At 40.7% G+C, this 287360-nt stretch overlaps 4 protein-coding genes and 1 long non-coding RNA gene across 12 annotated transcripts; 2 read left to right on the top strand and 3 right to left on the bottom strand.

Annotated features, from left to right (window-relative positions):
• Positions 1-60659: 60659 nt before the first annotated feature.
• On the bottom strand, positions 60660-189272 carry LOC307169706 (extracellular superoxide dismutase [Cu-Zn]-like). Of its 3 annotated transcripts, XR_013823173.1 has the most exons (7): positions 189208-189272; positions 188517-188819; positions 188075-188419; positions 181870-181929; positions 181644-181724; positions 180574-181532; positions 177653-180484 (listed from the first exon to the last, which is right to left on the bottom strand). XR_013823173.1 is itself a non-coding variant. In XM_079890476.1 (2 exons), exons 1-2 carry the CDS (start codon positions 61931-61933, stop codon positions 60761-60763), a joined length of 726 nt encoding a protein of 241 aa, XP_079746602.1. In that variant the 5' UTR covers positions 61934-61948; the 3' UTR covers positions 60660-60760. The 3 variants fall into 3 exon arrangements, 2 of the variants coding, with proteins under 2 accessions (XP_079746602.1, XP_079746603.1); XM_079890476.1 differs by lacking the exons at positions 177653-180484; positions 180574-181532; positions 181644-181724; ... (2 more) ...; positions 188517-188819; positions 189208-189272 and adding exons at positions 60660-61429; positions 61877-61948; XM_079890477.1 differs by lacking the exons at positions 177653-180484; positions 180574-181532; positions 181644-181724; ... (2 more) ...; positions 188517-188819; positions 189208-189272 and adding exons at positions 60662-61429; positions 61762-61780.
• Positions 63701-65069, top strand: LOC307167606 (extracellular superoxide dismutase [Cu-Zn]-like). 2 transcript variants are annotated; one of them, XM_079886845.1, is made up of 2 exons: positions 63701-63828; positions 64328-65069. In XM_079886845.1, the coding sequence occupies exon 2, from the start codon at positions 64343-64345 to the stop codon at positions 64994-64996; it is 654 nt and encodes a 217-aa protein (XP_079742971.1). In that variant the 5' UTR covers positions 63701-63828; positions 64328-64342; the 3' UTR covers positions 64997-65069. The 2 variants fall into 2 exon arrangements, with proteins under 2 accessions (XP_079742971.1, XP_079742970.1); XM_079886844.1 differs by having other exon boundaries at positions 63701-63823; positions 64328-65068.
• LOC307167185 (uncharacterized protein) lies at positions 124802-127710 on the bottom strand. The gene is made up of 5 exons (XM_079886177.1): positions 127616-127710; positions 126912-127226; positions 126458-126814; positions 125846-125905; positions 124802-125700 (listed from the first exon to the last, which is right to left on the bottom strand). Exons 1-5 carry the CDS (start codon positions 127674-127676, stop codon positions 125663-125665), a joined length of 831 nt encoding a protein of 276 aa, XP_079742303.1. The 5' UTR covers positions 127677-127710; the 3' UTR covers positions 124802-125662.
• Positions 131127-134715, top strand: LOC307166572. The gene is made up of 5 exons (XR_013822655.1): positions 131127-131159; positions 131406-131541; positions 131688-131877; positions 133439-133552; positions 134406-134715. It is a non-coding gene; the product is annotated as an uncharacterized lncRNA (long non-coding RNA).
• A 41909-nt stretch (positions 189273-231181) lies between the features above and the next one.
• LOC307169720 (uncharacterized protein) lies at positions 231182-264246 on the bottom strand. Of its 5 annotated transcripts, XM_079890509.1 has the most exons (8): positions 264200-264228; positions 261394-261568; positions 259064-259378; positions 258883-258966; positions 258628-258756; positions 234895-234954; positions 234670-234749; positions 231182-234558 (listed from the first exon to the last, which is right to left on the bottom strand). In XM_079890509.1, the coding sequence occupies exons 2-7, from the start codon at positions 261452-261454 to the stop codon at positions 234703-234705; spliced, it is 696 nt and encodes a 231-aa protein (XP_079746635.1). In that variant the 5' UTR covers positions 261455-261568; positions 264200-264228; the 3' UTR covers positions 231182-234558; positions 234670-234702. The 5 variants fall into 5 exon arrangements, with proteins under 5 accessions (XP_079746635.1, XP_079746631.1, XP_079746633.1 ...); XM_079890505.1 differs by having other exon boundaries at positions 258628-258966; positions 264200-264246; XM_079890507.1 differs by lacking the exon at positions 264200-264228 and adding an exon at positions 261694-261814 and having other exon boundaries at positions 258628-258966.
• Positions 264247-287360: the final 23114 nt, after the last annotated feature.

Here is a 287360-nt window from a genome sequence, read left to right as displayed (position 1 = left end):
GCGCTGTAGTCCACATGTTGTCGCCTATAAAAGGTGTAGAGTAAGAGTTGAAGTGTGTTGTATATGCTGACCATTATGTAACATCTGGCACTGTTGGATTGCTTTAAGATTTTAATAAATCTATAAGAATTGACAATTTTCTTGGCCTCATGCTTACCAGGATTTAAACATTACAACATCAGCAATTGCTGGTATACTGGAAATCTCTGAACACATCTAGTGTGTGTAATCAGAAATGTCCTGTATCTGATCATCTCTGTGCATCTCAAGTGTATGGACGTGTACGGGGTTTATATATATATTTTATATTTTATATATTTTATTATATATTTTATGGTTTTAGATATATTTCTAGTAGCCTATAGCCTACCCTGTGTTTCTGTTTATTTTTGAGACGCGCTCCAGTTCACGGAGACCATGAAAGCGCGCCCTGATTGTTTTATTAGTAGTATTAAGATCCAGCTTGTGTCAAAATGATTGATGGGTTTTTAATTAATTATTAATGATGGGTTTGACCTTTTGACCTTAATAATTTCAACATTATACTTTTGAGTATACATTCATACATTGAGGTAGTGAAGAAAATGATAGACCGGCATTACATACATAAAGTAAAACAATAACGATATTTACAGATGGTCTAACCAGAATAGAAAATCGCGGCAGGCTATCATGTTTTGCTCTAGGGTAAAGCTGACCAGACTTTCAACTATTTCACCAATGTCGGTTTTTGCATTTTTTGACACCTGTGACACACAGAGATCTGTTACAAATGTACACATACAGAGTATTTCGGTGACTCCGAACTCGTCACTACATACACGCAACACATCCAGAACTATTCTGAGGATTACGCCGATCGGCTCTTCGCCGTTAAAAAACATGGAGGTAACTCATCTGTCCATGAATTTGTCAGGCCTCTTACGACATCCATTTCATTTTTGAGATTTGTCACACGTTTGGTATCCCGAGCACAATCGTTTTTCATATCACACACAGCATCGATGATCCTGTGCATCAAGCCAACCATCTGGCCTCTAAAATGATCTTTAAAGTATACACACAGTCTAGCGTAGCTCTTAATCGACACTCTTTGCCCGTGGCGCACTCACACACCTCCGGCTGCATGTGCACAGCATCGCCAGAACTCAGCGGGAGTCGCTCTCCATCAGGTTTTGCGTCGCCATTTCAGAAGTTTTCAGAAGTTTTTAGATTTTCTAATAGTCCCCTATCCGATGATGAAAAATACTGTTAGTTCCTGGAATCTCCTGAGTGAGTCCTTGCAGCACAATCGTCCAGACCTAGTGCGTTAATGCTCGGAAGTTTGGGTTTTTGGGTCAGAAGCATGAGTCGAAGAAGCGTAGTTTGCATCAGGCTCAGACAAACAGGAATGTTGAAGCAGACTTTGACAGTCCATGTAACAACCAGACAATGTTCCTTCAACTTTTGATCAATGAGATGATGCAGTAGCACAGCAGTCCACGGCTAGTAGAGCTAGAGCCCTTCAGTTAGGAAAACCGGGTTGTATAGGGGTGTTGTCATCATGACGTCGTAAACAGCTATATAGGATTAAAGCCACATTGAATCAGAAGTAGCATCATGGAGAAGTTATGCATATGCCACCAGAGAGATTACTAATAATAACATCAAAAGAGTTTTTTATGTGTGAATTGTTCGCAATAAGTTCTGTAACAAACATTACAAACATTAAACAAGTAGCTAGGATGTATTTCAATTTGCGCATGCTTTGAGTTAATTTTACCAAATATTAAGATGTTAAAGTTCATAGCCCTTTAGCGCATTCAAATGTATTGAGTTGAAATTAAAATGTGATATAAATATTGCATAAAACACGTCATTACCGAATTCAGGGGTGTTTAATAGCTTCAATAGTTATTAAGCACCAGCTGATTTAAGTTTTTCTTCAAACAAAGAGACAAAAGTAATTTTCTGATAAATCATTGTACACATACATGCGTTTTGTTGTATGCACAGATTTTGAGGGTCACTTACAGAAAGATGTGTTCTTGTCTTTGTTTCGTGGCATTTTTAATTTAATAACATACATTTCAACATACAAAACGCACATTCGCAACTCTTGTAAATGTTTTCTTTTGCTGTAGATTAGGTGTGACAAAATATGTTGGCGTGTAAAAATACACCCAAAGATTTAAGCACAACTATTTACACACATACTGAGTAGGAGAATATCTAACTGTATATTGTAGATTGTGAACATTCCATTATCTGTTTATTTGGGGTCAGAGAACATCCTTAGCTCACACATCTCTTTCACGAGTTCACACTTACATACAAAATGAGGGGGTAAAGTTTAATGCGTATTTGGCGTGCTGTCCAGAGGAAGGGCTCCGAGCTCGGAGTTCGGCCCGAACCCAGAGTACTCCCCCCGTATGTAAGTGTTTAGGACTAGAAGCGTGAAGAAGGGGTGGTGGGGGGGGTGCTGCAAAACTGTCAATGGACTGAGGTGAGACTCCGAATTGAGAAGCGCTTTGATCTGCGCCGTCGGGCGCGCAGTCAGTATTCTGATAGACTGTCTCCACCCGCTGTTTCTTCTCCGCCTCCTGCGGCACCGGAGCCCAAAGCTATGCAGCTGGGAGGTTTGCGAATCTCCGCCAAGGAACGAGAGCGGCGAGTACTAAACTAGTACATGCCTGTGCATGTACTGTGCCGCATCTACACACTTCGTTTCATCATGCCCAGTAAAAGCCAACACTCGCCAGTAAACGGAGGGCTACTGGCGAGCGCAACATCAAAGGATCCTCCTTCAAAGGCCCGTACTACTGTTCCTGTTTGTCTCCGCTGGTCTGGTTCTTCCATCCCCCGTTCGGCATTGATTGACTCCGGGGCAGAGGAGTGCTTCATTGACGAAGTTTGGGCACAAGAGCAAGGTATTCCTCTTATTGACCTAGCAGACTCTACGCCACTTTATGCCTTAGACGGCAGTTCACTGCCAAAGATTCGTAAGAAGACTGTTCCTATTTCCCTCATAGTTTCTGGGAATCACAAAGAGACAATTTCTTTTCTTGTTTTTTGTTCTCCCTTTTGCTCTGTTGTACTAGGACACCCTTGGCTAGCCCAACACAACCCCCAGATTAATTGGTCTGAGAATTCTATCGTGTCATGGAAATTGTCTTGCCATGTTGATTGTTTAACCTCTGCCATTCCTCCGGTGTCATCTGTCTCTGTTTTTCAGGAAGAGCCAGGTGATATGTCCGGGGTACCGGAGGAGTATCACGATCTGCGTGAGGTGTTCAGCCGGTCCCGGGCGGCATCCCTTCCTCCTCACCGACCATATGATTGTAGTATTGAGCTCCTCCCAGGTTCTACGCCCCCGCGCGGCAGGTTATTTTCATTGTCCGCCCTCGAACGCGAAGCACTCGAAGACTATCTGTCAGCATCCCTTGATGCGGGTACTATTGTTCCTTCGTCCTCACCCGCGGGCGCCGTTTTTTTTTCGTTAAGAAAAAAGACGGCTCTTTGCGTCCCTGCATTGACTATCGTGGGCTGAACGAGATCACGGTCAAGAACCGTTACCGTTGATGTCCTCGGCTTTCGAACTCTTGCAGGGAGCAAAGATTTTCACCAAGCTCGATTTACGAAACGCTTATCACCTCGTTCGCATTAAGAAGGGGGATGAGTGGAAAACCGCGTTTAATACACCCCTGGGGCACTTTGAATATCGGGTTCTTCCGTTCGGCCTCGTCAACGCTCCGGCAGTGTTCCAGGCACTCGTTAATGACGTGCTTCGGGACATGCTGACATGCGGTCACCGAATGGCCTGTTCCTGATTCTCGTGTAGCGCTCCAGCGGTTTCTGGGCTTTGCGAATTTTTATCGTCGTTTTGTCCGTAACTTTAGTCAGGTAGCCGCCCCCCCCACTGCCTTAACGTCGGTGAGAGCCAAATTCGACTGGTCTGCTCCTGCCCAAGGCGCTTTTGATCGTCTGAAGACCCTTTTCACTACCGCGCCTATTTTGCTCTTTCCCGATGTCTCCAGACAGTTCATAGTCGAGGTCCATGCGTCAGAGGTCGGGGTCGGAGCTATCCTTTCCCAGCGCTCCGCCGCTGATGGAAAGGTTCATCTCTGCGCCTTTTACTCTCATCGCCTTTCGCCCGCCGAACGTAACTATGACGTGGGAGACCGTGAGCTACTAGCCATTCGTTTAGCTTTGGGTGAATGGAGACACTGGTTAGAGAATCTTGAATACATTCGAACAGCAAAAAGATTGAATGCTCGCCAAGCACGTTGGGCTTTGTTTTTTACGCGGTTCGATTTCACGATTTCGTATCGTCCGGGCTCTAAGAACGTAAAACCTGACGCTCTCTCTCGCATCTTTGACTCTTCCTCCACTCCTACAACACCTGAAGGGGTTATCCCTCCAGGTAGAGTGGTAGGAGCAGTTTCCTGGGGAATCGAGATGTCAGTTAAGCGCGCTCTCGCCCGCGTTTCCATTCCGCGTAAATGTCCCAGGCACCTTCTGTTTGTTCCGGTTCATCTCCGTCGTTCTGTCCTTCATTGGGGTCATGCTTCTAAATTCACTGCCCATCCCGGCGTACAGGGCACTCTTGCTACCGTTCGTCAACGTTTCTGGTGGCCCACTCTGGATCATGATACACGTCGGTATGTCGCCTCGTGCGTAGATTGCGCCCAAACTAAGTCCAGTAATTCTCCTCCGGCCGGTTTGTTACGTCCGTTACCAGTTCCATCACGCCCATGGTCCCATATCGCTATGGACTTTATTACGGGTCTACCTTCGTCGGCTGGGAACACCGTCATCCTTACTGTCGTTGACCGTTTTTCCAAGTCTGCGCACTTTATTCCTCTCGCAAAACTCCCATCCGCTAAGGAGATGGCTCAAATTTTGATCGACCAAGTGTTTAGACTACACGGGTTACCTACTGACGTTCTCTCCGATCGAGGGGCACAGTTCTCCTCCCAATTTTGGAAGGAGTTCTGTCGTCTCATCGGAGCGTCCGCTAGTCTCTCCTCGGGTTTTCACCCACAAACTAACGGTCAGGCCGAACGAGCCAATCAAATCGTTGTACGTTCTCTTCGTAGTCTAGCGCATCGCAATCCCTCGTCATGGTCAAACCAGCTCGCCTGGGCTGAATACGCGCACAACTCGCTTCCTACGTCTGCCACGGGTCTCTCTCCATTCCAGGGCTGCCTAGGCTAGCAACCACCTTTGTTCCCTTCGCAGAGTGCAGAATCTAATGTTCCGTCCGTCCAGTCATTTGTCGATCGATGCAAACGCACTTGGAGAGGGGTGAAATCTGCCCTTTGTCGTTCTAGGAAACGCATGAGCATCGCTGCAAATAGGCGTCGCATAAAGAGTCCTTGTTACGTCTGTGGTCAAAGAGTGTGGTTATCCACATCCAATTTACCTCTCCATTCTGAGTCTCGCAAGCTTATTCCTCATTTCATCGGACCGTTCCGTATCGTCAAGATCATTAATCCTGTCACAGTTAAACTTTCGCTTTCTCCCAATCTACGTCGCGTCCATCCCGTTTTCCACGTTTCATGCGTAAAACCAGTGTTACGCGCGCCTGTGCGTCCCTCAATTCCTCCGGTCCGTATTGTTGATTCACCCGTCTATAGGGTTCGCAAGCTCCTCGACATGCGTCGCCGAGGTCGTGGGCACCAATATTTAGTGGACTGGGAGGGGTATGGTCCTGAGGAGAGAAGTTGGGTGTCCGCCCGGGACATCCTGGACCCTTCGCTCATTGATGATTTCCTCCGTACCTGTCAGCAGGCTCCCTTAGATGCGCCAGGGGGCGCTCGTTAAAGGAGGGGTACTGTCATGATCCTATCATGATCCTGGCTTTTCCTTTCTTTACTCTGTCTCCCCCTTTTGGACACACACACTCATACACACTCCCACGCTTTACACGCATTCATTCATGCCGCTCCTTTACATTCTGATCATTTCCAGCTGAACCTCATTACTTTCTCATTGTCTTCTCATTACTTTCTCACCTGCTCTCTGTAACGAATACGACTCTGGGTAAATTTGAATTAGCTCAAGAATATAGGGAATTTTGGAAATATTAACAATTATGACTCATGGTCATAATTCATAAGTCGCATGTACATTTATTTTATCAATTATAGAGATTAACTGGTTCTGTAACTGATCTAATCGTTATTCGTCCCGCGAATAAAGGTGAGATTATCACAGTTAAGAAGGGTTATCTCTTTACAAACTCCAAGAAAGTTTGATCTCCTGGCCACGGACATCAAACCTTATGAGTTTATTAATTAAAACTACTGAATGTAGTCTAATATCGAGCTTGTAGCTTAGGATCTTTTGTTTCATTGACTTTAGAATGGTGGATTTTCAAACACGGAGACAGTGAAAAGTATTTATGAATTTTAATAAATGCAAAACGATTATATGAGCTACGAATATAAACGTACGTAAAAATGCAAACAATAAACAAACAACATATAACCAAACAATAACATAAGTGATCAGAATGAAATGAAAGAAAGAAAAAAAAGGAAAAGAGAAGAGGAAGAAGGGTAACTTAATTCACAGACCTAAGAGATAGACACCCGGAAAACAGCTTTTATCAACTCAATGTAGGCCTACTTGCAGAATTCTGTGCTCTGTCTGGTGAGGCTGTAGAAGAGGCGCGCGTGTCCGGCTGGTTTGCGTCTGGCTTCGTCTTCTGGGTCGTTTCGCAAGACGATGTAAAGGCTTACTTGAATTTAAGTTACCGAGAAAGTTCGTCTTCCGTGCGGAAGAGGCCAGAAATCTTGGTTTCTAAGGCAGCAGGCTTTTACATGGCGCGGGGGTTTGTGTCCCAGAGGCCACGGCGAGGCCTGTTCAGCTGGTTGCCATGGAGCTGCGCTACACGTGGATGAGGTCCGGGATGAGAGCGACCGGAGAAGAGAGGAGGGCGGTGAGCGAAGAAGGAAGAGCGAACGAAGAAGGAAGAGAAGAAGAGTGGGGGTCTCTTCCTTTTAACAGACATCTGTTTTACGCCCTGTTTGTGACAACAGCGAATCAAAACTTCTGATCTGCAGCGGGAAGACGTCTTCTTTGTGTGAAGAACAACACGCCCCCTTTTACCATATGTCTTATCATATTTCTAAGTATGAATCCTTTCCCTCATATTTCCTGGAACAAATGCATATTAGTGTACTTTGCAGTCAAGATTCGTCTCCGTGAGATGGAGAGGATTACAGAGACATCAATTATGACAGGTAAAGATTAATGAAACATAACGTTACAGTTATATGCATAATTACACACAAATAAAGTTTGATTAAACACACAATGAAATGGTCAGTATTTCCGTTATGGCATGTGAAGACACTTGAGAAACATAGGAATACATATCAACATTTAGTGGCTTGTTGAGTGGGGGAATATCTGTTTCAAAGTCCAGAGTGTGTGTTCTGGAATGTCTCGCGAACGTAAAGTTTTATGGTCTGAGGTAGGGTTACCACCAGACACTATTGAGGAACTTCTTTCAGTGGGCATTTAGAATTAAAGATTTTACTCTTAGCAACCCACATCTCTATTATAGAGCAAAGCTAATCACACACATACATATCGGAAGGTATACATTCAAGAGCCATATTTTTACATGAAATTGTACTCAAAGGAGGTTTTGTGTGTGGGGGGGTGTGTGTGTGGAATGTCACGAGGCTGTAAAATCACAGGAAGTCCATGCTGAACTAGGGGGTTTTACAAAAGGGGTTCTTAAAAACAGGGTCCTCTTTATGGCTCAAATGTCCCTCTGGGGGAATCATTAACCAGTCAGTACAAAAGATGATGTGTTCGGAGGTCACATGATGCACTTAATTACAAGCAGATGTCGTTGTGGCTACATCTCTCTTTCCCTAATAGGGTTTGCTATTTATTGTTCTGACCTTCCCTTGTCTTGTCGCCAGATTATTTCATGTGTTTGTGCATACGTTACATCTGTGCAAATCCTGTCGTGTCTTGTCTACGGGCATCTTGTGGTGTGATCGTGTCCTGTCTAAGAGGTATCTACTCGTGTGATTGTCATCTCCACTGAGCTATACTGTGTGCAGAGTTTCCGACTGGTGGCCACTCCTTGTAGCTGTTCTATCCTGTTCGCTGGAGCGAATCTGTGGGCTCACGCATCTGGGCGAGTACCTCTTACGCACACTTCGTGCAACGGGACTTTATGTTATCCTTGTGCTTTCAACCCTGAGTCTACGGAAGAAAGTTGTTTCGATTACCCGAAGTCTACGGAAGAACTTGTGTTATCTGATTAAGAAGTGTTTTGTTCTTACCGCTTCATTCTGCCAGCATCTCTAATTAAAGACTGTTGAATGCTTTCTCTGCTTTTGGGTCCTTCTCTACACCTTATCACAGTCGCTTACGTAATAGTGCTTCCTTAATTTAGTGCAGAAATATATACCCTTGAGGGTACAGGCCCAGTGAGTGTAGTATACTGTATCTTACAGACTAGGCATCATTTCTTATGAGGCTCAGTATTTCCTGGAATTTTTCCCAAAATGCATTGTTTTATTGTTTAGTAATCAAAATATCCTGGAATCCATATCGGTTTGATCAAAATGAATAAATTAAGGAATCAAATTATTTTATTTTGAAAGTGTTTGTTTCTACCAGTAATCTCCACTACAGCAAGGCCATTTTTCCATGATTACTCCATTAATATGCTTACACACACATTATCATGCACACACACAGATATACACGCATACTAGGGCTGCACGATTAATAAAAAAATAAATCACGATCTCGATTCAAACATAAATGCGATCTCATTTCTTAATGATGGCGATTCACTTCCGTGTATTTCCCTTCATTCAGATCACGCTGCGTTCACGCGTTATTGGTCACACTCACACAATAACAAAATATTGTGATGGCTGAGGAACATCAACAGAGATCGGCTCTCTGCAGAAAAAGCAGCCAATTACAATTCCCTTGTTGTTCTACCTAAGTTAATGAAAAGTTTATGATATTAATAATAATATTCAAGTTGTACCGGCAAAAGTGCGTGTTCAGTGCTGTTCGCGAGTGTCACGAGTCACCACAGCAATCAACCACTTGCGTTTCTGTGGTAAATTGTAACCTACAGCTCCTGCACTGGGATTCAAGCCAATAGAACAGCAGCGAAAATGTAAAAGTAGGCTATATAAACTTTAATATATCCTTTTATTGAAACGGGTGCTTTGCTGTGCTTTTACTTTCACTTTTGCCGCAGAGACAATTTTCTGTCCCATAAATGTGTCGTATTTTTGATAATCCACGCAGATTTAGTTGATGATTCTGTTTAAAGTTATTAATAACAAATCATGAATGAAAGAGAAAAAAAGAGCAGAATGTGCTGTATATTGAAAAGAAATATTAAAAGCGCGATAAGTCGCGAAAGAGAACTGAATTATACTGACAGGATGCTGTGCGCGCGCTCCGAGTGAAACACGGACAAGCAGTCATTAGCTGTGTCCCAATGTGAAGGCTGCATCCTCCAAAGGCCGTATTAGAAGGCCGATTGCGTCACAGCGGCGTGACGAAGGCTACCCTGATTCAAAAGCGATGCCAAATGTGCCCTTCGTTTCCCCATGAAAGAAAGGATACATAAATGGACACGTAGCGGCCTATCCTACCCTATCCTACCCCATAAGTCAGTGCGCGCCGTTGGCGAAAACATTTATTTATTTATTTATTTTTAAAGGCGGTCGAGACTAGTGATCGGTGGTGGACAGCAAATTCACATTTAAATGTAAGTATTATGTTTTCATTTACTCAAATAGCTAATTTATTATAAACTTCATCTTAACTCCTTCGTCACCATTGCGTGGCTTCATTTGTCAGGTAGTTTTAGGCAAAACTTGTGGTAATAACGTTATTAGTTTAACGACCTATTTGTAATATTTGCTCTAGTCTATCTCACTTGTGTATTATAAGAAATACTGTATCACTCACCCTATAAAGCCTAAAACAATAAGAAAAGCAGTAGATAAGGCAATGGGGTTTCACTTGTATGTGTTTTTGTAGTGCTATCATGCAAGCTATGTGTTTTAAACCAAATTTGAGTATACAGAAATATTAAGTATATTTTGCATGTCTTGATGTGTCATATTTTGCAGTGTTAACAATGCACTTAAGATTGCACCCCTGTGTTAAGTACCCTTTTCTGCTTTTTTAGAGCAATTCAGGAAAAATGGGTCTGGGGAACGTAACTCCCATACAGGCACAAAATAATATACATATTTTAAGAAAATTAATACACACATCTTTGCTGAAATGTATTGTGCTGTTGTTGTTAACAAGCCATGGTTAATTTGCTCTGCCCTAGGATTGCAAGTGTCCTGGGACAGGAGAGGGAGTGAGTGGGAAACCCACTGCTGAACTTGGCCCTGGTTTGTCCTCATGGATGAGATGTTGGGGCAGAGGCATTGCACCACCACCCTGTCCTCATTGCTTCAATCCCTGAGGACAGACCAGGGCCGATTTCAGCAGTGTGTGACCAAGAAGAGGAGGAGCCAGGGGCAGCAGCAGCAGACAGAGAGGATGAGTTTTTGGACTTGATTAGAGAAGACATGGGACTGCAGAGGCGAGGAGAGCACAGGAGAGGATGGACAGGCTGTTTTCTCTTTTTGAAAGAATGATTGAGAAATGATGAATGATTGAGCAGGGAGACCCTGGTGTGCTGCTGGACCGGGATGGGCTCCACAATAGAGACCCTGGTAAGGCCTCCTGCTGGTGGGACATCACTATATTAGATATTTTCACTATCCACTGAGTTGTCTACCAGTAGGTTTGCAGGGCTGACTCATGGAATAAATATTGAGATACTTTATTACACTAAAGTACTTTTAATAACCACAAATACCGCATTGGGGAAAAACTACTAGTCATATTTCAAACCTTAGTTAAGCAAAATTATCTTGCATACTCTAATGTACTTAAGGTATCAAGAGTAAAAGTAAAGGAATTCTGCAGGAAAAAAAAAAACTTGTCAGGGTTTTTATGATGTTTTACATTTATATTACTGCATATGTTGCATTTTACTTTTGAATATTTTCAAGGTTGATAAATTTAAACTATATACTTTTGTGTAGTTTAATGTAAAACAATGCATCATATTGTAAAAGAATAATTTTGTAGTGTTGCTGTCCTGTGTGGGAAAATTACTTCGAGTATTAACGAAGTATGTAGTTCCTTACATACCACCACTGGTTATTTTGAAAATTAAAGTAACAAAATGTAGGCCTATTGTCACAATATTAACAAATTGTTGCTAACTACAGCTCCGTCCCATTTCAAAGGGCGCATCTGAAGCGCTCGGACCGGTCTAGCCTACGGAGGATTGTTCTTGTCGCCTAGCAACAGTGACTGACAGCTGGCGATGACGAGCGGGAGTAACATTCGCACTGGACTTTTTATATTCAACTGGGTTTTATATTCAAATACGGTTGAAAACCTGTGTAAATATATTTACCATGGTCCATTTATGTGCATAATAAAAAGAATACACTAGCCTACAAAATCGCATCAAGGTAAGATATAAATGAACATTTGAATCTTCGGCTAAGCCGAAAGTACATGACCTGAAACATCCTTACCATGTCCTCCAGTAAAATATAAAACATAAAAATGACAATAGCCAATTCTGGCTCCATAGCTGTTTACTCAATTATATCAAATGAATTATCAGGATGGCAGCATACTCTCGCACCGTTGCTTGGCGCCTGGAGCGGTAATCGGGAACACCTGGCTGCACAATTAGGAAATCCTACGGAGGCTACATGGTGCGTCCTTCGGAGGACGCATAGGCTGCATCATTTGAAGTCCGCGGCCTAATGCTGCGTTCACACCAAACGCGAAAATGCGTCTGGCGCGAGTGATTTCAATGTGACGCCGGTTTCACACCGCAAGCGTCAGCGGCGCGTGAGCAGCGCGTATTTTTTTCGGCGTCCATGTTAATCAATGAGTGCATTCACACCGCACGCAGAAGCGGCGCGGCAGCGCGTAGCAGGAGCAGAGCAGGAACAGCAGTGCGGCGATAGTTTCGGCGCCCAGTCTATTTTTAACGCGCCGCTTACGCTGAATTAAAGTGACACGCATTGATCAAGGCCAAAATACACCGCAGTTTTACCCCAAAAGCGCATTGATGATATCTATTGTGTTTTAAACAGTCACTCAAATGACCAACAGCAATTTAAAAAGAAAACAAATGTCCAAAAACAAACTTGTTGCCCGAACAATAAAAACAAAGACGAATCAAAAGTTATATAAATGAAATGATTAATAAAATAAGCTTCTTGACAAGTCTTTTCTCTTAAATGTATTTGAAAACGAAATAAAGCAATGCCAACTTACCCTGATTATAGAGTACTCTGTCTATACACACGCTGCGGTTCAGCCGCGCGTGACAAACGCTGCCAGTGTGAAAGCAAAACGCTCGTGTCCTGCTCCTGCTCACCATATGCACTGCTCCTGCGCTGCTTACGCTCTGCTAATGCATGCAGTGTGAAACCGGCGTTAAGTCAATGGTAAGACGCGTTTACGCGCGTCTGGAGGTCTTGCGGCGCGAATGAGGCGTTTAGCGCGGCGCGGTAGACGCGAATTCGCCTCATTCGCGCGTCTAGTTCGCGCGAATGACGCGAATTGAGCGTCTGGCGCGTTTCGCGCGTCAAGCGCGAATTGTGCTTTTTGTGCATCACGCGTTTGACGCGAATTCGCGTCTGCCGCCCGAGTTGAAAAATCTGAACTTCTGCGTCAATTCGCGCCGCGTTAACCAATCAGGAGCCTGCCTGCTTGCTACTGTCACGTGGTGGTGAACTGACAGTTTAATGTTATTTTATGTTTGGCCTCAATAAATTATTTAGTAATATGACTAAAATGCACAACAAAGCAAATCTTTCACATAAAAACTCGATTTCAATATGAGAGATAGCCTACTCATTTGTATTGAATGCTATTTATTCCATATCTATTCTAGATTAGCCTATATGAAGCTTTATTAATCTAATGTAAAGACACCAAACACAATTAAGTGTATAAAAACTTTTCAAAAAAATCACAGGACAGGTTTCACTTTTGGAGGCTGGCTCCATTTATTATCAAAACAAAAATAAATGACAGATTAGGTGCGGGAGAGGGTGAACCTCGCGCCGGACTGTACAGCGCGGGCTCGTCATGCAGAGACCACTCGAGGCCGAGGCTTTATACGGCCTACGCTGTCCTCGTCAGCGTCGGTCCACCAAACCTACCTCCTGAAGCAAATTGTGAAACTCCTGAAACCCTCCGGAGGTTTTGGTGGACCCGAGTACAGCGACGATGTCCCCTACGCAGCTGTTTCTGCTCTCCAGAGCATATAAGAGCGGTGACTCTCTCGATTAATGCTAATGCTAATGCTCGATAAACATCTAAAAAAGATGGCCGCCAACAGCTTTCGAAACTTTCGCCTTTGACGCGCGTGACGCGCGTAAATTTTTTGATTTTACGCGCGTCAATTTCGCTCTTGACGCGCGAATGCACACAAAGTGGTCACGCGTATAACTAGACGCGGCAGGCGCGAATTTTGACGCATTTTCGCGTTTGGTGTGAACGCAGCATTAGAAGGATGCAGCCTTCACATTGGGACACAGCTGTTGTCTCCAGTTGCACACCTAAACGGCCAAATAAACAGAGATATTTCAAAATGCCAAGTCGAGTATTCCCGTAAACACAGTAGATGTATGTTCAACAACATAAAGCTTTAAAATTATTGACTTTAAGGGGTCTAAAATAAAGAAAAGAGACATTGTTTTGTTACTCCTGCACTTTATTATACTGAATGTCCTTTGTTTTTTTGATGTTGTTTTTTTGTACTTGATTGCAATAAATTTTGGTTGAAAAAATGAGAATCGTGTAAGAGAATCGTGATCTCAATTCCCATGGCGAAAAATCGTAATTCACATTTTAGCAAGAATCGTGCAGCCCTAATGCATACACACTCAAACGTACTCTCTCTCTCTCTCACACACACACACACACACACACACACACACGCACACACACACACACACACACACACACACATACACACACACATACACTAACAAACATACTTTCACACACAATGCTAAAAACAGAGAAAACGATTATACTTTAAAGATTTCTAATCCAACGTTAGTATTATAGCCTTCATCTTTCAGTTGAAATGGCTGATAGTTCAGAATTTACTGTTCAGTTCATTAAAATAATCATATGTCCCTCATTAGCAGTATAACTTTTTTTTTTACATGTACCATGGGAAGTTGCCACCTCTCATTCTGCTCTTGTGTGTACACAGAGTTTACTAAAAAGAAAGGTTTTGAACAACTCACTGTGTTTCCGTCCGCCGGCATTTTGTCAGTCAAAAATAGTCGATCTCCATAACAGGGAGGAGAGTAAAGATGGAAAGCTCCTAAAGCTTAGTTCAAAATAAATTTTTGTTGTTAGTGAAAATCAATATTGACCTTGTATTTGAATAAGGATCCTCATATAAGAAACAATACTAAAATTCAGAGTCAGTTCATTCGCATTCGGAGATCGACTACTGTCCTAATTACGTCTATGGAGAGTCCCTATAGTGATAGGAATACCAGTGTGTGTGCAAAGGGTGGGACTCCATGGGAAGGAATCATGATTAATTTGCTAAATTCTGCAATTTATTGTTTTTAAATGTGTAGCAAAGACAGGGTTTTCCATAGCGATGATGAGATCTCTCAGAGCAATAACAGAAGTTTTGCAGTGAATGAGTGATTTCATAACGGAGGGAAATTCTTGACTACATTTCCCAATTATCAAGTGGCTTCATCTGTATTTCTCAGCAGTAAACATATCATTAAATGCATTTAGTTACAATGCATATATATATATATATATTTTTTTTTTTTTTCATATTTCAAAACATTTTATGAGTCCAGTCATCAAACACAGAAAACAGAAAGACAATGTGCTGTACAAAGCAGTAACAGAAACACAACACAAGAATAAAGCAGAACTGATATATGTCTTAACACTGAAACACAACATTTCAATCAGTCTCTGTAACTGTCATACAAGGCATCAACTTTACACACACACACACACACACACACACACACACACACACACACACACACAGTAAGACAGTCCCACTGTAAGACAGCAAAAAGTGTTAGTCGCATTGTTCATTACTGGAATATAAATACTATCTTGGCACTGTACAATAAGACATGTAGTTTTCAGAAATGAATGCATTATTTTTTTATTATACCATGGAATAATGATGGTATTGGTTTTAAAACATAATCCATATAATGTATTTTGAACATTATATAATGTAATTGTTTGGAAATATGCATTCAGCAGAGGATTTAGTTATTCACACTGCACTCAGAATGTGTCAGACAGTAACACATTTTTCACTCATTTGGTTTTGTATTCACAATCAATTTTAATTGAATCATTGTTCAAGACAAAAATAATAATAATGCAGTTCTCAACAAAGGCTAGATAAAAAAGTAAATACTTGAAACTAAGAGTGGTTGAAAATAAGAATAGATCAAAATAAAAAGCACACCACATTTCAAATGAAATTCCAGATTTTCGTATATAGATAGTTTCCAGATAGATTTCCTGGGTATGATTTTGGACTCTCGAGCTCATCAGAACAGAGTATCCAGTCCATTAACGATACACTGGCCTCTTTTGTGAAGGGCAGAGCGGTCGCCCTGAAAACGCTTCAAAGACTCTTGGGTCTGATGGCCGCTGCCGACTGGGTTTGCTGCATATGAGCTATAATGCATCAAAGCTATAATGCTGACGCCACCATAGAGGTCAAGAGATACATCAATGATACATACCTCCCTCGAAGCAAAGACCCTCTCAAATACTGGCAGGCCCAAAAATTAAGTGAAATGAAAAATCACATAGGCCCAATTTATTGGCGTATTAAACATTGTATTTAGAAGGTGAGTAACAATGATGAACAGAAAGTCTTTATTGTCCTTGTATTGTGCAATAAACTGAAATTTGGCCTGCCTTCTTGCTAATGACAAATATGCTTATTAAATATACAAATAAACCTTACAATGACATCCCATTGAACAAAACATTTGAATGACACAGTTGGTGTAGGAATTATTATTGACCATCAAATGGCGAAGTTAAGCACTGTGTCAAAAGCTTCGAAGCACCAACGCAGTTTGTTTTATCTAGTTAGAGATTTCATCAGCCCCTCCTGTGGTTGTGTAACTTGCTCTCATCTGAACAACTGAGTGTTGAAACCCTGCTAGAGTTACTGTTTAGTTACACAATCCCACAGTGAAGGTTGAGTAACGTGTGTGTGAAACATGTCTGAGAAGACACATCTGCTCTGAACGATGGATATTAGCTCTGAAGGATATATTTTGCACATGACAGTATTTCTGCTGTTAGTCTCCCTTCTTTATTTTAGCAGTTTCCTGGACTATTGTAATGCTCTCAATGACTTGACTACAGAACAACCACTGGCTCTGCTCCTCTACACCTAAACTCACTCCAGACCGATGTGTCTCCAGAAGCTTGTGTTCTGCAAGTGAACGGTGTCTTGTGGTGCATCATCTCAAAGAGACACAGAATCACTTTCCCAGACCTTCACCTGGACTGTTCCTGCTGGAGGAACGGCCTGCCGAACTCAACCTGAGCTGATGAGGCTTTAGCCATCTTCAAGAAACGCATATATTTCATCAACACTCGACCCATTAATACTCACACTTACTATTCTATATTACGATACATTACGAGCTCATGAAGCGGAACAAACATCTCAGGAAAGGAGACTTATTAAACACAACTGCAGAGGTTTTATTAAGAAAATTACAGCAATCATTCAAAATGAAAAAAGATGCTAAAAACAGGAATGAACAGACAAGATTCAAGAATCCTCAAATCAGCTCCATCACACAGAACAGAGAGAGATTATACAGTCTGAGTCTGTCCATTACTGTATTAATATTATATTTAAAGCAGTTTACATATGAAGCGCAAGACAATGACTTTCAACACTGTAGGCAAATATATCCATAAAATCCATATAAATGAAAATAAATCTGGCTTTTTATATGTAAAAAAAACCCATCTTAAAGTCCCTGTAAAGGCAATTCTAAAAAAAAATTCTAAACACATTATAAATGTTAGAAATGTATTGCTAAATTATATTACAAAGACTGTGAACTGTGAAGTACTGAATTGTGGAGTTAGACCGTTAACAGTTTTTCACCGTTGCTGTGTTCCGGATTTTTTGGGCGAGGCTAAAACGTGGGCTCGATGCCGCACTGGAGCCCCTGAGCTCCTGGACACACCCCTACTTGATGACGCACTGGAGCCCCTGAGCTCCTGGACACGCCCCTACTTGATGACGCACTGGAGCCCCTGAGCTCCTGGACACGCCCCTACTTGATGACGCACTGGAGCCGCTGAGCTCCTGGACACACCCCTACTTGATGAAGCACTGGAGCCCCTGAGCTCCTGGACACGCCCCTACTTGATGACGCACTGGAGCCGCTGAGCTCCTGGACACGCCCCTACTTGATGACGCACTGGAGACCCTGAGCTCCTGGACACGCCCCTACTTGATGACGCACTGGAGACCCTGAGCTCCTGGACACGCCCCTACTTGATGATGCACTGGAGACCCTGAGCTCCTGGACACGCCCCTACTTGATGACGCACTGGAGCCCCTGAGCTCCTGGACACGCCCCTACTTGATGACGCACTGGAGCCCATTCGCATCAGTTTGCAACTCAATCGCGAGTTACTACTACATCCTACAGTTTGCTAGCTAGCTATGCCTTCGTCACGGAAATGCGTATTACCTGGATGCGATCACGTACAAAACAGATCTGTGTCCTTATTTAAATTTCTGAAAAACTATCATATCAACAAGAGGTGGATTAATTTTGTGAAGAGCCACCTTGATGGAGAGCTGAGGATCTGTAGTGATCATTTTACACGGGATAGTTTTATAAACTTTCGTCGGAAACAACTGGGATTCATTCACTGATTATCCGCTGTTACTGGTGAATGTGGCCGAACCGACTATCTCCCGCCTCGGCCTTCATCCTCCCGTCGCGCCGACAACTGGTGCCATCATCGGCAGTGCGTGCCCACCAATGAGTGTAAGTTGCCTTGTGTGCTTATGTTATAATTATAGTAGGTAGTCCAGGCTCGAATATGTTTGGCTTTGTAAAACAAATAAGCTGCTAGGAGCATCCTTTCCGGCTGTATCGGTGACAGTTGAGTGTGGCGAGTCGACGCCGGCAGCAAGCGTTCCCGCGAGTGGGCGTGGTTTCAGCGCAGCCAGCGGACACGCCCCCAGCGTTTGAGAGCAGAGACTACTGCTCATTTTTTCAAGATTTTGATCGCTTATTTTATGTACTTGCCGGCTTTTTTATCATTCAAATTTGGCTGGGTGGCTAATAATAAATTTTTCTGTGGTGAGACAAACTCAGAACACATACTAAATTTTGACTTTACAGGGACTTTAATCTAAACATGATTATGTCACTATAAGTGCTCAGAGTTTTTTCTCTGTTTTCTGAGGAGAAAATAAAACAATGAACAATCCTCTGTAAGTTTTGTAAATATTGCTGCAGATTGGCTCTAAACTCATCAGTATTTTATTCTAATATTGTCGGCATCTCTGTTTCCTCTGGGTGCTTCGAGTCCTTCCTCCCTGCAAAATAAAAGCATTGACTGACCTCTCGTATGTGTTTTTATCATGATTGCAGATTGTTCCAGATCAGATGAGTGTGAATCATCAGATTGTGTGCGGCTCAAAACTCACCAGCTCTTCTTGCACAGATGATCTGAAGAAGAATCACAGTAGGAGCAGCAAACACTGCGATCTCAACAATAATCACAATCACTGCAGGAAACATGAGAGGAAGAAGAGAAACTGTACATGACTGAAGTCAAGGGTATTCAACTATCAACAGTTATTGATGAAGCATTTACAGACTGACTGATAGTTTAATGTTATAAAGCTGTCAGTATAAATGAACGTGTCGTACCTCTGTATAATGATAGAGCAGTCACACTGACTTCAGTTTCTGATGCTGTATCAGCTGGATCTGTGGATCACGTCTGTTAGTTCAGTTCAACACATAATGCCACATATACACAACATCATCATCACATAATACTGGAGCTTCACATCACAGAAATGATGAATATGTGCACGAGTCTGTCATCTATTATCTTCTTACTTCACTCTCAAGCTGTCAGGAGGAGAATGACTATCGCCATTGACCAAAAATAAATCTATTTATTATTTATTTAACATCATATGTTCATATCGATCATGACATGCAGTTTGTGTTCCATCATCACAGTTTACAGTGGCAGTAGTTGAGAAGAGACTGTACTGTATTACTGTATTACTGTATTAATGTGTTACTGTATAATTTATTCCTGGTTTATATGAGAGTGAAACACAGTTGAGCTTCTGCAAATAAACCATCAGCTTGAATGAAGGACATAAGCCTTATAATTCCTAAAGCCGACCTCCTACATGGGTCATACTAGGCTTTAATACACTCGTCTGATTTATGCAATATATCATGTATGACCCATGTAGAAGGCCAATATTGGGAATTATAAGGATTGTTATGCAGTTTATGACTTTGACCACTAATATTTTACAACTCCAAAACGTATGAAGCCATCAGAAAGAGTAGAGCCAATCTGTGGAAGTTTTCACAAATCTGTCAGAAAAGAGTGTTCCCTTTCGAAAGGGAACTCTACACTACGTCAGAATGACGCTATGGGGAACGCCTCAGGCGTGACAGGTGTCTGAAATCACTATCAAATCACGGCAATCACATTGACCGGCGACAGCCCGTGAATCATTAACGTGAATGATTAATGTGCGACCTGCAAGTATAAAAGGGCGCCTTGCAATCATGACAAACATCTTTTTCGTCTTCAGGGACTGTCTGTTTGATATCGCTGGAAAAGAAAACGGCAAAGAAAGAGAAAATGAAATGCACGGAGAAGGCTGAAAGCTTCAGGAAGTGTGCGGATCCGTGCCCAAGGTATTTGACGCCGGGTGATTCACACGAACTGTGCGTTCTCTGTCTGGGCAAAGAGCATGCACAGGCGGCTCTTGAGGGAGGCTCCGCCTCTCGTCTAGCCCTCTTCTCGAGTGAGGAGGGCTCACCATCTGTACCTCGTGGCTCAGGTCCCGCTCGCGCTGAGGCAGAGCGGCGACTCGCGTCATGGGGTTCCCAGAGGGATCTCACCGATCGTCTTGAGAGGGGTGTTAACCTCTCAGATGATTCGGCGGATGACGAGGGTGAGTTGCAGGTGGATGACGAAGAGGATTTTTCTCCTACTGTTCCTGCAACAGATGCTCTTCAGGACGGGCAGGTGATGGATGATGAGGAGGTCATTCAGGTGGACCCTGAACCCTCTCAGCCACCCTGCCCCGTGTATGCTGAGCTGCTGGATGTAATGGAATGCGCCACTGACAGGTTGCAACTGCCATGGCGGCGCGTTAGGGGAGTTGTTCGTGGCAGGCTGGACGATCGATTTCTCCCCGGCCATAGACCACCAGCTCAGGCGAGCCTTCCATTTCTTCCTGATCTCCATACTGAGATCGAGAGGGCATGGAAGAACCTCTGCTCGGATCCACCGACATCAGCGGGCTAGTTTCGCTGATGTTGAGGGGATCAGCGAGTATGGGTATGTGTCGATGCCGCCCATTGACGAGACGTTTGCGAACCATCTCGTGTCTGGGCGGGCGTTGGCACTGAGTGCTCCAGCCCTGCCATCCAAACCGCTCAAGACCACAGCGCGTTTGAATGGCAGAGCATACACGGCAGCGGGTCAGGCCGGTGCTGCCCTGTGCACTATGGCGGTGTTGCAGGCGTACCAGGCCGACCTGCTGGGGGATCTCGACCAAGGGGCAGGGCTGTCCCCTGAGGCGGTGGCTGAGCTGCGCCGCACCACAGATCTTTCTCTCTGTGCCACTAAACAAACTGCCGCTGCGGTCGGTCGATCGATGGCGGCAATGGTGGCCACGGAGAGGCATCTGTGGTTGAACCTGGCTGGCATCGGGGAGAAAAAGAAGGCCTTTCTCCTTGATGCACCGGTTTCGCCCTCTGAAATTTGAGGATTCGCCCTCTGGCACCTCCGTGGAGGCGGTGGTTGGAAAGTTCAGGGAGGCGAAGGCGCGCTCAGCGGCATTTAAGACCTGTATACCGCTGAGATCCGGATCCGAGCCCAGACAGGCGGGAGAGCCTGGCCCTTCACGACCCGAGGGCCGTAGACAGGGTCAGAGAGCTAGTGTCGCCTCTCGTGCACCCCCTCCATGTAGGAGCAGGTCACAGAGGAGGCGTGACTCCCGCAGGAAAAAGAAGGATCTGAGGGAGGTGATCCAGTACAAACGATCACAGCGTTAGTGATGGATCATCTCCTGGAGGGCTGTTACTATCCCAGCCCTCTCCTCTTTTTCCCGACTCCCCAGGCGTTTCTTACACCAGGCCTGGGGCTGGGTCTATGATGAGAACAAGGTTCTGATGGCCCGCCTCGGCTTGGTTGGTGAGAGCGCCTCTTTCAGGCATGTAAAGTGATGGACCCCAGGTTCATAAAGAACTCTCTGGCGAGTCTTCACTCCGCACGCCGCAGGTGAACTGGTTGGTTTTTAATATAATTTCTGTGTGTATACTAACACTGATTTGTATTTCTCTACAGACCTTGTTCCCTGTATAGACCTAGGGAGTCATTCTTAGAGGAGCAATGAGAGGTAAGATATTGGAACTTCAGGGCCCTGAAGCCCCCCCCCCCCCAGCTTGTGGCTAGAACGATTTAGGGAGAAGCTCAAAAAAAAAAAGATTTTGCTCCCGTGTGAGTATGAGATGGCCTTCCTGTCATGACATTTTTATGCGTGGTGGGCCACCACTCATTTCTATTTAGCCTCAGGGCTTTTAGCCACCTAGGGATAGAGTAGTTGGTCTTCCTAAAAAAAAAAAAAAAAAAGCTTTTTTGCTTTAGGTTTAGACTGACGCTGGTGCTTCAGATAGATCTTAGGTCTTACCTATTGGTTTGTGACCTTGGTATCCTGAGTACTTCGCTCCCCTGAGCTCTGCAAAAGAGGTGTCAGTAGGTTGAGTGTTTCACAGCCTCTCAATCAAGTAGGCTGTGGCTCCTTCGAGCCCTCAGGTAGATCTATGCTTATAGGTCGGCCCGGGTTAGGGCCGCCTCTGTAGCTGGCCTAGGCTATGTTTGGGATGTTGGAGGCGTTCTGCTAAGTATAGCTGCCGCATTCATTATGTGTTAGGCTTCCTCCCCGAGATTTCAGCCTCCTCCCTTAAATGGGAGTTGTTGGCCAAGGCCCGCCCCTTTCACTGCATTCAGGGGTGATAGAGTAATGCAGGGTGGTAGTTGAGGTATGATCCTTCAGGCGGGTCAGGCTGTCTTTCGCTCTGCGATGTGATAGTTTGCCAGACCCTGCCGAACAGAGCTACTTGTTTTTAGGCCTCTAGAGCTGGCTCCACACAGCCCGTTGAGCTGAACCGCTCGAACGATGGGTGAAAGTTGGTTGGCTTGCAAGCAAGCTCCGCTCCCCCAGGCTGGGCACAGGACAAATCCCTGTCACCCTTTGGAGCCACTTGCAGGCCCGCTCCCTGTCTAACATTTCAGGGGCATATGGTGTTACTCCCCCGCTAACGCAGGGTAGTTTTGAGTAATCCATTCTCAGCTCTGTATTATCTACCTCACACCATGATGGCTCCGGTTGAGCAGGGAGTTCTAACTACATTTCATTCCGGTATTTGAACTCCGCTCCCTTGAAGCCAGAGCATTGCCATGAGCTGATGCCCATGCATTTAGTAGGTAGGCCCTTAAAATGGGGCCTCCACTAGGCAGAGTGGCATATGTTGTACTCCCCTGCTATGAGGGTATTGCTTTTTGCTGAGTACACTGCCTTTGGCAATGTGATTAGGTACCAGGATGCTGTAAGCGCTGTAGTAACAGTTTTTCTGCCTTGAAGGCTGCACAGTTAGGTAGTAGGCCCCAGCAGGCCTCCTTGACCGGGTAGCCCCTAAAATAGGGCTCCTAGGCCAGCTCACCTTCGGTGGTTGGCCCTGGTAGTTCGGGCAGAAGGCTCACTACCGAGTAGTAGGTCTTAACAGGCCTCCTCGGAGGTGGGTCACAACATTGTGAAGCATACACTAGGACAAAACTATAGGTAAAGTTTTTTATAGTATGGTTCCAGCAGTGTTCATTAATGTAGCAGAAAGACTCGCTATCAGTTAGTAGGCTCTACCGGGCCTCCCTGTTAGGCGAGTCCCCAGCAGCAGTTACATCCAGCTGATTAGACTGTTTCAGGAAGTAGGCCTCTTCAGGCCTCCCTGAAGATGGGCTCCCACGTTTTTTGGTGGTGATCAGGTAGTAGGCCTCACTAGGCCTCCCTGAAGTTGAGCCCCCGCATACTGTGGTTGTCATGTAGTAGGCCTCTCCAGGCCTCTCTGTAAGTGAACTCGCATGCGCTGTGGTTATCAGGTAGTAGGCCTCACTAGGCCTCCCTGAAGTTGAGCTCCCACATACTGTGGTTATCATGTAGTAGGCCTCTCCAGGCCTCCTTGGAAGGTTAGCTCCCACTTACTGTGTGTTTCCACTTAGCATGGTGTTTCAGGTGGTAGGCCTCGCTGGGCCTCCCTGAAGTTGAGCCCCCACATACTGTGGTTATCAGGTAGTAGGCCTCTCCAGGCCTCCTTGGAAGGTTAGCTCCCACTTACTGTGTGTTTCCACTTAGCATGGTGTTTCAGGTAGTAGGCCTCGCTAGGCCTCCCTGAAAGTGAGCTCCCACGTTTTGTGGTTATCAGATAGTAGGCTTTACCAGGCCTCTCTGAAGGTGAGCTCCCACATACTGTGGTTGTCAGGTAGTAGGCCTCTCCAGGTCTCCCTGAGTAGTTTTACTGTGGTGCTGGGTTTTGTAAGCTAGTGGCCGCTTACTTTCAGTTTAGCAGACCTTATCAGGCAGCTACCGAAGGTGAGCTTGCGCCCTGGCTCGACTCAAGTTTTATTCTCTGCTACGGGTTCCCTCCTGGAACCTCTTTATCCTGCTACAGCCTGGTTGCCTACCAGGTAGATCTAATGCTCCCCTCACTGAGGGTCAGTATGAGTATGTGGTCTCCTGAGTCTGATCAGTCGGTCGTAGGCCTCTCATGAGGCCTCCCAGTTAGATCAGTCCTTAGGCCCTCACAGGCCTCCTTAGTGTTTTGAAACACAAACACTGGGTTGATCCGTGGATCGAGTAGAGAAACTCCCCTCGCTGGCAAGGGTTGTAAAGCACTATGCTGAGTCATACTCTCCAGGATATCCCGTCTCTGAGATCCGGTCCGAGTGGTTCACTGCCTGCTTCGCAGTCCCTCGGGTTGGATGCCTTCCTGAAGGCAAGTATCCAGAGGCTCTGTCTTCGGACAGACAGGAAGTGGCCAGACTGTAGTGTCTTATATAGTGACACCAGGTCAGGCCTGCCTGGTGGCATTTCAGGTGGCACGTTCCCCTGAATAGAGACTGGCTGGGGTTCCTTCAGGTTCCCTAGCCACATTCCCTAGAAGGGACCCCTTCTAAGAAGTTGAAGTTGTGGTCCTAGGCCCTTGAGCAGGCCCAGGTAGACCTTTCACTAAACTATGTTTATGGAGGTTTTCTGTGGTATCATATAGCTTGGGCTATGACCGTAGGGAGTGCTGTCACTGACAGCCCAGTGTGACCTGGGGGTGAGTGGTTCTAGCGTTCATTTGAATTGCCGGTTCTGACAGTTGTCACTGCCTTTGGCATGCACTCCCCTTAGCATGGTGGCGTTGGTATATCGTTCCCCATAGCGTCATTCTGACGTAGTGTAGAGTTCGTTTTCGAAAGGGAACGTCTCAGGTTACGACTGTAACCTATGTTCCCTGAGAACAGGGAACGAGACACTACGTCTTCCTGCCATGCCTCGGGGCCTGCCTGCAACAGTCCCTTCAGACGATAGGATGTTTGTCAAGTTTGCAAGGCGCCCTTTTATACTTGCAGGTCGCACGTTAATCATTCACGTTAATGATTCATGGGCTGTCGCCGGTCAATGTGATTGCCGTGATTTGATAGTGATTTCAGACACCTGTCACGCCTGAGGCGTTCCCCATAGCGTCATTCTGACGTAGTGTCTCGTTCCCTGTTCTCAGGGAACATAGGTTACAGTCGTAACCTGAGACGTTTTCTCACCTGAATACTTGACAGCGTATCTGACTGAGGTCTCCAGTTGATTTCTGCGAGTAAGCTGACATCTCCACTCTCTGTTGTCATCTTCATTCAGGAGTGTTGTAGTCAGAGTGAGGATACAGAGATCTTTATCTGATGATGATAATAATATCTGATATCTGGAGTCTGTCTTCAGATCAGCACCAGCCTGATTCACCCACAACAGCTCAACTCCCTTATAAATGACCCAATTATCACAGGAGAATACAGCATATGAATACAACTGACAGGAAAGAGTCACAGAGCGGCCTGGACTGATCTCAGTCTGTGAGGATGAAGATGATGATGATGATGATGGAGACACTGAAACTGAACACAAGACACAAATCACAGACTCTTCAATCATCATCTGAGTTTAAAGGGAGAATCTGCCCTTTTCAAATTGACCACATAATCATAAACTTACCATGAAGAACATGCAGAGAAACACGTGCATTAGTTACTTGTTCTCCATTCACATATTGTCTGCATCTGTATATTCCATAATCTTCTACTGTGACGTTCTTGATGTTCAGAGAGCAGTCAGACTCCAGACTCAGTCTCTCATGTCTCTCTGTGTCTTTATTCTTTATCCCTCTAGTAATCAGCTCAATTTCTGCTGAACGTCTGTTATAGTAGATCCATGTAGTTGATTTGCAGTCAGAAAGAGTTGTATTACAGGACAGAGAGACATTTTCACCAGAACTGATGAGCACATCTCCACTGGTTCCTGAAACACAGTATATCTCAGTGATCATTATGATATATATTAATAAATGAAACATAAAACACACCAGCATAAAAGCAGAAGTTTTAAATCATAGTATTTTTCCTGACTTAAAGCAAACAACACACTCTCCAGAATAAACTATTAGTCTTTATCAGAGAGCTGTTCAAATCACTGACACACTCTTAATATGAAGATAATTCTTCATCATCAGATGTTTGAGTGACACTATGTCCAGTATCAGGAATAATACAGTATGATCTGTGTGTATCAATACACAGCTCTGAGGTCACAACGTGAATGTGTGCAAGAATAAACTGAGCATGTTCAAATGAACTCTTTCCAGACTAATTCCACTAAATTTCTTTAGAGAAAATACAGATTTCTTTACCTGTGAGAAGTGAAGAGAGAATGATCAGTCCCAGCAGACACAGATCACACTTATCAGCCATTTTCTGTTTCTGTCAGTCCTCCTCTTCATTATATATAGTTACAGCTCCTCCTTTAAAGGAGGAGCTGATGATGTTTAACCTGTTATGCTGCAACCCCACTTTTGAAAAATCCCCAGAAATGACATACCCAAACTAAAACAGATACAGTTCATGAACCCTTTGTACTAAAAGCACAAGTATGATCTCATTTGAAAGCTGACACCTGTCAGTTTATTGTAAATGTATAATTAATTATTGTCATAATGAAAAAAATTGTTATAAATAGCTTCAAAGTTTTTGTAAAGTTATTAGAAACTTATTTTTATGAAACATTCTTATGAAAATAAAATTGAAGTTGGCACTGTATCAATCTAGAAATGCACTGCAGCTAAATCCACATGTCTAAACATTTTATATTTAAAATCTGAAGATAAGTCTAAAACTCTGTATTTAGTTAAATGTTTTTCAAGATCATATCATATGACTTTATTTTGATTAGACTCTAAAATGCTACTGATGTTTAGTCATCATTTATTCAGTCTTTTGTCTCTATTGTTTTATGGTGCAAACGATCCCCATTCAGTCTCAGTCTCCCCATGCACACATTCACACCTCTCCAGCCTGGTTATGGCTCTAAATATGCATTTCTTTTGTCTGCATTATAGTTACTAACAACTGGCTATTCACAGGCTATTCATAGGGTTTCAATCCTAATTTCTTTTATCAAAGTTCTCACTTAACATTTGAAACTGTATCAAATGTCCTTCTTGAATAAAGAAACATTTCAGTAAGCATTCCTATTTAGAAAAAAATCATAAGAGAGTAACTGCTAGTGGCAGGTGCACCTAGGGCTAGCTAGCATGTTAGCTTAGCACACCATCAACACACGCCAATTTATGAGATTAAAACCCTGTTTGTGCTCCAAACTTACTTTATAACGCAAGTCGAGTGTTTTAAATAATCTTCTATGATCTAATTTGGCTTCAGATAAAAAATCAGACAGAAAATATATTATTTTATAGTTCTGCACGATGATAATGTCTACATCGATTAGCATTACATTATAAATATAATCTATTATTATAAAAAAATACCTGGCATGGCTTGAAGAACACAGGCAAATCAAATATCATTGCAATCATGTTTATAGGCCTATGTCACGAAAAAATTGAAGACCGGAAGTAAGTCTTTTAGTAGGGATACGGCTCTTCCAGTTAGCTTTCTACAATGGCAGAATCCGATAGATACCGCTAGACCAAATCTCTCCGCAACCAGCCTGAAGTCACATATGACGATGTGGTTCGGATGGTAAATGAAAACTGCTGCGTGTGTAGCCTGCCATTGTTGTTATAGCTCTAGCCATTCGCCAGTAAGGTAAACGTTTCTATGGTAACAGCGAGTTGGACCAATCTGCAGACGTTGCTGCTACGCCTAGGATTGTGGGTAGTGTAGTTTTGTTCCATAAGATCGCGGATAAAACATGTTTTTCTTAAAACAAGGTTGATTTCATACGAACTTATAGCTTCTACAGGAGCAAAAACCTTCGTTTCACAACCTCATAGCTCGTGGTCAGTCTACCTCGGATGGTTTAGATATTATGGCTGATAATCTAAATCCTTATCGAGAAATACTGTTGACCGGAAGTTCTGAATTCCTACTCCGCTGTTCCGGAAGCAGGAAGTGTGACATAGGCCTATTGTCTTCAAAACGTCTTTATCTGCATGTTACAATGATCTCTGTTAGCTTTGTGTGTGTTCGAGACTTCCTGGAATGTCACATGATTATGGCTCTTCTTCATGTTCCATATATGGACTAGTATTGTGCATAGAGCGCCCTCAGGCTGCTGGTATGAATTGAAAACACAGTACATCACAGTATCAAACGCTCATAATGATTACATCGATGCATTTGGGTATAAATTCAATAAATATTATTCCTGTCTATAGAAATATGATGTAAACCTATGAGAATATATCAATATTTCTCCAAATCTGCACATTTTTGAGCTAAAGACCTGAGGGACGTTGTTTTGTAAATCGCTGTCATGGCGACAGCACAGGAGTTTTTTTTATGAATGAAAGCGGCTGACGCGCAGGGCCGGCCCTGACCAATTTGCTGCCCTAGGCAAGATTTTACCTGGTGCCCCATGCATCACAGCCCATTTCACCCCGTCATTGTGTTCATGATTATTTAGCATATATATATATATATATATATATATATATATATATATATATATATATATATATATACATATATATATATACATATATATATATATATATATACACATATACATACACACACACACATGGCCAAACACACACATGGTACAGGCCAAAAGTTTGGAAACATTACTATGTTTTTGAAAGAAATTTCTTCTGCTCATCAAGCCTGCATTTATTTGATCAAAAATACAGAAAAAAAAATAATATTGTGATATATTATTACAATTTAAAAAAATTGGTTTTCAATTTATTATACTTTAAATGATCATTTATTTCTGTGATGCAAAGCTGAATTTTCAGGATCATTACTCCAGTCTATCACATGATCCTTCAGATATCATTCTAATATGATGATTCATTATCAAAGTTGGAAACAGTTCTGCTGCTTCATATTTTTTCATAACCTGTGATACTTTTTAGGATACTTTGATGAATAAAAAGTAAAAAAAAGAAAAGAAAAAAAAAAGGAAGAAAATGTTTTAAAAATATAAATCTTTTGTAACAACAATATACTCTTACTGGTCAGTAATTTGGGGTCAGTAATTTTGTTCTTTCTTTTTTTGAAATAAATCAATACTTTTATTCAGCAAGGATGTGTTAAATTGATAAAAAGTGATTGTAAAGATGATTTATATAATTTAAAAATATTTTTTATTTATTTTTAATAAATGCAGTTCTTTTTAACATTTTATTCATCAATTATATTAAGCAGCAGAACTGCTTCCAACGCTCATAATAAATCAGAACATTAGAATGATTTCTAAAGGATCATGTGATTGACTGGATGTCACATGTGACACTGAAGACTGGAGTAATGATCCTGAAAATTCAGCTTTGCATCACAGAAATAAATGATAATTTAAAGTATAATAAATTGAGAACCAATTATTTTAAAGGGGCATTATGCAAGTCTGAGTGTTTTTTCTCTACGAGCTCCCCCTAGTGTCTGGTAGTATAATGCTTTCAAACACTCTGTCGTAAAAACGAACTGTTGTCCCTCCCCCCTCGCCACGAGCAACCCAGCTGATCAGCTGTCAACCTAGCTGAGCAGAGGAACCGGCTATTTTTCAAAACCAGTTATGTCTACCAAGGCAAGTAAAGCAATACTTTCTTTCCAACTGATGGCGATTTTTTTATTTATTGTGTTGTCATGCATACTAGTATTTTTACCGGGAACGAACGATATGAACGAGGCGAACTACTGCTTTCGTGTTTGTTTGTTTGTTTGTTTTTGGGAGAATGGGCATGAGCATAAAAAATATATATATATATATATCGGAGGCTAATATTTGTCTAAAGTTATATTAGCAAGGTCTATAAGTTCATCTGGTAGAATGATGGTTTACCTTTGCTTGTCTAAGAAAACATCAGAACGTTTTTTCTAGCTCGATCATGTTATGTGCAACATTTTGCGTGTCTGATATTGCCTACTATCAGACGCGTTGACTTAGTGACATAAAATAAAAGTGTAAGTTACCAGGGCTCTCAAGTCTCACGCATTGGGAGTGAGACACACGCAATTCAACCAGTTCACACGCTCACACGCCACACCGTGTCTTTCTCACGCTGAAAAGGCTATGCCAACCAAGTTGGCCTGCGAGCTTTATATATAACGTTGTATACGAGGCGCAGGCACACAAAGTGAAGTTTCCTGCCGCCAGCACGTATCTCGGCCAGATTGCGTTCGTTACTAGGCAACATAGATGCGCGAACACACGGAAGTTGACGGAACATTCTCGGCCACCGTACGTTCGTTACTAGGTAACCAACAACATCGCGCGAACACACGTCGTGATGGAGAAGGTAAGTTGGAAGAAAGCTTGTCTAACATTTTTAGGCTAAAACATTTAATATATAGCCCATCGTTTACATTATTATTGATGCAGTCAAAAACTCTACAACTACTCTGCAACCAGGCCAGAAGCTTTGGCTTAGTTTGGCTAGCTTACGTTATCTGAAACTAAGGGAAATGTTAGTGGGTATGGGAAGGAATGAAGATGTATTTCTTCATTTTATTTTAAATACATTTAAATTTGCTTATTTTTTTTTTTTTTAAATGATATATTATACTGTATTAACCCTCTGAGGTCTGAGCTGTTTTCTGGGCCCTGGAGGTGTTCTGACATGCTCTGACATTTGTGGTTATTTCTGTTACTTGTGACATTTTCATGGCTAAAGTCTAATTACACTGTATTCAGCACAAACTCTGCTACAATAATATATCAGCAGCATATATGTAAAAGTTTGTAGTTTTGAGATAATGACATTTATGCGTGGTTTGTGAAAATACAAAAATAAATTCTCACTGAAATAAGGTCATGAAACCCATACTGATTATTTCTTCACAAGACTTTTGAAAATTGTATCACGTAGCCTAGAATATTTGCTCTAAAACTATGTGAGAATCACCCTGACTGCTCATTCAGAGAAGACAATATATTGATTTAAAAATTTTACGACGTGTTTTGTGTTAGAAAGCAATATGCGAAGGGGCGGATCACCTCATTAATATGAAAGCTTTCCACACCTGAGAAAGACAAAGAACCTCCCTAATGGCCCTATTAGGAGCTTATCAGGGCCCATCATTCTGACCAACCTTGCACAAAGAATGAGGAGATTTAAAAAAGAATGGCTTTTAAAATTGTTTGGATTTATTTACAACACAACATAATCCAAAGATACACAACAAAAAAGCACTTATTGAAGAAAGAGACCTTTGTGCCATTCCTAAAAACATTGTACATACCTTTCATTTTCTAAGGGGTTTGATTTTCACTTTACCATGTTCATGTACAGAGACATGTACTGTGAATGTTGAAGTCAGCAGGACTCAGTGGCATCTGGGCCCTGAAAAAAAAAAAAAAAAAAAGTGAACATACTGATATCAAGAGAAAGGCCTGCACGATTTTGGGAATACATTTTAGATTTTTCTTGTTAAAATTGCTTTTTAAAATTCACAGAATACACACACACACTCTCATACAAATGTTTCCAACAATATATAATGAACACCAGGTTTGTTGTGCCTTGTAGGTATAGGCTATGCGCAGTGCTGCATAAAATAATAACAATATAGCAGCCTATATATATTTTCAAAAAGATTTCAGTAACAACTAAGCTAGAGAAAAATATATTGATTATCATGTTACTTCAAATGAGATAATAGTAAAAACATGAAGCCGTTTGGAGCGTTTTGCTTTTCCAAAAGATGATACATTCAAACGCGATCGCGATCAAAAATATGATACATTAAAACGCGATCGCGATCAAATATAAAACATTATGGTTAGGCCTACCATATACATATCTACGTTTGAGCAGATATCCACAAACACAGTAACAGTAAACACGGGTCTAAATATTATAATATTCACCATATATCTAGCAACAGTTCAACTGCAATGTGAAATTTATGCAACAATAGCAAACTAATATGTAAGAATTTCTTACCTTATCTTTCTTGTCTTCAAATATCGTTCTTCTTCTTCTGATGTAAATCCAATGTAAGCTCAGGCACGTCTTTCAAACTCGACGAAAAGTGAAGTGAAGTGTTTTGTTGTTGAGGTAATGAGGGCGATCGCGTTCCATGGGGAGATTTGCATGTGAATATCTTTTGCGCGAGTGGGCGTGGCCGAATTAAAAATAATTAGGAAGCGTTTGAGAAGCTGGAAATCTTGTTGGTTTTATACAAATTACTTAAACAGAGAATATTTGTTTTTGTTTTGAATCCGATCATTTAAAAGTACACACTTAAATGTTTATAAAGGTGTATGGCTCATAAATGTGTGACAAGTATTCGCTGAGTTTTGTTTCAGTTTATAGACGTGCTCAAGAAAAAAAAGTTCACCGCGACGGAGAGGCAGAACGCACACACTGTTTATTTTCTTTATTTTACAAAAGCACAATGTTTTGATTTGATTGGAAGTGGACACATACAAAAGTAGAAATACCACAGATTCTTTTTTTATATTTCTTTTTTCTGTATGACCATAAATGACGGAGAAATTTAAGTTTATAGTGCTACAATGTGGAGAAAATCCAGCAAAACGCGCCGGCGCGTTTGTCGACCTCAGAGGGTTAATAGTCTTTCTAGTTACATTAAGGCTACATGTATTAAAGCAGAGTGCTCTGGGTAATATTTTATATCCTGTCAAAACATACATTAATCATTGCCATTGCATTTGTATTTTTCAAACACAAAACACATTTCATAAGCTGGAGTGTGTACTCTTGTGTACACACACACACACACACACACACACACACACACACAGACACACACCTTAATAATACTCTAATATGTCATTTGTTCACAATCTCCCATGAACCACACAATAAATAATTATACCATTTCGACTAGACACATTCAAAATGCAAAAAGATTTGTTTTTCCAAACTGTTTGGAGCAATTTGTTATATTTTTGTATAACTTATTTGTAATTTTGAAATATAACATTAAAGAGTATATTTGATGTGATGAATTGTTCTGTCATTTATCAGATTTACCAATTGTTATAATTTCAATTTGGGCTGGTTAATTATGAACAATGGGTAAAATTGGGGGGCGGGGACATATGGGGGCGGGGCTCCATTAGGGCTCCTCCCCTAACCGCATGTGATCTCACTCCAAGCTTTTGGTAAAACTTGAGAGCCCTGCAGTTACTAATGGGACGACGGTTGAAATCCAAAGTCCACCTCAGTCACCTTGTTGTCACCCGAGAGCAACATACAGATCCAAGACAGCCTGAAACTAAGACAAGACAAGCAAAAAGCCTACTTTGACAGGCAAACGAGACTGCTTCCAGATGTCCACATAGGAGAAAGAGTGAGAGTGCAACGAGGAGATGTCTGGAAACCTGCAGGAATCATAAAAACACATGATCATACAAACTCCAGATGGGTAAACATACAGGAGAAACAGAAAACATCTTCTAAAGACTGGAGACAAAAGTCTCACAACAACAGCAACAGAGTCAACACAGTCAATAGCCGCGTTTCCATTACTCTTCAAATTGCGCAAATTGAAATTGCGAATTGAAAATACGCCCAATGGAAACACGTAATTTTCGCAAAAACTCGCATTTATCGCAAAAAAGTTTTTACGCTCGCATGAGGGGGTTTTTCAGGCAATTCGAAAAAGAAATATTTCGCAAAACTGCAATGGAAACAGTTTTTGCGCATTTACAGTCACCTGGGGCTCGTTCTTCATACGTTGCTTATTACATCCGAGATCAAATGACACATCCAAGATGATATCATCGTGCTAATCATGATCCGGCTAATTGGGTTCTTCGAACTCACCTGTTGTTTATGATTAGTATAGCTGGATTGAGTTATCTGAGATAATTGCGCGTTCATGCGCTGGTTTAAAAGGGGATATGTATCGATCGTAGAAACATTGATCAGCAACGCTGCTATTGGCTGCTCAGTGTGGCCAAAGAGCGCGCTCAGTTTTTCTCCTCAGCAGAGCAAGAACTAATATAGTCGAAGTTTATTCGGAATTTTAATGTTTAATCAAAACGCCAGGGAACACCTCAAAGTCTGCAAAAGCCAGGAGAGAGGGCTGGCAAAAAGTAGCAGACAATTTAAATCCGTTAGAAGTGGCCATAGATGTTTTTATTACTTAATATCACCTATATTTTTGTATTTTAATAATTGCATAATTACTTTGTTCATTGTAATGTCAGAGCCACCACACTAGAACATGGGAACAAATAAAAGTGAAGTACAAAAATATTCTACATAATGGTAATTTTTAGTTATATTATAGTCTCTTTTATAAAAGGCACTGTTAAATAAATGGTTATTGTCTGTTTATAAAAGCAACCAAGAAAAAGGCTGAGAAAAAAAGAAAAGATCTTAGTCTTACACTGTAAAATAATTTTTGCTGCATTAAATTAAGGCCGTATAGTCATTTCAACTGTTAAATCTTGAGTAATGATGAATTGCTTTGACTTGTGAAAGTGAAAACTGATAAACTTATGTTTATGTTAAAATATTTTGCCATGAGTTATTGATCACATTTTTCCCGAGTGTAGTTCATTGTAATGACATTGTGTTTTCCTCTTTTGTGCACTTTTACATAATACACCAACACTTGTATCTGTTCCCAAGAAAGTATAGTGGCTGAAATATGTGCAGTAAGTGGACATTTTCTAACTTTCCAAAGGAAAGAAAGTATAAGACTTTGTAATGTCCATTTGTTTCCATTGCACTGGACAGTGAATAAACCCTCTCAGATAACTGTCATATGGAGGAACTAGCCTACCTGCAAGTGCATAAATAACTTTTACATAAATTACTTAATTTATACTTGTATGCTTTATGGCTGCAGTATAAGTTGCAGGATTCCTCATCTATAGAAAGGCCTACAGAAGAGTCTGCACAGACAGAGGAGACATAGGCCTACAGATGGGCAGTGGATAGCCAACTTCTCCTTTTTATTTGTTGCTTGAGGCATGTGTCTAATATCTCTTGTTGTAGGCACTTGACCAATGGCTTTTCTTTACAAAGAACAATTGAAATAAAACTCAAGGAACTAAGCATATGTGTCTTTTATTAAACATTTAATGAAAAGTGTTTTTTTAATATGGCACATGCAACAATGTCACAGGCCCTGTCAGGTGTGCAACCCTCAGACTTCTTCAGACACTGACATCCTCCCTTTAGCCAAAGTTCATTTCATTGTGTGCCCTTGTCCTGGCTAGAGCTGCATTGTAACTGGTTTGGGTCAGGGAATGGGGTCATAAAACACCTGTCTGCAGGAACATGTCTTAATCACCTATGAAAAAATGCAGTTCTGTTAGGATCAGCATAAGTGTATGTAATATACGTGAGCTTGATATTTAATTGTGGAACTTTCCTTACCACTTTCAAATAATGTGCATAAAATGTGAATCTCTGAAAATTCTTAAGTCATGCACAGATCCTGGCCATGTTTCTTTCACAATTGTGATATGAAAGATTTTAGTCAAATGCCTTTTTTTATTTGATATAATCTGGAATATTAAGAATCACAATAGTAACTGGGCTGCACATTTACATTGTGAACCCCCTTTCTGTTCACATAATCCCCTTCATTGAGGCCTTGATGGCAGCCTCCACTTTAAAATGAAAATTCTGTCATCATATACCCTCATGTTGTTTCAATCCTTTATGAATTTCTTTCTTCTGCTGAACAAAGGAAGATATTTAGAAGAATATCAGTAACCAGACAGTTTCTGGTCTCATTGACTTCCATAGTATATTTTTTTTCCTACTATGGAAGTCAATGAAACCAGAAACTGTCTGGTTACTGACATTCTTCTAAATATCTTCCTTCCTGTTCAGCAGAAGAAAGAAATTCATAAAGGATTGAAACAACATGAGGGTGAGTAGGCTATATGATGACAGATTTTTAAAGTGGAGTATACCTTTAAGACTGAGTGGCATATAGGCTACTGTAATCAGCATGGTCATGATTGCATGATCCTCATAGAAAAAATTATTATAGCATAAAAAAACTGCTTTAAAAAAAAAACTGCTTTACAACATTGGGTCTTCAGTGGCTTGGAAATGCCACAAAAAAACCTAAAACTGTTTTTTAAACCTAAAAGCGCCAGGTTAACTCTGAATGACATGACAGACAGCACTTTCCATCAAGTTCTCCGCATCTCCAATAGTGTAAAGGAAAGAGCCACTCGCAAATAATCTTAGGGTACAGTTTATGCTGTAGTTAAAGCCCGACTCCGACAAGTCGAAAATAAATGTGCGTTTCCAACAAATTAATAATGTAAACGACAATCTCACGAGTCACGAGAACAAATATAGCAGCTATATCTCAGAAAGTGCACTATCGCGCTGCGCTGGACTTCCCGTATCAGCTCCGCTCATGAAGCCGGGATCTAATCCTGTTTACATGAAATAAGCCTGCTCCCGAGCAGGTTTAAGATTGCGCACCTGTTGCTATGACAGCAAGTCCAGGATGAGCGTCGAAGAACCAAACAATCCAAGATCATGCCAAATCGTCAACAATCAAATCCAGCTAACTGAGTTAGCGACGTACGAAGAACGAGCCCCTGATGTAGACGACGCGTGTGTTTGGACAGAATACGAGACAGAGCTCTTTATTAAACTCATAAAAGACGAAATAATTACAGGAATACTGGATTCTAAACCTCAAATAAATGCCACAATCAAGACCTCACCGTCTTGAGCAGGGGCGGATCTAGAAAAATATTTATGGGGTGGCGAGAGGGGGGCAGGAATTTTTGCGGGGTGGCAACATATGGCAGACGTATATTACTAGACGGTATTACTACTCTTACCAATACTCCTTATCGATCCGATACTTTAACGGTATTATTATCGGTTCTTTTTGTTAAATAAAAAAAAAAGGGGAAAAAATTATTTAGAACACAATTAATATTGCTTTATATTTTGTAAAATGTAAAATAAATATCTATAGCAAAAGAAAAAGCACTTTAACAAAACAAATAGAACATGTATGTTATGCAGAAGGGTGCAGGCTTTTGTGTTTTATATTCAGAAGACATAGGACACCAAAAACAAAGTACAAACACACGGTCAAACAAAAAAATTATACAATTAAACAAATATTCAAATTATATATCCATTGCTTTTATTTATATTTTATATTTTTTATTAAGCTGTTCTTGTCTTCACTAAAATCAAAATTAGGCTAATCAAAGGGAAGAGTGCTCTTACAAATCACGAGGGAGCGATTTGACCGCTGATTTTGGCTAACGTAATAGACTCGCTGTTTTTGCTGATGCTGAATCTCTTTAGCATACAATACATTCATTACAAATGTAACTTTAAGTTAAACGTGTGTTTAAACTACACCTGGGGAAACTCACTTCACCTTCAGAGGCTCTGGGGCAGCTCAGTCTCTCCAGTCGGGTTGCAGGGCCACCGCAACGCAGCAGATTCGCAGTGTGTGAGCCAGACTGAGCGAACGCCGCTCTGCACGCAGGGGGGAGGGGCTAATAATACATTTAAATTTTAAATTAAATTGTTCACTTTTGGTAAATGTATTGTTTAGTTCACTATTTTGAGAAGCTTGTGGACATAGTGGCGGGTTGTTTTTACAAGTACAGTTTTTGGATCATCAAAGTTAGGGGGGCAGCTGGGGGGGGCAAGGCTCTAGAGTGGGGGGGGGGGCACCTGCCCCCCCTTGCCCCCCTGTAGATCCGCCCATGTGAGGGAGAAACACCCAGAAACTCCTCATATGAGCCGCTCAAAAGTATAATAAGAGTCGTTCCTTACCATTAATGCTTGGAAACACACACACCTCCTTCCATTAATAATAATGGCCAGTGCAGTGGCTGGGATATAGTACATAAACCCACCAACGTCCGCTGCCATGGTTTTTGGAATGATTTTACTGATCGCGAAAGGAAAGTTTTTAGTCGCATAACATCGGTTAATGGAAACGGCGTCATTTCACAATAGTTTTTTGTCGACATTTAGAAAAAATCGCAAAAGTTTTGCGCAAATCTGTAATGGAAACGCGCCTATTGACACTGAGATGGACTCAAGGTCACTGACACTCAGTCATCTACAATTGACAAGGACACACAAAACACAGCATTGCCTGAGTCTCAGCCACGTCAATACATCACCAGGTCAGGCAGACAAGTGAAAATACCCTCAAGGTACAAGGACTGAACTGTGGTTTGTACTGTACAAATACGCTGCTGTAGTAACCTGAGTTTTGTTTTTTGAATGAGCTCAATGTTCATAAGATTGCTCATTAATAAATTAATTATATTTTGGTTGTATAACTGTTTAATTCAGATATGTAATAATGGTAATAAAAGCTCAACAGTTCTAAACATAAGAGGGGGGGGGGGGGGTGTCATGGGTTCCCACGGGTCCTTGAAATCTTTGAAAGTTTGTGAATCTGAAAAAAAAGTTTTTGAAAATAAACATAAATAGAGACAAAAAGTGCTTGAATTTGTGCAATAATTTTTCTGGAAAAAATTCCCTATTCACTCCACTCCTCTAATGTGTTATTTCGCCAACACTTCATGGCCTATGCAGACTAGCTTGCTTGATTTACACTAGTTAAGCGCATTTACGCGTTACGTTACCAGGGTTTTTCCTGCATAGAGGATTATGAGGCGGCCGCCTCCGTCAAATTTCGTGCCGCCTCCGGCTCTCGACAAACTAGGGAATCACCGAAAACGTGAGAATTATTCTGTTTTATTTAATTTAATGTAAGTACCAGACAGTTTCTGGTCCCATTGACTTCCATAGTATATTTTTTTCCTACTATGGGACCAGAAACTGTCTGGTTACTGACATTCTTCTAAATATCTTAATTTCTGTTCAGCAGAAGAAAGAAATTCATACAGGTTTGAAACAACATGAGGGTGAGTATATGATGACAGAATTTTCATTTTAAAGTGGAGTATCCCTTTATAATATTATATAATTATAATAAAACCCTATTATATATTTAATTTGAGTAGTTATTTTTAACCTTTAAAAGCTGACGGCATTATATTTACAGCATTAGGTGAGAGATTTTTTTTCTTGAGAAAAATTAACATGTATCTGTGCCTAATATTTATCAAAATTAATCGATATTGAATCAAAATCTGTTTCAAAATCGAATCACAATAAATTTATTGAAAATTTGTCAAGCGATAATAAAAACAGTAACCTACCAGTTATTGTACCATGTAAACATTGTAACGATATATTTCGTACTTTTAGAGCACAACAGAAACTTTCCATATCATATTCTTCTGATGACGACATTTTCACATTCAGCGCAATTCCTCAGTGGAACTACAGTTCCCAGCAGCCATTGCGTCTCTGTTTCCGGTGACTAGTGTAAACGAAGATGGCGCCGTCCGGAGATCAACAAGCGTGGGTCATTCCCGGAGGTTTTACTGGTAACAATTAGTTCATTAACGTTTATAAATGTAATAACATGCGTATATATTCGCTCGTGATGATGATAACAGTCCAGGTTTTGCATGATGAGCTTCGGTTAGGGTTAGGCTTGACTGATTCATTCTTTCGACAGCACAGTCCTGAAGTGTCAACTAGTCTCTCCTCTTCCGCCGGATCCAGGCCGTATCCAGAGCCGATGAAGGACCTGCGCCTGGACGCGACGACAACGCAGTCCTGAAGTGTCAACCAGTCTCTCCGTTTCTGAAGTGAGGTGGACCCCGGCCGTACACAGATCAGATGGTGGATCTGCACCTGGACCCAACCATGACGCATCCCTGAAGTGCCAGCCTCATCAGCCCTGTGAAGACCTCATCAACACGACCAATCTGACCTCTGACCTGTAATGCTGCCTGGATCATAATCATACACTGTTCGCTCGTTGGCCAGAGGAGAACTGAGCGACTGAGTCTGGGTTCTCCCAAGGTTTCTTTCTCCATTCTGTCACTGATGGAGTTTTGGTTCCTTGCCACTGTTGCCTTGGCTTTTGGCTTGCTTAGTTGGGGACATTTAATATTCAACAATATTGTTGATCTGCCTTACTTAAGCTGGACGATGAAGCAATTTTCTTCTACAACACACACAACTCTCTCACACACTCACACTGCAGAACAAGGTGTCCCATGATACTTCAGACCCGCGCGGAGACAGGTCACACACACACACAAACACACACACACACACACACACACACACACACACACACTACAGACTACTGTCACTCACTCAACACACCAAAAAGGGAAGGGAACATGATGATCAAGGACTTAGACAAAAGAGCCTAGGCTCAATTTGTCCTTCCAGATCTGAATCCCTCCCAAAAATACTTTAATCCTACACCTACCCAATAGAAAACCCAGGGATGGCACCCACTCTAGCCCTAAAAAACATACCCTTGAGAATTCCTATGGCTATATCAACTTGTAAGAACTGATTTTCCTGCTAAAACAAAACGCACCCTGCAATAAAGCCATAAAATGCACCCTGGACAGCAGATAGCAAAGACAGAGCACAGAACCTTGTCCTGCCCAAACTTATTTCATTGTCCCCTTGTTTGACTTCAACTCATCCCCCCTCTCCTTCCTCAAGGCACTGAAAGTTCATTAAGAATGTCTATATAACACATATGGTGTATCTTGTGAATAGATTGCTTTTCCTTTTCATGTTTGGTGTCATTTTAAGTGTCTCAGTGCGATTGGTAAAATGGTCTTAATTTCATTGCAGTCATTGGTTTAATGAGAAAGATTGAGAACTTCTGTATAATCCTGTTTCTCCTCTCTGGCTGATATCTGTTTACATCTCAAGTAACCAGGTGCTACCCCCCTGGGGTACATGGATTGGCCCAACCAACTCTAAACAACATTTGTTTAACCCCTTCTGTTCTGATCTGGTATTTAAGGTGAGGGAACAGAGCAACCTTTGGGACTTTTTACCTGCCCCGATAGTAATGTTTCAGTGCTTTCTGGTTGGGAAGCCCTGATGCATTACTGTGTCTTTGTCAGGAAAACATTACTTACTTTTAGAGTCATCTTTGAGTAAATGATGTCATGTATTTTCTGAATTGGCTTTTAATAATTTACTTCTGTAATTGGCACGATACATTTTTACCTGACAAATAAATGTTAACCTTGATTTATTCTGCATTCTTCTGAAATCATTATTTCCAGTAGATTAATGTGTAGTCTGGTGTTTCCGCAAATCTTTGTCCAGAATAGATCAAACTGGAGGCACTTTGAATGGACCATGGGGCACATCTTAGGAAGACCTTCTGATTTCTGACTATTCCCTGACTTAGCATGTTGTATGCTGCAAATATTGTAAAAAATTACACCTATGGGTCTGCAGTGAGCGGCTGCATAGGGTAAAATGCTTGCACTGCACCCTCTGACTATTTCAGGACTGGCTAGTTTGTGATCGTGAGCGCGCAGTCGCGACGTGACGTCTCAAAGCGACACTAGGTCCGTAATGAACGAATAATTGAAAGTATGGGATAATCAGAATAATCAAAGATCTAAATTAATTCATAATCAATATTTATGATTATTTTCTAATCAGAAATACGATCTAAATTTGATTATCATTTGAAATTGGAGTCAGATTAAGCGTAGAGCTAAAGTAATACTAAAACTAAGTTCCAATAAATTAAGTGAACTTCACTGGATCGCTAAAAAGACATACACGCTTTAAACCTTCGCCAGGCCGTTGGATTCCGTCATTGGGCCAATGGGTGGTACAAACTTACAAACTCTAGCTATACCCTAAACCTACCCCACGGTAATCCCTATTAATATACCCACCCTAGCCCTTAAATCTAGCCGTTAGAAAACCCTACGGTCATACCCACCTTGGACCTAAACCTACCTATGGGCAATAGGTATATCCACCCTGACACTAAAACCTACCCACTAATAACCTTAACTGCACCCACTCTAACCCTAAAACAACATTTCTGAAAGCGATTCCAACGATATTGTTCCTCTGTGTCATTATGTGTTAAATAGCTGCAGTGTGGACTCAGCCTTGGTGTGAAGAGGCCTTTAAACTGCTTACAACAACACTGGCAGAATGTAATCATGTTTAAAGGAATTCATATATTAATATAGCTTGCTATTGAAGATAAAGCGTTTTCTAATAACACCTTCCTCTCATTTCGTAAAACTTACACCCAATATTCTGCCTTTCTCTGCATATTTCTCTTCATCTTGCATAAAATGGGGAGGACATTAAAATCAACAAAATTGTATATATATATATATATATATATATATATATATATCACTTTCTGTATCGTCTTAATTTGGTAAACCAGGGTTTGTTAGTCACATGAACGTTTATCAGAGACACGAGGTAAAGCCACGGATATTTTAATTATGAGTAAGAACTTGTACGTGCAACACAGATTAAATCAATATTTATATAATAAATTATTAGATATTTATTTTTGCAGTGTTTTTATTTATTATTTTGCTCAATTTTTTTATTATTGCAATGGTTTCAGCATGTTTTAATTTTATTTCAGTGTTTCAGTTGCAGCAAGTTTATTATTTTGTTATATAATGTTTTGTTTCAGTTTTTATTTTGTACTATTTAAATTGCAGTGTTTTCAGCATGTTTTAATTTTGTAATTTCAGCGTTTCTTTTTTTTTGCACGATTTTTAGTATTTCAGTGTTTATTTTAAACTTTTTTATAATATTCCTGTGTTTGCAGCAGTTTTATTTTTATTTTTGCATTGTTTATTTTGCATACGTTTTTGCAGTTTTATTTTATTTTTCAGTGTTATTTATTATTGCAATGCGTTTGTGATGTTTTCATTGTTTTAATGTCCCAGTGTTTGCAGCAAATGTATTTTATATTGTGCATTATGTTTTGCTATTGCAGTTTTTGTTTTTAATTGCAGCAATTTTATTGTTTATTTTTCATTACTTTTTGTACTCTATTTTTATTTTGCACTATTTTCTATTATTGCAATGTATTCTTGATGTTTTCTTTTTTATGTTTCATTGTTTGCAGCAGGTTTTGCTTTTTTTATTTTCAATTTTTTTTATTATTGTAGAAGGTTTTTTAATTGCAGCCAAACATTTTTTATTTTACATGACTTTTTGTTATTGCATGACTTTTTAAAAAAAAAAAATTTTTTTAATAGAGATGATTTGTTGTGTTAGAACTGTCAGACGCGCACCACGCCTTGCTGGAGACGGGATGCTGAGGGAAAGCTGCTCTGCAACGCCTGCGGACAATACTGGAAACACTGCGGGGTGAGACTCCATTTACTTACATTATTATTATTATTATACTTTATCCTACAGCAGAACAAACACACACCTGAACACACACACAGAGAGGCCGTAGTAACACGTGTAACCAGCAGATGGAGACAGAGAACCACAGTGACCCTCAGTATATATGTTAAAGAACTGTGGGATCAAGTGTTCACACATGTTCTAATTTGTTACACTGTTTATTTCAATTTAAATTGTAATAATTTTCTTGTTCTTCTTCAGCAATATTGTATTTACAGTCATGCCAATAAAGCAAATTGTGTGTGTGTGTGTGTGTGTGTGTGTGTGGGCGGGGGTCTTCATACCTCGTCCTCTCAGTATGAAGAAAAGGGGGATTCAGAAACGCAAAGCTGGTGAGCGCACACTCTCAGATAGAAAACTCATTCAGGATCTTGATGAAGCCTCAGTGATCATGACTGTGACTGACAGGAGCATCTGACGGTCATAGCCTATTCACACACAGCCTATGTGAAACACAAAATGCATGTAAAACCATAGAGTATAGAAGAACAAGAGGCGAAACTGACTACGTCAGACTTCCTACTTCCGCTAATTTCATTTCGCTCCTGTAGTCAGTCTGAGATAGCAGCGTATCTTTCAGTTTTCCACTGGCCTGAAAACAGCCGGGCCAATCAGCGAACAGAGGGCGGGCTGAGAGCCGTGACGTAGACACTGATTGTACCGTGGATGCGTAGATTTACTTCACATAATCTGCAAAAGTCATTCACAGCCATGTTCACTCCGGTATTTCGCTCGATGGTTTTGTTTTCACATCATACATGTGTTTACAGTGGAAGTTAGATGCGGCTGAGCAGGCGCATAACACACGCCATAACCAAACGTTATGTGATTGGCTTACGGGTAACCAATGATTTTAAACTTCAGACAAGCGTTTTTTCTTTTTTGCAGATTAACAGGACTATGATTTTACTGCAAATAAACCGTGGTAAAAATAGAAAAGCCCCGGCTAATTGTGGTTGCTGGTTTTACTAATACAAATAATAAATTGAAACAATGGAAAAAATATTAACTTTCTTAATATTGGATAAGATTACTACTCAATATTCTGTTAAACATGGCCTTTATAATGATTCTTTACTGATTATATTACAAAGAACCAACTAAACCAGTTTATATTTACTATAATGATTGTATTGTTTTTAAAATGAATAAAAATATCAGAAACCATGTAATTGTTTCCATTAAATCATTTCCCCCACCATTACTATGACTAGTTAAATATTCTGCGCTTCACAATGTAAATCACACTGCACATATTCATGCAATAGTGAAAGAATCCACCATTGTGCAGTTATTTTTTAACTGATTAAACATGTGAATGAATGAATCAATGCTTATAAGTGGTTATTTTTCATGCCTCTGCTTGACAATATATATCTTTGCATACTCCAATATATGAAGTGCTGTGAAATAAATAATTGTCGTACAGCAAATCTCCACACAAGCACATTAAATCAAGGAAAAACAATCTTGACTGTACAACTACAGTCCAAATGGAAAACTCTTTTATTATTGCTAAGTGTTCAAAATGTAAGCAGAGTAAAGCAAACAGAAATGCAGATCGACAGTCGCTGAATCAGATGAAAGCAATGACTTCAAGTGCAGAAGAGGCCAGAAAGGATGGAAACGAGTCCAGTTGCTTAAATTACTGGACAATTTAAAACATTATTAAACATTGTATTTAGAAGGTGAGTAAAAATGATGAACAGAAAGTCTTTATTGTCCTCATATTGTGCAATACACTGAAATTTGGCCTGCCTTCTTGCTAATGACAAATATGCTACATTTGAATGACACAGTTGTTGTAGGAATTATTATTGACCACCAAATGGTGAAGTTCAGCACTGTGTCAAAAGCTTCGAAGCACCAACGCAGTTTGTTGTATCTAGTTAGAGATTTCATCAGCCCCTCCTGTGGTTGTGTAACTTGCTCTCATCTGAACATCTGAACCCTGCTAGAGTTACTGTATAGTTACACAATCCCACAGTGAAGGGTTGTGTAACGTGTGTGTGAAACATGTCTGAGAAGACACACCTGCTCTGAACGATGGATATTAGCTCTGAAGGATATATTTTGCACATGAGAGTATTTCTGCTGTTAGTCTCCCTTCTTTATTTTCTGGATGCCATTAAAATCTAGAAATAAAATCATTACATTATTAGTGATACAAATGTATTTGCTACTGAAGTCCCATGACTCCTGAATTATAAAACAGTTTTTAAAGTATTCTAAAGTAATTATTAACATCAGCTCCAGCTTGTTAAATCAAAAAGTATTTGCACACACTACATGAGTGTCTCTAAAGAGGAGATTGAATGGGGTGGATTGGAGTCCACTGCTGCTTCAATGTATATGTAATGAGTGATTATAATCAAGGTATTAATCAATATTTTTACTTCTAAATATCAAATGAGTTGAATGACTTCTCTGGAGATTTTACTTTGTTATAGAAGTTACCAGTGTGATTCCTGAAATGTTCTTTTCATGTATTCTCTAATGTCTGTATTTGATATCTGAATGCAATAACAGTGCTTGCTTATTTAGCCCGGCATCCAGAAATGAAATCGGGACTGGTTTTGTGTTTGAGAAAGGTCTTATAGGGACATATAGGGGTCATTGAAGCCAATAGTTTAAGGGACCATTTCTTTGTTAAAGCCTTACTTTCCAGTTAGACTAAAGTGTAGCTCTCCTTGAGAGAAAAAAAGTTGTTATCTTGATGTTTTGTTTCTCTCTCTCTCTCTACACTCTCTCTCTCTCTCTCTCAAAGTCAATAAAGCATGCAAAGACTTTGGATTTATTCTGGTAAACATGTTTATCGATGATGGTGTGGAGGGTGTAGATGTGGTCAGATGTTCTGTGTTTGGGCAGAAAACCAATCTGACTTTTGTCCAGAATTGTGTGGGCTTTGAGAAAAGTTTTCCAATCTAGAGGGCAGGTGGTAGGATGACTGGAGATTAGGCCCAAACTCGAGGCACGATGCGTCCACTGAAAGAGCAGATCAGACAGATCGCCAACTCTCTGGACCGATGCCAGAACCAGCAGAAGGGCAGTCTTTAAATTCATCAACTGGGTTCAGAGATGATCACGGCTCTATTGTGGTCAAACTGTGAGTTCTCACACAGCAGCATGGCTGGACTGGCCATTGGGCATACCGGGCATTTGCCTGGTGGGCCGACGTGCTTTATGGGCCGATATATCTTATACTCATAATTTTTTTTTTTTTTTTACGGCCCATAAAATTTGTATATCGGCGGCCCATTCGTTTTGTTTTGTTTTGCTTAATTGGCGGCGCTGGGTTTGTGCCGGTGTAATGCATTGGTCAAAGTCAGTGTTAGTTTTTTTTTTTCTGACAGACCAGCCCATGAAACACGTAGATCAGCGGCCCATTGGCTCTTTTCTTGATTGACACTGGGCTGGCCCAATCACAACTTTAAACGAGTGAGCGAGCGTGCAGCAGCGTCAGTGTGTATCTGTCAAAATAGTCAGCGAGATGGAGAAGAAACGCAAGGAATGTGCAGAGAAATAGCGTGAAAAATAGAACCAGGCCCTTAAAGCAGACACTGTAAACTGTGTCAAAATATATGTTTTCTGACCTTCATCAGCTCCAGTGGCAGATGATGATAGAGGAGGACGGAGGATCAGGAGAGAGATGAGAGAGTGTAGAGCCTACGGTAAGCAGAACTACTTTCAAAACACTTAGGCCATGTCATGATGGAGTGTAGGAACCCATAACCCAGTTACAGATTATTTCCACATCTGCAAAGTTGACGATTACCGCAATTCACTAGAAATTTAATAAGAGGCGTTTGTAAACCATGTTTTCCGCCAAAATAAAAGCTTGATGCAGTTTGCGTCAAAATAAAAGATCATGTGCTTATCTCTTTCAAGTATAGAAATTGGTACAACACTAATTATGAAAGTTTCCTTTATTTTTTAGTGCATTTGTTTTACAAAATATGGCTATTACTGTCATTGGATTAATATTATAACTATTATTATGTAGTAGGTGTAATGTAGACACTGTAACTAAAAGAGGTTTGAATTTTTCTTAGTTTAATTTGCACTGAAAATGGGTTGGAGCTTTTAATTTTGAACTCTCAAAGTGCACCAGATTGATGAATTTAACATTAAAATGCACAAAATTTTCTCACGGGGGGGGCATGCCCCCGAACCCCCCTACAAGGACCGAGGTCCCACCACCATAGTTTTAACAAAAATCCTGTAAGAAACACTTGTATTGCTATGCCAATGCAGCTTAAAGCTTGTTTTAGGATTCACCACTGTGGAGTATAGTTCAACTGTATTAATAAATGTCAAATTTTGACTTATTTCATCTGTTAACTCTCACTCGTTCCTATACTCATTACATGGCATTAGTGGTTTTTATGAATAGGAGTTGGTATGCATATAATTAAGGTCGTGCAAAGATGGGTGGTGTTTATGATCATATAGTGGGCCGGTCTGGGCCAAAATGCCCGGGCCGATTTTTTGTCCCAGTCCAGCCCTGCATGTTGGTGCTGTCACACTCCTGACAATCTGAGTGTGTAAATCATGCTAGAGTTGTTATTTATTGACACTATACCACAGTTAAGTGTCTTTACATGTGTGTGAAACATGTCTGAGAAGTGCATATTGTGAACCGCACTGGCTCAACACACATCTACTCTGAACACAAGGATATTCTTTTGCACACGAGAGCATTACTGTTAGTTTCACTTCCTTATTTTAGCAGTTTCCTGCATGCCGTTAAATTCTAGAAATAAAATCATTACATTATTAGTGATAAAATTGTTTTGTTACTTAAAAGTTATCCACTATCCATGACTCCTGAATTATGAAAAAGTAACATGAGCGTCTCTAAAAAAGAGATGAATCTGTCTCAGGGAGTGTTTCTACACATGGATTATAATGTGCTGTTCACTCTGAGGAACAAAGATCAGATCCAGCCTCCTTTATCAACACTACAGATGTTCTGGAAGATAGATCTGGGATGTATTTCTCAAGCACCACTGATTTAACTTCCGCCTCCCTGAACTTCTGGTTTGGGCATGAGGAACTAGCGGCTGAGTTTTGATAAAGGCAGAGATCCGACTCAAACTCCTCCGCCAGCTCCACCTGTGAGCCTCATAAACAAAGCAGTGGGACTGGACCGCTATGTGCAAATGCTTTGCTCCCATCCCTCTTAAAGAGAGCCAGGCGGGAGCGGAGCTTCTTCACTGTGAATCGATCGCATTGAGTACAACCAGACCCTCGAGAGTTAACCCAGCGTGCTTTGCTCCAAAACAGATCACACATCATCAGGTGTAGTGGAGCATTTCCATGACGTGATGCACTTTTTAACCCAACCAGCCATCTGTGTGACACTTTTACAGACAAACAGCTTTCTGAAGACAAAAGAGCTGATGATGTTTTACAGCCTATCAGGGCACCTGTGTTATGAGCCGGAGTTATTTGTCATTTACTCATTGATTCCATTCTGTCCTGTGTAGTGTTTGCGTAGGTGCATGTGCTTGTTTGTGTTGCAGGTGGGCGGTATCTGGTGATAATTAGTTGGACGCTGCGATTGGTTCTCCTCCACACCTGATCCAGATATAAGGACCGCCCCAAACACTCAAGATGGCCGACTATTGTGCCATTGTTGATTGTTACCACTTTGCTATTGTTTGTATCATCGTCTATGCTAGTGTGTCGTATTTGAGAGTTTGTGAGTGTTTATTTGAGATTGTGCTGTGAGTGTTTATTTGGAGATTGTGACTGTGATTTTGAACCTCTGTTTATCCTTGTTAACTGACCCACGCCTGTTTGACTACGATTTTGGATTATGTTTTGCTTTGTTTGCTACGGACTTTACATTAATCTCCTGTAGATATTTGTATATATGTTTTTGCCAAATTAAGGGAGGTAGGGGGTTTGACGCCATTTTGTTTTGTATATCTTTTCACATTGTTTTTGGTTTAGGGAGGTAGGTAAGTTTAAATTGTATTTTGTTTTCTTTTGTTTTAGGAATTGTAGAGGTTACCCAAAAGATTGTTTTTGTTTGTTATTTTGGCCTTGTCTGCCCCTGATGCTTAAACCCTTTTAGAAATAAACACTTGTTATTTTTGATATCTCTCTGGTGGTGAGACTCATTCCTTTTCCTGTTACGGCTGACCCCTAGTGGTCGTAACACCTGTGATGTCATCTGACTGCTGTAGCCAATCAGAAATCGAATTTCTTCTTCCTTTCACTGCTCGCCTAACAGACATTTCTTGCTGGATGAAGGACCTTCAACTAAACCTTGCTGAGACAGAACTGCTCATGGTGTCGGCCAACCCAACACTTCATCACAACTTCTCCACTCAGCTATGGATGATCAGTTGAACTTCACAGACCACAGTGCTAGAACTGCAGATTAGCCTTATACAACATTAGGAGGATCAGGCCCTTCCTATCAGGGCTTCACAACTCCTTGCCCAAGCGCTTGTTCTCTCCAGACTGGACTATTGTAATGCTCTCTCCTTCCAGCATCACTGTCATACCTCTGCAACTGATCCAGATGCTGCAGCAAGAGTGTGTTTATCGAGCCGAAGAGACACACGTCACTCCTCTCCTCATAAACCTGCACTGGTTTCCAACAGCCGCTCACACCAGATTCAAGGCCCTGATGTTTTCCTACAGAACAACCACTGGCTCTGCTCCTCTACACCTAAACTCACTACTCCAGACCGATGTGTCTCCAGAAGCTTGTGTTCTGCAGGTGAACGGTGTCTTGTGGTGCATCATCTCAAAGAGACACAGAATCACTTTCACAGACCTTCACCTGGACTGTTCCTGCTGGAGGAACGACCTGCCGAACTCAACCTGAGCTGATGAGGCTTTAGCCATCTTCAAGAAACGGCTGAAAACACATATTTTCATCAACACTCAACCCATTAATACTCACACTTACTATTCTATATTACGATACATTACGAGCTCATGAAGAGGAACAAACATCTCAGGAAAGGAGACTTATTAAACACAACTGCAGAGGTTTATTAAGAGAATTATAGCAATCATTCAAAATGAAAAAAGATGCTAAAAACAGGAATGAACAGACAAGGTAAAAAACACATTTTAATCTAAACATGATTATGTCACTATAAGTGCTCAGAGTTTTTTCTCTGTTTTCTGAGAAGAAGAAAATAAAACAATGAACAATCCTCTGTAAGTTTCTGCTATTGTAAATATTGCTGCAGATTGGCTCTAAACTCATCAGTATTTTATTCTAATATTGTGGGCATCTCTATTTCCTCTGGGTGCTTCGAGTCCTTCCTCCCTGCAAAATAAAAGCATTGACTGACCTCTCGTATGTGTTTTTATCATGATTGCAGATTGTTCCAGATCAGATGAGTGTGAATCATCAGATTGTGTGCGGCTCAAAACTCACCAGCTCTTCTTGCACAGATGATCTGAAGAAGAATCACAGTAGGAGCAGCAAACACTGCCATCCCAACAATACTCACAATCACTGCAGGAAACATGAGAGGAAGAAGAGAAACTGTACATGACTGAAGTCAAGGGTATTCAACTATCAACAGTTATTGATGAAGCATTTACAGACTGACTGATAGTTTAATGTTATAAAGCTGTCAGTATAAATGAACGTGTCGTACCTCTGTATAATGATCCAGCAGTCACACTGACTCCAGTTTCTGATGCTGGATCAGCTGGATCTGTGGATCACGTCTGTTAGTTCAGTTCAACACATAATGCCACATATACACAACATCATCATCACATAATACTGGAGCTTCACATCACAGAAATGATGAATATGTGCACGAGTCTGTCATCTATTATCTTCTTACTTCACTCTCAAGCTGTCAGGAGGAGAATGGCAGTGGTTGAGAAGAGACTGTACTGTATTACTGTATTACTGTATAGCTGTATTACTGTGTTACTGTATTACTGTATTACTGTGTTACTGTATAACTGTATAATCTATTCCTGGTTTATATGAGAGTGAAACACAGTTGAGCTTCTGCAAATAAACCTTCAGCTTGAATGAAGGACATAAGCCTTATAATTCCTAAAGCCGACCTCCTACATGGGTCATACTAGGCTTTAATACACTCGTCTGATTTATGCAATATATCATGTATGACCCATGTAGGAGGCCAATATTGGGAATTATAAGGATTGTTATGCAGTTTATGACTTTGACCACTAATATTTTACAACTCCAAAACGTATGAAGCCATCAGAAAGAGTAGAGCCAATCTGTGGAAGTTTTCACAAATCTGTCAGAAAAGAGTGTTTTCTCACCTGAATACTTGACAGTGTATCTGACTGAGGTCTCGAGTTGATTTCTGAGAGTAAGCTGACATCTCCACTCTCTGTTGTCATCTTCATTCAGGAGTGTTGTAGTCAGAGAGATAATACAGGGATATTGATCTGATGATGATAATATCTGATATCTGGAGTCTGTCTTCAGATCAACACCAGCCTGATTCACCCACAACAGCTCAAATCCATCGTAACTGACCAAATCATCACAGTAGAATATAGTATATGAATACAACTGACAGGAGAGAGTCACAGAGCGGCCTGGACTGATCGCAGTCTGTGAGGATGAAGATGATGATGAAGAAGATGATGATGAAGATGATGATGATGGAGACACTGAAACTGAACTCAAGACACAAATCATATACTCTTCAATCATCATCTGAGTTTAAAGGGAGAATCTGCCCTTTTTAAATTGACCACATAATCATAAACTTACCATGAAGAACATGCAGAAAAACATCAGCATCGGGTCCTTGTTTTTCTCTATTCACATATTGACTGCATCTGTATAATCCATGATCTTCTACTGTGACGTTCTTGATGTTCAGAGAGCAGTCAGACTCCAGACTCAGTCTCTCATGACTCTCTGTGTCTTTATTCTTTATCCCTCCAGTAATCAGTAGAACATTCCCTGAATGTCTGAATCTGTTCTCGTAGGTCCATGTAGTTGATTTGCAGTCAGAAAGAGTATTATAACAGGACAGACGGACATTTTCACCAGAACTGATGAACACATTAGTCACTCCACTGGTTCCTGAAACACAGTATATCTCAGTGATCATTATGATATATATTCATAAATGAAACATAAAACACACCAGCATAAAAAGCAGAAGTTTTAAATCATATTATTTTTCCTGACTTAAAGCAAACAACACACTCTCCAGAATAAACTATTAGTCTTTATCAGAGAGCTGTTCAAAACACTGACACACTCTTAATATGAAGATAATTCTTCATCATCAGATGTTTGAGTGACACTATGTCCAGTATCAGGAATAATACAGTATGATCTGTGTGTATCAATACACAACTCTGAGATCAACACAACGTGAATGTGTGCAAGAATAAACTGAGCATGTTCAAATGAACTCTTTCCAGACTAATTCCACTAAATGTCTTTAGAGAAAATACAGATTTCTTTACCTGTGAGAAGTGAAGAGAGAATGATCAGTCCCAGCAGACACAGATCACACTTATCAGCCATTTTCTGTTTCTGTCAGTCTTCCTCTTCATGATATATAGTTACAGCTCCTCCTTTAAACATCAGCAGCTCCTCCTGTGGTTATTAACTTCCTCTCATCTGACCAACCGAGTGTTTAAATCCGTTGCTTTATAGTGACATATATAGACTGTGTATTTTAACACTGGGGATTTTGCTCTGTGGTCTTTAATGGTCTTGACTCTGAGTGACACTCAACTTTCCTCTACAAAACCCCCATGTAATGTATTGAGTGAGTGTTGATAGCACCCTCATCAGTCTAAACGCTTCCCTCCTAAGCGTCAGGCACCCTGGGCCTAAGATAATACTGGACCCTGCACCTCAGACGCAATCCTGATCATCCAGGAAGGAAGAGGGGAGGGTTTAAGATTTGGCTTAAAGAAAGGCTGTCGCATTTGACGATGACATCACAGTTTTCTCCAGAGCGGCTATGTATATAAATTAACTAAATTAATAGCTTTTTTAACACAAAAATGAACCATCACTGAACTTACTAAAGATGGGATGTGACGCTGTTTTCTTCTGGAAACAAACTTTGTTGCATTATTTTCCTGTTATCACTGTAAAGCTGCTTTGAAATAATCTCCAAAAAGTCTCAAGTGTTCCTCCAAACTCCCTGTTCAGTTTCGGCTGTTGGAGTAGATGTTGCAGTTGCAAGCTGTGTTCATGTTCATGCACCCATGCAATTGACCGCTGTTAGCACTTTTCCTCTTCCAAAAGCCACGGGCGTCAGCTCCCTGCCCAAATGCAGCGAACTGTCTCCAGAAATAATTCAGCCCCGGGCCGAGGATGGAAAGCCATCCCAGGCGTGTCAGAATGGGTACTGGACACAGTGACACGAGGCTACTCGCTCCAATACGCTCGCAGACCACCCCGATTTCTGGGGCATAGTCAACACTTCGGTAAGAAGCGACATGTATGAATCGCACCCTCATGAGACGGCCGTTCAAGATGATAACTTTGAAACAAATCCTCTCTAAAGTACGTCCAGGGGATACGACTTTCATATGCATACTTTCATTAGCCCCATGGCCAATACCCCTGAGGAAAGACCTTCTTCCCCGAGGAACTGGACAATCTGTCTTCCCCAGCCCGAGCTGTGAGCCCTCCATGTGTGGCCCCCTCAACGGGATCTTACGGACCTCCCAGTGAGAGTCCCAAACACCATCTGTGAGTCTAGAGATGATTTGTAAATGCTCTCCGTCAGCGCTTCCTGCCTTGAGATTGGGCCTAACGACTCCAAAGTTGTCCTCAAGCCCAGGCACGGATATGTGCCCAAAGTGCTCTCTACTCCATTCAGAGCACAAGTTATTTTGCTGTTTGCTTGCGGAAGACGAGCAACAACTACACTTACTCTGCCCTGTACAGTATAGGCAGTCGGAGCAGCTCTTCGTATGCTTCGGTGGCCGCACTAAAGGGTTTCCAGTCACGAAACAGAGATTCTCCTGCTGGATAGTGGACGCTATTGTATTGGCCTACGCTTCAGTGGGCCTTCAATGCCCCATCGGAGGCATGGCCTCTCCCTGGGCGTGGACCAGTGGTGTGTCAATTGGAGACATCTGTGCGGCGGCCGGCTGGGCACCTTCATTCTAATTATTGGACAAAAAACTCCCTCACGTAATAACCTGTTAAGTCTTCGTCGTCGGTTAGGAACCTGGGTGTGCTCTTTGATACCAGTCTTTCATTTGAAAGTCACGTATCTACTATCTGTAAAACCACATTTTTCCATCTTAAAAATATATCTAAATTACGCCATATGCTCTCATTGACAAATGCGGAACAATTAGTTAATGCGTTCATGACCTCAAGGCTAGATTATTGGCCAAAATTCCGGCCAGTTGATAATACCTAGAATATCAAAATCGACTGCTGGCGGGAGATCCTTTTCCTATTTAGCACCAAAACTTTGGAACAGTCTTCCTACCATTGTCCGGGAAGCAGACACACTCTGTCAGTTCAAAGCTAGACTAAAGACACATCTCTTTGACATAGTATTCACGTAATACATTATAGACTTCTATAATTCAATGTTAGGCTGCATAGATTAGGTCAGCTGGAACCGGGAACACTTCCCATAAATCCTGATGTACTCTTTACATCATGAGAAGAATGGCATCTACGCTAATTTTAGTGTTTTTGTTTATCCCAAGGTTTTCCCGCAGCCTGCCGGATCCAGGCCGTATCCAGATCCGATGAAGGACCTTCGCATGGACCCGATGACAACGCAGTGCTGAAGTGCCAACTAGTCTCTCCCTATGGAGGATCCCTTTACCACTCTACAGATAAAGCGTTGTCGTGAAAATTTGTTTCGCGTATCTACCCCGAAGTGAAAAATTTTAATTAAATTCTGTATCAAAATTTATAAGGGACCAGCACGCAGCGGTCTTTCTGCCAGTGTTTGGAGGTGTCTCCTGTCTCACTGCAGGGCCAGCCTCCATCTAAGAGGCACAGCAGTGAATCTGGCTGTTCTGGAGACAGAGCGCTCTATGATAAGTGGAGGCTTTCACAATATGCTCAAAGGAAAGACTATCTTCTCGGTAAGTCTCCAAATCTATTAATACAGCATTGGCACCCATTAATTCAACATTGATTCCCTGTGACAAATGACTTGCATGAGTAAAGTCTTGTCATTCTGTCTCTCAGGTTACTTCAGTCTGTGGAGGCCTTCAGCCGCAAAAGTGGCAAGGCTGATTGGTCAGGAGGGGTGGACGACCAATTGCCCCAAAGCAGAGGAGGTAGTCGAGATGTGGAAGCCGTCCACCAAGCAGAAGGTCGAAACCGACCCTCATGTGCAGCACTGTGTGGCTGAGCAGGCCTGGACAGGTCTTGCTATTACAGATTGTGGTCCTCCCAAAGGTTTCGCTAAGAAAACCTTTCAGTTATTTTCAAGGCAAGAAAATAAAAAAATGTAAATTGTCCCTTTTAACAGCCATTAACTGCACCAAGAACTAGAATTAAATCCTGAAACGTTTGTCTACATGCAAAGTATATTCAGTAACTCGAAATGTAATGTTTTCCTAATTACAGGAGTGGTTGCGACCAGAAACCTTTTTAGTGGTGACATTGTCTGTGATTACCACGGCAAGGTCATCATCACAGCATCTGAGGGGAGAGCTATGATGGAGGATCTGAAGGAAGAGGCCGGGTACCTTTGTAAATCCGGGGAGAAAGGCCTGTGCATTGATGAGCCTGTATGACTTTATTATTTATTTTTGGAGATTGGTTGATAATGTTACATAGGCTAATGTGTTATCAGCATGATAATGCCCATCAGTTGTGCATGTGCTGGAATAGTAAAATATATGATAACTAGATGTACCGCATCGCGGTGCAAAATATGACCGCCGCTCAGGCCTGCACTGGCTTTCCACAAAAATAAATGACGTGGAGTAATTTGGCTGTATTGCGTGTTTATGTATATACCTAAAAAAAGTAATAGTATGTGCATGTCTGTGTGTGTGTGTGTGTGTGTGTGTGTGTGTGTGTTTGTGTATGTGTGTGTCTGTGTGTGTGTGTGTGTGTGTGTGTGTGTGTCTGTGCGTGTATGTATGTGTGCGTACATGTGTGCGCGTGTGTGTTTGTGTGTCTGTGCATGTGGATTTGTATGTGTGTGTATGGGTGTGTGTCTGTGCGTGTGGATGTCAGTGTGTGTGCATGCTTGCGTTTGTTTGTATTCCTGCATGTGTGTGTGTGACAGTATCATCCTAAACCAGCAACCCTTCGCTCAACAGCACCATCTACAGGCCGATGAGTGTACAGTCACTAAATGTGCACATAAATGAATTTATTTTATACCCCCCCCATGGATGAAATTCTACAAAACTTAGCAGAGGATACCCCCAGAGGATGTCAAGGTAATCATACACATGAAATATGGTGCAGTTCTGAACATCTCCACTCAAGATAGGGGCGATTAAAGCAGAATAATATTGCATTTTCATTTTTTATGGGAGGGGCGCAAATCACAAATGAGTGATTATGGGCTAGGTTGATGTGGGCCCTTAAGAGTGGGCCCTACATACCATAAAAATTTCTTTATCCTCGGTGCCACGGTTCAGGTAATTATTTAGGAAAAACTGCATTTTTTTGAGTTTGGGGGGGCCCAGCGCGGGGGGGGAGTGGCCCCCGGGGACCAAACGAAATTTTTCCGTAGAAGTGTATAGTGGGGCTACATGCCCACCAAATTTCATGTTCCCCGGTGCTTCAGTGTCCCTGGTATCGTTGCCGAAAAATTTACGGGGGCCCCAGCGCGCGGGGGGGGGGGGGAGTGGCCCCCGGGGACCAAACGAAATTTTTCCGTAAAAGTCTAGTAGACCAACATACCATAAAAATTTCTTCATCCTCGGTGCCACGGTTCAGGTAGTTATTTAGGAAAAACTGCATTTTTTTGGGTTTGGGGGGGCCCAGCGCAGGGGGGGAGTGGCCCCCGGGGACCAAACGAAATTTTTCCTTAGAAGTCTAGTGGGGCTACATGCTCACCAAATTTCATGTTCCCCGGTGCTTCGGTGTCCCTGGTATCGTTGACGAAAAATTTACGGGGGCCCCAGCGCGGGGGGGGGAAGTGGCCTCCGGGGACCAAACGAAATTTTTCCGTAAAAGTCTAGTAGACCAACATACCATAAAAATTTCTTCATCCTCGGTGCCACGGTTCAGGTAGTTATTTAGGAAAAACTGCATTTTTTTGGGTTTGGGGGGGCCCAGCGCGGGGGGGGAGTGGCCCCCGGGGACCAAACGAAATTTTTCCTTAGAAGTCTAGTGGGGCTACATGCTCACCAAATTTCATGTTCCCCGGTGCTTCGGTGTCCCTGGTATCGTTGACGAAAAATTTACGGGGGCCCCAGCGCGGGGGGGGGAAGTGGCCTCCGGGGACCAAACGAAATTTTTCCGTAAAAGTCTAGTAGACCAACATACCATAAAAATTTCTTCATCCTCGGTGCCACGGTTCAGGTAGTTATTTAGGAAAAACTGCATTTTTTGGGGTTTGGGGGGGCCCAGCGCAGGGGGGGAGTGGCCCCCGGGGACCAAACGAAATTTTTCCTTAGAAGTCTAGTGGGGCTACATGCCCACCAAATTTCATGTTCCCCGGTGCTTCGGTGTCCCTGGTATCGTTGACGGAAAATTTACGGGGGCCCCAGCGCGGGGGGGGGGGGAAGTGGCCCCCGTGGACCAAACGAATTTTTTACGTAAAAGTCTAGTAGACCAACATACCATAAAAATTTCTTCATCCTCGGTGCCACGGTTCAGGTAGTTATTTAGGAAAAACTGCATTTTTCGGGGTTTGGGGGGGCCCAGCGCGGGGGGGGGGGAGTGGCCCCCGGGACCAAACGAAATTTTTCCTTAGAAGTCTAGAGGGGCTACATGCCCACCAAATTTCATGTTCCCCGGTGCTACGGTGTCCCTGGTATCGTTGACGGAAAATTTACGGGGGCCCCAGCGCGGGGGGGGGGGGGCTGGGGAGTGGCCCCCGGGGACCAAACGAAATGTTTCCGTTAAAGTCTAGTAGACCAACATACCATAAAATGTCTTCATCCTCGGTGCCATGGTTCAGGTAGTTATTTAGGAAAAACTGCATTTTTGGGGGTTTGGGGGGGCCCAGCGCGGGGGGGGGGAGTGGCCCCCGGGGACCAAACGAAATTTTTCCGTAGAAGTCTAGTGGGGCTACATGCCCACCAAATTTCATGTTCCCCGGTGCTTCGGTGTCCCTGGTATCGTTGACGAAAAATTCAGTAAGGTGACAAAAAAAAAAAAAAAAAAACTTTGACAATCCCTATATAATAATAGTTTTTTACTTTTTTTTGAAAGGAATGTAGGTTGCTCACTCTCACCTCTCACTGCAACTCGCACTAAGAGGGCACGCAGCAACACAGACAGAAATCAGAAAGAGTAAGTACATATTTACCCGCTATTTTACAGATGTTAGTTTAATTTTGAGTATATACTTCGTGATGATACAAATGTACATGTGCCTGTGTGGCTTTGCAAAAATTGTGGTGTCATGTATGCACAATATTACAATTAGTGATTGGTAATGTTAACATAAAATAGCTTATTTTTGTTGTTTTATCAACATGCTGATTGCCCATCAGTTATGCATGTGATGGCATAGTACTTTGTTAAACCTTTATTAATATTGTAATTTTTATAGGAATGTGGTAGCATCATTCTCACCTTCACCTGCGACTCGCACTGGGAGGGCACACAACAGGTGTCGTTCAGTTTTGAGAACAACTGAAAAGTACACTTATTCCCTTTCTTTCAGATATTAGTATAATTCTGTTTACATATTCCGATTTTACATACTCCAAACATTATGTGTCTGTATGGCTTTGCAAAAAAAAAAAAAAAAAAAAAAAATCCATCCATATCTTTTCAATATCTGGGCACTATTTCTTTTAGTGATTGAAATACAGTTGTTGTATTTTGTGTAATAAACATGCTCACAGTTGTTTGTTTTACAGCTATAAAGATGATGGTGATCATCAGACACCTGTTGCACAGAGGGCCAAGACAAACATTCAGACAAGCAACAAGCAGTCTACTCTATCATGGAAAACAGAGACTGACATTGATATGGTTCCACAAACTCTGAGATTCCTGCCTGCACGGGAACCTGGCCCACAGCTGAGTCCTGCTGACGCACACACTCCTCAGAGTCTCTTCAAAATGTTTTTTTCTGAGAATGCAGTGTCAACTCTGTGCCACTACACCAATGCTCAGGGCATAAACATTTACTGTGAGATACCTGCCTTTACTTTTATTTATCGCTCACAATTGCTTTATTTATAGCTGACTGATTATTTATCTCAAAACTGTGTGCGTTGAACTTTTGCATTTGGATGGCTATAACAAGGTCATTTAGAAAATGAACTCGAAAGCCTTTAAATCCTAAACAAAAACTCAGAACTTCACGAAAATTGGTGAGCATATGTGAAATAACATTGTAAACAAGCATGCACAATTTTATGGAGATCAGACCATAGGTGGCGCTATAACTGTTAAAAAGCTTTGAAAAACATATATTTCCTATGTTAAATTGGCTGGAAATGGTCTTTTCCATGTATGATGTCAGTGGTTAAATGGTTGCCAAATAAAACTTAATGTCTTTTATGCATTTGTGCTTAAAGGCCTTAAATGCTTGAACCCCGATAAATGCTGCTTGAGCTTTAATTTAAAATTGGAATTTCTCTGAAATTAAAAATCTTTGGGAACTTTTGGGATACTGGAAGTACACAACTGCAGGAAATATATCACACTTTGCAAGTGATTTTTGGTCATTTTATTTTAAAAAAAACCTTACATATTGTAGCTTTAAACACCTTACTTTTTGATTCCCTGTTAACTGTAGTAACAAACTGTCAGAATAATATACCCATTTGTTGACATTTAGCGAGAAACCTTAGAATTTAGAAAATAAAATCGTATGTCAGAGGTTATGTCTACCTTCAACAATAAGGGTGTCCTCCCTTGAGATGTAGCCACATCCTCCAGTGTCATATTGCATCAACCAAAACCATTGTATCATTTAAAGAAATAGTGTATCTTTAAAGACCATTGTCATGCTCTTAAAAGTTTTAACCCATTGAGCACAGTAAATCAAACTAAACGGCCCACTTTGCCTGCATTCACCCTACATTTATTTTTAAGAGTGCATTTACTATTGGGAGCTATGGCCAAAAAGCCTCTGAAAAGACCAAGAAAAACAAACATGGGAATGTTCAGGTTATGAAATTTACTTTAATGTAGGACACATACAAAGAATACACAAGGAAAATCATGATTATCCTATTTGAATCTGCCCTTCCACCATATCCGACTCCCTCATCTTTGACTCTCAGTGCCTTCCTCCACATGGTTTCTTGGGGGGCACTTCAGTCTTCTGCCACAGACTTGGAGTAGTAATACCAATCACACCGAGAGCAATTCTCTGTCCAGCATTCCCACTGAGTTTACTCTCCTCATCTGAACCCATTCCCAGATCATCCTCCTTCTCATGAACCGCCACCGCACGTCCCAGAATGGAATAAGGCCCAAAGAGCTTGGCGTCTGGAAGCGTCAGGAACTGCCTTATAACTCCTTTCTCGGAAGCAAAGTTGCCCAGGTCTCCAGGATGATGAGGGTGGTCAATGCCGTTTGGATTATAATGAGGACCAACAGTGATGCTGCCTTGACTGAGGTCTCCATACTGATGGATGTGCATGGCACGCTCTTGACGATCGATGGCAGGCAAACCACGGAGGTTGATTTTCACTTCTAAATCTCCATTGGGGAAGACCTGCTTGAAGAGGATTTGCCCAAAGATCTTTGGCTGGTTACGTGGCAAATTGGGGCTGGGAGTTACTTCACAAGTGGCATAGATGGTGTTGTCGAACTCCACGACTTCCGGCTGTGGAGCTTCGGCAGGCAAACACTCCTCCGTGTGGAACTCTCCTCCTTGTATATGCAGCACCAGCAATATCAGAGGGAATATTAGGATGATTTTCTCCATGTTGATCTTTAAAGCCTACAATGAAGAGTGGATTCAGTGAAATCATGCCATTTGGTTTAAGAATGTAATATTTTTGATAAAAGGTCAAAGCTTTGTTGCAGGGAACTTTGAGAATGGAAGTTGCATTAGGTAAAATGGCACAACCAGATTAGTTTGCAACGGAAAACCATACAAGAACCCAGACAGCAACCAGATCTGGCCCACATCTGGGCCGTGTGTAATCCATGTGTACCAGATGTGGGCCGACACCATGTTGCTGTCTAGAAAACTCTATAATTTTTGAATTGCTATGTACCCTTGTGAAAATAATAAAATAAAAAATGCGCTTATTGGTATTGGATGTGTACCTGTAGTATCTTGAAAGTACAAAAATAATAATAAAATAAAATAAAAACCCGTAGGTCCACTTGCAGATAAGAACACTGATGAATTATAAAAAGCCACTTAAGTGTACACACGTACACTTTCATAAGCGTCACACCTGCCAGACAAAGTGCCTATGATACAAACCAATGACATACAGGTGGATGTAATCACACTAAAATGAGTCCAGGCAAAGGTTTATGGAAATGGAAAAGGTCTAGGGAGAAGTTCCCTCTGGTGGCCATGATAGGGCTTCTGCTGGCAGGAGTGACATTAACCCCTTACCTGACAGGGATCACTGGTGATCCCAGATTATTTTAGTTCAAAATATGTTTGTACATGTACACTTAAAAAAAAAAAAAAAAAAAAAAAAAAAAAAAAAAAATCCCAAACAGTTTTACTTTAAAGTACATTAGGTTTTAAAAAATATTTTTGTTGTGCTTTAAAGTACACTTAATTTGATCTGTTGTAATCTACATGTTATTCAATATTAAATCTAAAGTTAAGATTTTCTGATTCTGATATTTTTCACAAGGACAGGAAAATAAAAGAAAATATCTATACTTTTGCTGAAACTAAACTTTTTTTATTTGTACTAAATCAAGTCAGTTGATGGAGAAAACAAAAACAAAACAAGCCTAAAACAGCAAAGGTGCACTACCGTACAGCTGAAAAGTTGTCCTCAATCCGTGTGGCGTCTGAATATCGCAGTCACAAAAATACTACAACACTTAATCCGTGTGCAGTCCTGACCTGGGGTTGAGAGAATGTTCCTTTTGGCTGCTCTTATAGGAACTCATGTTGAGCTACAAGTTAACCATGATAGTCTGTTAGTCACTAATTAAGTTCACCTGTGTTTCATTTAGCTCCCTTTGTTTGCCTGTTGATATATAGCACTCAGTTTATTCAGTTCTTTGATTCTTAGTGTACAATTCCACTTGACGTTCATGCTTGACTCCACTTCTTATAGCAGATATTCATCAAACATAAGTGAATAGCTGACAGTTCTTCCTTTTTAAGAAACCATTTCTACAGACTCTGATGTACCAAGCCTGACAAGCCTATATTACACATGCAATTGGACTGTTATTTGCAGTTTTTTTACGATTACTATGGCAGATTTTTCAATACTTTTAACAATTTTCCAAAACTCTTAACACGGTTAGTTAGCACTACACCCGTCCATGTAAACTATGCTATTAACACATTTCGTGTTGCTTTAACACAAAATGCATACAATAAACACAAATTTAAAATGCTTAAACTTCTTTTACACACAAGCTCAAACAAGACCAAAACAATGGATTTGTACTGCCAAATTTACCAATGCTTTAACACTGTATGTCAGAACAGATAACACCATGTTCTAAACCTAACCTAACAGGCTAAAGTCAAGGTAAACAGCTGCTTATATTGTGAATTGAAACACAAATATATCCCCTGTATTTTATCCTATTGCTACTGAGAAACAGCTGATTGAGTTATGCAATAATATAAATCACAGCTGATTCCCATCTAGGGATATACATTCTATAAAGCACTCAGAGATGGGGCTTTTTTTATTGAATTTCTACAGCAAAAGACCTACACCTGACCTACACCTCAAATGCAGTTTAGTGTGATAGTATAGACTGCAGAAAATCAATAAAAAAAGACCCATCTCAGAGTGCTTTATAGAATATATATAAGAATGAATGAGTGACAAATGAGTCACCAAATGAAGAGAAGAGGAATCTATAGCAGTACTTCTTTTAATAAACACAAAACACTGGAGAACACATTGTGCAATGCAAGACAAAGAACTGAATAAACTGAGTGCTATATATCAACAGGCAAACAAAGGGAGCTAAATGAAACACAGGTGAACTTAATTAGTGACTAACAGACTACCATGGTTAACTTGTAGCTCAACATGAGTTCCTATAAGAGCAGCCAAAAGGAACATTCTCTCAACCCCAGGTCAGGACTGCACACGGATTAAGTGTTGTAGTATTTTTGTGACTGCAATATTCAGGCTCCACACGGATTGAGGACAACTTTTCAGCTGTACGGTAGTGCACCTTTGCTGTTTTAGGCTTGTTTTGTTTTTGTTTTCTCCATTCCATTTTCTCCATCAACTGACTTGATTTAGTACAAATAAAAAATGTTTAGTTTCAGCAAAAGTATAGATATTTTTTTACCTGTCCTTGTGAAAAATATCAGAATCAGAAAATCTTAACTTTATATTTAATATTGAATAACATGTAGGTTACAACATATCAAATTAAGTGGGGTACATAGCAATTCAAAAATTTGAGTTTTCTAGACAGCAACATGGTGTCGGCCCACATCTGGTACACATGGATTACACATGGCCCAGATGTGGGCCAGATCTGGTTGCTGTCTGGATTCTTTTGTGGTTTTCCGTTGCAAACTAATCTGGTTGTGCTATTTTACCTAATGCAACTTCCATTCTCAAAGTTCCCTGCAACAAAACTTTGACCTTTTATCAAAAATATTACATTCTTAAACCAAATGGCATGATTTCACTGAATCCACTCTTCATTGTAGGCTTTAAAGATCAACATGGAGAAAATCATCCTAATATTCCCTCTGATATTGCTGGTGCTGCATATACAAGGAGGAGAGTTCCACACGGAGGAGTGTTTGCCTGCCGAAGCTCCACAGCCGGAAGTCGTGGAGTTCGACAACACCATCTATGCCACTTGTGAAGTAACTCCCAGCCCCAATTTGCCACGTAACCAGCCAAAGATCTTTGGGCAAATCCTCTTCAAGCAGGTCTTCCCCAATGGAGATTTAGAAGTGAAAATCAACCTCCGTGGTTTGCCTGCCATCGATCGTCAAGAGCGTGCCATGCACATCCATCAGTATGGAGACCTCAGTCAAGGCAGCATCACTGTTGGTCCTCATTATAATCCAAACGGCGTTGACCACCCTCATCATCCTGGAGACCTGGGCAACTTTGCTTCCGAGAAAGGAGTTATAAGGCAGTTCCTGACGCTTCCAGACGCCAAGCTCTTTGGGCCTTATTCCATTCTGGGACGTGCGGTGGTGGTTCATGAGAAGGAGGATGATCTGGGAATGGGTTCAGATGAGGAGAGTAAACTCAGTGGGAATGCTGGACAGAGAATTGCTCTCGGTGTGATTGGTATTACTACTCCAAGTCTGTGGCAGAAGACTGAAGTGCCCCCCAAGAAACCATGTGGAGGAAGGCACTGAGAGTCAAAGATGAGGGAGTCGGATATGGTGGAAGGGCAGATTCAAATAGGATAATCATGATTTTCCTTGTGTATTCTTTGTATGTGTCCTACATTAAAGTAGATTTCATAACCTGAACATTCCCATGTTTGTTTTTCTTGGTCTTTTCAGAGGCTTTTTGACCATAGCTCCCAATAGTAAATGCACTCTTAAAAATAAATGTAGGGTGAATGCAGGCAAAGTGGGCCGTTTAGTTTGATTTACTGTGCTCAATGGGTTAAAACTTTCAGAGCATGACCATGGTCTTTAATTTAAAGATACACCATTTCTTTAAATGATACAATGGTTTTGGTTGATGCAATATGACACTGGAGGATGTGGCTACATCTCAAGGGAGGACACCCTTATTGTTGAAGGTAGACATAACCTCTGACATATGATTTTATTTTCTAAATTATAAGGTTTCTCGCTAAATGTTAACAAATGGGTATATTATTCTGACAGTTTGTTACTACAGTTAACAGGGAATCAAAATGTAAGGTGTTTAAAGCAACAATATGTAAGGTTTTTTTAAATAAAATGACCATAAGTCACTTGCAAAGTGAGATATATTTCCTGCAGTTGTGTACTTCAAGTATCCCAAAAGTTCCCAAAGATTTTTAATTTTAGAGAAATTCCAATTTTAAATTAAAGCTCAAGCAGCATTTATCGGGGTTCAAGCATTTAAAGGAGAAGTTCGCTTTTAAAATGAAAATTCTGTCATCATACAGTATACTCACCCTCATGTTGTTTCAAACCTGTATGAATTTCTTTTTTCTGCTGAACAGAATAGAACATATTTAGAAGATTATCAGTAACCAGACAGTTTTTGGGTCCCAATGACTTCCATAGTATATATTTTTCCTACTATGGAAGTCAATGGGACCCAAAAACTGTCTGGTTACTGATAATCTTCTAAATATCTTCTTTTCTGTTCAGCAGAAGAAAGAAATTCATACAGGTTTGAAACAACATGAGGGTGAGTAAATGATGACAGAATTTTCATTTTAAAAGTGAACTTCTCCTTTAAGACCTTTAAGCACAAATGCATAAAAGACATTAAAGGGGGGGGTACAATGGTGTTTCATGTATTCAGAGTTGTTTACACTGTTAAAGAGATGGATTCTCATGCTAAACATGGGCAAAGTTTAAAAAATATATTTTGGACGAATAACGGAGAATTTCTGTGCCGAAAATCTTACTTCCGGGTTGGTACAAGTTTCGGCTGCTTTTTTTCGATCGTGGATCTAATGACGTAGATCAGAGTGGAACTCCTTATTTGAGCATTTCTCTCGGAAAAGCGCGCCCGCGCACACGTCGACCAGAGGAGAGCGAGACCGCGCACATCAACGCGCTTCAACAGGAAATCATCGCCAGCCAGCGCTGCATAGGATTTGTTCAAGAATGTCTCCAAAAAAGTGTGTATTTGGATGTGAGGGAAAGCTTACCGTGTTCAGCTTTCCAAAGAACCCAGTGTTACAAGAACAGTGGATGCAGTTTGTTTTTCCGGGGCAGCAACGGAATGTAGGAAGTGCGGTTATGTGTTCTGGTCATTTCAGTGATGAAAGTTTTATTAACAAGGCCTCGACGCTGGATTTGCAACTCGTTTGCTATTAAAACGTGGTGCGGTCCCAGTGATAAAAGACCCCATTCATGTAAGTACAACTGGATCGGATTTCTGTCTTTTGCTGGAAAGCTACCGCTTGACTCTAACGTTATAGCTCCGCCTCCAGGAGCTTGGCTTTTTCCGGAGAGAATCGGAAAGCTGTATTTTTCTTTTATAAATATAATAAAACTAAACACTTTTTGGAGATATTAAGGATGCACTACTACTCTATAGGTACTCAAGATTAACATGAGATTAGGTGAAACTGTGCATGTTATGTACCCTTTAAGTTTTATTTGGCAACCATTTAACCACTGACATCATACATGGAAAAGACCATTTCCAGCCAATTTAACAGGAAATATATGGTTTTCAAAGCTTTTTAACAGTTATGGTCTGATCTCCTTAAAATTGTGCATGCTTGTTTACAATGTTATTTCACATATTGCTCACCAATTTTCGTGAAGTTGTGAGTTTTTGTTTAGGATTTAAAGGCTTTCGAGTTCATTTTCTAAATGACCCTGTTATAGCCATCCAAATGCAACGCCCGTAAGGAGATGGAATGTTGTAGGACCCTGAAATTCTAGGTTTGTGTGGTTTTGGAGGGGTCTGGTCCTGGTTTGGGTTAGGTTTTAGTGGTTTTGGAGGGATCTGGTCCTGGTTTTGAGTGTTTTGGGTTAGGTTTGAGTGGTTTTGGAGGGGTCTGGTCCTGGTTTTGAGTGGTTTGGGTTAGGTTTTAGTGGTTTTGGAGGGATCTGGTCCTGGTTTTGGGTGGTTTGGGTTAGGTTTTAGTGGTTTTGGAGGGATCTGGTCCTGGTTTTGGGTGGTTTGGGTTAGGTTTTAGTGCTTTTGGAGGGGTCTGGTCCTGGTTTTGAGTGGTTTGGGTTAGGTTTTAGTGGTTTTGGAGGGGTCTGGTCCTGGTTTTGGGTGGTTTGGGTTAGGTTTTAGTGGTTTTGGAATGGTGTGGTCTTGGTTTTGAGTGGTTTGGTTTGGGTTAGGTTTTAGTGGTTTCGGGGGGGGTCTGGTCCTGGTTTTGAGTGGTTTTGGGTTATGTTTTAGTGGTTTTGGTGGGGTCTGGTCCTGGCTTTGAGTGGTTTGGAGATACTGATATCTGGCTGAATTAGAATTATAGAATATAGAGTTAGTGTCAATATCTCATGACCCACACATAACAGAGACATCAGAGTAGACTCCTTGGAAACCTCCTTGGTTCTCACCTTTCCAAGGAGTCTACTCTGATGTCTCTGTTATGTGTGGGTCATGAGATATTGACACTCTTATTCTTAACCGGAAGTGGCCGTATCTCCTAATTAGAAGTTCTCATTGAATCATGAGAGGTGTTATAAGTTCCGAGAAGCTTTGGCATGGCATGGCACACACCGGCGCCATCTTCAACCTTCATGATTTATATATTTATATAATGATGTTGATGTTCCAAAACAAGTAGCGTAGCAAAATACAGTTTCTGTCGTGTTTTATTTGCCATTTTGTAAAATCCCATTGATTTCTGTTGGAGGACTCTTTGCTCGTTGATATTACTGCGCTACCGGAAACGGAAAAGACGCTTCAGACTCAAATATCGAGTGGAAGTTTATACGCAGTTGTGAGGTATCTGAAAAAATAGTTCCACTATAGCAAATAACACGGATTGAAATCATACATTGCGCCGATATATTTGTTTTTAATCATCAACGAACACCACTAACCACTCGGTGAGTTACACCGATCAGCTTACATACCGGGAAAGGAAAACACAACTGCCTCAAGGATAAGAGAAAATGCCTCTTCTGGAACTACTTGCTGCACTAACTGCCACAGACTTTTACAAAGGATTGCAGTTCTTGAAACAAAGTTACTTACGGGACCACCAAACCAGACGGAGCACACAACAGAGCTTCGTCATGAACACCCTCAGCATATAGCCGGTGAGTCCCATGAAATTAGTGCTCCTCGACAAGTAGAGAAACAAGCCGATCGACTTACTAATCGATGGCACAAACAGGGAGCGAGTTCCAAAGGCACTCGAGACATCAGATTGTCACGAGCATCACATATTGCCGCAGTAGCATCCTCTACCCGGCACACACCGGCGCCATCTTCAACCTTCATGATTTATATATTTATATAATGATGTTGATGTTCCAAAACAAGAAGCGTAGCAAAATACAGTTTCTGTCGTGTTTTATTTGCCATTTTGTAAAATCCCATTGATTTCTGTTGGAGGACTCTTTGCTCGTTGATATTACTGCGCTACCGGAAACGGAAAAGACGCTTCAGACTCAAATATCGAGCGGAAGTTTATACGCAGTTGTGAGGTATCTGAAAAAATAGTTCCACTATAGCAAATAACACGGATTGAAATCATACATTGCGCCGATATATTTGTTTTTAATCATCAACGAACACCACTAACCACTCGGTGAGTTACACAGTTTTAAAAACGAACGTTAAGGGTTGTTTTAAGGACATGTTTGTGCATGCCCGTAGCCAGCCACTCTGAAGCCGTCAAAGGCGATTCTGAACGAGTCAAAGAGTCGAGACAGGACCCATCGTCACACACACACACACACACACACACACACATACACACACACACACACACACACACACACACACACACACACACACACACACACACACACACACTCAATCCACAGTTTTCTCAAGCCCTAACCCGGCCCCATTCCGAGACCAACATCAATATCACTGTAAGCTCTCTCTGCTACACGCGCAAAAACACACACACACATGCACACACACGCTACTAAGAGGTTCAATTTTATTATAGGCCTCAAACATAACTACCACCACCGACAATTATGGCCACAAATATTAATACAGACTGTCCATTACAGAGAGGCATATGGATGCAGTGGAGAATATTATATAGCCAAATGTGATCCAGCAGTAAATAAAGATTTACGGCCAACCTTTTCTTGATGTCAAGTAACTTTACTGAAGAACAACGTTTCAAAGAACTTTTTAAATTAAAAAAAAAAAAAAAAAAATGTTAAATAAAAATAAAACCTAATATATATATTGTTACGTCCAGAGACGAAGTGATTTATTGATTTATATGTACTTCTAATGTGTCTTGTCTTTTTTTCTTTTTTTTTTGCTCCTTCTACTGAATCTGCCTGGCAGGTAGCTGATCGCTCCCAGCTGTAACTGCTTACCAATTAAGAGTGAGCCAGCATAAAAGCAGAGCTCCAGCTATCAGACAGCGAGAAAACGTTCCCCCAAGAGCTTTCTCCAGAGCGTTGTCTTCCTCCTGCCCAGCCTGTTGTTGCAGCTACAATTGGTGGTTATTGGGCTGCTGATTATTCTTTTTTTGGTATTGTAGTTTTTCTTGTTATTGTTTCATTGTGACACTTTTTCAAACACTTACTTTTTGTTATGTTAGTTAAAGAGATATATTCTTTATCTTTTGAGTTTATGTTGCTTGATTAATAGCTGCTATTATTAACATCCTCTTTAGCAGCTATCTTAATGTTTGCTCATTTGTGTTTTGGGTTTATTGGTTTTATTTGGAAGCTGTAGGGAGGTGGATGCCATTTTGTTTTAACCTGTTTTCTCCTGTTTTGGGGCTAGTAAGGGAGTTAGGGTATAACTCTGTTATTTTTCTTTTCTTTTCTTTGTTAGTCTAGTTAGAGGTAAATATTTCAGTTATATTTGTCTTTTGTTTATTATTTTGGCCTTATCCTCTCCTGAAACTATTGCTTCCTTTTGTGCTTTTTTTTCATATTTGTTCCACGAGCTGTGAAATAAAATCCTTTTCTGGATACTTGTGGTTTGTGGTGCTGTGGCAGGACTTAGACTAACGCTCTTTAAAATTTGGTTTTACTTTTGTTGCGTCCCCATTTACCCCTAGATTTATGTGGGACGTAACAATATATATATATATTAATAAAAAAACTCATCACAGCGTGTTGAAATAACAAGGTCACATGAGACACATCCTCTTCTAACCGTACACACACTGGGAACTATATTCTCAGAAGGCGAAGCACTGCTACTTCTGCGGAGGGATTGAATCGGATATTCAGTGCACAGAGGGGCTGATAGTGATCAAGGCCTGTAGGCAGAGATGTGTGTACTTCGGGGTCGATGAACTCTCACACCTTTAGTGCGGTGGGGGGAGATGTAATTATCTGATTGGTCAGCTTGAACGTCTCTCATTTGAGTTAAAGTCACATGGTCAGGACAAAGATATAATAAGATTGCAACTGTTGCTTTGTCTCTCTTCTCTGGGTCCCTTTCTTGGGGCTCTCTCTCTCTCTCTCTCTCTCTCTCTCTCTCTCTCTCTCTATACACACACACTCTCTCTCTCTCAATTCAATTCAATTCAATTCAATTCAATTCAATAAAGCTTTATTGGCATGACAAAAATACATTTGCCAAAGCATGAAAACGACATATAAAATGATTTTGAACATTTAGTACAGAAAATAATAATAATAATTCAATTAAATAAAAATAATAAATAAAAATAGTAAAACAGTTTATGAACATTTAAAAATTCTGTGAACAACTTAGAATTCAGTGTGTAAGTGTTTGTGTGTTTGTTTTGTGTACGAGCATGTGTGTGTGTGAGCGCATCACTGATTGGTCGTCAACTCTCTCTTTTTGTGACAGGCATCGATGTATCTTGCCGCTAGTGTGATACAATCTCTTTTTTCACCTAATAGGTGTTGAAATTGTGTTTTGTTGTTCAATTTTAGGAAGTTAGGGCAAAGTATTTCAAATTGTGTGTAGAAAGTCCCTCTAATGTCCTCATAGTTGGGACAGCTGGTGAGAAAGTGTTGCTCTGTCTCCACCTCTCCCTGGTCACAGTACGGTATCACACACACACACACACACACACACACACACACACACACACACACACACACACACACAAACAGCTTTGTCTGTATCTGCCCGTCTCCACAGTCAGGCTGTGGTTGCTCAGTCTGTACCTCGTCATTCTTCTTCTGAGTGTGCAGTCTTTCACTGCACTCAGGTATTCTGCGGTTGTGTAGTCTCTGTTTAGGGCCAAATAACATTCTAGTTTACTCTGTTTTTCACTCCTGCTTCCTGCTCCGCTACTGTTCGGACGCTCTTGCTTACTGCTCCGCGCTTTGCTCTATCGCTTTTACATTTTATCTCCTATTTTTATTTCCTTTTATCACCTAATTTTAACTTCAGCAAATCAGCACAGTGCTCATAAGACAAAGTTTGGATTACTACAAAAACTGAGAATTCTTTTACCCGATCAGCTTACATACCGGGAAAGGAAAACACAACTGCCTCAAGGATAACTGCCACAGACTTTTACAAAGGATTGCAGTTCTTGAATCAAAGTTACTTACGGGACCACCAAACCAGACGGAGCACACAACAGAGCTTCGTCATGAACACCCTCAGCATATAGCCGTGAGTCCCATGAAACTAGTGCTCCTCGACAGGTAAAGAAACAAGCCGATAGACTTACTGATCGATGGCACAAACAGGGAGCGAGACCCAAAGGCACTCGAGACATCAGATTGTCACGAGCAACACATATTGCCGCAGTAGCATCCTCTACCCCAGATACAGCTCTGACAAGGATTGCAAACACTGGTCTCCTACCACCGCCTATACATCTTGAGAACAGATTTGAAGTGCTAATGAATGTAAATGAGGAATCCCCAAATGTGATGAATGTGATCGAACACAGACTGAATGGGCCAGTACCTTCAATATAAAAGGAGTGAACTTCATTGACAATTTCAATCTTTTCTGGAGTCAGAGACAACTGTTTCATCAGGATGGCCATCACCCAAACAAACTTGGTTCAATAGTGTTAAAGGACAATGTCTACTTCTCCCTCAATCATTTATTTATTTTATTTATTCATTTATTTGACATGGACATTGCAATTAAACATAGTACAAAACAAGTTTGTAACTGATGCTATGCAAAAAGAGTTTATAGCTAATGCTAATTTACAACTCCAGTCCATGGTTGGGCCTTTACACTACAACATTTTCTATTTCATCATAAAAATGTATCTATAGACATACCATACAAATCACTTACATACACAAACTAGCTATTTACAAATGGGTACATTCCTGTTTCGATTTCATCCAAGACTTAACACGAGATGTGAACATTTTAAGCTCAGTCATTGTTTTATATTCAATGGGTAATGAGTTCCACAACTTTGCACTTTTATATGAAAAAGCAGACTGACCAAATGAAGTCTTACGGTATGGAACTATACAGTTGTTATTGATAGAACCTCTGGTGACTCTGTTGATGTTTTGTCTCTGCATAAATGAACTGAGTGGCTCAGGTGCTATATTACTGAGACATTTGAAAGTTAGTTTGAGAAAGCATAAATCACTAAAGCTTTCAAAGCTTAACAATTTATATTTCTGGAGAATATTGCAGTGATGGTAGCGGATTGGCTTCTTGTCCATAATCTTTATAGTTTGATTGTATAATGACCTGATGTGTTTAGTTGCTGAGAGCGTGGCCTGTGCCCATGCTGTCATGCAGTATGATATATGAGAAAATATCATAGCATGCATGTACAGGAGGGCGGCCTGGTTTGGAATGTATTGTCTAATTAATTTGAAACAGTTTAGGTTGCTTTGTATAGTTTTTGAGATTTTCTTAAGATGTTTGTCAAATTTTAATTGGGGGTCAAGGATCAATCCAAGGTATTTAAAATCTGTTACCAATTTTATAGTTGTGTTTTGCAAATTAATCTGAAAATTTTGTTCCACTTTTTGTCTTTTAATTGAAAAACACATTGCTACAGTTTTAGTTGAATTTAGCACCAACTGATTTTGAATGAGCCATTGACTGACCTCAGCCATACAAGTGGTCAAAACCTCCGCTGACTGTTCCGGTGACTTAGCGGGTGCATAAAAAACAGCATCGTCCGCATAAAGTTGGCAATTTACATCTGGACAGATTTGTGGCAAATCATTTATAAAAAGACTAAACATCAAGGGTCCCAGTATAGAGCCCTGTGGTATGCCCCTTTGAGTGCGTAAGAATGATGACTTATCCTGACCAACTTTAACACACTGATGTCGGTCTTGAAGATAAGATGTGAACCAGCTAACTGTCTCAGCAGAAAAGTTAAAGGATGTCATCTTGGATAGTAGTAGGCTATGACTGACCGTTTCGAAGGCCTTTTTTAGATCTAAAAACACCGCTCCTACCACCTGACTCCTGTCCATGGACTGTTTTAGATTTTCAATCAAACAGCAGTTTGCAATTTCGGTTGAATGACCCGGTCTAAAACCAAACTGCTGTGGGTGGAGGAGCTGATTGGTTTCCAAATGGTCAATCAATTGTGTAGCTACTACTTTCTCAAGTACTTTTGATAGGATAGGCAAAATGGATATGGGCCGATAATTACACATACTGTCCAGGCTTCCTGCTTTGAATATTGGTATGATGACTGCCTTTTTCCAATCTGAAGGAAATTTACACGTTCTTATTGACAGATTAACTAGGTGTGTCAGTGGTCTGCTCAGGACACTACTGTATTTTTTAAGAAAGCAACAATCAATATTAAAAATGTCATTTGATTTAGAATTAACTAATTTTGCAATGATTGATGCCACTTTTGTTTCATCAACTGTTTCGATGTAAAAACAATCTGCAGAGGCAGAAGGTGCTGAACAATTTAAGTTTTCAGTTGTCGAAAAATCTTTACACAAATCCTCTACTGATTGTACAAAATATGAGTTAAATTCGTTTGCCATTATGGCAGTGTCATTCATATTTTTGCCATCTATAGTAAGTCCCCGAATTCCTTTGTCTTTAATTGTTTTATTAGTCAAGTTATTTAAGTATTTCCCGAGAGAATTATTATTTCCCTTTGCATTTCCTATAAGTTTAGTATAATAAGATGCTTTCGCTTTTCGTAATTCTTGGACCACTTTATTTCTTAAACTTTTATAAGTTAAGATATCAATATTAAGCTTTGAGCTTAAAGATTTCTTTAGGGCCATATCTCTCATCTTCATTAGCTTTTTCATATCATTATTTAGCCACGGAAGGGTATTATTATTTTGTTTGTATTTCTTTTGCTTTCTAAATTTTTCTATTAACCCCGAGATAACTGCTGTCATAGAATTGCAACATTCATCCACATCCTCCATGGCCATAATTTGTTCCCAATTACAGTTCTTTAGTTCCCTTTCAAACTGCACAGTTTTGGATTTCGGGATAACTAATCTTATATTATTATTATTATTATCAGGTTTACCAAAATATTGCAGTCTCTTTTTAGTGAGTTTTCTAACTGTCAGGGTCATGTTGTGGTCTGAGAGTCCCGTTATCAGATTATATGTCCTAGTAATACGCTCTGGTCTGTTAGTAAAAGCCATGTCAATGAGCGTTTTTGTATGCCGAGTAATCCTCGTAGACCCTTTAATCATTTGTTCATAATCAAATTTAGTCATTATAGTTTTTAATTTTAGTCTACAGACCTTATCAGACCAATTGATATTAAAGTCACCATACCATATTGTCTCTCTATGAACCTCAAGCTGTTTTGCTACCTTACTCAACTCATCATAAAAAGACATATTATGAAAAGGTGGGTTATAGAGGACTACAATATTAAAGCTCATGGATGTTGATAGAGTTACATTAAGAGCAAGGCATTCAAGGGGGGTGTTAAGTTCTACTACGTGACAATTAAATATATCTTTGATGTAGATTAGCACGCCTCCCCCCTTCCCAGAGTTTCTGTCCTTTCTGTAGCATTGATATCCAGAAACGTTGATCATATTTGTTGAAATATTATTGTGCAACCAGCTTTCCGTCAAACAAATATAGTCCAAGTTGGAGTCCAAGAGAAGCGCTGAGATCTGATCCCTTTTGGAGATTAGACTGCGGATGTTTAATTGTCCTCCTAGTATTCCTTTTGGTTTGCTCACAGGTTCCCAGAGCACTCGGGCATGGTTGACCGTTTGAAAGAAAAGATGTTCTTTTTGCTTTTGCGTAGCAAGACTGGCCATATTGTAGCGCATTTGTAGCGTCTTACACGCCCCTCCATTAGCACGCCGCGCTGCCCCACTGTTTACCGATTGCGAGTCATCCCGCGCGGTTTTGCGTAAAACAGTAATCGGCGCGGTCTGCATAATCTCAGCACCCGCGCATGAGTCTATCAAAGAGAATGACTCACCGGTCAGGCTGCGATCCGTTGTGAACAGGCGGCTAAGATCAATAGCGGTGCGCTCCTCGGCTTGACGCTGCTCCTGTAGTTCCTGGCTCAGAGCCAACAGCTGATCGGGCCGGGGCTCTGCTCCGCGGGGCTCCAGTACGTGCAGGGGCGGTGCCTCCACGTATCCACCAGCACCTAGCCCCACCTGCTCCACAGAGCTAGCCTGCTTCTCCAGCGAGCTTGGGCCAGGATTTAGGTGTATATCCCCAGCTAGAAGCATAAGCATCAGTAGTATTTTGGATGATTGTGCTTTGCCCTGCTGAGATGTTGCCTTGTTGCCCTTGTTGCCCTTGCTCCTGTTGCTCTTCCACCAGAATGATGACCAGATGGAATACAAAGTGTTGTGTCCATACCCAAACATATAGAGCTTAGTTTGTTTACCATAGAATAAGCCATCTGAGATACCCTCATAAGATGAAAACTTGGTACTCCAAACACAGAACAACAATAATAAAAGTAATAAAATACAAAAGGCTTGAGTGGAGCCCAACAAACCACCTCTGCCTTCGGCAGCCATCTTGGAATGGAATGGGATTTAAGGGGTGTCTTTTTTTGTAAATCATCCTTCTGCAGTGTGTGCCAATCCACTCAATCTGAACGGCACACACTCACCTGGACACAGTATGAATGACCACGGGACTTCACTTCAGCAGCAAAATGGACATGTTGACATATCACACAAGGACAATGCTAACACCACTCCGCCACAACAACCTCTGCTCACGGACACAATCTCAGCTGAGCCCTGCCCACAGAGCTCACCACAGACAGACATATCAGAACTGCTCCAAGATTCAGCACCCAAGGACGACTTCCTGGAAAACAGCCAGGGAAGCCAGGACAGCATATCACAGCCTCCGATAACACCAGAGCAACAGCCCCTTTCACCAGACACGCTATCCCTCTCTCCAGCATCGCCACTTCTGTGCTTCTCACAGAAAATGGAAGAACTGGTGTATGCTGGAACCAGACTATCCCACTCTTTTGCTGCAAGCCCCCAGATACCAACCAAAAAAAGATAGGCACCATTACCACCAAAGCCTGAGCCAAATAATGAGAAAGAACCAAATCTCTTACCACAGCTATGCAGACGACACACAGCTCTACTTAGCCCTATCGCCTATCGATTACAGCCCCATTGACTCCCTGTGCCAATGCATTGATGAAGTCAACAGTTGGATGTGTCAAAACTTTCTTCAGTTAAACAAAGACAAAACTGAAGTCATTGCGTTTGGAAACAAAGATGAAGTTCTCAAGGTGAACGCATACCTTCACTCTAGGGGTCAAACAACTAAAAATCAAGTCAGGAATCTTGGTGTGACACTAGAGTCAGACCTTAGTTTCAGTAGTCATGTCAAAGCAATAACTAAATCAGCATACTATCATCTGAAAAATAGTGCACGAATTAGATGCTTTGTTTCCAGACAAGACTTAGAGAAACTTGTGCATGCTTTCATCACCAGCAGGGTGGATTATTGTTATGGACTCCTCACTGGCCTTCCCAAAAAGACCATAAGACAGTTGCAGCTCATACAGAACGCTGAGCAGAACCAGAAAATATGAACACATCACACCAGTCCTCAAGTCTTTTCAGCTAGAAATACCAAGGGTTCACTCTAAGCATGGTGAGTCTGCTTTTAGCTATTATGCCAGCCGCAGCTGAAACCAGCTTCCAGAGGAGATCAGATGTGCTCATAAAAGTAGTCACTTTCAAATCCAGACTCAAAACACTTCTGTTTAGCTATGCATTTACTGAATGAGCACTGTGCCAATGTTTGTCCGACTGTTTGTACTGTACTGTATTTTATTTTTCATTTTTCTAAACTGTTTTAATTATTATTATTTATTTTTATTATTTTAAGTTCTTCTATGTAAAGCACTTTGAATTGCCATTGTGTATGAAATGTGCTATATAAATAAACTTGCCTTGCCTAGATAAGACCCTATTCCTCAGCTGGGATCGTGCAGAGCCCTTTGAAGCACTTCAGAGCCCTTTGAAACTGCATTGATTTGGACTTCAACAATTTGGTGACCGCTGAAGTCCATTGTGTGGAGAAAAATCCTGAAATGTTTTCCTCAAAAAACGTAATTTATTTTCCACTGAAGAAAGAAAGACATGAACATCTTGGATGGCATTGGGGTGAGTAAATTATCAGGATATTTTCATTTTGATGTGAACTAATCCTTTAAGTAATGGGGGAATGTAGTGTTTGTGTATTAGTCAGGAGATGGCGCTGTAGTCCACATGTTGTCACCTATAAAAGGTGTAGAGTAAGAGTTGAAGTGTGTTGTACATGCTGACCATTATGTAACATCTGGCACTGTTGGATTGCTTTAAGATTTTAATGAATCTTTAAGAATTGAGAACTTTCTTGGCCTCATGCTTACCAGGATTTAAACATTACAACATCAGCAATTGCTGGTATACTGGAAATCTCTGAACACATATAGTGTGTGTAATCAGAAATGTCCTATAACTGATCATCTCTGTGCATCTCGAGTGTATGGACGTGTACGGGGTTTTCACACACCTTAAGTTTCACTGAGATGTCCAATTAAAACCGTATTGGGGACAAATGTGGGCAAAATAATTTTTATTTATTTAAAAAAAAAGACTTTCCTTAATCTGAGCGGTACAAGACTTGGCTACTTTTACAAAGTTTGCCACCTGAACACACACAAGAAATATTGACTCGATTCTACAATGTTAAGTGGGTGAAAAAACTCCTTAATCTCGCCTCTGTGGACAGAAATGGGCACCCATAGGAATGAATGGGAAAAACTGTAATTCAGAGCATTTTTATTTTTTTGTCAAAAAAATAAAAAAATAAAAATCACTAGGTCCTACACAATGCATATTATACATACACACAAATGAAGGGGTGATTCTGTACAACATTCTCAACACTCACACTCACACAGACAAACTCCATTCAAACTCGCGCAGTTTTCTCAAGCCCTAACCCAGCCCTGGCCCGTGGTGTTCAAGCCCTAACTCGGCCCCAGCCCGACAACGTCTGCAATTTATCAGCCCGAAACCGACCCGACCCGAGACCAACATCAATAAAAATTCTGCTTGGATGTAAATCACCTTTTGTGAAACATCTCATGTCTTTTAGGAGACAGGCGTTTATGATTCTGAAGAATGGCGAGGATGAACCTGGTTTTTAAATTTAAAATAGAAGGCTTTGATTATGCTGTCTTCACATCATCTGATACAACGATGAAATGTTTTGGTTGTTCGTAAATCGTACATCTTAGTCGTAATTGCCCTGATAAAATGAACACGAACACAGAGCAGATTGATGCAGGTAAAGAGGGGGGCGCTGTTGATGAATCTAGCGCGTCCGAAACTAGTGCAGCTGTGGTGAATCCCGCGAATACACCGATCGAGAAGCTCGAGTGAACAGCGCGGAGGCGCGGGCGTCGTGATTTTTAATGACCACAGAGAGTCAGGACCTCGGTTTAACGTCTCATCCGAAGTATGGAGTACATTATCTTCTGTGCTTGTAGAACAAGACAGAGAACTTGTAAAGGAAGATCTGAGATCGAATGACTGTGGATTGGACATGTAAGTTGAACCTTCAAAACACCAATTAAAAGAAGAAAGAGTCAAAACGATAAAGTCAGTAAACAAATCTAAATAAAAGACGCTGCTGAAGATGAAATCATAGCTTCTGACGATGATGATTCTGACTCTTGCGTTTCTGTGTGTTCAGAGTTTTCTGCTTGTTCTCAAAATGAAGCAGGCCTAAATGTTTTGTACAAAGCTGGAGACATTAGTGTTTTTCTTCAGGAAATGAAAGGGTTAAAAGGCGTGCAAATTGAGGCTTATTTTCCTAATAGTGCACAATTTGTGAAGGACACCAGATATTTGATAAAAGAAGGGGCTTTCGCAGATCTGGAAGTGTACCGTTTATGGAAATTTGTAAACAAGTAAAAAAAAAAAAAAAATCCTAGAGATGATAAGAATGCCATGGTTTAAATCCCTAAGTTTTTTTTTTTTTTTTTTTTTTTTTTTTTTTTACCATATGCATAATCTCTGTCTTTTCCCATCTGAGTTTCTTGTTGAACCTAAATAAAACTATGAGTCAGAACTCTCAATTTAAATGCAGCTAGAGATGTTCGTAAAAGGATGATGTTGTATGAATATATAAATATATAAATCAGAAGTCTGTTGATGTCATGTACTTAGAAGAAACGCATAGTGATCAAAGAAATGAGGTAGACTGGAAAAGAGAGTGGGAAGGTCAACTTTTTCTTAGTTACAAAATCCTCTGTAAGTGGAAGTGTTGCAATTTTATTTTCTAAAAATATGACTCCAGTATCGTATGAATCTGTTGAAATTGTAAAAGGTCGTTTTTTAAAAGTTATTGTTAAATTTGAAAAAAAAAAAAAAAAAAGTTTTTTTTTTAAATATCTATGCTCCTAATAGTGGAGTGGAAAGAGTTTTGTTCTTAAATTTAGTCAACACTACTTTGAAAAGCCTATACAGATGATTTCTTAGTTTTAGGGGCAGATTTTAACTGTACCGAGAATGATAAAGTAGATCAAAATCATTTAATGTTGCATCTCAAAGAGTTATTAAGCAACTCGTTCAAACTTTTGATCTCTGTGATATATGGAGAATAATGCATAAAAAATAAGGCAATACACATGGGTTCATTGTAAAGATAATTCATTGTCTTTGGCACGTCTTGATCGGTCTTACAGCTTTAAGCACCAGTTCAATATTTTTAAATCTTGTCAAATTAATCCTGTAGGATTTTCAGATCACAGTGCGGTTCTTTGTTCTGTATTAGTAAGTTGTGTGAAGTCAAGCAGTGCCTATTGGCATTTTAATACATCTTTGCTTGATGACAAACATTTGAAAGATTCTTTTACTTTTTTTCTAGGAAGTTTTTAAACAACAAAAGTATTTATATACAGTAGCTCTCTACAACAGTGGTGGGATTGTGGGAAAATACAAATCAAAAACTTCTGCCAGCAATACACTCTTAATGTTACAAAAGAAATAACTCGATCATTGAATACGTTAGAGACTGAGATAGTTGATTTGTACAGTTTGTCTGCATCTACAGGCAAAAAAGAACACATTGAAGCTCTGACATCGAAGAAAACTTTATTGGCAAACCTGTTGGACATTAAGGCACAGGGAGCGCTGGTTGCTCACGTTTCCAGAATATCACACAAATGGATGCGCCTTCCACATTTTTCTTCAGTATGGAGAAAAAAAATAGTCAAAGCAGAATAATTCATTCCTTGGTCTCTGATACAGGACAGGAATTAACTAAATCTTCTGAGATAAGAGAAGTTTCTGTACAGTTTTATACAACATTATATACAGCTGATCTGATAAATGAAAAGATGAATATTAGTAGTTTTTTTGAAGGTCTGCCAAAACTCGATGAAGAGAGAAATGAAAGTTTGCAACAACCTCTGAGAGAACAAGAACTTTATACAGCAATGATGGGCATGGAGAATGGGAAATCTCCCAGGATTGATGGGTTACCCATTGAATTCTATAAAACTTTCTGGCCCGTTTTAAGAGAAGATATCTTTGTTTTCTGAAGAGTGAGTGATGAAAGCCTTATTAATGGGTTTCTTCCCCTTAGTTGCAGAAGGACAGTGTGAAGGATTTTAATTAATTAACTAACATTTGTTTGTCTTGCAGGAATGACATTCATATGCTTTTAAATGTGTCCAAAGTATTTGGGGAAAACTTGTGACTTGTGTGTGTGTGTGTGTGTGTGTGTGTGTGTGTGTGTGTGTGTGTGTGTGTGTGTGTGTGTGTGTGTGTGTGTGTGTGTGTGTGTGTGTAAATAATAATTAGGGAAGTGAAACTAGACAGATTACTAGTTCTCAAACCTTGTGATAAGTAGTCAGAGTTTGTAGGTTGGAGGTTGGGGCTTTTGAACCAATCATATTGAAGGTGACATGTTAGTCGATTCTATAAAAACTGTTGTATCCGTGTTTTCTGGTGGGATTCTCAATGGAATTTGTCTGAGATCCTCCGGCCTTTGCTTCTCGGGAGAGATTCCCTGAGAACTGCTCGGGAAGATCTCCTGGCCGTGATTAAAGCATTTAAAGGACATTTGCTTGAGTCTGTTTGTCGATTTATTCCTGCGCAGGAAGCTAGTTTAGGAAGGAAGCTAGTTTAAGGAAGCAAGTTAGTTACAGTAAAACTCGGCCAGTTGTCGACTGAAGACGCAAGAGCTTGAGTATAAAGGTATTGGTGTCGATTTGGAGACGCCTCAGGTAATAAGATCAATTGGGTGTCGATTTGGATACGCCCCAGATAGTTAGGTTTAGGGAAAAATCTACCACAGCAGTTATCACTTTATTGCCCAAAAAACATAAAAAACCTGGAGGCCTGTTTCTCTGCTGTGCTCAGAGTGTAAAATCCTGTCTAAAACATTAGCTACAAGATTGAGTAAAATAATAGGGAAGGTGATACACTACGATCAAACATATTGTGTACCAAATAGATCGAATTTTGATAATATAGCTGTTTGGTATAAATATTGGCCTTATTTCTCTAGACCAAGAGAAGGCATTTGATCGGGTTGAACACCTTTATTTGTGGCATACTTTAGAAGCCTTTGGTTTTAATTCACGTTTTATTGATATGATCAAAACAATGTATTGTGAAATTGAGAGTGTGATTAAAATGAATGGTAGTTTGTGTGCTCCCTTTGGTGAACAGAGAGGGGTTCGACAAGGATGTGCCATGTCTGGGCTATTATATGTGCTGGCTATAGAACCACTGTTGTCCATGTTACGAAACAAGTTAAAGGGTTTAACATTGCCACAGTGTAATAATGCTTTCCATTTATCTGCATATGCTGATGATATTATTGCTTTTATAAATTATAGTGATGATGTTGAAACGTTGCAAATAATTGTTAATGATTTTAAGGATATTTCATCAGCAAATTGGGGAAAAAGTGATGCTTTATTGATTGGAAAATGGGAAGGAGGAAATCCCATTCTACCAGGAGGCTTATTATGGAAAAAAGATGGGTTAAAATATCTTGGTGTTTTCTTAGGCAATGAAGCTTTCATGCAGAAGAACTGGGAAGGAATGGCAGATAAAGTAACTGGACGTTTGAAAAAATGGAAATGGTTGCTTCCTCAGTTGTCTTTTAACCCTCTGGAGTCTGAGGTGTTTTCTGGGCCCTGGAGGTGTTCTGACATGCTCTGACATTTGTGCTTATTTCAGTTATTTATAAACATGTTAATGGCAAATGTGTAAATTCACTCTATATAGCACAAACAGGGCTACCAACATATCTGATCAACATGCATGTATATGTTTGAATTTTTAAGAAAATAATGTTTATGCGTGGTTATTGGAAAAAATTTAAATGAAAGTTGCAGAAATAAGACCACAAAACACATACTAAATATGTGTCAATAAGACTTTTGACTAATGAATTTTGTAGCTTCGAGTTCTGGCTTCAAAATGATGTGAAAATCATCCTGCCTTATCGTTCTCGTAAAACAGTACATTGATTTGAACTTTCTAAAACAGTTTTTTTGTCAGAAGAGGTTTATGCATGGGAGGGGTATAGGCCCATCAATATTAATGAGATTCAGACCAGGGGTGTGACATACACTCTTCCAGTGGCTTATGGGCCATCAAGTGCCTGAACAAAGAAGAGGAGATTCAAAGGTTTTGTTTTTCAATCTGTTTTATTGTAATTCCTCTATGTGGAGGAACTAAATGTTCTAAATTTGCTCTAAGCAAATCAAATGTGAGCAAAATAAATTAATCAGTCTGCTATAAACAAAGCAATTGTGAGCGATAAACAAAAGTAAAGGCAGGTATCTCACAGTAAATTCCTGTGTTGTGGCACAGAGTTGAGACAGCACTTTCTGAAAAAAAAAATTGTTTATATACACTCATGGGCGAATGTGAGTCTACAGGGCTCAGTCGCGGTCCAGTTTCTCGTGCAGGACGGAATCGCACAGTCTGTGGAACCATGTCAACATCAGTCTCTGTTTTCCATGCCAGAGTGGACTGCCTGTTGCTTGCCTGCTGGTTAGCCTTGGCTCTCTTCGGGACAGGTGCTTGGACAAGTTCATTGTCACATCTGTAAAAAACAAAACAAAATATACTGTGAGCATACTGATAACACAATCAAAGACACTGTATTATTATCATTATCGATCACTAATGGCCATGGATAAAAAAAGACAACAGTTTTTGTAATATCACACAAGAATATGTACTTTTATAAGTAGATGTGCTGCTTATCATCTTCAGTTTTTGCAGAAGTTTATTCTAGGATCTGAAAGACTGGTATGGAGACCAGTGGCTCAATGCATTTTATGCAGAATAAGTGGACTTGGCCTGGACAATGTTTTGTTTTTAATGGACTCATGCATATTTTAGAGGAGTTCCTGCTTTCTATCGAAGTCTTTTTAAAATATGGAGTCTGTTTAAGCCTCAATGGATGGAACCATTAATTTCCCTGTACTGGTTACTCGAAGAGCCCATTGTGTGTGGAGCAGGTCTCGATGTATCTGGTAACGAAATACCAGGTCTTAAGGATTTGATGTACAGAAGTGGATCTCTACAGTTGAAACACATTAAAAATAAGGCATGTCCTGATTTTAACGATGTAGGAGCAGTTTCAGCCTTTTTAAAGGCAAAGTCTGCACGATACATTAAACGTTTTTTAGATAAACTGCAGGGGGCTCTGAATGTACAGGAAAGAATTTTACTTGGTGAGTACAATTAGGTCATAAGATAGATGTGTCCATTAATTTGATTTTTAGATTTGATTGTGCATTAGCCTCACATATGACTGACTTTGCTGTATGCAGGCAGCGATGTGATGATGCCTGATATGAACTTGGGTTGCTACATTAACTGAATGAATATATAAACATATATGCCACATTGATAGGTCACAGCCTACCCATGACAAGATTTCACCGCACGTTACTGATGGAGAGACACATTGGAGATCACTGAAAAAACAAGCCCAGTGTGGAGGATCCTGTACAAACCTCCGTTACCTGAAAGAGTTAGTGATCTTCAATGGAGGATACTCCATGGGGCTATAGCAGCTAACTCTTTTGTGGCAATTTTGAACCCAAATGTAAGTGAGAATTGTCCTTTTTGCAATGAAAGGGAGACTGTGTTTCATTGTTTTATGTTTTGTAACAGACTTACGTTTTTGTTTAGTCTTCTAGAGTATTTTTTAAAAATCTTTTGAGGAATGTTTTGCAAAGCAGGATTTTGATCTGCCCAAATACAAACAACTAGTCAGCTGTCCGACTCGTGGAGGAAATATACTGGATCATTTTTATTCTGTCCAACAAGCAGCATATCATTTACTTCCCCATGCCCCCTTCACAAACTCTGATCATTGTTTAATTCAGATAGTCCCAACCTACAAACTAAAACTAAAACTAGCCAAAGCAGTTCAGTATACAGGTGCTGGTCATAAAATTAGAATATCATCAAAAAGTTGATTTATTTCAGTAATTCCATTAAAAAAGTGAAACTTGTATATTATATAGACTCATTACAAGCAAAGTGAGATATCTCAAGCCTTTATTTGTTATAATTTTGATGATTATGGCTTACAGCTTGTGAAAACCACAAAATCAAAATCTCAGAAAATTAGAGTATTACATGAAATCACACAGTAATTACACAGTAATACCATGGTCACTGAACCAGGTTTTGGTAGGTCCATGCGTGCCTCTTGTGACTCATATACAGACACTGTGTGTTCATATATTTCCTTTTGTGAGCATACCTGTATTCCCACCAAAACTGTGGTGAAATATAATAACAACAATTCCTGGTTCACAAAATCCCTCAGGCTGCTCAGGAAGACCAAAGAGCAGGCCTACAGGGAAGGAAATGGAGATGAATACAGGCTTGCCAGACAAAAGTTAAATAAAGCCATTAGGAAAGCAAAAGCTGTCTACAAGGTGAGGATGGAGGAACAATTTGGCACTAATGACTCCTCTTCAGCCTGGAGGTCACTGAAGAACTTAACAGGCTATAAAAATAAAATACAAGTAGTCACTCCATCTGCTAAACTGGCCAATGAGTTCAATGTATTTTATACCAGATTTGAGAGATCTCCCTGCCCTCCCCCTCCCCCTTCCCCTTGCCCTTGCCCTTCCAGATGGAATCTGGCTCATAATCATCAGTCCCACTCAGGGAGGAGGAGAACATTGCCCCTCAAGATCAAGTCCCCTTTAATATTGAGGAGAAGGATGTGTACCGGCTATTTAGCCGGCAGAATGTAAGGAAAGCAGGTGGCCCGATGGAATTTCGCCTGCCACCCTGAAGCACTGCGCTAGTCAGACCGGTGGCCCTTACATCAGTGGTCATGAAATGTCTTGAGCGGTTGGTTCTGTTCCATCTCAAACCCATCACAGCTCCCCATCTTGACCCACTGCAGTGTGCTTACAGGGCAAACCGCTCAGTTGATGATGCAGTCAACTTAGGCCTGCATTATGCTCTGGACCATCTCGACTTTCTTGGCTCCTATGTAAGGATGTTGTTTGTAGATTTCAGTGCTGCCTTTAATACCATTCTACCCGAGCGGCCTCAACATTCCCAACACAACTGATGAGGTAAACAGCAGAAACATTGTGCCATGAATGAAGTTAGAAGACTTTAAATCCCCTAATCACCACCTTTACAAACATTTACCAGGAATGTACTGTAGTAATTTACTATGGTTTGGGTAGCAATGTGGAATATTTAAATTGAATACTATCTTATAGTAATTTATATTGCAGTAGATTAATCAGGTGGGTAGAGGAATATACAATTCATTTTGTGTATAGTTTTTACCTGTGTTTAGGCATTTTGTTATACAGTGGTAGTGAATGAGTAGCCATGCATGGTTTTACCTGTGGTTATCAAGTCTCACTGTCAGAATATTTCATTTAAACCTATAATAATTATAAATAAAATACTTCTTACCAATAGCTATGATCTTGTGTAATTCATATTTTTGTACATAGCTGTAAATAAGTTATTTATTAAAGACTCATAAATCTGCATAATGTTGGGTACCGCATTTCCAAGTATATACAATATTTCTTTAGGTTTACTTTAGCTTATTTATTGATACTGTTATGTTTCAATAAGTAATAAATAATGTTTCAATAAATCAGCAAAACCCACCGGCCCTCCTCAACATTTCGATTTAATAATCCGGCCCTCGAATGAAGCTAAGTGAATAGCCCTGCTTTACAGCAACGCTCTCCCACATATTAAGCTGTTGTAACTGCGCTTATTTCCGTCGCTGGTATCAGTGGCAGTGGGTGGAATAAACAAGAAATGTGCAGTTTCCTACCATCTTGCTGACAACGTTTCTTTAGTCATTCGGCAGTCTTGCAGACTGAACCCCAGCCGGAAATCCACCCTTACAGGCTATTCTTAGCATTACTGCTAGTTTCACTTCTTTATTTTAGCAGTTTCCAGCATGTCATTAAACTCTAGAAGTAAACTCTTGAAATTATTAGTGATAAAATTGGTTCGTTACTGAAAACGTTTCCACTATCCATGACTCCTGAGTTATAAAACAGATTTTAAAAGTATTGTAAAGTAATTATTAGCATCAGTTTGGTAAAATAAGCCTGCATTTGCACATGAGCGTCTGTAAAGCAGATATTAACTGTCTTCAGGGAGTTTCTACACATGGATTATAATGTTCTGCTTTACTCTCTCCAGCCTTGAGAAATATATCAGATCCAGACTCCTTTATCAACAGTAGTATATATGAGGGACATAGTGTCAAAATGATTTACGACTTTGACCTTTGACCTTTTGACAGGTTGAACTTCCGGTGACCCTATGATTGATGGGTTGAACTTCCCGAAAGGGGTTATGGGGTTAACCTATTGACCCTGCTAGTCTATCGATCATGTTTTTTGACAGTTCGTTTTGAACTATGACCTATGTAGGACTAAATCATAATTTTGAAGGATAGTTTTGATTTTAGGATAGTTTTTAAGGGTTGTTTGAACTTTGTCCCAGTTATATGTGTGTGCGTGTGTGGTTATAAGGCTTGTGCCTGCGCCCCCTCCGCAGTGAAAGTGAGAAGCGTATGTCACAGAAAAACTTCACATCCTTTAAAATAAAATATACATTGAAACCAATTATTTTAGTTTTAGATGAATAAAAAATGACTGAGTTAAAATTAACACATCAATGTCCATACCATTGATGTCCACAAAAACAATTAAACTAAAGTTGAAAAACATATACCTTTAAAAGCATTTAAAAAGGCTTACTAAAACCAATTGTTTTAGTTTTAGATAAAAATTACATAAAACATTCTATCCTTAATATCCTTTATATTATATAATTTATATAATAATCATCATGCTAAAGTTGTTTTTTAAAATTGTATAATATAAAATCTAAAACAATTAAACTAAGGTTGAAAAATATTCTGTTCTTTTAAAAGCTTACTAAAACCAATAGTTTTAGCTGAATAAAAGAATATAATATAAAAAGCTTGCTAAAACCAATAGTTTTAGATGAATGAATTCATCTTACCTTTATTTTAGTGAGAACCTACAGCTTGTGAAACGGGCTCGCAGCTCCATCTATTGGACTCTCTCTGAATCGACGATCAGAATGAGACATGGTCAATGTTTTGTTAGGGTTAAAATGATTTTCAAAGTATAATGCAAATTTTTTAAAAGTTGTTAAATTATTAAAAGTGGTGAAAACACTGTTTTCCTGAATGAGCTTACCCTGTCTCAAACATAAGGAGCCGCGCTTGTCTGTCCGTGTGTGTGTGTGTGTGTGTTTGTGTGTCAGCACCGCTGGTTGCGCGGCTCCTTATGTTTGAGACAGGGTAAGCTCATTCAGGAAAACAGTGTTTTCACCACTTTTAATAATTTAACAACTTTTAAAAATTTTGCATTATACTTTGAAAATCATTTTAACCCTAACAAAACATTGACCATTGCTGAGTCCCAATTCGCATACTATCCGTCCTAAATAGTATGCGAAACTAGAATTAGTACGTCCCAAATCATAGCATGTTGAAATAAGTATTCCAAAGATACCCGGATGGTTTACTATCTCCGGTTAGAATTCGAAGTGCAGATCAATGCACACTCTAACGGCTAATATTGCCCACAACCCATTGCGTTCGGGAGGGAGGAGCTTTGCGGTGATGGTGGTGATGTAAACCTGGCAGTCGGATGCAGCAACGGAAATGCGCCCTCAGTTTTTAAGTGTAAGAATTCAAATGTTTAACCCTAATTAAAGTTATATTTTATTGTCTCGTAATATTAATGGGTTTATGTTGTGCCAAAAAAGTACCGTGTTTATCTTGTAGGGTCCGATGAAGATACCGAGCGCCTCATTGCAGTCTACAAAACAATAAATAAAAAGGCTCTAGTACAGTGTCATGCAAGTGTCTTTTTTTATGTATTTCTTTTGATGTTTCTGTCTGACTTATTTGTAGTAATACTGTGGCTGTACATATGTTAACTTTATCAGTCCAACCAAAGAAACGTTACTACACTTTTACTATAGTAAAAGCATGGTTCATTTTCATCGGGGTATTTTTAAGTATTATACATAAGTATAAGATGAAGTATAAAATACGTTAAACAATAGTTACACTATAAACTTTAAATATTTTAACTCAGAAAATAAGTAGCGCTAGGTTTCGTTACACACATTTGCACATGAACGTCAGAGCCGCCTCACAAACGACCTGCGTTTGGTTGATCTACGACGACGCCCTGCTTCACTCCTCAATTTGGTAAACACATTGTAAATGTATTGTGGAAAAAAAGATGGGAATAGCAAATAAAATTATATTGGATATATAAGAATGAATGAAATGTTAAATGTTTTGTTAACAGTCGCGGTGTGCGTAACTAGGCAACCACGTTCAAGTTCACGTTGCATGATGTCATCGAAGTATGTCCCAGAACGTGCATACTTTTTGCTACACACTCAAAAGTATGTACTTTTTCATCACAAAAAAATTACATACTTTTAGGTCGTAGTATAAGTAGGCGAATTGGGACTCAGCCCATGTCTCATTCTGATCGTCGATTCAGAGAGAGTCCAATAGATGGAGCTGCGAGCCCGTTTCACAAGCTGTAGGTTCTCACTAAAATAAAGGTAAGATGAATTCATTCATCTAAAACTATTGGTTTTAGCAAGCTTTTTATATTATATTCTTTTATTCAGCTAAAACTATTGGTTTTAGTAAGCTTTTAAAAGAACAGAATATTTTTCAACCTTAGTTTAATTGTTTTAGATTTTATATTATACAATTTTAAAAAACAACTTTAGCATGATGATTATTATATAAATTATATAATATAAAGGATATTAAGGATAGAATGTTTTATGTAATTTTTATCTAAAACTAAAACAATTGGTTTTAGTAAGCCTTTTTAAATGCTTTTAAAGGTATATGTTTTTCAACTTTAGTTTAATTGTTTTTGTGGACATCAATGGTATGGACATTGATGTGTTAATTTTAACTCAGTCATTTTTTATTCATCTAAAACTAAAATAATTGGTTTCAATGTATATTTTATTTTAAAGGATGTGAAGTTTTTCTGTGACATACGCTTCTCACTTTCACTGCGGAGGGGGCGCAGGCACAAGCCTTATAACCACACACGCACACACATATAACTGGGACAAAGTTCAAACAACCCTTAAAAACTATCCTAAAATCAAAACTATCCTTCAAAATTATGATTTAGTCCTACATAGGTCATAGTTCAAAACGAACTGTCAAAAAACATGATCGATAGACTAGCAGGGTCAATAGGTTAACCCCATAACCCCTTTCGGGAAGTTCAACCCATCAATCATAGGGTCACCGGAAGTTCAACCTGTCAAAAGGTCAAAGGTCAAAGTCGTAAATCATTTTGACACTATGTCCCTCATATATACTACTATCAACACTACAAATGCTCTGGAAGATCTGGGATGTATTTCTCAAGCACCACTGATTTAACTTCCGCCTCCCTGAACTTCTGGACCACTTTGCTAAAACACTTGAACAAGTCGTTTTCCACCAACTATCTCCATTTCTCACACAGAACATCCTCCTGGACAACAACCAGTCTGGCTTCAGAAGCGCCACTAAACTGAGACGGCCCTGCTCTCGGTTATTGAAGCTCTGAGACTGGCAAGAGGAGCCTCCGAATCCTCAGTTCCCTTTCGTAAAGGGAACTCCCGCTGCATCAATACTCGATACTTTGGGGAATGCCTTCGGCATGAAGCGTCTGAAGTCAACTATGGAACTATTCCAATCTTGATTGGTGCTACGTCACCCGTGACGTCGCATGTGACAGTGATCCGGAAGCTACAAAAGGGTCACAGGAACCAGGAAATGTTAGCTTCTGGTCTTCAGCAAGCGCTCTATGTCATCTTGTCTGTTCTATTTGGTGTTGTTTGTCCCGTGAAAAGAGTATTATTTATGGCGAAAAAAGAGAAGCTATTCAGGCAGTGTGCGTCCCCTTGCCCACGTTATTTAAGCGAGGATGACACACAGACGCTTTGTGTAGTTTCTCTGGGAGTGGAGCATGCAGGGGCGGTGCTCGAGGGCGCTGTCTGTGCAAACTGTTTTCAATGAAAAAGCTCCGCTCCCGTTTGAGCCTGTTCGATCAATTAGATCAGGCTCGCGTTTCCAGTGCGTCAGGTCCCGCGTCTGTTGAGGCAGCGCGCCGCTTGTATGCATGTGATTCGCACGTGGGGCTGGCATATAATACTGAGACGGTTGCGACCCTTTCTCAGTGTTTATTAACCAGCTCCACTGGTCTCGCGCACGGTTCGGAAGCCAGCGCTGCGGCTTCTTCCGACCGTGTTAAAGACACAGCGTTTGATTTATCTGGCTCCGAGGAGTTAGATATTATCTATTAACACTGAATCACATGGATATGGGGATTCGCCACCCCATATTCCCGTTAGTGAGGAGTTGCTGGAGGTTGTAATCAGGGCAGTGGTTAAATTAAATGTTAAATGGCCATATAATAAGCAGGAAGCGACTAAGAAAAATAAAATGAATGAGCGCTTCCTGCAGACCCAGTCACAATCTCCGTGTCAGAGCCTTCCCTTTTTCACTGATCTCCATACTGAGGTATCAAGATCATGGAAAAATCCATTTTCATCTCAATTAATTTCCCCCATGTATATATTTACTCATCCATTAGGGAATCTAATGAAAATGGTTATTAGGTGATGGCTCGGGTTGAGGAATATTTTGCGAAATATTTTCTCCCCGACATTGCGTCACCCCTGATAGCTCAGACACTTCCCTCCAAATCTCGTACATCGAATTTGTTAGGGAAAGCATATATGGCGGTGGTCGAGCTGGTGCATGCCCACACACGATGGGGTTATTACAGGCATACCCGGCTGACCTCCTCAAGCAGGTGGACTATAACTGGGAGGTCTCACTCTATATTACTGAATTTCGTAGAGTAGCTGACTTATCTCTCCGTATTATTAAAGAGACGGCCCGTGCTATTGGCCGTTCTATGGCAGCACTAGTCGTCTCAGAGAGACATTAATGGCTTAATCGCTTGTGGATCGGGGAGAAAGACAGGGCTTTCCTTCTCGATGCTCCACTTTCACCTTCTGGCCTCTTTGGTGATGCGGCAAGAACCGTTGTCCAGAGGCTTCAGGAGACAGAGCGACAATCAGCTATCCCCAGTTGTCAGTCCAGGTCTCATGGGGTTGCTGCCAGGGGGTAGCCTCATGGGACAGCCGCCAGCTCCTCATATTTTGAGAGGGTTCCCTCTTGTGCCCCCCCGTATAAGGCTTGGGGCCAGAGGAAACATTCTGGCACGAAGCTCTCCATACCGAAGACAGGTCTGAGGACTGTCTCTCGGGCTAAGACGGCTTCAACTAAGAGGTCTTGTCGTAACACGCAGACCCTTATGGGCGTTCCCCCAGGAGAGCGAGTACAGGAGTCTCGCCCCCTTATGCAGCCCTTAGGAAATCGATGTTCGCTTCCCGCCGCCGATGGCGCTTCGGGACACATCGGCTTCCAGCGAACACAAATCGCAGTATCTGCCCGAAGACGTTGCAGCACTGTCGAGTTCGCCGCCTCTCAGGAGGTCTGTAGAGAGCATATTTCGGTTAGTTCCTGCCAGTTAGCTGCTTCAGGTCACCGAAGCCATTTGGAAATTTATAGCCGAGGCCAGTCTCGAGGGACTGGTCCCCATAATGGCATATTTAGACACCCCGAGGGGTCTTCAAAATATAGCCTAGGGGGTCCTGCTTACAGTGGAGCTAATATACAAATATTATCTACTAAGGGTGGTTCACATGTCGGCCAGCCCCGAGCAGGGTCGGTTTTTGGAACAGGAAGTCTAGTCCCTCTTAACACAGGAAACCTCAAAGTGGGCTCTTCCTTGGTTGACGGGAGACCGGGTTCTACAGCTGGCACTTCATAGTTCCTATAAGGGGGGGAGTTAGGCCTTATTTTGGATCTCAGGGTACTGGATCAACCTCCGAGGGGGTTCAGATTCAAGTTACCGACTGTCAGTCAGACCAGCTCCGAGGACTGGTCTGTCTTGATAGATCCACAAACTCCTTAACTCCTCTTTCCCTTCTAACCCCATCACAGGAAGTTTCCGAGATCCGCTTTTGGGGGGAAAAGCGCATCAGTTCTGGACTCTTCCAGTCGGCCTAGCCTTATCCCCTCGCACCTTCACTAAATGTATGGACACGGCCCTTGCTCCATTGAGACTTCAGGGGGTCCGTATCTTATAGATGACTGGCTCATTTTGGCTCAGTCAAAAAGAACTAGCAATTCAACATCGAGATGTTGTTTTGCGCCATCTGAGGTGCGTGGGGTTGAGACTCAATGTGAAGAAAAGTTCCTTAACTCCTCTTCAGAGGACTACGTCCCTGGGAGTAGAGTGGGACTTAGTCACAATGCGGGCACAATTGTCTCCTGCTTGTATAAATACTATCTTAAACACAATGAAGAGTATTAGGTTAGGCCAGGCTATCACTGTCAAACACTTTCAAAGAGTTTTGGGTCTTATGGCTGCAGCTTCCACGGTAGTACCCTTTGGTCTGCTCCATATGAGGGCCTTGCAGTGGTGGCTCAGGAACAAGGGATTTTCTCCTCTGGGAAACCCTTTTCGTACGATCAGAGTTACGCGCAGATGCCTTCGTTCTCTTGTCATATAGAAGAAGAAACCATGGTTCCTGTCTCAGGGCATGGTTTTGGGAGCACCATGTGAGAGAAAAACTCTGACCACGGATGCGTCCCTCACGGGCTGGGGTGCGGTTATGGAGGGCCGTTACACCCGAGGTACTTGGAAGGACCATCATCTCACATTGTATATTAATCGCTTGGAGATGTTGGCTGTATTTTTTTGCCCTGAGGCACTTCCTTGTAGACCTCAGAGGCCATCATGTTCTTGTTAGGACAGACAATATGTCGGTGGTCTCTTATATCAACCGCCAAGGAGGTTTGAGATCTCGCCCTCTTTGTAGACTGGCGCATCAAATTCTTCTTTGGTCCCAGGACAAATTTCTCTCTGTCAGATCTATTTATATTCCTGGTGTTGAAAATATGGGAGCAGACATCCTGTCGAGGCAGGGGCCGAGGCCCGGGGAATGGCGGCTCCACCCTGAAGTGGTTGAGCTTATATGGAGAGAGTTTGGCCGGGCGGAGGTTGACCTGTTCGCTTCTCATGAGAACTCTCATTGCCCGCTCTGGTACTCTCTCTCACATCCAGCTCCTTTGGGCTTGGATGCCACGGTACAGATGTGGCTGAGGTCACATCTGTACGCTTTTCCCCCGATCGCTCTGCTCCCTGGGGTTCTAGAAAGGGTCAGGAGGTACGGAGTGAGACTACTCCTTGTAGTTCCGTACTGGCCGGCCCGAATTTGGTTTTCGGACCTTATTAGTCTCTCGGAGAGTCCTCCATGGAAAATTCCTATTAGGAGAGATCTTCTGTCTCAGGCTGATGGTATATTATTTCATCCCCGACCAGAGTTATGGAGACTATGGGTCTGGCCCCTGAGGGGGTCCCACCCATAATTAGGTTGCCCTTTCCACCGAGGTGGTCAGGACATCCATACTAGAACCCCACTCTACTAGGAACTAAACAATTAAGTTAGGGAGGGCATTGAACCCAGTTTATTACTGCCCACTGGCTTCAGTACTGGTGTTCCATCCCGCTCTCTAACGGGATCTCCTGTTCATGCTTAGGAGGGCGCTGCACTGTGGCGACCTGTGGAAGCAGTAGCGTCAAAGTAGTAACACGTTTGTTTGTTTGTTTGCTTGTTCGTCCTTTTTGGATTGGATTGTGTATACTGAACTATCATGATGATATATCGCACGTTTGTGAACCTGCTGATTATTTATCTATTCCTCGGCTATTTTGCGAGAGGACAGCGTGGGAACAGAGAGCGGCTTCAATACAGTCATGACTTCCTTGTGCAGTTCCGTGCTTCTGACTACGGCGTGTTGGATCAAATCCTCGACTGGCCTGCAGAAATCTTAAGGAGTGAGTTTCCCAGTGTGCGTACAGAAAAGACTGCTGGCCAGAAGGTGAGGAAACGGGGGAAGAAAGGGGGATTGCGGCAGAGATTACGTAAACAGCGATTGAACCGCATTCCACTCCCTTCAATAATCCTGGCCAACTGCCAGTCTCTCAGGAATAAACTGGACGAATTACAAGCAAATGTCCGGTTTCTTTCTGATTATAGAAATGCATGTGTTATTTCCCTGACTGAGACTTGGCTTAAAGAACATGACTTAGACTCTGATTTGGAAATTGATGGCTTCGGTGTTCCAGTGCGGTTGGATAGGGATGCCGCTGCAACGGGAAAATCCTTGGGTGGAGGGGTATGCATCTACGTTAACCAGCGTTGGTGCAGGTCTGTGATTTTGAGAGAATCTGTGTGTACTCCCGATATTGAACTGTTGTCGATTTCACTCCGCCCCTTCTACTTGCCCCGGGAGTTTCCACAAATATTTATTTCTGTTGTATACATCCACCCAAAGGCTAATGTGGAAAATGCCTCGGACATTTTATGTAAAGTGGTACACCGGCTTCAAAGCATCTCCCCTGATGCACCTAATATTGTGATGGGAGATTTTAATCATTGTAAAATGAAGACATCACTTATACATTTTGAACAATATGTGGACTGTCCTACCAGATATGGAAAATGTTTGGATCTTTGTTATGGGTCTATTAAGGGGGCATATAAGTCGTCATTAAGAGCCCCTTTGGGCAAGTCTGACCATCATGTTGTTTATCTAGCCCCTACTTATAAACCTGTTTTAAAAAGGGAAAAAACAGAGAAGAAATTAGTTCCTATTTGGTCTGAAGACTCAATTCAAGAGTTGATGGGATGCTTTGAATGTACTGATTGGGACTTGTTCAAATCCGAATGTACTGACTTAGACGATCTTACTGAAACTGTGACTAGCTATATTGAATTTTGTGAAGACTTGGTAATTCATAAAAAAGCATGTATAGTTTTTCCAAACAATAAGCCTTGGATTACTAAACAAGTTAAAAATTCTATTAACTTAAGGAATATTTATTTTAAACAAGGCGATAGTATTCGGTACAAAGAGGCCAATAAACAAGTTAGAAATGAGGTGAAATTAGCAAAATTGCGGTACAAGGAAAAGATAGAAACTATGTTTACAAATGGAAAGTCTCATGTAGCTTGGGACGGAGTGAAGTCTATTATCGGAACTAAACAGAAGAGAAAATGTATTAGTTTTGGAGGGAAATCTGATTATGAATTAGCAGATGCTTTTAATTCGTTTTATGTACGTTTTGACAATCATGATTTTTCAAGAGAATTGTCTGAATATAGGGGGAATTCTGTGACTCAGAACACTCCTGTTAAAATTCAAATTAATGAGGCTGATGTACGTAGCTGTTTTAGTCAGGTCAAGGTTAGAAAGAGTCCAGGCCCTGACCACATTGGTGGTAGGTTGTTGAAAAACTGTGCAGAGCAGCTTTCAGGGATTTATTCATTTATTTTTAATGAATCATTAAAATTTTCTAAGGTCCCTCGTTTATGGAAAGATGCCATTGTGGTACCAGTTGCGAAAAAAAGAAATTCTTCTTCTCTTAAAGACTACAGGCCTGTTGCATTAACCTCCTTGATTATGAAATCTTTTGAAAAAATAGTAAGGAAGGAGATTTTAACCCTAACACAGCCAGCACTTGATCCTATGCAGTTTGCATATAGATCTGGTAGAGGAGTTGATGATGCCACTTGTACCTTGTTGAATATGATTTTAGGACATTTAGAAGGCAAGAAAAGTCATGCACGTTTGCTTTTTATAGATTTTTCTTCTGCTTTTAATTGTGTTCAGCCTCACATTTTGGCAAAGAAATTGATTGATACTTTAAAACTAGATCTAAATACTGTGTGCTGGTTGGTGGATTTTTTAACTAATAGATCCCAAAGAGTACGGGTCAACGGAGTGGTGTCGAATATTTTGATGTCCTCCACGGGTACGCCACAAGGTTGCGTTTTGTCTCCTCTTTTGTTTTCTTTATACACCGATGATTGTCGTAGTGTTTTTAATGGGAGACACATTGTTAAATTTGCGGACGACTCTGTGATTGTGTCTCTTCTCACTGAGTCTGAGCCAGATGTTGGGCCAGTGATCGATAAGTTTATTCAATGGTGTGATGATTCATTTTTAAATATTAATGCTTCAAAAACAAAAGAGATGCTTATCGACTTCCGTAAGAAGAGCTCTGCACCTGTGTTGCCTTCTATTATAAAGGGACAGCAGGTAGAAGTAGTCAAACAATATAAATATCTAGGGACTATAATTGACGATAAATTACAATTTGAGGAAAACACCGATATAATTAGAGGAAAAGCTCTTCAGCGTATGCATTTTTTAAGGAAACTTCGACTTTTTAACATGGATGTTTCTTTTATGAAAATGTTTTATTCATGCTTCATTGAAGCCATTTTAAGTTTTTCCATTGTCTGCTGGTATGGTAACCTTAATTTAAAGAACAGGAGGAAGCTGACAAGCATTGTGACAATGTGCAGTAAGATAGTGGGGACCGATTTAAGGACTATCTCACAGATTTATGAGTGCAGGACAATTAGGAAGGGCCAGGTAGTGCTTTCTGATGTTACTCATCCATTGTGTGCTGAATTTCAACTCCTTCCTTCAGGGCGGAGATTTAGACTCCCCTTGTGTAAATCAAATAGATATAGAAATTCTTTCATACCGGCGGCAATTAAGTTTTTAAACGATTTTTTGTAATTCAAGGTAATTGATGTGTTGTGTTGTGTTGTTAATATGTGTATGTGTATACTACTGCTCCTACTGCTGTCTATACAAAGAATTGCCTTTAAGGACAATAAAGTTTAACTTTACTTTACTTTAGGGCCTCTGTGGCGGCCTCAGTGCCCTCTGCAAGTCTCTAAGGGTGTTCTCGAAAGGACGTTCCCACTGAAACTCCATGTTCCTGTAGATTGGAGGATGAATGCTTTTCATCCAGCCTATTGGCTTCAGGCTGATGGGTTATCCCTGGCACCCATCATGTCCTGTGGGTGAGGTATACGAATATATATTTGAGATATATAAGTATATATAGGAGAATATATTGAGTCTGCTTCCTGCTCGTCTTACTCCCTGGAAGAGTGGTGGTGCTGCCCCTTCTTACTTGCTAGCGTGGGAGCCACTCAACGTTATTTTTGCCCTGTACTGAGGTACTTGTAGGCAATGTTAAGATTCTTCAGGTATTCCATCCTCCATCGCATGTGTCGGATGGTCAAGGTCATAGCCTTTCAGGCTGAGAGGAGTCAGTCCATCTAGTTATGCATCAAGGGTTAGGAGCTATTCCCTTTATTAAGAGTACAGTTGGTTATCTAAAACCACTCATATTTGAAGTACAAGGCGCGCTTCTGCCTTCACCTCTCATCTAATATTTTCTACTGTCTGGGGCTCCCAGCCATGAGGTCAGTCGAGCCTCCGGCTCCAGACCTCCCCTTCTTGCACCAAATCTTATGACAAGCTAGTTTGGATCTGCCCTCTACTCATTCTATCGTCCGTGAGTGTACCAGATGCTTTATACCAGTGCGTTTTTACTCTCAGTGTGGCGGCGTGGGTATTCGTTCCCCAAAGTATCGAGTATTGATGCAGCGGGAGTTCTCTTTACGAAAGGGAACGTCTCGGGTTACGTATGTAACCCTCGTTCCCTGAGTAGGGAACGAGACGCTGCATCCCTCGGCCACACTTTTCGCGCCCCTGAGAACGACTTGCTTTGACCAATTAGAAGCTAACATTTCTAACATAGCTTCCGGATCACCGTCACATGCGACGTCACGGGTGACGTTGCACCAATCAAGATTGGAATAGTTCCATAGTTGACTTCAGATGCTTCATGCCGAAGGCATTCCCCAAAGTATCGAGTATTGATGCAGCGTCTCGTTCCCTACTCAGGGAACGAGGGTTACATACGTAACCCGAGACGTTCTCCTCTTGCTGGATCTGTCTGCTGCTTACAGTTAACCACCAAGAAGAGCATCTCAGGAACAGTGCTTCAAGTCTGACCTCTCAGTGGGTCCTTCAGGGTGTCGTGAGGTGTTTAAGACCCAATATCTAGCTCTCGGTTATTGAAGCGGCTTCTCAACTACAACTCGCTTCAGTGGACTTACAGATACATTACCAGCTCATGAAGGGGAATTAACATATTCCTAACAAACATCTCAGGAAAGGAGACTTATTAAACACAACTGCAGAGGTTTATTAAGAAAATTATAGCAATCATTCAAAATGAAAAAAAGATGCTAAAAACAGGAATGAACAGGCAAGATCCAAGAATCCTCAAATCAGCTCCATCACACAGAACAGAGAGAGATTATACAGTCTGAGTCTGTCCATTACTGTATTAATATTATATTTAAAGCAGTTTACATATGAAGCGCAAGAAAAATGACTTTCAACACTGTAGGCAAATATATCCATAAAATCCATATGTGTAAATAAATCTTGGCTGTTATTTTCACACAACTTTATGGTGTCACTATTTAATATCACATAATGCCACATATACACAGCATCATCATCACATAATACTGGAGCTTCACATCACAGAAATGATGAATATGTGCACGAGTCTGTCATCTATTATCTTCTTACTTCACTCTCAAGCTGTCAGGAGGAGAATGACTATCGCCCTTGACCAAAGATAAATGTATTTGATGCTTTATTCATTCATAGATATTCATGTTAAGTGAGGTTCTAGCACACTAGCATTTATACGTTAGCAGAAACATTGACACACGGTTCATGATCACATGATCACTGTCACACATCATCAGTCTCCCGCTTCAGCGGTTTGATCCCGCCACAGTAAAATCAGCCGGATAATTCCATCAATTCAGGATTGAAACCTCAAGGATTCATTCAGTACATTACATTTACATTCATTACAGACGCTTTTATCCAACGCAACTTACAAATGAGAACAACAGAAGCAGTTAAACTAACAATAGGACAACAATATGCAAGTGCTATGACCCTTTTCAGTTTAATCTAACGCAGTAACAGGTTTTTTTTTATATTGATTCATCAATATTTGTGCATTTGAATGTTTTCATACATGAAACGTTGTATGTTTTAGATGCCGTCAATACATAGATATTCCACAGTAGGATCTGCAGGAAACATGAGAGGAAGAAGAGAAACTGTACATGACTGAAGTCAAGGGTATTCAACTATCAACAGTTATTGATAAAGCATTTACAGACTGACTGATAGTTTAATGTTATAAAGCTGTCAGTATAAATGAACGTGTCGTACCTCTGTATAATGATCCAGCAGTCACACTGACTCCAGTTTCTGATGCTGTATCAGCTGGATCTGTGGATCAGTTCAGTTCAACACATAATGCCACATATACACAACATCATCATCACATAATACTGGAGCTTCACATCACAGAAATGATGAATATGTGCACGAGTCTGTCATCTATTATCTTCTTACTTCACTCTCAAGCTGTCAGGAGGAGAATGGCAGTAGTTGAGAAGAGACTGTACTGTATTACTGTATAACTGTATTACTGTGTTACTGTATAATTTATTCCTGGTTTATATGAGAGTGAAACACAGTTGAGCTTCTGCAAATAAACCTTCAGCTTGAATGAAGGACATAAGCCTTATAATTCCTAAAGCCGACCTCCTACATGGGTCATACTAGGCTTTAATACACTCGTCTGATTTATGCAATATATCATGTATGACCCATGTAGGAGGCCAATATTGGGAATTATAAGGATTGTTATGCAGTTTATGACTTTGACCACTAATATTTTACAACTCCAAAACGTATGAAGCCATCAGAAAGAGTAGAGCCAATCTGTGGAAGTTTTCACAAATCTGTCAGAAAAGAGTGTTTTCTCACCTGAATACTTGACAGTGTATCTGACTGAGGTCAAGAGTTGATCTCTGTGAGTAAGCTGACATCTCCACTCTCTGTTGTCATCTTCATTCAGGAGTGTTGTAGTCAGAGTGATGATACAGGGATATCGATCTGGAGCTGATGATGATAATATCTGATATCTGGAGTCTGTCTTCAGATCAACACCAGTCTGATTCACCCACAACAGCTCAACTCCCTCACGACGGACCCAATAATCACAGGAGTATACATTATACAACTGACAGGAGAGAGTCACAGAGCGGCCTGGACTGATCTCAGTCTGTGAGGATGAAGATGAAGATGATGATGATGATGATGAAGATGATGATGATGATGATGAAGATGATGGAGACACTGAAACTGAACACAAGACACAAATCACAGACTCTTCAATCATCATCTGAGTTTAAAGGGAGAATCTGCCCTTTTTAAATTGACCACATAATCATAAACTTACCATGAAGAACATGCAGAAAAACATAAGCAACAGGTCCTTGTAGTTCTCCATTCACATATTGACTGCATCTGTATAATCCATAATCTTCTCCTGTGACGTTCTTGATGTTCAGAGAGCAGTCAGACTCCAGACTCAGTCTCTCATGTCTCTCTGTGTCTTTATTCTTTATCCCTCCAGTAATCAGTTCAACATCTGGATGTCTGTTCTTGTAGGTCCATGTAGTTGATTTGCAGTCAGAAAGAGCTTTATTACAGGACAGACGGACATTTTCACCAGAACTGAGGAACACATCCTCATATCCACTGGTTCCTGAAACACAGTATATCTCAGTGATCATTATGATATATATTAATAAATGAAACATAAAACACACCAGCATAAAAAGCAGAAGTTTTAAATCATAGTATTTTTCCTGACTTAAAGCAAACAACACACTCTCCAGAATAAACTATTAGTCTTTATCAGAGAGCTGTTCAAATCACTGACACACTCTTAATATGAAGATAATTCTTCATCATCAGATGTTTGAGTGACACTATGAACTAAAACCTGTATGATTTCCTTTCTTCTGCTGAACACAAAAGATGATATTTTAAAGAAGGTTGGTATAAACTATGAACTATCCCTTTAAGGGTCATAGGAAGAGAGTGTGTGTGTGTAGCTATACGTACAGGACATGTTTCAGGGTGTTAAAACCACATGTGTTTCTGAAGAGGACTTGGAGCATCTCTAGATTCACAGATAGAAAAGGTGTGAAGCCGAAGAGGGTCAAAGGGAACAGGGGAACTTTCCATATAGAGCTTTTGGTGTGTGTGCTGCGTAAGACAAGGGTGATACAATCTGTAGAAAATCTGAATATGTGCTTTCACAAGCTTATGTTAGTGAATTAAGTGTACTAAGATGACAGCCCATAGATAGAAGGCGGCCCAAAAAAGAGGGTTTTTGTGAGGGTTTTTTCGGGTCCACAACTCGGGTGAAGACTCTCATGTGTTTATTATTCTGAATCTTTTTAATAAAACAAAGTCATGTTGTGGTGATTCGTAAAACTTGTTAAACAAGTCTCAGAGTAATTTTCCCTATTAATATTTCATGAATTTAGTAATGAAATATTAATGCTAGCGAACACCCAGTGCATTCAAACTCCAGATTGATCTGTTTCGAGGCTCCGTCGTGTGTGTGTCTGTGTGCGCGGGTGTGTGTGTCTGTGTGCGCGCGTGTGTGTCTGTGTGCGCGGGTGTGTGTGTCTGTGTGCGCGTGTGTGTGTGTCTGTGTGCGCGCGTGTGTGTCTGTGTGCGCGGGTGTGTGTGTCTGTGTGCGCGTGTGTGTGTGTCTGTGTGCGCGCGTGTGTGTCTGTGTGCGCGGGTGTGTGTGTCTGTGTGCGCGTGTGTGTGTGTCTGTGTGCGCGCGTGTGTGTCTGTGTGCGCGTGTGTGTGTCTGTGTGCGCGTGTGTGTGTGTCTGTGTGCGCGTGTGTGTGTCTGTGTGCGCGGGTGTGTGTCTGTGTGCGCGGGTGTGTGTGTGCTCCGCCGAGAACCCTGAATAGACATCAGACATCCCTAATCTGAAAGGTAAGGGCAATGTTTAATTTAAACAGATTATGATTATGTCTGAGAATGATTTATGTGTTACAGCGGTATAAAAATGCAACAAGCTTCATGTATTGAGTGTTGGATGTAAACCCGGGATCCAGGAACATCCGGATTAAATAATCAGATTCCAAATATAGCACATGTAATTAGATTACATTACATTTGAATATACTTGTAGTCAGACTACAATTACTATACACACACACACACACACACACTCGATGGCCAGGCTGTGCTCGCTGAGTCTGTACATCGTCAGGGTTTTCCTGAGCTTCACATCACTCACTATGTTTAGGTAGTTCGCAACAGTGTACTCTCGATTTAGTGCCGAATAACATTCCAGTTTGTGTTGGTTTTGAATGGTGTCCAATGGGTGATGTACTTGTTTTACTCTCTCTCTCTCTCTCTCTCTCTCTCTCTCTGGAGTTTGGGGTGTGTGAGTGTCTCACGGGTGAGAGGATTGAGCGATTTAAATGGGCCTTTTCTGGTACTTCTTTTCTAGTTTTTCTAGTTTTTTTTTTTTTTCTGTTTTAGGGTTTATTTTTTTGTGTGTGTGCTTTTTCTTTTTTTTCTTCGTACGATAGTTTTAGGTGAGCGTGTTTTCTTTGTTTGATTTTGACTTTTTGGCGGGTGTTTGAGACGGAGGTTCACCCGAGAGGGTGTGACTCCTCTCTCTCACTCCGCCATGGAGTTAGATGTGTACCTGAGGCCGGCGTTTCAGTGGAAGAAGTGCTCGTGGCGATAGGCGAACAGGTGGGATATGATAATGTTGTTTCGGCTTCACGGATGAATAAGGCCGTTGTGGTCTTTCTGAAGGAACGGAACTTAACCAGTCGGTTGGTTGAGAGCGGCATTTGGGTGAGTGGCGTTTATGTTGTCATTTCTCCGCTGGTGTCTCAATCAAGCCGTATAACAATCTCGAATTGTCCCCCTTTTATACCAAATCATGATATTGAAAAGGAACTGTTGAGATTTGGGAAAATAGCTAGTGGAATTAAAACGGTTCCACTAGGATGTAAAAACGAGTCACTGAAACATGTCACGTCTTTTAGACGACAAGTGTTTATGTTTTTAGATTCAACGGCTCTTGACATTTCCTTTCGAGTCATGTATGAAGGCAAGTCCTACATGCTTTATGCAAGTACCGGGAGTTTAAAATGTTTTGAATGTGGTGAAATAGGACACAAAAAAAATGCGTGCCCTCGTAAAACGAACATTGAAAATAATGGAGAAACTGGACCGAGTGGGTCAAATGATAAAGCAGGACCGAGTGGGTCAACTGAGGATGATGGTGAGAGGGATAGTGCAGTTAGGAGTCTAGATGAAACTGAAAAGGGAGATGCATTAGAAAGGAACAAAACACAGAATAATCAGGATGTAAGATGTGAAGAAATAAATAATCTTGGTATTTGTGGTGAGAGAGTGGAGGAAACTGAGGTGAATGTTTCTCAATGTGAAGATGAAACTGGACACAGGAATGATCATACAGGTGCTGGCGAGGTTGATGATAAGGATGATGAAATGGAGGAGATGGGAGATGACGATAGTCTTTCAGAAATGTCTGACATCATTTCTCAGTGTGGTGATGATCAGTTATATACAGTGAAAGAAATTAACGATTTCTTGGATGAAACTTTTGGAAAGACTTTTGATGTCAAGAGTTTTTTTCCTGATGTTGAAAGATTTGTGAGATCGGCAGTTAAAATACAGAAGAGTGTAGGATTCGAAGAATTGAGCCGAAGGAAAAGATTTAGACTGAGAAAAATTGTGACAAAATTACGGAAAAAGTAAAGAATGCAGTAAAAAGAAATGTACGTAATGGTTAGGTCACAAAGGGTGTTTTTTTCTTCTCGTTTCCTTCCGATTGTTTGTCTTTCTTTCTTTTTTTCTCTTTTCATGGAGAGCATAAAAATAGGGACAATTAATATCAATGGAGGAAGGAATAATAGTAAGAGAGCTGCTTTGTATGAATTGATTCAAAACAAACATATGGATATATTTTTTTTGCAAGAAACCCATAGCGATTTAGGTAATGAAGTAGAATGGAAAATGTGGTGGGAGGGTAAGATCTTTCTAAGTCATGGCTCTAATTTAAGTGGTGGTGTTGCAATTTTGTTTTCAAAGAGGCTTTATATGACTAATATTTCTTCCTATGAAATAGATGAGGGCAGAATTTTGATTGTTCAGGTGGAGTTAATGGGTTTTCCTTTTCTTTTCATAAATGTTTACTCCCCAAATAATGGAGCAGAAAGGGTGGAATTTTTTAAAAAACTATCTCGTGAATTAGAAAATTTTGATAATGCATATATAGTTCTTGGGGGGGATTGGAATTGTACCCTAGATTTTACACTAGACCGAAATAGTGAAGAACCGTATCCTCAGTCTGCTGATTCATTAAACAGTATTATAAGGAAATATGAATTATCTGATGTTTGGAGGGAAAAACACCCAACAATAAAACAATACACATGGGTTAAAGCCTCTCATGATTATATTAGTGCTGCGAGGTTGGATAGGTTTTACGTAAGTAAAAATAATTCTAATAGGGTTTTAAAAGCTAATATTTTTCCAAATGGTTTTACTGATCATCATTTGTGCATGGTTGAAATGAGTTTAAAAAAGTCACAGCGTTCTAGTTATTATTGGCATTTTAATTTGAAATTATTACATGACTCTTTATTTTGTGAAAAGTGTGGGTTATTTTGGTCTAAGTGGCAAGAGCAAAAAAGTGACTATGAAGATTTAGTGCAATGGTGGGAGATTGGAAAAGCACAAATAAGAATCTTTTGCCAGAACTATACAGCCCACTCAAACAGACTTGTAAAGGACACTATCAAAATACTTGAGAGAGAGATAACTGAAATCGAAGAAGGAATTATTGAAGAAAATTCAGAAGAAGTGGATTCATTAAGAGAAAAAAAGACTGTTTTGGCATCCCTGTTTAATGAAAGAGCAAAAGGTGCTTTGATAAGAGCCCGTTTTTCCTCAATACGAGAAATAGATGCTCCGAGCTCTTTTTTTTTCAACTTGGAGCGGAAAGAAGGAGAAAGAAAACGTCTCGGGTTACGTATGTAACCCTTGTTCCCTGAGAAAGGGAACGAGACACTGCGTCGGTGACGACACTAGGGGAACGCCCTTCAGCGTAGCGCGTCTGAATTTATGAATGAAAACTAATCCAATCCTATTGGCGTTGCGTGATGACGTAGCGTGTGACGGCATAAGCGGATGTATACAAAAGCACGCCGGCACACAGAAATGTCAGCTTTTGCTATGAAGCAAGTGCTCCAGGCGGGGTGAGGTGTGGCGAACCGACGCAGTGTCTCGTTCCCTTTCTCAGGGAACAAGGGTTACATACGTAACCCGAGACGTTCCCTTTCGAGGGAACTCGAACTGCGTCGGTGACGACACTAGGGGAACGAGATACCCACTATACCACAACGAACCCCGCTCATCCTAGTGTGAAGCTGTCTTCAGGCACAACTTAGGACGAAAGCACTCGTGCACCGGGTGTAGAGGGAAGGTCCAGACTGTAAAACCTCATGAATGTGTGCGGAGTGGCCCAGCCAGCCGCCTCACATATGTCATGGATAGAAACCCCTGAAAGGAGGGCTCTAGAGGACGCCATGCCTCTGGTGGAGTGAGCTCTCACGGCCATAGGTGAAGGCAATTTGCGCACCTGATAGGCCAGGGAAATAGTCTGAACAATCCAGTTGCTGATGGTCTGTTTAGAGGCGGGAAGCCCCTTCTTGGGCGACCCAAAACACACCAGCAACTGGTCTGACTTCCGCCATGAGGAGGACCTCTGAATATAACACTGCAGTGCTCTGACAGGGCAGAGCAGATGAAGTCTCTCCTCATCCGCCGTCACATGAGGTGGAGGATGAAATGCCTGCAGAACCATAGGCCGTGCCATATTAGATGGCACCTTGGGCAAATAGCCGGGCCTGGGATGTAAGATGACCTTAATGTTGCCTGGAGCAAACTCCAAGCACCCATTGGAAATAGAGAGCGCCTGGAGATCTCCTACCCTCCTCAGAGAAGTAATGGCCAACAAAAAGACCACCTTAAACGAAAGGTTCTTGGCCTCAGCCGACTCCAGTGGTTCGAAGGGAGCCTCGGCCAGCCCTTCAAGAACCACAGCCAGGTCCCAAGAGGGAACTCTGGTGCGAGTCGCAGGTCTCATCCTCCAGGCTCCACGTAGGAAGCGTACGACCAAGTGATGCCTCCCCAGCGGGCCATCACTCAGAGGAGCGTGGAAAGCCGCAATGGCAGCCACATAAACCTTGAGTGTGGACGGGGTAAGCCCGGCAGAAAAGCGGTCTTGGAGAAACTCCAGTACTGAAGCCACTGGGCAGTTAACTGGGTCCAAGTCACGCTCTCTGCACCAAACGGAAAATACATTCCACTTAAGGCCGTATAACTTCCTCGTGGAGGGAGCTCTGGAAGTTAATATGGTTTCGACCACTCCAGCTGACAGGCCGGCTTCTAGGTACTGTGCCCCCTCAGGGGCCAGACCCACAGTTTCCACAGCTCGGGTCGAGGGTGGAGAACTGAGCCCTCCGCCTGGGACAGCAAGTCCCTCCTCAGAGGGATCTGCCATGGCGGGCCTGCCAGGAGTGAAATGATGTCCGAAAACCATACTCGGGCCGGCCAAAACGGGGCTACTAAAAGTAGACTGACTCCGTCTCGACGGACCCTTTCCAGAACTGCTGGGAGCAGAGCGATCGGGGGAAATGCGTACAGACGCAGCCTCGGCCACGTCTGCATCATGGCGTCCAGCCCCAGCGGAGCTGGATGCCTGAGAGAGAACCACAGTGGACAGTGGGACGTCTCTTGAGACGCGAAAGATCCACTTCCACTGGGCCAAATCTCACGCACATGGCTTCCACCACCTCTGGGTGGAGTCACCACTCCCCGGGCCTCAGCCCCTGCCTCGACAGGACGTCTGCTCCCTGATTCTGGTCCCCCGGGACATACATCGCCCTGAGAGACGATAGTCTCCGCTGGGACCACAGGAGGATCTGATGCGCCAGTCTGCACAGAGGGCGCGACCTCAGACCCCCCTGGCGGTTCAAATAAGACACCACCGACATGTTGTCGGTTCTCACAAGGACATGGCGACCATGGAGGTCTGGCAGGAAGCTCCTCAGAGCCCGGAACACCGCCAACATTTCTAGGCAATCTATGTGCCAAGAGGAATGATGGTCCTGCCAGAGGCCTCTCGTAAAACGGCCGTCCATGACCGCGCCCCAGCCCGTGAGGGAGGCGTCTGTCGAAATAGATACTCGGCGACATAACGCTCCCAAATTGGGACCCTGGGACAAGAACCAAGGCTTCTTCCAAATTGACAGGGAACGAAGGCATCTGCGCGTAACCCTTATCAAGCGGAATGGGTTTCCCCTCGGGGAAAACCCCTTGGTTCTCAACCACCACTGTAAAGCTCTCATGTGTAGCAGGCCAGAAGGTATCACGCTGGACGCTGCTGCCATGAGACCCAACACTCTCTGAAAGTGTTTGACAGTGACGGCCTGGCCTAGCTTTAACCTGGACACTGTGGTCAGGATAGACTCGATCCGAGCAGGAGACAACTGAGCCCGCATCGTGACCGAGTCCCACACCACTCCCAGGAACGTGGTTCTCTGGGCTGGTGTCAACACGCTCTTCTTCGTGTTGAGTCTTAACCCCAGGCTCTGGATGCGGGCGAGGACGACATCTCGATGCCGAATCGCCAGCTCTCGCGACTGGGCATATATTAACCAGTCGTCGATGTAATAGAGCACCCTGATGCCCTCGAGCCTCAGGGGTGCTAGAGCTGCATCCATACACTTGGTAAATGTGCGAGGGGAAAGTGCTAGGCCGAACGGAAGAACCCGATATTGGTAAGCTTCGCCCCCGAAAGCAAACCTCAAGAACTTCCTGTGAGATGGAAGGATGGAGATGTGGAAGTAGGCATCCTTTAGATCTATCGTGACAAACCAATCCTCGGATTGAATTTGACTCACGATGATGGGAATAGTGAGCATCTTGAACCTGAACCTCCTCAGAGACCGATTCAAGTGCCTCAGATCTAAAAGTGGACGCAACCCTCCATCCTTCTTCGGAACTATGAAGTACCGGCTGTAGAATCCGGACTCCCTGACTGGTGGGGGAACATGCTCTATGGCCCCTTTTGCCAGCAGCGAGTAAACTTCCTGTCCTGACACCAGACCCTGCTCTGGGTCTACTGCAGTCCAAACCACCCCGTTGATACTTACCTCTTTTTTGGTGGGCAGCCTGGAACTGCAGCCTGTACCCTATTTCTACAGTGCGCAGGACCCATGGAGAAATATTGGGGAGACGTTGCCATGCCTCGACAAAATTCAGCAAGGGAACCAGCCCCTAAGGGTTGGTGTCAAGTGTCTTGTGAGAGCCCTTGACGATACCCTGAAGCGGAGGACCGGCAGGGAATAATCGAAAACGACTCTCGGCGTGCGGACGCCAGCGCTGCCTGACCGCAAGCTCTTGGGGCAGAGAGAGCAGCGTGCGTTCGCTGGAAACTAATGTGTCCCGAAGCGCAATTAGCGGCGGGATGCTGACACCAGTTTCCTGAGGGCCCGGTGAGAGGGGGGATCTCGATCGCTCTCTTTTTGGGGGGGCCAGCCCTCCAAGGTCTCACATAAGTTAGGACCTCTCTCCCGACACCTTCCTGGCCTGAAGGACAGTCCTCAGATCCGTCTTCTCAGGAGGCTTGGGCGAGAGCGCCGCCTAGAGTCCCAAGCTCAGCTTTTGCTTTTTTTTTTTTTTTTTGAGGGGGACTTCTAGAAGCGACACTCTCCTTCAGATATTAGGCTGAATTAAAATATCTAACCAAGTTCTAAAGTCAGATAATATTTTAATTATTTTAATTCCTCAGAATTAAATGCAGCCATAAAACACTGGATAGTGCACCACAATACTGTTTACACGATCTACTACACGCTGCCTCGGCAAACGCGAGCCGTTACAAATTTGCTTTCATCCCTCGAGAAGAAAGTCAACAGGCGCGAGGCTGAAACACCCGAAACGCACGACTGTGTGCGGCGAGTTATTTCACAGTGAACAGCCTGCCAGCACCCTCAGGAGCTGACTGTGAATGCCTCGCACCCAAACAGTATTATTTCCCAGATCGCGTGTGTCCCTTTTATTGCAGACCCTAAACGCGCTGTCTCAACAAACGCGAGATACGAGTCGTTCACAATAAGTTTGGCTTTCATCTCTCGAGAAGAAAGTCAACAGGCGCGGCTGAGACACCCGAAACGCACTGTGTGCGGCGAGTTATTTTAATGAACACAGCCAGCACCCTTCAGGGACCCCACACATAATCTTTATTGCAAACTGCAAATAGACTCGTAATCAACGCGCGCCTCGGCAAACGCGAGATGTCAGTCATAGAATCGTATCGCAAACTGCAAAGTAGACTCGTAATCAACGCGCTGCCTCAGCAAACGCGAGATCCGAGCTACTAGATTCTGTATTACAAAGCAAACCTGAAATCTACGCGTTGCCTCGACAAACGCGAGATCCCAGCCACAGAATCTTATTGCAAAGTACACTCGTAATCAACACGCTGCCTCGGCAAACGCGAGATCCGAGTTACTAGATTCTGTATTGAAATGCAGAGTTTAGATCTACGCGCTGCCTCGGCAAACACGAGATCCAAGCCACAGAATCTATTGCAGAGTAGACTCGTAATCTACGCGCTGCCTCAGCAAACGCGAAATCCGAGCCCCTAGATTCTATTTTGCAATGCAGACTTTACAGGACATACAACACCAAATAGGACAGAATTGTTTCACACACACAGAGCGCTTGCTGAATAGCAAAAAGCTGACATTTCTGTGTGCCGGCGTGCTTTTGTATACATCCGCTTATGCCGTCACACGCTACGTCATCACGCAACGCCAATAGGATTAGTTTTCATTCATAAATTCAGACGCGCTACGCTGAAGGGCGTTCCCCTAGTGTCGTCACCGACGCAGTTCGAGTTCCCTCGAAAGGGAACTCATGTTACATTTGAAACTACCAGATGGAACTTTAACAACTAATGCAAAAGAAATGAGAAACCATGCAAGTAACTTTTATACTGATTTATTCAAAGCAAGAGACTGTGACATGAACTGCATGGACGATCTACTAAGGGATTTGCAAAGCTCACCGGTGATCAGAGACAATGGCTTGATGCCGATATCCAATTGGATGAAATATCAGAGGCGGTCAAGAAACTTTCTAATGGCCGGTCCCCTGGCATAGATGGACTACCTTCTGAATTTTACAAACAATTCTGGACTCTTTTAAAAGATGATATGCTTGATGTTTTTAGATTTTCTCACAGGAAAAATGAACTGCCGACTAGTTGTAGAAGAGCGGTTTTATCTTTACTACCAAAAAAAGGTGACCTAGGACTGTTAAAGAATTGGAGACCAGTAGCTCTACTGTGTACTGACTACAAGATTCTAGCTAAGTGTCTTGCAAATAGGTTAAAACATTTTTTAGAGTATGTTCCAAAAAGAACAATAATGGATAATCTGTTTCTTGTGCGTGATATAATGAGCTTGGCAAATGCGGGTAATGAGGATGTGGGTTTTCTGTCAATTGATCAAGAGAAGGCTTTTGATAAGGTGGATCATTTTTATTTATTTGAAACTCTTAAAGCTTTTGGTTTTGGTGAGAATTGTATCTCTTGGATCAAACTGTTACACAGTGGAGCTTCTGCAATGTTAAAGGTTGGAGGTGGGCTAAGTTGTCCAGTCTTGGTTCAGAGAGGTATAAGACAAGGATGTCCTTTGTCAGGACAGCTGTACTCTCTAGCAATTGAACCAATGCTATGTAAACTCAGGGAGAAACTGCAAGGGTTTCTAGTTAAAGGTTGTGAAAACAGGCCAATCACTCTTTCGGCCTATGCTGATGACATCACTGTTTTTATAAGAAGTGAAACGGATGTAGTGAATTTGAAAAATGTTTTAAATGTTTATGAAAAGGCTTCATCAGCTAAAGTAAATTGGGAGAAGAGTGAAGGATATTTGTTAGGAGATTGGCAGGGAAGAGCCTCTCCTAATAATAATAATAATAATAAATTGAATTTTTATAGCGCTTTTCTCTAACTCAAAGTCGCTTTACAGGGCAGAGAGAAAAAAAAAAAAAAAAAAAAAAAAGTGGGGGGGGGGGGGGGGGCTATGGATAGGCAGAGGTGAAGAGATGGGTCTTGAGGCGGGACTGAAAGATGGTAAGGGACTCAGAGGTGCGGATCTCAAGGGGAAGGGAGTTCCAGAGCCTTGGAGCTGCCCTCGAGAAAGCTCTGTCCCCAAAACTGCAGAGTTTTGACTTGGGGATGGATAGGAGACCGGCTGATGTGGATCTGAGGGACCGTGAGGGTTGGTAGGGGGAGAGGAGGTCAGTGAGGTATGGTGGGGCCAGGTGGTGGATGGCTTTGAAGGTAAGAACCAGAATTTTGTATTTGATCCGGTGGGAAATGGGAAGCCAGTGCAGTTGTTTTAAGACTGGCGTGATGTGGTGCCAGGATTTGGAGCATGTGATGAGTCTGGCGGCTGCGTTTTGGACCAGTTGTAGTCTTTTTATGTAAGTTGAGCTTATACCAAGGAGTAGTGAGTTGCAGTAGTCCAGTCGTGAGGAGATGAAGGCGTGAATGAGTCTTTCAGCAGCAGGGGGTGTGAGTGAGGGTCTGATTTTAGCAACATTGCGGAGGTGAAAGAAGGATGTTTTAATTATCTGACGGATGTGGGGCTCAAGGGAGAGGGTTGAGTCAAAAATCACGCCAAGGTTGCGTGCCTGGGGAGATGGGGAGACAATGGTGCCGTCGATGGTGAGAGTGGGGTTATTGGTTTTGCCGAGTGTGGATTTGGAGCCAATGATGAGGAATTCTGTTTTATTGCTGTTGAGTTTGAGGAAGTTCTGTTGCATCCAGATTTTGGTAGCTGACAGACAGGAGTTGATGTGGGAGAGGGGAGGATTGTGGGGGGACTTTGTGCTGAGGTAGATCTGGGTGTCATCGGCATAACAGTGGTAATTCAGGTTGAAATGGCGAAATATCTGACCAAGGGGAAGGATGTAGATGATGAAGAGGAGGGGGCCGAGTACGGAGCCTTGGGGAACGCCTTGGGTGACTGTGGCTGTGGCAGAGGTGTGGTTATGGAGAGAGATGAAGTGGGATCTGGTGCAGAGGTAGGAACGTAGCCAGCTGAGTGCAGTGCCTTCGATACCGAGGTTTTTAAGTCTGGTGAGCAGAGTGTTATGGCACACGGTATCGAAGGCTGCACTCAGGTCGAGAAGGATAAGAATGTTGAGGGAACCAGTGTCAGCAGAGGTGAGGAGGTCATTGAGGACTTTGAGGAGAGCAGTTTCTGTGCTGTGGAGGGGGCGAAAACCAGATTGGAGGGGTTCATATTGATTATTGGCATGAAGATGGGTTTGTAGTTGTGAGGCGACTATGCGTTCCAGGGTTTTTGACAGAAAGGGGAGGTTGGATATTGGGCGGTAGTTGTTGAGTGAAGAGGGATCCAGACCAGGTTTCTTAAGGATTGGGGTGACAGCAGCAGTTTTGAAAGCAGAGGGGACAGATCCGAGGGACAGTGAGGAGTTGAAGAGGTTAGTGAGGTAAGGGCAAAGGACAGGGAGGCAGGACTTAAGGAGTGGAGTAGGGAGGTAGTCAAGTGAGCATGTAGTAGGTTTGGAGGAGCTGATGAGTTTGTAGATTTCAGGAGTGGTGACCAAGTTAAACTGGGAGAGAAGGGAGTGTGGAGGAGGGTGAGTAAAGTCAGGAGTGAGGTGGGGAAAGTCGGCCATGTCCGATGCTGAAGTAGTTACTGGGAGGTCGTTTGCAGAGGATAGAGACTGATAAATTATGTTGATTTTTTTAGCGAAAAAGTGAAGGAATGAGTTGCACAGATCAGGAGTAGAGGTAGGGAGGGTGATGGTCCGAGGCTTGATGAGGTTATTCAAAATGGAGAAGAGGGTTCTAGGGTTTTGACAGGGGTTGGTGAGGATGCTGGAGAGGTAGGCAGTTTTTGCAAGAATGAGGGCGTCTTTGTAGGAAGTGAGGTGGAGTTTATAGGCTTCGTGGTGTACTGTAAGAGCTGATTTTTTTGTCAAACGTTCGAGTTGGCGACCAGTTTGTTTCATTTTTCGGAGTGCAGGTGTGTACCAGGGTGACGAAGTGTTAAAAGTGACAGTTTTTGTTTTAAGGGGGGCCAGAGTGTTAAGGGAGGTACACAAAGCAGAGTTGAGGTTGTTTGTGAGATCATCAGGTGAGGTGAGGGTTGGGTCCAGGTGGAGAGTGGTGGAGATCAAGTCAGAGAGATGATGGGAATCAATAGATTTAAGGTTACGGAAGGTGATTTTTCTGAGGAGGCGGGGGCGTGGAGTTGGAGAAGGAATGGTGAACCGTATCAGTTTATGATCAGAGAGGGGAAAGAGGCAAGGATGGAGGTCAAGGACTGGTTGGTTAGTGGAGCAGACCAGATCGAGGATGTGTCCTTTTTCATGGGTGGGGAATGTGACATGTTGAGTGAGAGTGAAGTTGTCCAGTAAAATGTTGAATTCCGATGACAGCTTGCAGATGGGAAGGTCTATGTGGATGTTTAAGTCACCGAGTAACAGCAGACGTGGAGAGAGAGATGAGGCTAGTGTGAGGAGTTCAGTAAAATCAGAGAGGAAGGAGGGATTTGGTTTCGGTGGCCGGTAAATGAGGATAACTGTCATGGATGAAAGAGCTTTGAAGGCGAGATATTCAAATGATGATACTGAGGGGAGAGTGAGTTCAGTGATCCGGAAGTTCTGATTGAAAATAACAGCAAGACCACCTCCACGGCGAGAGGGGCGGGGTTTGCAGATGTAATTGTAACCAGTGGGGGATGCTTGGTTGAGGGAGAAGTAGTCATTGTGTTGTTGCCAGGTTTCAGTGAGCAGAAGGAAATCCAAAGTGTTTTCAATGATTAATTCATGTAGAGCAGGGGCTTTATTGTTAAGCGATCGGGTGTTGAGTAGGGCAAAGTTGGCATGGTGAGAGGGTGGAGAGATGGGTGCAGGCTGAAAAGATCTGAGGTTGTCCCAGTTAACAGTGCGTGTGTGATGGTAGTGCAGTTGAGGAGGGACAGTGAGTTTATTTGCGTATGATTGGAGAATATCTGTGTGAGAAGCACTGTGGTCCAGTCCGGGTTTTCTGTGCAGCCTGTCGGTGCGCTCAGCACTATGTGATCCAGCAGGGGAAGTGTTCCGATGACGAAGAACTGTGCAAGAAGCACTGTATTCCAGTCCGGGTTTTCTATGCAACCTGTCGGTGCGCTCAGCACTATGTAATCCAGCGGGGGAAGCGTTCCGATGACGTGGGAGAGGTGCGATGGAGCGTGCAGGTGACCAGATGGATGGAATGGATAGTCCGTGGTGGAAGTAAACAAACTTGCGGCGAGAGCTTCTGTGAATATAGCGGGATCGACGTAGAAGTCCGAGCTGTTTTATGACTGTGATGCAGGATGGAATGGAATAGTTGGTTAGTTCGACCAGTTGCAGAGTTGAGTATTTGAACATGATGCCGAGCGGTGGGACTGAGAGCTCCGTGGTTGCAGTTAGGAATGAACTAGGGACACAGAGATGGATGACTGATGTGAGTGCCAAGATGATCCACGGCATGACAGAGAAGATGAAAGTCGCGGTCACAGCTCGCATCTAATGGAGGTTGCAGCAGCAGGAGTCACGGCGAAGCAGACAGAAGTTAGGTGAACCCCGGGGGCAGCCAGCTAGCGGCTAATCGATGAGGATATAGTCCGGAGAAGGTGCCCAAGCGGCTTCAGGAATCAGCTTGAAGGCTGTCCGGAGGGAGAAATGCTGTCCGGAGGTAGGGGTACAGCGAACACAAACAAATAGGAACACAATGAAGAATAGCAGACAGAGAAGCGGCGAATAAACAGCGCCAGCGTCCTCTCACGTCCGCGACATTAGGGGGCTCTCCTGTGCTTCCAGGGGGAGTTAAATGGGGAAGACAGGGTTTGAAAATGTTGGGAGTATTTTTAGGAACAGATCGATATAAGCAGAAAAACTGGGAGGGTATGGTGGGGAAAATGTGTGACCGGTTGTCTCGATGGTCGTGGGTGCTGCCCCAGTTATCGTATAGGGGCAGGGTATTGGTCACGAACAATCTGGCTGCATCTGCTTTATGGCACAAAATGAATGTTCTGGATCCCCCAGAAAGTGTAGTGGAAGAGTTACAAAGAAAGCTAATTGACTTTTTCTGGGATGGACAGCATTGGAAAAAATCTGCTGTACTTTTCCTACCTGTTCATGAGGGAGGACAAGGCCTAATGGACATTAACAGCAGAATAAAGACATTCTGACTTCAAGCAGCACAAAGATTGCTGTATGCGGAGCCGTGCTGGGCTGACACGGCGTGTGCTGTGCTGAGGAAAATGAACATTTTCAAGTATGATGTGCAATTGTTTTTGATCAACTTGGCAAACATGGACTTGAGGAATGTTTCCCCTTTCTACAAGACAGTTTTAAGAGCATGGACCTCAACGTTCATGGTCAAGAGGGTGCTTTCAAATATCGGACACTGGACAGAGAACGAACCTCTTTTTAATAACCCGCTGATACCAGCACCGGCACTGGAGCCCAGAAGCATCCAGAATGTAATGGCAAGAGCGGGGTGTACAAGAATTGCTGACCTAAAGACTGGTGAAAACTGGAAAAGTCCAGAGGAGATGTGCAACAAGACAGGTATCAAGTCCATAAGGGTAATGAAGAGAATAATGGATGGAACTGTCTCTGCATTGCCTTCTGTCTTCAGACAAAACCCAGAGGAAGATGAGGTTCCTGAACAGAATGGAGGGAGTCGTTTTCCCCAAGTGGTAGTCTCAGCAGCGGTGGATGAGGAGCCAGAGGAAGGTTCTCTTCTACATTTCAGGACTCCTGTGCTGGAAGGTTTCGAGACTGTCTCAAAAAAGGCAATGTACAATATTTGTGTGAAAGTGTCCCATTATAACGTGCTCAAGGATTGTAAGGAGACAAAGTGGTCAGATTTGTTCGGGCCAGACTCGTCCCCTAGAGGATGCTGGAGGTCCCTATACAAACTTCCTATAGAGAAACGCACGGCGGATCTCCAATGGAGGGTTGTTCACTGGGCGGTAGCTACAAACAGGCACGTGGCACACATCGACCCCACTATAGGGAAAGAATGTCCTTTTTGTGGCACTGAGGAGTCAGTAGATCATTTGTTTTTAACCCCCTGAGGTCGGCGGTATCGCCGGCGATACCAGCTCGCTTTTTTTCAGTTCAGTTCAAAAGAAATTAATTTTGCTCTGTGGACTTTGATATTACAAGCAAGTTTCATACATCAATCGATTCTGTTAAATGTGTATTATTTTTGTGTATACTCACAATAAAAACAAAGTGTTGTGCTTTTTGCCAAATAAAGAAAAATAAACGTGATGCGAGTTCTGCCTTCTCTGTGTCAGTGAAGACCATTCTGAAACGCGTCCGAAAATGAACAATAACTCAGCGAATACTCAGTCAAACAGGCAAACAGACATACAGGCATGAAGCTTGAATTCTCTTCTCTTAAATGAAGTCATTTATATAAAAAACAAATATTCTCATCTTGTGAAATCTGTATTAAAAGAGAGCGATTCCAGTCGACCTCATTACAAGTAATTCAAATGTAATGTGACTCCGCCTACGGAGAGCGCGCGCTATTCAAACGCAAATGAATGAGGCAATCTGCGCAATCCTGTGAACGCCCCCATATCAGCTCGAGAAACACAAGTTTATTCAGATCATTACTTTAACACCGTCTCGTAGCGCTGTGAGGAATAACAATAATGAAAAAAGTACCTCAGAAGTGCGGGTATATTGAGGAGCGAGCTTAGGGATACTGTAAAATTTTTTTCTTCTCACGTGAATCGGGTTTCTGTTTATGAATGACTGAACGGCAGAGATGCGCGCTGTTTACCACAGCTCGCAAAAAGACAGTTTACATTTAAATTGCGTCTCTGTGTGAATGAATGATGATGTTTTAGCAAACTGTATTGCCGTACTGAGTTGAGTAAAAATCGACAGAAATATGTTGAAATAAAATGTAGGCTATTTGTAAGCAACGCTTTAAACTGAAAATTAACATTTATATGCCCTAATATTTCTTAAAAACAACGGTACAGTCAGGCGTTTCTGTTCTGAATTTTTCGGTTTTAGCAAACTGTATTGCTACACTCAGTAAATATCGACTAAAATATGTTGAAATAAAATGTATTTGTATAAGCAACGTATTAAACTGCAAATTAACATTTATATTTCTTATAATAAAAATGAAAGACCTATGTTACAGACATATGAAAGACAACATTTCGTTGATTAGTTTTGGATAGATTATACATTTTTAATGTAAAATATCTGCCACCTCAAATAAGCTTTCAAATAAGTTTGCCAATATTTGCTTATGTTAAATAATATGTTTTGTCAAAAATAAAGTTATCAAATAATCAATTAAATCCTTAACTTTGAAATATGTATGATAAAATGTATACTTTAGTTTTTACAAAGAAACATTACACTTTCTTTGTAATTGTAACCTTTTTATTAAAAAAAATATATTTACAAGGTAGATGTAAACAAACTATTAAAAGGTAAATATAAGCCTTTTCTTTAAATAACTTTTATTGTGTTTTATTATTGACAAATTTGGGGAGAGGATAAATATTCCAAAACTGAAAAAACAGTATGAGAATTAACTGCACAATTACTAGACATGTTTTCCTTGGATATTATAGGCCAAATTGCAAGCACAATATGTGGAAAAATAAAAAAAGAATTGAGATGCTTCCAACTGTTGCTCTTGCATTCTTGTGGCTCAGTGACTCACCTGAATGAATGGCTAATTAAGTATGCAGGCCCCATTGTCTCCTCAGGTGTGAACCACTATATATGCATGACCGTTGACGCCCACTCCGCATATGGCCTTTCCAAACAGAAAGTGCTTTGCAAAATTCAAATCAATGTATTGTGTTATGTGAATGATAAGGCAGGGTGATTTTCACTTCATTTTGAAGAAAAAACACTAGGTGATGACATCTTTTAGACAAAAGTCTTATTGGTACATATTTAGAAAAAGTCTCTGACAAGTCCGTGACCCCAAGATGGCGCCGTACTATGGCGACTCGGTTTTGCTCTCTGTTTGTTTGGTCTATTTGTTGTTTTGTTTGTTTATGAAATCTTGTGACGGTCTCATTCAATATGACAGAGCCGAACTCATCCACATTCGGGACAACTTGCCGGTTTCACAGTCATTTGTGCCGGATACATTCTCTGGTTTCCCTTGGAAACACCCAAAACACCGGCTGAGGAAGAAGAGAGGTAAGCGTGGAGGAGCATTGGTTCGGCTAAGATACCGGGGGCACAGGCTTGCCCTCCCGAGCCTCACTCTCTCCAACGTTCGCTCGTTATCAAACAAGAAGGACGAACTTACTGCCCTCATTCTTTCCCAACGGGATCTAAGAGACTGCTCTGCCATTTGCCTGACAGAAACTTGGTTGCACGAGTATATCCCTGACTCTGCGTTACAACTGGATGGCTTCACCTTTCATCGGGCAGATCGAACCAGCGAATCCCTTAAGCAGCGTGGCGGCGGTGTTTGTATTTATATTAACCGAAACTGGTGTGTGAATACCAAAACTCTATCACACAACTGTTCGCCGGACTTGGAATATCTCACAGTTAAATGCATCCCCTTTTACTCACCGAGAGAAATCTCCTCCGTCATACTGTGTGTTGTTTACATTCCACCGAGCGCTGCGATGACGTCAGCGACACTGGAACTGGCTGATCACATCTTCGCCATGGAAAACTCCAATCCGGATTCTGTAATCCTGTTGCTGGGTGACTTTAATCATGTATCTATGAAGAAAGCTCTTCCAAGATACAAGCCTCAGATTCATACTTCTACCAGGCTGGATAAAACTTTGGACCAGTGTTACTCTCCCATTCCAGAAGCATATCAAGCTCTAATCAGAGCCCCGATTGGTGAGTCTGATCACAACACTGTATTACTTGTTCCTAAATATCGCCAGAAACTAAAAACAACTAAACCAGTGAAAAAGAGGGTCAGGTGGTACTCTCCTCCGGCCATAGACATGTTACAAGACTGTTTTGATGTCACAGACTGGAGTGTTTTTGTGCATGATGATATTGACACTTTCACTGATACTGTAATGTCTTATATAAACTTTTGTGAGTCTGTGTGTATTCCCACCAAAACTGTCATCAATTACAGTAACAACAAGCCTTGGCTTAACAAGGATGTAAGGCGTTTATGTAGGGAAAAAAACGCTGCATTCAGATGTGATGATAAAGCACTTTACAGACTCCTCAAATACCAACTCAAAAAGGCTATTAAAACAGCTAAAGCCACTTACAGAGTGAAACTTGAAAATAAGCTCCAAGTCCATGACATTAAGGGTGTCTGGCAGGGTCTGCAGACAATTACCAACTATAAGATCAAGCATCACGTCTCAGACTGCGACCCCTCCCTCCCTGAGAAGCTAAATGATTTTTACTGCAGATTTGAGCCCAGAGTAACCCAGATTAATTCTCTGAGCCTTCCTCTAACGGGTATGGTCGATCACCCCTCCCCCCTTTTACAATCTCAGAGCATGATGTTAGGAGGCTGCTGCACCATCAAAATATCAGGAAAGCTGCGGGGCCTGATGGTATAACACCAGCCACGTTAAGGAACTGTGCAGACCAGCTTACTCCAATATTCACTTACATCTTTAACTGGTCTCTTTCCTCCTCAACTGTACCTATCTGTTTTAAATCAGCTATGGTTATTCCAGTGCCTAAGAAGAATAACATCACCTGCCTAAATGACTACAGGCCAATTGCGCTCACATCGACTGTAATGAAGGTATTTGAGCGCTTGGTCTGCAGAAAACTAGCGCATATCACACTGGATTGTCATCAGTTTGCTTATAGGGCAAATAGGGGTGTAGATGACGCAGTGTCATTGTGCGCTCATTTTATTCTCCAACATCTTGAGTCAAAAAATACATATGCTCGCATCCTGTTCCTTGATTTTTGTTCAGCCTTCAACACCATTATCCCTATCAGGCTGTATAACTCTCTTTCAGCGATGGGTGTCGATGTTGTTCTCTGTCAATGGATTTTGAACTTTTTATCCTGTAGGAAACAATTTGTTAAAATTAATAATCATGTGTCATCAACGAGGACTCTTAATACCGGCGCCCCACAAGGGTGTGTCCTGTCCCCGCTCTTATTTTCACTTTACACTAATAATTGCACATCAAATCAAACATCAGTCAAACTGTTAAAATTTGCAGACGATACCACCATATTAGGCCTTATCTCTGATGGTGATGAGACTGACTATCGGGCAGAGGTTGAGCGGCTGGTGAAGTGGTGCGAGGCCAATAACTTAATCCTAAATACAACTAAAACAAAAGAAATGATTGTAGATTTCAGAAGGAAGACTGTTCAACACCTTTCCCTCTCCATCAATGATCAGGTTGTTGAGAGGGTCCCGTCCTTCCGTTTCCTGGGCACCACCATTCACCAGTCGCTCTCATGGGACCTGAACATCAGTCTCATTGTAAACAAAGCCCATCAGAGACTTTATTTCCTCCGTCAATTACGGAAATTCGGGGTCAGCCAGAAATGCATGACTCACTTCTACCGAGCCGCCATAGAAGGCGTGCTAACATTCTCTATTCTGTCCTGGTATGGTAATGCAACCAGTCAAGGCAAGCAACAGCTTGAGAAAGTAGTGAGCAGAGCATCTAAGATCATAGGCTGTAGTATGCCCTCCATAGCTTCACATTTCAACGCTAGAATCATTAAGAAGGCAAGAAACATCACCAGTGACTCCTCCCACCCAGCAAATTACTTATTTAATATTTTGCCATCAGGCAAGAGGTATAGAAGCATTACCAGTAGAACATCACGCTTCAGAGACAGTACCTATCCTCAGGCCATACGTCACCTAAACATGGTCTGAGGCTAGGATACCGAATGCTTTTATATCAGTTTACTCCCAGAATGTTTTATATGAGGTTCTGTTTTCAAGCACCCTTCATCTGGTCATTCTACTAACCAATCTCATGTGCAATATGAGGCTCTTTTGTCCGTGTATTTGTTGTTGTTGTGAAGTATGTGTGGAACATGTTGTAATGTCAGTGTATTATGTCAATTAAGCTGTATGTGAGCATACCAAGACAAATTCCTATCAACTTAGTTGAAATGGCTTAATAAAATTTGAATTGAATTGAATTGAGAATGTGTTTTATGGTCTTATTTCAGAAACTTTAGTTTTTAGTTTTTTCAATAACCATGCATAAACATTATTCTCTCAAAAATGCAGACATGTACATTCTTGTTGCTCACATTTCATGGTAGCCCTGTTTGTGCTAAATAGTGTGTAATTTTTTTTTGCCATTAATATGTTTATAAGCAACTGAAAAAAGCAAAAATGTCAGGGCATGTCAGAACATCTCAAGGACCCCAAAAACACCTTAGACCCCAGAGGGTTAAATTGTTTAAGGTTAAGAGGACTGTTTCAGATTTTAGATGGGTGGGTCAGAGATTTCGGGGTAGGGTTTAATAATGAATTTTTCATTTTTGGACCAAAATATGTTGCATCAGACAGGAAAAGAATCTCGTTAATTAATTTTGTGTTTGGAGGAGCCAAAATGGCAATATGGTTAACAAGAAAAAGGAAACTGAAAGGAGAGGGGGAAGTCGGCCCTGAGGTGGTCTTAAAGGCTCTTATAGCAACTAGAATAAAGGCAGAGTTTGCATATTTTAAACTAATGAATAATATGGACAGATTTGTTGAAATTTGGGCTTTGAATGATGTTTTGTGCTCAGTGATTTTTGAAAATGAGCTGGTGTTAAATTTATGAGGTTTTTTTGGTTAAAAAAAAATGTTTTAAATGAGGATTGTAAAATTTTATCCAATACTTTGCAATGTTTATAAGAATGTTTGAGTTTTGAGTGGGTATATTTGTGTATTTATCAATGTACATCTGTGAAAAATAGATGTTTATGAGGAATATTTTTATAATGTAAGTAGGAATTAAAGTGTGTTAAAGGTCTCTCTCTCTCTCTCTCTCTCTCTCTCTCTCTCTCTCTCTCTCTCTCTCCACTATCTCTCTCTCTCTCTCTCTCTCTCTCTCTCTCTCTCTCTCTCTCTCCACTATCTCTCTCTCTCTCTCTCCACTATCTCTCTCTCTCTCTCTCTGGTAACATATTTCATATATGCTGGGCAAGATTAATGGTATAAGCTATCATCATCTATTTTGTAACTATTTTAAGTGTAACCATAACCATATTTTGTCATTAAACCTGTTCAATTACAAATAATGTGCTAACTAGTTTGATTTGGTGTTGACTTTGAAGTGCTTCATATTGCAATGCAACATCATCACTCTCTTCAGCAACGCTCTCCCACATATTAAGCTCTTGTAACTGCGCTTATTTCCGTCGTTGGTATAAGTGGCAGTGGGTGGAATAGACAAGAAATGTGCAGTTTTCTACCATCTTGCTGACAACGCTTCTTTAGTCATTCGGCAGTCTTGCAGACTGAACCCCAGCAGGAAATCCACCCTTACAGGCTATTCTTAGCATTACTGCTAGTTTCACTTCTTTATTTTAGCAGTTTCCAGCATGTCATTAAACTCTAGAAGTAAACTCTTGAAATTATTACTGATAAAATTGGTTTGTTACTGAAAATGTTTCCACTATCCATGACTCCTGAATTATAAAACAGATTTTAAAAGTATTGTAAAGTAATTATTAGCATCAGCTTGGTAAAATAAGCCTGCATTTGCACATGAGCGTCTGTAAAGCAGATATTAACTGTCTTCAGGGAGTTTCTACACATGGATTATAACGTTCTGCTTTACTCTCTCCAGCCTTGAGAAATATATCAGATCCAGACTCCTTTATCAACACTACAAATGCTCTGGAAGATCTGGGATGTATTTCTCAAGCACCACTGATTTAACTTCCGCCTCCCTGAACTTCTGGACCACTTTGCTAAAACACTTGAACGAGTCGTTTTCCACCAACTATCTCCATTTCTCACACAGAACATCCTCCTGGACAACAACCAGTCTGGCTTCAGAAGCGCCACTAAACTGAGACGGCCCTGCTCTCGGTTATTGAAGCTCTGAGACTGGCAAGAGGAGCCTCCGAATCCTCAGTTCTCCTCTTGCTGGATCTGTCTGCTGCTTACAGTTAACCACCAAGAAGAGCATCTCAGGAACAGTGCTTCAAGTCTGACCTCTCAGTGGGTCCTTCAGGGTGTCGTGAGGTGTTTAAGACCCAATATCTAGCTCTCGGTTATTGAAGCGGCTTCTCAACTACAACTCGCTTCAGTGGACTTACAGAGACATTACCAGCTCATGAAGGGGAATTAACATATTCCTAACAAACATCTCAGGAAAGGAGACTTATTAAACACAACTGCAGAGGTTTATTAAGAAAATTATAGCAATCATTCAAAATGAAAAAAGATGCTAAAAACAAGAATGAACAGACAAGATCCAAGAATCCTCAAATCAGCTCCATCACACAGAACAGAGAGAGATTATACAGTCTGAGTCTGTCCATTACTGTATTAATATTATATTTAAAGCAGTTTACATATGAAGCGCAAGAGAATGACTTTCAACACTGTAGGCAAATATATCCATAAAATCCATATGTGTAAATAAATCTTGGCTGTTATTTTCACACAACTTTATGGTGTCACTATTTAATATCACATAATGCCACATATACACAGCATCATCATCACATAATACTGGAGCTTCACATCACAGAAATGATGAATATGTGCACGAGTCTGTCATCTATTATCTTCTTACTTCACTCTCAAGCTGTCAGGAGGAGAATGACTATCGCCCTTGACCAAAGATAAATGTATTTGATGCTTTATTCATTCATAGATATTCATGTTAAGTGAGGTTCTAGCACACTAGCATTTATACGTTAGCAGAAACATTGACACACGGTTCATGATCACATGATCAGGTTTGATCCCGCCACAATAAAATCAGCCGGATAATTCCATCAATTCAGGATTGAAACCTCAAGGATTCATTTATTACATTACATTTACATTCATTACAGACGCTTTTATCCAACGCAACTTACAAATGAGAACAACAGAAGCAGTTAAACTAACAATAGGACAACAATATGCAAGTGCTATGACCCTTTTCAGTTTAATCTAACGCAGTAACAGGTTTTTTTTTATATTGATTCATCAATATTTGTGCATTTGAATGTTTTCATACATGAAACGTTGAATGTTTTAGATGCCGTCAATACATAGATATTCCACAGTAGGATCTGCAGGAAACATGAGAGGAAGAAGAGAAACTGTACATGACTGAAGTCAAGGGTATTCAACTATCAACAGTTATTGATGAAGCATTTACAGACTGACTGATAGTTTAATGTTATAAAGCTGTCAGTATAAATGAACGTGTCGTACCTCTGTATAATGATCCAGCAGTCACACTGACTTCAGTTTCTGATGCTGTATCAGCTGGATCTGTGGATCACGTCTGTTAGTTCAGTTCAACACATAATGCCACATATACACAACATCATCATCACATAATACTGGAGCTTCACATCACAGAAATGATGAATATGTGCATGAGTCTGTCATCTATTATCTCCTTACTTCACTCTCAAACTGTCAGGAGGAGAATGGCAGTAGTTGAGGAGAGACTGTACTGTATTACTGTATAACTGTATAACTGTGTTACTGTATAATTTATTCCTGGTTTATATGAGAGTGAAACACAGTTGAGCTTCTGCAAATAAACCTTCAGCTTGAATGAAGGACATAAGCCTTATAATTCCTAAACCCGACCTCCTACATGGGTCATACTAGGCTTTAATACACTCGTCTGATTTATGCAATATATCATGTATGACCCATGTAGGAGGCCAATATTGGGGATTATAAGGATTGTTATGCAGTTTATGACTTTGACCACTAATATTTTACAACTCCAAAACGTATGAAGCCATCAGAAAGAGTAGAGCCAATCTGTGGAAGTTTTCACAAATCTGTCAGAAAAGAGTGTTTTCTCACCTGAATACTTGACAGTGTATCTGACTGAGGTCTCGAGTTGATCTCTGCGAGTAAGCTGACATCTCCACTCTCTGTTGTCATCTTCATTCAGGAGTGTTGTAGTCAGAGTGATGATGATACAGCGATCTTGATCTGATGATGATAATATCTGATATCTGGAGTCTGTCTTCAGATCAACACCAGCCTGATTCACCCACAACAGCTTAAGTCTATCAAAACTGACCCAAAAATCACAGGGGTATAGAGTATACAACTGACAGGAGAGAGTCACAGAGCGGCCTGGACTGATCTCAGTCTGTGAGGATGAAGATGAAGATGATGATGATGATGAAGATGATGATGAAGAATACACTAAAACTGAACACAAGACACAAATCACAGACTCTTCAATCATCATCTGAGTGTAAAGGGAGAATCTGCCCTTTTTAAATTGACCACATAATCATAAACTTACCATGAAGAACATTCAGAAAAACATTAGCATCAGGTCCTTGTTTTTCTCTATTCACATATTGACTGCAGATGTATAATCCAGAATCTTCTACTGTGACGTTCTTGATGTTCAGAGAGCAGTCAGACTCCAGACTCAGTCTCTCGTGTCTCTCTGTGTCTTTATTCTTTATCCCTCCAGTAATCAGTTCAACTCTCCCTGAACGTCTGAAGCTGTTAGAGTAGGTCCATGTAGTTGATTTGCAGTCAGAAAGAGCTTCATTACAGGACAGAGAGACATTTTCACCAGAACTGATGAACACATACACTCCACTGGTTCCTGAAACACAGTATATCTCAGTGATCATTATGATATATATTAATAAATGAAACATAAAACATACCAGCATAAAAAGCAGAAGTTTTAAATCATAGTATTTTTCCTGACTTAAAGCAAACAACACACTCTCCAGAATAAACTATTAGTCTTTATCAGAGAGCTGTTCAAATCACTGACACACTCTTAATATGAAGATAATTCTTCATCATCAGATGTCTGAGTGACACTATGTCCAGTATCAGGAATAATACAGTATGATCTGTGTGTATCAATACACAACTCTGAGATCACAACGTGAATGTGTGCAAGAATAAACTGAGCATGTTCAAATGAACTCTTTCCAGACTAATTCCACTAAATGTCTTTAGAGAAAATACAGATTTCTTTACCTGTGAGAAGTGAAGAGAGAATGATCAGTCCCAGCAGACACAGATCACACTTATCAGCCATTTTCTGTTTCTGTCAGTCTTCCTCTTCATTATATATAGTTACAGCTCTTTCTCTTCATTATATATAGTTACAGCTCCTCCTTTAAACATCATCAGCTCCTCCTGTGGTTATTAACTTCCTCTCATCTGACCAACCAACCATCACTGGTGAAATAAACATAAAGCCTAATGTTGCAGTGCATGATGGGAACCACCAATCAAAGCTCATCCATGTCTCCCAAAATAATCATTATTGCTAATATAGCGTATAACTGTTGAGCTGAGTGAACCTGAAGGTAGTGATGGTGAGATAAAGCTTCATGAAGCTTTAAAGTTTTCCAGCCTGATGTGTGTAAAAGTGGTTGATTTCTCCAGGTTTGGAATGCACACAGCGACACCTGCTGGTCAATGCTGATATCATGCAGAACAAATCCTCAGTGGTGTGTTATGGAAATTAATTTGACTTCATGCAGGGCTGCCAATGCTGAGAATCAGGCAATCGACACTTTTCACTCGCTCTCACGACACACATCCAGTTTCTCACGCAGAGGAAAATCATGAAGCAAAGAGGGCTGACACCGACAGACAAGTAAGTAAGTAAGTAAGTAAGTAAGTAAAATTTATTTATATAGCACCTTTCACAGACAAAAAGTCACAAAGTGCTTTACAAACTGTTAATTAAAAGAAAAGATCAGACATGCAAACAATAGATCTAGCAAAACAACACACAAAACACAAGTAACCAATGCTGTCAAATAAAAGCAAGCCCAAAAAGATGCGTCTTCAGATGTTTTTTAAAAGAACTGACAGAATCCATAGTTCTCAGTGCCAATGGAAGTGAGTTCCAAAGCCTCGGTGCCACAGTACAAAAGGCACAGTCCCCTTTAGTCTTTAGACGAGTTCTAGGGACAATTAGAAGGTCCATACCAGAAGACCGTAAGAGCCGACCCGGTGAATGTTTGTGTAAAAGATCTTGAATATAGAGAGGTGCCTGGCCGTGCAGGGCTCTATAAGTGATAACAAAAATTTTAAACTGCACTCTGAATTCAACTGGAAGCCAATGAAGGTCCTTGAGAACTGGTCTTATATGAGACCACTTACTGGTACCAGTCAAAAGCCTTGCTGCAGCATTTTGTACAACTTGTAGTCGCTGCATAGAAGACTTATTCAAACAAGTGTACAGAACATTACAGTAGTCCAATCTTGATGAGATGAAGGCATGAACAAGCATCTCCATCTCTTTTCTTGTGACTACCGATCTAATCTGAGCAATGTTCCTAAGATGGTAAAAACATGAGCGAACTGCAGACTTTATATGACTGTTAAAACATATGGCTCTATCCAGTCAGACACCCAGATTTCTCATTTCACTACAATCTGAGGTGGCTGAAACCCCCAAAACCTGCTTAATCTTAGGTATAATATTGTCAGGAGCAAAGATCATCAATTCAGTTTTATCCTTATTAAGTTGCAAAAAATTGTTTGCCATCCATTTGTTAATGGAGACTAAACAGTCCTGTAGAACTGACAGTTTATCTAGACTATCAGGTTTGAACGAAAAAAAGTAACTGAATGTCATCTGCATATAAATGATAAGATATTGTTTTAAAACTATTAATGATCTGTCCAAGAGGACAAGGCTACTATTGATATGAAACACACTCTCAGCTCTCAGATTCTGTCCATTTTATCACGAAATTCAACAATAAATACGGTTTTGGCGCTTGTAAATGTGACGTGACAGATCGCTGTATCGCCTGAACCGATCATCTCTTACTCTTCACTACTAGTTAATAGCAAATAAACACGAATGAACAATAGGTGTGTTGAAAGATACAGTACAACTTACCGAAATGTATATCCCTCATACATAATATCGATCAGTCAGTGTTTTTCACCCGCGGAAGAGCTCAATAACAGCTGGAGAACACTATAACCTACACGTGACGTTACATTTACCTCAGGAACATTAATGACCATAGCACGCTAGTTGACAAATTAGCTAGAGGAGTATTTTGCTAAATATGTGCACTATATTAAAATATTTTAACATTATAATACAAACCCTATTATATTTCATTTGAGTTGTTATTTTTAACCTTTAATAATAATAAAAGCTGACAGGGCGTTATATTAACAGCATTAGGTGAGATTTTTTTTTTTTTTTTCTTGAGAATAATTAACATGTATCTGTACCTAATATTTATCGAAATTAATCGATATTGAATCAAAATCAGATTCAAATCACAAGAAATTTATTGAAAATTTGTGTCAAGCAATAATAAAAACAGTAACCTACCAGTTATTGTACCATGTAAACATTGTAACGATATTTTTAGTACTTTTAAAGCACAACAGAAACTTTCCATATCATATTCTTCTGATGACGACATTTTCATATTCAGATCATTAATCGACTTTATTACGTGTTAGAAAGCAAAGGATTAACAGCTCGGATCAGTATGGTTTTCGACCAGGTAGATCCACCTTAGACACACTAATAAGATTAGAAACTGATGTAAAAAAGGCTCTAGCAATGAAAGAGGTGTTAGTGGCAGTATACTTTGACATCGAAAAAGCAGACGATATGATGTGGAGAGAAGGATTGCTATTAAAGTTGCAAAGAATTGGAATTGAAGGAAGATTTTATAATTGGGTTTTAAGTTTCTTATTTAAACGATCGATTCAAGTCAAGGTAGATATATTGATATATATATATATATATATGTACACAGTAAAAAACGTTGGGTTATTTGTGTAACCCAACCGTTGGGTTACACATATTGGGTCAATATGTTGGGTTATTTTCCAAAAATATTGGGTCATTTTTAAAATCGTTGGGTAATTTCTAGAAATAACCCGACTGTTGGGTTAAATAGCCTGCGGTTTCTGCAGCGACGGTTCAAATTTTAACGGTCCAGTGACAGACAGTCAACACAGGAGCTGCTGCTGCATCCTGCATGAAAGGTAAGTCATATAGTTTTTATGTATATATAACATTAAGTATTGTGTACTGAGACGTTGAATATAATTATTCTAAATTTGAATTTTATATTTTTTAAAAACGAAGTTCCCTTTAGACCGTTTTAATGATCTCCGGGAAGTGAGATCGATTGGAAATTAATCCTAGCTATCGCCGTTAGGTCGCTAGCAGTAATAAAGTAATTAATTATAACATTATACTAGCGAAACCGTTTACTACCAGTTACCTACTACAATAAACTAAGTAAGCCTTAGTCTGAAATCACTATCTAGCATTAACTTACGCCTGTTTTACGGTATTCGTGATAGCAAATGTCTTAAAGGGACTTTAAGCTGTCACAGCTGAAGCAGTGCTCCAGACTGGTAACGTACTTTTTTTCGTACAGGTGCGACTACAATTGTCACTAAATGCGGAACGAAAGAGCTCTACTCATATGAACCGTAGTGCACGGACCATTTATCAGCTCGGCCCAGCGGCGCGAGCTCAGACATCGGTCACACGACACCACAACAGCGCTGTGAGGTAGTGAGAAGCGTTTGAATTCGCTGAAATCTCCGAGATGAAAGAAAGATGAAAAAGTGCAGATATTCCCAACAACATTGAAATGGGAAACATTGTGCAACAAATAAACGATTAGTTCATGATTAGTTAAAGAAAGTTGATGTTTTCCAATACACAGATTACCTTGATTTACTGTAGTAACAAGTTTTTAAGGACTAGTTTACTTTTCTGAAAATATTTATTTTTTTCTGCTTCATTCTAACACAGAAAGGAGTAAATGAAAGTATTAAGCTGCTGGATGACAATGGTTCTCAACTCTGGTCCTGGACAGTGTACAGTAGTACACATTTTGGATGTCTTCCTTATCTGGCACCGGTCTTGGAGTCCCTCTACTAACAAGTTGGTAAGTTGAATAATGATTAGAGATACCAAATGTGCAGTGCTGGGGCTACTAGAGATCCAGGTACAGATAATTACTTATGTTTTTTTTTTTTTTTTTTCCAGCTGTCTTCCGTAATTTCATTACAGTATTTTTTTATTTCAATATAGTCTGAGCTGTTTGATGACTGACAATGATTGAGTGGCAAAAGAAAGCAAGAAGTCCTCACAGCAAAGTCGAGGAGTTCATGAGACACACACCACCTCAAAAAACTGCAGTGCGTGGAATTGATCCTCTGGAACAAAAACTATCGAAGAAATCATTAGAGAATATCCCAGACTTCACAGTTTTCTTGGAATGGTGAGTTTAATATGTATGCGCGTGACGTAGTAGTGGGAAGTTCGGATCATTTTACTAACTCGGATCTTTGAATCTCGTTCATAAAAATGAATAAATATTTTTTCAAGTCATTTTGTTAATTTCAGCAGAATGTATTTAAATGTTACATGTCAATAGCCAAATTCCCCAAACACATCAAATGTTGATCACATTTAGAATAAGAAAAAAATTGCAATGCAAGGAAGAGGCCAAATTATGAGAAACAGAAACGATTAATTTATTTATCTGGGTCTTCAGGCTATGCAGTCTGTTAGTTTACCCAATCTAAGCCGTTTGTTCATCCCGTGACATCCTCATAAACTGAGCTTTGCAGTCTGTAATACCGGATACAGAATTGATTAGTTCACGTTTCGAGTCTATCGACTTCGGGTTCGAGTCATTTCTTTCAACACGTGACAGCTACATAAGCTGAGCTATGCAATCGGTACCGGATACAGAATTGATTAGTTTATCTCTCGGGTTCGAGTCGTTCAGTTTTATGTCACGGAACTGTTGTTATCAGACTATATATATATATATATATATATATAATATAGATCTTTATCAAAGTGGTTTGCCCCATCATAGATAAAGTTTAAAGCATTACCAACTCTTTAGTACCTCATCCATATGGAAAAGAACCATCATAACAGAAATTCTTAAATTATAAATTGAAAGAAATTAAAAAGCTATAATTTGAGAACAAAAATGTAGCATGTTACTGTTAAAAAATTTGTAACTAATTTATTTGTCCAGTGCTGTCATGTGACAAAAGAATTAAAGACTCAGAAAAATCAGACCCGAAGACTCGAGAGATGAACTAATCATTTCTCTTTCCGGTACTGACAGCATAGCCTCTATGGGACTGACAGGAAGAACAAAAGACTCGGACTCGAACCCGAAGACTCAAGAGATGAACTAATCATTTCTGTTTCCAGTACAGACTCGGTAGTCCCGAGTCATATTAAAGATTCGTTCAAAATAAACGAATCATTCATGACCGACCCATCACTACAGTACAGAGAAGCAAATGGAGTGCATAATTGGATGTTTTTAAATAAACATTGACAAAAAACTATAAAAGTTTTAGGGCTGGACGATATGATATATATAACATTGATAGAAGTGATCACCCGGACTTATATTGTCGTTATATAAAGCGTTCACAGGCAAATTAGTTTATTTTATTTTATTTCCCCGGTGTCTAAATCAGGCTCATATAAATATCAGGAAACAGGATTCCTGGCTGCATGTCAATATCCACAGATCACTGGATCTTTGTTAAGTTGTAAGGAACACTATATCGAGTCCAACCTTTAGTTTAAACTGATAATCGTTTGTTTTACTCACGTTTTCGCAGTTTCCCCTATTAAATCCAGTCACGCAACAGCTCTTCGGCGGGAAAGTGACGTCAGTGCATACCCTCTATATGTAAGGGGTGTCTTATTTTGGAAAATTGTTTTGGCTGTGTCTAAGTGCATATGAAATTAGGTTCACACACGTGTGGTATAGTTGAAAACTGTTTTTTTCTTGTCTTTCAAAGATGATCCCGGAGAAATGGCCTGACATCCTTCCATCATCGCCATACCTCACAAATGGAAAAATGGTGTGTCCAACATATGCTGAAATGAAGCGCAGCTTAAATGACATTTGGCCTGTAAGTAAAAGCAACACTATCAAATCAATTTTGATAAATTACACTGCTCTTCAGCTCATGTTCATCCAAAAAAAGAAAATTCTGTCATGATTACTCACCCTCATGTCGTTCCAAACCTGTAAGACTTTCGCTCATCTTCAGAACACAAAAGAAGATCTTTTAGATGAAATCTGAGAGATTTCTGTCCCTCCATTGACATTCTACACAACTACCACTTTCAAGCCCCAGAAAGGTAGTAAAGACTTCATTAAAGTAATCCATGTGACTCCAGTGGTTTAACCTCAATTTTATGAACCGACTATGTGCTTTGTGCAAAAATACATAATTGTTGCATTCACGCTTTTGTCGTCTGCTCTCGCATTAACACAACACACATGCGTCGAGGTGCTCTCGTGAACATGCGTTTGAGTTTAATATGTTGTAAATAAAGTGATAAATTATGGTTAAGGGATAGAATATACTCGTGTCACTTCATAAAATTGAGGTTGAACCACTGGAGTAACATGTATTACCTTTATTACCTGGTGTTTGCTACCGTTCTGGGGATTAAAAGTGATAGTTGTGTAGCTGTCAATGGAGGGACAGAAATTTGTAAGACTCATCAAAAAGACCTTTATTTGTGTTCCGAAGATGAACGAAAGTCTTACAGGTTTGGAAAGACATGAGGGCGAGTAATTATTGACCGATTTTACATTTTTGGGTGAACTAACCATTTAACAGCAGGTGTAATGACTAATTAGAGTGACCATAATTTAATTCAATACAGCACTGCTTTGATGTAACTTTTTTATAATTTAACACTGTTGATGTTGTTACAGTGCATGCCCAACTGAACATTATTTATTCTTTTAAGGTTGGAGACAAGTGAGAAACAGTGAGACAAGCCCGGATCCACATGACTTGATGTGTTTCAAAAATGTTTTACATCTATGACATAAACTATTTCAAGACCCCTGCACCCATTTTGGGAGTTTTTGTAGCATGCAATATCTGGAGGAGGTCCTGCCTCATTAAGAACTTTGATCATCATCATCATTAGGTCCAGTAGTCAACATATGTATTTGTAGTTTTATTACTCAAGGTATGTTTACACTAACACATCAATGCATTCAGTGTACAGTGAAGACCTTTTAATAAAGTTGTGATTAGGATTTATTGTTATTAATTTGTGTATTCTGTCTATATTTGTATAGGTTATTGAATTAAATGTATAGGTTATTAGTTCTAAATTTAGTGTTCATTTTTAATTTTTGTGTGCTGTATGCTGTACAATTGTATGTAAGCTATGTGCATTTTTGTGTAGGTTTTGAATGTGTACTGTTTGTACATAGGTTTTGAATTTATTATGTGTGTTGTATGTACACTTGTGCATTTTGAATTTGTACACAATTATGTATATTTACATTAAATGCTAGACTCCCCAATACATAGTTTGTAAATGAAAAATATATTTGTTGAAACATATGTATTGTTTATACAAATAAACAATCTGTATTTGAAAACAATGTGTATTTTATTTATTAAAATAAGGTCATAAATAAAAAATAAATATTTAACTCAACTGTTGGGTTACTTTAACCCAACTGGAGTTTAACCCAATGCATTGGGTTAAAATAACCCACAGTTGGGAAGGTGCTATACCAATCCACAGTTGGGTTATTCGTTGGGTTATTTTTAACCCAACATTTTTAAGTGAGTAGGATACATTATCTCAGATGGTGAACACCACAGTCCTGTATTATTTAACATAATGATCAATGATATATATGAAGGAATTCATCCAGGAATTAAAACAGCATTATATGCAGATGATGGAGCATTGTGGAAGAGGGGAAGAAATGTTAAATATATAGTGCAAAAAATTCAAGAAGCGATTGAGATTGTAGAGAAATGGTCAGTGGAATGGGGATTTAGATTCTCTATATCCAAAACGTGTTGTCAGTTTTTTACTAAAAAGAGGATTTCAGAAAATATTAAACTTTATTCATATAAACAGCCACTAGAAAGGGTATCAAATTTGAAATATTTAGGTCCAAATTAACATGTAAAGTTCATGTCAAATATATTGAAGAGAAATGCAGCAAAGTACTAAATCTGATGAGATGTATAGTAGGCCAAGAATGGGGGACTGATAAACAATCTATGATCAACATATACTGTGCTCTCTTACGATCCGTTTTGGGTTATAATTTATACTGCCATCTAGTGGCCCAGTTAGCATGGAACACATATCAATACATCTTCCCTTCTTTTTTTTAAACTTCAAACACAAACAATATTTGATCCTCCTTCAAAATAATACAAATAACTCTTTATATTCCACCATTTACAATTCTTAGTTGTCTCCACTTAAATGTGAAACTTTAACAAAATTCTTCCCTTATAATCTCTGCTTACCCTGGTTTTACAAAAAAAAACCTTTATCTGTTATCTGAACACATCTTCACATTTCTTCAATCAGTCTTTGTGGTCTTTTAATTTGTCTTTTTGGACGTTCTGTCTGAGTCTCAACGTCTTTCTCTTCATCAGTCTCTGATAACTTGCCTTGCACTTTTGATTGTTCACATTGCTTAGAGATTTCCAGGTCATGTGAGACACTTTCCTTGATTCTTGTGTCTCTCTGAGGCACTTTCAGCAGGTGTCTTCTGTTCCGCCTCATTATCTTTCCACTTCATATGACCTGGGTGTAGTCTCTCACTGTCCATCACATCTCACCCGCACTACTTCTTCCTGAGCTAGTGGACTCAGCGGTTTGGCTGTTCTGTTGTAATGCCTCGCCTGCCTCTCATTCGCAGAGTTCAGTGTACTCTGTACCTTGTGATGCTTCGCTGATGGAAGATTTGTCCGCAGTTTCCTATTCATGAGCATTTCCGCCAGTGAAAGGCCATTCTCCAATGCTCTGTAGTTAAGAACAGCCAGGTATGGATCTTCACCTGTCTCAGCGGCTTTTTTAGCAGGCGTTTCATGATCTGCACTCCTTTCTCCACTAAGCCATTGGATTGCGGGTAAAGGGGACTTGATGTTAAATGTTCAAAGCCATCATTTCTTGCAAAGTCCTTAAAGCTCTGACTTTTGAATTGTGGTCCATTGGCGCTTATTACAGTTATTGGAATACCGTGACGTGCAAATATGGCTTTTGTTTGCACAACCACTTGCTCTGCTGTTGTGTTTGACAGCCTCACAAATTCGGGGTAATTGGAATGATAGTCCATGAGCAACAAGTTGTCTTTGTCTTTCAGTTGAAATAAACCAATTGCAACCTTTCTCCATGGTTCCACTGGTTTGTCGTGTGATTTCATGGGCTCTTTTGGTTGCTGATATCTGTGCCGTTGGCATACTTCACATTGCTGCACTAATGTCACTATGTCTCTGTGCATGCCCGGCCAATACAGCACCTCTCTTGCCCACCTCTTACATTTCTCCATTCCCAAGTGTCCCTCATGCACAAGTTTTAACATCTGTTTTCTCATGGACATAGGCACGACAATGTTTGTTCCTTTTAGCAGAACTCCATCTAGCACCGACAGTTCATCTTTAAAGTGTTGGTATGGGTTATCCAACACTCCTTCCCCCGGCATGTGAATTATTTCTATCACTCTTCTCAAATGTTCATCTTTCATTGTTTCATTGGCTATATCAGCCCACTTTGCAGTTGACACTGGCATCTGTGCTTTGATAGAGTCCAGGTGAATCTGCACATCTTCTTCAGTAGTGCTTGTGTTATTACTCAAGCTAGCCCTGCTCAGGGTGTCTGCCACTATTAAGTGCTTGCCTGGTTTAAATTCAAATGCCAGATCATACTTCTGTAGGCGAAGCATTAGTCTTTGTATGCGCGGTGGCACTTCTCCCAGTGGTTTCTTTGATATTGCTATGAGAGGCTTATGATCTGTCTCTAGGATGACTGGTCTTCCGTAAACATACTCATGGAATCTCTCACAGCCATACACTGCACCTAGAGTCTCTTTTTCTATTTGCGCATAGTTTCTTCCCGCAGATGTCATAGTGCGGGATGCATATGCGACTGGATACCACTCGCTGTCATGTTGCTGGAGTAAAACGGCTCCTAAACCCGATTTCGATGCGTCTGTAGAGACTTTTAGTGGCTTATCCTGGTCATCGGCTTTAGTCAAACTGCTCTTCAACCACAACCACTCTTCAACATACTCCCTTTTCCACTGCCACTCAGTGTTTGACTCCAACAGGCTTCTTAATGACCTTGTGTTTGCTGACAGATTTGGAACAAATTTCCCCAGGTAGTTTACTAACCCTAAGGCTCTCTGCAGGTCTTTCTTGTCTCTTGGTTCCGGCATTTCCTCAATTGCCTGGATTTTTTCTCTGTCCGGCTGTACCCCTTCTTCAGACAGTCTCTCTCCCAGGTATGTGATTTCTCTTACACCAAACTGACACTTCTTTTTATTCAGTTTTAACCCTGTTCTTTGTGCTCGAAGTCTTGCATCGTGCTCTTCCTTAGTGCGGCCCCATACTACTACATCATCAACTCCTACTCCTTCGATTCCATCGAAAAGCTGCTGCACGGTTCTGGGGAATACTTCTGGGGCTGAGCTGATGCCAAACGGTAACCTTAGGAAACAATGCCTTCCAAATGGCGTGTTAAAGGTGCATAGCTTTGCGCTTTCCTCGTCTAGCACTATCTGATAAAACCCGGATGAGGATCCGATTTAGAAAAGTAACATGCTCCACTCATTGAACGAGTTATATCTGATTTTGCTGGAAGTCTATAATGCTCTCACTGGATTGCTTTGTTTAAGTCCTTTGGATCTGTACACAATCTTAGATTGTTGATCAGGAGTATTTGACTGTGGGGTGAGTCGTAAATCGTGCCGTGGGGAGGGGTTAGGTCTCGAGTGGCTGGACGAGTACGCCCCAGTCCATTTCTTTTGTTCAAAAGTTCACTTCACTCTTTTAGATGTAAAGTTAGCCCATATTTTGTAGTTTTGTATTTTTTTAAAAATGTTTTTAGTGGTAGTATGTGTATTTATGTTTCATTTTTACAAAAATATTTATTTTTAAAGTTATATTTTTATTTATTTATATTTAATGTCAGTGCCGGTCCCAAGCCCGGATAAATGGTGAGGGTTTTTACTCACTTATGGTGCACTTTGTCACGGTCACCAGCTAGTCACCACCTCCTCACTACATTACCCATCATCCTCTCTGGCCCTCACCTGCATGCACTTACCTGACTCCTTACCTGCACGATACCTACCTGAACAACTTGTCTTCAGTCATCTCTGCTTCCTTCATCCGTCTTCAGTCATTGCCTCGATCTCCATTTCAGAACAGACATCTATCCTGAACACTGTATTCATCAGTTACTCTCCTGCTTCCATCGCTGCGATCACATACTTCTGCAAATAAACCTGTTGATTACTTTACCTGTGTGAATCCTTTACCTGTGTGAAAAAATAAATCAGTGTTTACAACATTTATAATAAGTGCACCATATATGGTATAAATCCTTATATAACATATGTGTATATGTATGTTATAACATTTAATAATCCATAAGCATTTCACAGATTCTATGTACACTAATTGTATAAAACAATTCTGTCAGTACACCATAAGTTATAAAAATGAACTAGATCAATGTGATTAATGCCATTCATAGTTTCCATCCTTATGTTGTGTCTCCCTCTAGTGGGCAAGCAACATTTATTTATTATACATGTTTTAAACACTTATGAAAATTACATATAATTATAAAAAATATATAAATATAACATTCATGCATTTATAACATTTGGAATTTTTTGAAATTTTTACTTTTATTTTATAATATTAAAATTTTTTATTTTCCATTGATTAATGTTACTAAATCATGATAATTAGTTTACTAGATCAATGCGATTATTTCCATTCATAGTTTTCATCCTTATCCTGTGTCTCCCTCTAGTGGGCAAGCAACATTTATTTAGCAAAACTATGGACCAGAAGCAGAAGATTTGGATCGACTCACTGAAGCAAAAAATGAGCAAAGACGATCGTAAGAAAAGAATAAAAACAATTAACCACTCAGACCACTGGAATGCAGCTAATTAATGAAAAGGTAAGTGTGTTTTTCTATTTGTTTGTTCTTTTGCATGAGTTGTATCTTTTAAAATTGAAAGAATGAAAGAAAAACTAAATAAAAACAAAAAGATAACCGTAACACACAGTATTTCGAATAAATGATAAACACAGAAACACAGAGTTAAAATTTTCCAATATCAATTTCAGAAATTCAGCCTCAAGTTTTTCAATTTCAAGTTCAATGTCTTGTTTTCAAATTACAAAAAATTACTGAGTTGGAAAGTTGTTCAAAAATTAACACAGTTCAGTCTATGAAGAGAAAAAGGTCAAATATAATTTTGTCTTCAGGGAAATCCTGGGAAACTTGAAAAACACAATGGCCCTCATTTATCAAAAGTGCGTACACCAAATTTCCAGCGTACACCTGGCGTACACCCAAAACCACGGTGACTTTGAGATTTATCAAAATGGACGTTGGCGTACGGCACGCTCAAATCCTACGCCAGCTCAGGAGGTGGTGTACGCACGTTTTGAGTGCGGGAATGCGCAGAAAAACAATTCCTAACACCACAAAACGCACTGACAAACTAAAAGATATAATATATTATGACCCACTGTAAAAAACAACAACAACATAGTAATTATAAACTTAAGTGTTTATTTTTGTGCAACATGGACTTCAATGTTTAATTTGTGTGAATTTACCAAAGCATTTGATTTGTAGGCATATGTATTCCTTAAGTTGCGAGCCTGTGCGCTTTACCTGAAGTTTCAAGCCTTGTTTATATTTTCGCCTGGCTCCGCAGCGCGAGTCTCCGCAGACTGCGCGCGCACCTCCCCAAACGGACGAGGCGTTTATACTCGACGCGCTCGCCGTTACTATTCTTTGAAACGATGGTTAGGCCAGGGTTAGGCCCGGCAGGTGTGCACGGACTGGGTTTAGTAATGAAAGGCTTTCAATGACCAAAAAAATAATTCAGACTGACAAAATAATAAAAATGTCATTCTTCTTATTTTAAATAATAATAATAATAATAATACAAATAATAATAATAACGACATTCTTCTTCTAAATAACAATAAGCGTCATTAATAATAAAAATCTAGAAATCAATTTTGTTTCTTTCCACTTCCCTGGTTTCGCTTTCTCTTTCTCAAAGAAGTTTCTCTTTAATTTGCCGTCTTCCGTGTGTCCATGGCGTAAAATGAGGGCGTGGGGGGAGCGGAGACTTGAATATATAGGGGCGTGTTATTCTAATGACGATCGATTTCAGCCGCGGCATTTATCAAGGGCAGGTATTGCGTACACCAGAATTTCAAAGGTACGCACAGCTTCATAAATCAGGCGATGAGAAGAGTGTAAGCATAATCTTACGCCAATATACGCCCGTTTCTACGCAAGATTGATAAATGAGGGCCAATGTCTGCAGTTCTGTCCTACCCAATCAGAAAACTCCTTTTCTCACAACTCCTTTTCCTCTGTTTCCAGGTACGAAACGATGGGATGGCTCGCCAGTCCAAACCCGGGATAAGAGTCCACAGCCAGGACAGGATTCAGGATCACAGCAGCAATTTTTCAGACACTCACAAAAGAGAAAAATAAAACACAAGAACAAAACCTGGCCTTGCAAAAACAAAGCCAAAACAATCATCAGTAACTCATTCAAATAAACAGTTTCTAATGACCAAAATGTCTGTTTCAATTATTTGGATATAGGCAGTGGTGTAGTCTAGTTTTTTGTAGTGAGTATACTGTAATATAACAGCACGATCATAATATATACTGTATGAAAACACCACGAGCGTGAGTCACGCGTGCTTCAGTGTGCGTGTGTGTGTGTGCGTAGTGGAGCACACATTGAGCGCTCATTCCCAGAGACGCGTAGAACAACTGCAGTCTCTTTTAGCTTTAATATTCACAGACACTAGTCCATATCGAGATTTGATTCATTGTACAGCCCTACTTTTGATTTATTCATTCAAAAATAGCCAAATTCCGTGACGTTCTGCTTAGCAAGCTCCATTTGTGACTGGATTCCGCGATTCGGTGTCGCTTCGCAAACACTGACGGGGTGAATTTATGAATGAAAGTTAAAGTTCTGACACAAAACGAAGTTGTTACGTATCCTCACGATTTTTTAAGTGGGTATACGGAAATCCTTGGCCTTTTCTAGTGGGTATACGGCGTATACCTGCGTATCGCGTAGACTACACCACTGGATATAGGCAACACATACATGCTAGTCACAGGGATTAAAGTTCTCCGTCGCTACGACGGATTTCCGTCAATTGCAGGGTTCCAGTCTGTCCTTAAATTCTTCAATTTACTTTTCATAATTTTAAGGCCGTAAATAGGCTTTCATTTCTCAAATAGTGTAATAAATATCTTAATTTTAGTTTGAATAGGTCTTAAATTAAGGAAAGATGAGGTGTATTCACCCTGCTGAGGGGGATGTGATCAAAGCCTGGAGTGAAGCAAAAGCACGTTCCTCTCTCCACTCTAAGCACTCTGTAATCACTCCGCTCATGGTCCACTCCGGGTTTTCAATTACCGCTCACGGAAAGTGCATGTCAGGCTACAGCTGAGCGCTGAGGTAGAACTATATTTCAGTGACACACTTATAATGCAGGTAGGGCTGGGCGATATATATCGATATAAAAAATATATCGATATATTTTTTGACATGCGATATGGAATTAGACCATATCGCATCGATATAGTTCAAATTTGCGCTGTGATCCTTGCTCCCCGCGCCGCTCCTCCTCCTCCACTCTGCGTGCGTGTTTAGAGCATGTTATGTTATGAGAGGCGAATCATGACTACTTCAGAAAACCCAGCACAATAGGAACTACCAGGCAGGCAGTGACATAAGTGTACGCTGAAATAAAGTTTTTCACCTCAGAAAAGCGGACTTTCTTGTCCTGTCAGTCGTTATCCTGTTCTCGTAGCGCACACTCAATTGCACGCGCAAATGCGGCGGCGCGCGCTGTATCGCCTCACTGATCAAGTGCAAAATAAACTACGAGCATGCAACGCCGTTACGTTGTAAATTACACGAAATAAAAGTAATGCAGGTATGATTCTCATTCTATTCACCAGGAGCAGTTTCCATGTTTCATTTACAGTTATTGTTAATATTGTGTATTCACCATGGTAACTGTCGTTTCCATATTAACCCCAAAATGCCACTATTTTTCTTTGTGTTATTTTTTATATTTTTAAATGACTGTAGTGGCTCATACCAACATTGTATTAACAAAAACTAGTTTGGGACTGCTAATAATAATATTTTATTCATACGTTATGCTATGTCCTCTGTAGTGGACGCAAGGACTAAGTTGTTTAAAAAATAAAATGACATGAAATTATATGTGCAAAAACAATGGGATTTTTTTTCAATTACCAATAAATTTTGGGGTTTCAGGATTTTTTTTAACCAGAATTTGTATAAAGATGATTCTCAACTATGTTATGAAAGAAATAACGGAATTAATTGATACACCATTTTACTTTATGCAATATGTGGGTAAAATGGCCATAAATTAATATTCCCATTCAATGCAATGTATCTATATACACTATATCTAATTTGCACATTAATGTGTTCTTGGAGCAACATTTAATGAAAAAAGAAGTGTAATAATTGGAGTAATAATTGGCAACATTTTAATAATAATATCTAATATTTCATAGGAATATTGATGTATAATTTATTTCCATATTCACTTGTTGTGTCTCCCAGAATGCCTGATAAACATGATTTAAGTCCTGATGTCCTCTACAGTGGACACGTTTGAAATCAATGCCCTGTTCTGTAACAAAGTATTTTTTTTATTTGAAACCCTTTAACATTTTCCTGAGATGTTGTTTTATGAAATACAATTTGAAAAGTAGTCCAGTTTAAATTATAATTACAATATATTATCATATTTCCATAAGAATGCTACATTTGATCACTAAATTAATGTCAGACATTTTTAAAGACCAAGGCGAAGTTGTTTTCATGGTGAAACCTCCAAACATTTGGTATCTCTGAAAAAAAAAAAAAAGCGGGCGGGTATAGATATATACATAGAGTCACCTTGTCTACGGTTTCGTTCCAATGAACTGCAGTAGCCAAGGCGACATCTATGAATATATCTATACCCGCCCGCGCCGTCAGATCATTTGGACGTGTGCTGTTTTCAAGAGATAACAACGATATAAATACTGTTCGTTTTCTCACACAAACCGCTCGTTTCGTGTCTTAGGCCATCAATGTGTACTTATGATGGGGAATTGTTTCATTTGGACGATGGGGAATTGTTTTAATTTGGACTCTGTTCTTGTGTTTTGAGCCAGTGACCATCGACCTGCATTATATGACTGACAGACAAGAACGGTTTGACCTAAAAATATCAAAATTGAAACTACTGCGGAAACAAAGGCTACGTTCACACTGCAGGGCTTAATGCTCAATTCCGATTTTTTGAAAAAATGCGATTTTTTTGCAAGGCCGTTCACATTTCCAATTAAATGCGACCTTTTGTGATCTCCTGTGTGAACGTGAAATGACCCAGAAGTGACCCGCATGCGCAGAAGAGTACTCAACGGTCAACGACGTCACTTGTTGTTTGCGGAAGTAGCTAAACTTTAACTAACTGTGATTCTCTCTCTCTCTCTCTCACACACACACACACACACACACACACGAGCGCACGCAGCGACCGTTACACAAGAGCCAGACAGCAGCCGCTGACCTATGTAATATCAGATTCAGCACAAATAAGTTAACATAACGTATATATAATGGCCGTGGGATTTATTTTATTTTTTTAATTAACGGGCTCGTCGAGGTCGACCCGTTCGGCAGATTTACCTCAGCTCGACGAATATGCAGTCCGTTTTCAAACCGACGACTACTTCAATGCAGAATTATGACGTTTTTCGCGTATCAATGACGTGTGGGTCGGATACATGCGACCTGGCCGTTCAGACTGAAGTCGCATTTCAAAAGATCGGATATGTATCGGATTTGGGACCACATACCCAAGTGGCCTGGGTCGCATTTGAAAAGATCAGATCTGTGTCGTTCAGACTGTCATGAAAAGATCGGATACAGGTCGCATAGGGGCAAAAAAATCGGAATTGGGTCATTTCAGCCTGCAGTGTGAACGTAGCCAAAGACACCTACATCTTGGATGCCCTTCAGGTAAGCTAAAACATATCAAAAATTAATTTCAAAGTGAACTATCCCTTTAAAATAGCTTTTAAAATACGCCTACTGGCAATATTAAAGCGGTTAAAACGTCTCCCCTTAAAACGCTATTGGTCTCGACTATTTAAAAAGGTAAAAGAATATGACTTGCCCTAAAAAAAAATTTCAGTCAGAAGAATTTTTTTCACTTTAATCCCTGTAGTCACCATGTGCTTGATTAACACACTAGAGTCTGTGTACAGAGAGCAAAGCTAGCAGCGCATGGCACACACTTCACAACAGAAAAAATATAATATTTCAAACATTTAAACATAACTATATACACTCACAGATTATATTAGAAAACACTTAAAGCATTTACAAACATTTTTTGTATCAATCATCACTTTTTCAAATGTATTTTTCACATTAAGTGTCCAAAAACAGTATCCACATTACCTAAATACATTTCTTATGAAGAAATTGGTACTCACCAAGGAGAAATATAAATCAGAGACAAAAAAAAGTATTTTCTCAAAGAAACAGATTTAGTTCAGATCCTATCACGTCAGTGTCTTTTCTCCTCGTCGCGTTCAGATTCACATCGCACTCTTCTCAAAGCGTGAGCTTTTTAAATAATTAATACCTCATAAATCTACTTCTCAACTTGTTAATCTATTGCTGGATTATTAAACAGTTTGTTCTCCCTCAAATCACTCAATCGCATCTGCTCTCACTCTCGTGTCGTTCGCAATCTCTCTACATTTCTGCTTGTGCGCGATCTTCTGGGCGGGGCTAACCTTTCACCTCACCAATCAGGAATCAGCTCAGGAACCTTCTCTTTCTTTTGGGATTATTTATAATAAAATAAATACATTTTACTTCATGTTCTTTTCTTACTGTTAGTTTTATAGTGATATAAATAAAATAATACAAATTATTAATATTAGCGACCTGAGTTAATGATCTGGGTTACATAAATCAACTATTTAAATGTACATTCATACATCTTATTATTCAGACATATAGTAATAGTTACTTAGTGTGTCAATAATTAATGGTTAATTCAGGTAGTTATAAAGCATTTAGTTGTGGTCAGTTCACTTTTTTTGTGAGCTCATCTAAAGTGAGGACTAGTTCTGCCTTGTAAAGCTTTTACAAAGGAGATTTTACTGTTATCTTCTAAACAGAAAAAGGAAACAAACACAACACAGTGATACAGAACATAGAAATATTTAAGATGTATGAATGTACTTTTAAATAGTTTATTAATCGTTTACTTACACTTTCTAAGTGATCTTATGAACCACTGACAACAACGAATGTTTTGTCAAAAGCCCCAAATCTTTTAGGATTTTTAAAATAACAAATTTGTTACATTTCCTCTCAGTCTTTCTGACTGGGGACCAAAACACACAGCTTGTATGAAATGGTACATATTATATTTTACTTTCATTACATAAAAAGTAAAATATTTCAAGCCTTTTATTGTTTTAATCTTAATGATAAGGGCTTACAGCTCATGGAAATCAAAACTCCAGTACGCTTATCTCAAAACGTATTAGAATTTTAGAACAAAGATTTTTTTACACGACCTGACAAGATCTCTAATCAACTAATCAACTCAAAACACCTGCAACGGTTTCCTGAGAACTGAATCTGTCATTCTTGTTCTGGTGGTGCAGCACAATGACCTTTTCCACAATATTCAACATTTTTGAGATGCGCCTGTAATAATGTAATAAACGTATTAGTATTTACATAAAGGAATTGTTATGGTGAACAGTAATAATGAATAAATAGTAGCAGTAGAATATTGCTAATTTAATAATAAGACACAGGTCTTTGGAACTTTTATTGCACACATGAGACTTAAATTATTATCAGCGAGTTATGGTGGCGTTTTGGCCCCAGTCTAAAAGGGGTGTTATAAGTTTTACACGCCACCAGATACCACTGTGTTTATTTTCCAGATAGTGTAGAGTTTTTTAGCATTCTATTGTCTCAAACAGCCTGAAAAATATTGCATTTAGCTGACGTAAATGGGAAAAAAATCTCCCCAGGGGAGTATGCCCCCGGACCGCCCTAGGTTTGGGCTAAGCCCCGAATGTTTACATCGTCTGGCTCCGCCCCTGTTGTAAATAATGCAATACTTCATTTAAAAATGATAAATTGATCATTAAAAAAAAAAAAAATAGAATTATTAAATAAGTCAGTGATTCATGTTTATTTGTTTTATTAAATGAGCGATCGTTCCGCTAGATAAGCCCCTATTCCTCAGCTGGGATCGTGCAGAGCCCTTTGAAACTGCATTGATTTGGACTTCAACAATTTGGTGACCGTTGAAGTCCATTGTGTGGAGAAAAATCCTGAAATGTTTTCCTCAGAAAACTTAATTTCTTTTCCACTGAAGAAAGAAAGACATGAACATCTTGGATGGCATTGGGGTGAGTAACTGATCAGGAAATTTTCATTTTGATGTGAACTAATCCTTTAAGTAATGGGGGAATGTAGTGTTTGTGTATTAGTCAGGAGATGGCGCTGTAGTCCACATGTCACCTATAAAAGGTGTAGAGTAAGAGTTGAAGTGTGATGTACATGCTGATTGGTGCTGCGTTCCAGTCCACTTTTAGACACGCACTTGCGAACTTACCTAAGCACTTCCCCTCGGGGGAATCCCCGCCGCCATTTTGAAGTGCGTTCCACTTCGTGAAGTGGACGAGGGAAGTTTATATGGCCAGACCCTCGTTCCCTCGATTTTGACCGAGGGAGCGAGTCTACTTCATATGTACACTTCAGGCAACTATATGTCCCACAATGCAGTACGATTGTGACGTCGCCACATATCTCGACTAATCACCACCACAACAAACAACTCTATGATATATTAATTCTATTTTTTTTTAATTGAAAACAACCCAAACACCATATATACATTTGGATGATGCATTACATACATTCTTAAAGGGAAAACAAATGTAAATAATAAATCAACTCCAATTCCAAATGATCAAGGGCTTAGGACGTTCCAGGTTAGCCCGCCGCAGTTTCCGCCAGTAGTGGGCACTCGTAATGACGTACATCCGAGTGAACGAGTCGGAGGGAAGTTAGCAAGTGAAGGGCATGACAATTTTGGACTGGAACGCAGCACATTATGTAACATCTGGCACTGTTGGATTGCTTTAGGATTTTAATAAATCTATAAGAACTGAGCTCTTTCTTGGCCTCATGCTTACCAGGATTTAAACATTACAACATCAGCAATTGCTGGTATACTGGAAATCTCTGAACACATCTAGAGTGTGTAATCAGAAATGTCCTGTATCTGATCATCTCTGTGCATCTCGAGTGTATGGACGTGTACAGGGTTTTCACACACCTTAAGTTTCACTGAAATTTCCAATATCCTAAAAGTCCCAAAGCAAAAGAATGGGGTTAGGATTGTTGCATTATTCCAAATAAATGTCGCTATCTGTGCATTTGTAAATCGCTGCACGCATCTGTGGATTGTGAAACACTTCTAGCGTCAACATGCAGAAAAAGCCACAGATAAGTGGACTCCACCCACCGTTTACTCAAGCCAATCAGATAACAGCTGCATTGCTCCAGAATAAGCAGAGAAAACTAAGGGGGAAAATATACTAAACAATAGCAAGGATCCTCTGGAACAGCGGGAAGAACAAAACACCACTAAAATAGACAGATTAGACTGACACGACTGACAGAACGGTCAGAGGAGAACCTTGACAGAGAGAAGTGAAGAGAGAATGATCAGTCCCAGCAGACACAGATCACACTTATCAGACATCTTCTGTTTCTGTCAGTCTTCCTCTTCATTATCTATAGTTACAGCTCCTCCTTTAATCATCATCAGCTCCTCCAGTGGTTATTAACTTCCTCTGTTCTGATCAACTGAGTGATTAAATCCTGCTAGAGTTGCTGTATAGAGACACGATGCCACAGTGAAGTGTTGCTTTACATGCGTATTGTGAACCGCACTATCTCAACACACATCTGCTCTGAACACAGTTTATAAGATATTCTTTTGCACACGAGAGCATTACTGTTAGTCTCCCTTCCTTATTTTAGCAGTTTCCTGAATTATAAAACAGATTTTAAAAGTGTTGTAAAGTAATTATTAGCATCAGCTTGGTAAAATAAACCTGCATTTGCACATGAGCGTCTGTAAAGCAGATATTAACTGTCTTCAGGGAGTTTCTACACATACCATCTTCAATAAACGGCTGAAAACGCATATTTAATCAATAATCGACCCATTAATACTCACACTTACTATTCTATATTACGATACATTACGAGCTCATGAAGGGGAACAAACATCTCAGGAAAGGAGACTTATTAAACACAACTGCAGAGGTTTATTAAGATAATTACAGCAATCATTCAAAATGAAAAAAGATGCTAAAAACAGGAATGAACAGACAAGATCCAAGAATCCTCAAATCAGCTCCATCACACAGAACAGAGAGAGATTATACAGTCTGAGTCTGTCCATTACTGTATTAATATTATATTTAAAGCAGTTTACATATGAAGCGCAAGAAAATGACTTTCAACACTGTATAACAACAAATATATCCATAAAATCCATATGTGTAAATAAATAGTCAAGATAAATCTACTTGATGCTTTATTCATTCATAGATATTCATGTTAAGTGAGGTTCTAGTACACTAGCTTTTTCTACACTTGCAGAAACATTGACACACGGTTCATGATCACATGATCACTGTCACACATCATCAGTCTCTCGCTTCAGTGTTTTTTTTTTTTTTTAATATTGAAATATTGATTCATCAATATTTGTGCATTTGAATGTTTTCATACATGAAACGTTGTATGTTTTAGATGCCGTCAATACATAGATATTCCACAGTAGGATCTGCAGGAAACATGAGAGGAAGAAGAGAAACTGTACATGACTGAAGTCAAGGGTATTCAACTATCAACAGTTATTGATGAAGCATTTACAGACTGACTGATAGTTTAATGTTATAAAGCTGTCAGTATAAATGAACGTGTCGTACCTCTGTATAATGATCCAGCAGTCACACTGACTTCAGTTTCTGATTCTGTATCAGCTGGATCTGTGGATCACGTCTGTTAGTTCAGTTCAACACATAATGCCACATATACACAACATCATCATCACATAATACTGGAGCTTCACATCACAGAAATGATGAATATGTGCACGAGTCTGTCATCTATTATCTTCTTACTTCACTCTCAAGCTGTCAGGAGGAGAATGACTATCACCATTCACCAAAGATAAATCTATTTATACAGTGATCATGTGATCATGAACCTTGTGTAGGAGCTGCTGCTGTAGTTCGGCTTGATGTCTTCTCAGAGTTTGAGCTTCTGACTGGAATCAGTGTTGGTGAAGCGACTGGATCTGCAGAAGATGAATGTTCAGACGCATCACCTGTAGGACATTAACATCATATGTTCATATCGATCATGACATGCAGTTTGTGTTCCATCATCACAGTTTACAGTGGCAGTAGTTGAGAAGAGACTGTACTGTATTACTGTATAACTGTATTATTGTGTTACTGTATAATTTATTCCTGGTTTATATGAGAGTGAAACACAGTTGAGCTTCTGCAAATAAACCTTCAGCTTGAATGAAGGACATAAGCCTTATAATTCCTAAAGCCGACCTCCTACATGGGTCATACTAGGCTTTAATACACTCGTATGATTTATGCAATATATCATGTATGACCCATGTAGGAGGCCAATATTGGGGATTATAAGGATTGTTATGCAGTTTATGACTTTGACCACTAATATTTTACAACTCCAAAACGTATGAAGCCATCAGAAAGAGTCGAGCCAATCTGTGGAAGTTTTCACAAATCTGTCAGAAAAGAGTGTTTTCTCACCTGAATACTTGACAGTGTATCTGACTGAGGTCTCCAGTTGATCTCTTCGAGTAAGCTGACATCTCCACTCTCTGTTGTCATCTTCATTCAGGAGTGTTGTAGTCAGAGTGATGATACAGAGACCTGATGATAATATCTGATATCTGGAGTCTGTCTTCAGATCAACACCAGCCTGATTCACCCACAACAGCTCAACTCCCACAGAACGAACCCAATTATCACAGGAGAATCTATAATATGAGTACAACTGACAGGAGAGAGTCACAGAGCGGCCTGGACTGATCTCAGTCTGTGAGGATGAAGATGATGGAGACACTGAAACTGAACACAAGACAAAAATCACGGACTCTTCAATCATCATCTGAGTTTAAAGGGAGAATCTGCCCTTTTTAAATTGACCACATAATCATAAACTTACCATGAAGAACATGCAGATAAACATCAGCACCAGGTCCTTGTCGTTCTCCATTCACATATTGTCTGCAGCTGTATAATCCATAATCTCCTCCTGTGACGTTCTTGATGTTCAGAGAGCAGTCAGACTCCAGACTCAGTCTCTCATGTCTCTCTGTGTCTTTATTCTTTATCCCTCCAGTAATCAGTTCAACTGCTGAACGTTTGTTAGAGTAGGTCCATGTAGTTGATTTGCAGTCAGAAAGAGCTTCATTACAGGACAGAGAGACATTTTCACCAGAACTGATGAACACATCCACTCCACTGGTTCCTGAAACACAGTATATCTCAGTGATCATTATGATATATATTAATGAAACATAAAACACACCAGCATAAAAAGCAGAAGTTTTAAATCATAGTATTTTTCCTGACTTAAAGCAAACAACACACTCTCCAGAATAAACTATTAGTCTTTATCAGAGAGCTGTTCAAATCACTGACACACTCTTAATATGAAGATAATTCTTCATCATCAGATGTTTGAGTGACACTATGTCCAGTATCAGGTATAATACAGTATGATCTGTGTGTATCAATACACAACTCTGAGATCACAACGTGAATGTGTGCAAGAATAAACTGAGCATGTTCAAATGAACTTTCCAGACTAATTCCACTAAATGTCTTTAGAGAAAATACAGATTTCTTTACCTGTGAGAAGTGAAGAGAGAATGATCAGTCCCAGCAGACACAGATCACACTTATCAGCCATTTTCTGTTTCTGTCAGTCTTTCTCTTCATTATATATAGTTACAGCTCCTCCTTTAAACATCATCAGCTCCTCCTGTGGTTATTAACTTCCTCTGTTCTGATCAACTGAGTGATTAAATCCTGCTAGAGTTGCTGTATATAGACACAATGCCACAGTGAAGTGTCACTTGACGTTGAAGGAGACCACCCCACGGGGGGTCCAGGAGGAGCAGGCTGCACAGGGGACCTTGGCAGTGCTGTCCCAGAAGGCCCCTCCACGGTCCCCCCAGAGGACTTATTGCCCCCCCCCCCCCAAAAAAAAATTTATTGGGGAAGTTCACAGGATTGGAGGCAGTCTGCTTTGAAGACGGTTCGGGACAGAACGAGACCCTCGGCGAAGGCGATTCTGAATTGGACAGGACCAGCGGCAAAGTGCGGCTCTGTGCTGGACAGGACCAGAGATGAAGAGGGCGTTGAGCTGGACAGGACCAGCGGCGAAGAGGGCTCTGAGCTGGACGGGACCAGCGGCGAAGAGGGCTTTGAGCTGGACGGAACCAGTGGCGAAGAGGGCTCTGAGCTGGACGGGACCAGCGATGAAGAGGGCGTTGAGCTGGACGGGACCAGCGATGAAGAGGGCTTTGAACTGGGCGGAACCAGCAGTGAAGAGGGCTCTGAGCTGGACGGGACCAGCGGCGAAGAGGGCTTTGAGCTGGGCGGAACCAGCGGCGAAGAGGGCTCTGAGCTGGGCGGAACCAGTGGCGAAGAGGGCTCTGAGCTGGGCGGAACCAGCGGCGAAGAGGGCTCTGAGCTGGGCGGAACCAGCGGCGAAGAGGGCTCTGAGCTGGGCGGAACCAGCGGTGTAGAGGGCTTTGAGCTGGACGGAACCAGCGGCGAAGAGGGCTCTGAGCTGGGCGGAACCAGCGGCGAAGAGGGCTCTGAGCTGGGCGGAACCAGCGGCGAAGAGGGCTCTGAGCTGGGCGGAACCAGCGGCGAAGAGGGCTCTGAGCTGGGCGGAACCAGCGGCGAAGAGGGCTCTGAGCTGGGCGGAACCAGCGGTGTAGAGGGCTTTGAGCTGGGCGGAACCAGCGGTGAAGAGGGCTCTGAGCTGGACGGGACCAGCGGCAAAGAAGGCTCCGAGCTCGGCAGGATAAAAGAAAACAAAAGCTCGGCGGGCATGACGCTGTCAGTCTCTAGCTCGGCGGGCATGACGCTCACTGTCACAAGGGCGGCGGGCAGGACGCATACTGCCTTGGGCTCGGCAGATCTGGCGTGTAGTGCGGGCTCGGCTGGACTGGCGTGAAGTGCAGGCTCGGCTGGACTGGCGTGATGAGCTGAGTTGTGTGGCGTTCCGGACCCGAACTGGAATGCCGGCTCGGCAGGAACCAACCGGATGATGAACGGGGCTGCATCGAATAGGGACAACAGGTTAGCTCTGGAATCCAAAAGATTCTGCATCTTTGGTCTGGTCTTCTGTCAGGTTTGCACAACCGAAGCAGACAAGATGGTAAGTTTGAAGTTTTAATAGCAGAATGGACCGGACACAGCGTGAAAGGTGAGTAAACAGGAAGTAGATAATCGGATGAAGCTTAACTGAATGATAACCAAGTCTCTCTCTCTCTCTCTCTTGCAGATCAGGCTGATGACAGGCTGATGACAGGCTGATGACAGGCTGATGACAGGCTGATGACAGGCTGATGACAGGCTGATGACGATCGGGATTGACGGTAAGTATGCAGGTAGGTGATGTAGAGAGTCTGTGTGTCATGTATAGACCAGACCAGACACAGAATGCAGGGAGAGTACTGGATATAAAGGGTGAGACTGATGAGGGAGTGCAGGTGATGCTGATGATTATAACAGGAACACAGGTGAAGGAGGTTAAGATAATGATGATGACATACAGCAGGTGCAGGTGATGAAGGAGGATTCTGGGAACTGTAGTGCTGGCCGGTCGAGGAATTTTTTTTTTTTTTCACATTTGTCATGTTAGTTACATTAGGCTACACACGTTACGCATTCTGACACCGCAGCGCGCAGCCTCTGCATGGGTTGTACCATGTGAGGGAATTCTTCCCTCCCCTCCTATAGAGTTGGTTGGGTCCATAGCCCGTCTTTTCCAAAACGTTTTCTCAGGTAGGCTACCGCGGCACCGCCTACCTATAGCTGGGCCCTGTGCGCGCTCCCGCGGACGGCAATCAATTTTCGGCGGATCACTTTTACGGTGCGTGTCCACTACAGCGGCAAAACTCCACTCAGTCCCGCTGGCAACGCTGTAACGTCTCCGGCCCTACCGTAACAGTACGCGTCAGGGAGGATGGATGGGAGGAAGAGGTCAGGAGGTATGGAAGCTTGTTTCCGCCACAGAATAAAACATTTTAAAAGATAATTGCGACTTTTTATCTCACAATTGCGAGTTTACATCTCGCAATTCTGACTTTATTTTTGAATTGCGAGATATATAGTCAGAATTGCGTGAAATAAAGTCGCAATTGCGTGTTATAAAGTCAGAATTGCGTGAAATAAAGTCGCAATTGCTTCTTATAAAGTCTAAGTGAATTATTATTTAACCTTTACATTATTTGTTGAACCATGGTATTAATACAAACTACACAATAGTAAGAGATGAACTGTTGCTTCATTTATCCAATTTGGAAAAGTGCTAATTTGGAATTCCATCATGGAAAAAGTGATTTACATAAGTAAAAGTGAAAAAGTCTTGGGCCTGAAACTCCCGGGCTGAAAAGTGGCCACACTCCGGCCCTGTATAAAAGCATTAATAGAGGGGAGTTGGGAGACAATAAACTACATGGAAAGCAAAGGAATGGGCTACAGGAATGTCGCTAAATAATATATCATTTTCATTAACGGTAACCATTTCCCCAATACCCCCCTGGTTTATTAGCCAACCTGAAGTTGATTTACAAACTCATGAGAGTGTTAAAAAAGGACAAATTGACATCAAGAGCTATATAATTGAATATATCAGAACAGTTTATTATACATTTCTTCCAATATACACAGATGGATCAAAAAAATCCAGAGATAGGTCGTACTGGATCAGCATTTAATGTTCCAGAGTTTAAAATAGGTAATAATAATAATTTACAGATGGGACTTCAGTGTATACCGCAGAATTGGTGGCAATTGAGATGGCACTATAGATTAAGGCAAGTATAGATTAAGGCAAGCTGGAACAATAATTAAATGTGTTTGGGTACCAGCACATTCTGATATACCAGGAAATGAAAGATCTGATAAAATGGCTAAAGAATCACTTAAACTGAGCATCCCTACTATTACAGTTGCATGAAGTAGGATGGAAGTGTAGGGCTGAGCAAATATGGGCAGGACTCTTTACTGCCCTAGTGCTTCAAAAAGCCTTTTAAAGGTATACATGTGAATTAAACATAGCACAATGGCCTTCATCATCACAGTATGCTAATGCCTATCTAGTGCAGGGGTTTCATCACTATGATGATTGAGGACTGTTGGGACACTCCAGGCACAGGATGGTTCTGTCGGGAGAGAGAGAGTCGATTGAGCCTCAATCACACGTCTGTACCATTTGTTTCACAGGACATATGCTTTCAACTACATGCTGTTTATTTACTAGTGTACTCTAATGTGTAACTATGCCATGTTTGGTCTCATCTGACAGCCTATAAACTGAAATGAATGGTGGTGAACTTAATAGAGATATTAAAGTATCCTAATTGTATTGACGAGGCTCACTCACCGAGTACTGTTATCAGAAGGCTTTTATTCTGTTTAATAACACACAGTGTTGAACTTGGCTTACAGTTAGCATGGAACACATATCAATACATCTTCCCTTCTTTTTTTAACTTCATACACAAACAATATTTGATCCTCCTTCAAAATAATACAAATAACTCTTTATATTCCACCATTTACAATTCTTAGTTGTCTCCACTTAAATGTGAAACTTTAACAAAATTCTTCCCTTATAATCTCTGCTTACCCTGGTTTTACCTTTATCTGTTATCTGAACACATCTTCACATTTCTTCTATCAGTCTTTGTGGTCTTTTAATTAGTCTTTTTGGACGTTCTGTCTGAGTCTCAACGTCTTTCTCTTTATCAGTCTCTGATAACTTGCCTTGCACTTTTGATTGTTCACATTGCTTAGAGATTTCCAGGTCATGTGAGTCACTTTCCCTGATTCTTGTGTCTCTCTGAGGCACTTTCAGCAGGAGTCTTCTGTTCCGCCTCATTATCTTCCCATGTTCTGTCAACACTTCGTATGACCTGGGTGTAGTCTCTCACACTGTCCATCACATCTCACCCGCACTACTTCTTCCTGAGCTAGTGGACTCAGCGGCTTGGCTGTTCTGTTGTAATGCCTCGCCTGCCTCTCATTCGCAGAGTTCAGTGTACTCTGTACCTTGTGATGCTTCGCTGATGGAAGCTTTGTCCACAGTTTCCTATTCATGAGCATTTCCGCCGGTGAAAGGCCATTCTCCAATGCTCTGTAGTTAAGAACAGCCAGGTATGGATCTTCCCCTGTCTCAGCGGCTTTTTTTAGCAGGCGTTTCATGATCTGCACTCCTTTCTCCGCTAAGCCATTGGATTGCGGGTAAAGGGGACTTGATGTTAAATTTTCAAAGCCATCATTTCTTGCAAAGTCCTTAAAGTCCTTAAAGGAGTCATAACCTAGTATTACCTTGGATACCCACGCTCTATTATAGTCTTTCAGCCCTTCTAAAAAAGAAAAGTGGAAAAAAAATAAACACAGAACTCCTCAGACCCTTATTTCTGAAGGCATTATTGTCTCGCGCGATCTGATGCGATATTTTGCCTGTCGTGGACGGTCATTGTAATAATGCAAATGAGGGGCGCGTTGATTGGTGGCAGGAAGGAGGGGGGTTGACACCGCAGGTAACTTCAGCATATCATTCCAAAATGACATCATGGCGCAAGTTGTGAATGAACCCGACCTGGCCGCGACCTACGGAAGTCAACAACAAAGCAACTCACGTGTGCACCACGTTTCTGCATCTTTCACGGTCGAGTGCGTACTTCGAATCGGAATTCAGTAATGGCGGCGCTCGACTGAATATGAGGGGGAGAGGGGCAGGGCGGGCTTCCTGCAGCATAGGTCTGCGGTGTCCATATATGGTATATCCTGCGCCGACATGACGTCAAGTTATTAAGAAATTAACATCACGTATTTGAGTGCGCGTGCACGTGGGCTGGTTGACGAACCCAGGGGTAAACAAACGCTTCACTTTTAAATATCGGCTTCCTGGCCAGTGTATAATCGTTAGGCAATCATAACATAAATTTTTTCTCGTGGAAAAGTGAAAATTACAGTTACAATTTTACAATTTTAAACAAAATTACAATTACTTTTGTTCAAAAGTTCACTTCACTCTTTTAGATGTAATGTTAGCCCATATTTCATAGGTTTGTATTTAAAAAAAAATGTTTTTAGTGGTAGTATGTGTATTTATGTTTCATTTTTACAAAATATTTATTTTTAAAGTTGTATTTTTATTTATTTATATTTAATGTCAGTGCCGGTCCCAAGCCCGGATAAATGGTGAGGGTTTTTACTCACTTATGGTGCACTTTGTCACGGTCACCAGCTAGTCACCACCCCCTCACTACATTACCCATCATCCTCTCTGGCCCTCACCTGCATGCACTTACCTGACTCCTTACCTGCACGATACCTACCTGAACAACTTGTCTTCAGTCATCTGCTTCCTTCATCCGTCTTCAGTCATTGCCTCGATCTCCATTTCAGAACAGACATCTATCCTGAACACTGTATTCATCAGTTACTCTCCTGCTTCCATCGCTGCGATCACATACTTCTGCAAATAAACCTGTTGATTACTTTACCTGTGTGAATCCTTTACCTGTGTGAAAAAATACATCAGTGTTTACAACATTTATAATAAGTGCACCATATATAGTATAAATACTTATATAACATATGTGTATATGTTATAACATTTAATAATCCATAAGCATTTCACAGATGCTATGTACACTAATTGTATAAAACAATTCTGTCAGTACACCATAAGTTATAAAAATGAACTAGATCAATGTGATTAATGCCATTCATAGTTTCCATCCTTATGTTGTGTCTCCCTCTAGTGGGCAAGCAACATTTATTTATTATACGTGTTTTAAACACTTATGAAAATAACATAATTATAAAATATATATAAATATAACATTCATGCATTTATAACATTTGGAATTTTTAGAAATGTTTACTTTTATTTTATGATATTATTATTTTTTTATTTTCCATTGGTTAATGTTACTAAATCATGATAATTAGTTTACTGGATCAATGCGATTATTTCCATTCATAGTTTTCATCCTTATCCTATGTCTCTCTCTAGTGGGCAAGCAACATTTATTTAGCAAAACTATGGACCAGAAGCAGAAGATTTGGATCGACTGACTGAAGAAAAAATGAGCAAAGACGATCGTAAGAAAAGAATAAAAACAATTTTTTGTGTTGTGTGTGTTTTTCTATTTGTTTGTTCTTTTGCATGAATTTTATCTTTTAAAATTGAAAGAATGAAAGAAAAAAAAAAGAAAAAAAAAAACAGATAACAGTAACACACAGTATTTCGAATAAATGATAAACACAGAGTAAAGCCCCTTTCATACATACTCTGTTTGCAGTGTGTATGCGGTGGGTATTTTTTCCGTACACATGTTATCAGGTTAGAGCGTTCACACTGCACGCGGATGCGGTCCGGCGATCCGTTCCAGGAGCGGTGCGTATACAGCAGTGCAGAGATCGTTTCCACACCGACTCTATTTCTGCTGTGTGCACACGCTGAATTAAAGTGACAGCGCATGTTTCGTGGTCAAAATGAACACAGATTGACCTGAAAATGCAGTAATTTCACCATAAATGTATTTATTAATGCAAAAGAAAAGGCATGAGAGTCGGCTGTTTCTGTCAATTTTAAGTTTTAATTTAAAATGTTTGCGATTTTATTATAAGTACAGGGTTAAATATTTTACCACTTGCTTGAGCAACTTAATATAAGTAGAAGTAATGCATGGAATAATAGCCCTACGTTGTTTAAATTGTGTTTAAATGTGCATACGTCTATTAAAGAGTGTATGTGTACAAAGAGAATCGCAATGCTGACAAAATTTTTTTATTTAATAAAAGTTGCTGATAACTTCTGGATTTGAAATAAAAATAGTGAGTATGTGTTTGTGGTACAGCCGTGGATCAGTCACTGCAAACGCAGCATATGTGAAAGCACTATAGCGTGCTGCTCCTGCACCGCACACACACTGCACGGAGGATGTGTGAAACGGGCGTTAAAATTTCCAATATCAATTTCTGAAATTCAGCCTCAAGTTTCTCAATTTCAAGTTCAATGTCTTGTTTTCAAATTCCAAAAAATGACTGAATAGGAAAGTTGTTACAAAATTAACAGTTCAGTCCATGAAGAGAATTAATTTTGTCTTCAGGGAAATCCTGGAAAACTTGAAAAACGCAATGTATGCAGTTCTGTCCTACCCAATCAGAAAACTCCTTTTCTCACAACTCCTTTTCCTCTGTTTCCAGGTACGAAACGATGGGATGGCTCACCAGTCCAAACCCGGGATAAGAGTCCACAGCCAGGACAGGATTCAGGATCACAGCAGCAATTTTTCAGACACTCAACAGAGCTAGCAAAGCTAGCAGCGCATGGCACACACTTAACAGAAAAAATATAATCTTTCAAACATTTAAACATAACTATATGCACTCACAGATTGTATTAGAAAACACTTATAGCATTTTCAAACATTTATTATATCACTCATCACTTTTTCAAATGTATTTTTGACATTAAGAGTCCAAAAACAGTATCCACATTACCTAAATACATCTCTTATGAAGAAATTGGTACTCACCGAGGAGAAATATAAATCAGAGACAAAAATTTTTATTTTCTCAAAGAAAAAGATTTAGTTCAGATCCTATCACGGCAGTGTCTTTTCTTCTCGTCGCGTTCAGATTCACATCGCACTCTTCTCAAAGCGTGGGCTTTTTAAAGAATTAATACCTCATAAATCTACTTCTCAGCTTGTTAATGATCTATTGCTGGATTATTAAACAGTTTGTTCTCCCTCAAATCACTCAATCGCATCTGCTCTCACTCTCGTGTCGTTCGCAATCTCTCTACATTTCTGCTTGTGCGCGATCTTCTGGAACTCTCCAACAGGGGGCGGGGCTAACCTTTCACCTCACCAATCAGGAATCAGTTCAGGAACCTTTTCTTTCTTTTCGGATTATTTATAATAAAATAAATAAATTTTACTTCATGTTCTTTTCTTACTGTTAGTTTTATAGCGATTAAAATAAAATAATGCTAAATATTAATATTAGTGACCCAAATTAATGACCTGGGTTACATAAATCAACTATTTAAATGTACATTCATACATCTTATTATTCAGACATATTGTAATAGTTACTTAGTGTGTCAATAATTAATGGTTAATTCAGGTAGTTATAAAGCATTTAGTTGTGGTCAGTTAACTGTTTTTGTGAGCTCATCTAAAGTGAGGACTAGCTATTCCTTGTAAAGCTTTTACAAAGGAGATTTTACAGTTATCTTCTAAACAGAAAAAGGAAACAAACTCAACACAGTGATACAGAACATAGAAATATTTAAGATGTATGAATGTACATTTAAATAGTTTATTGATCGTTTACTTACACTTTCTAAGTGATCTTATGAACCACTGACAACAACAACTCCTAAATAACCGGTTTGTAAATAATGCAATACTTCATTTAGAAATGATAAATTGATCATTAAAAAGTGAGAAAATACAATTATTAAACACATTATAGATATGTTTATAAATAAAAAAAATAAAGCATTTATAGCTGTTTTTATAAACTGATAATTAATGTCGATCCACGCTTTATAAATGATGAATTAACTGTTTACTAATGTTTAACTAATGATTAATAGCGTGCAGTTATTATAAAGTGTTACCGAACCACAATTCAACTTTAAAAGCGTAAGAAAGAAAAAGAAACAAGAAAGAAACAAGAAAGAAATCCGCACTTTTTAAATATGCGGCAATGTGTGCAGTGTGTGTGTGTAAGAGTGGAATGTGCGAATGTTCGCTAGATCAGACCCTATTCCTCAGCTGGGATCGTGCAGAGCCCTTTGAAACTGCATTGATTTGGACTTCAACAATTTGGTGACCGTTGAAGTCCATCGTGTGGAGAAAAATCCTGAAATGTTTTCCTAAAAAAATAAATATTTTCCACTGAAGAAAGAAAGACATGAACATCTTGGATGGCATTGGGGTGAGTGTATGATCAGGACATTTTCATTTTGATGAGAACTAATCCTTTAAGTAATGGAGGAATGTAGTGTTTGTGTATTAGTCAGGAGATGGCGCTGTAGTCCACATGTTGTCACCTATAAAAGGTGTAGAGTAAGGGACCGTTCGGTATTTATGGAAGAGGCCACCGGAGGAAAATAGGGGAGGGTCATGTCTTTTTATTCTTTGTTGAGGGGAGGGTCATCCAACTTTTTTTAGTCTAGGGGGAGGGTCACCCAACTTTTATATTCATTAAAACAGCAACATTTCAAAGTGGCTTGTTTGGTGCTATTTTTTTCCATTTAGCTCCATGTTGATCTCGCGTTATCAGCCCCCCTTCGATATCAGATGGGTCTGACCCAACAAAAATCCAGTTTGGCGCTGTTTGACAGTGTGCGCTTCAGTACGAGCAGAGCGCCATATTAGACATTCTCTGGTACGAGCTTAGAAAAAGTGCATCATGTCAGAACAGAATGCCAAAGAAATGTTTACCCGGCAAAGCTTTAAAGCACGAGCAAATAATGAACTTTTGTTAAGTGCACAGTGTCCTGTGAGTAACTCTACCGCTGCATTAACATGTGATGTGAACGTACGTCGAGTTTAACAGTATTGGGACTGAGGCGCCAGAACTGCTGATAGAATGTGCGCTGTTGGGCGATACTGCATATTTTAGTTTCCATTCTTATTTTGTTTCCACGATGTGTAATATGTAGGGCTACCACCAGCCGCGGCGCTACCATTGGGCCCGGGTGGGCATTCAGGTCCGGGCCCACCCATTTTCTATAGCCTATGGTTTTGTACGTTTCTTCATTCGGATCTATTTGCGATGATCGATCCAAATTCTAAACAAACAGTTTACATTCTTCGTCCTTGTTACATTATTCATTAAGATAATAATTAATAAATGCACGCATAATTATCAGTGAACTTGATCAATGTTGCAGATATGTTTTACATGCATGCACAAACAAATGCCTTTCAACTTGTGTGTGCAAAATTCAGAATAAAATGAATGTGCAGCAATTTGTACAAATACAGAGTTTGTAGGCCTACTGTGTTGTTACCATTAAATAAGCTCATTTAGTTTCATTTTTGTTAAAATATAATAATGTTATTTTTTCATCTATGTTGATTATGAAAAGTGAACCGCACACACGAGTATACGCAATATCGAGAGACATGGAGCGGGTCAGACATGATTTTGACCACTTAATTAAGTTTTGTTTTGCAGAAAACGATTTTTTTTAAGTGAATTTCGTTTTGTATAAATTGTATCTTAATTTTAATATTTTTTTTTTATCAACCAATTGCCAAATACCAAATATAGCAGACAACACAATCATAGAGGCGCCTGCGTGGTCACTTCTCGTAAACAGGAGCGCATCTCATCCTAACTTAACGAAACTCAGCATATGCCTCACATACATGAAATATATCTTAAGAAAGCTTGAAATGTCTTTTTAACAATTTAAAACGAAAAGAAATAGGCTACTCTCTGGTTATGTAATGATGTGCATTTATCTAGGCGTGTTCACTACTACGGAGATGGCGATCGTCAACTTCATCTTTACAGCTGTTGTTGCTGTTAATAAACTAAAAATAATAGGCTTTTAATTTTATTAAACAATAAATTAAATGAAATTTTTATTGTATTAAAAAAGCAACAAAAAATCCTGTTTATCAATATTGTGTGTGTGTGTGTGTGTCGAAATAATTTGTCCGCAGCTGCTAAAAAAAAAAAAAAAAAAAAAAAAAAACAGTCAAAAACCCCACTGTCAGTGTTTTGTAAGGAACAGGCAAATATGTTCAATATAGCAGGAGACATTTTAATTGTTTACTAATAAAACAGTTATTTTTTATGTCAGTGTCGGCTAGACAGAAGAAGTTGACGACTCGCGATCTTCGCAGCGCTACCAACATCTTTAAATCACTATTAGTAGGCTATTATTTAAGTTAACATAAAATACATAGACCTACACCACAAAAACTAGTTGAGGATAAATTCGTTAAAATTGGGCGATTCCAATGAATGGACGTGACATTTGCAGTCAAAACTTAAAATAAAAATTCTCAGAAAATGCATTTATTTGAAACGTCTGAAAATAGTTAAGACATTAGAAGAATATCAGTCTACACATGCGTTTTATATTTAGTATGAGGGAAATACACATGTGACGTGACACAAAAAAATCTTTAACTTTTAGGTGGCAAAATATTTTTTAGTAGGCCTAATTCTATAAATTACACTATGCAAACCAAAATATATATACCCACCGGATGAATAAAGATCGGCCTCCACAGAAAATTAAATTTTATATTATTTTTATTTTATTTTTCGTATTTGCATTTATGTGAAAAAAAAAAAAATGTTATGGACGTGACAGTTCTCCATTACGCACGGACATGACTGCTCTGAAAGTGACTTTAAAAATTGCACAGAGACCTCAAACAGAAAGCACAAAGCCTTTCTTTAAAGTGAATTTAATTTTTTATTATTAATTTTATCTTAATTTTAATCAATGTTTCATCTGGATTTAATAAATAAGAAGTAGTCTAAATATAGTAGAAAATAGATAATCATGTACGGAGGCGCGGGCGAGTGAACTGGACTCTTGTCTCATAAATGAACCGAAACTCAGCGTAAGGTATGCTACTTGCCTCATAGACCTGGGAAATATATAGACAGCTTTAAATGTCTACTTTTAAACATGCAGAACAATTCAAAACGAAGGAAAACAGACTGCTTTCTGCTTATGAAATGTGCATTTCTTTCTGGCGCGTTCTGAGAAGATCGCGACGCATCGTCAACTTCATCTTTGCAGTCGACACAGAAAACACTTGTTTATTAAAAACAATTAAAATGTCTAGCTATATATGACATATTAATAATCATTACTTTTGCCGGTTCTTTGTGACAGCTTTTAGATGCTTTATTCGCAACGCCACCCACATGTTGAACGAGTCACACCGCATCAGCACCGAAAACATGATTTTTTTTCAAATCTAAAATAAAAAATCGTGATACGAACCGAATCGTAGGTTTGGTCTATCGTTACAGCCAGATGAGAAAGCAAGAGTTTATGGTTTAAAAAACAAACAAACAATGGCTATCTGAACATCTTTGCCAAGCGCAAACCAGTACAGAATTAGGCTATAAATTATTGGGGAGGGTCATGCCTTTTTTCACAATCATTTTGGAGGGTCATAGAAAAAATTATTGCTGGCGAAGGGAGGGTCATGTCTTTTTTGACAACAGATCTCAAAACTCCTCCGGTGGCCCCTTAAATAAATAACGAACAGTCCCTAAGAGTTGAAGTGTGTTGTACATGCTGACCATTATGTAACATCTGGCACTGTTGGATTGCTTTAGGATTTTAATAAATCTTTAAGAACTGACAATTTTCTTGGCCTCATGCTTACCAGGATTTAAACATTACAACATCAGCAATTGCTGGTATACTGGAAATCTCTGAACACATCTAGTGTGTGTAATCAGAAATGTCCTGTATCTGATCATCTCTGTGCATCTCAAGTGTATGGACGTGTACGGGGTTTATATATATCAGTGTTTCCCCTACAATGTATTAAGCAGCGGCGCAGCGCCGCCGCTGGATTTTCAGCGCCGCTGCAAAATCTTCACATGATCAATAATATCACGACATTCACTTACACACGTTGCCATAAAATGAACACGTTGTTCACATTCACATTCACATGCAAATATTTCAAATGTGGGCGCGCGGCAAGCTCATAATAGAAGCGACGCGGCGCGCACGTTTTCAGCATAGACAGATCAAAAGGTTTTCAGGCGCGCCTCAGTTCATGGTTGGTATAGCAACGACAGACGCCAAGGGAGAGCGAGCAAGCGCTTGTGCAAAGGAGAAAGCGGTACGAACATTTCTCCGTTGAAGTCTATGGGGTCGCTGTGTCCATTTTTTTACTGTCTATGGAAAATATGCCGTCCCGCCCCTCCGTGTTCGGCGATAAGGTTTCATTCTCTCTCACGTGCGAGTCTTTTCCGCTCCGTGTTTGCGCCGCGCTCTCGGTTCCGTGTGTGTGAGTGTGTGTCGGCGCACTGCGCTCTCTGCTCAATGTTCCACTCCATGTTTGCGATGCGCGTTCTGCTCTGTGGTTAACGGCCCAAACGCTCCAATCATGTACCGATCACGCACTGGAAAAGCAAAGTCCCGCTCAAATAACATGAAATTTCTCAGTAGTAGACTTCTGTTTGCTGAGCTGGCATAGCCATGCATGGTAAAATTACCTGCTCTGATCACATACTCTGGTAATAATAGCTTTGTATGACTACACTTTATTTTGATAATTAGTCAAAAAATAAATCTGTTAAATCTGAGTATGTTGCATAGAACTGAATGAAGAATAATATATTGATGTTTTATATTTTAATATAGGGCTATTTTCTGTCCAATTTGTGTGGACATTTTTCTTTTTTCCCCCTTTTTTGTGTGTTTGATTTAATTAGTGATTCTACATTTAAATATTGATGATTACAAGTTTGGAGGAAATGCAATTAATTGCGATTAATCACAGCAAATTGTGCGATTAATTAGTTATTTTTTTAATCGATTCCCAGCCGTAATATATATATATATATTAAAAAAAAATTTTTTTTTTTTTTTACATAGTGCCCCTTTCTTACATTTGAGCCTCAAAATGTATGTCTCAAAATGTCCATTTCTATCCACAAAACTTGCCAGAAGTCATGGTTTAAGGGGTTATTCAAAAAAAAAAATCTTCCGGGGGGGCATGCCCCCGGACCCCCCGCGAGCGGCTTGGTAACAACCTCCGGCACGTAACAGCACCGCTGCTGGAAAAATTTATAGGGGAAACACTGTATATATTTTATATTTTATATATTTTATTATATATTTTATGGTTTTAGATACATTTCTAGTAGCCTATAGCCTACCCTGTGTTTCTGTTTATTTTTGAGACGCGCTCCAGTTCACGGAGACCATGAAAGCGCACCCTGATTGTTTTATTAGTAGTATTAAGATCCAGCTTGTGTCAAAATGATTGATGGGTTTTTAATTAATTATTAATGATGGGTTTGACCTTTTGACCTTAATAATTTCAACATTATACTTTTGAGTATACATTCATACATTGAGGTAGTGAAGAAAATGATAGACCGGCATTACATACATAAAGTAAAACAATAACGATATTTACAGATGGTCTAACCAGAATAGAAAATCGCGGCAGGCTATCATGTTTTGCTCTAGGGTAAAGCTGACCAGACTTTCAACTATTTCACCAATGTCAGTTTTTGCATTTTTTGACACCTGTGACACACAGAGGTCTGTCACAAATGTACACATACAGAGTATTTCGGTGACTCCGAACTCGTCACTACATACACGCAACACATCCAGAACTATTCTGAGGATTACGCCGATCGGCTCTTTGCCGTTAAAAAACATGGAGGTAACTCATCTGTCCATGAATTTGTCAGGCCTCTTACGACATCCATTTCATTTTTGAGATTTGTCACACGTTTGGTATCCCGAGCACAATCGTTTTTCATATCACACACAGCATCAATGATCCTGTGCATCAAGCCAACCATCTGGCCTCTAAAATGATCTTTAAACATACAGTCTAGCGTAGCTCTTAATCGACACTCTTTGCCCGTGGCGCACTCACACACCTCCAGCTGCATGTGCACAGCATCGCCAGAACTCAGCGGGAGTCGCTCTCCATCAGGTTTTGCGTCGCCATTTCAGAAGTTTTCAGAAGTTTTTAGATTTTCTAATAGTCCCCTATCCGATGATGAAAAATACTGTTAGTTCCTGGAATCTCCTGAGTGAGTCCTTGCAGCACAATCGTCCAGACCTAGTGCGTTAACGCTCGGAAGTTTGGGTTTTTGGGTCAGAAGCATGAGTCGAAGAAGCGTAGTTTGCATCAGGCTCAGACAAACAGGAATGTTGAAGCAGACTTTGACAGTCCATGTAACAACCAGACAATGTTCCTTCAACTTTTGATCAATGAGATGATGCAGTAGCACAGCAGTCCACGGCTAGTAGAGCTAGAGCCCTTCAGTTAGGAAAACCGGGTTGTATAGGGGTGTCGTCATCATGACGTCGTAAACAGCTATATAGGATTAAAGCCACATTGAATCAGAAGTAGCATCATGGAGAAGTTATGCATATGCCACCAGAGAGATTACTAATAATAACATCAAAAGAGTTTTTTTTTTTTATGTGTGAATTGTTCGCAATAAGTTCTGTAACAAACATTACAAACATTAAACAAGTAGCTAGGATGTATTTCAATTTGCGCATGCTTTGAGTTAATTTTACCAAATATTAAGATGTTAAAGTTCATAGCCCTTTAGCGCATTCAAATGTATTGAGTTGAAATTAAAATGTGATATAAATATTGCATAAAACACGTCATTACCGAATTCAGGGGTGTTTAATAGCTTCAATAGTTATTAAGCACCAGCTGATTTAAGTTTTTCTTCAAACAAAGAGACAAAAGTAATTTTCTGATAAATCATTGTACACATACATGCGTTTTGTTGTATGCACAGATTTTGAGGGTCACTTACAGAAAGATGTAGCCTGACTTCGTCATACTCATATTCTAGTCAGAATGTGAGTCTGATACTGCTCCATAGAGATTTGATTATGGGGCGTGTCTCAACCGAACCAGAAAAAAAAATGGCTACCGAGCCCACAGCCCTCTCCTCGGACAGCACGTCATATACGCATTTATTCTATCTGACTTATTTGTGTGAACTCGTGAAATCTCATATACGCATTTATTCTGTCTGACTTATTTGTAAGTGTGAACTCGTGAAATCTCTTATACGCATTTATTCTATCTGACTTATTTGTAAGTGTGAACGCGTGAAATCTCATATACGCATTTATTCTATCTGACTTATTTGTAAGTGTGAACTCGTGAAATCTCATATACGCATTTATTCCATCTGACTTATTTGTAAGTGTGAACTCGTGAAATCTCATATACGCATTTATTCCATCTGACTTATTTGTAAGTGTGAACTCGTGAAATCTCATATACGCATTTATTCCATCTGACTTATTTGTAAGTGTGAACTCGTGAAATCTCATATACGCATTTATTCTATCTGACTTATTTGTAAGTGTGAACTCGTGAAATCTCAATTCTCCAGCTGCAGACATCTTTGTTGTAAACTAATTCAAATCAAGCGCTCTTTGGTGACGTGGGTGATTACGTAACCGCAGATCATCTGTCCATCATCGATTAAAGCCCGCCCTGGCAATTTGATTGGCTCGGCCTTTTGGGAGCCGGGCATAATTACTCCTCAACGGATCGAGTCCAGACCGAACTTCCCGACCAACAAATGTTGTGGGCGGGGTTCGGGCTGGCACCCAGGCTAAGAAAGATGTGTTCTTGTCTTTGTTTCGTGGCATTTTTAATTTAATAACATACATTTCAACATACAAAACGCACATTCGCAACTCTTGTAAATGTTTTCTTTTGCTGTAGATTAGGTGTGACAAAATATGTTGGCGTGTAAAAATACACCCAAAGATTTAAGCACAACTATTTACACACATACTGAGTAGGAGAATATCTAACTGTATATTGTAGATTGTGAACATTCCATTATCTGTTTATTTGGGGTCAGAGAACATCCTTAGCTCACACATCTCTTTCACGAGTTCACACTTACATACAAAATGAGGGGGTAAAGTTTAATGCGTATTTGGCGTGCTGTCCAGAGGAAGGGCTCCGAGCTCGGAGTTCGGCCCGAACCCAGAGTACTCCCCCCGTATGTAAGTGTTTAGGACTAGAAGCGTGAAGAAGGGGTGGTGGGGGGGGTGCTGCAAAACTGTCAATGGACTGAGGTGAGACTCCGAATTGAGAAGCGCTTTGATCTGCGCCGTCGGGCGCGCAGTCAGTATTCTGATAGACTGTCTCCACCCGCTGTTTCTTCTCCGCCTCCTGCGGCACCGGAGCCCGAAGCTATGCAGCTGGGAGGTTTGCGAATCTCCGCCAAGGAACGAGAGCGGCGAGTACTAAACCGCCTGTGCATGTACTGTGCCGCATCTACACACTTCGTTTCGTCATGCCCAGTAAAAGCCAACGCTCGCCAGTAAACGGAGGGCAAGGTATTCCTCTTATTGACCTAGCAGACTCTACGCCACTTTATGCCTTAGACGGCAGTTCACTGCCAAAGATTCGTAAGAAGACCGTTCCTATTTCCCTCATAGTTTCTGGGAATCACAAAGAGACAATTTCTTTTCTTGTTTTTTGTTCTCCCTTTTGCTCTGTTGTACTAGGACACCCTTGGCTAGCCCAACACAACCCCCAGATTAATTGGTCTGAGAATTCTATCGTGTCATGGAAATTGTCTTGCCATGTTGATTGTTTAACCTCTGCCATTCCTCCGGTGTCATCTGTCTCTGTTTTTCAGGAAGAGCCAGGTGATATGTCCGGGGTACCGGAGGAGTATCACGATCTGCGTGAGGTGTTCAGCCGGTCCCGGGCGGCATCCCTTCCTCCTCACCGACCATATGATTGTAGTATTGAGCTCCTCCCAGGTTCTACGCCCCCGCGCGGCAGGTTATTTTCATTGTCCGCCCTCGAACGCGAAGCACTCGAAGACTATCTGTCAGCATCCCTTGATGCGGGTACTATTGTTCCTTCGTCCTCACCCGCGGGCGCCGGTTTTTTTTCGTTAAGAAAAAAGACGGCTCTTTGCGTCCCTGCATTGACTATCGTGGGCTGAACGAGATCACGGTCAAGAACCGTTACCGTTGATGTCCTCGGCTTTCGAACTCTTGCAGGGAGCAAAGATTTTCACCAAGCTCGATTTACGAAACGCTTATCACCTCGTTCGCATTAAGAAGGGGGATGAGTGGAAAACCGCGTTTAATACACCCCTGGGGCACTTTGAATATCGGGTTCTTCCGTTCGGCCTCGTCAACGCTCCGGCAGTGTTCCAGGCACTCGTTAATGACGTGCTTCGGGACATGCTGACATGCGGTCACCGAATGGCCTGTTCCTGATTCTCGTGTAGCGCTCCAGCGGTTTCTGGGCTTTGCGAATTTTTATCGTCGTTTTGTCCGTAACTTTAGTCAGGTAGCCGCCCCCCCCACTGCCTTAGCGTCGGTGAGAGCCAAATTCGACTGGTCTGCTCCTGCCCAAGGCGCTTTTGATCGTCTGAAGACCCTTTTCACTACCGCGCCTATTTTGCTCTTTCCCGATGTCTCCAGACAGTTCATAGTCGAGGTCCATGCGTCAGAGGTCGGGGTCGGAGCTATCCTTTCCCAGCGCTCCGCCGCTGATGGAAAGGTTCATCCCTGCGCCTTTTACTCTCATCGCCTTTCGCCCGCCGAACGTAACTATGACGTGGGAGACCGTGAGCTACTAGCCATTCGTTTAGCTTTGGGTGAATGGAGACACTGGTTAGAGAATCTTGAATACATTCGAACAGCAAAAAGATTGAATGCTCGCCAAGCACGTTGGGCTTTGTTTTTTACGCGGTTCGATTTCACGATTTCGTATCGTCCGGGCTCTAAGAACGTAAAACCTGACGCTCTCTCTCGCATCTTTGACTCTTCCTCCACTCCTACAACACCTGAAGGGGTTATCCCTCCAGGTAGAGTGGTAGGAGCAGTTTCCTGGGGAATCGAGATGTCAGTTAAGCGCGCTCTCGCCCGCGTTTCCATTCCGCGTAAATGTCCCAGGCACCTTCTGTTTGTTCCGGTTCATCTCCGTCGTTCTGTCCTTCATTGGGGTCATGCTTCTAAATTCACTGCCCATCCCGGCGTACAGGGCACTCCTGCTACCGTTCGTCAACGTTTCTGGTGGCCCACTCTGGATCATGATACACGTCGGTATGTCGCCTCGTGCGTAGATTGCGCCCAAACTAAGTCCAGTAATTCTCCTCCGGCCGGTTTGTTACGTCCGTTACCAGTTCCATCACGCCCATGGTCCCATATCGCTATGGACTTTATTACGGGTCTACCTTCATCGGCTGGGAACACCGTCATCCTTACTGTCGTTGACCGTTTTTCCAAGTCTGCGCACTTTATTCCTCTCGCAAAACTCCCATCCGCTAAGGAGATGGCTCAAATTTGGATCGACCAAGTGTTTAGACTACACGGGTTACCTACTGACGTTCTCTCCGATCGAGGGCCACAGTTCTCCTCCCAATTTTGGAAGGAGTTCTGTCGTCTCATCGGAGCGTCCGCTAGTCTCTCCTCGGGTTTTCACCCACAAACTAACGGTCAGGCCGAACGAGCCAATCAAATCGTTGTACGTTCTCTTCATAGTCTAGCGCATCGTAATCCCTCGTCATGGTCAAACCAGCTCGCCTGGGCTGAATACGCGCACAACTCGCTTCCTACGTCTGCTACGGGTCTCTCTCCATTCCAGGGCTGCCTAGGCTACCAACCACCTTTGTTCCCTTCGCAGAGTGCAGAATCTAATGTTCCGTCCGTCCAGTCATTTGTCGATCGATGCAAACGCACTTGGAGAGGGGTGAAATCTGCCCTTTGTCGTTCTAGGAAACGCATGAGCATCGCTGCAAATAGGCGTCGCATAAAGAGTCCTCGTTACGTCTGTGGTCAAAGAGTGTGGTTATCCACATCCAATTTACCTCTCCATTCTGAGTCTCGCAAGCTTATTCCTAATTTCATCGGACCGTTCCGTATCGTCAAGATCATTAATCCTGTCACAGTTAAACTTTCGCTTTCTCCCAATCTACGTCGCGTCCATCCCGTTTTCCACGTTTCATGCGTAAAACCAGTGTTACGCGCGCCTGTGCGTCCCTCAATTCCTCCGGTCCGTATTGTTGATTCACCCGTCTATAGGGTTCGCAAGCTCCTCGACATGCGTCGCCGAGGTCGTGGGCACCAATATTTAGTGGACTGGGAGGGGTATGGTCCTGAGGAGAGAAGTTGGGTGTCCGCCCGGGACATCCTGGACCCTTCGCTCATTGATGATTTCCTCCGTACCTGTCAGCAGGCTCCCTTAGATGCGCCAGGGGGCGCTCGTTAAAGGAGGGGTACTGTCATGATCCTGTCATGATCCTGGCTTTTCCTTTCTTTACTCTGTCTCCCCCTTTTGGACACACACACTCATACACACTCCCACGCTTTACACGCATTCATTCATGCCGCTCCTTTACATTCTGATCATTTCCAGCTGAACCTCATTACTTTCTCATTGTCTTCTCATTACTTTCTCACCTGCTCTCTCTTTCCCTAATAGGGTTTGCTATTTATTGTTCTGACCTTCCCTTGTCTTGTCGCCAGATTATTTCATGTGTTTGTGCATACGTTACATCTGTGCAAATCCTGTCGTGTCTTGTCTACGGGCATCTTGTGGTGTGATCGTGTCCTGTCTAAGAGGTATCTACTCGTGTGATTGTCATCTCCACTGAGCTATACTGTGTGCAGAGTTTCCGACTGGTGGCCACTCCTTGTAGCTGTTCTATCCTGTTCGCTGGAGCGAATCTGTGGGCTCACGCATCTGGGCGAGTACCTCTTACGCACACTTCGTGCAACGGGACTTTATGTTATCCTTGTGCTTTCAACCCTGAGTCTACGGAAGAAAGTTGTTTCGATTACCCGAAGTCTACGGAAGAACTTGTGTTATCTGATTAAGAAGTGTTTTGTTCTTACCGCTTCATTCTGCCAGCATCTCTAATTAAAGACTGTTGAATGCTTTCTCTGCTTTTGGGTCCTTCTCTACACCTTATCACAGTCGCTTACGTAATAGTGCTTCCTTAATTTAGTGCAGAAATATATACCCTTGAGGGTACAGGCCCAGTGAGTGTAGTATACTGTATCTTACAGACTAGGCATCATTTCTTATGAGGCTCAGTATTTCCTGGAATTTTTCCCAAAATGCATTGTTTTATTGTTTAGTAATCAAAATATCCTGGAATCCATATCGGTTTGATCAAAATGAATAAATTAAGGAATCAAATTATTTTATTTTGAAAGTGTTTGTTTCTACCAGTAATCTCCACTACAGCAAGGCCATTTTTCCATGATTACTCCATTAATATGCTTACACACACATTATCATGCACACACACAGATATACACGCATACTAGGGCTGCACGATTAATAAAAAAAAAAATCACGATCTCGATTCAAACATAAATGCGATCTCATTTCTTAATGATGGCGATTCACTTCCGTGTATTTCCCTTCATTCAGATCACGCTGCGTTCACGCGTTATTGGTCACACTCACACAATAACAAAATATTGTTGTGATGGCTGAGGAACATCAACAGAGATCGGCTCTCTGCAGAAAAAGCAGCCAATTACAATTCCCTTGTTGTTCTACCTAAGTTAATGAAAAGTTTATGATATTAATAATAATATTCAAGTTGTACCGGCAAAAGTGCGTGTTCAGTGCTGTTCGCGAGTGTCACGAGTCACCACAGCAATCAACCACTTGCGTTTCTGTGGTAAATTGTAACCTACAGCTCCTGCACTGGGATTCAAGCCAATAGAACAGCAGCGAAAATGTAAAAGTAGGCTATATAAACTTTAATATATCCTTTTATTGAAACGGGTGCTTTGCTGTGCTTTTACTTTCACATTTGCCGCAGAGACAATTTTCTGTCCCATAAATGTGTCGTATTTTTGATAATCCACGCAGATTTAGTTGATGATTCTGTTTAAAGTTATTAATAACAAATCATGAATGAAAGAGAAAAAAAGAGCAGAATGTGCTGTATATTGAAAAGAAATATTAAAAGCGCGATAAGTCGCGAAAGAGAACTGAATTATACTGACAGGATGCTGTGCGCGCGCTCCGAGTGAAACACGGACAAGCAGTCATTAGCTGTGTCCCAATGTGAAGGCTGCATCCTCCAAAGGCCGTATTAGAAGGCCGATTGCGTCACAGCGGCGTGACGAAGGCTACCCTGATTCAAAAGCGATGCCAAATGTGCCCTTCGTTTCCCCATGAAAGAAAGGATACATAAATGGACACGTAGCGGCCTATCCTACCCTATCCTACCCCATAAGTCAGTGCGCGCCGTTGGCGAAAGCATTTATTTATTTATTTATTTTTAAAGGCGGTCGAGACTAGTGATCGGTGGTGGACAGCAAATTCACATTTAAATGTAAGTATTATGTTTTCATTTACTCAAATAGCTAATTTATTATAAACTTCATCTTAACTCCTTCGTCACCATTGCGTGGCTTCATTTGTCAGGTAGTTTTAGGCAAAACTTGTGGTAATAACGTTATTAGTTTAACGACCTATTTGTAATATTTGCTCTAGTCTATCTCACTTGTGTATTATAAGAAATACTGTATCACTCACCCTATAAAGCCTAAAACAATAAGAAAAGCAGTAGATAAGGCAATGGGGTTTCACTTTTATGTGTTTTTGTAGTGCTATCATGCAAGCTATGTGTTTTAAACCAAATTTGAGTATACAGAAATATTAAGTATATTTTGCATGTCTTGATGTGTCATATTTTGCAGTGTTAACAATGCACTTAAGATTGCACCCCTGTGTTAAGTACCCTTTTCTGCTTTTTTAGAGCAATTCAGGAAAAATGGGTCTGGGGAACGTAACTCCCATACAGGCACAAAATAATATACATATTTTAAGAAAATTAATACACACATCTTTGCTGAAATGTATTGTGCTGTTGTTGTTAACAAGCCATGGTTAATTTGCTCTGCCCTAGGATTGCAAGTGTCCTGGGACAGGAGAGGGAGTGAGTGGGAAACCCACTGCTGAACTTGGCCCTGGTTTGTCCTCATGGATGAGATGTTGGGGCAGAGGCATTGCACCACCACCCTGTCCTCATTGCTTCAATCCCTGAGGACAGACCAGGGCCGATTTCAGCAGTGTGTGACCAAGAAGAGGAGGAGCCAGGGGCAGCAGCAGCAGACAGAGAGGATGAGTTTTTGGACTTGATTAGAGAAGACATGGGACTGCAGAGGCGAGGAGAGCACAGGAGAGGATGGACAGGCTGTTTTCTCTTTTTGAAAGAATGATTGAGAAATGATGAATGATTGAGCAGGGAGACCCTGGTGTGCTGCTGGACCGGGATGGGCTCCACAATAGAGACCCTGGTAAGGCCTCTGCTGGTGGGACATCACTATATTAGATATTTTCACTATCCACTGAGTTGTCTACCAGTAGGTTTGCAGGGCTGACTCATGGAATAAATATTGAGATACTTTATTACACTAAAGTACTTTTAATAACCACTAATACCGCATTGGGGAAAAACTACTAGTCATATTTCAAACCTTAGTTAAGCAAAATTATCTTGCATACTCTAATGTACTTAAGGTATCAAGAGTAAAAGTAAAGGAATTCTGCAGGAAAAAAAAAAACTTGTCAGGGTTTTTATGATGTTTTACATTTATATTACTGCATATGTTGCATTTTACTTTTGAATATTTTCAAGGTTGATAAATTTAAACTATATACTTTTGTGTAGTTTAATGTAAAACAATGCATCATATTGTAAAAGAATAATTTTGTAGTGTTGCTGTCCTGTGTGGGAAAATTACTTCGAGTATTAACGAAGTATGTAGTTCCTTACATACCACCACTGGTTATTTTGAAAATTAAAGTAACAAAATGTAGGCCTATTGTCACAATATTAACAAATTGTTGCTAACTACAGCTCCGTCCCATTTCAAAGGGCGCATCTGAAGCGCTCGGACCGGTCTAGCCTACGGAGGATTGTTCTTGTCGCCTAGCAACAGTGACTGACAGCTGGCGATGACGAGCGGGAGTAACATTCGCACTGGACTTTTTATATTCAACTGGGTTTTATATTCAAATACGGTTGAAAACCTGTGTAAATATATTTACCATGGTCCATTTATGTGCATAATAAAAAGAATACACTAGCCTACAAAATCGCATCAAGGTAAGATATAAATGAACATTTGAATCTTCGGCTAAGCCGAAAGTACATGACCTGAAACATCCTTAATACCATGTCCTCCAGTAAAATATAAAACATAAAAATGACAATAGCCAATTCTGGCTCCATAGCTGTTTACTCAATTATATCAAATGAATTATCAGGATGGCAGCATACTCTCGCACCGTTGCTTGGCGCCTGGAGCGGTAATCGGGAACACCTGGCTGCGCAATTAGGAAATCCTACGGAGGCTACATGGTGCGTCCTTCGGAGGACGCATAGGCTGCATCATTTGAAGTCCGCGGCCTTAGAAGGATGCAGCCTTCACATTGGGACACAGCTGTTGTCTCCAGTTGCACACCTAAACGGCCAAATAAACAGAGATATTTCAAAATGCCAAGTCGAGTATTCCCGTAAACACAGTAGATGTATGTTCAACAACATAAAGCTTTAAAATTATTCACTTTAAGGGGTCTAAAATAAAGAAAAGAGACATTTTTTTGTTACTCCTGCACTTTATTATACTGAATGTCCTTTGTTTTTTTGATGTTGTTTTTTTGTACTTGATTGCAATAAATTTTGGTTGAAAAAATGAGAATCGTGTAAGAGAATCGTGATCTCAATTCCCATGGCGAAAAATCGTAATTCACATTTTAGCAAGAATCGTGCAGCCCTAATGCATACACACTCAAACGTACTCTCTCTCTCTCTCACACACACACACACACACACACACACACACACACACACACACATACACACACACATACACTAACAAACATACTTTCACACACAATGCTAAAAACAGAGAAAACGATTATACTTTAAAGATTTCTAATCCAACGTTAGTATTATAGCCTTCATCTTTCAGTTGAAATGGCTGATAGTTCAGAATTTACTGTTCAGTTCATTAAAATAATCATATGTCCCTCATTAGCAGTATAACTTTTTTTTTTACATGTACCATGGGAAGTTGCCACCTCTCATTCTGCTCTTGTGTGTACACAGAGTTTACTAAAAAGAAAGGTTTTGAACAACTCACTGTGTTTCCGTCCGCCGGCATTTTGTCAGTCAAAAATAGTCGATCTCCATAACAGGGAGGAGAGTAAAGATGGAAAGCTCCTAAAGCTTAGTTCAAAATAAATTTTTGTTGTTAGTGAAAATCAATATTGACCTTGTATTTGAATAAGGATCCTCATATAAGAAACAATACTAAAATTCAGAGTCAGTTCATTCGCATTCGGAGATCGACTACTGTCCTAATTACGTCTATGGAGAGTCCCTATAGTGATAGGAATACCAGTGTGTGTGCAAAGGGTGGGACTCCATGGGAAGGAATCATGATTAATTTGCTAAATTCTGCAATTTATTGTTTTTAAATGTGTAGCAAAGACAGGGTTTTCCATAGCGATGATGAGATCTCTCAGAGCAATAACAGAAGTTTTGCAGTGAATGGGTGATTTCATAACGGAGGGAAATTCTTGACTACATTTCCCAATTATCAAGTGGCTTCATCTGTATTTCTCAGCAGTAAACATATCATTAAATGCATTTAGTTACAATGCATATATATATATATATATATTTTTTTTTTTCATATTTCAAAACATTTTATGAGTCCAGTCATCAAACACAGAAAACAGAAAGACAATGTGCTGTACAAAGCAGTAACAGAAACACAACACAAGAATAAAGCAGAACTGATATATGTCTTAACACTGAAACACAACATTTCAATCAGTCTCTGTAACTGTCATACAAGGCATCAACTTTACACACACACACACACACACACACACACACACACACACACACAGTAAGACAGTCCCACTGTAAGACAGCAAAAAGTGTTAGTCGCATTGTTCATTACTGGAATATAAATACTATCTTGGCACTGTACAATAAGACATGTAGTTTTCAGATATGAATGCATTATTTTTTTATTATACCATGGAATAATGATGGTATTGGTTTTAAAACATAATCCATATAATGTATTTTGAACATTATATAATGTAATTGTTTGGAAATATGCATTCAGCAGAGGATTTAGTTATTCACACTGCACTCAGAATGTGTCAGACAGTAACACATTTTTCACTCATTTGGTTTTGTATTCACAATCAATTTTAATTGAATCATTGTTCAAGACAAAAATAATAATAATGCAGTTCTCAACAAAGGCTAGATAAAAAAGTAAATACTTGAAACTAAGAGTGGTTGAAAATAAGAATAGATCAAAATAAAAAGCACACCACATTTCAAATGAAATTCCAGATTTTCGTATATAGATAGTTTCCAGATAGATTTCCTGGGTATGATTTTGGACTCTCGAGCTCATCAGAACAGAGTATCCAGTCCATTAACGATACACTGGCCTCTTTTGTGAAGGGCAGAGCGGTCGCCCTGAAAACGCTTCAAAGACTCTTGGGTCTGATGGCCGCTGCCGACTGGGTTTGCTGCATATGAGCTATAATGCATCAAAGCTATAATGCTGACGCCACCATAGAGGTCAAGAGATACATCAATGATACATACCTCCCTCGAAGCAAAGACCCTCTCAAATACTGGCAGGCCCAAAAATTAAGTGAAATGAAAAATCACATAGGCCCAATTTATTGGCGTATTAAACATTGTATTTAGAAGGTGAGTAACAATGATGAACAGAAAGTCTTTATTGTCCTTGTATTGTGCAATACACTGAAATTTGGCCTGCCTTCTTGCTAATGACAAATATGCTTATTAAATATACAAATAAACCTTACAATGACATCCCATTGAACAAAACATTTGAATGACACAGTTGGTGTAGGAATTATTATTGACCATCAAATGGCGAAGTTAAGCACTGTGTCAAAAGCTTCGAAGCACCAACGCAGTTTGTTGTATCTAGTTAGAGTTTTCATCAGCCCCTCCTGTGGTTGTGTAACTTGCTCTCATCTGAACAACTGAGTGTTGAAACCCTGCTAGAGTTACTGTTTAGTTACACAATCCCACAGTGAAGGTTGAGTAACGTGTGTGTGAAACATGTCTGAGAAGACACATCTGCTCTGAACGATGGATATTAGCTCTGAAGGATATATTTTGCACATGAGAGTATTTCTGCTGTTAGTCTCCCTTCTTTATTTTAGCAGTTTCCTGGACTATTGTAATGCTCTCAATGACTTGACTACAGAACAACCACTGGCTCTGCTCCTCTACACCTAAACTCACTACTCCAGACCGATGTGTCTCCAGAAGCTTGTGTTCTGCAAGTGAACGGTGTCTTGTGGTGCATCATCTCAAAGAGACACAGAATCACTTTCCCAGACCTTCACCTGGACTGTTCCTGCTGGAGGAACGACCTGTCGAACTCAACCTGAGCTGATGAGGCTTTAGCCATCTTCAAGAAACGCATATATTTCATCAACACTCGACCCATTAATACTCACACTTACTATTCTATATTACGATACATTACGAGCTCATGAAGCGGAACAAACATCTCAGGAAAGGAGACTTATTAAACACAACTGCAGAGGTTTTATTAAGAAAATTACAGCAATCATTCAAAATGAAAAAAGATGCTAAAAACAGGAATGAACAGACAAGATCCAAGAATCCTCAAATCAGCTCCATCACACAGAACAGAGAGAGATTATACAGTCTGAGTCTGTCCATTACTGTATTAATATTATATTTAAAGCAGTTTACATATGAAGCGCAAGACAATGACTTTCAACACTGTAGGCAAATATATCCATAAAATCCATATAAATGAAAATAAATCTGGCTTTTTATATGTAAAAAAACCCCATCTTAAAGTCCCTGTAAAGGCAATTCTAAAAAAAAAATCTAAACACATTATAAATGTTAGAAATGTATTGCTAAATTATATTACAAAGACTGTGAACTGTGAAGTACTGAATTGTGGAGTTAGACCGTTAACAGTTTTTCACCGTTGCTGTGTTCCGGATTTTTTGGGCGAGGCTAAAACGTGGGCTCGATGCCGCACTGGAGCCCCTGAGCTCCTGGACACACCCCTACTTGATGACGCACTGGAGCCCCTGAGCTCCTGGACACGCCCCTACTTGATGACGCACTGGAGCCCCTGAGCTCCTGGACACGCCCCTACTTGATGACGCACTGGAGCCGCTGAGCTCCTGGACACGCCCCTACTTGATGAAGCACTGGAGCCCCTGAGCTCCTGGACACGCCCCTACTTGATGACGCACTGGAGCCGCTGAGCTCCTGGACACGCCCCTACTTGATGACGCACTGGAGACCCTGAGCTCCTGGACACGCCCCTACTTGATGACGCACTGGAGACCCTGAGCTCCTGGACACGCCCCTACTTGATGATGCACTGGAGACCCTGAGCTCCTGGACACGCCCCTACTTGATGACGCACTGGAGCCCCTGAGCTCCTGGACACGCCCCTACTTGATGACGCACTGGAGTCCCTGAGCTCCTGGACACGCCCCTACTTGATGATGCACTGGAGCCCCTGAGCTCCTGGACACGCCCCTACTTGATGACGCACTGGAGCCCATTCGCATCAGTTTGCAACTCAATCGCGAGTTACTACTACATCCTACAGTTTGCTAGCTAGCTATGCCTTCGTCACGGAAATGCGTATTACCTGGATGCGATCACGTACAAAACAGATCTGTGTCCTTATTTAAATTTCTGAAAAACTATCATATCAACAAGAGGTGGATTAATTTTGTGAAGAGCCACCTTGATGGAGAGCTGAGGATCTGTAGTGATCATTTTACACGGGATAGTTTTATAAACTTTCGTCGGAAACAACTGGGATTCATTCACTGATAATCCGCTGTTACTGGTGAATGTGGCCGAACCGACTATCTCCCGCCTCGGCCTTCCTCCTCCCGTCACGCCGACAACTGGTGCCATCATCGGCAGTGCGTGCCCACCAATGAGTGTAAGTTGCCTTGTGTGCTTATGTTATAATTATAGTAGGTAGTCCAGGCTCGAATATGTTTGGCTTTGTAAAACAAATAAGCTGCTAGGAGCATCCTTTCCGGCTGTATCGGTGACAGTTGAGTGTGGCGAGTCGACGCCGGCAGCAAGCGTTCCCGCGAGTGGGCGTGGTTTCAGCGCAGCCAGCGGACACGCCCCCAGCGTTTGAGAGCAGAGACTACTGCTCATTTTTTCAAGATTTTGATCGCTTATTTTATGTACTTGCCGGCTTTTTTATCATTCAAATTTGGCTGGGTGGCTAATAATAAATTTTTCTGTGGTGAGACAAACTCAGAACACATACTAAATTTTGACTTTACAGGGACTTTAATCTAAACATGATTATGTCACTATAAGTGCTCAGAGTTTTTTCTCTGTTTTCTGAGGAGAAAATAAAACAATGAACAATCCTCTGTAAGTTTTGTAAATATTGCTGCAGATTGGCTCTAAACTCATCAGTATTTTATTCTAATATTGTCGGCATCTCTGTTTCCTCTGGGTGCTTCGAGTCCTTCCTCCCTGCAAAATAAAAGCATTGACTGACCTCTCGTATGTGTTTTTATCATGATTGCAGATTGTTCCAGATCAGATGAGTGTGAATCATCAGATTGTGTGCGGCTCAAAACTCACCAGCTCTTCTTGCACAGATGATCTGAAGAAGAATCACAGTAGGAGCAGCAAACACTGCGATCTCAACAATAATCACAATCACTGCAGGAAACATGAGAGGAAGAAGAGAAACTGTACATGACTGAAGTCAAGGGTATTCAACTATCAACAGTTATTGATGAAGCATTTACAGACTGACTGATAGTTTAATGTTATAAAGCTGTCAGTATAAATGAACGTGTCGTACCTCTGTATAATGATAGAGCAGTCACACTGACTTCAGTTTCTGATGCTGTATCAGCTGGATCTGTGGATCACGTCTGTTAGTTCAGTTCAACACATAATGCCACATATACACAACATCATCATCACATAATACTGGAGCTTCACATCACAGAAATGATGAATATGTGCACGAGTCTGTCATCTATTATCTTCTTACTTCACTCTCAAGCTGTCAGGAGGAGAATGACTATCGCCATTGACCAAAAATAAATCTATTTATTATTTATTTAACATCATATGTTCATATCGATCATGACATGCAGTTTGTGTTCCATCATCACAGTTTACAGTGGCAGTAGTTGAGAAGAGACTGTACTGTATTACTGTATTACTGTATTAATGTGTTACTGTATAATTTATTCCTGGTTTATATGAGAGTGAAACACAGTTGAGCTTCTGCAAATAAACCATCAGCTTGAATGAAGGACATAAGCCTTATAATTCCTAAAGCCGACCTCCTACATGGGTCATACTAGGCTTTAATACACTCGTCTGATTTATGCAATATATCATGTATGACCCATGTAGAAGGCCAATATTGGGAATTATAAGGATTGTTATGCAGTTTATGACTTTGACCACTAATATTTTACAACTCCAAAACGTATGAAGCCATCAGAAAGAGTAGAGCCAATCTGTGGAAGTTTTCACAAATCTGTCAGAAAAGAGTGTTCCCTTTCGAAAGGGAACTCTACACTACGTCAGAATGACGCTATGGGGAACGCCTCAGGAGTGACAGGTGTCTGAAATCACTATCAAATCACGGCAATCACATTGACCGGCGACAGCCCGTGAATCATTAACGTGAATGATTAATGTGCGACCTGCAAGTATAAAAGGGCGCCTTGCAATCATGACAAACATCTTTTTCGTCTTCAGGGACTGTCTGTTTGATATCGCTGGAAAAGAAAACGGCAAAGAAAGAGAAAATGAAATGCACGGAGAAGGCTGAAAGCTTCAGGAAGTGTGCGGATCCGTGCCCAAGGTATTTGACGCCGGGTGATTCACACGAACTGTGTGTTCTCTGTCTGGGCAAAGAGCATGCACAGGCGGCTCTTGAGGGAGGCTCCGCCTCTCGTCTAGCCCTCTTCTCGAGTGAGGAGGGCTCACCATCTGTACCTCGTGGCTCAGGTCCCGCTCGCGCTGAGGCAGAGCGGCGACTCGCGTCATGGGGTTCCCAGAGGGATCTCACCGATCGTCTTGAGAGGGGTGTTAACCTCTCAGATGATTCGGCGGATGACGAGGGTGAGTTGCAGGTGGATGACGAAGAGGATTTTTCTCCTACTGTTCCTGCAACAGATGCTCTTCAGGACGGGCAGGTGATGGATGATGAGGAGTTCATTCAGGTGGACCCTGAACCCTCTCAGCCACCCTGCCCCGTGTATGCTGAGCTGCTGGATGTAATGGAATGCGCCACTGACAGGTTGCAACTGCCATGGCGGCGCGTTAGGGGAGAAGTTGTTCGTGGCAGGCTGGACGATCGATTTCTCCCCGGCCATAGACCACCAGCTCAGGCGAGCCTTCCATTTCTTCCTGATCTCCATACTGAGATCGAGAGGGCATGGAAGAACCTCTGCTCGGATCCACCGACATCAGCGGGCTAGTTTCGCTGATGTTGAGGGGATCAGCGAGTATGGGTATGTGTCGATGCCGCCCATTGACGAGACGTTTGCGAACCATCTCGTGTCTGGGCGGGCGTTGGCACTGAGTGCTCCAGCCCTGCCATCCAAACCGCTCAAGACCACAGCGCGTTTGAATGGCAGAGCATACACGGCAGCGGGTCAGGCCGGTGCTGCCCTGTGCACTATGGCGGTGTTGCAGGCGTACCAGGCCGACCTACTGGGGGATCTCGACCAGGGGGCAGGGCTGTCCCCTGAGGCGGTGGCTGAGCTGCGCCGCACCACAGATCTTTCTCTCTGTGCCACTAAACAAACTGCCGCTGCGGTCGGTCGATCGATGGCGGCAACTTACACCACGGAGAGGCATCTGTGGTTGAACCTGGCTGGCATCGGGGAGAAAAAGAAGGCCTTTCTCCTTGATGCACCGGTTTCGCCCTCTGAAATTTGAGGATTCGCCCTCTGGCACCTCCGTGGAGGCGGTGGTTGGAAAGTTCAGGGAGGCGAAGGCGCGCTCAGCGGCGTTTAAGACCTGTATACCGCTGAGATCCGGATCCGAGCCCAGACAGGCGGGAGAGCCTGGCTCTTCACGACCCGAGGGCCGTAGACAGGGTCAGAGAGCTAGTGTCGCCTCTCGTGCACCCCCTCCATGTAGGAGCAGGTCACAGAGGAGGCGTGACTCCCGCAGGAAAAAGAAGGATCTGAGGGAGGTGATCCAGTACAAACGATCACAGCGTTAGTGATGGATCATCTCCTGGAGGGCTGTTACTATCCCAGCCCTCTCCTCTTTTTCCCGACTCCCCAGGCGTTTCTTACACCAGGCCTGGGGCTGGGTCTATGATGAGAACAAGGTTCTGATGGCCCGCCTCGGCTTGGTTGGTGAGAGCGCCTCTTTCAGGCATGTAAAGTGATGGACCCCAGGTTCATAAAGAACTCTCTGGCGAGTCTTCACTCCGCACGCCGCAGGTGAACTGGTTGGTTTTTAATATAATTTCTGTGTGTATACTAACACTGATTTGTATTTCTCTACAGACCTTGTTCCCTGTATAGACCTAGGGAGTCATTCTTAGAGGAGCAATGAGAGGTAAGATATTGGAACTTCAGGGCCCTGAAGCCCCCCCCCCCCCCCCCCAGCTTGTGGCTAGAACGATTTAGGGAGAAGCTCAAAAAAAAAAAGATTTTGCTCCCGTGTGAGTATGAGATGGCCTTCCTGTCATGACATTTTTATGCGTGGTGGGCCACCACTCATTTCTATTTAGCCTCAGGGCTTTTAGCCACCTAGGGATAGAGTAGTTGGTCTTCCTAAAAAAAAAAAAAAAAAAAGCTTTTTTGCTTTAGGTTTAGACTGACGCTGGTGCTTCAGATAGATCTTAGGTCTTACCTATTGGTTTGTGACCTTGGTATCCTGAGTACTTCGCTCCCCTGAGCTCTGCAAAAGAGGTGTCAGTAGGTTGAGTGTTTCACAGCCTCTCAATCAAGTAGGCTGTGGCTCCTTCGAGCCCTCAGGTAGATCTATGCTTATAGGTCGGCCCGGGTTAGGGCCGCCTCTGTAGCTGGCCTAGGCTATGTTTGGGATGTTGGAGGCGTTCTGCTAAGTATAGCTGCCGCATTCATTATGTGTTAGGCTTCCTCCCCGAGATTTCAGCCTCCTCCCTTAAATGGGAGTTGTTGGCCAAGGCCCGCCCCTTTCACTGCATTCAGGGGTGATAGAGTAATGCAGGGTGGTAGTTGAGGTATGATCCTTCAGGCGGGTCAGGCTGTCTTTCGCTCTGCGATGTGATAGTTTGCCAGACCCTGCCGAACAGAGCTACTTGTTTTTAGGCCTCTAGAGCTGGCTCCACTCAGCCCGTTGAGCTGAACCGCTCGAACGATGGGTGAAAGTTGGTTGGCTTGCAAGCAAGCTCCGCTCCCCCAGGCTGGGCACAGGACAAATCCCTGTCACCCTTTGGAGCCACTTGCAGGCCCGCTCCCTGTCTAACATTTCAGGGGCATATGGTGTTACTCCCCCGCTAACGCAGGGTAGTTTTGAGTAATCCATTCTCAACTCTGTATTATCTACCTCACACCATGATGGCTCCGGTTGAGCAGGGAGTTCTAACTACATTTCATTCCGGTATTTGAACTCCGCTCCCTTGAAGCCAGAGCATTGCCATGAGCTGATGCCCATGCATTTAGTAGGTAGGCCCTTAAAATGGGGCCTCCACTAGGCAGAGTGGCATATGTTGTACTCCCCTGCTATGAGGGTATTGCTTTTTGCTGAGTACACTGCCTTTGGCAATGTGATTAGGTACCAGGATGCTGTAAGCGCTGTAGTAACAGTTTTTCTGCCTTGAAGGCTGCACAGTTAGGTAGTAGGCCCCAGCAGGCCTCCTTGACCGGGTAGCCCCTAAAATAGGGCTCCTAGGCCAGCTCACCTTCGGTGGTTGGCCCTGGTAGTTCGGGCAGAAGGCTCACTACCGAGTAGTAGGTCTTAACAGGCCTCCTCGGAGGTGGGTCACAACATTGTGAAGCATACACTAGGACAAAACTATAGGTAAAGTTTTTTATAGTATGGTTCCAGCAGTGTTCATTAATGTAGCAGAAAGACTCGCTATCAGTTAGTAGGCTCTACCGGGCCTCCCTGTTAGGCGAGTCCCCAGCAGCAGTTACATCCAGCTGATTAGACTGTTTCAGGAAGTAGGCCTCTTCAGGCCTCCCTGAAGATGGGCTCCCACGTTTTTTGGTGGTGATCAGGTAGTAGGCCTCACTAGGCCTCCCTGAAGTTGAGCCCCCGCATACTGTGGTTGTCATGTAGTAGGCCTCTCCAGGCCTCTCTGTAAGTGAACTCGCATGCGCTGTGGTTATCAGGTAGTAGGCCTCACTAGGCCTCCCTGAAGTTGAGCTCCCACATACTGTGGTTATCATGTAATAGGCCTCTCCAGGCCTCCTTGGAAGGTTAGCTCCCACTTACTGTGTGTTTCCACTTAGCATGGTGTTTCAGGTGGTAGGCCTCGCTGGGCCTCCCTGAAGTTGAGCCCCCACATACTGTGGTTATCAGGTAGTAGGCCTCTCCAGGCCTCCTTGGAAGGTTAGCTCCCACTTACTGTGTGTTTCCACTTAGCATGGTGTTTCAGGTAGTAGGCCTCGCTAGGCCTCCCTGAAAGTGAGCTCCCACGTTTTGTGGTTATCAGATAGTAGGCTTTACCAGGCCTCTCTGAAGGTGAGCTCCCACATACTGTGGTTGTCAGGTAGTAGGCCTCTCCAGGTCTCCCTGAGTAGTTTTACTGTGGTGCTGGGTTTTGTAAGCTAGTGGCCGCTTACTTTCAGTTTAGCAGACCTTATCAGGCAGCTACCGAAGGTGAGCTTGCGCCCTGGCTCGACTCAAGTTTTATTCTCTGCTACGGGTTCCCTCCTGGAACCTCTTTATCCTGCTACAGCCTGGTTGCCTACCAGGTAGATCTAATGCTCCCCTCACTGAGGGTCAGTATGAGTATGTGGTCTCCTGAGTCTGATCAGTCGGTCGTAGGCCTCTCATGAGGCCTCCCAGTTAGATCAGTCCTTAGGCCCTCACAGGCCTCCTTAGTGTTTTGAAACACAAACACTGGGTTGATCCGTGGATCGAGTAGAGAAACTCCCCTCGCTGGCAAGGGTTGTAAAGCACTATGCTGAGTCATACTCTCCAGGATATCCCGTCTCTGAGATCCGGTCCGAGTGGTTCACTGCCTGCTTCGCAGTCCCTCGGGTTGGATGCCTTCCTGAAGGCAAGTATCCAGAGGCTCTGTCTTCGGACAGACAGGAAGTGGCCAGACTGTAGTGTCTTATATAGTGACACCAGGTCAGGCCTGCCTGGTGGCATTTCAGGTGGCACGTTCCCCTGAATAGTGACTGGCTGGGGTTCCTTCAGGTTCCCTAGCCACATTCCCTAGAAGGGACCCCTTCTAAGAAGTTGAAGTTGTGGTCCTAGGCCCTTGAGCAGGCCCAGGTAGACCTTTCACTAAACTATGTTTATGGAGGTTTTCTGTGGTATCATATAGCTTGGGCTATGACCGTAGGGAGTGCTGTCACTGACAGCCCAGTGTGACCTGGGGGTGAGTGGTTCTAGCGTTCATTTGAATTGCCGGTTCTGACAGTTGTCACTGCCTTTGGCATGCACTCCCCTTAGCATGGTGGCGTTGGTATATCGTTCCCCATAGCGTCATTCTGACGTAGTGTAGAGTTCCCTTTCGAAAGGGAACGTCTCAGGTTACGACTGTAACCTATGTTCCCTGAGAACAGGGAACGAGACACTACGTCTTCCTGCCATGCCTCGGGGCCTGCCTGCAACAGTCCCTTCAGACGATAGGATGTTTGTCAAGTTTGCAAGGCGCCCTTTTATACTTGCAGGTCGCACGTTAATCATTCACGTTAATGATTCACGGGCTGTCGCCGGTCAATGTGATTGCCGTGATTTGATAGTGATTTCAGACACCTGTCACGCCTGAGGCGTTCCCCATAGCGTCATTCTGACGTAGTGTCTCGTTCCCTGTTCTCAGGGAACATAGGTTACAGTCGTAACCTGAGACGTTTTCTCACCTGAATACTTGACAGTGTATCTGACTGAGGTCTCCAGTTGATTTCTGCGAGTAAGCTGACATCTCCACTCTCTGTTGTCATCTTCATTCAGGAGTGTTGTAGTCAGAGTGAGGATACAGAGATCTTTATCTGATGATGATAATAATATCTGATATCTGGAGTCTGTCTTCAGATCAACACCAGCCTGATTCACCCACAACAGCTCAACTCCCTTATAAATGACCCAATTATCACAGGAGAATACAGCATATGAATACAACTGACAGGAAAGAGTCACAGAGCGGCCTGGACTGATCTCAGTCTGTGAGGATGAAGATGATGATGATGATGATGGAGACACTGAAACTGAACACAAGACACAAATCACAGACTCTTCAATCATCATCTGAGTTTAAAGGGAGAATCTGCCCTTTTCAAATTGACCACATAATCATAAACTTACCATGAAGAACATGCAGAGAAACACGTGCATTAGTTACTTGTTCTCCATTCACATATTGTCTGCATCTGTATATTCCATAATCTTCTACTGTGACGTTCTTGATGTTCAGAGAGCAGTCAGACTCCAGACTCAGTCTCTCATGTCTCTCTGTGTCTTTATTCTTTATCCCTCTAGTAATCAGCTCAATTTCTGCTGAACGTCTGTTATAGTAGATCCATGTAGTTGATTTGCAGTCAGAAAGAGTTGTATTACAGGACAGAGAGACATTTTCACCAGAACTGATGAGCACATCTCCACTGGTTCCTGAAACACAGTATATCTCAGTGATCATTATGATATATATTAATAAATGAAACATAAAACACACCAGCATAAAAGCAGAAGTTTTAAATCATAGTATTTTTCCTGACTTAAAGCAAACAACACACTCTCCAGAATAAACTATTAGTCTTTATCAGAGAGCTGTTCAAATCACTGACACACTCTTAATATGAAGATAATTCTTCATCATCAGATGTTTGAGTGACACTATGTCCAGTATCAGGAATAATACAGTATGATCTGTGTGTATCAATACACAGCTCTGAGGTCACAACGTGAATGTGTGCAAGAATAAACTGAGCATGTTCAAATGAACTCTTTCCAGACTAATTCCACTAAATTTCTTTAGAGAAAATACAGATTTCTTTACCTGTGAGAAGTGAAGAGAGAATGATCAGTCCCAGCAGACACAGATCACACTTATCAGCCATTTTCTGTTTCTGTCAGTCCTCCTCTTCATTATATATAGTTACAGCTCCTCCTTTAAAGGAGGAGCTGATGATGTTTAACCTGTTATGCTGCAACCCCACTTTTGAAAAATCCCCAGAAATGACATACCCAAACTAAAACAGATACAGTTCATGAACCCTTTGTACTAAAAGCACAAGTATGATCTCATTTGAAAGCTGACACCTGTCAGTTTATTGTAAATGTATAATTAATTATTGTCATAATGAAAAAAATTGTTATAAATAGCTTCAAAGTTTTTGTAAAGTTATTAGAAACTTATTTTTATGAAACATTCTTATGAAAATAAAATTGAAGTTGGCACTGTATCAATCTAGAAATGCACTGCAGCTAAATCCACATGTCTAAACATTTTATATTTAAAATCTGAAGATAAGTCTAAAACTCTGTATTTAGTTAAATGTTTTTCAAGATCATATCATATGACTTTATTTTGATTAGACTCTAAAATGCTACTGATGTTTAGTCATCATTTATTCAGTCTTTTGTCTCTATTGTTTTATGGTGCAAACGATCCCCATTCAGTCTCAGTCTCCCCATGCACACATTCACACCTCTCCAGCCTGGTTATGGCTCTAAATATGCATTTCTTTTGTCTGCATTATAGTTACTAACAACTGGCTATTCACAGGCTATTCATAGGGTTTCAATCCTAATTTCTTTTATCAAAGTTCTCACTTAACATTTGAAACTGTATCAAATGTCCTTCTTGAATAAAGAAACATTTCAGTAAGCATTCCTATTTAGAAAAAAATCATAAGAGAGTAACTGCTAGTGGCAGGTGCACCTAGGGCTAGCTAGCATGTTAGCTTAGCACACCATCAACACACGCCAATTTATGAGATTAAAACCCTGTTTGTGCTCCAAACTTACTTTATAACGCAAGTCGAGTGTTTTAAATAATCTTCTATGATCTAATTTGGCTTCAGATAAAAAATCAGACAGAAAATATATTATTTTATAGTTCTGCACGATGATAATGTCTACATCGATTAGCATTACATTATAAATATAATCTATTATTATAAAAAATACCTGGCATGGCTTGAAGAACACAGGCAAATCAAATATCATTGCAATCATGTTTATAGGCCTATGTCACGAAAAAATTGAAGACCGGAAGTAAGTCTTTTAGTAGGGATACGGCTCTTCCAGTTAGCTTTCTACAATGGCAGAATCCGATAGATACCGCTAGACCAAATCTCTCCGCAACCAGCCTGAAGTCACATATGACGATGTGGTTCGGATGGTAAATGAAAACTGCTGCGTGTGTAGCCTGCCATTGTTGTTATAGCTCTAGCCATTCGCCAGTAAGGTAAACGTTTCTATGGTAACAGCGAGTTGGACCAATCTGCAGACGTTGCTGCTACGCCTAGGATTGTGGGTAGTGTAGTTTTGTTCCATAAGATCGCGGATAAAACATGTTTTTCTTAAAACAAGGTTGATTTCATACGAACTTATAGCTTCTACAGGAGCAAAAACCTTCGTTTCACAACCTCATAGCTCGTGGTCAGTCTACCTCGGATGGTTTAGATATTATGGCTGATAATCTAAATCCTTATCGAGAAATACTGTTGACCGGAAGTTCTGAATTCCTACTCCGCTGTTCCGGAAGCAGGAAGTGTGACATAGGCCTATTGTCTTCAAAACGTCTTTATCTGCATGTTACAATGATCTCTGTTAGCTTTGTGTGTGTTCGAGACTTCCTGGAATGTCACATGATTATGGCTCTTCTTCATGTTCCATATATGGACTAGTATTGTGCATAGAGCGCCCTCAGGCTGCTGGTATGAATTGAAAACACAGTACATCACAGTATCAAACGCTCATAATGATTACATCGATGCATTTGGGTATAAATTCAATAAATATTATTCCTGTCTATAGAAATATGATGTAAACCTATGAGAATATATCAATATTTCTCCAAATCTGCACATTTTTGAGCTAAAGCCCTGAGGGACGTTGTTTTATAAATCGCTGTCATGGCGACAGCACAGGAGTTTTTTTTATGAATGAAAGCGGCTGACGCGCAGGGCCGGCCCTGACCAATTTGCTGCCCTAGGCAAGATTTTACCTGGTGCCCCATGCATCACAGCCCATTTCACCCCGTCATTGTGTTCATGATTATTTAGCATATATATATATATATATATATATATATATATATATATACATATATATATATATATATATATATATATATATATATATACATATATATATATATATATATATACACATATACATACACACACACACATGGCCAAACACACACATGGTACAGGCCAAAAGTTTGGAAACATTACTATTTTTTATGTTTTTGAAAGAAATTTCTTCTGCTCATCAAGCCTGCATTTATTTGATCAAAAATACAGAAAAAAAAATAATATTGTGATATATTATTACAATTTAAAAAAATTGGTTTTCAATTTATTATACTTTAAATGATCATTTATTTCTGTGATGCAAAGCTGAATTTTCAGGATCATTACTCCAGTCTATCACATGATCCTTCAGATATCATTCTAATATGATGATTCATTATCAAAGTTGGAAACAGTTCTGCTGCTTCATATTTTTTCATAACCTGTGATACTTTTTAGGATACTTTGATGAATAAAAAGTAAAAAAAAAAAAAGAAAAAAAAAAAGAAGAAAATGTTTTAAAAATATAAATCTTTTGTAACAACAATATACTCTTACTGGTCAGTAATTTGGGGTCAGTAATTTTGTTCTTTCTTTTTTTGAAATAAATCAATACTTTTATTCAGCAAGGATGTGTTAAATTGATAAAAAGTGATTGTAAAGATGATTTATATAATTTAAAAATATTTTTTTATTTATTTTTAATAAATGCAGTTCTTTTTAACATTTTATTCATCAATTATATTAAGCAGCAGAACTGCTTCCAACGCTCATAATAAATCAGAACATTAGAATGATTTCTAAAGGATCATGTGATTGACTGGATGTCACATGTGACACTGAAGACTGGAGTAATGATCCTGAAAATTCAGCTTTGCATCACAGAAATAAATGATAATTTAAAGTATAATAAATTGAGAACCAATTATTTTAAAGGGGCATTATGCAAGTCTGAGTGTTTTTTCTCTACGAGCTCCCCCTAGTGTCTGGTAGTATAATGCTTTCAAACACTCTGTCGTAAAAACGAACTGTTGTCCCTCCCCCCTCGCCACGAGCAACCCAGCTGATCAGCTGTCAACCTAGCTGAGCAGAGGAACCGGCTATTTTTCAAAACCAGTTATGTCTACCAAGGCAAGTAAAGCAATACTTTCTTTCCAACTGATGGCGATTTTTTTATTTATTGTGTTGTCATGCATACTAGTATTTTTACCGGGAACGAACGATATGAACGAGGCGAACTACTGCTTTCGTGTTTGTTTGTTTGTTTGTTTTTGGGAGAATGGGCATGAGCATAAAAAATATATATATATATATATCGGAGGCTAATATTTGTCTAAAGTTATATTAGCAAGGTCTATAAGTTCATCTGGTAGAATGATGGTTTACCTTTGCTTGTCTAAGAAAACATCAGAACGTTTTTTCTAGCTCGATCATGTTATGTGCAACATTTTGCGTGTCTGATATTGCCTACTATCAGACGCGTTGACTTAGTTACATAAAATAAAAGTGTAAGTTACCAGGGCTCTCAAGTCTCACGCATTGGGAGTGAGACACACGCAATTCAACCAGTTCACACGCTCACACGCCACACCGTGTCTTTCTCACGCTGAAAAGGCTATGCCAACCAAGTTGGCCTGCGAGCTTTATATATAACGTTGTATACGAGGCGCAGGCACACAAAGTGAAGTTTCCTGCCGCCAGCACGTATCTCGGCCAGATTGCGTTCGTTACTAGGCAACATAGATGCGCGAACACACGGAAGTTGACGGAACATTCTCGGCCACCGTACGTTCGTTACTAGGTAACCAACAACATCGCGCGAACACACGTCGTGATGGAGAAGGTAAGTTGGAAGAAAGCTCATCTAACATTTTAAGGCTAGAACATTTAATATATAACCCATCGTATACATTATTATTGATGCAGTCAAAAACTCTACAACTACTCTGCAACCAGGCCAGAAGCTTTGGCTTAGTTTGGCTAGCTTACGTTATCTGAAACTAAGGGAAATGTTAGTGGGTATGGGAAGGAATGAAGATGTATTTCTTCATTTTATTTTAAATACATTTAAATTTGCTTATTTTATTTTATTTTAAATTATATATTATACTGTATTAATAGTCTTTCTAGTTACATTAAGGCTACATGTATTAAAGCAGAGTGCTCTGGGTAATATTTTATATCCTGTCAAAACATACATTAATCATTGCCATTGCATTTGTATTTTTCAAACACAAAACACATTTCATAAGCTGGAGTGTGTACTCTTGTGTACACACACACACACACACACACACACAGACACACACCTTAATAATACTCTAATATGTCATTTGTTCACAATCTCCCATGAACCACACAATAAATAATTATACCATTTCGACTAGACACATTCAAAATGCAAAAAGATTTGTTTTTCCAAACTGTTTGGAGCAATTTGTTATATTTTTGTATAACTTATTTGTAATTTTGAAATATAACATTAAAGAGTATATTTGATGTGATGAATTGTTCTGTCATTTATCAGATTTACCAATTGTTATAATTTCAATTTGGGCTGGTTAATTATGAACAATGGGTAAAATTGGGGGGCGGGGACATATGGGGGCGGGGCTCCATTAGGGCTCCTCCCCTAACCGCATGTGATCTCACTCCAAGCTTTTGGTAAAACTTGAGAGCCCTGCAGTTACTAATGGGACGACGGTTGAAATCCAAAGTCCACCTCAGTCACCTTGTTGTCACCCGAGAGCAACATACAGATCCAAGACAGCCTGAAACTAAGACAAGACAAGCAAAAAGCCTACTTTGACAGGCAAACGAGACTGCTTCCAGATGTCCACATAGGAGAAAGAGTGAGAGTGCAACGAGGAGATGTCTGGAAACCTGCAGGAATCATAAAAACACATGATCATACAAACTCCAGATGGGTAAACATACAGGAGAAACAGAAAACATCTTCTAAAGACTGGAGACAAAAGTCTCACAACAACAGCAACAGAGTCAACACAGTCAATAGCCGCGTTTCCATTACTCTTCAAATTGCGCAAATTGAAATTGCGAATTGAAAATACGCCCAATGGAAACACGTAATTTTCGCAAAAACTCGCATTTATCGCAAAAAAGTTTTTACGCTCACATGAGGGGGTTTTTCAGGCAATTCGAAAAAGAAATATTTCGCAAAACTGCAATGGAAACAGTTTTTGCGCATTTACAGTCACCTGGGGCTCGTTCTTCATACGTTGCTTATTACATCCGAGATCAAATGACACATCCAAGATGATATCATCGTGCTAATCATGATCCGGCTAATTGGGTTCTTCGAACTCACCTGTTGTTTATGATTAGTATAGCTGGATTGAGTTATCTGAGATAATTGCGCGTTCATGCGCTGGTTTAAAAGGGGATATGTATCGATCGTAGAAACATTGATCAGCAACGCTGCTATTGGCTGCTCAGCGTGGCCAAAGAGCGCGCTCAGTTTTTCTCCTCAGCAGAGCAAGAACTAATATAGTCGAAGTTTATTCGGAATTTTAATGTTTAATCAAAACGCCAGGGAACACCTCAAAGTCTGCAAAAGCCAGGAGAGAGGGCTGGCAAAAAGTAGAAGACAATTTAAATCCGTTAGAAGTGGCCATAGATGTTTTTATTACTTAATATCACCTATATTTTTGTATTTTAATAATTGCATAATTACTTTGTTCATTGTAATGTCAGAGCCACCACACTAGAACATGGGAACAAATAAAAGTGAAGTACAAAAATATTCTACATAATGGTAATTTTTAGTTATATTATAGTCTCTTTTATAAAAGGCACTGTTAAATAAATGGTTATTGTCTGTTTATAAAAGCAACCAAGAAAAAGGCTGAGAAAAAAAGAAAAGATCTTAGTCTTACACTGTAAAATAATTTTTGCTGCATTAAATTAAGGCCGTATAGTCATTTCAACTGTTAAATCTTGAGTAATGATGAATTGCTTTGACTTGTGAAAGTGAAAACTGATAAACTTATGTTAATGTAAAAATATTTTGCCATGAGTTATTGATCTAATTTTTCCCGAGTGTAGTTCATTGTAATGACATTGTGTTTTCCTCTTTTGTGCACTTTTACATAATACACCAACACTTGTATCTGTTCCCAAGAAAGTATAGTGGCTGAAATATGTGCAGTAAGTGGACATTTTCTAACTTTCCAAAGGAAAGAAAGTATAAGACTTTGTAATGTCCATTTGTTTCCATTGCACTGGACAGTGAATAAACCCTCTCAGATAACTGTCATATGGAGGAACTAGCCTACCTGCAAGTGCATAAATAACTTTTACATAAATTACTTAATTTATACTTGTATGCTTTATGGCTGCAGTATAAGTTGCAGGATTCCTCATCTATAGAAAGGCCTACAGAAGAGTCTGCACAGACAGAGGAGACATAGGCCTACAGGTGGGCAGTGGATAGCCAACTTCTCCTTTTTATTTGTTGCTTGAGGCATGTGTCTAATATCTCTTGTTGTAGGCACTTGACCAATGGCTTTTCTTTACAAAGAACAATTGAAATAAAACTCAAGGAACTAAGCATATGTGTCTTTTATTAAACATTTAATGAAAAGTGTTTTTTTAATATGGCACATGCAACAATGTCACAGGCCCTGTCAGGTGTGCAACCCTCAGACTTCTTCAGACACTGAAATCCTCCCTTTAGCCAAAGTTCATTTCATTGTGTGCCCTTGTCCTGGCTAGAGCTGCATTGTAACTGGTTTGGGTCAGGGAATGGGGTCATAAAACACCTGTCTGCAGGAACATGTCTTAATCACCTATGAAAAAATGCAGTTCTGTTAGGATCAGCATAAGTGTATGTAATATACGTGAGCTTGATATTTAATTGTGGAACTTTCCTTACCACTTTCAAATAATGTGCATAAAATGTGAATCTCTGAAAATTCTTAAGTCATGCACAGATCCTGGCCATGTTTCTTTCACAATTGTGATATGAAAGATTTTAGTCAAATGCCTTTTTTTATTTGATATAATCTGGAATATTAAGAATCACAATAGTAACTGGGCTGCACATTTACATTGTGAACCCCCTTTCTGTTCACATAATCCCCTTCATTGAGGCCTTGATGGCAGCCTCCACTTTAAAATGAAAATTCTGTCATCATATACCCTCATGTTGTTTCAATCCTTTATGAATTTCTTTCTTCTGCTGAACAAAGGAAGATATTTAGAAGAATATCAGTAACCAGACAGTTTCTGGTCTCATTGACTTCCATAGTATATTTTTTTTCCTACTATGGAAGTCAATGAAACCAGAAACTGTCTGGTTACTGACATTCTTCTAAATATCTTCCTTCCTGTTCAGCAGAAGAAAGAAATTCATAAAGGATTGAAACAACATGAGGGTGAGTAGGCTATATGATGACAGATTTTTAAAGTGGAGTATATCCCTTTAAGACTGAGTGGCATATAGGCTACTGTAATCAGCATGGTCATGATTGCATGATCCTCATAGAAAAAATTATTATAGCATAAAAAAACTGCTTTAAAAAAAAAAACTGCTTTACAGCATTGGGTCTTCAGTGGCTTGGAAATGCCACAAAAAAACCTAAAACTGTTTTTTAAACCTAAAAGCGCCAGGTTAACTCTGAATGACATGACAGACAGCACTTTCCATCAAGTTCTCCGCATCTCCAATAGTGTAAAGGAAAGAGCCACTCGCAAATAATCTTAGGGTACAGTTTATGCTGTAGTTAAAGCCCGACTCCGACAAGTCGAAAATAAATGTGCGTTTCCAACAAATTAATAATGTAAACGACAATCTCACGAGTCACGAGAAAAAATATAGCAGCTATATCTCAGAAAGTGCACTATCGCGCTGCGCTGGACTTCCCGTATCAGCTCCGCTCATGAAGCCGGGATCTAATCCTGTTTACATGAAATAAGCCTGCTCCCGAGCAGGTTTAAGATTGCGCACCTGTTGCTATGACAGCAAGTCCAGGATGAGCGTCGAAGAACCAAACAATCCAAGATCATGCCAAATCGTCAACAATCAAATCCAGCTAACTGAGTTAGCGACGTACGAAGAACGAGCCCCTGATGTAGACGACGCGTGTGTTTGGACAGAATACGAGACAGAGCTCTTTATTAAACTCATAAAAGACGAAATAATTACAGGAATACTGGATTCTAAACCTCAAATAAATGCCACAATCAAGACCTCACCGTCTTGAGCAGGGGCGGATCTAGAAAAATATTTATGGGGTGGCGAGAGGGGGGCAGGAATTTTTGCGGGGTGGCAACATATGGCAGACGTATATTACTAGACGGTATTACTACTCTTACCAATACTCCTTATCGATCCGATACTTTAACGGTATTATTATCGGTTCTTTTTGTTAAATAAAAAAAAAAGGGGAAAAAATTATTTAGAACACAATTAATATTGCTTTATATTTTGTAAAATGTAAAATAAATATCTATAGCAAAAGAAAAAGCACTTTAACAAAACAAATAGAACATGTATGTTATGCAGAAGGGTGCAGGCTTTTGTGTTTTATATTCAGAAGACATAGGACACCAAAAACAAAGTACAAACACACGGTCAAACAAAAAAAGTATACAATTAAACAAATATTCAAATTATATATCCATTGCTTTTATTTATATTTTATATTTTTTATTAAGCTGTTCTTGTCTTCACTAAAATCAAAATTAGGCTAATCAAAGGGAAGAGTGCTCTTACAAATCACGAGGGAGCGATTTGACCGCTGATTTTGGCTAACGTAATAGACTCGCTGTTTTTGCTGATGCTGAATCTCTTTAGCATACAATACATTCATTACAAATGTAACTTTAAGTTAAACGTGTGTTTAAACTACACCTGGGGAAACTCACTTCACCTTCAGAGGCTCTGGGGCAGCTCAGTCTCTCCAGTCGGGTTGCAGGGCCACCGCAACGCAGCAGATTCGCAGTGTGTGAGCCAGACTGAGCGAACGCCGCTCTGCACGCAGGGGGGAGGGGCTAATAATACATTTAAATTTTAAATTAAATTGTTCACTTTTGGTAAATGTATTGTTTAGTTCACTATTTTGAGAAGCTTGTGGACATAGTGGCGGGTTGTTTTTACAAGTACAGTTTTTGGATCATCAAAGTTAGGGGGGCAGCTGGGGGGGGCAAGGCTCTAGAGTGGGGGGGGGGGGGGCACCTGCCCCCCCTTGCCCCCCTGTAGATCCGCCCATGTGAGGGAGAAACACCCAGAAACTCCTCATATGAGCCGCTCAAAAGTATAATAAGAGTCGTTCCTTACCATTAATGCTTGGAAACACACACACCTCCTTCCATTAATAATAATGGCCAGTGCAGTGGCTGGGATATAGTACATAAACCCACCAACGTCCGCTGCCATGGTTTTTGGAATGATTTTACTGATCGCGAAAGGAAAGTTTTTAGTCGCATAACATCGGTTAATGGAAACGGCGTCATTTCACAATAGTTTTTTGTCGACATTTAGAAAAAATCGCAAAAGTTTTGCGCAAATCTGTAATGGAAACGCGCCTATTGACACTGAGATGGACTCAAGGTCACTGACACTCAGTCATCTACAATTGACAAGGACACACAAAACACAGCATTGCCTGAGTCTCAGCCACGTCAATACATCACCAGGTCAGGCAGACAAGTGAAAATACCCTCAAGGTACAAGGACTGAACTGTGGTTTGTACTGTACAAATACGCTGCTGTAGTAACCTGAGTTTTGTTTTTTGAATGAGCTCAATGTTCATAAGATTGCTCATTAATAAATTAATTATATTTTGGTTGTATAACTGTTTAATTCAGATATGTAATAATGGTAATAAAAGCTCAACAGTTCTAAACATAAGAGGGGGGGGGGGGGTGTCATGGGTTCCCACGGGTCCTTGAAATCTTTGAAAGTTTGTGAATCTGAAAAAAAAGTTTTTGAAAATAAACATAAATAGAGACAAAAAGTGCTTGAATTTGTGCAATAATTTTTCTGGAAAAAATTCCCTATTCACTCCACTCCTCTAATGTGTTATTTCGCCAACACTTCTTGGCCTATGCAGACTAGCTTGCTTGATTTACACTAGTTAAGCGCATTTACGCGTTACGTTACCAGGGTTTTTCCTGCATAGAGGATTATGAGGCGGCCGCCTCCGTCAAATTTCGTGCCGCCTCCGGCTCTCGACAAACTAGGGAATCACCGAAAACGTGAGAATTATTCTGTTTTATTTAATTTAATGTAAGTACCAGACAGTTTCTGGTCCCATTGACTTCCATAGTATATTTTTTTCCTACTATGGGACCAGAAACTGTCTGGTTACTGACATTCTTCTAAATATCTTAATTTCTGTTCAGCAGAAGAAAGAAATTCATACAGGTTTTGTTGTATTTCTATACCGCTGTAACATCCAAATCCTTCTATAACATTCCCATAACCTATTACAATCAAAGATTGCCCTTACCTCTTGGTTAAAGTTGCTATAAATGGCTTCAGGGTCCTCGGCGGTGTCCGATCCAGTTCAGTCCGTGGTCCGTTTCACGGGGCTTTTGCTTAGTAATAATATCTTAACTATATCAAAGTAAAGATATTTCCAGGAAAAAATCACTCTGAGACTTGTTTAAAAAGTTTTTCGAATCACCAAAAAATGGTTTCGTTTTACTTAAAAAAGGTTTCAGAATAATACAAAGACAATGAATTCAAAAAGGAAAAAATAACAGAAATGCGTATAGGTCTTCACCTCGAATTGCGGCCCCGAGCAGCTGGAAACAAAACCTTTTATATGGTTTGATGGGGGCCGTCTTAAGCATTTTAGGGCTGTCCCTTACAATGAAATAATTCTTAGAAGAATAAAACAATTGGTCTGGAAATTTCCATGACCCTAAAGCTGTTATGCAATAAGCATGCGTGTATAGGCTATCTCATATGTACCACCTACGCTAAAAAGCTTAATATACATTTTGACCGTTTCTTGGCCTGCAGGTGTTAAAACCACCGCTCGCTTCTCGCCTCGTCTCTAAATGCGAGGAGGCCTCTTTCCATCTTCTTTAACCGTGTTAAAAGGTCAACTAAGCAGGCATAGCCTTAACACCTGTTGTTCCACTGAACTCACTCAGAGAGATCAAAGGAAACCACAAACACTGCGGTTGCAAAGCAAGCTTGCAACATGCATCTAGCGTTGCAAACTTCTTTTGCAAGCAATGACATTTAAACTATAAGACATTATCACAGGGCAAGTTTGCATCAAGTGATTCAAACTTCTCCTGTAAGCATGATATTTCACAATTTGGACATTTAAACTGATTCTCTAACATTACTCCCCTTACAATGCTAAGTAATCTTTTATGCAATTTCTCCATCTGTCTGAGAATCCTCATAATCTGTTGGCTTTGATCTGTCAGCTTGTTCTGTGGTTGTTGGGTCCTTCTTCTTCCTCTTCTCCGTTTTCTTAGCTTTATGAAGTTCTCTGGCGTGGTCTTTCTGGAGTCGTGCAACTAAAAGATCGTCCATAGATATTTCAATTTTGTCAGTTACTTTTGAGATATGTAAATCATTTAGGAGAGGTTCCAAATCAAGGGATTTATCAGAAGATTTCATATTAGAATCTGGCAACACAACACCCTCTCTTGAAATCTTATGGTAAAGACCTCTGGTAAATTGTGCTGTTTTTGGTAGTCTGTCTATAGGACAGTTAAACACCATAACAGTTCCCCTTTTTACACTTTGGTATTCCTGTTCGACATATAAATCAAATAAATTTCTCTTACGTCTAAACAAAGTTACTTCATAAAAACGATTGTTAGACCATTCAAATTTAGGGTCCTGGTATCTAGGAGTCTCATGGATATAGTTATCATTTGTATCGTCGTGATTCACGCATAGCCTCATTACTGCCTTGGAGAACCATACCCTCTCTGCCGTCTCCGGTCGGGATTTCGCCCGGGTTAGAAACTGCTCAAAGGTTTCTCCAGCCAACTGGCCTCCGGTCTCCTGGATCAGCACCTGAGGCATCTGAAGAATACACGCGATTCATCAATGAAAGCCAGTCCAAAAGCTCCTGATCCCACAGACATCTTTGTTTGTCTTAAAGCAATCCCATCCCAAATTGTGAGTTCTTTATCATCCAAAAATTCTACAATTTGGAAACTACATTTAGATCTCCCATCGTTTTCAGAGATCGATACCCACTGTCTTCCAGGAATACATAATTTCAACCATGGTGGAAGCACATAACGTCTAAATCCATCTATTCCCAATATAATTTCCGAGAAGCCATGTAATTTCAACTCATTTCTTAAACAAAGGCCTTCTCGAACACTCATACTCGTTACAAAATCCCAACTCCTGGTTTCACCATGGAACCCATTCTGTACCACTTTGTCTCTGTCATTTATACAAAATCCACACCATCTTTGACCGTTAATTAATTCAAAGTACACTCGTCTTATTGATCTCCCACACTCATCACAATGATTTTCACGGAAATTTCTCTCCGTTGTATTTTGAATACCATGTTCGTTTTCGCTAAGTCGTCTGTTCTCCAAAATTTCAATCTGACGTGTCAGCTCCTGAAATTTGGGTAGACATTTAATTAGGACCTACAGAATTCAGATTATTCCAACAGTCTTTACAATGTTTTATCGTTTTTTTCATCTTATCCCATCTATGGAAAAGGATTATAACTCCTAATAGTAAAATATTTTCGCTGGGAATAAAAATTCCCAAAGTGAAAATACTCATGGTTACTACTCCAATTAAAATCCACAACCTCGATTCTTTTCCATGTCGAAATATCAATAATCCAGTCAAATACATTGTCGTTACTGCGATTATTGCTATCTCGCACCATACGGTAATTTCAGGTTTTTTAATTATCTTCATGGTTATGTCGATTGCCAATTTACCCCCACTCAATAGATAGAGGGCCACAGCTCCTCGCAATTCCAATAATTTAGACCATCCGTCCGAATTAATCAACATATCACAAACTAGTATCAGTTTGCTCAATTTGCCGATCATAAATATTCTCCCAATTTGGAGTGCAGAAATTAACAGGTGCCAACAGAGATTTCGGTTGTAACCATTCAAAAGCATCCATACACAATAAATAGCAAATTCACTGACCTGCGCAAACGAGCTATTAGAGGTTCCTGGGAAACTCTCAGCCTCGTCGGCGATCCCAATTGAAGTCTCGTTCTTTGTCCCGTTGGATGCCATGTTAATGATTTATCAATTTAGATCTCTGTTGGTCTTACTGGAACAAATTTTTTTTTTTTTTTTCAAAATTTTCTTGATGAAATAAGTAATTGGTTCCCCTTCAAATTCTTATCTTCAAGCAGTGCAGAGAGAAGTTCAGTTTTCCTCTATGTCTGACCTACACAGCTATCTAACCTATATACTCCTGTGACTCCGCCTGTCAGTTACAGGTTTCCGGGCCATCCCCCCTGCTTGTTGCTACAGCAACGATTTCTCAGAAAGGGTCCTCTTTTTCTTCAAATTAGAGCCTTGCAAGTCTACCAACTTTTCTAAGACAGCTAACTGATCCATTTTGTCACTTCTCGAACAAATCCGTCTTCCTAAAGCATTACATGAACACTTCACTATAATGATAATTAACATCAGCCCCAAAATCCCCAATGTGCAGTACAAAACATACCATCCCATATCAATTAAGAAGCTGATTGTCCATTCCCATATATCTTTTGTTACGAAATTAACAACGGCTGTCGTTGCGTTAACTATCCCTTGTATTCCTGTTTCAAAGAATACCTTGGGTTCGTCGTACCACCTGGGAAAGCTATCTGCCCCAATAATTTCAACACTACGTTTACAAATAGTTATTTTCATCCAGTCCATGCCTAGATAGTGATTATTGTCTAAACCCTTACACCACAGCTTTTTCCAACTTTTTCTGGAGATTAGTTGATCTAAATCATCCAGAGCAATTGTCTCTAAATTAGCTAACTTTAATGGGCTTTCTCGCTCCAGTTCATATCGAATGAATATATTTTCGTCTATTCTAGCAGGAACATGAAATACTTTCCACTGAGATTTTCTGTCTACGGACCTGATGACTCCGCCTGGCCCATATGACATTTCATATGTATCTGACAAATTACCTCTTACTAAAGTCCACGGTAATGGCACGATTCCGTTAGGCCAGTAACATAATACAGATAACATCTGATTAATAGTTACATAATCATGTCCACCCATACATTGTTTAATTAACTCACCACACTCTTTTCCGATTAAACCCATCATGCCATCATCATGAAAGATTAATTTCATCCTATATTTACCATCCTTTTCTTTCCGTTTGGTCATACCCACTCTTTTCAGTAATAATTTCCTTTTTAAGCTAAGAATATTATCTGTTTGATTTCCTGATATCGGATTGGTACCATTCATGAGGTCGTTACAATCCATAAGTTCCCCTCTTTTATCACAAAAACTAGAGTACGAAAAATCATTATAGCCATTCTTGTTATATCGATACTTATTATGGTGGTCTCTTTTACTAATCGCTAGCCGGATACACTTATCCATCGCCCTCATTTTTCCTTCGTAATGATTCTTTATATCCTCTTCCGTTTCTAAGGACTCATCCATTACCATTTTGATCAAATAAACTTCGGTATCTTTACGTTTGTTATCTACCTCCCAAAGTTCCTTCTTATAATTATATTTAATTCTTGGTAATTTCAGTCTTTTCCGCCATATCCATGGAACGGTCTCATTGAGTTCTAGGTTAATTCTTGTTGCGGAATGTCTCTCAGTTTCTAATAACTCCATCCCGAGTCGATTATCCATACTGGGAGACAACTGGGATGTTAAATAGCGACCATGAGTTGTACTTAGTAAGACAAATTTAAAAGTCTACTATATTTAATCCATTCCATTACATTCTTTTCTACTGCTTTTTCATGTTTCTCCTTATCTAGCACCATACTTCTTTTCTCTCGTCCTATAACAGTCCCTTTATTTTTACATTGACCTATTTTCCACGGATTAAATTTTCTATTCATTCTAAATATCCAACATCCCCCTAGTTCCTCATTAGAACTAGTTCTACTCGTTGAACCAATGAAGTATTTAAACGTCTCATTTCCGTCATGATCTGTAATGTAACTGTTAGTTTCATAGATCTCCACTTCCTTACTGTACCAGCGCTTTATTTTTACTGTGCGCTTAATTTTAACTTTTGGGATTCTAACCAGATAATACAACACCTCATGGTTCTGATCCTTGTCCTTTAGGTTACTGTTTATCCACTTCCAGAAATATTTATCATTTTCTATTTTACTTTTATTCTTCTCCCCTGTAGCGAATACAGTTAAATCATATCCGGAGATATTTTCTCTGTCTACTTGAACTTGCGCTAATAGTACTTGTCCGGTTAATATTTCCCATTGTAATATGTAGCTTACTCGTACTATGGCCAATATAATTATTCCCAAGCCTAATAAAAACCATAAAACTGTACTTATCCATTTCCAGCGATTTCGTTGCCGTTTCAACCTCCTGATATTTTCTCTTGCTCCCTCCAGCTCTTCAGTCAGGACATCCAACGACTTCGCCCTCCTCATTTTTCTGAAATTAGAGGTTAGTTCTTAGGCTCTACGAGCCTTTTGGCCCGTCGAAACAGACCTTTCTTTATCACTTTCACTTCAGGTTGTTTCTCATGCAATTCAGCTTCAATTCCCCCGATCCAGTTAAAGTCGGGGTGTGCACAGGTCAACACATTTATTTTTAAATGCATTACTATTTTGAACTGTTTCTCTGGGACTTCTGTCAATTGGTCGTCCCCATAATAGCTCCCCACACAAAAGTTCTTTTCATCAGCTCGCCAAACTTTGTGCTCTTTCATGTCTTTGACTGGCGCTACCTCAAGCTCCACAAACTTCTCTTTTCTTCTTGATTGTCTTTTTTCTTTCGTCACATTTGACCTAGAAAGGGTTCCCCTATAATCCTTATTATAGGTAGGGCTATCTTCCCATCCACCTTCCTGTGCTAACTCCATAGCTAGGGAACCCCAGGTCCTTACTCGCCACTCCTGGCCTTGTTTGACATAGACCCAGGCTAGTTTCCCTGAAGAGCCTCTTTTCATCTCTACCTCGGGAAAACAGCCTAGAATGGGTACCTGCCACAATGTGAGGCTCCACCTCGTGGATTCCAGATCAGCTAGAGACAAATCGCTCTCACGATCCTTATCCAGTATTTCTCCGACCAACGCCTCCCTCTCTCGCAGCGCTTGGTTTCTAATTTCCCTATCATCACTCGGGAAAATAGGGATTCTGGTTTCCAGAAAAGCTATCCTCTCATGCTTCCTCATCCCTACCCAGGGATGTCTGGAAAACCTGGTGACTATTCCCTCTTGGAATAGTCCTATGGGTTTCATAACTCTTATGGATTCCCATACGGACCTGGACGACATTAGTGTCCTGTCCTTAGTGCCACATACCACACAAGTCCAACTGTTATTACCATCCCAGGTACAGTTACATCTCTCCGCTGTACCCCCGGACACTCTATACGAATCAATCCGGAGTTTTGGATGGCTTGGCCAACAATTCCTGCATATCAGGATGCCTCCTATCTCAATGTGGCTATGCTCATTGACCAGCCACTCCGCACCCATAGATTTCTTTTCATCTGGGGCAAGAGTGGGCATGGCCACCGCCTTATCACAGATCACACACATGTATGGGCGAACTCGGATCTCCACAGGCGTGGCTTCTTTTCCCGTGAAACCCAACACCCGTTGGAGTTCCGGTTCCAACCATAGCATGGCTTTCGAACCATGTTGACTATGCTCCACTCTAATCAGACCCCTCCTACTGGTGACCCTAATTATCTCCTCCATTACTATTTTTTAACTAGATCTTTATTTGATTGGATCCCGTTATTTTCTAACTCTACTGTGTTTGATCCAGTTATGGATTTCACCGTGTCTACCGTTCCTAAACCCTGGTAGAATCTCCCTACCTTTTTCCGTCTAGAGATTATCACACGGTCTCCAGGTTTGAACCTCGGGTTGCTCTTTACCTCCTTTTCTTTTGGTGTCACGTGATCACATCTGTTGAGATGTAGAAGACATTGATCAATTATTGTATCCCATTCCCCGAGTTCCTCATTCTTGCTAAAATACTCTTTCACTTCTCTGATAGCCCTCTCGGCAATCGAATTCGTTTCTGGACGATAAGGGATACTCTTGGTTAGTATTATTTTGTTTTCTTTGCAAAAACCTTCCACGAGCTTCCCACTAATGTTGTGCGCGCCGTCTGCTCTAAGGGATTCCATTTTTCCTTCCCATTTGATCCATTCTTTCAAACATTCGACCACGTTTTTCTCTAGTGCGGAACGCATTGGCCAAATCATCTTTTTCTTAGAGAAATTATCGATTGCTAAGAGGAAATAGCAGTTACCTAACTTCGTTTTTGGTCTGAGGGGACCAGCGAAGTCGACAGAGACCTCTTGACCTCTGTATTCTTTAGGAAGTTCGCTGTCCTTCGCTCCTTTAGCCGTCATAAATTTCCTGCATATTTTGCATTCTTTTTTCACTTCCCTATACCTCATTCTCCAATTTGGAATATTTAGATTTCTTAACCTAAGTTCCATCTGGATCATGTTATAGCTAGGGTGATTTAATTCATTGTGCATCTTTTCAAATAGCTCGGTGACTTCCTGAAGTTTAACCGTTCCTATAAATTTATCGATTTCTCTGTTTCCTTGGGCGGCCTCACTTTCCTGTTTTGTATGGCTGACCTGATGATAGCAGTGTACTGCAACTTTCTGCATAAGCTCATAAATATTTTCCCATTGTTCTTTGTGTGGCATAGGCTTATTACGCGCGTTATGGAAACCATTGGCTTTCTAAATTTCAATCTCTTTGTTTAAACCGTCTGCAACGTATTCTGAGTCACATGTTAGGACAATTTCCTTATGTCCTAATTCTACTGCCTTCTCTAGAGCTTTCTGCACCGCAGTGACCTCAGCCAATTGGGCCGTCCCTTGAATTTCCCTGCTTTGGGAAGTAACCAACTGACCGTCCTTTTTAACCAAATAACCCCATTTTACTCTTCCTGCTTTTTCGCTTCCATCTGTGAAATACTTTGGCAGGTGCTGGTGTGCGTCATGGTATTTGGTCATTTTTTCTTTCCTTTTTAGTTTGATCATTTTCCATTCTAACTGATTGTCACTTAGAATCAAGTTCCATTGATCCCATCTTTGGGAATGAATTCTCGCCTGATTCATCACTAGATTCTTTTTCAGTCTGGTTAATTCTCCTGCTTGTGAATATATCTCAATAGGTTGTTCCTTTGCTACTGCTTTAAGCTGCAATAATCTCTTTGTCACTGCCGCTAGCACTCTCTCTGGCCCATTCTCCTCATACTTCATCATAGCAGGTTCTTGCGTATGAGTTAAGAAGGCTATAGGTGCTTTTCCGTCTCTATTTGATAAGGTGAGTGCTACTTCGTCTTCTGCCTCTCTCACCTCAACGATTAATGGAACAGTTTCATCGCGTCGTTCCAATTCTCCGCTGTCTAACGCCATTCTTATCAGTTTTAATCTGGCTGACTCCATCTCATCAGTCCACTGCCATTTTCCTTCTTTTGTGCCCTGATATAGCACTTTGGCCTCCCTAGAATACTTAGGAATCAATTCTCTGATATAATTCAGCGTCCCTAGCAGTGATTGTAGTTGTTTTTTGGATTTCGGAGGACTGGAACTCAACAACTCCTCTAGCTTACTTCTCGTGCTAGTCGTCAGAGTCTTGGTATCCTTTCCTAATTTGAATCCTAAAAAGTCTACTTCATGTTTTCCAATTTCCATCTTTTTTAGACTACGCTTTAGACCGGCTGCGGTCACCCTGTCTAAAGTTTGCTCTAGCAGTTTCATGTGTTCTGCCTCCGTTTCTGTGGCTACCAGAATGTCATCATCGTAAACTTTGTATAGTCGTTTATCTTTTTCTACTGTTTTTAGTAGGGCCGTCTTTAGGGGGGCCGCTTCTTCCTAGTCTTCAGGATCTACTCTCTTCTTCTTCTTTGGTTTTTGCTTCCTAGACTTTTCATCTCTAATCTCTGTGTTACGGTAGGCTTCGTCAACTTTAACCCTGCCTACCTTAGCAGCTGGTGTGTTCTTTTCTCTGTCTTTTCTAACTCGTGCCCTTTCTTCGTGGCTAAGTTTATCCCACTTTTCGGGACTGATAAATGTCCCCCTCTCTTTGCTGTTTTCTCCCCTATTCAGGTTAGATCTCGATCGATCTCTGTACCTGTCTCCTTCTCGACTCATGCTTCTACGATAATTATTTTCTCCTAGATTCCTTTTCTGATCGAATCTAGGAGTATGGGGTAGTGCGGGCCTTCTCTCTGGCTCATGCCGATTGTATGGTTTTCTTTCACGCTCTGACCTCCGGGTCTGAGTTTTTGATGGATGCTGCTTGTTACTTGGTTTACCTTTTTCTGTCTGAATTAGTTCGGTTTTACGATCATATCTGATCAGGGCTTTCTCTAGCTCCTCTGGTGCTGTCTCAGGGCCATATAAGAGGAATTCTCTGGCTCCAGTAAGAGCATTACTCTTTACTCCCCTAAATATGTGTCGCAATAGCCCCTCGACGCCCTTTTGTGCCATTTCCTGGCATGCGGATAGGGCTCCTACAGCGGCCCACTTCTCCTCGAACTGCTTTTGCTCTAACTCTTCTTTATCTGTCGGAATCAATCCTTCTAATGTTTGAGCTAATTTTCTTCCCCCATGAATTCCAAATTCAGCCAAAATATGCGAATCTATGGATTCACCTGTTATTCCCATCTGTTCTCCATAACGTACTATTTCTCTAACCTTTCCCTTTACAGTGATGTTCTTCAGTTTTGCTTTTTTAAGCATACGCATCTCCTGATCGCGCTTTAAAAGGTCCTCCAAGGTTGCTCTAGCTCTTACTGAACCAACCTCTGGTGACTGTGAGGACCGCCCTAAACCACTGGGAGTTTTGGGCCTCTGTCCTGGCGTTCCCAGATGCAGAGCTTCTAAGTGCTGATTTAACTCATGCACTCCAGCAGGACAATCTCTTTCTATATTATACTGATCGTCTGTGTCAATGGCTTCATCTCTGAACCGCAACTGTCGAGGAACCTGTGGCTTTCGAGCAGGGGTATCCGCCCTCGCACTTTCAACCCTATTTGGTACTTTTGGTTCTTTATCTGTCGGTTCCTCGCTATCTGAGTCACAAGGTGAATCATCATCACTATCATTATCACTCTCTGTACCCACATCAGAGTAATACTGATCATACCATGAATCACCTACACTTCCTTTGATTATTCTCTCTAGGGCTGCCTTGTTTGTTAGATCTTTTTGTGCTAATATAGCCCTTTTAGCCCTTTGAGTTAATCTGGTGTCTGCAAGGATTTCCTCTGCGTCACCGCCATTGAGCAGACACCAAACCTGGCCACAGGTAATGCCTGGTGCATATTCAGTATCCCACATGTCTCTTTTTCCTAAAAGAGTTTCTTTCTTTCTACTTTTTGCATGAGTGGGTCGGTATGATCCCTTACCTATTCTGAAGGTCTCATAACTCTTACCGAGCTTTAATTTGGGGAAGGGATTTTCAACCGGGTCTTTTGCACCTCGGGAGGTGGCTGTTCGCCTTAATACTGGCCATTCCGGGTCCCTTTCGCATTCTGGGGCTTCTGCCCTAAGCTTGTTCGCTATATGACCCTGTCCTGCTCTTTGATCTGATCCCCCTTCGCCCGCTGCTTCATTTTGATTCACCAGTTTTGCTACGTTTTTTAGCACTGCTGAGTCAGGGTGACAGATCATCCATGTTTTAGGCCAGCTAGTCTGGCTTGCCTTTCTTAACAATGCAGTTACAAGGTATGCACCTAACTTAACTCCATTAAATCCGAACTCTTCTCCGGATATTATCGGCATGGCTATTACACGATACTTATTATCTCTAGCACAGGCACAGATTTTGTCTATTAAAATGTCTAGGGCTATTAAGGCTTGTAATTCCTCTTCGAGGTCATGGCCATTACCTCTCTTATACCCTATTGCATGTATTACTGGTTTGCCATTTGGTCCTCCTATTTTTTGTAGGAGGATATCTCCAGTATGGAGAGAGGTTTTTCTACGTTGCATTAACTTGTCTGATTCGTCTTGAAACTTTCGACCTGCCTGTCTTAAAAAGGCTGCGGCAACGCCATCCTCATGGCTGAGATGCTTGTTAGCGGCATTAACCAAAACGTCTGCCTCTTCTTCAAACTGTAAAGATCCTGCTTTTAGGACAACTAAATTAGATCCCTTCGCAAAGTATAATCTGAGGGGTCCTTCGACCTCTGCTATTGCTTCTTCATACGGGCTTTCAGGGTCTTCATAGAGTGGCGCGTCAGGTTCGGTAAAATCTGTACCCATCTCTTCTTGAGAGATGATACTAAAAGCTACCGAGCCTTTGTCTGATTCTTCCTCAGAGCCATCTCCAGCTAGGGTGGGCCAACTTTTCGTTGGTATACCTTTTATCTCTTTCCCTGCTGAATTAAAGACTCGTACTTTAGGGTTTTCATCATTGCCTCCTTTGTTGGAGTAGATGAAGTTTGGAGCCTCCGCTCCTTCCTTTACCCTTAAATTTACCACTGGCGCAGCCTCTCTGACCTCTTGCCAGGGTATATTTCTAAAGCCACATTTACACTTAGTAGAGTCAGACCATTCCAACTTTCCTGCAGTGTCACTAGCAACTAAATCTATAGTCACCATTCGATTCTCCATTTTTTCTAAAGTGTTAGGATTCACTTCCAACCTCCTATTTTTTTCCCAAGTGTTTGGATTCACTGGCTTTGCATTAAAACTTCCCGTTGCTTACACCGAATCTGGTGTTATTATTAGATTTATCAGAAATGCCTGCCCGCACTTCCTTGTGACATGTGCGGCCAAGAAACCAGTGCCCACCAACAACACAACCCGAAGGGAGCAGCGTTCGAGCCGTGTTGAAAGCATGCACTGAAAACTTAGACACCCATGTGTTGCATACAAGTGACGCAACTCTTCACAAATCTATATGTCTCCTTACTCCCTTATTTTCTGCAAGTGTTTGGGTTCACTCAATCCCTTATTTTCTGCAAGTGTTTGGGTTCACTCAATCCCTTATTTTCTGCAAGTGTTTGGGTTCACTCAAAACCGGTTTCTCTCTCTAGACTAACTCACCCTTCTCTCCTGGGCTTCGAGTTTTTGTCTGTCATAACAGGTCTTCATATGAGCCTGCGCGCGCTTATGTTCACTCAGTTCCCTTGAACTCTGCGAGTGAAGTGTGTTCAATATTAGTTTCTCTGAACTATGAACACGGACAGTGGCTGTGGTATGTGGACTTTTCACCTATACGTGTTATTATTCCTGAACAATTGTCTTTTAATTTCCCCTACTAGCAAAATGCCCCACACGTTTGGGCGCCATGTTGTATTTCTATACCGCTGTAACATCCAAATCCTTCTATAACATTCCCATAACCTATTACAATCAAAGATTGCCCTTACCTCTTGGTTAAAGTTGCTATAAATGGCTTCAGGGTCCTCGGCGGTGTCCGATCCAGTTCAGTCCGTGGTCCGTTTCACGGGGCTTTTGCTTAGTAATAATATCTTAACTATATCAAAGTAAAGATATTTCCAGGAAAAAATCACTCTGAGACTTGTTTAAAAAGTTTTTCGAATCACCAAAAAATGGTTTCGTTTTACTTAAAAAAGGTTTCAGAATAATACAAAGACAATGAATTCAAAAAGGAAAAAATAACAGAAATGCGTATAGGTCTTCACCTCGAATTGCGGCCCCGAGCAGCTGGAAACAAAACCTTTTATATGGTTTGATGGGGGCCGTCTTAAGCATTTTAGGGCTGTCCCTTACAATGAAATAATTCTTAGAAGAATAAAACAATTGGTCTGGAAATTTCCATGACCCTAAAGCTGTTATGCAATAAGCATGCGTGTATAGGCTATCTCATATGTACCACCTACGCTAAAAAGCTTAATATACATTTTGACCGTTTCTTGGCCTGCAGGTGTTAAAACCACCGCTCGCTTCTCGCCTCGTCTCTAAATGCGAGGAGGCCTCTTTCCATCTTCTTTAACCGTGTTAAAAGGTCAACTAAGCAGGCATAGCCTTAACACCTGTTGTTCCACTGAACTCACTCAGAGAGATCAAAGGAAACCACAAACACTGCGGTTGCAAAGCAAGCTTGCAACATGCATCTAGCGTTGCAAACTTCTTTTGCAAGCAATGACATTTAAACTATAAGACATTATCACAGGGCAAGTTTGCATCAAGTGATTCAAACTTCTCCTGTAAGCATGATATTTCACAATTTGGACATTTAAACTGATTCTCTAACATTACTCCCCTTACAATGCTAAGTAATCTTTTATGCAATTTCTCCATCTGTCTGAGAATCCTCATAATCTGTTGGCTTTGATCTGTCAGCTTGTTCTGTGGTTGTTGGGTCCTTCTTCTTCCTCTTCTCCGTTTTCTTAGCTTTATGAAGTTCTCTGGCGTGGTCTTTCTGGAGTCGTGCAACTAAAAGATCGTCCATAGATATTTCAATTTTGTCAGTTACTTTTGAGATATGTAAATCATTTAGGAGAGGTTCCAAATCAAGGGATTTATCAGAAGATTTCATATTAGAATCTGGCAACACAACAGTTTGAAACAACATGAGGGTGAGTATATGATGACAGAATTTTCATTTTAAAGTGGAGTATCCCTTTATAATATTATATAATTATAATAAAACCCTATTATATATTTAATTTGAGTAGTTATTTTTAACCTTTAAAAGCTGACGGCATTATATTTACAGCATTAGGTGAGAGATTTTTTTTCTTGAGAAAAATTAACATGTATCTGTGCCTAATATTTATCAAAATTAATCGATATTGAATCAAAATCTGTTTCAAAATCGAATCACAATAAATTTATTGAAAATTTGTCAAGCGATAATAAAAACAGTAACCTACCAGTTATTGTACCATGTAAACATTGTAACGATATTTTTCGTACTTTTAGAGCACAACAGAAACTTTCCATATCATATTCTTCTGATGACGACATTTTCACATTCAGCGCAATTCCTCAGTGGAACTACAGTTCCCAGCAGCCATTGCGTCTCTGTTTCCGGTGACTCGTGTAAACGAAGATGGCGCCGTCCGGAGATCAACAAGCGTGGGTCATTCCCGGAGGTTTTACTGGTAACAATTAGTTCATTAACGTTTATAAATGTAATAACATGCGTATATATTCGCTCGTGATGATGATAACAGTCCAGGTTTTGCATGATGAGCTTTGGTTAGGCTTAGGCTTGACTGATTCATTCTTTCGACAGCACAGTCCTGAAGTGTCAACTAGTCTCTCCTCTTCCGCCGGATCCAGGCCGTATCCAGAGCCGATGAAGGACCTGCGCCTGGACGCGACGACAGCGCAGTCCTGAAGTGTCAACTAGTCTCTCCTCTTCCGCCGGATCCAGGCCGTATCCAGAGCCGATGAAGGACCTGCGCCTGGACGCGACGACAACGCAGTCCTGAAGTGTCAACCAGTCTCTCCTCTTCCGCCGGATCCAGGCCGTATCCAGAGCCGATGAAGGACCTGCGCCTGGACGCGACGACAACGCAGTCCTGAAGTGTCAACTAGTCTCTCCTCTTCCGCCGTATCCAGGCCGTATCCAGAGCCGATGAAGGACCTGCGCCTGGACGCGACGACAACGCAGTCCTGAAGTGTCAACTAGTCTCTCCTCTTCCGCCGGATCCAGGCCGTATCCAGAGCCGATGAAGGACCTGTGCCTGGACGCGACGACAACGCAGTCCTGAAGTGTCAACTAGTCTCTCCTCTTCCGCCGGATCCAGGCCGTATCCAGAGCCGATGAAGGACCTGCGCCTGGACGCGACGACAACGCAGTCCTGAAGTGTCCACCAGTCTCTCCGTTTCTGAAGTGAGGTGGACCCCGGCCGTATCCAGATCAGATGGTGGATCTGCACCTGGACCCAACCATGACGCATCCCTGAAGTGCCAGCCTCATCAGCCCTGTGAAGGCCTCATCGACACGACCAATCTGACCTCTGACCTGTAATGCTGCCTGGATCATAATCATACACTGTCCGCTCGTTGGCCAGAGGAGAACCGACCGACTGAGCCTGGGTTCTCCCAAGGTTTCTTTCTCCATTCTGTCACTGATGGAGTTTTGGTTCCTTGCCACTGTTGTCTTGGCTTTTGGCTTGCTTAGTTGGGTACATTTAATATTCAACAATATTATTGCTCTGCCTATTTAGGGTGGACGATGATGCAATTTTCTTCTACAACACACACAACTCTCTCACACACTCACACTGCAGAACAAGGTGTCCCATGATGCAGTGCGCTGTCCATTCCAGTCAGATCACGTACATTCACACACTTTTACATGATGCATTTGGCCAGTGATTTGTTGTTGTTACACACAGATGTGTGTTTGTGTTGTTGTTACACACAGATGTATGTTGTTGTTGTTGTTACACACAGATGTGTGTTGTTGTTACACACAGATGTGTGTGTTGTGTTTGCAGGATGTTCTCAGACACGTCTCCAGCCGCTTCGGGGCGATCGAGTCGGTGGAACTGTGTGAGAAACCAGGAGCGTCAGAGTCCAGCGACACGAGCGGATACTTCAGACCCGCGCAGAGACAGGTCACACACACACACACACACACACACACACACACACACACACACACACTACAGACTACTGTCACTCACTCAACACACCAAAAAGGGAAGGGAACATGATGATCAAGGACTTAGACAAAAGAGCCTAGGCTCAATTTGTCCTTCCAGATCTGAATCCCTCCCAAAAATACTTTAATCCTAAACCTACCCAATAGAAAACCCAGGGATGGCACCCACTCTAGCCCTAAAAAACATACCCTTGAGAATTCCTATGGCTATATCAACTTGTAAGAACTGATTTTCCTTCTAAAACAAAACGCACCCTGCAATAAAGCCATAAAATGCACCCTGGACAGCAGATAGCAAAGACAGAGCACAGAACCTTGTCCTGCCCAAACTTATCTCCTTGTCCCCTTGTTTGACTTCAACTCATCCCCCCTCTCCTTCCTCAAGGCACTGAAAGTTCATTAAGAATGTCTATATAACACATATGGTGTATCTTGTGAATAGATTGTTTTTCCTTTTCATGTGAGGTATCATTTTAAGTGTCTCAGTGCGATTGGTAAAATGGTCTTAATTTCATTGCAGTCATTGGTTTAATGAGAAAGATTGAGAACTTCTGTATAATCCTGTTTCTCCTCTCTGGCTGATATCTGTTTACATCTCAAGTAACCAGGTGCTACCCCCCTGGGGTACATGGATTGGCCCAACCAACTCTAAACAACATTTGTTTAACCCCTTCTGTTCTGATCTGGTATTTAAGGTGAGGGAACAGAGCAACCTTTGGGACTTTTTACCTGCCCCGATAGTAATGTTTCAGTGCTTTCTGGTTGGGAAGCCCTGATGCATTACTGTGTCTTTGTCAGGGAAACATTACTTACTTTTAGAGTAATCTTTGAGTAAATGATGTCATGTATTTTTTGAATTGGCTTTTAATCATTTACTTCTGTAATTGGCACAATACATTTTTACCTGACAAATTAATGTTAACCTTGATTTATTCTGCATTCTTCTGAAATCATTATTTCCAGTAGATTAATGTGTAGTCTGGTGTTTCCGCAAATCTTTGTCCAGGATAGATCAAACTGAAGGCACTTTGAATGGAGCATGGGGCACATCTTAGGAAGACCTTCTGATTTCTGACTATCTCCTGACTTAGCATGTTGTATGCTGCAAATATTATAAAAATTACACCTATGGGTCTGCAGTGCGCGGCTGCATAGGGTAAAATGCTTGCACTGCACCCTCTGACTATTTCAGGACTGGCTAGTTTGTGATTGTGAGTGCACATTCGCAACATGACGTCTCAAAGCGACACTAGGTCCGTAATGAACGAATAATTGAAAGTATGGGATAATCAGAATAATCAAAGATCTAAATTAATTCATAATCAATATTTATGATTATTTTCTAATAAATAGAAATATGATCTAAATTTGATTATCATTTGAAATTGGAGTCAGATTAAGCGTAGAGCTAAAGTAATACTAAAACTAAGTTCCAATAAATTAAGTGAACTTCACTGGAGCGCTGAAAAGACATACACGCATTAAACCTTCGCCAGGCCGTTGGATTCCGTCATTGGGCCAATGGGTGGTACAAACTTACAAACTCTAGCTATACCCTAAACCTACCCCACGGTAATCCCTATTAATATACCCACCCTAGCCCTTAAATCTAGCCATTAGAAAACCCTACGGTCATACCCACCTTGGACCTAAACCTACCTATGGGCAATAGGTATATCCACCCTGACACTAAAACCTACCCACTAATAACCTTAACTGCACCCACTCTAGCCCTAAAACAACATTTCTGAAAGCGATTACAACGATATTGTTCCTCTGTGTCATTATGTGTTAAATAGCAGCAGTGTGGACTCAGCCTTGGTGTGAAGAGGCCTTTAAACTGCTTACAACAACACTGGCAGAATGTAATCATGTTTAAAGGAATTCATATATTAATATAGCTTGCTATTGAAGATAAAGCGTTTTCTAATAACACCTTCCTCTCATTTCGTAAAACTTACACCCAATATTCTGCCTTTCTCTGCATATTTCTCTTCATCTTGCATAAAATGGGGAGGACACTAAAATCAACAAAATTGTGTATATATATATATATATATATCACTTTCTGTATCGTCTTAATTTGGTAAACCAGGGTTTGTTAGTCACATGAACGTTCATCAGAGACACGAGTTAAAGCCACGGATATTTTAATTATGAGTAAGAACTTGTACGTGCAACACAGATTAAATCAATATTTATATAATAAATTATTAGATATTTATTTTTGCAGTGTTTTTTTTAATTATTTTGCTCAATTTTTTTATTATTGCAATGGTTTCAGCATGTTTTAATTTTATTTCAGTGTTTCAGTTGCAGCAAGTTTATTATTTTGTTATATAATGTTTTGTTTCAGTTTTTATTTTGTACTATTTAAATTGCAGTGTTTTCAGCATGTTTTAATTTTGTAATTTCAGCGTTTCTTTTTTTTTTGCATGATTTTTAGTATTTCAGTGTTTATTTTAAACTTTTTTATAATATTCCTGTGTTTGCAGCAGTTTTATTTTTATTTTTGCATTGTTTATTTTGCATACGTTTTTGCAGTTTTATTTTATTTTTCAGTGTTATTTATTATTGCAATGCGTTTGTGATGTTTTCATTTAATGTCCCAGTGTTTGCAGCAAATATATTTTATATTGTGCATTATGTTTTGCTATTGCAGTTTTTGTTTTTAATTGCAGCAATTTTTATTGTTTATTTTTCATTACTTTTTGTACTCTATTTTTATTTTGCACTATTTTCTATTATTGCAATGTATTCTTGATGTTTTCTTTTTTATGTTTCATTGTTTGCAGCAGGTTTTGCTTTTTTTATTTTCAAATTTTTTTAATATTGTAGAAGATTTTTTAATTGCAGCCAAAATTTTTTTATTTTACATGACTTTTTGTTATTGCATGACTTTTTTTTTATTTTATTTTTTTTAATAGAGATGATTTGTTGTGTTAGAACTGTCAGACGCGCACCACGCCTTGCTTGAGACGGGATGCTGAGGGAAAGCTGCTCTGCAACGCCTGCGGACAATACTGGAAACACTGCGGGGTGAGACTCCATTTACTTACATTATTATTATTATTATACTTTATCCTACAGCAGAACAAACACACACCTGAACACACACACAGAGAGGCCGTAGTAACACGTGTAACCAGCAGATGGAGACAGAGAACCACAGTGACCCTCAGTATATATGTTAAAGCACTGTGGGATCAAGTGTTCACACATGTTCTAATTTGTTACACTGTTTATTTCAATTTAAATTGTAATAATTTTCTTGTGCTCCTTCAGCAATATTGTATTTACAGTCATGCAAATAAAGCAAATTGTGTGTGTGTGTGTGTGTGTGTGTGTGTGTGTGTGGGCGGGGGTCTTCATACCTCGTCCTCTCAGTATGAAGAAAAGGGGGATTCAGAAACGCAAACCTGGTGAGCGCACACTCTCAGATAGAAAACTCATTCAGGATCTTGATGAAGCCTCAGTGATCATGACTGTGACTGACAGGAGCATCTGACGGTCATAGCCTATTCACACACAGCCTATGTGAAACACAAAATGCATGTAAAACCAAAGAGTATAGAAGAACAAGAGGCGAAACTGTGATGCTTTTTTGGAAACAGCCACTAGGTGGTAGCCTGACTACGTCAGACTTCCTACTTCCGCTAATTTCATTTCGCTCCTGTAGTCAGTCTGAGATAGCAGCGTATCTTTCAGTTTTCCACTGGCCTGAAAACAGCCGGGCCAATCAACGAACAGAGGGCGGGCTGAGAGCCGTGACGTAGACACTGATTGTACCGTGGATGCGTAGATTTACTTCACATAATCTGCAAAAGTCATTCACAGCCATGTTCACTCCGGTATTTCGCTCGATGGTTTTGTTTTCACATCATACATGTGTTTACAGTGGAAGTTAGATGCGGCTGAGCAGGCGCATAACACACGCCATAACCAAACGTTATGTGATTGGCTTACGGGTAACCAATGATTTTAAACTTCAGACAAGCGTTTTTTCTTTTTTGCAGATTAACAGGACTATGATTTTACTGCAAATAAACCGTGGTAAAAATAGAAAAGCCCCGGCTAATTGTGGTTGCTGGTTTTACTAATACAAATAATAAATTGAAACAATGGGGAAAAAAAAAACTTTCTTAATATTGGATAAGATTACTACTCAATATTCTGTTAAACATGGCCTTTATAATGATTCTTTACTGATTATATTACAAAGAACCAACTAAACCAGTTTATATTTACTATAATGATTGTATTGTTTTTAAAAATATCAGAAACCATGTCATTGTTTCCATTAAATCATTTCCCCCACCATTACTATGACTAGTTAAATAGTTTGCGCTTCACAATGTAAATCACACTGCACATATTCATGCAATAGTGAAAGAATCCACCATTGTGCAGTTATTTTTTTAACTGATTAAACATGTGAATGAATGAATCAATGCTTATAAGTGGTTATTTTTCATGCCTCTGCTTGACAATATATATCTTTGCATACTCCCATATATGAAGTGCTGTGAAATCAACAATTGTCGTACAGCAAATCTCCACACAAGCACATTAAATCAAGGAAAAACAATCTTGACTGTACAACTACAGCCCAAATGGAAAACTCTTTTATTATTGCTAAGGGTTCAAAATGTAAGCAGAGTAAAGCAAACAGAAATGCAGATCGACAGTCGCTGAATCAGATGAAAGCAATGACTTCAAGTGCAGAAGAGGCCAGAAAGGATGGAAACGAGTCCAGTTGCTTAAATCACTGGACAATTTAAAACATTATTAAACATTGTATTTAGAAGGTGAGTAAAAATGATGAACAGAAAGTCTTTATTGTCCTTGTATTGTGCAATGCACTGAAATTTGGCCTGCCTTCTTGCTAATGACAAATATGCTACATTTGAATGACACAGTTGGTGTAGGACTTATTATTGACCATCAAATGGTGAAGTTCAGCACTGTGTCAAAAGCTTCGAAGCACCAACGCAGTTTGTTGTATCTAGTTAGAGATTTCATCAGCCCCTCCTGTGGTTGTGTAACTTCCTCTCATCTGAACATCTGAACCCTGCTAGAGTTACTGTATAGTTACACAATCCCACAGTGAAGTGGTGTGTAACGTGTGTGTGACACATGTCTGAGAAGTGCATATTGTGAACCGCACTGGCTCAACACACACCTGCTCTGAACGATGGATATTACAGGGTTTATACAGAGATTCTTAAATTGAATTTACTACCTTTTTACCACCTATTTTACTACCATCACAATATTTTTACTACCAACACGGCTTCAAACTTCAACTGTAGCAGTGTTAAGTGTTAAGTAAAGTGACAAGTAAAGACATGAAATATCTTTCCATCCATATTTTTTTCCAAAACGCTATAAATCCATCCATATTTTTTTCCAAAACACTATTAATCCATCCAGATTTTTTTTTCAAAACGCTATAAATCCATCCAGATTTTTTTCCAAAACGCTATTAATCCATCCAGATTTTTTTTCAAAAGCTATAAATCCATATTTTTCCCCCAAAAATTGATGGTTTGTCTTTTTAAAAAGTATTTTGTCTTTTATTTCGTGTTTGCATTTGAGGAAAAAACATGTTATGTAGCCTAACCCACCCAGCACCAGACGTCATTAAGACGTTGTTTTTTGGGCTAAATCAAGTCGGCCCGTCATAGTCTTCATTTAGCCCAAAAATAGACGTTGAAAATTGGGCTTTGTTTAGTCCATCTGATTTGGTCCAAATTTAGCCCAAACATAGACGTTGAAAATTGGGCTTTGTTTAGTCCGTCTGATTTGGTCCAAATTTAGCCCAAACATAGACGTTGAAAATTGGGCTTTGTTTGGTCCGTCTAATTTGGTCCAATTTTAGCCCAAAAAAGACTTGAAAATTTGGCTTTGTTTGGTCCGTCTAATTTGGTCCAAATTTAGCCCAAACATAGACGTTGAAAATTGGGCTTTGTTTAGTCCATCTGATTTGGTCCAAATTTAGCCCAAACATAGACGTTGAAAATTGGGCTTTGTTTAGTCCGTCTGATTTGGTCCAAATTTAGCCCAAACATAGACGTTGAAAATTGGGCTTTGTTTGGTCCGTCTAATTTGGTCCAATTTTAGCCCAAAAAAGACTTGAAAATTTGGCTTTGTTTATTTAACCCAAGACGCTCGTCTGTTTTGGACCACATATAGCCCTAATGTAGCATAAATACAATTAAAGTCTATTGTAGCAAGTGAAGAAATATTGTAGAAATAGTTTCAAAGTTACGTGTCACTGCACATGCCAGAAATACATTATTTGTAAGCACCTATACGTTCGCAAACCATATAAATACCTACATGATTTGGCAATAATCCTGGCCAGTCAGATCCCAAACAAGCAAAAATCGTTTCCGCTGATCAAGAATGTGGAGACCACGGTGGACACAGCAGTAGCCTAGTATTGACATAATATCTCGTTATTTCGACAAAATAGGGGACATTCTAATCTGCATTAAGCCACATTAAGCGTTCTTATAATGGTTTTCTATGGGAGGAAAATGCCTAACGTGTAATTGCGTTCATATTCTGGGCTCATCTGATTTTTTGTACATAGCATTATGATTTTAGTATCATAATAATGATAATTAAATATATTTTAGTTAAATATATGTATAGCCTAAATGCACGCACAATTATCCGTGAACTTGATGATTTTGAACAAATGCCTTTCAACTTGTGTGTGCAAAATTCAGAATTAAATGAATGTGCAGCAATTTGTACAAAGAGAGAGTATGTAGGCCTACTATACTGTTGTAGCCATTAAAAAAAGTGCATTTAGTTTCATATTTGTTAAAATATTATAGTGTTATTTTTATTTTCCATTTATGTTGATTATGAAAAGTGAACAGCACGACCGAGTAAGATAGGATGCGCAATATGAAACATGCAGGTCAGACATGATTTTGACCACTTCATCAAGTTTTGTTTTGTAGAAAACCTTTCTTTAAAGTGAATTTCGTTTTGTATAAATTGTATCTTAATTTTAATCAATTTTTCATCAACCATGCCTGGATTTAATTAATAAGAAGCAAATATAACAGACAAGCATGGAGGCGCCCGTGCGGTCACTTGCATTGCACGTGAACTGGAGCGCATCTCATCCTAACTTAACGAAACTCAGTGTATGCCTCACACAGACATGAAAAATACATCAAATACACAAAGCTTGAAATGTCTTTAAACGAAATAATTCAAAACGAAAAAAGAAAAAGGCTACTCTATGATTATGTAATCCATTAGGCCTATTTATGTGCATTTCTCTCTATAGGCGCGTTCACACGGAGATGGCGATCGTCAACTTCATCTTTGCAGCCGAGTCGACACTATCAGAGAAAACATTTGTTTATTAATAAAAATCAATACACGCGTCACCGGATTTACAAATGCACATCTTTGTTGCACGCACACATATTATGTCGAAATAATGAGATATTGTGTTAAAATAACAGTATTGTTAATAATAGCCTTTAGAATATTTGATTGAATGCTGAATGTTGCGCTTGTTCAATTTAATGAAATTAAAACTTTAATTGTGATCAATAACATAACTGAATATTAAATATTTAGTGGCCAAGTTTTGCGCAGCTCCCCCGTCAATGATCTAGCACCCCCTCAGCACATGTTAAAAATTCTCTGGCGCTGTAAACTAGGCAGTGTAAGGGGAGGATCCTCCCTTTACAAATTAAGCACTGCGTAGACCCCGATAAACAACAGCACTAATAATATATTCACATATATGTGAAGCACTGTTAAATATATTGAAATACATTTTGTATATTTGAAATACATTTAAAAATACTTAAGCTTTGTTCCTCGTGTTACATCTGTAAATTTGTGTAGCCTATGAGAAAATATGTTCATAATTATATCATGTAGTTTTTGCTATTTTATTTCTACACCACGTTTACCATTTCTAAAGGTAGACCTATATTATATTATAATGTAGCCTATTATATATATAAATGACTTCAAACATGTTTTACATTTTCAATGCTTTCATATTTTCATTCCATTTACAGTTTGCGATGGCCACAGGCCTACTATCCACTTAATAATACATCAGGTTTCAGGATATTTTAGCTGATTATCAAATAATTCACTCCATCAATCTAAATGTATGTAAATGCTGCGTGACTTCTACGTGTTTTAATGGGCGCGCGCGCTGAACATTCAAGCCGCATTTGAACTGGAGCGGAGGGCGTTACCATGGAAACGAGACGGCAGCTCAACTGACAATCAGCGAAACGTACGTCTCTCACTGTGGTTTTAACTACTTTAAGGTAAGTTCAGTCCATAAAATTACACAAATAGTACATACAAATATTTCTGAGACTTTCTTTCATGTAAATCACTCGCTTCCGTTGAATATTTATTTTATAGAAATGGTTTAGTGTCTTCGAAAAAGTCCGTTAGCATCTAGCTATCTAACGTTAGAGGTAACGTTAGGTTAACTATAGACTTGAGCTGTAAGTTTGGGCTTGTAATCACATCTTATGTGTAGATGAGATATTTTGATAGTTTTGTAAAGGTTTTGCTGACAATTGGTCACTGGATGAATGGAAATAAGCTAATTTATTTAACCTAAAAGTACGCACTGTATGGTTAATTCATAGTTCTCACGTGACGTCACACCATTACGCCCACCTTTAGGCTTTCCATTGCCCACCAGCCATTTTTATCAGGTTTGTAGTTAGTATTAATGTAGTAAAACAGTGTAATTAAAAGATCAAATTCAATATATACCGCTTATTCATGATGCATACTTTGTACAGGTAAGCAGATGAACACAGAACAAATTATTTATAACATAATAATATTGTTTGTCTTCTCCCCTTTACAGTTTGTTTAGCTTCACAGAGTTTAGCTCCAAACCCAATTAAGCAGACCTGAGCAGCTGATCCAGGACCACCAGAAACTCTGCAGGACTTTGGTCTGGACACCAGTGTTGTAAGTTCAGAACATATTGCAGGAGATCTCAACATTGTTCTCAAGGTCCACTTACATGCAGAGCTTTACTCCAACCTAGACCAGCACACCTGAACAAGCTAATCAAGGTGCATAACTCTGGGTGCATATCACTCAGGTCTCTAGCTCAGTAGTCAGTGGTTAAAGGCCGTCTTAATCACAAAATTCTTAAAGTGCACTGAAACATTCGCTCCCTAAAAACTCACTATGTTATCGACAGTTCTGAAGCTCAAAACTTTAATCACACAAGACAGTTCGCTACAAAATGACATGTGATAGGGGATTTTAACAAACCAAACCAATTCACAAACCAATATTATATTTCAGCATAAACATACGTCGCTAGACAGGTAATGTCTAATCAAGCAAACATTTACAATTTATCTATGACTGAAATCTTGCACAAATATGTAGAGGGAAACCTCAAGTGTATACTTCACATTTTGGACAACCATTGTTTTTTTACATTTACATTTTGGTTATTGTTTTCTTTCTCACTTTAGATGCTGAAGAAAAAACAGCCAGGCTAAAGCATTCAAAGTGGAAACTTCTGTCGTGGCTCAATAATCCAGGATTGGGATGGTGCAAGGAAGGAGCAGATCAGAGATCAGGAAGAGATCTACTGGTGCCCCTGAGGAACTGATTTACCTAATGCGTCAAATTTAACCAAACATTTTCATCACTCACCTTCATGTCGTTGCAAACCTGTAAGACTTTCGTTCATCTTTGAAACACAAATGTAGATATTTTTAATGAAATCTGAGAGCTTTCTGTCCCTCCATTTCACAGTTTATGCCACTACAACTTTCAAGGTAGTAAAGACATTATAACAATAATCAATATGACTCCAGTGGTTTAACCTCAACTTTATGAAGCGAAGTGAATGCTTTGTGTGTGCAAAAAAAAAAACCATGGCATCTTTATTCACAAAATATACGTCTCTGACACGTGTTCATGGAGCACCACGATTCATCAGTGTTGTGTTGGCGAGAGAGCCGACCATCTTATGCGTCGGAGATACATCATTTGTGAATAAAGACGTAATTGTTTGCGCACACAAGGCATCTGTTAAAAATATCTTCATTTGTGCTCTCCACAAAAGTATTATGGGTTTGGAGCGACATGAGGGTAAGTAATTAATGACAGAATTTAAATTTTTGTGTGAACTATCCCTTTAATGTTTTCTAATGTGGTTATAATTGGTCATTGTTCTGTTTTATAAATATTTTAAAGATTTATTGTTTTGAAAAAAATGTTTATACAGAAAAGTCACAGTAAAAACTTTAAAAATTGTTTAAAAAAATAATGATTCAAATAAATGTTGCTCTTTTGAAAGTTCTATTCAAAGAATACTGAAAACTATCATAGTTTCCACAAAAATATGAAGCTGTATAACTTATAATAATCATAAATGTTTCTTGAGAATCAAATAATCATATTATAATGAATTCTGAAGGATCATGTGACACTGAAGACTGAAGTAATGATGCTGAAAATTCAGCTTTGATCACAGGAATAAATTACACACTTTATACTGTATATTTACATGTATATTTAAGAAAAGTTATTTTTATTGTAGTAATATTTCACAATATAACTTTTTTAGGGTATGCTTGATAAAATGCAGGCTTAAGATGTGATCAGAAAGTGTTTTTTTATGTGAAAGATGTATTTGATGTGTCAATAAATGGTTTTATAAACTCTTTTGTGAATTTTCGTATTATGAATATTAAATATAATCATGAATTCACGGTTGAAATTAGGCCTGAAAAAGACGTCTTTTCAACTCACTTTACAACCTAATTTAGACGCGATTGGGACGTCATTTTATTGTCGTCTTTTCAACGACCTGAAAAAGACGTCTTTTCACCTTTCACTTTTCAACCAAATTTTAACGTTGTTTAGACGACTGGCAATGTCGTCTTTTCGACGTCTTTTCAACGAGTTTTTGCTGGGTGGGAACCGTTCGTTCTCCATTAAGGATGCTTTTAAAACTTTCACAGAGACATCAAACAGAAAACACAAAGCCTCTCTTTGAAACGAATTTCGTTTTGTATTAATTTTATCTTAATTTTAATCCATGTTTCATTATTTTGTATAATCACAACACGTTCAGACATGAACCGAAACGCAGCGTATAGGTAGCCTAGGCTACTCGCCTCACAGACCTAAACAAATTAGAAATATCCTATATCTATTAGCCTATCTACAGAAAGCTTGAAATTTCTACTTTTAAACAGAACCATTCAAAACTAAATAAAAGTAGGCTATAGGCTAATCCGTAAGAAATGCATTTTTCTCCGGCGCATTCACTACTGCGAAGATCGCGAGTCAGTGTCAACTTCATCTTTGCAGCCTGACACAGTAACACTTGTTTATTAATAAACAATTAAAATGTCATAATATATTTTTTTACAGCGTTTAGGTGCCGTTTATATGAACGCGTCAGCTGTGTGAGAGAGAGAGAGAGAGAGACACGCAAGGTCTCTCCCTCTCTGCCGTGCGCTCGCTACACGGTTTGCATGCGCGCTTTTGCTCGCTCGCTCGCTCTAGATTCGCAGGAGATTTGAACTAATTTCCAGGCCTCATAACATTACAAAAGGCAATTGTAATATTTTTTTATTACTATTTTGGTATGATGAACATTCACCCGCCAGTGTGGCGGATAGCCTTTTGAGATTTACTCGCCAAACGGAAAATCTAACCGCACTTGGCGCTTGGCGGGTGTTAATTTCGGACCATGGCTGCGGGCCAATAAAAACTGGAACTGCGGCCCGCGGGCCGTAGTTTGGACACCTGACCCATGATATAGACCCAGTTAGATGGGGCTTCGAAAATTTACTACCTCGTCAGATGACGTTTACTACTTTTTACTACTTTTTACTGGCCTTAATTTGGCATAATTTAATTTACTACCTTTTACTACCTTTTACAACCCCGCGGAAACCCTGTATTAGCTCTGAAGGATATATTTTGCACATGAGAGTATTTCTGCTGTTAGTCTCCCTTCTTCATTTTCTGGATGCCATTAAAATCTAGATATAAAATCATTACATTATTAGTGATACAAATGTATTTGCTACTGAAGTCCCATGACTCCTGAATTATAAAACAGTTTTTAAAGTATTCTAAAGTAATTATTAACATCAGCTCCAGCTTGTTAAATCAAAAAGTATTTGCACACACTACATGAGTGTCTCTAAAGAGGAGATTGAATGGGGTGGATTGGAGTCCACTGCTGCTTCAATGTATATGTAATGAGTGATTATAATCAAGGTATTAATCAATATTTTTACTTCTAAATATCAAATGAGTTGAATGACTTCTCTGGAGATTTTACTTTGTTATAGAAGTTACCAGTGTGATTCCTGAAATGTTCTTTTCATGTATTCTCTAATGTCTGTATTTGATATCTGAATGCAATAACAGTGCTTGCTTATTTAGCCCGGCATCCAGAAATGAAATCGGGACTGGTTTTGTGTTTGAGAAAGGTCTTATAGGGACATATAGGGGTCATTGAAGCCAATAGTTTAAGGGACCATTTCTTTGTTAAAGCCTTACTTTCCAGTTAGACTAAAGTGTAGCTCTCCTTGAGAGAAAAAAAAGTTGTTATCTTGATGTTTTGTTTCTCTCTCTCTCTCTCTACACACTCTCTCTCTCTCTCTCAAAGTCAATAAAGCATGCAAAGACTTTGGATTTATTCTGGTAAACATGTTTATCGATGATGGTGTGGAGGATGTAGATGTGGTCAGATGTTCTGTGTTTGGGCAGAAAACCAATTTGACTTTTGTCCAGAATTGTGTGGGCTTTGAGAAAGGTTTGCAATCTTACATTAATAATCGAACAGAATATTTTCCCCAGGTTGCTATTGACACATATGCCTCTGTAGTTGTTTGGCTCATATTTGTCTCCTTGTTTAAAGATCGGTGTAATCAGGCCTTGGTTCCAGGTGTCGGGGAAATATCCTACACTCAAAACTATGTTGAATAATTTGATTATTGCGGTTTTGAATTTGTCGTTGGTGTATTTGATCATTTCGTTTAATATTCCATCAATGCCTTGTTGGGTTTTAAAGCATGTAGTCTATCTGTAAGCTCATCTACAGTGATTGGGAAATCTAGGGGTTTCTGATTGTCTTTAATTTTTTTCTTTCAGGATTTCTGATTTGGTTTTTAATTCATTTCGAGCAGGATTTGTTTCAGTTGTTTTGTACAGATTTTCAAAGTGTGTCCTCCATACTCTCTCTCTCTCTCTCTCTCTCTCTCTCTCTCTCTCTCTCTCTCTCTCTCCACTCTCTCTCTCTCTCTCTCTCTCCCTCCACTCTCTCTCTCTCTCTCTCTCTCTCTCTATACTCTCTGTTTAATGTGTTTTTTTTAAGCAGTGGAGTTACCCGAGCCAGCTTGAATGCTGTAGGGGAAATGCCAGTATGGAGGGATGAGTTGATGATGTGTGTGAGTGCTGGTAGAAGTGTGGGAGAGACTGCTTGTAGAAGGTGTGAGGGGATGGGGTCTAGAGGGCAGGTGGTAGGATGACTGGAGATTAGGCCCAAACTCGAGGCACGATGCGTCCACTGAAAGAGCAGATAAGACAGATCGCCATCTCTCTGGACCGATGCCAGAACCAGCAGAAGGGCAGTCTTTAAATTCATCAACTGGGTTCAGAGATGATCACTGCTCTATTGTGGTCAAACTGTGAGTTCTCTCACTCAGCAGTAACATGTTTCCAGACCTCAACAGTGAGATTACAGCTATGAAAACACTACAGAAATCATGTAATGTCACACTTAGAGCACAGCCCACACACACCTCGCTGTAAAGAGAAATCTATTTATTATAAAAATTCTCATCTGGCAATGAAATTTTGCCAAATATTCCTTTCTTAAAATTAAACTGAACTAAAATAATCATTATCTCCTTTGTTTCTGCAAAACTGACTGCAGTCTCATAATTACTGCAAGCTGACAGGTAATTAGCAGCTTAAGAAAATAGATGATTTAACCCCCTGAGGTCGGCTATAGCGCCGGCGCGATAGGCTCGTTTTTTTCCGTATGAGTGCAAAAAAAAAAAAAAAAAAAAATATTAATTTTTATCTTATATGCTTGTGTTATACATCAATCGATCCTGTTTAGTGTGTATTTTTTTGTGTATGCTCATAATAAAAACAAAGTGTTGTGCTTTTCGCCAAATAAAGAAAAATAAACATGATGCGAGTTCTGCCTACTCTCCGTCAGTGAAGTCAATTCTGAAACGCGTCCGAAAATGAACTGTAACTCAGCGAATACTCAGTCAAACAGGCATACAGTCACACAGGCATGAAGCTTGAATTCTCTTCTTTTAAATGAAGTAATTTTTATAAAAAACAAATATTCACAGTTTATGTAATATGTATGCAAAGAGAGAGATGTCAGTCGTTCTCATCTCAGCTAATTAAGTTTTAATGTGCTCCGCCCACGGAGACCGCGCTATTCAAACGCAAATGTGAGGCGATCCAAACAAACCTGTGAAACGCCCACATCAGCTGGATAACACACACCGCGAGTTCACTTTCAGACTTATGTACTTTACGATGCTGTGAGGAATAATACTATCTTGATAATAATCCTGCAAAAATTTACCTCAGAAGTTCTGGAAGTATCATTTCGAGGAGCAAACGGATCCCGCTGAGGAATAGGTCAGTTCTATTTGCTTTGTTCTAATCTGAATGAATGAACGCACAGATGCGTGCTGTTGTGGAGCTACTACAGCTGGCAAAAATACTGTTTTAATATGAATCGCGAATACAAAGAAAGATTACACTGGAAATATTGTTACAATTTTAAATGTTGTTGTAATTGTATAACCTTAAAAAAAAAAAAAAAAAAAAAATTATATATATATATATATATATATATATATATATATATATATATATATATATATATATATATATATATATATATATATATAAGGATAGATGTAAACAAAATCTTAAAAGGTCATTATAAGCCTTCTCTTTAAATAATTTTATTATGCTTTATTAGTGACACATTTGGGAAGAGAATATATTCCAAATCTGAAAATACAGTATGAGAACAATTAACTGCACAATTACTAGAAATGTTTACCTTGGATATTGTACAATTTGCAAGCAAAATTTGTGGAAAAAAACTTCAAACCAGTTATATATTGTCCTTGCATTCTTGTGGCTCAGTCACACACCTGAATGAAAGGCTCATTAAGTATGCAGCCTCATTATGCGGGCCCCATTGTCTCCGCAGGTGTGAATCACGCCCACCCGCATATGGCCTTTCCAAACAAAAAGTGTTTTACAAGATTTAAATCAATGTATTGTGTTATGTGAATGATTAGGCAGGATGATTTTCACATAATTTTGAAGAAAAAATTCTAGGCAACGTCATTCATTAGTCAAAAGTCTTATTTACATATATTTAGAATGTGTTTTATGGCCTTATTTCAGAAACTTTAGTTTTTTGTTTTTGAAAAAACCATGCATAAACATTATTCTATCAAAAATACAAACATGTACATACAAGTTGTTCACATATTATGGTAGCCCTGTTTGTGCTAAATAGAGTGAATTTACACCTTTGCCATTAATATGTTTATAAGCAACTGAAAAAAGCACAAATGTCAGGGCATGTCAGAACATCTCAAGGACCCCAAAAACCCCTCAGACCCCAGAGGGTTAATGAGAATGATCTAAAAGAGTAAAACTGTCCTCATTTTCTAGCCTGCACTGTGTTTCACATACATTTACTTGCACAAACATTTTAGCCCATTATGGCCCATGTCGGAAGTCACTTTTAGGAATTGAATGGCTTAGATCAGAACTATTTCACAATGACAGTATGTATGAAGCCAGAGTCAAAATTAATCTCTGAAAGTTTTGTCTGTTTTCTCTCCTGAACTCTTGACAGTGTATGTGTCTGTGGTCTTGACTTTTATTTTATTTTCAATTTCTATTCGAATTTCATCATTTTATTTAAAAGTACTTAAAGTTTCTATTTCACTTACAAGACTTTGTGGTAATTTTAGTCTGTTCATAAGCACACCAATATTGAGATATGGGTTTATTGAAATGAAGTTAATAATATTCAGAGGCTACTTAGAGAGATCTAATAATAAACTAACCCAGGACCCCTCCTGCTTATATCTAAGGGAGAGGGCGCTACATGTGTATATGTTAAAGTATCATGAACCATGTAATACACATGTTGGCGCTGTCACACTCCTGATAATCTGAGTGTGTAAATCATGCTAGAGTTGATATTTATTGACACTATACCACAGTTAAGTGTCTTTACATGTGTGTGAAACATGTCTGAGAAGTACATATTGTGAACCGCACTGGCTCAACACACATCTACTCTGAACACAAGGATATTATTTTGCACACGAGAGCATTACTGTTAGTTTCACTTTCTTATTTTAGCAGTTTCCTGCATGCTGTTAAATTCTACAAATAAAATCATTACATTATTAGTGATAAAATTGTTTTGTTACTTAAAAGTTATCCACTATCCATGACTCCTGAAATATGAAAAAGTAGCATGAGCGTCTCTAAAGAAGAGATTCATCTGTCTCAGGGAGTGTTTCTACACATGAATTATAATGTGCTGTTCACTCTGAGGAACAAAGATCAGATCCAGCCTCCTTTATCAACACTACAGATGTTCTGGAAGATAGATCTGGGATGTATTTCTCAAGCACCACTGATTTAACTTCCGCCTCCCTGAACTTCTGGACCACTGTCTCAATGGTGTTATTGAAAGCCCGGAAGACTTTTATTCCTCCTTGAGCCCCAAAAGGTTTACCCACAGATGCCACTCAATAGCAACTACTGCAGGAAGAGAGCGGCCGATGGCTCAGGACTTCAGGAGGTCTGTGGAGCGCCGGAGCTCCAGGACTGCATCTGGAGACACTCCCTCGCCTTGATAAGGTCCTTCATTTAGTCGGCTTGCAACGTCGCCTTGGTGTGCAACAGGAATCGCCTCCAGCCGGGCCCACTGCCACGCATGCCTGGCAAGGAATCACTCCTCTAATCTATCTGGAGGAGATTCCTCTTTTCCACCGGCCATGGCAAGGGTCATCATGTCCAACTCCTGGAGAGAGGGAGGAGACAGGCTTACTTAAAACATCTGTCTCAACTCTCCTCAGAGATAGACTCTCCTCCATGACGTGATGCACTTTTTAACCCAACCAGCCATCTGTGTGACACTTTTATAGACAAACAGCTTTCTGAAGACAAAAGAGCTGATGATGTTTTACAGCCTATCAGGGCACCTGTGTTATGAGCCGGAGTTATTTGTCATTTACTCATTGATTCCATTCTGTCCTGTGTAGTGTTTGCGTAGGTGCATGTGCTTGTGCTTGTTTGTGTTGCAGGTGGGCGGTATCTGGTGATTAGTTACCGCTGCGATTGGTTCTCCTCCACACCTGATCCAGATATAAGGACCACCCCAAACACTCAAGATGGCCGACTATTGTGCCATTGTTGATTGTTACCACTTTGCTATTGTTTGTATCATCGTCTATGCTAGTGTGTCGTATCTGAGAGTTTGTGAGTGTTTATTTGAGATTGTGCTGTGAGTGTTTATTTGGAGATTGTGACTGTGATTTTGAACCTCTGTTTATCCTTGTTAACTGACCCACGCCTGTTTGACTACGATTTTGGATTATGTTTTGCTTTGTTTGCTACGGACTTTACATTAATCTCCTGTAGATATTTGTATATATGTTTTTGCCAAATTAAGGGAGGTAGGGGGTTTGACGCCATTTTGTTTTGTATATCTTTTCACATTGTTTTTGGTTTAGGGAGGTAGGTAAGTTTAAATTGTATTTTGTTTTCTTTTGTTTTAGGAATTGTAGAGGTTACCCAAAAGATTGTTTTTGTTTGTTATTTTGGCCTTGTCTGCCCCTTATGCTTAAACCCTTTTAGAAATAAACACTTGTTATTTTTGATATCTCTCTGGTGGTGAGAATCATTCCTTTTCCTGTTAAGGCTGACCCCTAGTGGTCGTAACACCTGTGATGTCATCTGACTGCTGTAGCCAATCAGAAATCGAATTTCGTCTTCCTTTCACTGCTCGCCTAACAGACATTTCTTGCTGGATGAAGGACCTTCAACTAAACCTTGCTGAGACAGAACTGCTCATGGTGTCGGCCAACCCAACACTTCATCACAACTTCTCCACTCAGCTATGGATGATCAGTTGAACTTCACAGACCACAGTGCTAGAACTGCAGATTAGCCTTATACAACATTAGGAGGATCAGGCCCTTCTTATCAGAGCTTCAAAACTCATTGCCCAAGCTCTTGTTCTCTCCAGACTGGACTATTGTAATGCTCTCTCCTTCCAGCATCACTGTCAAACCTCTGCAACTGATCCAGATGCTGCAGCAAGAGTGTGTTTATCGAGTCGAAGAGACACACGTCACTCCTCTCCTCATAAACCTGCATTGGTTTCCAACAGCCGCTCACACCAGATTCAAGGCCCTGATGTTTTCCTACAGAACAACCACTGACTCTGCTCCTCTACACCTAAACTCACTACTCCAGACCGATGTGTCTCCAGAAGCTTGTGTTCTGCAAGTGAACGGTGCCTTGTGGTGCATCATCTCAAAGAGACACAGAATCACTTTCACAGACCTTCACCTGGACTGTTCCTGCTGGAGGAACGACCTGCCGAACTCAACCTGAGCTGATGAGGCTTTAGCCATCTTCAAGAAACGGCTGAAAACACATGTATTTCATCAACACTCGACCCATTAATACTCACACTTACTATCCTATATTACGATACATTACGAGCTCATGAAGGGGAACAAACATCTCAGGAAAGGAGAATTATTAAACACAACTGCAGAGGTTTATTAAGAAAATTATAGCAATCATTCAAAATGAAAAAAAAGATGCTAAAAACAGGAATGAACAGACAAGATCCAAGAATCCTCAAATCAGCTCCATCACACAGAACAGAGAGAGATTATACAGTCTGAGTCTGTCCATTACTGTATTAATATTATATTTAAAGCAGTTTACATATGAAGCGCAAGAGAATGACTTTCAACACTGTAGGCAAATATATCCATAACATCCATATCAATGAAAATAAATCTGCCTTTTTATATGTAAAAAAAACATTTTAATCTAAACTTGATTATGTCACTATAAGTGCTCAGAGTTTTTTCTCTGTTTTCTGAGAAGAAGAAAATAAAACAATGAACAATCCTCTGTAAGTTTTTGCTATTGTAAATATTGCTGCAGATTGGCTCTAAACTCATCAGTATTTTATTCTAATATTGTCGGCATCTCTATTTCCTCTGGGTGCTTCGAGTCCTTCCTCCCTGCAAAATAAAAGCATTGACTGACCTCTCGTATGTGTTTTTATCATGATTGCAGATTGTTCCAGATCAGATGAGTGTGAATCATCAGATTGTGTGCGGCTCAAAACTCACCAGCTCTTCTTGCACAGATGATCTGAAGAACAATCACAGTAGGAGCAGCAAAACTGCGATCTCAACAATACTCACAATCACTGCAGGAAACATGAGAGGAAGAAGAGAAACTGTACATGACTGAAGTCAAGGGTATTCAACTATCAACAGTTATTGATGAAGCATTTACAGACTGACTGATAGTTTAATGTTATAAAGCTGTCAGTATAAATGAACGTGTCGTACCTCCGTATAATGATCCAGCAGTCACACTGACTCCAGTTTCTGATGCTGGATCAGCTGGATCTGTGGATCACGTCTGTTAGTTCAGTTAAACACATAATGCCACATATACACAACATCATCATCACATAATACTGGAGCTTCACATCACAGAAATGATAAATATGTGCACGAGTCTGTCATCTATTATCTTCTTACTTCACTCTTGAGAATGACTATCGCCAATGACCAAAAATAAATCTATTTATTATTTATTTAACATCATATGTTCATATCGATCATGACCTGCAGTTTGTGTTCATCATCACAGTTTACAGTGGCAGTAGTTGAGAAGAGACTGTACTGTATTACTGTATAACTGTATTACTGTGTTACTGTATAATTTATTCCAGGTTTATATGAGAGTGAAACACAGTTGAGCTTCTGCAAATAAACCTTCAGCTTGAATGAAGGACATAAGCCTTATAATTTCTAAACCCAACCTCCTACATGGGTCATACTAGGCTTTAGTTCTGTAATGATGTCGCAGACGCTGAGGGATCCATTTGCAGCTTTTATTAGAATGGTCAACAGGCAGGGTAAATCAACAGCAAACAGATCAATGGAGAGAACACAGAGCAGAACGAGGTCACAGGCAGAAGTCAGGGCAGGCAGCAAAAGGCAAAGTCCAATAACCAATCCGGGTCAAGGCAGGCAGAGAACAAACAGAAGTCGGGGTACACAGTCCTAGGTCAGTAATCAGATCAGCAAACACAGAGATAAACGCTTGGAATTAAAAGCCGGGGCAATGCAATACTTCGCAGAGAACTGAAGAATGAAAGAGGTTTATATGGGTGTGTGTGAATGAGCTGCAGGTGTATGAGTCACAGGTGAATGAGATGATGAGTGCTGATGAGTCCCGGCAGTGAGTATGGAAAATGTAGTTTGTGAGGAAGTGATCATAGTCTATTGTGGAGCGCCCTCTGGTGGCTCTCGAGGGCACTCCAGCTGGTGATCGTTACATGGCCCCCCCCCCAAAGAGCGGCTTCCAGACGCTCCAAAACTGTCCAGGTGGGAGGTGGCGCGGAGGCAGATCCGGGGGCGGGATGGAGGGCCAGGTCGTGGAGCAGAAGAGGACCTGGAGACTGCGGCAGGATGGAAGGCCAGGGCGGAGCGGGCTGTGCAGGCGACCAGGGCGGAGCAGGCTGTGCAGGCGACCAGGGAGGAGACGACCCTTCAGGAGGCCAGGGAGGAGACGACCGTTCAGGCGGCCATGGCACAGGAACAGACACATGCTCAGGAACAGACACATGTTCAGAGACAGACACATGCTCAGAAACAGACACATGCTCAGAAACAGAAACAGAAACAGGCACATGCTCAGAAACCGACAATGGCTCAGGAACAGGAACGGACACCGTGGCAGTGGCCATCTCTGCTAAGGGATCAGGTTCAGGCGTTTCGGCGGCCATCTCTGCTGAGGGCTCAGGTTCAGGCGTGTCGGCGGCCATCTTGTCCAGAGACACTGGCTCGGCGGCGGCAGGACTGACGTGAAGCTCTGGCTCGGCAGCGACCATCTTGTCCGGACACTCTGGGCTGGACAGGACCAGAATCTTGTGAAACTCTGGGCTGGACGGGACCAGCATCTTGTGAAACTCTGGGCTGGACGGGACCAGCATCTTGTGAAACTCTGGGCTGGACGGGACCAGCGGCGAAGAGGGCTTTGGCTTTGGCTCAGCGGGCATGACGCTCACAGACTCCTGCTTGGCGGGCATGACGCTTTCAGTCTAAGGCTCGGCGGGCATGACGCTTTCAGTCTCAGGCGCGGCTGGACTGGTGTGAAGTGCGGGCTCGGCTGGACTGGCGTGAAGTGCGGGCTCGGCTGGACTGGCGTGAAGTGCCGGTTCTAGTTGGGCAGATGTGACGCAAACCTTCTCTGGGTCAGCAGACATGACTTGAACAGTCTCTGGGTCCGTAACAGGGCAGGACAAGGATTCATAAACAGTTATCACTGACACCTCCAAAGGTTCTGCAGCAGACGCCGCCACCTCTGGTGGTTCTACAGTGGTAGCATCAAGAATCAGGTAAGGTTCACTAACAGGACAGGTACAGTGCTCCTCTACAGTTCCTTTGACTGTGAAATGACAGGCTGAGAGGACATTACTGGGCGCTACCACCATACACAAGGCTGAAGCGAGTACCGCCACTTTGAGAGGTTCTGCAGCATCTGCCGCCACCTCTGGAGAAACTGCAGCAGGTGCCATCGCCTGGGGCAGTTCCGAGGTGGTGTATGCAGCCCAAACGCAACATAAAGCGATCCTCATCGTGGGAAGCGCTTCTGATAGGGTAATTAGTGCAGGAACAGGAGGATTAAAGTGAGCAGGTTTGGGGATACCAGCTGTGCGTGCAGACACCAGCGGTGCATCCCTCACACTGAAAACCAGACTGGGAAATCGGAGCACTGACCTTGAATATCTGGGTGTGGCAGAGAGGACGTGAGAGGACACCGGCTGGTCAGCGGTGACATGAGGAGACTTGTGAAGACTAACCATGATTTGGTTTAACTCGTGACGATCCACTGGGTCTTGGCTTGACTCGTGACGATCAACAGGGACGTGACGGGTCTCTGGATAATCTGCTGAGACGTGATGGGGCTCTGGACTATCTGCTGAGACGTGACGGAGCTCTGGACGATCTGCTGAGATGTGACGGAGCTCTGGACGGTCAACAGGGACGTGACGGGTCTCTGGATGATCTGCTGAGACGTGACGGGGCTCTGGACGATCTGCTGAGACGTGACGGGGCTCTGGACGATCTGCTGAGACGTGATGGAGCTCTGGACGGTCAACAGGGACATGACGGGGCTCTGGACGATCTGCTGATATGTGACGAGGCTCTGGATGATCTGCTGGGACGTGACGGGGCTCTGAAATATCTGCTGAGAAGTGACAGGGCTCTGGAAGATCTGTTAAGACGTGACAAGACTCTGGTGCGGCTGCCATTATAGGCACGGAAGTAATGGTGCATTCCTCTGCGACCCCCAGGGTGAATGCTGAACAGTCAACAAGGCATAGTCCATAAACTGACTGAGAGATGAACGGGGACCCTCATGGATTTAACGTGATCTGAGCGGCTTATTAATGCCCTCACAAAAGAAATCTATGAGCACACAGTCCGGCATATCAGAACACGAGGCGAGATCTAAATACTCTTGGATATAATCCTCGAGCGATCGAGAGCCCTGCTCAAGGGTTAATAACATTAGTGCATTGTCCAAACCTGGCCGATATTCACAGGGAAAGCTGCTGGATCCTTGTAGTGGCGAAGTATTCTGTAATGATGTCGCAGACGCTGAGGGATCCATTTGCAGTTTTTATTAGAATGGTCAACAGGCAGGGTAAATCACGTTCCCTCTGTCTTTATCCCAGGACTGGAGACCAAGTTCACACTGAGACGCCGGTTTTATTCATGAAGAGTTCCAAAGAAGGAACTATGACCACCGAAGATTGCCTTCTCTGCGAACACCGCGAACGCCGAAGCGGCTGACCTGAGGTCTGAGACAGTCTTTACTCCTCTCACGGGTGGATTCATTACATCCAGCTTCTAAACCCGGCGCCACGGATGATGCCGCCAAGGTCCCCGCCAGTGTCGCTACTCTGACCAATCCACTGATCACCTGGACAACAGTCGGGGCGAAGGACGGCCGACGGGGTTCTATTCCCTTTTTCTCTCCGGATGATGACAAGAGCCTCCTCACTCTTTCAAATTTTTATGCACCGCTGGAGACACTTCAAGGGGCTGGCCTGGAGGTCGAGCTTGGGGCTATGAACTTCCCGTTATACTCTACGGAGAAACAGCCACCCATTGTATCTGCAGCCGCCAGGCAAAACTTCCATCCACAAGTCGAGAAAGCGGTCCACCTCTCCCATGCTTACAGAAAGATGTGAAAAGCGCCGTCGCTGCCTCTCTTACTCTGAAGTTAGTGGCGACATCGGCTGTGCTCCACCGGTGTTTCCACCTGCAACAGATGCTAGGCCAGGCTCCTCCGCGTTGAGTGATGACGTCATACATTCGGGGTCCTTTTCTCGACTCTCTGACCTTGCGACAACTGCTGGCGCTGAGCCAGCAACGCCCCCTGGCTCTCGGGAGTCTCAGTCTTCTGCCACACATATAATTCACCAGAATCTCTCTACCTATATGTATAACGACACCTCATTGCCACAAGTCCTTCTGCTTGGTAACTCTTGGTGAATCAAGGGAATTCAACTTTCAGCTTGTATCACCTATTGTTTGTCTAATGTAATATTGGTGATTTCATCAAGCTTTTGCCTAAACATTGCCGAGCATGCCAAGCTGCTCACCTCCAACTTATTGAACTATATAGCCTTTGGTATTGACTGACATAATGTTCAGCCTGACCCTCCTTCAGTCTGCCCTCACTCTACCCAGCATAGTAATTATGAGGGTCTTGCTAAACTGTCCTCCTTCATAGATCTATACATGACCCCGGCATGCCTGCATACTCCTATCATTTCCTTACAGGCTCCTATCACTGTGCAAATTAGTTCCACAACAGCAAAGTGGAATAGACCTAAATGCACCCTGGCTTGCAGACTTAACCCATCTAATCTACTTTCTATTCCTAAGAAACCACCTGTCCCTGTGGAAAAAAACAAACAAACATTTTTCTTACAGTAAAACTTGCTCTGCTAAATATCAGGTCACTCATAAAAAAGTCTTTTTTAATTAACAATCTTATCTCCACATATAAACTTGACTTTTTACTTTTAACTGAAACCTGGCTTCACTCCGTAAACTATAATACTACCTTAATTGAATCTTCTCCCCCCCGATTACAACTTTATGAGTGTCAACCGTGAAAATAGACGTGGGGGAGGAATAGCTAAAAATTTTAAAGCTTCTTTTCAATGTCAACAGTCATCCTATGGTGACTATGCTTCTTTTGAATATCTTTGTGCTGTTCTTAAAAGTTGTCCAAAAATCCTACTGCTAACTGTATATAGACCTCCTATTTTACCAGTTGCAGTCTTCCTTGAAGATTTTTGTGAATTGCTCTCTGAAATCTGTGTTCACTTTGACAGCATTGTTATATCAGGTGATTTTAACATCCATGTAGATAATCCTGAAAACCCTCATGCAAGAGATTTTCTGGCGCTGATCGATGCCTTCAATCTGACACAACACATACAGGGCCCCACTCACTTTCAGGGCCATACACTCGATCTTGTCATCACAAAGGGTGTAACTGCCTCTACATCTGTTGTGGATTTAGCTTTATCTGATCACTGTTGTATCTTTATTACAGTCTGCTTGTCCCACTATCGTCAGAATAACTCCATTATGATCAGAAAGAGAGCTATAATTGACAAAATTATAATTGACCTTGCCACTGTTGCCTTTGGCTTGCTCAGTTGGGGATACTTAACTTAATTTAATCAATCATTCAACAATACTATTGATCAGCATTACCAAACGTGGACGTTTTACACTAGAAACAAACACTGATGCACTATTTTATTTGATACTGTGAAGCTGCTTTGATACAATCTGCATTGTGAAAAGCGCTATATAAATAAAGTTGACTTGATTTGACTTAACAAAACTTGTGTTAATTTTGAGCAAGCACTCTTTGAGTCTAAAAGCCCATTCCCAAAGACTGCTGATAATTTGCTGAACGATTTGAACTTAAGAATGAGAAATATAATGGATGACATTGCTCCTTTAAAACTGAAAAAATCCACTGGCAAACAGAAAGCTCCATGGATGAATGACCCGTCAGTTAAACTGCAAAAGAAAGAATGTAGGAGAACAGAAAGGAAATGGCGTAAATCCAAACTTAATTCAGACTATTTGATCCATAAAGGGACACTTTACGAATACAATTCTGTAATTTGTAGAGCAAGACAATCTTATTTCTCCACTATCATCAACAGTAAAGCAAATAACACCCGTGCGCTATTCTCCACTATTGAGAAGTTAACAAATCCCTCCCCTCATCTGGCTCCTGAACTACTCTCAGTTGACAAGTGCTATGAATTTGCTTATTTTTTTATGAGCAAAGTAGAAAACATAAGACATTTTATTATATACCTCGCATGGCATCTCTCACTCTGAATCACCAACTAGTTTGAGAGAGGAGTTCAGCACTTTTTCAAATTTCAGCCCTGTTGACCTTGACACGCTTGAAAAGACTGTACAAAGTCTAAGTTCCTCTACATCTGAGTTGGACATTTTACCCACTAGTTTTTTTAAATTTGTGTTTCATCTAATAGCAACTGATGTGCTTTTAATAATTAATACTTCTCTACTGAGCAGCGTATTTCCCAAGTCTCTTAAAACAGCCGTTGTAAAGCCTTTGCTTAAAGGGCATATTGCAGGTTAGAAGACCCAATGAGTCAATGTATAGAAAAATAATGTAGGAACTAGATTTTCTTTAAAAAAAAAACTTCTAAATGCGCTACAGTGGCTTCTGGAGTCGTTTTTGTGAGAAAATTTTACTTCCGCATCTGAAAATGGGTGTGGCGGGCGTGACGTAGCACGAGGGAGAGCGGTCGATTCAAACAACAGTATAAGAAATAATGGATCGCAAGACGTTTCGGACGCTGAGGAAATTGTTCATACTCATATGATGGAGCACAGCTATACAATTATGAGCCTGCTAGGCAGCCAAGAAAGCAGGGACAGGCCAGGAATAATGTTAGACAGAACAACGGTCAGAGGAGACAAATTGAGTTGTGGTGTGAGGAGATAGTGAAGAACAGGGCAGGTGTCTTGGTGAGAGACCAGAGTTAGCTTATAGATACGTTTCCTTGAAATTTCCTTGAATCATTTTTTTTTTTTTTATTAAAACTAACATCATAAATATGATTTTTTTTTTTTTTACTTTGAGCAATGATGGAGCTATAGGTTACTTGAATCTTCTTAGAAGCAAATAAAAGAAAACAGCTCCTTGGACAAAATGAAATGTAATATCGGTTTCTGAGAAGGGAACGAGACGCTGCGTCGAGAATCGACACATTAGGGAACGCCTTCAAACTGTAGTGTTTTATAAAAGTGTGAGGGGAAGCCCAGCCTGCAGCATCACAGACCTCTTGGAGGGAAACTCCTGCTAGCAGAGCTTTAGAGGAAGCCACCCCTCTAGTGGAGTGGGCTTTTAACGCTAGAGGTGAAGGCAAACCACGCACCTCGTAAGCTGAAGAAATTGTTTCCACTATCCATCTGCTAATAGTTTGTTTTGAAGCAGGTGACCCTTTCCTTGGGGACCAAAAGCACACGAGTAGTTGATCCGATTTCCTCCAGCCCGAAGTTCTTTGCACATAGATTTCCAGGGCCCGGATCGGGCATAGTAGATGTAATTTAGCTTGCTCATCCGACACATGCGGTGGAGGATGAAAGGCCTGGAGAATTATGGACCGTGCCACATTAGACGGCACCTTAGGCACATAGCCAGGTCTAGGGTGGAGAATAGCCTTTACTCTGCTGGGAGCGAACTCGAGGCAGAAAGGAGCGACAGATAGAGCCTGCAGGTCCCCTACTCTTTTTAGGGACGTGATGGCGAGCAGGAACGCTACTTTAGCAGACATAAATTTCTCAGTCACCTCATCCAAAGGTTCAAAGGGTGCCACAGATAACCCCTCAAGAACCACTGTCAGGTCCCACGTGGGGACCCTAGACTGGATGACAGGCCTCATCCTCCTAACTCCACGAAGGAAACGTACTATAAGTGGGTGTCTCCCCAAAGTGCCCACCCCTAAAGGCGTGTGGAAGGCAGCTAAGGCCGCCACATAGACCTTAAGCGTGGACGGGGAGAGCCCGTCCGAGAAACGACTCTGAAGGAACTCCAGCACTGAAGCCACCGGGCAGTTAACTGGGTCCACTTGATGTTCTCTGCACCATAAAGTGAATACATTTCATTTTAACGCATACAGTTTCCTCGTGGAGGGGGCTCTAGAGTTTAAAATGGTCTCGACAACCTCGGTTGAGAGACCGACATTTAAGAGTTGGTCCCCCTCAGGGGCCAAACCCACAGCTTCCATAGCTCTGGTCGAGGGTGGAAAATTGTGCCCTCGGCCTGAGACAGAAGGTCTCTCCTGATCGGAATTTGCCACGGAGGACCTGCTAGGAGAACCATAATGTCCGAAAACCACACTCGGGCCGACCAGTACGGGGGTACTAGGAGCAGGCAGATGCCGTACCGCCGGACTCTCTCTAGAACCCCTGGGAGCAGAGCAACTGGGGGAAATGCGTACAGACGAAGCCTCGGCCACGTCTGCACCATGGCATCCAGTCCGAGAGGAGCTGGAAGCGTGAGGGAGTACCAGAGCGAACAGTGGGTGTTCTCTTGAGAGGCGAACAGGTCCACTTCCGCCTGACCAAATTCCCTCCATATCAACTCCACCACTTCGGGGTGGAGTCTCCATTCCCCGGGCCTCAGCCCCTGCCTCGACAGGATGTCTGCCCCCACATTGCTGTCCCCAGGGATAAACATTGCCCTGAGTGAAAGAAGTTTCCCCTGGGCCCATAGAAGGACCTGATGCGCCAGTCTGCACAGAGGGTGCGATCTCAGGCCCCCTGTCGATTTATATATGACACCACCGACATATTGTCTGTTCGCACTAGAACATGATGGCCTCTGAGATCCGGAAGGAAATGTCTGAGGGCCAGACACACTGCCATCATCTCCAAGCAATTGATGTGCCAAGAAAGATGATGGTCCTTCCAAGTACCCCTGGTGTAGCGGCCTTCCATAATCGCACCCCAGCCTGTGAGGGAGGCATCCGTGGTTAGAATCTTTCTCTGACACGGTGCCCCCAACACAGGTCCTAGGGACAGGAACCCTGGTTTCTTCCACATGACCAAAGAACGAAGGCATCTGCGCGTTACTTTGATCGTGCGAAAAGGGTTGCCCCTCGGGGAAAACCCTCTGGTCCTGAGCCACCACTGCAGGGCCCTCATGTACAGCAGGCCAAAAGGAATCACGTTGGACGCTGCTGCCATAAGGCCCAACACCCTCTGAAAGTGTTTGACAGTGATCGCCTGACCTAGCTTGAGACTCGTTACTGTGTTTAAGATAGTATCTACCCGAGCAGGAGACAACTGTGCCCGCATCGTGACAGAATCCCACACTACCCCCAGGAAAGTGGTTCTCTGTAGAGGAATTAAGGAACTTTTCTTGGCATTGAGTCTTAAACCTAAGCACCTTAGATGGTTCAGAACAAGATCTCGATGTTGAACCGCCATCTCTACCGACTGTGCCAAAATGAGCCAGTCGTCGATATAATTGAGGATGCGACTGCCTTGAAGTCTCAGAGGAGCAAGGGCCGCATCCATGCATTTCGTGAAGGTGCGAGGAGACAGTGCTAGGCCGAATGGAAGAACTCTGTACTGATACGCCTTTCTCCCGAAAGCGAATCTTAGGAACTTCCTGTGTTGGGGAAGGATGGAAATATGGAAGTAAGCATCTTTCAGATCTATCGTGACAAACCAGTCCTCGGACCTGATCTGACTCACGATAAGAGGTATAGTCAACATTTTGAACCTGTATCTCCTCAGAGACCGGATCAATACCCTTAGATCTATTATAGGTCGTAACCCCCCATCCTTTTTGGGAACTATAAAATACCGACTGTAGAACCCGGCTTCCCTTTCCTGAAGAGGAACTTGCTCTATGGCCTCCTTTGCTAAGAGGGACTGAACCTCTTGCTCCATAACCTGACCCTGCTCTGGGCTGACCAGTGTGTGAACCACCCCACTGAATCTTGGTGGACGATACTCGAACTGAATTCTGTACCCCTTTTCCACTGTGCACAGGACCCACTGAGATATATTTCGAAGACCCTTCCAGGTGTCTAGATAATCTACTAGCGGGATCAGTCTCTCGGGACTGACCTCGGGTGTTGTAATTGAAATATCGGTGGCCTGAAGCATTCGTTTCGCAGGAACTAACCGACATAATTTTATTGCAGGCCTTGTGAGAGGGAACGCAACCGACAGAGCCGCATTGTTTTCGGGCGGACACTGCGATTTGCGTTCGCTGAAAACCGATGTGTCCCGAAGCGCACGTAGCGGCGGGGAGCACAAATCGATTTCCTGAGGGCTTGTTCCTTGTTGCTCTATCACGGGGGGGACCACCCTCAGAGGCCTGCGCAACGCATCAGGACCTCTTTGCTGAAGCCTTCCTCACCTGAATGACAGTCCTCAGATCTGTCCTAGGCCTTCGGCTGAGAGTGTTGCCCTCAGACCCAGACCTTCCTCGGGGGGGCACGAGAAGCAACACTCTCCTTCTGCTGCTGCAGGTGTGAGGAGCTGGCGGCTGCCTCCTGGGACTGCCCCCTGGCAGCAGACTTGGAACAACGGCGGGGAATGAGATGCTTTAGACCGGCCGATTGTCGTTTCGTCTCCTGAAACAGATCGACGACAGTGTTGACTGCGTTGCCGAAAAGGCCAGAAGACGAAATCGGGGCATCGAGGAGGAAAGCCCTGTCCTTCTCCCCGATGCCCGACAGATTTAACCATAGGTGTCTCTCCGTGGCTACCAGTGCTGCCATAGAGCGGCCAATGGCGCGGGCCGTCTCTTTGGTAGCACGGAGAGACAAATCGACCGCTTGACGCATTTCTCGAATATCATCGAACGAAGCCTCCCCGCCGTCGTCCACCTCTTTTAGGAGGTCGGCCTGGTATGCCTGCAAAAGCCCCATAGTGTGCAGGCATGCACCAGCCCGACCTGCCGCCATATATGCCTTCCCAACAAGCGCCGAAGTGGTACGGCAGGGCTTGGAGGGAAGCGCCGGAGCTCTCAGGGACGATGCAGCATCGGGCGAGAGATGAGATGCAAAATTCTCTTCAACCCGGGGCATCGTCCCATAGCCCTTCTCTTTCGACCCCACAATACTGGAATATATATGTACATTGGGGCTGGAGAGACGAGAAGAGAAGGGCTTATTCCACGATTTCGACACCTCGGTGTGGATATCGGGAAAAACGGGAGAGACCGGCGTGAAGGTTGTGGCCGGGCTTGATGGAAGCGCTCATCAAGCATACTTTTTTTCGTCGCTTCCTGCTTATCTGGGGGCCATTCTATATTTAATTTACCCACAGCCCGGGTTACAACCTCCAGCAACTCCTCAAAGGCAGGAGAATGTGATGATGGTGGTGCTTCACTTTCTCCTGCTTCGATGTTCAAACTGAATCTGACCCCTCAGAGCCAGACAATTCGAACATCGGGACCTCCTCGCGGGCGGAAGAAGCCGCTGGGCGGGCTTCCACCTCGCGAGCAGGACCGCGGGAACTGGCCGATGAATGTTGGGAAAGGGCCGCGGCCGTCTCAACATTATCAGCCAGATCCTTTTGCGATCCCCATGAATGCAAGCGCCGCGCTGCCTCGACAGACGCGGGACCTGATCCATGGGGAGCGCGTGCCTGGCCTGATTCATCGAACAGAGGGGGCATTAGATCAGGGGCATTAGATCACAGTTTGCACAGACAGCGCCCCGTGCATGCTCCACTCCGAGACAAACAACACAGAGCGCGTGTGTGTCACCCTCGCTCAAATAGCACGGGCAAGGGGATGCACACTGTCTGAAATGCTTCTCTTTCTCCATCAAAATACCTTTACCGAACAAACAACACCAAATAAGACACACAGTCACATATAACGCTTGCTGAAGAACAGAAAGCTAGCGCTGTTATGTTCCGGTGTCCTTTTTATAGCTTCCGCTTCACCGTCACATGCGACGTCACGGGTGACGTCATCACGTAACACCAATCAAGATTGGACTAGTTCCATACAGGCTTCAGAAGCGTCACGCTGAAGGCGTTCCCTAATGTGTCGATTCTCGAAGCAGCGCGAGTTCCCTCGAAAGGGAACAAAGGTTTATTTTAGTTCAGATTAACATTTGAGGGCAGCAATTGTATTCATAATGTCAAAATAAAACCGACGTAATGTAAATTGAAAGCATTTTATCCTACTATTCCTGCCAAACGTCCATGGTTGCAGACAGTAGTGTTACTACAGTAAATCTATGGTGAATGTTGCTGATCTGTGGACACTGGATAGTTCATTCATTGCACAGTTTATTCCTGGTTTCCACGTCAGCGCTGTTTGATTCGTTAATAACGGAGAAATGTGAATATTTCTCACTAGATCTCGCAGCGATGTTATTACTTCAGTGGCGAATTCAAATGCTTTATTTACTGGATCTCGCAGTAACGGTGTTGCTTGATCAGTGCAGCGAGAGCACTGGTCCAAACTGATAAACGGTCCACACAAACACAATAACGAGTAGCTCAGTTTTCGTTTTCCGAAGCGGAAGAGAAATCCCGTCTCTTTACCTGCACAAACCGCGCCCAGGCAGGAAAGATAGCACCGTCTCTTTTCTTGTTAGGAAACTGGTGGACTCGATGTCCTGACTGGCTGGAGTTTTTGCAAGCTCCACAAACACAATAATTTACCATGACGATGATAAATTGAAATACAAAAACTACTGAAAACACACTGACTCACGACCGCTCTTACTGAATACCAACCTACTCTGCACTGAGCTGCGGCAGAGCCACAGGGCACAGCACACATCTCCCTCATGTGACGTAAAATGACGCGATGTTGAAAAAAAGCGCTCACTTTATCTACTAAATTGGTGTCCTTATGTCGTTTTAAAACATTTTAAATCCTGCATTATCTTTTCATATGATATTTTCATTCACGGCTATATATTCATTTTGATTTTTTTTTTTTACCTGCAATATGCCCTTTAAAAAGAACAACCTGGATGGGTCTGTCCTTAACAACTACAGACCCATATCAAATCTACCTTTCATCGGCAAAATAATTGAAAAAAAATTTTTCAATCAAATATCTGCTTTTCTGACCTCAACTTCCTGTCTTGATCTATACCAGTCAGGTTTTAGAGAATACCATAGCACTGAAACAGCCTTGGTTAAAGTAGTCAATGACGCTGGAAAAACCACTGTTCTTATGCTGTTGGACCTCAGTGCGGCGTTCGACACTGTTGACCACAGCATACTAGTGGAAAGACTTGAATGCTGTGTGGGTCTCTCTGGCTCAGTCATCTGCTGGCTAAAGTCTTATTTAGAGGACAGGAGTTTCTATGTGTCTTTTGGTCATCATGCCTCAGCTCCTATGTCCCTAACATGTGGTGTCCCTCAGGGTTCAATCCTTGGCCCTCTTTTGTTTAATTTGTACATGCTCCCGCTTTGCCAAATTATGAAGGACCATTCCATTAGTTACCATAGTTACGCAGATGACACACAGTTATACCTATCCTTGTCTCCCAATGAGTTTGCTCCCCTTGAATCCCTTTGTAAGAACTGATTTTCCTGTTAAAACAAAACACACCCTGCAATAAAGCAGTAAAATGCACCCTGGACAGAAGATAGCAAAGACAGAGCACAGGACATCGCCTGTCCAAACTGTCCTTCTTCCTTATCTCTGCATCCCCCTCTCCCTCCTCTTCTCCCTCCTCAAGTTACTGAAAGTTCATTAAGAATGTTTATATATCACATATGGTGTATCTTGTGAATATGTTGTTTTTCCTTTTCATGTTTGGTGTCATTTTAACCTGTTAAGCTGCAACGCCACTTTTGTACTAAAAGCACAAGTATGATCTCATTTGAAAGCTGACACCTGGCAGTTTATTGTAAATGTAGAATTAATTATTGTCATAATGAAAAAAATTGTTATAAATAGCTTCAAAGTTTTGTAAAGTTATTAGAAATTAATTTTTATGAAACATCCTCATGAAAATAAAATTGAAGTTGGCACTGGAACAATCTAGAAATGCACTACAGCTAAGGCCACATGTCTAAACATTTTATATTTAAAATCTGAAGATAATAAGTCCAAAACTCTGTATTTAGTTAAATGTTTTTCAAGACCATGTCAATGACTTTATTTTGATTTGCTACTTTAAAATGCTACTGATGTTTATTGCCATCTTCTAAACATCAATTCAGTATATTGTCTCTATTGTTTTGTGGTGCAAACGAGCCCCATTCAGTCTCAGTCTCCCCCTGCACACATTCACACCTCTCCAGCCTGGTTATGGCTCGAAATATGCATTTCTTTTGTCTGCATTATAGTTACTAACGACTGGCTATTCACAAGCTATTCATAGGGTTTCAATCCCTAATTTCTTTTATCAAAGTTCTCACTTAACATTTAAAAACTGGATCAAATGCCCTGCTTGAATTTCAGTAAGCATATTTAGAAAAAAACATAAAAGGATAACTGCTATATGTGGCAGGTGCACCTAGGGCTAGCTAGCATGTTAGCTTAGCACACCATCAATACACGACAATTCATGAGATTAAAACCATGTTTGTGCTCCAAACTTAATTTATAACGCAAGTCGAGTGTTTTAAATAATCTTCTGTGATATAATTTCGCTTCAGATAAAAAAATCAGACAGAAAATATATATATATATTTTATTCTGCACAATGATAAAGTCTATATCGATTAGCATTACATTATAAATATAATCTATTATTATGGAAATACCTGACATTACTCGAAGAACACAGGTAAACCAAATATCATTTCAATCATGTTTATTGTCTTCAAAACATGTTACAACGATCTCTGATAGCTTTGAATGTGTTCGAGACTTCCTGGAATGTCACATGATCATGCCTCTTCTTCATGTTCTATAAATATGGACTATTATTGTGCATGTAGCGCCCTCAGGCTGTTGGTATGGATTGAAAACACAATACATCACATTCACAGTATCCAGCGCTCATAATGATTACATCGACGCATTTGGGCATAAATTCAATAAATATTATTCCTGTCTATAGAAATCTGATGAAAACCTATGAAAATATATCAATATTTCTCCAAATCTGCACATTTTTGAGCTAAAGCCCTGAGGGACGTTGTTTTGTGTATCGCTGTCATGACGACAGCACGGGAGTTTTTTATGAATGGGAGCGGTTGACGCGCATAATTCATATTAAAGGTATCGACTCATTTTTTCATTTCATAACTCCTGACACAAATTAAGACATAACTGTCACTATAAGTTTTTCAGAATACAATAGTGGTCAAATACTGAAACTTGAGTCTTATATCTTTTTAATGATGTATAGTTTGTCAATGTATAACATTAAATCTGATAGTAATTTTTAACTAAATAAATAAAAAAACGCTTCAGTGCGCCGACGCACTGGTGAAGCTTAACAGGTTAATGGTTGCAGTGCGATTGGTAAAATGGTCTTAATTTCATTGCAGTCATTGGTTTAATGAAAAAGATTGAGAACTTAGGAGAAGCCTGTATCTCCTCTCTGGCTGATATCTCTTTACGATATCTCAAGAAACCAGGTGCTACCCCCCTGGGGTACATGGATAGGAAAAAACAACTCTAAACAACATTTGTATAACCCCCTTCTGTACTGATCTGGTATTTAAGGCAAGGGGACAGAGCATACTTTGGGACTCTTATACCAGGATCATCCCCTGATGTCAGGAAAACATTACTTACTTTTAGAGTCATCTTTGAGTAAATTATGTTATGTATTTTCTGAATTGGCTTTTAATAATTTACTTCTGTAATTGGCATGATACATTTTTACCTGACAAATAAATGTTACATCTTGAATTATTCTAAAGTTTTAGAAATCATTCATTTTAGTAGATTAATGTGTAGTCTGGTGTTTCCGCAAATCTTTGTCCAGGATAGATCAAACTGAAGGCACTTTGAATGGACCATGGGGCACATCTTAGGAAGACCTTCTGATTTCTGACTATCTCCTGACTTAGCATGTTGTATGCTGCAAATATTATAAAAAAAATACACCTATGGGTCTGTAGTGCACGGCTTGTTTGTTTGATTGATTTTATTTGACCACTTAAATATAAAAATATGAAAACAGTACTCTGTGTCATATATTAAAATACATAAATAGTCAGGGATAACACAATAAAGCCCAAAGACTTATTTCCATTGTGGTCCCTATAAGGGCAAGGGGAAAGGACAAGTTGCAGCAATTCACACATCAATCATTTTTCATACATTAACCCTCTGGGGACCAAAAACGCGCCGGCGCGTTTTGCTCGTTTTTTTTTTTAGCAATGAAAAATAAACACAAAATGCTCTGTTAATTTTGATCTTTAATTTTCGTGTTATACATCAATCGATCCTGTTCAGTTTCTATTTTTTTTCTGTATACTCACAATAAAAATAAAGTGTTTTGCTTTTTGACAAATAAAGAAACTTTAACATGATGCGATTTCTGCCTTCTCTCTATCAGTAAACTCCCATTTGAAACGCGTTCGAAAATGATCTATAACTCCGCGAAAATTCAGTCAAACAGGCAAACAGACCCACGGGCATAAAGCTTGAGATCGCATCTGTTAAATGAAGTCATTTATATAAAAAACAAATATTATCAGCTTCTGTAATCTGTATAAAAAGAGAGCGATTCCAGTCGAGCTCATTACGAGCTCATTGACTTTAATTCGTTCACGCCTACTCACGGAGCGCGCTATTCACAAGATAATGTGCTAAGCCATCTATGCAAAACAGGTAAACGCCCCCAAGCAAATGCATTAAACGCTTCAAGTTTCATCATTTCGTCACCTGCGCGTTGGGAAGATGACACGGTACACCGGTGCGGAAGCCCTTCAGTTCGTCCTGGATACTAGCGACGAAGAGTCCAGATTTTCATCAGAAGAGGAGCGCGACTACTCTGATGACGACCGTTTGTATTTTGAAGAGCGACTTGATCCAGCCGTGGATAGAATTTCGGATGAGTAAGTATTTATTCTTACTTGCATTAATTGACAAGCTATTCAAAACATGAGCTTACATATTATACTGGGTGGACTTGCCATCCAGAGTACTGACATTTTATATCTACCTATTCAACACGATCTAATGAAAGTGCATATCTATACCATGAATTTAATATCTCGTACCATTTCAACGTTAAAAATGTTTTGTTTTGTTTTTTTGTGTACATATGCTACACCCCTTGGTTAGGAAATTTGTATTTGTATGTGTAGCCTAAATGATATGTTTAGATCATTATGTATGAAAGATAGAATTTAGAAATTATTCTAGAAAGTAGGCCTAGTAGGTGTTTAGATTATATTTTGACTATATAAATGCTGCCTCATTATCATTAACGATGCATGCTCGCAAATATCAGTTGTAAATGTGTGTAAATGTGCTGAAATGTGTAAATATACCCAGTTAATGAAGTGCACAAATGTGTTAGGCTAATGTTTGCGGTGTGCCTCTCCGGTAATGGCCCATTGACACGCATATAGGCTTATTGCACGCGTCTAAAATTATTTACATCAGTAATTCATTATAGACTAATGCTACTATAGTTATATTTATGTAATAATATTCTTCAACTTTTTTAAAAGGAATGTAGCTTCATCACTACCTCCGCCTGCAACTCGGAGTGCGCTTAGCAACACAGTCAGAAATCAGAAAGAGTAAGTACATATTTACCCACTATTTTACAGGTGTTAGTTCAATTTTGTTTATACTTAGTGTTAATAATATGAGCCTGTATGACTTTATTATTTATTTTTGGAGATTGGTTGATGTTACATATGTTTTGTAACTTTTTTTAAAAGGAATGTAGCTTGTTCACTCTCGCCTTCCACTGCAACGAGGACACGCAGCAACAAAAATCAAAAAGAGTAAGTACATATTTACCTACTATTTTACAGATGTTAGTTACATTTTGTTTATATACTTAGTGATGATACAAATGTAGCCTATATGTGCCTGTGTGGCTTTGCAACAAATGTGTTGTTATGCATGCACAATATAACAATTGTTGATTGGTAATGTTAATATAAAAGGTCACATATATGTAATATATGGTCACATTTGATTTGCTTAGAGCCCGCATCCACGGGGCATAAGCATTTACTGTGAGATACCTGCCTTTACTTTTGTTTTTACAAAATTACAATAAAACAGATTGAAAAACAAAACATTTGAATCTCCTCATTCTTTGTTCAGGCTGCCTCACTGATGGCCCATTAACACTTGGGGGAGCGTCTATGTCACACCTCTGGTCTGAATCTCATTAATATTGATGACCCATTACCACTCCCACGCATAAACCTCTTCTGACAAAAAAACTGTTTTACAATGTTTAAATCAATGTAGTGTTTCATGTGAACAATCAGGCAGGATGATTTTCACATAATTTTGAAGCTAGAACTCAAAGGGACAACATCAATTAGTCAAAAGTCTTGTGGACACATATTTATTATGTGTTTTGTGTTCTTAAATCAGCAACTTTCATTTTATTTTTTTCCAATAACCACGCATAAACATTATTCTCTTAAAAATACAAACATCTACATGCACGTTGCTCGCATATTATGGTAGCCCTGTTTGTGCTATATAGAGTGAATTTACACCTTTGCCATTAACATGTTTATAAATAACTGAAAAAAGCACAAATATCAAGGCATGTCAGAACATCTCAAGGACCCCAAAAACAGCTTGGTCCCCAGAGGGTTAAACAAATTCATTCATATTATACAGAAAAATATACAATAAAAATAGACTATGATATAATAAAACTATGATTGGCATCTAAGCCATACTTTCAAACCCTGTTTAAAACTGCCTATGCTTCGTACTGTCTTTAGTGTACCAGGTAACCGATTCCAAAGGATAGTTCCAGCATAAAGAAAAGATTGTTTGCCCAGATTCGTATTAAATCTGGGGGGTACAAAATCTGTTGAGCTACCCCTAGTGGAGTAACTGTGACCTTCACTTACTCTTTTAAAATAATTTCTAAAATATTTGGGAACATCTCCATTAACAATATTATGTACCATACCCAGCTGCATCTGAGACACGCGATCCTCAACTTTCAACCATCCCACTCTTTCAAAGTGAGAAGATTCCAGATGAGTTCTTATGGGAAGGTCTAAAATAAGCCTTATTAATTTATTTTGAGACGTCTGAAGCCTATGTTTCAGGTTACCTGTGACACCATTGTACCATGATACACACGCATAATCAAAATATGGCTGAATTAAAGCTCCTGCCAGAATTAGCTTTGTTTTTTCATCTAAAAACTTTGATATTCTGGCCAAAAAACGGACTCTCTGATTTACTTTAGTAATTACCTTATGGGCCTGACCTACTCCAGATAAATTACAATCTAACATACATCCAAGATAACTGATTGATTCCTTGGCAGTAATTACAATATCTCCAGCTAGGACCTTAAAACTGGAGGCTTTCTTTAACTTTATCTTTGTTCCAAACAAAATGGATTCAGTTTTCCCTAAGTGAAGTGATAATCTGTTATCAGCCATCCACATACTAACATTTAGAAGTGCTGAGCTAAGTTCGTTTTCAATCATATTTTTATCCTTGTGAGAAACAACCATCGCAGAATCATCTGCATATAAAAAAAGACTGCATGAACAAGCAGACTTTAGATCATTTATATATAGTAAAAAGAAAAGTGGACCCAAAACGCTCCCTTGAGGTACCCCACAGTCCATGCCTTTTGATTGAGACATTTTCCCCCTAATGTCCACTACTTGCGTTCTATTCTCCAAATAGGAGCCCACCCATTTCTGTGCTAATTCACTAAAACCCATGGCTTTCAATTTATACATTAAGACACCATGGTCGACTGTATCAAAAGCTTTTTGTAAGTCTAACATGACCATGCCACAGAAGTTTCCATTATCTACCTCCTTTTTTATATAGTCCGTTAGGAACAATAAACAGGAATCCGTAGAATGTGATTTCCGAAAGCCAGACTGAAACTCATAAAGTAGGTTTTGTGATTTTAAGTAATTATCAATCTGTTCAAAAATAATCCTTTCAATTATCTTTGACAGACAACCAAGAATTGAGACGGGTCTATAATTACCAGGGTCTAGTTTACTGCCTTTCTTATATAATGGAATCACTCTGGCAATCTTGAGGTCATTGGGGAAGCATCCTTGTTCTATCGACCTGTTTATAATATGTGTAATGCTCGGAGTAATAATCTCAGCGGCATCCCTCACGAATTTAGATGGAATAGAATCTAATCCTGTGGCTTTAGAGCCATCAAGCCTCTTCAGCTTCTCAAGAACAAGTGTCTCCCTCACCTTTTCAAAAAAGAAACTCCCCGCCCGGACACCTAACTGAGAGTAAAAGTCCTGCACATGACTTTGTGCTGCATAGGGTAAAATGCTTGCACTGCACCCTCTGACTATTTCAGGACTGGCTAGTTTGTGATTGTGAGCGCGCAGTCGCGACGTGATGTCTCAAAGCGACACTAGGTCCGTAATGGACGAATAATTGAAAGTATGGGATAATCAGAATAATCAAAGATCTAAATGAATTCATAACCAATATGTATGATTATTTTCTAATCAGAAATACGATCTAAATTTGATTATCATTTGAAATTGGAGTCAGATTACGCATAGAGCTAAAGTAATACTAAAACTAAGTTCCAATAAATTAAGTGAACTTCACTGGATCGCTGAAAAGACATACACGCATTAAACCTTCGCCAGGCCGTTGGATTCCGTCGTTGGGCCAATGGGTGGTCCTTACACCTTTATCATTGCCTTAATCAAGTTTATGACTGGATGGCTAAAAATCTTCTTAAATTAAATACAGACAAAACTGAAGTAATCATCTTTGGAAAAAAGGATCAGAGACTAAAGACTGCCACACTATTGGGAATGGAAGGTTTTGAGGTAGCGGAAATCGTGAAGAACCTCGGGTCATTATTGACAGTGACTAAGGCCACATTTACACATAGCCGGGTATTTAGAGAAACGAATATTTCCCCCCCTCCGTTTTCAAAAATAACATCGTGCACACAACATCGTTTTCAAAAAAGTTGTCGTTTACATCAACCCGCATAAATTCGCCTTCGAGCGCCATCATAACCTATGGGCAGCGGAGGGAGGGAGCGTAGGGAGAAGGATAAAGCCATGCAAGCCAATCAGAATCCTCAAAATCGACAACAACAAATAGCACGAGCGACTTCCAGTTCCTTTCAAAACAACAGACGTTGGGAGGCAATGTACCGGCGTCTTGGAAGGAAAAGCTGCTGTAAAAATGCTGATTTTCGTGTACTCCTTCGCCTCTGCTCCTCGATAGTTCAGCAGTTGTGTTTTGCAAATGCAAACAGGCCAAAAGCGTTTGCACAAAAGTATTTGTTTTCTTCTTTTGTTTTCACAAAAGTAAAAATGAGTACCACCTTAACAGCATCCATGATCAAACAGTAGCCAAACAAACTATAAACATAGGGCGCTCACATGACATAAGCATTTTCTGGCGCATAATGTGATGTTTGAGAACCTAAAACCCCGTTTGTCCCAGTTGACACGGCAACACATAACCGGCGTTTTCAGAAATCTCCACTTTGGCCGGAGTTTTTAGAAATAATCGTTTTCAGGGATAAAAACGGCGTTTTCGTGTAAATGACAGGCCAAAACGCAGGGAAATATCTGCGTTTTCCCATCGTGTAAACGGGGCCCTAAGCTTTAATAGCCACACGAAGGCAGTCACAAAATCAGCTTTCTATCACCTAAAAAACATTGCGAAGGTTAAAAACTTAGAGAAGCTTATTCATGCTTTTATCACCAGCAGGGTGGATTACTGTAACAGTCTTTTCACGGGTCTCCCTAAAAAGACAATAAAACCTCTTCAAATGATCCAAAATGCAGCAGCAAGGCTATTGACCAGAACCAAAAGAAAAGATCATATTACACCAATTTTAAAATCTCTACACTGGTTACCAGTTTTTAAAGTCCTTTTTCTTGTTTTTAAATCACTAAATGGTAAAGGACCTCTCTATATAGCAGAGATGTTTGAAACATATAGCCCCTCAAGATCACTTAGATCAGCAGGAAAATTCCAACTGGTACAACCCAGCGCCCGTACCAAGCAGGGAGAGGCAGCCTTTAGCTGCTATGCGGTCCGTCTCTGGAACCGTCTTCCTATAGACATCAAGACCTCTCCCACTATCTCCATTTTCAAATCCAGACTAAAAACAAAACTCTTCTATGATGCTTTCCACTAACCCTCCTTTGTACCTGTGGTCTGTAAGCTCTTATGTTTTTATCTGTTTTTGTTTGGTTTTTTTTTTTTGTTTGGTTTTTTTGTAATTATTGTTGTGAATTTGGCCTTTTCTTTAATTTTTTTTTCTTTCTTTATTTCCCATATACATATGTACTACATATCCCACAATCCCAAGTAGACTACACTACTAAATTGAGTACACTACATTACCCATACACCCCCTGGTTAAGGTCTATAAGTAGGCCTCACTTCCTTCCTTTGTTTCTTTTGCATTGGTGAGGTGTGGGTGTTTGAATGGAGACCCAACCATGTCCTTTGAGTCCTTTCCTTAAGATGCGTTAAGTAAGTTTGTTTTGCCAATTGTATTGTTTGAATTTATTTATTTCAATTGTTTGGTTTGAGTATATACATGTTATGTTTGATGAATTATATGAGTTTGATTTCCTTTATTGTATCGTTTGTAGTGACTTAAAACCATCTTGTACATCCAATCCATCCTGTCCATCTGTTGGCATCTGTCTGTTTACAACATGTGAATCTGCAATCCATGATCTTTATGCCATGTGAATTACCCAAGACTTAATCATCTTGAACTGAAAATAAAGGAGAGCAAAGGACTGGTATTTGTCCCGTGTTTTAATCAGACACGCCATCAAGTTTCTACAACTCTGACGAACTTTGGGTATTTAACATCTGATATCCAACAATTATTTATTTAGTTTTTCTTTGTATTATGTTCCCTGTGAAGTAATTATGTACTTGTTACTTAATTATGATTATGTAAAGCACATTGGGCTACCGTTATGTGTATGAAATGGGCTATATCAATAAACCTGAACCTAAATCAACAGCAAACAGATCAATGGAGAGAACACAGAGCAAAACGAGGTCACAGGCAATACATCGCAGAGAACTGAAGAATGAAAGAGGTTTATATGGGTGTGTGTGAATGAGCTGCAGGTGTATGAGTCACAGGTGAATGAGATGATGAGTGCTGATGAGTCCCGGCAGTGAGTATGGGAAATGTAGTTTGTGAGGAAGTGATCATAGTCTATTGTGGAGCGCCGTCAGACTTTGTATTTCCGCTCAATTTCAGTTCGCTTCTGTACTCAGTCTGAGATAGTGACCTATCTCTCAGTTTTCCTCCGGCCTGAAAACAGCCGGCCAATCAGCGAACAGAGGGCGGGGCTGAGAGCGTGACGTAGACGCTGATTGGACCGTGGATGCGTAGATTTACTTCACATAATCTGCAAAAGTCATTCACAGCCATGTTCACTCTGGTATTTCGCTCAATGGTTTTGTTTTCGCATCATACATGTGTTTACAGTGGAAGTTCGATGCGGCTGAGCAGGCACATAACACACGCCATAACCAAACGTTATGTGATTGGCTTATGGGTAACCAATGATTTTAAACTTCAGACAAGCACCCACCAACCCCCCACCCCCCCACCTTTCAATTTTGCCCTTCCAGACTCTGTCTATGAAGCAAAGCGAAGTAGCAGAGTTTGGTATTACCAGGCTAGTATGACCCATGAAGGAGGCCAATATTGGGAATTATAAGGATTGTTATGCAGATTATGACTTTGACCACTAATATTTTACAACTCCAAAACGTATGAAGCCATCAGAAAGAGTAGAGCCAATCTGTGGAAGTTTTCACAAATCTGTCAGAAAAGAGTGTTTTGTCACCTGAATACTTGACAGTGTATCTGACTGAGGTCAAGAGTTGATTTCCCTGAGTAAGCTGACATCTGCACTCTCTGTTGTCATCTTCATTCAGGAGTGTTGTAGTCAGACTGATGATACAGCGATCTGGACCTGATGATGATGATAATATCTGATATCTGGAGTCTGTCTTCAGATCAACACCAGCCTGATTCACCCACAACACCTCATATCCCCAACGGACCCAATAATCACAGATGAGTACAGAATACAACTGACAGGAGAGAGTCACAGAACGGCCTGGACTGATCTCAGTCTGTGAGGATGATGATGATGAAGATGATGATGATGAAGACACTGAAACTGAACACAAGACACAAATCACAGACTCTTCAATCATCATCTGAGTTTAAAGGGAGAATCTGCCCTTTTTAAATTGACCACATAATCATAAACTTACCATGAAGAACATTCAGAAAAACATTAGCATCAGTTCCTTGTTGTTCTCCATTCACATATTGTCTGCAGCTGTAATATCCATGATCTTCTCCTGTGACGTTCTTGATGTTCAGAGAGCAGTCAGACTCCAGACTCAGTCTCTCATGTCTCTCTGTGTCTTTATTCTTTATCCTTCCAGTAATAATTTCAACTCCTGCTGAATGTCCATCATAGTAGGTCCATGTAGTTGATTTGCAGTCAGAAAGAGTTTTATTACAGGACAGAGAGACATTTTCACCAGGACTGATGAACACATGATCATACACTCCACTGGTTCCTGAAACACAGTATATCTCAGTGATCATTATGATATATATTAACAGTGGTGGAGCGTCAGGGCCAGCAAGGCCTTCTCTGCTGGCCTAAACACTATCAGAATCACTGGCTTGCATTGATGTAATATTTTTTTTTCCTGTGAATGTGTATTAAATGATTCCCAATAGTCTATTCTCTTAATTTCATAGCTTTTTTCTTGGTCGCGCTGCTTCCAGTAGTGTATTTTTATGTTAGAGCTTTTATCCAATCATATTTCAGTCTCAATGTGTTGCCACGATCAAATAAATCTGCCTTAAGGCCTTCAGAATCAATCGTGCAGGCGCCTGTTGCTTAAAAAGAATGGCAACGTAACGGTGCTCTTTAACCAATCAGATACTGATATCAGATTTAATCAACCAATCAGATTTCGAGATGGCGACACTGGGGCCATCTAGAAGGCTTAGAATAACGTCAGCCTTTTCACGTCCTTTGATTGGATGGTCAGAACCCGTGCTATTATAGCTAGTCAGAGCAAACCGCAAACGGAATCTGTACAGTACAATATATAAAAGAATGTATAGCGATTAAATACAGCTTTTTTTTGGCATGTTTGGCGCTGACTGTCCCTGTGTCCACTGCTTCTGTCGAGCGGACATTCTCAGCCCTAAAGAGAATTAAAACGTATGACAGAAATAAGACTGGACAGACTCGACTTTCAGCATTAACCTCCATGGCGATAGAAAGGGAATTGTTGGAACTGAAACGTACAAATGACTTGTACAACAGTGTAATTGAAGTCTTCTTGAGAAAAGAAAGGAGAATGGATTTTGTGTACAGAGAATCAGTTTTGGTGAGTAGGCTATAATGCATTTTATTTAGCCTACATTTGTTTATACAGCGAGTAAAACAACTAGTTTGGCTAACTCGGGCCCTGTTTTTGCCCCATTTTTTCTGTGCTGAATATGATTTATGTTTTATTGTGAATTTATGATCGAAAAAATTTTATTTTTTATTTTCATAAATTATATTATTTAAAAACTTTTTCATATTATCAAAATCGACTTTTTAAAATAAATAAATGTGGGTTTAAATATTTTTTTTTTAATGAAAAATACTTTGTAGGCTATATATCACCTGAAAAGAAATGTACTATATTTTTATTGTTCAAAAGAAACATTTGGTAAAATGTTTTCTTTCGTATAATTTGCACAAAAACACACACTTTGCCTTCATTTAAAATTGAATTGAATTTAATTTAAAACAATTCCGTGGTCGGAGAACTCAAACGGTAGCTACTAAAAAATCATAGACAAAATGCACGGAAAACCGAGAGCAGATGCTTCTGCTAGTGTGGCGCTGCTGTGGCTGGTTACATAGCAACGACAGACGCCATGGGAGCGCAAGCAAGACCATAGACAGTAACGTTAGAGCAAGACGCGCTTTTTAAAGAAAGTGACGCGTTTTTAGACGCGATATGTGAACGGCCCCTAGGGTTTCTCGCTTTAGTAATGGCATTAATTCTCGCTGCATGAGAGATACCGTCTGTGATGCAACAGCCTGTTGTACTGCGTTTATGTATAATATTGATGGTTTATATAGTCGTGGCGTAATAATGATGGTAGCCTATTAAGAGGTGGATTAATTCCACTGAAGGCCTAGGTGTGAAATGCACGCCCCGCCACTGTATATTAATAAATGAAACATAAAACACACCAGCATAAAAAGCAGAAGTTTTAAATCATAGTATTTTCCCTGACTTAAAGCAAACAACACACTCTCCAGAATAAACTATTAGTCTTTATCAGAGAGCTGTTCAAATCACTGACACACTCTTAATATGAAGATAATTCTTCATCATCAGATGTTTGGTGACACTATGTCCAGTATCAGGAATAATACAGTATGATCTGTGTGTATCAATACACAACTCTGAGATCACAACGTGAATGTGTGCAAGAATAAACTGAGCATGTTCAAATGAACTCTTTCCAGACTAATTCCACTAAATGTCTTTAGAGAAAATACAGATTTCTTTACCTGTGAGAAGTGAAGAGAGAATGATCAGTCCCAGCAGACACAGATCACACTTATCAGCCATTTTCTGTTTCTGTCAGTCCTCCTCTTCATTATATATAGTTACAGCTCCTCCTTTAAACATCATCAGCTCCTCCTGTGGTTATTAACTTCCTCTCATCTGACCAACCAACCATCACTGGTGAAATAAACATAAAGCCTAATGTTGCAGTGCATGATGGGAACCACCAATCAAAGCTCATCCATGTCTCCCAAAATAATCATTATTGCTAATATAGCGTATAACTGTTGAGCTGAGTGAACCTGAAGGTAGTGATGGTGAGATAAAGCTTCATGAAGCTTTAAAGTTTTCCAGCCTGATGTGTGTAAAAGTGGTTGATGTCTCCAGGTCTTGAATGCACACAGCGACACCTGCTGGTCAATGCTGATATCATGCAGAACAAATCCTCAGTGGTGTGTTATGGAAATTAATTTGACTTCATGCAGGGCTGCCAATGCTGAGAATCAGGCAATCGACACTTTTCACTCGCTCTCACGACACACATCCAGTTTCTCACGCAGAGGAAAATCATGAAGCAAAGAGGACTGACACCGACAGACAAGGCTACTATTGATATGAAACACACTCTCAGCTCTCAGATTCTGTCCATTTTATCACGAAATTCAACAATAAATACGGTTTTGGCGCTTGTAAATGTGACGTGACAGATCGCTGTATCGCCTGAACCGATCATCTCTTACTCTTCACTACTAGTTAATAGCAAATAAACACGAATGAACAATAGGTGTGTTGAAAGATACAGTACAACTTACCGAAATGTAAATCCCTCATACATAATATCCATCAGTTAGTGTTTTTAACCCGCGGAAGAGCTCAATAACAGCTGGAGAACACTATAACCTACACGTGACGTTACATTTACCTCAGGAACATTAATGACCATAGCACGCTAGTTGACAAATTAGCTAGAGGAGTATTTTGCTAAATATGTGCACTATATTAAAATATTTTAACATTATAATAAAAACCCTATTATATTTCATTTGAGTTGTTATTTTTAACCTTTAATAATTATAAAAGCTGACAGGGCATTATATTAACAGCATTAGGTGAGATATTGTTATTTTTCTTGAGAAAAATTAACATGTATCTGTACCTAATATTTATCGAAATATTCAGATTCAAATCACAATAAAGTTATTGAAAATTTGTGTCAAGCAATAATAAAAACAGTAACCTACCAGTTATTGTACCATGTAAACATTGTAACGATATTATTAGTACTTTTAGAGCACAACAGAAACTTTCCATATCATATTCTTCTGATGACGACATTTCCACATTCAGATCGTTAATCGACTTTATTACGTGTTAGAAAGCAAAGGATTAACAGCTCGGATCAGTATGGTCTTCGACCAGGTAGATCCACCTTAGACACACTAATAAGATTAGAAACTGATGTAAAAAAGGCTCTAGCGATGAAAGAGGTGTTAGTGGCAGTATACTTCGACATCGAAAAAGCATACGATATGATGTGGAGAGAAGGATTGCTATTAAAGTTGCAAAGAATTGGAATTGAAGGAAGATTTTATAATTGGGTTTTAATTTTCTTATTTAAACGATCGATTCAAGTCAAGGTAGGCAATACATTATCTCAGATGGTGAACACCACAGTCCTGTATTATTTAACATAATGATCAGTGATATATATGAAGGAATTCATCCAGGAATTAAAACAGCATTATATGCAGATCATGGAGCAATGTGGAAGAGGGGAAGAAATGTTAAATATATAGTGCAAAAAATTCAAGAAGCAATTGAGATTGTAGAGAAATGGTCAGTGGAATGGGGATTTAGATTCTCTATATCCAAAACGTGTTGTCAGTTTTTTACTAAAAAGAGGATTGCAGAAAATATTAAACTTTATTTATATAAACAGCCACTAGAAAGGGTATCAAATTTGAAATATTTAGGTTTATGGTTTGACTCCAAATTAACATGGAAAATTCATGTCAAATATATTGAAGAGAAATGCAGCAAAGTACTAAATCTGATGAGATGTATAGTAGGCCAAGAATGGGGGACTGATAAACAATCTATGATCAACATATACTGTGCTCTCTTACGATCCGTTTCGGATTATGAATGCATTATATATGGATCTGCATCAACTATATGCTAAAAAGGTTAGATTTAACTCAAGCACAAGCTTTAAGATGCATCACAGGAGCAATTAAAACAACTCCAATCTCAGCAATGCAAGTGGAAACAGGAGAGTCCCCATTAGAAATAAGACGCCACAAATGATCTGTTGCTTACTGGATCAATTTACAAGGGCATAAACAGGAACATTTTACAAAAGCAATAATAGAGGGGAGTTGGGAGACAATAAACTTAACAGGAACAGGTATTGCATGGAAAGCAAAGGAATGGGCTACAGGAATGTCGCTAAATAATATATCATTTTCACTAACTGTAACCATTTCCCCAATACCCCCCTGGTTTATTAGCCAACCTGAAGCTGATTTACAAACTCATGAGAGTGTTAAAAAAGGACAAATTGACATTAAGAGCTATACAATTGAATATATCAGAACAGTTTATTATGCATTTCTTCCAATATACACAGATGGATCAAGAAATCCAGAGATAGGTCGTACTGGATCAGCATTTTATGTTCCAAAGTTTAAAACAGTAAAATACTCATCTGATACAGATGGTCTCATCTGACAGCCTATAAACTGAAATGAATGGTGGTGAACTTAATAGAGATATTAAAGTATCCTTGTATTGACGAGGCTCACTCACCGAGTACTGTTATCAGAACGCTTTTATTCTGTTCAATAACACACAGTGTTGAACTTGGCTTACTGCCGCTTTATACTGCCATCTAGTGGCCCAGTTAGCATGGAACACATATCAATACATCTTCCCTTCTTTTTTTAACTTCATACACAAACAATATTTGATCCTCCTTCAAAATAATACAAATAACTCTTTATATTCCACCATTTACAATTCTTAGTTGTCTCCACTTAAATGTGAAAGTTTAACAAAATTCTTCCCTTATAATCTCTGCTTACCCTGGTTTTACACACAAAAAACTTTATCTGTTATCTGAACACATCTTCACATTTCTTCTATCAGTCTTTGTGGTCTTTTAATTTGTCTTTTTGGACGTTCTGTCTGAGTCTCAACGTCTTTCTCTTCATCAGTCTCTGATAACTTGCCTTGCACTTTTGATTGTTCACATTGCTTAGAGATTTCCAGGTCATGTGAGTCACTTTCCTTGATTCTTGTGTCTCTCTGAGGCACTTTCAGCAGGAGTCTTCTGTTCCGCCTCATTATCTTTCCATGTTCTGTCAACACTTCGTATGACCTGGGTGTAGTCTCTCACACTGTCCATCACATCTCACCCGCACTACTTCTTCCTGAGCTAGTGGACTCAGCGGCTTGGCTGTTCTGTTGTAATACCTCGCCTGCCTCTCATTCGCAGAGTTCAGTGTACTCTGTACCTTGTGATGCTTCGCTGATGGAAGCTTTGTCCGCAGTTTCCTATTCATGAGCATTTCCGCCGGTGAAAGGCCATTCTCCAATGCTCTGTAGTTAAGAACAGCCAGGTATGGATCTTCATCTGTCTCAGCGGCTTTTTTTAGCAGGCGTTTCATGATCTGCACTCCTTTCTCCACTAAGCCATTGGATTGCGGGTAAAGGGGACTTGATGTTAAATGTTCAAAGCCATCATTTCTTGCAAAGTCCTTAAAGCTCTGACTTTTGAATTGTGGCCCATTGTCGCTTATTATAGTTTTTGGAATACCGTGACGTGCAAATATGGCTTTTGTTTGCACAACCACTTGCTCTGCTGTTGTGTTTGACAGCCTCACAAATTCGGGGTAATTGGAATGATAGTCCATGAGCAACAAGTAGTCTTTGTCTTTCAGTTGAAATAAACCAATTGCAACCTTTCTCCATGGTTCCACTGGTTTGTCGTGTGATTTCATGGGCTCTTTTGGTTGCTGATATCTGTGCCGTTGGCATACTTCACATTGCTGCACTAATGTCACTATGTCTCTATGCATGCCCAGCCAATACAGTACCTCTCTTGCCCACCTCTTACATTTCTCCATTCCCAAGTGTCCCTCATGCACAAGTTTTAACATCTGTTTTCTCATGGACATAGGCACGACAATGTTTGTTCCTTTTAGCAGAACTCCATCTAGCACCGACAGTTCATCTTTAAAGTGTTGGTATGGGTTATCCAACACTCCTTCCCCCAGCATGTGAATTATTTCTATCACTCTCCTCAAATGTTCATCTTTCATTGTTTCATTGGCTATATCAGCCCACTTTGCAGCTGACACTGGCATCTGTGCTTTGATAGAGTCCACGTGAATCTGCACATCTTCTTCCGTAGTGCTTGTGTTATTACTCAAGCTAGCCCTGCTCAGGGTGTCTGCCACTATTAAGTGCTTGCCTGGTTTAAATTCAAATGCCAGATCATACTTCTGTAGGCGAAGCATTAGTCTCTGTATGCGCGGTGGCACTTCTCCCAGTGGTTTCTTTGATATTGCTATGAGAGGCTTATGATCTGTCTCTAAGATGACTGGTCTTCCGTAAACATACTCATGCAATCTCTCACAGCCAAACACTGCACCTAGAGTCTCTTTTTCTATTTGCGCATAGTTTCTTCCCGCAGATGTCATAGTGCGGGATGCATATGCGACTGGATACCACTCGGCGTCATGTTGCTGGAGTAAAACGGCTCCTAAACCCGATTTCGATGCGTCTGTAGAGACTTTTAGTGGCTTATCCTGGTCGTAGAATTTTAGAACAGGTTCTTTAGTCAAACTGCTCTTCAACCACAACCACTCTTCAACATGCTCCCTTTTCCACTGCCACTCAGTGTTTGACTCCAACAGGCTTCTTAATGACCTTGTGTTTGCTGACAGATTTGGAGCAAATTTCCCCAGGTAGTTTACTAACCCTAAGGCTCTCTGCAGGTCTTTCTTGTCTCTTGGTTCCAGCATTTCCTCAATTGCCTGGATTTTTTCTCTGTCCGGCTGTACCCCTTCTTCGGACAGTCTCTCTCCCAGGTATGTGATTTCTCTTACACCAAACTGAAACTTCTTTTTATTCAGTTTTAACCCTGTTCTTTGTGCTTGATTTAGGACCCTGCAAAGTCTTGCATCGTGCTCCTCCTTAGTGCGGCCCCATACTCCTACATCATCAACTCCTACTCCTTCGATCCCGTCGGAAAGCTGCTGCACGGTTCTGGGGAATACTTCTGGGGCTGAGCTGATGCCAAACCGTAACCTTAGGAAACAATGCCTTCCAAATGGCGTGTTAAAGGTGCATAGCTTTGCGCTTTCCTCGTCTAGCACTATCTGATAAAACCCGGATGAGGATCCAATTTAGAAAAGTAACATGCTCCACTCATTGAACTAGTTATATCTGATTTTGCTGGAAGTCTCTAATGCTCTCGCTGGATTGCTTTGTTTAAGTCCTTTGGATCTATACACAATCTTAGATTGTTGATCAGGAGTATTTGACTGTGGGGTGAGTCGTAAATCGTGCCGTGGGGACGGGTTAGATCTCGAGTGGCTGGACGAGTACGCCCCAGTCCATTTCTTTTGTTCAAAAGTTCACTTCACTCTTTTAGATGTAAAGTTAGCCCATATTTTGTAGTTTTGTATTTTTTTTAAAATGTTTTTAGTGGTAGTATGTGTATTTATGTTTCATTTTTACAAAAATATTTATTTTTAAAGTTATATTTTTATTTATTTATATTTAATGTCAGTGCCGGTCCCAAGCCCGGATAAATGGTGAGGGTTTTTACTCACTTATGGTGCACTTTGTCACGGTCACCAGCTAGTCACCACCTCCTCACTACATTACCCATCATCCTCTCTGGCCCTCACCTGCATGCACTTACCTGACTCCTTACCTGCACGATACCTACCTGAACAACTTGTCTTCAGTCATCTCTGCTTCCTTCATCCGTCTTCAGTCATTGCCTCGATCTCCATTTCAGAACAGACATCTATCCTGAACACTGTATTCATCAGTTACTCTCCTGCTTCCATCGCTGCGATCACATACTTCTGCAAATAAACCTGTTGATTACTTTACCTGTGTGAATCCTTTACCTGTGTGAAAAAATAAATCAGTGTTTACAACATTTATAATAAGTGCACCATATATGGTATAAATCCTTATATAACATATGTGTATATGTATGTTATAACATTTAATAATCCATAAGCATTTCACAGATTCTATGTACACTAATTGTATAAAACAATTCTGTCAGTACACCATAAGTTATAAAAATGAACTAGATCAATGTGATTAATGCCATTCATAGTTTCCATCCTTATGTTGTGTCTCCCTCTAGTGGGCAAGCAACATTTATTTATTATACGTGTTTTAAACACTTATGAAAATAACATATAATTATAAAATATATATAAATATAACATTCATGCATTTATAACATTTGGAATTTTTAGAAATTTTTACTTTTATTTTATAACATTACATTTTCCATTGGTTAATGTTACTAAATCATGATAATTAGTTTACTAGATCAATGCGATTATTTCCATTCATAGTTTCCATCCTTATCCTGTGTCTCCCTCTAGTGGGCAAGCAACATTTATTTAGCAAAACTATGGACCAGAAGCAGAAGATTTGGATCGACTCACTGAAGCAAAAAATGAGCAAAGACGATCGTAAGAAAAGAATAAAAACAATTAACCACTCAGACCACTGGAATGCAGCTAATTAATGAAAAGGTAAGTGTGTTTTTCTATTTGTTTGTTCTTTTGCATGAGTTGTATCTTTTAAAATTGAAAGAATGAAAGAAAAACTAAATAAAAACAAAAAGATAACCGTAACACACAGTATTTCGAATAAATGATAAACACAGAAACACAGAGTTAAAATTTTCCAATATCAATTTCAGAAATTCAGCCTCAAGTTTTTCAATTTCAAGTTCAATGTCTTGTTTTCAAATTACAAAAAATTACTGAGTTGGAAAGTTGTTCAAAAATTAACACAGTTCAGTCTATGAAGAGAAAAAGGTAAAATATAATTTTGTCTTCAGGGAAATCCTGGGAAACTTGAAAAACACAATGTCTGCAGTTCTGTCCTACCCAATCAGAAAACTCCTTTTCTCACAACTCCTTTTCCTCTGTTTCCAGGTACGAAACGATGGGATGGCTCGCCAGTCCAAACCCGGGATAAGAGTCCACAGCCAGGACAGGATTCAGGATCACAGCAGCAATTTTTCAGACACTCACAAAAGAGAAAAATAAAACACAAGAACAAAACCTGGCCTTGCAAAAACAAAGCCAAAACAATCATCAGTAACTCATTCAAATAAACAGTTTCTAATGACCAAAATGTCTGTTTCAATTATTTGGATATAGGCAGTGGTGTAGTCTAGTTTTTTGTAGTGAGTATACTGTAATATAACAGCACGATCATAATATATACTGTATGAAAACACCACGAGCGTGAGTCACGCGTGCTTCAGTGTGCGTGTGTGTGTGTGCGTAGTGGAGCACACATTGAGCGCTCATTCCCAGAGACGCGTAGAACAACTGCAGTCTCTTTTAGCTTTAATATTCACAGACACTAGTCCATATCGAGATTTGATTCATTGTACAGCCCTACTTTTGATTTATTCATTCAAAAATAGCCAAATTCCGTGACGTTCTGCTTAGCAAGCTCCATTTGTGACTGGATTCCGCGATTCGGTGTCGCTTCGCAAACACTGACGGGGTGAATTTATGAATGAAAGTTAAAGTTCTGACACAAAACGAAGTTGTTACGTATCCTCACGATTTTTTAAGTGGGTATACGGAAATCCTTGGCCTTTTCTAGTGGGTATACGGCGTATACCTGCGTATCGCGTAGACTACACCACTGGATATAGGCAACACATACATGCTAGTCACAGGGATTAAAGTTCTCCGTCGCTACGACGGATTTCCGTCAATTGCAGGGTTCCAGTCTGTCCTTAAATTCTTCAATTTACTTTTCATAATTTTAAGGCCGTAAATAGGCTTTCATTTCTCAAATAGTGTAATAAATATCTTAATTTTAGTTTGAATAGGTCTTAAATTAAGGAAAGACGAGGTGTATTCACCCTGCTGAGGGGGATGTGATCAAAGCCTGGAGTGAAGCAAAAGCACGTTCCTCTCTCCACTCTAAGCACTCTGTAATCACTCCGCTCATGGTCCACTCCGGGTTTTCAATTACCGATCACGGAAAGTGCATGTCAGGCTACAGCTGAGCGCTGAGGTAGAACTATATTTCAGTGACACACTTATAATGCAGGTAGGGCTGGGCGATATATATCGATATAAAAAATATATCGATATATTTTTTGACATGCGATATGGAATTAGACCATATCGCATCGATATAGTTCAAATTTGCGCTGTGATCCTTGCTCCCCGCGCCCCTCCTCCTCCTCCACTCTGCGTGCGTGTTTAGAGCATGTTATGTTATGAGAGGCGAATCATGACTACTTCAGAAAACCCAGCACAATAGGAACTACCAGGCAGGCAGTGACATAAGTGTACGCTGAAATAAAGTTTTTCACCTCAGAAAAGCGGACTTTCTTGTCCTGTCAGTCGTTATCCTGTTCTCGTAGCGCACACTCAATTGCACGCGCAAATGCGGCGGCGCGCGCTGTATCGCCTCACTGATCAAGTGCAAAAGAAACTACGAGCATGCAACGCCGTTACGTTGTAAATTACACGAAATAAAAGTAATGCAGGTATGATTCTCATTCTATTCACCAGGAGCAGTTTCCATGTTTCATTTACAGTTATTGTTAATATTGTGTATTCACCATGGTAACTGTCGTTTCCATATTAACCCCAAAATGCCACTATTTTTCTTTGTGTTATTTTTTATATTTTTAAATGACTGTAGTGGCTCATACCAACATTGTATTAACAAAAACTAGTTTGGGACTGCTAATAATAATATTTTATTCATACGTTATGCTATGTCCTCTGTAGTGGACGCAAGGACTAAGTTGTTTAAAAAATAAAATGACATGAAATTATATGTGCAAAAACAATGGGATTTTTTTTCAATTACCAATAAATTTTGGGGTTTCAGGATTTTTTTTAACCAGAATTTGTATAAAGATGATTCTCAACTATGTTATGAAAGAAATAACGGAATTAATTGATACACCATTTTACTTTATGCAATATGTGGGTAAAATGGCCATAAATTAATATTCCCATTCAATGCAATGTATCTATATACACTATATCTAATTTGCACATTAATGTGTTCTTGGAGCAACATTTAATGAAAAAAGAAGTGTAATAATTGGAGTAATAATTGGCAACATTTTAATAATAATATCTAATATTTCATAGGAATATTGATGTATAATTTATTTCCATATTCACTTGTTGTGTTTCCCAGAATGCCTGATAAACATGATTTAAGTCCTGATGTCCTCTACAGTGGACACGTTTGAAATCAATGCCCTGTTCTGTAACAAAGTATTTTTTTTATTTGAAACCCTTTAACATTTTCCTGCGATGTTGTTTTATGAAATACAATTTGAAAAGTAGTCCAGTTTAAATTATAATTACAATATATTATCATATTTCCATAAGAATGCTACATTTGATCACTAAATTAATGTCAGACATTTTTAAAGACCAAGGCGAAGTTGTTTTCATGGTGAAACCTCCAAACATTTGGTATCTCTGAAAAAAAAAACAAGCGGGCGGGTATAGATATATACATAGAGTCACCTTGTCTACGGTTTCGTTCCAATGAACTGCAGTAGCCAAGGCGACATCTATGAATATATCTATACCCGCCCGCGCCGTCAGATCATTTGGACGTGTGCTGTTTTCAAGAGATAACAACGATATAAATACTGTTCGTTTTCTCACACAAACCGCTCGTTTCGTGTCTTAGGCCATCAATGTGTACTTATGATGGGGAATTGTTTCATTTGGACGATGGGGAATTGTTTTAATTTGGACTCTGTGCTTGTGTTTTGAGCCAGTGACCATCGACCTGCATTATATGACTGACAGACAAGAACGGTTTGACCTAAAAATATCAAAATTGAAACTACTGCGGAAACAAAGGCTACGTTCACACTGCAGGGCTTAATGCTCAATTCCGATTTTTTGAAAAAATGCGATTTTTTTGCAAGGCCGTTCACATTTCCAATTAAATGCGACCTTTTGTGATCTCCTGTGTGAACGTGAAATGACCCAGAAGTGACCCGCATGCGCAGAAGAGTACTCAACGGTCAACGACGTCACTTGTTGTTTGCGGAAGTAGCTAAACTTTAACTAACTGTGATTCTCTCTCTCTCTCTCTCACACACACACACACACACACACACACGAGCGCACGCAGCGACCGTTACACAAGAGCCAGACAGCAGCCGCTGACCTATGTAATATCAGATTCAGCACAAATAAGTTAACATAACGTATATATAATGGCCGTGGGATTTATTTTATTTTTTTAATTAACGGGCTCGTCGAGGTCGACCCGTTCGGCAGATTTACCTCAGCTCGACGAATATGCAGTCCGTTTTCAAACCGACGACTACTTCAATGCAGAATTATGACGTTTTTCGCGTATCAATGACGTGTGGGTCGGATACATGCGACCTGGCCGTTCAGACTGAAGTCGCATTTCAAAAGATCGGATATGTATCGGATTTGGGACCACATACCCAAGTGGCCTGGGTCGCATTTGAAAAGATCAGATCTGTGTCGTTCAGACTGTCATGAAAAGATCGGATACAGGTCGCATAGGGGCAAAAAAATCGGAATTGGGTCATTTCAGCCTGCAGTGTGAACGTAGCCAAAGACACCTACATCTTGGATGCCCTTCAGGTAAGCTAAAACATATCAAAAATTAATTTCAAAGTGAACTATCCCTTTAAAATAGCTTTTAAAATACGCCTACTGGCAATATTAAAGCGGTTAAAACGTCTCCCCTTAAAACGCTATCGGTCTCGACTATTTAAAAAGGTAAAAGAATATGACTTGCCCTAAAAAAAAATTTCAGTCAGAAGAATTTTTTTCACTTTAATCCCTGTAGTCACCATGTGCTTGATTAACACACTAGAGTCTGTGTACAGAGAGCAAAGCTAGCAGCGCATGGCACACACTTCACAACAGAAAAAATATAATATTTCAAACATTTAAACATAACTATATACACTCACAGATTATATTAGAAAACACTTAAAGCATTTACAAACATTTTTTGTATCAATCATCACTTTTTCAAATGTATTTTTCACATTAAGTGTCCAAAAACAGTATCCACATTACCTAAATACATTTCTTATGAAGAAATTGGTACTCACCAAGGAGAAATATAAACCAGAGACAAAAGAAGTATTTTCTCAAAGAAACAGATTTAGTTCAGATCCTATCACGTCAGTGTCTTTTCTCCTCGTCGCGTTCAGATTCACATCGCACTCTTCTCAAAGCGTGAGCTTTTTAAATAATTAATACCTCATAAATCTACTTCTCAACTTGTTAATCTATTGCTGGATTATTAAACAGTTTGTTCTCCCTCAAATCACTCAATCGCATCTGCTCTCACTCTCGTGTCGTTCGCAATCTCTCTACATTTCTGCTTGTGCGCGATCTTCTGGGCGGGGCTAACCTTTCACCTCACCAATCAGGAATCAGCTCAGGAACCTTCTCTTTCTTTTGGGATTATTTATAATAAAATAAATACATTTTACTTCATGTTCTTTTCTTACTGTTAGTTTTATAGTGATATAAATAAAATAATACAAATTATTAATATTAGCGACCTGAGTTAATGATCTGGGTTACATAAATCAACTATTTAAATGTACATTCATACATCTTATTATTCAGACATATAGTAATAGTTACTTAGTGTGTCAATAATTAATGGTTAATTCAGGTAGTTATAAAGCATTTAGTTGTGGTCAGTTAACTTTTTTTGTGAGCTCATCTAAAGTGAGGACTAGTTCTGCCTTGTAAAGCTTTTACAGAGGAGATTTTACTGTTATCTTCTAAACAGAAAAAGGAAACAAACACAACACAGTGATACAGAACATAGAAATATTTAAGATGTATGAATGTACTTTTAAATAGTTTATTAATCGTTTACTTACACTTTCTAAGTGATCTTATGAACCACTGACAACAACGAATGTTTTGTCAAAAGCCCCGAATCTTTTAGGATTTTTAAAATAACAAATTTGTTACATTTCCTCTCAGTCTTTCTGACTGGGGACCAAAACACACAGCTTGTATGAAATGGTACATATTATATTTTACTTTCATTACATAAAAAGTAAAATATTTCAAGCCTTTTATTGTTTTAATCTTAATGATAAGGGCTTACAGCTCATGGAAATCAAAACTCCAGTACGCTTATCTCAAAACGTATTAGAATTTTAGAACAAAGATTTTTTTACACGACCTGACAAGATCTCTAATCAACTAATCAACTCAAAACACCTGCAACGGTTTCCTGAGAACTGAATCTGTCATTCTTGTTCTGGTGGTGCAGCACAATGACCTTTTCCACAATATTCAACATTTTTGAGATGCGCCTGTAATAATGTAATAAACGTATTAGTATTTACATAAAGGAATTGTTATGGTGAACAGTAATAATGAATAAATAGTAGCAGTAGAATATTGCTAATTTAATAATAAGACACAGGTCTTTGGAACTTTTATTGCACACATGAGACTTAAATTATTATCAGCGAGTTATGGTGGCGTTTTGGCCCCAGTCTAAAAGGGGTGTTATAAGTTTTACACGCCACCAGATACCACTGTGTTTATTTTCCAGATAGTGTATAGTTTTTTAGCATTCTATTGTCTCAAACAGCCTGAAAAATATTGCATTTAGCTGACGTAAATGGGAAAAAAATCTCCCCAGGGGAGTATGCCCCCGGACCGCCCTAGGTTTGGGCTAAGCCCCGAATGTTTACATCGTCTGGCTCCGCCCCTGTTGTAAATAATGCAATACTTCATTTAAAAATGATAAATTGATCATTAAAAATAAAAAAAAATAGAATTATTAAATAAGTCAGTGATTCATGTTTATTTGTTTTATTAAATGAGCGATCGTTCCGCTAGATAAGCCCCTATTCCTCAGCTGGGATCGTGCAGAGCCCTTTGAAACTGCATTGATTTGGACTTCAACAATTTGGTGACCGTTGAAGTCCATTGTGTGGAGAAAAATCCTGAAATGTTTTCCTCAGAAAAAAAAATTTCTTTTCCACTGAAGAAAGAAAGACATGAACATCTTGGATGGCATTGTGGTGAGTAACTGATCAGGAAATTTTCATTTTGATGTGAACTAATCCTTTAAGTAATGGGGGAATGTAGTGTTTGTGTATTAGTCAGGAGATGGCGCTGTAGTCCACATGTCACCTATAAAAGGTGTAGAGTAAGAGTTGAAGTGTGATGTACATGCTGATTGGTGCTGCGTTCCAGTCCACTTTTAGACACGCACTTGCGAACTTACCTAAGCACTTCCCCTCGGGGGAATCCCCGCCGCCATTTTGAAGTGCGTTCCACTTCGTGAAGTGGACGAGGGAAGTTTATATGGCCAGACCCTCGTTCCCTCGATTTTGACCGAGGGAGCGAGTCTACTTCATATGTACACTTCAGGCAACTATATGTCCCACAATGCAGTACGATTGTGACGTCGCCACATATCTCGACTAATCACCACCACAACAAACAACTCTATGATATATTAATTCTATTTTTTTTTAATTGAAAACAACCCAAACACCATATATACATTTGGATGATGCATTACATACATTCTTAAAGGGAAAACAAATGTAAATAATAAATCAACTCCAATTCCAAATGATCAAGGGCTTAGGACGTTCCAGGTTAGCCCGCCGCAGTTTCCGCCAGTAGTGGGCACTCGTAATGACGTACATCCGAGTGAACGAGTCGGAGGGAAGTTAGCAAGTGAAGGGCATGACAATTTTGGACTGGAACGCAGCACATTATGTAACATCTGGCACTGTTGGATTGCTTTAGGATTTTAATAAATCTATAAGAACTGAGCTCTTTCTTGGCCTCATGCTTACCAGGATTTAAACATTACAACATCAGCAATTGCTGGTATACTGGAAATCTCTGAACACATCTAGAGTGTGTAATCAGAAATGTCCTGTATCTGATCATCTCTGTGCATCTCGAGTGTATGGACGTGTACAGGGTTTTCACACACCTTAAGTTTCACTGAAATTTCCAATATCCTAAAAGTCCCAAAGCAAAAGAATGGGGTTAGGATTGTTGCATTATTCCAAATAAATGTCGCTATCTGTGCATTTGTAAATCGCTGCACGCATCTGTGGATTGTGAAACACTTCTAGCGTCAACATGCAGAAAAAGCCACAGATAAGTGGACTCCACCCACCGTTTACTCAAGCCAATCAGATAACAGCTGCATTGCTCCAGAATAAGCAGAGAAAACTAAGGGGGAAAATATACTAAACAATAGCAAGGATCCTCTGGAACAGCGGGAAGAACAAAACACCACTAAAATAGACAGATAGACTGACACGACTGACAGAACGGTCAGAGGAGAACCTTGACAGAGAGAAGTGAAGAGAGAATGATCAGTCCCAGCAGACACAGATCACACTTATCAGCCATTTTCTGTTTCTGTCAGTCTTCCTCTTCATTATCTATAGTTACAGCTCCTCCTTTAATCATCATCAGCTCCTCCAGTGGTTATTAACTTCCTCTGTTCTGATCAACTGAGTGATTAAATCCTGCTAGAGTTGCTGTATAGAGACACGATGCCACAGTGAAGTGTTGCTTTACATGCGTATTGTGAACCGCACTATCTCAACACACATCTGCTCTGAACACAGTTTATAAGATATTCTTTTGCACACGAGAGCATTACTGTTAGTCTCCCTTCCTTATTTTAGCAGTCTCCTGAATTATAAAACAGATTTTAAAAGTGTTGTAAAGTAATTATTAGCATCAGCTTGGTAAAATAAACCTGCATTTGCACATGAGCGTCTGTAAAGCAGATATTAACTGTCTTCAGGGAGTTTCTACACATACCATCTTCAATAAACGGCTGAAAACGCATATTTAATCAATAATCGACCCATTAATACTCACACTTACTATTCTATATTACGATACATTACGAGCTCATGAAGGGGAACAAACATCTCAGGAAAGGAGACTTATTAAACACAACTGCAGAGGTTTATTAAGATAATTACAGCAATCATTCAAAATGAAAAAAGATGCTAAAAACAGGAATGAACAGACAAGATCCAAGAATCCTCAAATCAGCTCCATCACACAGAACAGAGAGAGATTATACAGTCTGAGTCTGTCCATTACTGTATTAATATTATATTTAAAGCAGTTTACATATGAAGCGCAAGAAAATGACTTTCAACACTGTATAACAACAAATATATCCATAAAATCCATATGTGTAAATAAATAGTCAAGATAAATCTACTTGATGCTTTATTCATTCATAGATATTCATGTTAAGTGAGGTTCTAGTACACTAGCTTTTTCTACACTTGCAGAAACATTGACACACGGTTCATGATCACATGATCACTGTCACACATCATCAGTCTCTCGCTTCAGTGTTTTTTTTTTTTTTTAATATTGAAATATTGATTCATCAATATTTGTGCATTTGAATGTTTTCATACATGAAACGTTGTATGTTTTAGATGCCGTCAATACATAGATATTCCACAGTAGGATCTGCAGGAAACATGAGAGGAAGAAGAGAAACTGTACATGACTGAAGTCAAGGGTATTCAACTATCAACAGTTATTGATGAAGCATTTACAGACTGACTGATAGTTTAATGTTATAAAGCTGTCAGTATAAATGAACGTGTCGTACCTCTGTATAATGATCCAGCAGTCACACTGACTTCAGTTTCTGATTCTGTATCAGCTGGATCTGTGGATCACGTCTGTTAGTTCAGTTCAACACATAATGCCACATATACACAACATCATCATCACATAATACTGGAGCTTCACATCACAGAAATGATGAATATGTGCACGAGTCTGTCATCTATTATCTTCTTACTTCACTCTCAAGCTGTCAGGAGGAGAATGACTATCACCATTCACCAAAGATAAATCTATTTATACAGTGATCATGTGATCATGAACCTTGTGTAGGAGCTGCTGCTGTAGTTCGGCTTGATGTCTTCTCAGAGTTTGAGCTTCTGACTGGAATCAGTGTTGGTGAAGCGACTGGATCTGCAGAAGATGAATGTTCAGACGCATCACCTGTAGGACATTAACATCATATGTTCATATCGATCATGACATGCAGTTTGTGTTCCATCATCACAGTTTACAGTGGCAGTAGTTGAGAAGAGACTGTACTGTATTACTGTATAACTGTATTATTGTGTTACTGTATAATTTATTCCTGGTTTATATGAGAGTGAAACACAGTTGAGCTTCTGCAAATAAACCTTCAGCTTGAATGAAGGACATAAGCCTTATAATTCCTAAAGCCGACCTCCTACATGGGTCATACTAGGCTTTAATACACTCGTATGATTTATGCAATATATCATGTATGACCCATGTAGGAGGCCAATATTGGGGATTATAAGGATTGTTATGCAGTTTATGACTTTGACCACTAATATTTTACAACTCCAAAACGTATGAAGCCATCAGAAAGAGTCGAGCCAATCTGTGGAAGTTTTCACAAATCTGTCAGAAAAGAGTGTTTTCTCACCTGAATACTTGACAGTGTATCTGACTGAGGTCTCGAGTTGATCTCTTCGAGTAAGCTGACATCTCCACTCTCTGTTGTCATCTTCATTCAGGAGTGTTGTAGTCAGAGTGATGATACAGAGACCTGATGATAATATCTGATATCTGGAGTCTGTCTTCAGATCAACACCAGCCTGATTCACCCACAACAGCTCAACTCCCACAGAACGAACCCAATTATCACAGGAGAATCTATAATATGAGTACAACTGACAGGAGAGAGTCACAGAGCGGCCTGGACTGATCTCAGTCTGTGAGGATGAAGATGATGGAGACACTGAAACTGAACACAAGACAAAAATCACGGACTCTTCAATCATCATCTGAGTTTAAAGGGAGAATCTGCCCTTTTTAAATTGACCACATAATCATAAACTTACCATGAAGAACATGCAGATAAACATCAGCACCAGGTCCTTGTCGTTCTCCATTCACATATTGTCTGCAGCTGTATAATCCATAATCTCCTCCTGTGACGTTCTTGATGTTCAGAGAGCAGTCAGACTCCAGACTCAGTCTCTCATGTCTCTCTGTGTTTTTATTCTTTATCCCTCCAGTAATCAGTTCAACTGCTGAACGTTTGTTAGAGTAGGTCCATGTAGTTGATTTGCAGTCAGAAAGAGCTTCATTACAGGACAGAGAGACATTTTCACCAGAACTGATGAACACATCCACTCCACTGGTTCCTGAAACACAGTATATCTCAGTGATCATTATGATATATATTAATGAAACATAAAACACACCAGCATAAAAAGCAGAAGTTTTAAATCATAGTATTTTTCCTGACTTAAAGCAAACAACACACTCTCCAGAATAAACTATTAGTCTTTATCAGAGAGCTGTTCAAATCACTGACACACTCTTAATATGAAGATAATTCTTCATCATCAGATGTTTGAGTGACACTATGTCCAGTATCAGGTATAATACAGTATGATCTGTGTGTATCAATACACAACTCTGAGATCACAACGTGAATGTGTGCAAGAATAAACTGAGCATGTTCAAATGAACTTTCCAGACTAATTCCACTAAATGTCTTTAGAGAAAATACAGATTTCTTTACCTGTGAGAAGTGAAGAGAGAATGATCAGTCCCAGCAGACACAGATCACACTTATCAGCCATTTTCTGTTTCTGTCAGTCTTTCTCTTCATTATATATAGTTACAGCTCCTCCTTTAAACATCATCAGCTCCTCCTGTGGTTATTAACTTCCTCTGTTCTGATCAACTGAGTGATTAAATCCTGCTAGAGTTGCTGTATATAGACACAATGCCACAGTGAAGTGTCACTTGACGTTGAAGGAGACCACCCCACGGGGGGTCCAGGAGGAGCAGGCTGCACAGGGGACCTTGGCAGTGCTGTCCCAGAAGGCCCCTCCACGGTCCCCCCAGAGGACTTATTGCCCCCCCCCCCCCCAAAAAAAATGTATTGGGGAAGTTCACAGGATTGGAGGCAGTCTGCTTTGAAGACGGTTCGGGACAGAACGAGACCCTCGGCGAAGGCGATTCTGAATTGGACAGGACCAGCGGCAAAGTGCGGCTCTGTGCTGGACAGGACCAGAGATGAAGAGGGCGTTGAGCTGGACAGGACCAGCGGCGAAGAGGGCTCTGAGCTGGACGGGACCAGCGGCGAAGAGGGCTTTGAGCTGGACGGAACCAGTGGCGAAGAGGGCTCTGAGCTGGACGGGACCAGCGATGAAGAGGGCGTTGAGCTGGACGGGACCAGCGATGAAGAGGGCTTTGAACTGGGCGGAACCAGCAGTGAAGAGGGCTCTGAGCTGGACGGGACCAGCGGCGAAGAGGGCTTTGAGCTGGGCGGAACCAGCGGCGAAGAGGGCTCTGAGCTGGGCGGAACCAGTGGCGAAGAGGGCTCTGAGCTGGGCGGAACCAGCGGCGAAGAGGGCTCTGAGCTGGGCGGAACCAGCGGCGAAGAGGGCTCTGAGCTGGGCGGAACCAGCGGTGTAGAGAGCTTTGAGCTGGACGGAACCAGCGGCGAAGAGGGCTTTGAGCTGGGCGGAACCAGCGGCGAAGAGGGCTCTGAGCTGGGCGGAACCAGTGGCGAAGAGGGCTCTGAGCTGGGCGGAACCAGCGGCGAAGAGGGCTCTGAGCTGGGCGGAACCAGCGGCGAAGAGGGCTTTGAGCTGGGCGGAACCAGCGGTGTAGAGGGCTTTGAGCTGGACGGAACCAGCGGCGAAGAGGGCTTTGAGCTGGGCGGAACCAGCGGCGAAGAGGGCTCTGAGCTGGGCGGAACCAGCGGCGAAGAGGGCTCTGAGCTGGGCGGAACCAGCGGCGAAGAGGGCTCTGAGCTGGGCGGAACCAGCGGTGTAGAGGGCTTTGAGCTGGGCGGAACCAGCGGTGAAGAGGGCTCTGAGCTGGACGGGACCAGCGGCAAAGAAGGCTCCGAGCTCGGCAGGATAAAAGAAAACAAAAGCTCGGCGGGCATGACGCTGTCAGTCTCTAGCTCGGCGGGCATGACGCTCACTGTCACAAGGGCGGCGGGCAGGACGCATACTGCCTTGGGCTCGGCAGATCTGGCGTGTAGTGCGGGCTCGGCTGGACTGGCGTGAAGTGCAGGCTCGGCTGGACTGGCGTGATGAGCTGGGTTGTGTGGCGTTCCGGACCCGAACTGGAATGCCGGCTCGGCAGGAACCAACCGGATGATGAACGGGGCTGCATCGAATAGGGACAACAGGTTAGCTCTGGAATCCAAAAGATTCTGCATCTTTGGTCTGGTCTTCTGTCAGGTTTGCACAACCGAAGCAGACAAGATGGTAAGTTTGAAGTTTTAATAGCAGAATGGACCGGACACAGCGTGAAAGGTGAGTAAACAGGAAGTAGATAATCGGATGAAGCTTAACTGAATGATAACCAAGTCTCTCTCTCTCTCTCTCTTGCAGATCAGGCTGATGACAGGCTGATGACAGGCTGATGACAGGCTGATGACAGGCTGATGACAGGCTGATGACGATCGGGATTGACGGTAAGTATGCAGGTAGGTGATGTAGAGAGTCTGTGTGTCATGTATAGACCAGACCAGACACAGAATGCAGGGAGAGTACTGGATATAAAGGGTGAGACTGATGAGGGAGTGCAGGTGATGCTGATGATTATAACAGGAACACAGGTGAAGGAGGTTAAGATAATGATGATGACATACAGCAGGTGCAGGTGATGAAGGAGGATTCTGGGAACTGTAGTGCTGGCCGGTCGAGGAATTTTTTTTTTTTTTCACATTTGTCATGTTAGTTACATTAGGCTACACACGTTACGCATTCTGACACCGCAGCGCGCAGCCTCTGCATGGGTTGTACCATGTGAGGGAATTCTTCCCTCCCCTCCTATAGAGTTGGTTGGGTCCATAGCCCGTCTTTTCCAAAACGTTTTCTCAGGTAGGCTACCGCGGCACCGCCTACCTATAGCTGGGCCCTGTGCGCGCTCCCGCGGACGGCAATCAATTTTCGGCGGATCACTTTTACGGTGCGTGTCCACTACAGCGGCAAAACTCCACTCAGTCCCGCTGGCAACGCTGTAACGTCTCCGGCCCTACCGTAACAGTACGCGTCAGGGAGGATGGATGGGAGGAAGAGGTCAGGAGGTATGGAAGCTTGTTTCCGCCACAGAATAAAACATTTTAAAAGATAATTGCGACTTTTTATCTCACAATTGCGAGTTTACATCTCGCAATTCTGACTTTATTTTTGAATTGCGAGATATATAGTCAGAATTGCGTGAAATAAAGTCGCAATTGCGTGTTATAAAGTCAGAATTGCGTGAAATAAAGTCGCAATTGCTTCTTATAAAGTCTAAGTGAATTATTATTTAACCTTTACATTATTTGTTGAACCATGGTATTAATACAAACTACACAATAGTAAGAGATGAACTGTTGCTTCATTTATCCAATTTGGAAAAGTGCTAATTTGGAATTCCATCATGGAAAAAGTGATTTACATAAGTAAAAGTGAAAAAGTCTTGGGCCTGAAACTCCCGGGCTGAAAAGTGGCCACACTCCGGCCCTGTATAAAAGCATTAATAGAGGGGAGTTGGGAGACAATAAACTACATGGAAAGCAAAGGAATGGGCTACAGGAATGTCGCTAAATAATATATCATTTTCATTAACGGTAACCATTTCCCCAATACCCCCCTGGTTTATTAGCCAACCTGAAGTTGATTTACAAACTCATGAGAGTGTTAAAAAAGGACAAATTGACATCAAGAGCTATATAATTGAATATATCAGAACAGTTTATTATACATTTCTTCCAATATACACAGATGGATCAAAAAAATCCAGAGATAGGTCGTACTGGATCAGCATTTAATGTTCCAGAGTTTAAAATAGGTAATAATAATAATTTACAGATGGGACTTCAGTGTATACCGCAGAATTGGTGGCAATTGAGATGGCACTATAGATTAAGGCAAGTATAGATTAAGGCAAGCTGGAACAATAATTAAATGTGTTTGGGTACCAGCACATTCTGATATACCAGGAAATGAAAGATCTGATAAAATGGCTAAAGAATCACTTAAACTGAGCATCCCTACTATTACAGTTGCATGAAGTAGGATGGAAGTGTAGGGCTGAGCAAATATGGGCAGGACTCTTTACTGCCCTAGTGCTTCAAAAAGCCTTTTAAAGGTATACATGTGAATTAAACATAGCACAATGGCCTTCATCATCACAGTATGCTAATGCCTATCTAGTGCAGGGGTTTCATCACTATGATGATTGAGGACTGTTGGGACACTCCAGGCACAGGATGGTTCTGTCGGGAGAGAGAGAGTCGATTGAGCCTCAATCACACGTCTGTACCATTTGTTTCACAGGACATATGCTTTCAACTACATGCTGTTTATTTACTAGTGTACTCTAATGTGTAACTATGCCATGTTTGGTCTCATCTGACAGCCTATAAACTGAAATGAATGGTGGTGAACTTAATAGAGATATTAAAGTATCCTAATTGTATTGACGAGGCTCACTCACCGAGTACTGTTATCAGAAGGCTTTTATTCTGTTTAATAACACACAGTGTTGAACTTGGCTTACAGTTAGCATGGAACACATATCAATACATCTTCCCTTCTTTTTTTAACTTCATACACAAACAATATTTGATCCTCCTTCAAAATAATACAAATAACTCTTTATATTCCACCATTTACAATTCTTAGTTGTCTCCACTTAAATGTGAAACTTTAACAAAATTCTTCCCTTATAATCTCTGCTTACCCTGGTTTTACCTTTATCTGTTATCTGAACACATCTTCACATTTCTTCTATCAGTCTTTGTGGTCTTTTAATTAGTCTTTTTGGACGTTCTGTCTGAGTCTCAACGTCTTTCTCTTTATCAGTCTCTGATAACTTGCCTTGCACTTTTGATTGTTCACATTGCTTAGAGATTTCCAGGTCATGTGAGTCACTTTCCCTGATTCTTGTGTCTCTCTGAGGCACTTTCAGCAGGAGTCTTCTGTTCCGCCTCATTATCTTCCCATGTTCTGTCAACACTTCGTATGACCTGGGTGTAGTCTCTCACACTGTCCATCACATCTCACCCGCACTACTTCTTCCTGAGCTAGTGGACTCAGCGGCTTGGCTGTTCTGTTGTAATGCCTCGCCTGCCTCTCATTCGCAGAGTTCAGTGTACTCTGTACCTTGTGATGCTTCGCTGATGGAAGCTTTGTCCACAGTTTCCTATTCATGAGCATTTCCGCCGGTGAAAGGCCATTCTCCAATGCTCTGTAGTTAAGAACAGCCAGGTATGGATCTTCCCCTGTCTCAGCGGCTTTTTTTAGCAGGCGTTTCATGATCTGCACTCCTTTCTCCGCTAAGCCATTGGATTGCGGGTAAAGGGGACTTGATGTTAAATTTTCAAAGCCATCATTTCTTGCAAAGTCCTTAAAGTCCTTAAAGGAGTCATAACCTAGTATTACCTTGGATACCCACGCTCTATTATAGTCTTTCAGCCCTTCTAAAAAAGAAAAGTGGAAAAAAAATAAACACAGAACTCCTCAGACCCTTATTTCTGAAGGCATTATTGTCTCGCGCGATCTGATGCGATATTTTGCCTGTCGTGGACGGTCATTGTAATAATGCAAATGAGGGGCGCGTTGATTGGTGGCAGGAAGGAGGGGGGTTGACACCGCAGGTAACTTCAGCATATCATTCCAAAATGACATCATGGCGCAAGTTGTGAATGAACCCGACCTGGCCGCGACCTACGGAAGTCAACAACAAAGCAACTCACGTGTGCACCACGTTTCTGCATCTTTCACGGTCGAGTGCGTACTTCGAATCGGAATTCAGTAATGGCGGCGCTCGACTGAATATGAGGGGGAGAGGGGCAGGGCGGGCTTCCTGCAGCATAGGTCTGCGGTGTCCATATATGGTATATCCTGCGCCGACATGACGTCAAGTTATTAAGAAATTAACATCACGTATTTGAGTGCGCGTGCACGTGGGCTGGTTGACGAACCCAGGGGTAAACAAACGCTTCACTTTTAAATATCGGCTTCCTGGCCAGTGTATAATCGTTAGGCAATCATAACATAAATTTTTTCTCGTGGAAAAGTGAAAATTACAGTTACAATTTTACAATTTTAAACAAAATTACAATTACTTTTGTTCAAAAGTTCACTTCACTCTTTTAGATGTAATGTTAGCCCATATTTCATAGGTTTGTATTTAAAAAAAAATGTTTTTAGTGGTAGTATGTGTATTTATGTTTCATTTTTACAAAATATTTATTTTTAAAGTTGTATTTTTATTTATTTATATTTAATGTCAGTGCCGGTCCCAAGCCCGGATAAATGGTGAGGGTTTTTACTCACTTATGGTGCACTTTGTCACGGTCACCAGCTAGTCACCACCCCCTCACTACATTACCCATCATCCTCTCTGGCCCTCACCTGCATGCACTTACCTGACTCCTTACCTGCACGATACCTACCTGAACAACTTGTCTTCAGTCATCTGCTTCCTTCATCCGTCTTCAGTCATTGCCTCGATCTCCATTTCAGAACAGACATCTATCCTGAACACTGTATTCATCAGTTACTCTCCTGCTTCCATCGCTGCGATCACATACTTCTGCAAATAAACCTGTTGATTACTTTACCTGTGTGAATCCTTTACCTGTGTGAAAAAATACATCAGTGTTTACAACATTTATAATAAGTGCACCATATATAGTATAAATACTTATATAACATATGTGTATATGTTATAACATTTAATAATCCATAAGCATTTCACAGATGCTATGTACACTAATTGTATAAAACAATTCTGTCAGTACACCATAAGTTATAAAAATGAACTAGATCAATGTGATTAATGCCATTCATAGTTTCCATCCTTATGTTGTGTCTCCCTCTAGTGGGCAAGCAACATTTATTTATTATACGTGTTTTAAACACTTATGAAAATAACATAATTATAAAATATATATAAATATAACATTCATGCATTTATAACATTTGGAATTTTTAGAAATGTTTACTTTTATTTTATGATATTATTATTTTTTTATTTTCCATTGGTTAATGTTACTAAATCATGATAATTAGTTTACTGGATCAATGCGATTATTTCCATTCATAGTTTTCATCCTTATCCTATGTCTCTCTCTAGTGGGCAAGCAACATTTATTTAGCAAAACTATGGACCAGAAGCAGAAGATTTGGATCGACTGACTGAAGAAAAAATGAGCAAAGACGATCGTAAGAAAAGAATAAAAACAATTTTTTGTGTTGTGTGTGTTTTTCTATTTGTTTGTTCTTTTGCATGAATTTTATCTTTTAAAATTGAAAGAATGAAAGAAAAAAAAAAGAAAAAAAAAAACAGATAACAGTAACACACAGTATTTCGAATAAATGATAAACACAGAGTAAAGCCCCTTTCATACATACTCTGTTTGCAGTGTGTATGCGGTGGGTATTTTTTCCGTACACATGTTATCAGGTTAGAGCGTTCACACTGCACGCGGATGCGGTCCGGCGATCCGTTCCAGGAGCGGTGCGTATACAGCAGTGCAGAGATCGTTTCCACACCGACTCTATTTCTGCTGTGTGCACACGCTGAATTAAAGTGACAGCGCATGTTTCGTGGTCAAAATGAACACAGATTGACCTGAAAATGCAGTAATTTCACCATAAATGTATTTATTAATGCAAAAGAAAAGGCATGAGAGTCGGCTGTTTCTGTCAATTTTAAGTTTTAATTTAAAATGTTTGCGATTTTATTATAAGTACAGGGTTAAATATTTTACCACTTGCTTGAGCAACTTAATATAAGTAGAAGTAATGCATGGAATAATAGCCCTACGTTGTTTAAATTGTGTTTAAATGTGCATACGTCTATTAAAGAGTGTATGTGTACAAAGAGAATCGCAATGCTGACAAAATTTTTTTATTTAATAAAAGTTGCTGATAACTTCTGGATTTGAAATAAAAATAGTGAGTATGTGTTTGTGGTACAGCCGTGGATCAGTCACTGCAAACGCAGCATATGTGAAAGCACTATAGCGTGCTGCTCCTGCACCGCACACACACTGCACGGAGGATGTGTGAAACGGGCGTTAAAATTTCCAATATCAATTTCTGAAATTCAGCCTCAAGTTTCTCAATTTCAAGTTCAATGTCTTGTTTTCAAATTCCAAAAAATGACTGAATAGGAAAGTTGTTACAAAATTAACAGTTCAGTCCATGAAGAGAATTAATTTTGTCTTCAGGGAAATCCTGGAAAACTTGAAAAACGCAATGTATGCAGTTCTGTCCTACCCAATCAGAAAACTCCTTTTCTCACAACTCCTTTTCCTCTGTTTCCAGGTACGAAACGATGGGATGGCTCACCAGTCCAAACCCGGGATAAGAGTCCACAGCCAGGACAGGATTCAGGATCACAGCAGCAATTTTTCAGACACTCAACAGAGCTAGCAAAGCTAGCAGCGCATGGCACACACTTAACAGAAAAAATATAATCTTTCAAACATTTAAACATAACTATATGCACTCACAGATTGTATTAGAAAACACTTATAGCATTTTCAAACATTTATTATATCACTCATCACTTTTTCAAATGTATTTTTGACATTAAGAGTCCAAAAACAGTATCCA

Source organism: Squalius cephalus (genome assembly GCF_949319135.1).
Source record: "Squalius cephalus genome assembly, chromosome: 1".
Lineage (NCBI taxonomy): Eukaryota > Metazoa > Chordata > Actinopteri > Cypriniformes > Leuciscidae > Squalius > Squalius cephalus.
Note: the sequence above shows the minus strand (reverse complement) of the source record. Positions and strands in the feature narration are given on the sequence as shown.

Bases quoted from the DNA above. Each gene is read 5' to 3' on its own strand.
- LOC307169706 (XM_079890476.1), bottom strand. From the start codon at position 61,933: ATGTCATTGGTTTGTATCATAGGCACTTTGTCTGGCAGGTGTGACGCT. The intron at 61,430-61,876 runs GTACGTGTGTAC...TCTTCATTGTAG, and splicing joins GGTGTGACGCTTATGAAAGT to GCTTTAAAGATCAACATGGA.
- LOC307167606 (XM_079886845.1), top strand. From the start codon at position 64,343: ATGGAGAAAATCATCCTAATATTCCCTCTGATATTGCTGGTGCTGCAT.
- LOC307167185 (XM_079886177.1), bottom strand. From the start codon at position 127,676: ATGGCTGATAAGTGTGATCTGTGTCTGCTGGGACTGATCATTCTCTCT. The intron at 126,815-126,911 runs GTAAGTTTATGA...TCTTGTGTTCAG, and splicing joins TTTTCTGAATGTTCTTCATG to TTTTAGTGTATTCTTCATCA. The intron at 125,701-125,845 runs GTACGACACGTT...TGTTTCCTGCAG, and splicing joins TGCTGGATCATTATACAGAG to ATCCTACTGTGGAATATCTA.
- LOC307169720 (XM_079890505.1), bottom strand. From the start codon at position 261,454: ATGGCTGATAAGTGTGATCTGTGTCTGCTGGGACTGATCATTCTCTCT. The intron at 259,379-261,393 runs GTAAAGAAATCT...ACTGTGTTTCAG, and splicing joins TCTCTCTTCACTTCTCACAG to GAACCAGTGGAGTGTATGAT. The intron at 234,955-258,627 runs GTGACAAAACAC...CGTGATCCACAG, and splicing joins ATACACTGTCAAGTATTCAG to ATCCAGCTGATCCAGCATCA.